General features: G+C 46.8%; 3 protein-coding genes across 5 annotated transcripts; 2 read left to right on the top strand and 1 right to left on the bottom strand.

Moving 5' to 3' along the window:
* Positions 1 to 100,342: 100,342 nt before the first annotated feature.
* LOC146201073 (4'-phosphopantetheine phosphatase-like) lies at positions 100,343 to 277,492 on the top strand. 2 transcript variants are annotated; one of them, XM_084595616.1, is made up of 17 exons: positions 100,343 to 100,810; positions 157,260 to 157,336; positions 186,019 to 186,290; positions 200,474 to 200,657; positions 200,905 to 200,997; positions 206,746 to 206,941; positions 210,279 to 210,463; positions 212,393 to 212,474; positions 220,965 to 221,059; positions 221,562 to 221,717; positions 225,076 to 225,188; positions 238,655 to 238,742; positions 247,552 to 247,756; positions 253,108 to 253,265; positions 267,907 to 268,079; positions 271,170 to 271,380; positions 277,107 to 277,492. In XM_084595616.1, exons 1-17 carry the CDS (start codon positions 100,651 to 100,653, stop codon positions 277,146 to 277,148), a joined length of 2,490 nt encoding a protein of 829 aa, XP_084451742.1. In that variant the 5' UTR covers positions 100,343 to 100,650; the 3' UTR covers positions 277,149 to 277,492. The 2 variants fall into 2 exon arrangements, with proteins under 2 accessions (XP_084451742.1, XP_084451743.1); XM_084595617.1 differs by lacking the exon at positions 277,107 to 277,492 and adding an exon at positions 270,554 to 270,737 and having other exon boundaries at positions 271,170 to 271,304.
* LOC146201074 (uncharacterized) lies at positions 189,235 to 193,171 on the bottom strand. Of its 2 annotated transcripts, none has more exons than XM_084595618.1 (6): positions 192,952 to 193,171; positions 191,119 to 191,307; positions 190,626 to 190,745; positions 190,270 to 190,468; positions 189,784 to 189,881; positions 189,235 to 189,381 (listed from the first exon to the last, which is right to left on the bottom strand). In XM_084595618.1, the coding sequence occupies exons 3-6, from the start codon at positions 190,629 to 190,631 to the stop codon at positions 189,358 to 189,360; spliced, it is 327 nt and encodes a 108-aa protein (XP_084451744.1). In that variant the 5' UTR covers positions 190,632 to 190,745; positions 191,119 to 191,307; positions 192,952 to 193,171; the 3' UTR covers positions 189,235 to 189,357. The 2 variants fall into 2 exon arrangements, 1 of the variants encoding a protein (XP_084451744.1); XR_014705283.1 differs by having other exon boundaries at positions 189,240 to 189,349.
* A 9,328-nt stretch (positions 277,493 to 286,820) lies between the features above and the next one.
* Positions 286,821 to 288,090, top strand: LOC146201072 (transcription factor NF-E2 45 kDa subunit-like). Its single transcript, XM_084592484.1, has 2 exons — positions 286,821 to 286,892; positions 287,611 to 288,090. Exons 1-2 carry the CDS (start codon positions 286,821 to 286,823, stop codon positions 288,088 to 288,090), a joined length of 552 nt encoding a protein of 183 aa, XP_084448610.1.
* The last annotated feature ends 268 nt before the right edge of the window (positions 288,091 to 288,358 follow it).

Here is a 288,358-nt window from a genome sequence, read left to right as displayed (position 1 = left end):
GCCACTGGTCTAGCACGCTTTCGTCACTTCCACGCGAAATATCTCACAGTTTCAGGTTGCAGACGGTAAGTCGCGAGTAGCACTGAAGACACATGAGATGCACACCATTTTGTGATCAGATATACCAGGCTCAACAGTCACTGCAAAATTTTCAATTGAGCGGCTAACAAAGACTAGATCCAGTACAGAACTAGAGGAGTCAGTAATATGAGTAGTTGCTGACTAATGTTTTTTTGCAAGCATTATGTCCAACATATACTTAGAACGACTGTTCAGAATGCTGTCAAGAGGAGCTTTGTTCCGAACAGTGCTAGGCAAGTTGAAATCTCCAGTCAATATTACTTTTTCGTAAGTAAATGTAGCCATATGTTCACAAAAGTATTCAAAAATTGGGGGTGACAATCAGGTGCTCTGTATACAGCAAATAAGAAAATACTATGCTCACAAAAAAAATGACTTCTAAGTTGATACTTTCATGCTTATCAATCTGTTGTAAGGAAATTGAAGACAACGTTTCTTTTTACCAGAATGTCAACTCCGCCGCTTCTCGATCACGGCGAAATGAGCGAAATGTGCTAGTAAAAATATCGTCATCAATATCCTCATGTAACAAAGTTTCCGTTATTACTGTGATGTTGTTAGGGGGCCCAGGTCCGTTCAGGAGCTCTAGGCAGGAACGAGATCAGGCTCACGGACACACGCACGCTTTTCTTTTCTTGACCACTAAAACACTACCATACGCGCACAGCCTAGCCTAAGGTCTAATGGGACAGGTCCCAAAAATGTCCTACTATGACTTGATCAAATGCCAGAGCAGGCAACCCCGACGGTGCCCTGCAGTCCGGTTGTGGCGATGGCCGGCCAACGGTCGTCTGCTTCCTGGAACGTTGTGCAGGAACCAGGTCCTGGATCTGGTTCCCAGGAGACCAGCGGCCAAGTTATGACGCTGGCCATGTTCACGCAGGGCGTACAAGTACCAGGTACTGTGGCAGGCCACGTCCAGGTACTGCAGTGGGTCAAGTGCGGCGGTCAGGCGCGATGGTGCATGCGGGCTACCTCTGGGAGTTATTCACAGGATGGCGGAGCGTTGTGCGGCATGTTACGACCGTGCATCATCCGCACTTGCGCACTCTATTGTTCGCCTGTGGGCATGGATAAGTGCTGTGGATATGTGCTGTTGGTACAAGGGCGCTAAGTGAGCTGTTTCCATGAATCCTTTTTGTGTAAGCCTGTTTTGCCTTGTGGAAACCCTGTCAAGAGAATTGACCCTGTCAAGAGAACGTCTAGAAAAACACAAAGAAATGTCCCCCTGCGGGAAATAGCCGGAAGTGCTTGGTTCAATTGTTCACCCTTCCCGTCGAGAAGCCCTATCGTCCAGTGAGGAATGCCTACTGTCCAAAGGAGACGACAGAGTGACACGTCCGCTGACGTGCAGGACAAGAAAGGAGCATGACGCATACGGCCATTAAATGATTTCCCGGGAATGCAGGAAAGATTTGCAATTGTCGAAAAGGGGCAATGCTGGGAGCAGTATGTGGCGCGCACGTGCTTGGGTTTCTGAGAAGGAAATCCACTTGCCGGAACCAGCCTATCGTTTCTTTGCTGAAGAATAGAAATGTACCTCCTCTGCTCGCCGTTCCCAAGTTTTTCCCGCCAACAAGTGATCACGCCCAACGAATTAATGCCGGACCAGTCAGTGCCTCAGACCATCAGTGCAGTGATGTGTTCGATTCGATGCCGATATCTGAGGGGCGTGCCCTGGAACTGGTTGGTCAGCATCTTCAGAGGGGGGGCTGGACATAGGGGGTTTTAAGGACATTGCAGAGCACGAAAAAGGGGCTCTGAGCCCTGGGTAAACGGCTCATCCAGTCGCTTCTCGCTATGAACTCTTAACGCTTGCCATTTTGCTGATGTACCCTTCTTTTTCTTGCAAATAATCTTGTAAATAAGTTTTCTCAAAGTGCCATTAAACCTGCTTGTATATATTTTACCAACTTCGAAGATTCAATCCTTCTTCAACCCGGAGTCTCTGCACGCTACCAAGTGAAGGCCGGGTCGACATAGCCCCAGCGTCACGACAACTGGTGACCAGCGTTGGGATCTGAATCTACAAGCTACAACATCTGGTGATTGGAGGTGGATCAGAATCTACAAGCCACAACATCTGGTGATCGGAGGTGGCATCTCAGGCAACAAGCAGGAGCAACAATCGGCCAACAAGAGAGCAGCTCGGAACATCGATCGCATGTGTGGGTGAGTGCTTGGCTTTTCTTCTGATGTGGACCAGGTTCTAGAACAGGGTTAGATTTTAGAACTGGTAAAAAAAAGTGTTGAAACGCCTTTAGGTTTGGTAGTTTGCACTGTTGTTTTGGAAGTAGCCGACACTCGGAGCGATCATGGACCTACAAAAGCTGCAGAAACCGGAACTGTTGCAATTGTGTGAGGAATTGGGAATTGATACAAGTGGTTTGGCACGAAAACCCTTGATTATAAAGGCAATCACTGATCTGGGAACCGATGATGAGGAGCTCAGTGAAGCATGGAACCTCATCGGACAAAAAAAGAAGGAACAGCTCCGACAGCAGAAAGAGCGGGAAAAAGAGGAAAAGAGGCGTGAGCGTGAACTTCAGAGGGAAAAAGAGGAAAAGGAGCGTGAACTTTAGAGAGTAGAACAGGTCAGTAGAGCGGCATATGTGACTACGCTGGACCTTACTCGAGGATACTGGCAAGTACCGCTCACTGAACGCGCCAGCAGATATGCGGCTTTCGTCACTCCGACGGGCAGCTACCAGCCAACAATGATGAGTTTCGGGCTCAAAAATGCTCCATTTTGTTTTTCCCGACTCATGGATAGGGTTTTAAAGGGGTGTGAAACATTCGCGGTGCCTTATTTAGATGACATTGCGGTTTTTTCTGACTCATGGGCGGACCATATGGTACATCTAAGAGCTGTACTGAGCCTTTTGCGTCAAGCTGGGCTAACCGTAAAGGCCGAGAAATGTTGCCTGGCAAGGGCGACCGTGGACTACTTGGGTCACAATGTAGGTCAAGGTTTCAGGAAACCCAGCGAGATTAAGATTTCTGCGGTAGCAGACTACCCGCGGCCGAGCACGAAAACGGAAATTCGAGCATTCCTGGGTCTGACTGGGTACTACAATCACTACATCCCTAACTATTCAGCTTTGGCCAGCCCTCTGACCGACGCTCTCCGCAAGACAGAACCGACAAATGTAGTCTGAGACGAACAAAAGGAAGCCTCCTTCGTAAACCTGAAGGCTGTGCTGATTAGCCGTCCGGTATTGCGAGCTCCAGACTATGACCGAGAATTCAAGGTCCAGTGGGATGCCAGTGATCGAGGGCTAGGTGCTGTTCTCTGCCAGAGAGATGACGACGGTAATGAGTACCCCGTGCTCTACCTGAGCAGAAAACTGAGTTCTAGAGAGAGAGCTTATTGCGCGTCAGAGAAAGAGTGCGCTTGCATTGTATGCGCCATTCAAAAATTGCAGTGCTATCTTGGAGGGGCCAAATTCACCGTAGAGACGGACCATTGTCCCCTGGCTTGGCTGCAAACTGCTACATCGAAAAACAGTCGCCTTCTTAGGTGGAGCTTGATTTTACAGCAGTACAATTTTGAAATAAGATACAAAAAGGGGAAGTTAAATGGAATGCGGACGCGCTTAGCCGCTGTTTCTAAGCGGTCCGAGGTGTTCCTCACCATGTATCCAAATTGATAATCAGGTTTGTTTGTTTTTTTTTCTTGTGCGCTTGTATATGTGTGACTATGTAAAGCAGCACGTTTGGTTTTCGAGGCATACGTGGGTCCTGAGCGTCTTGAGTGTGGGCTTTTCTCGAACAACGATGGCAGTTTTCTTTTAACCTGGTCTCTTCAGACGGGAGCCGAGTGCTTGCTTGGACATGTGGTTGAGTTTCAGACAGCTCAAGCAATTTGGCCTACGACAATCAAGACAACGCAACAAGCAACAGCGAGCTTCAAGCGTTCATGTGCAGGCCATTAAGTCGTCTCTGCATGCAGCAGCTGCGACTGCTGCCCTCCGCGACTCTTCTGGCGGGGGAGGAGGCTGTTACGACCGTGCATCATCCGCACTTGCGCACTCTATTGTTCGCCTGTGGGCATGGATAAGTGCTGTGGATATGTGCTGTTACCAAAGGGCGCTAAGTGAGCTGTTTCCACGAATCCTTTTGTGTAAGCCTGTTTTGCCTTGTGGAAACCCTGCAAATGAAAAATTGACCCTGTCAAGAGAACGTCTAGAAAAACACAAAGAAATGTCCCCCTGCGGGAAATAGCCGGAAGTGCTTGGTTCAATTGTTCACCCTTCCCGTCGAGAAGCCCTATCGTCCAGTGAGGAATGCCTACTGTCCAAAGGAGACGACAGAGTGACACGTCCGCTGACGTGCAGGACAAGAAAGGAGCATGACGCATACGGCCATTAAATGATTTCCCGGGAATGCAGGAAAGATTTGCAATTGTCGAAAAGGGACAATGCTGGGAGCAGTATGTGGCGCGCACGTGCTTGGGTTTCTGAGAAGGAAATCCACTTGCCGGAACCAGCCTATCGTTTCTTTGCTGAAGAATAGAAATGTACCTCCTCTGCTCGCCGTTCCCAAGCTTTTCCCGCCAACAAGTGATCACGCCCAACGAATTAATGCCGGACCAGTCAGTGCCTCAGACCATCAGTGCATTGATGTGTTCGATTGGATGCCGATATCTGAGGGGCGTGCCCTGGAACTGGTTGGTCAGCATCTTCAGAGGGGGGGCTGGACATAGGGGGTTTTAAGGACATTGCAGAGCACGAAAAAGGGGCTCTGAGCCCTGGGTAAACGGCTCATCCAGTCGCTTCTCGCTATGAACTCTTAACGCTTGCCATTTTGCTGATGTACCCTTCTTTTTCTTGTAAATAATCTTGTAAATAAGTTTTCTCAAAGTGCCATTAAACCTGCTTGTATATATTTTACCAACTTCGAAGATTCAATCCTTCTTCAACCCGGAGTCTCTGCACGCTACCAAGTGAAGGCCGGGTCGACATAGCCCCAGCGTCACGACAGGCACCATATCCCAGACCAGGTGTCCAGCAGGTGCTGGCGAGCCGGCCTTTGACGCCAGACCCAGAACGGTAAAGACAACCGCCCAGCGACGCTCAGGAACGCCCGTCCCGTTCTCCTGCCTCGAACAAAAACACGCGCACTGGCTCGTTCCGCACGCGGCCGCACTTCACTTCCTCTCCACGAGCAACCCGCGCACTCGCACACACGAGCACCATCATCACAATTACCACAATACATGGGTTATATCCTAAGCAAATGGTTTCCAGTTTTTCGTTTTTGTTCACGATGTTTCGCGCATTTAAGTTCGGCGGGCGTAAGTCTTCAGTTTGCGGGAGGACATGTCATTGATTATGCAAGGTGCTTTCAGTTCTGGTCAGTTTAACTCTTCCTTTCTTATTGTCTTCCCAAAAGAATATATTTCTCCAATCTTCAGCTTGTCATTAACTAAAGACACCTTCTGTTTCTGCAGTTTTTCTTCCTTAGCGCTTTCCCAGAGAAGTTTTCGCTTCCTCAGCGTATCTCGGGAATAGTCGTTCTGCCCCGATACCTGCTTACCTTTTAGCTTATGACAGTTATTCAGCACTTCTTTGTTTTCATTGTAATTCTGGAAAAATACGACTACTGGTCGGTCGCCAATGCCTCTCCGTAGCCTATGAATCCTGCCAACCGAAGTGCAATTTACATTAAGTGTCGCAGAAAAAAGATCACTGATAACTTTCTCTTTTAATGAAGTGATGTTTTCATCTGCATTAATGCCTAAAATAACTTAGTTTCAGCGCCTACTGTGATCCTCCATTTCTGTAAGCTTCGTCTGAAGAAAGTTTACTTTCTTTTCCAGGGCGTCCACAACTGCTGCTAGTTTTTCCAGCTCCGTAAACCTGAGATTCATATCAGGAACAAGCTTTCTCATCTCCGCTTGCTCCGTCCTGAGTGCAGCTATCTCGTCTGTCAGTTTATTTTGTCCTAGCAGCAGTTTTTGCAGGCGTTCTGTAGTACTGGGATCGTCTAGATTGGGACCGGGGTTTCTTTCGACGTCTCCGCACAAAAGTAAAGTACACGCGCAGTAAACATCATGCACCGAACAAAGAAGCTGTTTGGGGGCTCGGCACGGCCAGAAGACAGCGGGAATCACTTTTCATAGCAAAATAATAGCCACCAACCTGCATGAGGCAGCAGAAAGGATTCTGTATGTACCGTCTTTCCCAAAAGTAACCAGGCGGCGGGTTTCGCTTCTCGGGCGAGTTGCAGAGAATTCCTACCACTTATGAAGCGGGAAATATGTGTAAAGTTCAGCTCCTATCCTCACTTATTAACAATTTGTGATCCTCTGGAATTCAACGCTGACTTCAAAATACAAGCGAGAAGCAAAACATGCAGCCTGGTTACTTTTGGCAAAAACGGTACATGCTGACGCTAGGTCCGCCACACTGGAGGAGGAGCTTGCTGGCCGATCTTTTAAAGGCAACTCTAACGAAGTCACGTGTCCCAAGGGTGGCGCTGCAGATTTGACGTAACCGGGTTGTAGTAGGGATGTCTATGGGCCGATGACGTGGTTAAAGCATTGCTGCACGAATGTCTTGTTGATAGATAAGGCTGTGCGTACACTCCGGTCAGACCAACGAAGAAAACTTCCACGAGGCAGCAGAAAGGATTCTGATAGCAACATGCTGACGTTAGGTCAGCCGAGCCCACTCATCTTAGGCAAGCATCCACTCCATTTCGGAAAGCAGTATAGCATATATAGCAGTCGAACACAAAAAGTTCCGAGAGAACTGTACAATCTACTCTGCAGAAATGCGAAAGCCTAAGCGCTGCTGGTGCACACGGTGCATCACGTTCACTCTCATTATCATTATCAACTAAATGCACCGTCATTAGCACTGCTAATGTCAGCATTGTGATTATCACTAATTACAGAGTTATTTTCATCGATACTATCATACGCAAGGTAGACAAGGAGAGTCCTCCATGTAATAAAGAAAAACAAATCCCGGGCGTGGCTAAAGAGGTCGGCTGGGGATCCAAGGGATGGAGGTTCTATTCCAGGTGGAGACAGTATTTATTTATTTTCTTTTAACTATCTTCCTTACGATAGATAAGGAGAACTGTGATGTGTATTTCACGATCCTGGGCGTGCCAAAAGGCAATCTTGAGATTATCGATAAAGGCAAGTACAGAGCTGCCGTGATACGGGCGCTCGGCAGGACGAAGTGCCCACTAAGCGTTCGCTCAGTCATGACAAGAAGTACGCGGCTCAGAATGAAATCAAACAAAGTACAAAAATGAGGTAACGAATGACACTGACATAATTCAGTTAGCTTTTGCTGAGCAGTACCGGGAAATGTTTGGGAGTCGACAGATCAAAGAAGAGGGATTTAGAAGTACGTTCTTGTCCCGCATGCCGAAGCTAGAAGACGAAACTAAAAGTGGGCTGGAGGTGCCAATCAGCATGAGAGAAATTGAAAGCGCTATTGAAGATTTGAGCGCTGGAAAATCTCCTGGTCCTGGCGGCTTAGATGCTGACTTTTATAAGCGTTTCAAAGGAGAAATCGCTGGGGTTCTTCATTGCGTCTTTACGGAAATTTATGACACAAAGAAAATGTCACCGCCAATTAGAACAGCCCACGAGGTTTTAAAAGAGAAGACGGGGCTAAATTGCTGTCGGTTGGGGCTTATCTTCCGATAAGCATAAAAAATGTTGATTATAAAGTGTTTAGAAAGATTTTTGCCAGAAGAGTGCAAAATGTTATAAAAGACCTTGTAGGGACACATCAAACGTGCGGTATTAAAGTCCGCACCATCAGAACAAATGTGCACATTCTAAGAACTGTTCTTGTGACGCTTTCGTAAAATTCGCAATACTGCGAAAATGTATATTTGACTCGGTGATATCGCACGGTATGCGGATAGCGTACGAAACTTGTGTTGCACGTATCATTGTGAATGAGCAGTTATCAGAATTTGTGCCTGTCTGTTATTCAGTACGACAAGGTTGTGCGCTCTGATTTTGCTATTTATCTTGAGCCGTTTCTGTCATCATTGATACATAAGTACCGTATGTGCGGTTTCACGCTCCAGTCGCAGGTAAAAGTACTTTCTTACGCGGACAATATGACAGTTTCTTTGCACAGATCGGGAAAGCGTTAAAGAAGTCGTTCGTATTTGCGGCGGCTGCTGCAAAAAGACGGCGTGCGAAATCAACTGGGAGAAGAGCATTGGTTGTTGGCACGGTGAATGGGATAATACACCGGCAACGTTTGCTAATATGCGGTGGACGATGGTTCCAGCGAAGTATTTTGGAGCTTAGAGTGTTATAACAGTGTCAGGGAGTTGCGGAACTTCACAATGCAAAAGGCTAAAGCAAAAAGCGGATAGGCGGAAAAGGCGCGACCCCTCAGTGTTCGCACGTGCGTTGTGTGTGCAATGTGTTTCTGATTACCGAAATTCGGTATTTCCTGCAATTTTTATGCACCTCCCGCTCGAACGTGCAGAAGTGGCACAAAGCGTTCGCAATTTTTTTTTTGGAGCTCAAATTGGGAGCGATCTAGCCACACTAATTTGTTTCTTCCCACGAAAAAGGGTGACCTTAGTCTTTCGAAGTTGTTTCTCAAAAACGTTGCGTCACATTTTCTTTTTTGCACTATCGAAGAGACCTCTGTTACGCATAATGCTTCTGATGCGCTTAGGTAATTTGATATCGGACTTTGTTGTGTCTTAACCAGCCATAAATCGCGCGGTCAATGGATTTTTACGAGATGTTGTTTTTGCCTTACAAATTTTTTGTACACATTTTTCGGTTGAGTATCTTAGTACTGTACCCCAAAACAAATAAACAAATTGCTATATGACTTGCTCGACCTCTTTGTACCCGTACCCCTATACTGATCCATATTTTGTGAAGGCCCAGGACAAAATGTCCTGAAGAGAGGAAGATGCCGCCTAAGCAAATCGTTTTTCTTCGAGCTTCACTCTGGTGCCCTTCCCGTAAAAACGTGGCTTTATGATAAATGTATATTTGTACCTTGTACCCTAAACTGCACAATCTGTAAAAAAACAGAGATAATCGATTAAGTTTTCATGAACTGCTGTATCCTGTTTATCACTGGGATATATTACAAAGAACCTTAAAAATAGAACTACTCATTAATGCTTACGGCATCCAGTTTCTACCCGTACAAAGTGACAAGGTCCCATACGACATGATTATGGTGCTGGGCCTCCATAGCATTTGGAAAGTGCGGATAGCATTTAGACACGCAGAAGAAATGTATGGTCTGTCAGGGATAACTTCATTAAAAGTGTAACATTTCTCCGAGATGTTCTCTGTAGTCGGCCTGACAACCTCAGCGGATGGATGTGGTCGATGGATGGATCAACATGAAAAAGTTTTAACGTATCATTTTAGTCAAAGGTAGGCTAGCGATTTTCACATCCGTATTTACTCTGTTAACCGACAATAAAGAAAAAAATTTCCCGGGCGTGGCGCAGTTGGTTAAAGCGCTCGGCTGGGGATGCAAGGGATGGGGGTTCATTTCACGCTGGAGACAGGGTTTATTTATTTACTTTTAACTGTCATCTTCACCGTAGACACGGAGAATTATGATGTGCGTTTCACAATCGGGCTTGAAATACTTCCATGCCATAAATAAAACGAATTCCCGGTTGTGGCGCAGTTGTTTAAAGCACTCGGCTGGGATCCAAAGGATGGAGGTTCGATTCCCAGTGGAGACAGGATTTCTATTTTTCTGATGACGTCCTCATGACACCATTTGATTGACAGCTGTAGTGTGACTTAAAGAACGCCGACAGTATGAGCCATTAAAGGTTTTCTCCCTAACAGAAGGTAGATAAGGGACCACGCCTGACCTGTGTACGCCTTCTATCTTAGCTATCCTATCCTAGCCCGTTTTGAACTTATGTTAAGTCTAATCTATTTTGGCAGGGTCAGCAAGCGGTTATTTGTGGCCGACAGATTTTCACAATGAAAGCTGCGTGCTTGCGCAGTTGTTGGTCGCGCGCATAGGCTTAGGGGGAATCTCCGGACTTCTCTTTACATTGAACCAATTTATCGAAACATTTACTGTAAGTTCTTCTCAGTGTTATGATCTTTGTCGCTAGCTTTTACAGCAGTATGGCGTTGGTTTCTACGCATATTTTAAAGTTTATGGTTTCACGGCTTTAATCAGGGTGATATCTTAACTATGTTGAAGAAACACTTATCTCAAATATAAGAGACGGAGATGAAAGAAATATAGCACGATCGGAAACTCAAAGCCTGCTGGAGCACTATAGCGGCACGCCCCTATACGTGGTCTCCTCTCGATTGGGGATGAAGGTATCATCGTGAAGGCGGCAATTCCTCCGGAAACTGCTGTTCTACACGTGCTTGCACGTCTACCTCTTTCACTTGTGCAGGCGCGAACAAGCTTGTGCAAAGCGCTTGAGCAGGATGCCGGTCAGCAAGCAAGCCGAAACCCGAGCAAAGACTCTGACAAGGCTACAATACTGGCGGCTCAGGTGCTTGAATATTAGCATAGGAGAAATTAGCCCAAGTATTTGCACAAAGGCACAGAAAAGACACACATGACGATTGAATATCGCGTGTCAATCGTCGTGTGTGTCTTTTCTGTGGCTTTTTCAAAGTACCCGCCGTGGTGGTGCAGTGGTTTCGAGTTTCGACTACTGCGCCCAAGGATGCGGGATCGAATCCCGGCAGCGGCGGCCGCCTTTCGACAAAGGCAAAAAACAAGGTGCTCGTGTGCTGTTCAAATGCCAGTGCACGTTAAAGAACCGCTTAGTTTGCGCTCTTAAATAAAGTGTACGTCTCTCTCGCTCTCTCTCCAGGTGGTCAACATTTCCGGTGCCTTCCCCTGTGGCAAACGGAAAGCGTCTCTCATAACCTGCAGTGTCATGTGGGATGTTAAACCCCATAAACCAAACCAAACCATTGTCCGAGTATTTGATGTAACTTCTTCTATGCTTATGCAAAACCAACTGTCCCAACAACACGCCTTTTTGCTTGTATGTCTACGCTTCACTGCTTGAGAGCAATAATTAAATTGGAAACCCTCTTCTTCCGAATGCTGTTTCTCGTTTTGCTCCGCAGAACACCTACAGAGTGCTCTAGACAGGTGCGCTCACCTCTATATATAGCGAGTAAAGGCGCTCCTGCACTGCTGCACTTCTGGAGTGACGACAGTTGTTACGTAAGCCCGCGGCAAAAACAACCGGTTCGCAGGCCTTCTGGAGGGCCGAGGCACACCGTTAATACGATTTCATCGCTTTTATTGCAGGACGTTTGTTTTCTTGTGGCCCCGCTGGACGGCCCCACGAGCGTCAAAATTTCTTTTAAAACGAACTTATCCGTAGTGTGTCTCAAGAAAATTTCAACAGAATCATGGAGAGAAGATAATGAGAAAATGCGCGCCTGTGCGGGATGCACTTGCAGCGGCGACAAAGACTTGGCTGAAATCTATGGATCGGGAAGATACGTCAACACGTCGTGTTGCGCAACATATCAGCATCAACGACGGAAGGAGAGCGAGTAGGGGTGTGTATAAACCGGAGGAGGACCTAGAAACATTGAGGCTGGGGAAGAAAACAAAGTTTGCAAATATTTGCAGATATGCTGGCTGCGGTAGAATCGATCGAAAGCACAAAATTAATGTTCAAAGTTTAATACAGAATGGCATTTTTGAAGAGGCCCGGGAGAAAGCGAGCGCTGCTGAAGCGTAAGTGTAGTTTTATAACGGCAACGCAACGCCGCCCATAAAAAGACGACTGAATTGAAAACAGTATCGCGCAGTTTCGTAAGAAGCTTTCTGGACATCAAGAAAAGGCGAAAGGTCGTTATCATATAAATAAAGAGATCAACGTAGCTGTGAACGATGTTAAGCCCTATTCTCGCCGCAAGAACATGGACATTTATGCTATCCTTTCCAACTTGAGGAAACGAAAGCAAGGTTATTTGGTATCCGTGTCTCAAAGGCTTAGCATATGTCTAAAGGGTCGAAGCTGCTCACAGGCCAGAACCAATGATCGCGATGCTCGTGATTGATAGAGGCAGAACAGTACAGTTGGTGTGGGCTATAAAGTCCATTCAAATGCACTGGAGTCCGAAACGGCAAAGTTCCCTAGACACAGCTGGAAGGAGACGCATCCATTGTGATTCCCTGACTAAGAGCGATTCTATAAAAACAGCTGTAATGGGCCTTCAAGCATTTACACACCTCGACGCATTTCCCTGACATACAAACGATATGGCGACTGTAAAGCGGAATACAGAATGAATAACGTAAAAAAAAATATCGCATGCTATGATTCAATTTCCCGTACGTTTAACAACGTCGTAGCAAACTGTCAGAATAGCTTTAACTGAAATACACACAGATGAAGCTAGGTTGATGAAGGCCTGACCGAAATAAACCTGTGATGAAGACTCGAATGCTGCCATTATTGTAGCGATGGTGGCATAGACTCGTCTACAACATCTGCCTCCTTGCTCCAGTCCTCCGGCAAATCTACACGAAAGCCCTTTAACTATTCTGCAAAAGTGAATCGTCCACCAGTAGTGCGTACGTGTTTATTTTAAATCTGTCTATTTACTTATTGCTCACATTGCCCACAGCATTTAGATATCATTACAGTTTGTGTGTGTGTGTGTGTGTGTGTGTGTGTGTGTGTGTGTGTGTGTGTGTGTGTGTGTGTGTGTGTGTGTGTGTGTGTGTGTGTGTGTGTGTGTGTGTGTGTGTGTGTGTGTGTGTGTGCGTGTGTGTGTGTGTGTGTGTGTGTGTGTGTGTGTGTGTGTGTGTGTGCGTGTGTGCGTGCGTGCGTGCGTGCGTGCGTGCGTGCGTGCGTGCGTGCGTGCGTGCTTGGGGGGTTACAATGAAAGAGGACAAACGAAAATTATACATGTGATTTGCCATGCAAACTTAATCGTTGATGTCCCATAAAAGACAGCACCAAAGAATCAGGAACAAAGAGCTGCGATTATGTAACAAACCCACGCCCCCGAAAAGGAAACAAAAATTGCAGCAGCGACGAGGAAAACTTATCATTTCTAGCAATGGTGGCCACGTCACGATGTACCCAATTGCAATCCGAAATCGTTCAGGGGAAAATGCACCCTAAATATATGTTGGTTTGCGGGGTTTAACATCCCAAAGCGACTCAGGCTATGAGAGACGCCGTAGTGGATGACTCCGGAAATTTAGACCACCTGGGGTTCTTTAACGCGCACTGACATCGCACAGCACGGGCGCCTTGCTTTTCGCCTCCATAGAAAAGCGGTCGCCGAGGCCGGGATTCGATCCCGCACTCTTGGGAACACACTAAGTGTATGTGTTTTTTACATTATTTCTATAATTTTTGTCAACATGGTCTCGTCGCAAAGAAAGGTAATTAACAAGAAGTATATGCTTATCCCTCAGTATAGCTGTTCGGGAATAAAAAAATAATATGAAGGTATTTCAAATTCTTCTAATTATATTTAATAATTTTCAGCCAAGGCTCTCCTTAGCACGTGTAAATCTGAAATGTCCTTTGTGCAAACTCCGAATACATATATCGAACCACTTAGTTTTGCACTCCTTCTATTCTCAGAATGTCATTCTAAGCCACGGATCCCACAAGGTACATGCGTAATCAAGTACTGGCCAAATAAATCTTGTGTATAATAATTGTTTGATTCTTGAACGAAACCCCTTAGTGTTACGGCACAGGACACCAGCATGCTTTGGCTGTGATTTCTTCTCTATGACTTTGCTATGATAAGTCAGCAGAACAGGTCACGCCGAGATATCTACATTCACATGCGGAAATAAGCTCACAGGTATTCATAAAAATACCTGTACTCATGGCCAGACCTCCTTCTTTCAAATGAGATGCACACTGTCTTTTACATATTTATATGTATATTTATACTAATATTTATACCCAAGCGTTGGAACACTTAACTATTATATTCAACTCATGTAGAATATCGCAATCCTTTTGGTTACTAATAACACAATGAATCAAATAATTGTCTGCGGAGTTTCTTATTATTGCAGAGTTTCTTATTTGCAGAGTTTCTTATTATTATCGGTCATATAAATTCTAAACAGCAGTTGACCCAGAATGATCCCTTGCGGAACTCCTGATGTCCCATCAAGCTCCTGCGACTTTTCATTGCTACTAACTATATGCTGACGCCTACAACTTAAGTATTTTGATCTAGGGAAATTACCAATTCATTATTATTATATCACGAAAGCTTTTTTTTTTTAAGCAGCAAGTGACGAGTTACAACATCGCAGGCTTCCTGCAAATCCAAAAAAAGAATGGCACCAACGCAGCAGCCCATGGCCAATGCACCTGCTAAATCATGGGTTAGTCCAATGAGTTGGGTGATGCACTAACAGACATATCTAAAACCATGCTGACTGGGGCTTAGCTATGCGTGAGTACCAAAATGGATTATAATAATGGTAAAAAATGTGTTCAAAGCTTTTACAGGCGCAACTTATTAAGGAAATATGTCTTTAATTGGATACAGTGCTAGAGATCCTTATTTGTGTACAGGTACAGCATTGGTTGTTTTCCAGTCATTAAGCACGTTGCTCTTAATAAAGCCTTATTAAATATGACGCATAGATATCTAGACACGGTGGCAGCACAGAAGGAAAGAAAATAAATTATCAGGACTTACCCCCCTCCGACTGTTCGTGAAATTTCCTTCTCGGTCATTTTAAGTAGTTTTTTTTTTTTTTGAAGGCCTTTAAGTGACAATTCAATCCTCTTTGAGTAAATCACAATATATTTCATACATTGAGCACATTTTGTTTGCCATAATTCAGAGATGTGTTGCTACGAGAGGGTCTTCAAAATACCAAAGCAAAAAAGAAATTGAAAGCTTTATCAACGCTATCATGAACATCTGTGTTTTAATGGTTCAAGCGAGGGCACATATATTTCGTCTTTTCTACACATTTTGATAAAATTCCAAAATTGCTTATAGGCCGTTTGCTTATACGCTAATGCTAAGAGTCAAAATATGCTTCCTTTGTTTCTCAGCCCTACTTAACGCTTTTGTCGCATTTTTTATTCCTTCTTTCTGGGAGGATGAGGAATCTTTTTTTATAAGCTGCATAAACATCTCTTCTCCGAGCAAATTTGCGTGCATCGTTCGTAAACCACCATTTGCTTGATACTACGCCTTGCTGTCAACCACTGTGACGGCACAAATCGCTCACTCAGCTCAAGAATTTCATTGCTAGATACGCCCCAGATTTCATCCACACCTTCTGATTCCGAACTCGTTAAGGAAGTATCATGGTGTGCACAGTGCAGATCATAATTTGTTTTCGCTCGCTTTTTTATAACTACACCATACACCGTCCTCCACTACTTTCTACCTTAGAATATCTGAGATTCATCTCGCACAGAACAACGCAATAACCGGCTATGCCCTGTAATACAAGCATAAATTGTACTGCTTAAGGCAAATTCGTAAAGAGAACATCTAATATATTTCGGTTACGCGTGGGTTGCTTCCCTATCTGTGATAAATGAAATGAACTGCATATATTTATCATCTCTACGCTCGTCACATCCCCTGTACAAGACGCAATATCATTATTGGACCATTTTATCCCTGGTAGGTTAAAATCACCACCGACAACATGACAAGCATTAACTGCTTTAATGCCATTTGGATAGGTAGGCTAGTACTTCAGAGGTTTACTATCGGGCGGTGTATTTTCGGTTGTCTAATGTCAGCTCACACAGCCTCGCTTTGGCCACCATCAATATCTATCTTAGGGAAAAAAATCTTGTTATTCACGAGGACAAATATGTACGGCATTTGCGGTCTTTACGATGACAACTGGAGTGACGTGTAAACACTTCGTGGTTGCTCATATCGCTAGAATAGCAGCTTGGGCATGTTGGTTATGCATCTTGAGGATAACAGCGCGGAACACAGGACGGGAGCACAAGATTAGAGGACGACACAACGAGCGCTGCTTTTTACTTTCAACAATGTTTATTTTGGAACACCCTCAACTTCTTATACCCTAATGCCACAGACACGTACAAATGACTTGCACATATTAGCAAAGTTAAAAAAACAAACAAAAACAGCGCTCGTTGTGTCGTCCTCTAATCTTGTGCTCCCGTCCTGTGTTCCGCGCTGTTATCCTCAAGACTCATATCGCTGTCGAGCCGTGGTTCAGATACCAGGACTTCAGCCGGGAAAGTCACGTTCAGTAGGCCAGCAAATGCATGGGCTATAGAGCCGATCAATTGGCAGGTTTGTAAAGCTAGTACAGCTAACTATGTAGGTGGTGTCCAAGGCTTTGTCACGTGAAATGTGGCTTCCGGGTAGTTACTGTGGTTTGTTTTCTGCTGGTATTGCTTGCAGGCGCGCGGTTCCGGCCTTTATTTTCTTGACATTTGCTCTAAATTTGCTGGAAATGAGGTGTTGTGCTCGGCTCCAAGCTACGGCAACTCAACTAGAACGCGGTACAAGATGTTCCGAGTGCCTTTGAGTGAGTGAACGGCGAAAACAGGTGGCCGTTGCGATCCGCTGGCTGACCGTCAACGGCGAGCTGCACGTGAAACACGAGGCTTTATTTCATCTTAAAGCAGCGCGAAACACAAGACGAAAAGGAACAGGAGAAGACACGAGCGTTGTCTAACAACAAAATTTCTTTATTCCTAGCAGTTATACAAAAACCAAACACAACAAATAAAACAAAACCAGACTCATGATAAAACCGCGAAGCCCTTTAAAAACCGTACGCGTGCGTAAAGTGAAGATTAAACACATGAACAGAACTAACAGAACTAGCAAACTCCCACATGACAAGCATTCGCTAACACCTGGTCGCCAAATATTCACCGAGAGCGCGAATCTCTTTTTCTACAAGATTAACAGAAGGGTTATACCTACGCACGTGTCTAACTCTTTGCTTATCAGAAATACCTCGACCAGCTCTCTGCATATTCGATCTGGGTGACTGAACAAAATATTGGCCCCTGTCCAAATGAGGGAAACAAACTTTACACTTCCGGCAGTGCGCGGCAAGGTTGGATGAAACAGCTACTTTTACTAATCTGTGGTGTTCAAACAAGTTCTCATTAATACATCGGCCTGCCTGGCCAATGCATGATTTAGTCCACGAAAGCGGGATAAATACACAACAGCGGTTTTCTGTGCGATACCGAGCACTTATTCCTCGCCTGGGCACCTCGGGAATCCCGCTTCCTCCGCACTGCATTGCAGATGCTGTCCAGCTTATTTTTAAAAACTACTTTTACCCCGTATCTCGCTCCCATCTTTTTCAACCGGTGTGAAATTCCATGTACGTATGGAATCCCCACTAATCTTGTCTGTCCTCTACCTTTGTCATACTCTTTTGCAAGATTTATGCCCCTAGTCAGTATCCTTTCCAACATCTGTGCCAAAGCAACATCGGGAAACCCAGCTTCTCTTAGCCTCTGAACTTGCCCCTAGAAACTAGTCTCAACTCTATGGGAGCTCGATTTCAACAATGAAGCCTTGAGAAAGGAAGTCACACGTCTGCCTTTACCAACTTTGATTGTCCTGAATTGTAACTTAGGAGCTGCTTAAATGTTCTTGGGTTATACTCCCAATACATTCCTGCCTCATAGCACATTACCTTCAAATCAAGGAACTGTATCGAACCTGAGTCCGGTAACTCAAATGTGAAACCTAGACCCTAGCCCCTCTCTTTGAAAATCTTAATTACATCGGTGACACTCCTGGGGGACCCTTCGTTGAAAAACACCACAAAGTCACCGACATAGCCGAACACTTTAACAGCTATGTCCTTTAGATCCTCATGCAATGTCATGTCATAGACAGTTGTTAGACAGCGCTCGTGTCGTCTCCTGTTCCTTTTGATAGTTTAGTTTGATAGTTTATTTGATTTCTTTCCTATACAGGAAAAAGCGAAGTGAAGGCTAAAGGCTGCTAGCCTGACGAGGCCTTCCCTCCGCATACAATTTCGGCAGCATTACATTGAGACGCTTTTAAAATACAATCAAAAACACTTCTCCGTCATGCAGACTTTCGTCATGGGTATTATACAAATACATACAAGACTTATTGCCATACAGGTGTAAAAACAACAAAACAAAAAACAACAACAAAAGGATGACCACGGACGGAAACCTCAGTCATCTGGACAGACGTGTGTGCAGATAAAAAAAAAGTAAAAAACGGTAACATCAAAACCCCCCCAAAAAATCACGGTTTTATAGAGGCTATGCAAAAATTGCAAGTAATAGTCACTGGTGTCGAATTTCTTTATCGATAACTAGTGCTTTTACAGTTCTTTTTTTCTAAATTCTTTTGCTCAAATCGACATCATGTGGCAGTTTATTCAAGAAGAGTGGAATTTGGTATAATTTAAATGTTGTTTGCCATAAATTGTGCGCGTTCGAGGCCTTCTGTGCACTTGTCTGCGAAGGGTGAGCGTGTGCGTATGGGCAGGATTACCAGTTACGTGCAGTTTGTTTTTTGCACATGCTGAAATAACCTGAAATAATAAACTTCATCAGCTCTTAGTAAAGAGTACTTCGCAAACAGGGGACCTGTTGACAAGTCTTGTGGGTGTCCAAAATACCTTTCAAGTAATCGAAGTACGCGCTTCTGTAATTTTAGTAACCGGAGGTAATTTGTACTAGTTGTACCCCAAAGCAAAATGCAGTACGAAAGTCTGAAATAAAATAGAGTATAATAGAGATTTTCAACCACAAAGGTATAAGTGGACGTATTCTATATAGGCACCCCAGAGCTATACTTAGTTCTAGAGCGAGATTGTCAATGTGGGTGTTCCAAGACAAGTTTTCCTGGAACCATACTCCCAGAAATTTTTGCTTCTTGTCTTATTTAAGCTGAGTGCCACGGAAGGTGACATGAATATCTTATTAATTGGCGCGAATATAATATATTTGGTTTTATTAGTATTCAACTGCAACCTGTTGGTACGTAGCCAGGCGGAAAGTGACTCCATATATTCATTAACGATCACCTGCAACTCAGAAAGGATGCGTGCAGTGAAGAAAATATTCGTGTCATCTGCGTACATTATTATTTTAGGAGAATTATGGATGCTACAAAGGTCATTAATGTAGACTAGAAATAATTGCGGTTCAAGAATAGAACCTTGAGGAACACCTTGTTTAATTACGGTTTTTGAGGACGTTTCTTGGTTTACGCTAACATATAGAAGCCTGCTTTAAGATAAGTCCAATACAGCCCGTTCTCTACACTCGCGAGGCTTTATTTCGAGTATTTTGTCAATGGCAGATGTTGGATAGCGCTGTGAAAGCTAGTAAATTTGCTATGGAATTTGGCTATGCGCTACAACTGTTTTCGCATGATGACCGCAGCAGCGAGCGGTCATTCCATGCCTTCAAAAGATTCGCAAATTGTGTTGATTGGCCTCCGTCAGTACAGCTTGATATCTGAATGTACACAATCTAGTTTTTCTGTCCAACCAGACCTCAAGCACAAAGTACACAACAGCAAAATAGTTACAGGATCTTCTAAGCTTTTACTGGAAGAAATGATGGTTTCACATTCTGAAGTTTCTGCACATTTCAAGAGATGCCATTAAAACAAAGTTTTTGTTTTAGTACTTCCCTTTTTTCACCGACATAATGCAGCAATCAGTATTGGGAAATCAAGTATGAGAAGTTCAATCATGGCGAGCTTCCATAATTGTATGTGAATGGCGTAAAGGGTCCCACACACTACGCCTGGTTAATTTTGTTTATGAGTGGGTTTTTATCGCATGCACTACAGCCTCAGAAAGTGTATGTGTCTCTCTGACTGCCGGAATAGTGTCCCGTAGTGGTGACAAGGGCGTTGACACAAAAAGAAGACACAGACTTAATGGGACTGAAATTAACTCTTTATTGGGCTGACTTGCGCCCGCCAAAGAACTAAGCAACTCGGCGGCGGCGATAGCAACAAACGTGCTCGTCGATCGTCGTACAAAGAATGCCCGTCGCACTCGTCAACGCTCAATTTAAAGGCTGCTCACAACAATCTAGATAACGTCGCAAACTGCTATTACCAAAACCTGGAACATTGCAGAAACATACGCGAGTGATCGGAATCTTCGAGACAGATTTCGACGCATCTTGCGCGACAAAAGAACTGGTAAAAGTGCGTCTCGCGACATCGAGCATTAACAAACAAAGAATACAGAATTTATAAGCATGCCAGAATCAGAGTGATGACGCCGCATGCCGGCGGCTGCTAAAAGAACAAAGACAGCTTTAAAGGTTTCTCAGCATTACTCTCCCCTTAAAAAACATCGCCTCGATGTTCGAAGATAAACAAAGCAACTTAAACATTACAAAGTTTAAACGTCACGGATCCTTTAACGCGCGTAATAAGGCTTCAGACGAACAACATATACGATTTCTGGGCAAGCGCGTCGCCGTTGTGATGTGTCGTACCGTTGGGAATGACTTCATCATCGAATTGTCCGACGCGGCAAAGAATTTCGTATGGCTCAAAGTATCGGCGCAGTAGCTTTTCACTTAGTCCACGGCGGCGAATTGCAGTCCAAACCCACACTTGGTCTCCTGGATTGTACTCTGCGTGGCGTCGTCGTAAGTTGTATCGTCGGGTTTCGGTGCGCTGTTGGTCTTTAATACGCAGCCGTGCGAGTCGTCGGGCTTCCTCTGCACGCTGCAGGTAGGCGGCGACGTCAAAGTTGTCCTCGTTGGTTACGTGCGGCAGCATTGCGTCGAGCGTCGTCGTGGGCTTCCTGCCGTACACAAGTTGAACGGGGTCGGTCTGGTCGTCTCCTGGACTGACGCGTTATACGCGAAGATCACGTACGGCAAGATGGCGTCCCAGGTCTTGTGTTCAGCGTCGACGTACATGACGATCATGTCCGCGATCGTTTTGTTCAGGCGCTCCGTAGGGCCATTGGTCTGGGTATGGTACGCAGTTGTTCGTCGATTGCTTGTATGACTGTATTCCAGAATGACGTGCGTCAACTCTGCCGTAAACGCCATTCCCCTGTCCTTGTTGAGCACTTCTGGGGCGCCGTATCGCAAGAAAACTTGTTCGACAAAAAACTTGGCGACTTCTGCTGCGGGACCATTGGGTAGTGCTTTTGCTTCGGCATAACGCGTAAGATAATTAGTGGCTACGATGATCCACTTGTTACTCATAGACGGAGATGGAAAGGGGCCGAGGAGATCCATCCCAATTTTTGAAAGGGGTGCACGATTGGGGCGGAAGGGGTTTAGTAGTCCTGCTGGTCTGATCGGCAGCGTCTTGCGTCGTTGACACTAACGACACGTCTTCACGTAGTGGGCAACTTCGGCAGGCAGTCGCGGCAAGTAGTACTTCTCCTGGATTCGACGCAACCTGCGCGAAAACCTAAGATGACCTACTGTGGGCTCATCGTGCAACGCCTGCAGAATTTCCTGTCGGAGCTTTTTAGGCACAACAAGAAGCTGCGCGGTCCTGCTGGGTGCGAAGTTCTTCACGAGGAGGCCATTGCTTAACGCGAACGATGATAAATGTCGCCTGAACACACCAGGAGGGGAAGCGGTCTTTCTTTCTAAGTAATCGGCTAGCGCTTTCAGCTCAGGGTCTGACCGCCGCTGTTCTGCGAAACTGCTGGCGCTTACCGGTCCCAGAAATGCGTCTTCGTCGTCTTCTTTCGCCGGCGCATCAACGGGGGCTCGTGACAAGCAGTCTGCATTGGAGTTTTTGCGGCCTGACTTGTAGACGACTGTGATGTCGAATTCTTGACGACGTAGCTCCATCGGGCAAGGCGGGCGCAGGGGTCTTTCAAATTTGCCAGCCAACAGAGTGCGTGGTGATTGCTTACCACATTGAATGGTCGGCCGTATAAGTACGGGCGGAACTTGAAGTGGCCCAGATCGCAAGGCACTCCTTCTCGGTCGTTGAGTAATTGACTTCAGCTTTTGTGAGGGACCTGCTAGCATAGGCGATTACTTCCTCCTGTCAGGCACTCTTCTGGACGAGAACGGCTCCTAGGCCCACACTGCTCGCGTCAGTATGGATTTCGATCTCGGCGTTTTCATCAAAGTGGCCAAGTACCGGAGGGCACTGCAGGCGGCGCTTAAGTTTGTCGAAGGCTTCTTGCGGCGCTTTCCATTTAAAAGGAAAGTCAGCCTTTGTAAGCAGTGTCAACAGTTGGGCGATGCGCGAAAAGTTCCTGACAAATCGTGGATAATAAGCGCACAGCCCAAGGAACCTGCGCACGGCCTTGTTGTCGGCGGGCGGTGGAAAGTGCGCGATCGCAGCCTTTTTCTCAGGGTCAGGGCGCACACCATCCTTGTTAACGATATGACCAAGGAATCGCAGTTCCTCGTAGGCAAAGTGGCATTTCTCTGCTTTCAGAGTTAGCTCTGATGACCTGATAGCTTCTGGCACTGTCCGAAGCCTTTTTAGGTGCTCTTCAAAGCTAGAAGAGAAGACAACGACATCATCCAAGTATACCAAACAAATCTGCCACTTCAATCCCGCCAGCACAGTGTCCATTACTCGCTGAAACGTCGCTGGTGCGGCGCAGAGGACAAACGGCATCACCTTGAACTCGAAAAGGCCGTCCGGTGTGATGAATGCGGTCTTCTCACGATCTCCTTTATCGACCTCATTTTGTCAATATCCGCTCTTCAGGTCCATTGATGAGAAGTACCTTGCATTGCAGAGCCGGTCGAGAGTGTCGTAGATACGAGGAAGAGGGTGAACATCTTTCTCGTTACGCTGTTTAGGCGGCGGTAATCGACGCAGAAGCGAAGTGTCCCGTCTTCTTCATCAGATCGACTGGTGCCACCCAGGGGCTCTTCGATGGCTGGATCACGTCATCACGAAGCATTTCCTCAACTTGATCAGGTATGGCCTGGCGTTCTCGGGGCGATACACGGTAGGGGCTTTGACGTAGTGGTCGAGTGTTTTCGTCCGTGATGATGCGATGCTTTGCCAAAGGAGTTTAACCGCACCTTCGACGCTGAAGAAAAGCACTCGCTGTAATTTTCAAGAAGAGTGTGAATCCGGTCTTGCCTTTCTCGGGGGAGCACCGGGATAATGTTGAAATGGGGCTGCTTGGCTCTGTTGGGTGCACCATCTTCAGTTTGGCTTAGGAGGGCGAAGATATCTCGGATGTGCGCTAGCTCGTCTAAGAAAGCAATAGCCATGCCCTTGTTCAGGTGCCGGTATTCTTCGGTGAAGTTCGTGACGAGCACTTGAGCTTGCCCATGACGGAAACGGGCGACGCCTCTTGCGACTCCAAGTCCTCTATCCAGTAACAGCTGAACGTTTCCTTCGACAACCCCTTCCGTGTGTTCGACGTCTTTTGTACCCACAGGGACGATGACGCTTGATCGGGGTGGTATGGTCAATTCACCGTCGAGGACGTTGAGAGCGACGTGATGCGTCAAGTTCTCGTAGCCGGTATGGCTTTGTCGGTCGAGAGCTTGATGAGTTTGGATCGGAGGTCGATGATCGCTTGATGTTCGTTCAGGAAATCCATGGCCAGAATCACATCGCGGGAACAGTGCTGTAGGACGACGAAGCTGGTAGAGTAGGTACGTTCATTTACTGTAACCCTTCCGGTGCATCGCCCCGACGGCGTAATAAGGTATACCGCCAGTGGTGCGGATTACCGGGCCGTCCCAAGGGGTCCTCACTTTCTTGAGCTGGGCGGCGAAAGCTCCACTGATGACAAAGTAGTCGGTACTGGTGTCCACTAGGGTGGTAACCGTGCGTCCGTCGACATCAATCTCAAGGTCGCTTGTTCGCGTCCTAGTAATCCACGTTAGGTTCGGTGTTCGAGCTCTGCTTCGTCTTGTGCTGAGGTCGCGGACCTGGCACACCATCGTAACGTCGCTGGGCGGCGATGTCAACTTGAAGTCTGGTCGTGGCCTCGTCGACGTTCTCGTCTTGTGGATAGGCGATTTAATGGCTGCGTCGTCGTCACTCATCGTCGGCGATGGAGGATCTTCGTGTTTTCGCCGTGAAGCAACGTCACTTCCAAAGGTTGCTGTATTTAGTTTCCCCTGCGCGGGCATGGGGACCTTCCGCGCACAATCTCATCGTAGTTACGGCCTGGAGACGCAAAGCGGGCCCTGTACGGCGATGGGGACTTGAACCGACGGCTTGGTGGCGCAATATCCCCACTACGCAAATAGTTGTCGCTTTCTTGCGGTCGTTCACCTGGGCATGGTCGTGGAGCATCGACTGCAAATCCGCGGAGACCGATTCGTCGGTACGGGCAGTGGCACAGAATGTGGCCGGCCTCACCGCAGTGGAAGCATAATGACAGGTTGTTTGCTGTACTCCAGGCGTCGCACTTTCTGGGGCTTGGGGGTCGTTGGTAGGCTTGGTGGGCGGGGGCCAAGGGGCGGCTTTCAGGAACAGGACGGTAGCGGCGAGGGCTTGGAAAGTCATCACGTCGGGGCGCAGGGCGACGTAATGCAGCAGCGTAGTTCATCGCTGTTGCCTCTGTCGTGACGCTGGGGCTACTTCGACCCGGCCTTCACTTGGTAGCGTGCAGAGACTCGGGGTTGATGAAGGATTGAATCTTCGAAGTTGGTACAATACATACAAGCAGGTTTAATGGCACTATGGGAAAACTTATTTACAGGATTATTTACACGAAAAAGAAGGGTACATCAGCAAAATGGCAAGCGTTAAGAGTTCATAGCGAGAAGCGACTGGATGAGCCGTTTACCCAGGGCTCAGAGCCATTTCGTGCTCTGCACTGTCCTTAAAACCCCCTATGTCCAGCCCCCCCTCTGAAGATGCTGACCAACCAAATCCAGGGCACGCCCCTCAGATATCGGCATCCAATCGAACACATCACTGCACTGATGATCTGAAGCACTGACTGGTCCGGCATTAATTCGTTGGGCGTGATCACTTGTTGGCGGGAAAAGCTTGGGAACGGCGAGGAGAGGAGGTACATTTCTATTCTTCAGCAAAGAAACCACAGGCTGGTTCTGACAAGTGGGTTTATTTCTCAGAAACCCAAGTGCACGTGGGCGCCGCATACGCTCCCAGCATTGTCCGTTTTCGACAATTGCAAATCTTTCCTGCATTCCCGGGAAATCATTTAATGGCCGTATGCGTCATGCTTCTTTCTTGTCCTGCACGTCAGCGGACATGTCACTCTGTCGTCTCCTTTGGATAGGAGGCATTCATCACTGGAGGATAGCACTTCTCGACTGGAAGGGTGAACAAAAGAAAGAAAGCACTTCCTGCTATTTCCCGCAGGGGGACGTTTCTTTGTGTTTTTCCAGACGTTCTCTTGACAGGGTCAATTTGGCATTTGCAGGGTGTCCACAAAGCAAAACAGGCTTACAAAACAGGATTCCTGGAAACAGGCTCACTTAGAGCCATTGGACCATCACCACATATCCACAACACTTATCCATGCCCACAGGCGAACAATAGAGCGCGCAAATGCGGATGCATGGTCGTAACAGCCTCCTCCCCCGCCAGAAGAGACTCGGAGGGCAGCAGTCGCAGCTGCTGCATGAAGAGACGACTTAATGGCCTGCACGTGAACGCTTGAAGCTCGCTGTTGCTTGTCGCGTTGTCTTGATTGTTGTAGGCCAAATTGCTCGAGCTGTCTGAAACTCAACCACATGTCTAAACAAGCACTCGGCTCCCGTCTGAAGAGACCAGGTCAAAAGAAAACTGCCATTGTTGTTCGAGAAAAGCCCACTCTCAAGACGTTCAGGACCCACGTATTCCTAGAAAACCAAACGTGCTGCTTTACATAGCCACACATATACAAGCGCACGAAAAAAAAAAAACCTGATTATCAATTTGGATACATGGTGAGGAACATCTCGGACTGCTTAGAAACAGCGGCTAAGCGCGTCCGCATTCCCATTTAACTTCCCCTTTTTGTATCTTATTTCAAAATTGTACTGCTGTAGAATCAAGCTCCACCTAAGAAGGCGACTGTTCTTCGATGTCGCAGTTTGCAGCCAAGCCAGGGGACAATGGTCCGTCTCTACGGTGAATTTGGCCCCTCCAAGATAGCACTGCAATTTTTGAATGGCCCATACAATGCAAGCGCACTCTTTCTCTGACGCGCAATAAGCCCTCTCTCTAGAACTCAGTTTTCTGCTCAGGTAGAGCACGGGGTGCTCATTACCGTCGTCATCTCTCTGGCAGAGAACAGCACCTAGCCCTCGATCACTTGCATCACACTGGACCGTGAATTCTCGGTCATAGTCTGGAGCTCGCAATACCGGACGGCTAATCAGCACAGCCTTCAGGTTTACGAAGGAGGCTTCCTTTTGTTCGTCCCAGACTACATTTGTCGGTTCTGTCCTGCGGAGAGCGTCGGTCAGAGGGATGGCCAAAGCTGAATAGTTAGGGATGTAGTGATTGTAGTACCCAGTCAGACCCAGGAATGCTCGAATTTCCGTCTTCGTGCTCGGCCGCGGGTAGTCTGCCACCGCAGAAATCTTAATCTCGCTGGGTTTCCTGAAACCTTGACCTACATTGTGACCCAAGTAGTCCACGGTCGCCCTTGCCAGGCAACATTTCTCGGCCTTTACGGTTAGTCCAGCTTGACGCAAAAGGCTCAGTACAGCTCTTAGATGTACCATATGGTCCGCCCATGAGTCGGAAAAAACCGCAATGTCGTCTAAATAAGGCACCGCGAATGTTTCACACCCCTTTAAAACCCTATCCATGAGTCGGGAAAAACAAAATGGAGCATTTTCGAGCCCGAAACTCATCATTGTTGGCTGGTAGCTGCCCGTCGGAGTGACGAAAGCCGCGTATCTGCTGGCGCGCTCAGTGAGCGGTACTTGCCAGTATCCTCGAGTAAGGTCCAGCGTAGTCACATATGCCGCTCTACTGACCTGTTCTACTCTCTCCTCAATATTCGGAATAGGATACACTTGATCCCTGGTGAGAGAATTTAGCTTTCGGTAGTCTACCACAGGCCTAGGGTCTTTACCTGGAGCTTCTACTAAGATCATAGGCGAAGCATAATCGCTTTCCGAGGGTTTTATTACTCCCAATTCCAGCATGCGAGTTACTTCCCTATCCAGAATTTCTCTTTGTCTTGGAGAGAATCGGTAGCACCTTGATCGCACTGGCACGTCTGAAGTCAGCTCAATATCGTGCTCAGTCAAATCAGTCCTGCCTGGCCTGTCCACGAAGCAGGCCTCAAACTCTGTTATTATTTCGCCCAGATCGGACAGCTGGGATTTCTTTAGTTCTCCTCTCTGCTCCGTCTTTTTGAGAAGCTCCTGAGCGTTGCTTCCTTTTCCGCTGAGGCAAATCAAGTTGTCCCCCATCTCCTCGGGAAGGTTTAAAGTTAGATTTACCACGGCTTGCTCCATAGCTAAGTCCTCTCGGGTTCCACTTAAAAGTCTTGTGAGATTACTAGACACTGGCGGCAAGATGTTACTCTCAAGAACGACCTCATTCCGCGTCTCATCAAGCTCACTTTCAAGTTGACTTATCTGAGATGCCTCGCTCTCAAACTTTTCTGACCCGCTATTTTCCGCATTTACCACTGTTTTAACTGCCGTTTCCTCCGCTGTTGATTTTTCTGAAATGAGCAGTGTAGCTAGTTCTCGCGCCTTTGAACGTGTTAAGGCCTGCACATCTCTGTCTCCGAAAAGGATGCCCCTCTTTCGCAGCAGCATGTCCGATTTGTTGGAGAACAAATACGGATAGCACTTAGGAAGCTTTCCTGAAACGGCAGCCTCGGTTGTTAATTCGCCGAAAGGGCCCTCGATGACCACGTTCGCGATCGGCAAGCACACACTCTGTTCCTCAACTACCTGTCGGATCCATGCACACTGTCCTGTATAGTCGGAAGGCGATACATACGCCGGATGGACAACATCCATTGTTGCGGCCGAATCGCGCAGTACCTTGCAAGGCTTCCCGTTGACTACTAGGTCATGCAGGTAGGGTTCCAAAAGGTGCCTATTTTCATCGCAGTCACTGACGTACGAGAAAGCAATCTTTTCTTTCCGGCAGTTGACGGCAATGTGACCCTGCTCATTACACCTAAAGCATGTGAGCGGCTTCCTAGCCTCAAGCTTATTCTTTGTGTTCAGCGCGTTGGTCACTTCCCCCCTTTTCTCACTGCCGTCCTTTCTAGGGAATTTGCCTGAAGAAACCTTCATTTCTTCGTTTCCAACTCTAGCAAAGTGCCTTTCCTGACGGTTTTTCACACTGAACTTGGGATTGCGGGGCCTATCCACTGCTGGGTTGCTGAATTGTCGACGCGAAGCATACTCCTCAATGAGTTCGGCAGCTTCAGTTGCCGACTTAATGTCGCCTCGGTCCTGTAACCAATTTCTTTCTTTTTCTGGGAGGCAGTTATAAAACTGCTCCAAAAGAATTCGCTCGACTACAGCGTCCCTATCACTGTAGGAATCAGTGCTCTATAGCCACTCGCCCAAATTGATTCTTAGATTGTACAGGAATTCAGGGTAACTCTCGTCCCTGGATTTAGCAGCGTTCCGAAAACGTTGCCTGAACGCCTCGGCGCTAAGCCTATACTTTCTCAGAAGGCAAGCTTTGACCTTCTCGTAGTTGTCCGCGTCCTCCTTGCTTAGCCGCGCGACAACCTCCGCTGCCTCGCAGGGCAGAACCGTCAATAATCTCTGAGACCAAGTGTCTCGCTGGAAGGACAGTTTTTCGCAGGTTCGCTCAAAGTTAGCCAGATACAGACCGATATCCCCTGATATCACATATGGCTGCATGTACTTTGACATCTTGAAATCTGCCTCCTTGTTGAGAAGAGGTACCGCTAGCTGGGGACAATCGCCCGACCTCTTGCTCAACTCTAGTTCTAATTTCCGGGGCTCAATTTCTTGGTCCAGCTTTTTTTCTTCTCTTTCACGCTTCTTTTCCTCTTTTTCCCACTCACGTTCGCGCTCCTTTTCCTCTTTTTCCCGCTCTTTCTGCTGTCTGAGCTGCTCCTTTTTTTGACCGATGAGGCTCCATGCTTCACTGAGCTCCTCATCATCGGTTCCCAGATCAGTGATTGCCTTTATAATCAAGGGTTTTCGTGCCAAACCACTTGTATCAATTCCCAATTCCTCACACAATAGCAACAGGTCCGGTTTCTGCAGCTTTTGTAGGTCCATGATCGCTCCGAGTGTCGGCTACTTCCAAAACAACAGTGCAAACTACCACACCTAAAGGCGTTTCAACACTTTTTACCAGTTCTAAAATCTAACCCTGTTCTAGAACCTGGTCCACATCAGAAGAAAAGCCAAGCACTCACCCACACATGCGATCGATGTTCCGAGCTGCTCTCTTGTTGGCCGATTGTTGCTCCTGCTTGTTGCTTGAGATGCCACCTCCGATCACAAGATGTTGTGGCTTGTAGATTCTGATCCACCTCGAATCACCAGATGTTGTAGCTTGTAGATCCAGATCCCACCTCCAGTCATCAGATGTTGTGGCTTGTAGATTCAGATCCCAACGCTGGTCACCAGTTGTCGTGACGCTGGGACTAAGTCGACCCGGCCTTCACTTGGTAGCGTGCAGAGACTCGGGGTTGATGAAGGATTGAATCTTCGAAGTTGGTACAATACATACAAGCAGGTTTAATGGCACTATGGGAAAACTTATTTACAGGATTATTTACACGAAAAAGAAGGGTACATCAGCAAAATGGCAAGCGTTAAGAGTTCATAGCGAGAAGCGACTGGATGAGCCGTTTACCCAGGGCTCAGAGCCATTTCGTGCTCTGCACTGTCCTTAAAACCCCCTATGTCCAGCCCCCCCTCTGAAGATGCTGACCAACCAAATCCAGGGCACGCCCCTCAGATATCGGCATCCAATCGAACACATCACTGCACTGATGATCTGAAGCACTGACTGGTCCGGCATTAATTCGTTGGGCGTGATCACTTGTTGGCGGGAAAAGCTTGGGAACGGCGAGGAGAGGAGGTACATTTCTATTCTTCAGCAAAGAAACCACAGGCTGGTTCTGACAAGTGGGTTTATTTCTCAGAAACCCAAGTGCACGTGGGCGCCGCATACGCTCCCAGCATTGTCCGTTTTCGACAATTGCAAATCTTTCCTGCATTCCCGGGAAATCATTTAATGGCCGTATGCGTCATGCTTCTTTCTTGTCCTGCACGTCAGCGGACATGTCACTCTGTCGTCTCCTTTGGATAGGAGGCATTCATCACTGGAGGATAGCACTTCTCGACTGGAAGGGTGAACAAAAGAAAGAAAGCACTTCCTGCTATTTCCCGCAGGGGGACGTTTCTTTGTGTTTTTCCAGACGTTCTCTTGACAGGGTCAATTTGGCATTTGCAGGGTGTCCACAAAGCAAAACAGGCTTACAAAACAGGATTCCTGGAAACAGGCTCACTTAGAGCCATTGGACCATCACCACATATCCACAACACTTATCCATGCCCACAGGCGAACAATAGAGCGCGCAAATGCGGATGCATGGTCGTAACACCTCTCGTGCTGGAACAGTCGCAGCCGTCGCTTAAGGAACGCCCAGCGCCTGCTGGACTTCTTCACGGACGACGTCCGCGAGTGTCGTCATCTGGGGTGTTGCAATGATGGCAGCAATCGGCGGAGCTCCTCTCGCACGATCTCCCGGATGATGTTCTGAAGGTTCGCTCCGCTTGCAAATGCGCTGGGGTTGTGGCTTGAGTAGTCCGCCTGAAGTGGTCGCTCGTAGTGGCGCATCCGGGTGTCCAACGTCTTCTCGACGGCTGGCTCGGTGACCCGTAGGCTGGTCCCCCAGGGTGACAGGAACAAGGCTGAGGTCTTCGCTTGAAGGATCAAGGGCAGCACCTCCACCAGATGTCACGTAGTGATGACAAGGCCGTTGACACCATAAGAAGACACAGGCTTGATGGTACTGAAATTAACTCCTTATTGGACTGACTTGCGCTAGCAAAAGAACTAAGCAACTCGGCGGCGGCGATAGCAACAGACGTGCTCGTCGATCGTCGAACAAAGGATGCCCGTCGCACTCGTCAACGCCCAATCTAAAGGCTGCTCACAACAATCTAGATAACGTCGCAAACTGCTACTACCAAAACCTGGATCATTGCAGAAACATACGCGAGTGATCGGAATCTTCGAGACAGATTTCGGCGCATCTTGCGCGACAAAGGAACTGGTAAAAGTGCGTCTCGCGACATCGAGCATTAACAAAGAATACAGAATTGATAGGCATGCCAGAATCAGACTGATGACGCCCCATGCCGGCGGCTGCTAAAACAACAAATACAGCTTTAAAGGTTTCGCAGCAATAGTTACGTTACTAGCCGACCCAGGCCCTCAACAGGCATTAGTAGAGGGTTCTGGCCGTATAGTCTTGGCTACATACGTGTTAGGGTATGATGCATGCATAATGAATACAGCAGTGCTAAAAATGCAACTCGTACATAATGCAGCTGCATTTTCGTAATACAACTCAAGTAAAAATAAAATGCTTGAAACAGATTTTTATTTATTTTGTGATACTCATTATGTTTTTTATTGATTGACAGTATGATGCTAACCATGATACAGTTCATTGGCATTCTACCTCCTACAGTTTTCAGAAAAAAAAATTCTAGCACATATGTAAACAAAATCAGTTGAGCTGTCAAGAACATGTAGCTTAAAATAGCGAAGATTGGGTACACTTGTAAGGTTTCGGAGCACTGGTAAGTAAATCTTCTGGAGGAATAGCACAACATGCACTGTTATAATCGCATGTCACAATTTTAGCTGACCAATTAAAACACGGCGTATCGGCCGTGCTTGCAGGCAGCTGCAGTACACCGCAAGACAGGAAACCGCAGCTGCTCCGACTCTCTCGGGCATAAACCAATAACACTTTGTAAAGGCTGCAAAAAGTGCACAATGTCCGCCTTGTATTTGCATGCTTTCAGCTCTTAGCCATTGCAGCTACAACTTGCGCAACAGTCCGCTGCTACGTATCGCTAAACCGGGGCTGCCAGCAGTCTAATTATCCGGCTTCTGCTAGCCAAATACCTGTAGAAATGCATACTAAAGTATATTTTAGAGAGATATATATAGCGACTGCATGATAACACCAACGAAAAACGAACTTTGGCTGAATGAAGGATGCATGCTACACTTAAAGCGCGAACAGACGACACACCGACGACACACAATTTTTCACCCATTTTCTTCAAATACGAAACATTAAATAGGGTCATAACATGTGTGCCGATTATCATGACCTTTTATATGACCTAATTCGTGCTTATAAAACACGTGAAGAGTCGAATTTAAGCTGGTCGATACCATTTCAAGCGCAGCGCAGCAGACGCGCGTCTCGCAGTAAGACTTGGATGTCGGAATTACCCAGCGTGCTTTGCGGCTCGTTCAGATTTCACACCACCTATTAGTAAAGAAAAGCACTATTAGATGATCGTCCTTGTCAAACTGCCTGCATAAACTTTCCTAAGGACGCATCATATAGAAATCTCACGTTATTTATGAACAGGTTGTCATGTTTTAGTTTCATCTTGTCAGTTTTGAGTTCTGTTAGTATTGGCCTACTGCCACAGCTTTTTCCCTTTTCTTTCGCATGTTTTCTGAACAATCTTCCGATCACATTTCCCTTCAGTTACTTGCCTTTTCAAGCAGAGACTGTTTTTCTTTGAGTGAGGTAAACCTCGCAATGATTCGAGACTTTCTTCCCGAAGTATATTCTGCAAGGGCATGCTCTTTCTATGTTTACTTGTTCACAGGCCAAAATATATACTGCATAACTGGAAAACGAGAAACAGAATTTGGATATGTTTTGAGTTCTTCGCAAGCACCAAAGCAAAAAAAGAAAAGAAGAAATCGATTTTCGAGGTCATCCACCTTTTCAGCAAGCACACTTAGAGCTTTAATGCTACATTTCCTCTCCAAACTACGGAGGTCTCTAAATTTGTAATTCGGGCATCAAAATTTGCTAAATGATCACAAGCTTAACAATTCCTTTTTTGTTGTCGACCTGCTTCTGCCCAAAGGTGGCGAACTTGATTTTAATCTCATTCTGTCCACCCAAGCAAGATAGTATATACAGAACTTGAATTTGGTTCAATGTCGCCGCTACAAACAACGTCATGAAGTAGAATTCAAGCCTGCGCAGTGGCATGAAACGGTTCCTTCTACAATACGCACGAATGTGATAACTGCTGTGTGAGCATACAGCCTGAATAAACCTGAAATACAGCCTGAATAAAGTGCGACCGGCAATACAAGCAGAAAACGGCCAGACACCGGTTTCTATTTTTTATTTATTCACATGATGCTGAAAATTTTGGTAAGGAATTTTCGAAATCTTCCCAAATAAAAACTCCCGTTTGCAATGAATTCCAGTCACTGATTGTTCGTGATATTTCGCCAGAAGCAACGTCCACAAATTCTCAAAAAAAAAAAAAGGAGAATCGATGGACGTTGGTTCTGGCGAAATGGGGAGTTAAGCTAGAGTTGCGTGCGTGCGTTCGTGTGTTTGTGTGTGTGTGTGTGTGCGCGCGTGCGTGCGTGTGTGTGTGTGTGTGTGTGTGTGTGTGTGTGTGTGTGTGTGTGTGTGTGTGTGTGTGTGTGTGTGTGTGTGTGTGTGTGTGTGTGTGTGTGTGTGTGTGTGTGTGTGTGTGTGTGTGTGTGTGTGTGTGTGTGTGTGTGTGTGTGTGTGTGTGTGTGTGTGTGTGTGTGTGTGTGTGTGTGTGTGTGTGTGTGTGTGTGTGTGTGTGTGTGTGTGTGTGTGTGTGTGTGTGTGTGTGTGTGTGTGTGTGTGTGCATGCGTGTGTGTGTGTGTGTGGGTTTGCGTGTTTGTTCTTTTTCAGGTTAAGAATAATGTGACACAAAGTGTTGCCCAGATTGCTAGGTTTCCATGAATTAAGATGTGTAAAATATCATTAGGAACAGAGCGCTTTTATTTGGTTGGTTTCTATAAAGAGTGATGGAGAATCATAATTTGTTATATATATATATATATATATATATATATATATATATATATATATATATATATATATATATATATATATATATATATATATGAAGCACGTGGCTCACCTTTGATTGTTTTTTTATAGCTGGTGTTTCTATTTTCATGTGAGGGTCCCACACAACGACAGTGTACTAGAGTTCTGGCTGAAAAACTGATTCATAACCTAATTTTTTAGCGCTTGTGTCTTGAGAACCCCAGCATTTTTTTAGTTTTTTTTTTACTGCAGGGGAAGTTATACAGCAGACCTGATACCTCCACGTTAGCTGGCTATTAATTATAATGCCTAAATGCTTGCAACTTATTGATTTCAGTCACATATGCACTATTGAGTGTGTAAATAAAGTGCAGAGGCATCTTCTTGTAATACATATAAATACTGTTTTCTCAAGGTTAAGTGACATTCTCCATTTGTTACACCAACGCGCCACATAGTTTAAAGACGTGTTCCGCAGAGCGTGATCTTAACCAGAGAAAATTTCCTTAAATAACATACAATCATCCACAAAGACGTTAACTTTAACATTTCCATCAATAAAAGAAACCAAGTCATTTATATTGTAAAGCAGAAGGCGCGGAACTCAATCTCTAGCTGGACGAGCACGGATCTGCAAGCGGTTCTTTTAGCCTAGTTAATGAGCTCGCCCGACATAAATCTTGTTGCATTCTAAATTAAAAACAATAAAGGACTCAGCACTCGACATTGCGGAACATCGGAGTGGTGTTCTCATCAAGTGGTGGGGAACAGTATTCGCTAGTCTCCACATACTGTGCACTGTGCTTTGTATAAGCAGCGATCTAATTTATGAGTGGTGCAGGCAAACCAAGCTTCAGAAGAAGCGTAATCTGAAGAACATAATATAAAGCTTTGCTGAAATCGAGATATATTATACGTCAATTTGTTCGGAGTTGTCTAGTTCTCCTCTAAAGGTGAGAATGGTTGTAATTAATTCCATAACAGTTGAATATTTCTTTGGGAAATCATGCTAACATAGGCTATGAGCGGCATTTGTATTTAGAAATTTGATTGTATGGTTTCCTATTACATATTCGATGAGCGCAGGACTTGGAAGTTAACGAGATTGAACAGTGGCTTTCCACAATTGAGCGGTTTCCGTTTTTGTGAATGCGTACAACTTTGGCTGTGAGTCAGTCAGAGGGTTATGTAGCAAACATTGAGGATTCACGGAATATTTTCACCAGGAAATGTGCTAGGGATTTTACATAACGACTAAAACATGGATTGGGCATTTTATCAGGACCAGAAAGCTTGGGATCAACCTGGGGGGCATAACTAAGCTGCAGCATGCACGAAAAGTTCGTGAGCGACGCAACCGTATTCGCCGCGAGATCGACCTAGAGGTGGCGCCACCGTCACTCCGGTAGTGTGGATCGGCAGCCGACGGCGCTCGCAGAAACGTGTGCTGCATAGGTCTGCTTCCGAGTTTACGGCGGGTTTGTTGGCGATGAAAATGTGAATTCTGCAGTATTTATGCAATATTGCAGAAAAAAATTCAAGGATTTCGCCAATGCAGAAGAAGAAGAGCGGATTTTAGGAAAACAAAGCACGCAACCACCAGTCTTCTAGACTTGCTTTGTACGTTTCTTGCGCTGTACCGCGCTCACGCGCCTAATGCTTGGGCCTGCCTAATGACAGCTTTGTTTTCCTTATCGACTTTTAAACAGTTTGCGCGTGTCTCATGCGAGTGAGACCAGCGAATTTAGTGTCAAGCCCACGCAGATACAAGGTTCGTGCTCTGACCTGCAGTAATTTAGATTGAATCGAGAAAGCCTGGTTCAATATCTCGTACTTGATTCTAGGATTAAGCAGGTTAAATGTAGCATTGGCAGCGCACTGCATGGCGAGATGCTTTAGTCTGAGTGCACATCAACTCTGGCCCAGACAACCACGCACAAGTATTCCCCAAAAATGAGATCACGCCGACACTATACAGGAAACCTCGCCGCACAGGAAAGCTGATTGTTCACGTGTACAGCGCTGAGTGGATTGAATTTGCCGAGATGCTTTTTGCGGCCACTTTCATAGAATGTGATAGTGTATTAATGCATGCGCCACTAACTGTAAATGATTTCCTGAAACCGAGGAAAGTATAAGGGATTTCTGATGTGTGTGATGTTAATATATTATAACGGTAAATTAGTAGTGTAAGTATTTTGTTTTGCAATGCGAATACATTTCACCATGTGAGAGAACTTTTACACACTTGACAGAATTTACAATAATCGGCGATTAATTTTCAGTAACGTTAAAGTGCAAGCTACGAATTACTCGCTGCGAAGACATCGTTATAAACTGCGCATGGGCACTGTCATGTTCTGGGAAGCAATTTTACAGGCTGAAAATTTCTTTATCCGTTATTTAGCAGTGACTAAATCTTATGCGAAGTAAAATATTAGGGTTGCTAGCTTCCAAAACAGATGCCGGATATAAAACTATTCCGAAAGAAATGGAGGTCATCTTATCATGCGACTATAAAAATGTATTTATTCCCGAACTAAACACTGATATTCAAGCCCGCGTGAAGCTGTTTTACTCCCCTTGTCAGAAATGACGAGTTTTGTCGGAAGACAGCACTTGAACGAAAAGGGATTATAATGATTATATTAGACTACTCTACGTCTATTATGTAATATTTAGGGCAACAATTAGGTGCAGGGATTATGTTTCCCAAACATTCGAGCATTTCTCTAAAGCAAAATGTGCTCACTAAAACTTTTACGGATGCACAGAAGCCTTCAACAACAAAAGAAAAGAAAAGAAATGCATATTGGCCCGGGTTTAACGCATGAAAGCGGCATCGGCTATGACGGATGATTGCAGAGGCTGGTTTTGGTGTTTTTTTTTTTTTTTTTCATTATTAACACCACATTTACCACGTGGGATTGTTTATTGTGCAGTCAAATCCCACAGCAGAGGAACGCCTTTCGAAACGGTTGTGATTGAATCTCCCGTTCTCGAAATCAGCAGTCGAGAGCCCTTACCATTGAGACACCGCGACAGAGGTTTAAAGGAAAAAAAAGAAGAAAGAAAAAAAGTACTCACACAACTCTATCGTGCATACAGACGGCATAGTAGGCATAGAGTGGTCTGTTCAGACTGCATTCTGCTATATGAAGCAGTCTGCGGTGGCATACGTTTTAGTAGCTGCGGTATTCCAAACAGAAACGGGAATATGCGATTTCTGAGCGTTTGCACTAACTTTTATTAACGGCAATGACTTGTTTTGCTCTTGACACGGCGGTAACGACAGTACCACTTCGTTTGAGACATTGCATGTGAAAGGATCTCAAGCGCCGAAGACCGCGATGGATGATGTCCTTATCCAAGCATGACATGCTCGATACGGGCAAGTATATATCTTTTTAATGAAGCGTGGGGTTATAGACTGTTCATATTTATTATGCAAGAGGCATATAAGTAAGCAAAAGCTCACAGGAACTGCGAAACAAACAAAAACACTCCTGTACACGCCGCGTGCGCGCGCGTAAATCACTGCGAGCTGGAACGCGACGCGAAAACCTATCCACACTGATTAGGTTTCGCCACTGAGCCGCAAGGTGGCGACTCTGCTCGATCTTGAGGCCATTTCCTCGCTCCGAGATGTGCGGTATCGGTAAAGCTGCGGAGGTGCGATCTAGACTGATGCAGTAAAGAGCTATTCTATCCAGGCGCTACTCCATTGTAGGCCGCATGCCAGAGCATCTTACGCAATATGCCAGGCATATTTTTTGTTTCTTTATGGCTTTCAGATACGTGGAAGCAGTAGCGTACAGGCACGTGTGTACGTCAGCTGTAGATCTATCAGCGCTTGCATGTGTGGAGCGCGGAAGCCAGAACTAACTAGCCACTGCGGCCACAGACTACGCGACGGGCCGAAACCTGGCGTAGTATTGCTTTCGCAAAAATTAAAGAGCACTGCAGAATCTGCATTGGAGTAAGCACGCATGCTGCTGTTGGTTGCTTCTAGTTGTTTAATTCACTTCTTATTTGCCAATTTTAGTCGTTTGTACTTTCAAATTGTACGCCAATCCTTTCCTATGCCTTTTTTTGACTCTATTTCCGGTTGCGTTACGTCACATCCTCTACCTCAGATTAATTCACAACTACTGTGGACACGATTTTACGGACTCTGCGGACACGTTCTGAGGACAGAAATCTGTGAACATAGCGAAGTAGTGATTTTGCATTAATAAAATAAGAGAGAAAGACGCGCGTCGCAACAGCCATCTTCCACCGCCGAAGCGGTGGCGGGTGCAATGAAGGCCTACAACAGGTACGACCTCCGGTGGCAGGCGAGCCTCCGCCGCGGACGACGGTGGACTACCATTCCCAGCCCCGTAGGGCCAGGAGCAGCCACTGCGCCTCCGACAGCACCGCACTAATATGGAAGTTTACAGGCTATAGCTCATTCGTCTGACGCTTGCATATCGAGTTTGAGATAAGAATCAGAACCGATGGCATGTGCAGCTCCAATTATATGCGATTGACTTTAAAGGTGCCCGCCGCGAAATAAGACCGACAGTACGCCTTTCCTTTCCCCGAAAACCAATTAAAGACATTTAACACCTTGTCAAACTTATTGCCAATCCCTCAAAGCTAAATTTCCAAACAGAAACATGCAAACCATGCCACACAACGCTTTCTCACATACATACAATGCAGTCCGCGACGTGGAACTTCAGTCTAGGCGCATCGTGTGGGCGCCGGCCCATCAGGAAGCTACCAGGAAACGAAGCAGCAAACGCCGCTGCCAACGCGCTTATCCTCGGGCACCCACCCTCCGATCCCCCGAAGACGAGCTAGGCCTACCGTTGCGGCTGTTCCGAGAAATTATTGACAACTGCAAAGCTCAGCACCAACGGTACCCACCTCCGGTGAAGGGGCTGTCGAAGGCAGACGAAAGCGTTCTGCGACAGCTGCAGACCAACGCTTTCTGGTGTCCGGCCAGGGCCGCATGCTACTACCCAAATGTGAAACCCGAATGCCCGCACTGTGAAGACAGTCGTTCACGTCAGTCTAGTCCCCACTTTCCTCCCCATCCCACCCGGTCACTGAAGAGGCTTGGGAGGCCCTCCTCGTCGAGTGCTCGTGGGCCCAAAAGGCCCGCCGTGCTCACGAGGTGGCTGGCACTTGCGGCGGCCCGGACTGGGGCTGCCGACCAACTGAGGCAGGCGTTCCCCATCTTCGCCGGCACGCGTGCTCCTTGATTGTAGCAATTCGTTTCGCACGATTAGCTGTGGCGCAACGTCCGATCGTCAGATGCACCAGCGGCAGCCTATCTTAAAGGAAAGTGCACGAACGAAGATCCACATGGGAGCCGCCATTGACGCTGTCCTGTAGAATATTTCCCGACTGCCGTCTACGGCGACTATCTTAGCAGAACAAGCTCCATAAGTTACACTGTAAAAGGTATATTTATTATCTAAATTGAAAGCTGAAAAGTTGTGTGATACAGGCTAAAATTTTCCCTGTTTTAAAAGTGGAAATTATACGCAAAATGTAAATATAAAATCTTTGTATACGTATACAATCTGTGTAAATGTAAATATATATTACATGGTTATTTGAGCGTGCTAAAACTTCAATTTCGTGCAAGTGCAGTATCGATGTCATTTTCTACAGGCCAAACATTTTGATCATTATATTATTATAGCATATAAATATTAAAAATTAGTTGTGTTTTAAGTCAGCACATAAAACATAATATTGCAGTTTGTGTCGAAACACTGTATTAGGTGAACTTCAATTGGTCTTGGTGGATGAATTCATAAAACTATTAAATGATTGGTAGCGTATTACGATAATAACTTGCTAACAGCTTGTTAACAAGAGACATCTCTACTTCGTCTGTATGCGCCATGTAGCCAATCGTCCTGCGCTATCAAATTAGCAAAGAAAATAACCACTCAAGAAGTTTCTTTCTGTGACGAGTGCGCGTTCAGATTTTTTAGGTATTACTTTTTCTCTCTTTATTTTCACCTCTCTGCTTCCGGATCACTACAGACCCCATTTCGACACGCCTAATCCTTAAGCCCAAGGCATCATCGGCTTTACTCCAGTAGGAGGGGCTTTAGTCGGAGTTTGAATCACTGTAAAATTTCAGAGTACCGCATTCCTTTTCCGCGCGCCGCCGCTCCGCTTACTGGCTAATGCGGGTCACGTGATTTCGCGTCGCCATGTCCCTTCCAAGCGTGCGCGCGGAATACGTGTTTTGCGCGGAAGTTCCTCTTTCCCGGATGGTTCATCGAAGTGAATGGACATTTTTGGGCACGCACAGAAAAAAAGCAGCATATCTGGCTGCTGTACCTTTGGATATTAAGAGGAATGAGTCAGAAAAGGCTTTTGTCTGCTCCGGAAGTAAACATTTATCTGCAACGGAGGTCACTGGGTTCACAGAATCAGGCGGGAAAAGTTCGTGCTATTAAATGTTCGTGCTCCTGCGTGAGATACGATGGTTCACTGGTTTCACAGTTTAAGGCGAAAGGCCTTCTAGCCTCGTGAAGCGAAATCTGTGTGTCGCATCTGTGCGCTGATGAGCCACTCTCAAAAAGCGGACGTGTGATGTGGGAGGTAAGAATGGAAACGATTGAGGGTGATAGGTAATGAGCAGAAGTTTCAAATATTTGTAGACAGTGATAGGGGTTATGACTAACGCTGATAACTAATAAAGATGATTTATAGCGACTGAAAATTACTTTATTGACCAATATATCAAGCTACGTCTAATGACCACAACTCATTGGAAATGATAAAATGCTTAGCAATGAATGATGATGACTACAATGACTAGGCATGACTCATCATTACTATGAAACGACCAATATTTCAAACGATGACTTGAAATGACCGCAATTGATAGATTAGTAAAAATGGTTAGCTATGACTGGTAATGACTACAATGACTAGGCTTTCCTCATCATGACTAGCAAGTGACGAACATGTCAAACAACCACTAGAATGACCGCAACTCACTGGAAACGAGTAAAATGCTTAGCGATGAGTGATAATGATTACAATGACTAGGCATACCCCGTCATGAGTACGAAACGACCAATAAGTCAAACGACGACTTAGGATAACGATAAGATAAAAAACGATTCGAGGCGAATGATGGGAGGCAAATGATAGGAGTGGAGGGGTAGCTTTCGCCATTCTCCTTTTGAGAGACATCTAAGAGACCCTCTAATATTTTTTGCTTAGCCGCAAAATAAGCGCAGGATCACGCGCAAGTGCGCGAGATCAGACCAGGTTTTTACATTCCCAAACAATGTGCCGCACCCATGCAGGTATACGCCGCATCCATTTTAATTGCGGAATTTCGTAAAAGCTTAAGTTAAATATCTAGCCAGCTGGTAAGATATATATCTATATTCAGTTTTATACTCTGCTCTTGTATGCGTCCAGTCGCATGCTCATGTGCGGATCGATGTGCACCCGCATCCCTTGTTTTTTTATTTTTATTGTTAATATGAATGTACGTGAAGTTTACCTGCGCAGATTTATTAGCTATTTATATCTAGTTAACTGCTGTTGCGGCTTCCATCAGACTGGTACAGATTAGTATATAATGTTACATCGGCTATAGAATGCCTGGGGCAATAGATTCCAGTAGTACTTGCGAGCGGGCTAGTTGGCTATACGACTCCGAAGACCACCGGCGCTGCATGGTTATACACACACAAAAAAAAAAACAATATACACACAAGAGAATTGAAGCAGGAAGTTAACACAGATGATGCGCTCGCTACCAACTGCCAGTTTTTTGGGGTACGAAGAAGAAGAAAGCTCCACACAAAACGTGGCGTCGCGATATGAAGAAAAAGTTAACAAAAGATTCAGAAAACATAAACGAAAATAAAATGAAAATAACTTTTTGTCACATTGTCCAAACGTCTTATCAAATTGTCCAAACGGAGAAGTATAACCTCCTTGCTGTTGAGCGCCACCGACGGAACACTGACGCATTCCCCTTCTTCTCCCGAAATCATTGCTCCCGGTGTAAAACGGATGACAATCAACAGGACTTGAGGAGCACGGATTGTGTACCAAGGTTCACCGAAACCAAGGTGCTGGCAGGCTCAAAAGACAGTTTTGAAAGAGAGATTATTGAAGCCTTCAAGATGATTTCGGGAGAAGAAGGGGAATGCGTGAGTGTTCCGTCGGTGGCGCTCAACAGCAAGGAGGTTATACTTTTCCGTTTTGGACAATTTGACAAGACGTTTGGACAATGTGACAAAACGTTACACCTAATTTGTCATTATTTTTATTTTATTTCCGTTTATTTTTTCTGAATCTTTTGTTTACTTCTTCTTCATATCGCAACCCCACGTTTTGTGTGAAGCTTTCTTCTTCTTCGTACCCCAAACAAACTGCCAGTTGGTAGCGAGCGCATCATCTGTGTTAACTTCCTGCTTCAATTCTCTTGTGTGTATATTGTTTTTTTTTTTGTGTGTGTGTGTATAACCATGCAGCGCCGGAGGTCTTCGGAGCAATAGATTTGTTGTGTGTTCCCATCTGGTAACTTTGGCCAGTGTTTTGATTTCTGACGCCAGATAATCAGCGACGTTCCAGCAAATGGGCGGCACAAGGAGGGTGGCGATAGAACTTCATAAGTGGTACCATCTAGCAAACGAAAAGTGTAATATCTTGGAAACCGCGCGAAGAAAGATGAAATAGCAAACCTGATTTTTTTTCAGGATGAAAATAGGTGAGACTAGCGCGTTATCGTTACTTTCCATTCACTTTCCCTTCACTGCAAAAGAATTAAGGTCAGACAAACAAATGCGCTTAAACAAAGCAGCCCACTGGGCGTTCTTGGCGCAGCGAAAGCAATGCAAATTATAGTGAAACTTTTAAAGACATTATTATAATATATGTCGGTTTGTTTACGCGGTCTTCGCGAACTTGCTGCTTCGAAGAGCGAGTGTACAAAGCGAGTCATCGTTTCGGAGCGTAATGAAGTAGTCCAATTCCGCACCCCATCCTTGGTATCTGCCGCAGCGGCGTCAACACAAGGCATTTTCCATGACTTAACAATGTACGCACGTCCCTGCGATCTTCGCAGACATGCTTTTTCACACAGTCACTTTATAATGCTACAACACCATGCGTTGAGCGTAGAACACCAGGCAATCCAGACGGCCTGGGACTTGCGAGGGCTGGCGACCTGCAGTTTTCACTGATGCACCCACACACTTATTTTTTTCCATCGATTGCTGACTATGCTATTAGAGTTAGCGACCATACAGTCACTGTTGTCACTGTTCTGAATAAGCCTGCCATACGCTTCCTGTTTTGCTGAGCTTAAAAGCATGTTCCAAGCCTATGAATGCGGTCACTCGGCGTTCAGTCAGCGATCTGGAAAAGAAATGGCGCCCGCGGGCACCTTTGCGGTACTCTGAACATTTTCCAGTGAATCTAGTCGGAGTGTATGCATCGCGCCCTCTGACGAATTGCGGCCGTACCTCCTGCGTGGGCGGGCTGTGGACCCGCGGAAGCAGTGGACCGGCTTCGCCGCAGATGGCTTGCGCAACCACCGCCTGAAAATAGACGCAACGCTCTTGGCCAGATTCCTACACGCTGATGCGTCTGCGCTAGACGACGGTGCAAAGAGCGCCTCGCTCTCACTTTGCATATACGCTGTGTACGGGCGAGTATGCTGGCTCGCGTTACGCTGCGGTGCTGTCGGGCAGCCACGGCTTCTTGCCGGGCACCGACGCTTGTCTGCAGTCTCAATCGAGAATTGGTTTGGTTCATGGGTTTAACGTACCAAAGGGACATGAGAGACATCGTAGTGGAGGGCTCCGGAAATTTTGACCACCTGGTATTTTTTTAACGTGCGCTGACATTGCACAGCGCACGGGCGCCTTTATTTTCGCCTTCATCTAAAAGCGGCCGCCACAGCCGGGATTCGATCCGGCATCCTTAGGCACAACAATCGGGCGTTCTAACCTTTTCACCACCGCGCTGCTGGGCTCAATCGAGAATTTCCCAGCTCATCTAAGACTTGCGACGAGCTGCCAAGTCTCACTTAGGTTTGGAAAAACCAGAAGCACTGGTGAAATCATTACTAAGCAATGAAGCAAACAGGAAGGACGGATGCCAACTGTCAATACAGGATTTACACGGTCGACGTTACTTTTTGTTAGTATGATAGCATTAAAACTCAACATCAGCAGAAAACCTGGGCGGTGTGAGGGAATTTCCTGAGTGATAGATAGATTGATCAAGTCACAAGGTCACGAGCCATAGTCGGGACATGAGTGGTCTTCGGGGTGCGAGACGTCTTGAGACAACGTCTTGAGACTTGGCAGGTGATCTGGCAGTTTGCCGGCACTAGCAATCAGCTGCGCTTGGTTATGTGCACACGTTGCCTAGACTGCTCCGCGTATCAGAATGCCACCTTGTGCCTGCAGTAGGGGAAAAGGGAACCCGAACTCGCTGGGTTGGATCCAGATCCTCTTAGAAGCGGTAAAAATAAAGAAACATAATAAATAGCAATAAAGCACTAGTCACGCTGCAATGACAAAATACAATATTGCCTCTAAGGTGTTCAATTCCACTTTTAAATGAATTAAAAGTCATTTAATTCATGTTTTTTCATAGCGATAACTCTACTATATCATTACCCTTCCCCCCTATCTACAGCAAGTTTCGGAGTATGAACTCTGGCTCCACAATTTGACCTCTAAAGATCGACATGTGTCTTTAGTCACCCATCCTGCAGAAGCAGCGCGCAGCCTTCACGCTCGCTAGTACAGACGCAAGCCCAACCGTTCTCTCGCGCTTTGTCTCGCACGCATTGAACAAGAAATCGAAACTTACGCGAACAAGCTTAGCCGCGAACAATGACATCCAAAATGCAACCGGCTAAACTTACCGGTACACTGTAAAAACACGTGATTTCTACTTAAACATCTCCTTGATACGAATAATTCCAAAACAGCATCTCACAAGAACCTCACCCGAGTAGTATACACATTTCAGAGCGCAGAAAAGGAACTGCTCAACATCCTAGCAGAAAAGTACATAAACACCTCGACCGAAATCCCCGCACTCGCGGCCTACGCGCGACTTCTGAACTCCGCCATGCACAGGGGCAGCACAACAGCCGAAGTCCCTGCTGCCCTCATGCACATCAAAGCCACACCAATCCACGGGGACAATCGTATATAACCAGCAAAATGTTCTGTAACCTCAACGACCAATCCAACCAGGCGCTCACGGAATTTTTGAACAGACCAAGGTACGATGACCGTTTTCGGGATATCTAGAAGCATGCCAAAGTGACCTTCACTCCTGAACCAGGGAAAGGACGAGCTGGGCAATCTCCGACCTATCTCCTTCGCCCCTCGGCAAGGTCATGGAGCACGTCATCCTCAACAGACTTCAAGCACACAGATAGTGAAGACCTACTCCAGCCCACTATGATTGCGTTGAGATCAGGACCCGTATTCCGAGTTTTGCGTCGTTATCGAAAGTGTCGCTATCTCCCCGACCTCGAGTCATCTGATTAGTGGAAAGACCGGAACGTGATGTTGCTACCTCTTACGGTTCCGCAGTGTTAACCCAGGGTTCTGGCATTTCGGCCAATCAGAAGACTCGAGGTCACGTGAGATGGCGACACTTCGATAACGACGCCAACTCGGAATGCGGGCCCTGGAGTCTCCACTCAAGAGATCATGTGGGAAATACAACACAACGTAGTAGGGGCCTTGCCCTACTTTTGAACGCCATACCTCGCGTAAAACATTCAAAATACGGTACAGCGCCTTCGCAACACAGCTCACCAAATAAGCTGCCTTATTCGCCGCATCTGCACGCCGTAGAGGAATGAAGGAGGATGACCTCTAACGGCTAATACAGGCATTCATCATCAGCAGATTAGTATTACCCTTTCCCTATTATCACCTTCGCCAGCCAATGGATATCATCATCCTCTCGGTGTATAAGGCCGCTCTAGAGTTGCCGCAATACGCCAGCACGCGTCTTATTCAACTGGGCATTTACAACGCCCTTTTTTTATTGGTGATTTCTATGAAACATGATGGTGGAGGTAAGGTAAAAAGCTGTGTACACAGCTTGATTGGGGCGTTACCCCCTCACTGGCAAACAGCAGTAAGAGAGCACACCGACTAGGAGTAACAAAGAATGAAGACAAGTAAAAAATGCAATTAATAGTTTTCAAATGTAGTTACCTCAAGCATGTGAAGAAAAATAAAAAAGACGCCTGCTTTCCAGAGATAACAAAGGACCAAAAGAAGCGAAACTACCTCCGCGAGGACTTCTTACATGTGGCAGATACAATAAGAAGCATGAAAAAGGTTGTACAACACAATAGGCAGCAATAAAAGAAACATCAATATGACAAACGCATCGTTATTTTTTTTTTCAAATCAATAGTGTTCAATCTTTTATTCCCTGAGATTCTAAAGTAATGATAAGGGCGAGCAAAATAGGCCCAACTATACATTAACTGGAACATGAACATATTGAAAGGACATCGCAGAAATAGTGCGTTGTATATCACGGAGCGAAAAATGGCTTGCTTTAGATGTCTTACATGAAGGTTAAGTACGTCAATATTTTGATCAAGAAAACTGTTAAGGAGAGTTGGTATGCAATAGTTCAAGATTTGTGTTCCGTAATTATTGAGAAAATAATGTACTTTCCGGTACAAAGGGTTCCGTGTATTACAACCTGTAGGCTCTTTGATTTGTAGATCGCCAAGGTTAATAAAAAAGTAAAAGTGAAGTGGAATTCAAGACAGCTCTGACCTGCCTGAAAGAAGTGAGTAAGAAGTTTGTACTTAAACTGATCATTAAAAAGACAAAAAATCATGGCGTCTTGCCCTATCAAGGCCTGGAACATACAGGGACAAGAAGTGGAAGTCGTGACAGATTTTCTCTTCTTTTGCTCCGAGATTACCCCGGAAGGTGACTGCAGTCATAAAATTAGGAGACGCCTGCTTCTGGGAAAGAGAGCCGTGGCTAGCCTTGACCACCTTGTAAAGGGCAGAGACATCACACTGCCAACCAAGATCCGTATAACTCGTGCTATGGTCTTTCCAGTTGTGATGTATGGATGCGATATTGGAACTTTGAAGAAGGCTGACCGCCGAAGAATTGATGCTTTCGAATTGTGGTGCTGGCGGAGACTCTTGAGAGTTCCTTGGACTGCCAGAAGATCAAATCAGTCGATATTGTTGACCATATACCCTGACTGCTCATTGGAGGATCAAATTCTAAAGTTAAAGCACAGCTAATTTGGTCATCTGATGAGAAAAGATGAGTCGCTGGAGAAAACTCTGATGCTGGGAAAGATTGAGGGCCACAGGAGAAGGGGTAGGCAGCGAACGCGATGGTTAGATGGCATCCTCGAGGCGCTGCAGATGAAGTTATGTGATGTTAGGAAGATAGTGAGAGACCGGAAAGCTTTGCATGATATGGCCCACAAGATGACGAAGAGTCGGACACGATTGAACGACTGAACTGAACTGAAGGTTAATAAGAAGGTGCTTGTACTGCTGCTTTGACCGAATCAAATTTTTACACAGATGGTAACTGTACGTATCTATAACACTTAACAATTTCAGGCTATTGATAAAAGGTACTATACCTCATGATCATAAGCAGACCGGGTTATAATAGGGATAGCCTTATTTTGGAGCAGAGAGAGTTTTCACTTGTTGCTTATGCTCTCTACACAAGAACTCTGTAATTTACATATGACATAAAGAGAAAATTATAGAGGATTAATATGACCTTTTGAGGACGGTAGTCTCTTTATAGAGAAAAATAGCTTTTATGGCGCCTAATTTAGAAGCGATGTGATCCCATGGGCACCCCCAACCAAGGTTTCGGTAAACAATACACTATAGTGTTTTAAAATTGGATGCTATTTCAAGTGCACAGTTATTGAAAGTAAGCCTTATGTCTTCGGAACTACTCGAGACTTATTTGTCAAACTTATACAGGCACTCAGGAAAGACCAAATCCATCACTTCTCCATAACCAAGCACGGTCTTCTTATACATGAAGGATTTGTTTCTGAGCTAGTTGATTCATAATGGAAGGTAAAAAAATTTCAAGGGTTGAATGCTGCTGAACCAACTATTGAGCGAAAGCAATAGCTTCGAGTGACCGAGCGTTCTTCTTCTTTTTTTCTTCTTCATCAGCCCACATATAAAGCTCCGCTTTAACCAACCCGTATGAATGTGCCTTGGTGGCCTATAGGGGTAACGTGAATGCCAGGGTCCTGGCAGGCTGATTCTGACATAACAGTCCCATGTGAAACGAGAGACCTAAGTTGGCAGCTCCTGCCAGCCCACATATAAAGCCCCGCTTAAACAAGCCGTATGAACGTGCCTGACGTCACGTATCACGTGAGCACCAGCTGCGCCTCTAGGGCGCCACGCCAACCACTTTTGTGTCACGTGGGTTGTGATGTCACTCGCTGCGCAGTGGCTGCGACCGCGCTACGCCGACTGCTCTAGTTGGTAGCCGAGCTCTCACCCTAGTTTGACGAGGGGTGTGACGTCACAGCGTCAAGTGGGTGCGGCTGCGCAACGCTGAAGGCTCGAAACTTAGAGTAGTATTGCTTTCGCAATAAAACACCTGTAAAGAAGAGGTTCCGATTAAGTGGGTAGATCACCAAGAAGGAGGAAGAGGAAGTGATTTCGCGGACCAGCTGACTGCAAGTTAGGCCACCCCCGCTCCGATCCTGCTCGCTACCAGTGCCCGCTACCAGTGCCTGGATCCCCGCTTAACATTTGATGGAGGTCGCGGGATTTCTCTTCCATTTCCTCGGCCTGGAGCTCCGCAGCCGCCGAATTCCTACCTCAATGACAGACTCCAGCACTAACACCACCGGCCCCGCTACCTCGACCGCTTCTATTCCATGCTCCGGGGTGCTTCGCCAGCGGGATCCGCCGGTCTTCAGCGGTACCGACGATCAGGATGTGGAGGACTGGCTTTCATCGTATGAACGTGTAAGCACCCACAATAAGTGGGATGACATCTTGAAGCTTAACAACGTGATATTCTACCTCACACAAGTCGCAAAGTTGTGGTTCACAAATCACGAGGCTGACATTACAACTTGGGCCTCGTTCAGATCTCGCTTTGTGGATGTCTTCGGTCGCCCTGCGGTCCGCAAGCTTTGCGCCGAACACCGTTTGCGCGAGCGGGTACAGCAGAAAGGAGAAATCTTCACTAGCTACATCGAAGACGTTTTAGATTTGTGCCATAGTGTAAATGCATCGATGACTGAACCTCAGAAGATTCGCCACATCATGATGGGCATCCATGAAGGCGTATTCAACATTCTCATGGCCAAAGAGCCCCGCACTGTAAGTGACGTTGTCACGATGTGTCAAAGCTACGACGACCTTCGTCGCCAACGCATCGTCCCTCGACAACCTGAAGGCACGATCGCGGCTATGTCCGATGGCACTGTCAGCTCCGCACTTATTCAAGAAATTAAAGACTTCGTACGGGAAGAAGTTGCCCGGCAATTATCATTAATTTCAAACGTTCCGCAATCCAGCTCATACCTCGCTTCGAACATACGCCAGGTTATTCTGGAACAAGTTGCCGAAGCACTTCCGCCCCCTCGACAACCAACTCTTCATGTCGCACCACTGACAGCTCCGCTCATTCATGCCAACGCTGTCCCGATGCCCGCACACACTCCACTGTCGTATGCTGAGGTTGCCGCAAGACCACCACCTCCTACGCCGTTTCCATCGTATGGTTCGCCTCAGCGGGCATTTTTCACTCAGCGTCGTGCGCCACCTATTCTACGCCCTTGGCGCACATCTGACAATCGGCCGATTTGCTTTGCATGTGGTCTACCTGGCCATGTTGCACGCCTATGCCGCCGTCGCCCGCACCATACGCTTCCGATCAGAGCCCGGTCAACTACGCGCAGCCGCCGTCCTCTCTCCGTGCGCCCTCTCAGCCCTCGTCCCACTTTGACCACTTCTCGCATGACAACCGCTCAATCTCTCCGCGCCGTCGCTCTCCGTCACCGATGCGTCGCCGTTCTACCTCGCCAATGCCGGAAAACCACTAGACGCAGTTCCGCAGGCAAGAACTGCGCTTTCGTCCCCAACCAAAAAGTCGTGACACAGGGCTACCTGGCTAAAGGTAAACCATTAGGAAATCCCCACCCGACAGCCCTCCTCCTGACAGGCATAAAACAAAGTTGCCGCGACGTCAAACCGCTACTAAGGAACATGCTTCTTGGCCGACACGACGCGCGCCATCATCATAAAGCCTAAGCACTCGACATCTATCTCTCCGACGAACATGCAACGTACGTGGACGCGCCGAAGCAAGGCAACATAGACCACCTACGTGGTCTGTGTAACCACGCAACAATTTCCCTCATCTCCACCGGCACGGTACGCTCCCGCTCCCACATTGCACCGGAACAGACAGTGATTGCGCTGGCCGCTGCTGACTCACGTAGGTAGGCTCATAGCTCTCAGTGACTAAAAACAAGCAATCCTAAATTACTCGGCAGGCTACATCTGCCTTCCCCTCGCGCGCAGGCTTGCGCGGATGGACTCCCGGTAGCAAAATTACCCTAATCTTGGTGCCTTTACATGGCTTTTATGTGGGCAAGGGTAAAGTCGATAGCTATCTTGATGGTATGTTGCAATATCTTTGGCTGTATAGATCGGGTTAAAATTGAGTTCTTGATTGGATGGGTGGATAAAATAGGCTGGTGGGAGAGCGCGCGGCCGGCTATGTCTGATGCCTCCCTTCCTGTCAACCCCTATGAGGAGGGGCCCATATGAGGCAACAGTCTAGGGTTCCGTGTCCCGTATTGTAATTTAGGTTGATTTGATAGGCTAGCAATGAATTCCAGACTTGTTCGACGCTCGGAGCGGCCCCTTGCGAGTGACTGATGCGAGCGGCCCGATGTGACTGATGAGATCCCGTTGTCGCGATAAAACTTGATAATCTCTGCAGATACAAACGGTGTTCCGTTGTCCGACACTACCTTGCGGGGAATTCCGAACGTTGCGAACAGTGATCGGAGGTTGTCAATGACTGCTGCCGAAGTCGTCTGTCGCATTTCCCTTATTTCAAGCCATTTGGTGTAAGCATCTACGATCACAAGGAAAGTGCAGCCTTCAATTGGGCCTGCAAAATCAATGTGCAGGGTGTGCCAAGGTGTGTGTGGCTTTTCCCATTTTGGGAGAGGAGCTTTCGGCAGATTGCTCCGGCTGCTTTGGCAAGGCTTGCAGTTTCGAACTGTTGTTTCGATGTCGTGGTCAATGTTAGGCCACCACATATAGCTTCTGGCACACGCTTTCATGGCAACGATGCCCCTGTGTCCGGCGTGGATGAGAGAGATAGCTTGTGCGCGTAGCTCTCTCGGAATCACAACTCGGGATCCTAATAGGATGCAGTGGCGGTGGGTGCTCAACTCTGTAGCTCGCCTGCGGTAAGCGCCGAAGTTGTCCCCTTTGAGTTTGTGCAAGTTGCCTTGTTGAACAGCTGTGTAAACTTGGCGTAGAGTTGCGCACTTCTGCGTAGATGCTGCAACTGTGCCTGCTGTAAGCGGAGGTTCTGGCAGTGCTTCGAACATAAGAACGTCTCCGGGCGGAGGCGGTTCGTCAACTGTTTCGTTCAGTGGCAGGCGGCTTAGCGCGTCGGCATTCTGATGTTTAGTCCAATTGCGGTAGACCAGATCGTAGTCATACGCTGAGAGCTTGATGCACTAACGTGTCAGTTGCGGAAACAATGTCGGTGGCATAGGCTTTTGTGTCCCCAGAATGCCCAGTAGCGGCCGGTGATCTGTTATAAATATCACCTTTCGGCCGGCAATGTACTGGTGAAAATGTGTCGCCGCGTAGACGATGGCCAGCCCCTCTTTGTCCAGTTGCGCGTAGTTGCGCTCCGCTTGTGACAACGTACGTGAGGCGAAGGCAATCGGGGCCTCCTTTCCTTGGTCATCAGTCTGCGAAAGAACCGCGCCGACTCCGTACGGAGATGCGTCGCAAGGCAAAAGCAGTGGCTTCCTTTCGTTGTAATGGCTGAGGACTGTACAGCTTCGAAGCAGGTGTTTCAGGGCGTCGAATGCTTGCTGATGGCGTGGCGACCATGTCCATTTCACATCTTTCCGGAGCAGCTGGTATAAGTCGTTTGCCACAGTAGCTCTTTGTTCTAAGAAACGGTCGTAGAACGTTAAGAGTCCGAGAAACGCCTGTAGCTCCTGCTTGTTTGTTGGTGCCCTTGCTTCGGTGATCGCTCGCACTTTGTCTTCGGTTGGGTGGATGCCTTCTGCATCAATTCGGTGTCCCAGAAATTTCACCTCTGACACCGCAAAACAGCATTTTTCTTTGCTTTAACGCAAATTTGCGTTCGCTAGCCTTTCAAGAACGTGCTTCAGGCGCGCTGCATGCTCTTCCGTGGAAGCGCCACTGATTATGACATCGTCTAGGTAGACCGAAACTCCTGGGAATACTTGAAGTACTGTCTCCATGAGCTTCTGAAATATGGCCGGGGCTGCAGCTACGCCAAAGGGCAATCTCTTGACCTTGTGCAGGCCTTTCAGTGTGTTGATTGTCAGTAATTCTTACGTCGGTTCGCTCACCTTCAGTTGTTGATAGGCCTGGGTGAGGTCTAGAGTGCTGAAGACTCTTGCGCCGCGTAGTACACTGAACACTTTTCTAGGTGTCGGCAGAGGGTAAGATGACGCTTTAGTCGCAAGATTTACGGTGCTCCGGTAGTCTCCGCAGAGGCGTATGGTTCCGTTCTTCTTGCGAACTACAACCAGTGGTGTGGCCCAATGCGAATGTTGTGCCGACTCGATGAGACCTTGCTGCTCCAGTTTGTCCAACTCCCTTTCAACGGAAGCTCTGAGAGCAAAGGGTATCGGCCTGGCCTTCAAAAACTTCGGTTGCGCGCCGCTTAACAACTCCAGTGTGACTGGTGGCATTTCATTTCCTGGAATCTCTTCAGAGAATACTCTTTCGTATTTCTCCTGCAATTGCTCAATTACGTTGTGGCTCGGCGTTTAGTGTATGCCGCATATCGTCACCCTTAATGGAGAAAACCAGTTTCTCCCTAGAAGGCTTGATCCTGAGCCTTTCACAACAAGGAGATGTAGCGTATGGGTCTGGCCGTTGTAACAAACCCGCTCGTTGGCAGAGCCCAATAGTGGCAAGTTTTGTCCTGACCACGTTCGCAGGTGCGTGCCGTCTTGTTGCAAGGGTGGTGCATCTGATGGCCATGAAGTTCGGGATGTGGCCTCACTGATCAGAGTACAGGCTGCGCCTGAGTCCACCTCGAACTTAATCAGTTTGTGGTGTACTGTAATTTCGGTAAAAATCTTTGGACGCGTGCCGAGATTCACGGTGTTCAGGTCGTACAACACTGATGATACCGCTGATCATCAGATGGCGGCTTATTCTCTGAGGCGTCTACGCTGTGGTTCGGCTGAGAAGGCGACTTTATCTTGGCAAGCTTCCGCTTCGTAATGCATGCTTTCTCAATATGCCCTTGCTTGTAGCAAAAATTACACGTGGCTGACTGAAATCGGCATCCCTGGGCGTTGTGTTGGCCGTCACACCGCCAGCAGCGTTGTACATTTTTGACCGATTTTGCAACAACAGAAGGTCTGCATACCTGGTTGCTTGTTTGATGTACCGGCTCGGTGTTCCGGCGCATCTCTCTCTACTGGTGACCGGCGCTCTCCGCTCGCACGGCGATGTCGTAAGCTTTGTTAAACGTGAGGTCCCTCTCAGCGAACAGGCGCTGCTGTAGTGACTCGTCACTCAGTCCGCACACAAATCTGTCACGTAACATGACGTCCAATGGAAGCATGGTGGTGTTAGCAGATGCTGTGTCTTCATGCTGCCCGGTAGCTGTCCTGGCTGTGGTCAGCGTCCCAAAATTGCAGTCAGCTGCAAGCTTCTTGAGCGCTGCTACGTAAGCGATCACAGTTTCGCCTTCCAGCTGATCTCGTCGCTGGAAGCGGGCTCGGCTGTAAACTTCAGATGGCCTCGCCGCCTCGGGTCGCAGTGCTTTTGAAGTGCTGCAACGATTTCTTCGCAAGGCACTTCCGCTGGTGTGCTTGGCTGAATAAGGGTGCAGACAGTGTCGTAAGTCTGCTCCCCGCACAGCGTTAGCAGGTTGGCCCTCTTCAAGGCTGGGTCTTTGATGTTGTTAGCCTCGAAGTAGAACTGGAGGCGTCCAACCCACGATGACCAAGATGAGCCGTTGAATTCTGGTATTAACCCTCGCGTAGCCATGGCTTGTCAATAGCGTTGTGTAGCGCGGGTCAAATCCACTTCCTCGTCGCCACTGTCCTGTTTGCGCGTCGTCGATGTAGAAAAGACGTACGCGCTACTGTTAAACAGTTAACTTCGTTTATTCACTAGATAAGAGGGTGCAACCAGCGTCGGCCGAGGCGTAGGCCGAACTGCCGGGCGAAGAACGGAGGGAACGAAGGCCGGAGATGGGGATGGGGCTTGTTTCCCAGAACTAGAGGAGAGTGAGGGAGCCCGCCGTGGGGGGGGGGGGGGGGGGGGGGGGGGGGGGGGGGGGGGGGGCGTCCCGCTGAGCGCAGGCAGGCGGCGAGTCCTCCCGGCGAAGCGCGAAGAGGGGTGCGGGCGCACCCTGCTCCAGTCACAACAGAACGGACGAGCACAGCACTTGGAACACAACACAGACCTAAGTTCTCGGACTGCACAACACATTTGAAGAGATTCGAGAGGCTGCCCTCCTGTCCCAGAGGGAACGCCTTCTGTCAACTGAGACAGGCCGGCTCATTCTCGAGTGCGTTGGCTATCCTTCGGACCTACAAGCCATCCAGTCAACGACTAACATTCTTGTTTCGTACTGGGGAAGAGTATGTTGAATATTTCGTATGCCACCTCCGCTACTGCAGTCTTCACGGCACGACATCTGGGCCATCCCACTGATACCGGGGTATGGACGTATACGGACTGGAATTGCCCATTCTTCCCCGCGGGGTACGGCTGTGTGCGCGTGTGTTGTGTGGTGTGGTCGGTGGGTGGCGCGCGAGAGGGATGCTCGTGCGCGTGCTCCCTTCATGTGAAAGATAGACGCAGCGTTTCCTGAGCAGTGCGGTTGCTCATTGAGACGCTCTTCGGCCAGTGTCATAGTGAGTGTAGTTTGGCCTATTAAAAGTTATGTTGTTGTTCTAAAGTTCTCCCTAACGTCTTGAATAACAAACAGAGTATATGCGGACTAGCTCTCAAAGAACATGTTTCCAGTCCACAACGAAGGCAGATGACACGCCCGAGTGAATTAGCTTAAGCGTGCAGCGGAACGCAGTCCGAAAACTGTCTATGTGGATGCCGCTCTATACGAGCATACACCGAACGCGGCAGCAGCCGTGGTGGTGGGCTCTTCTTACACAGAAGTCTCCAGCATGCCCATCCCGCACTGTACTATCACAGAAGCGGAAGTGGCGGCGATCGTGCTGGTCATTACCTATGGAGACGCGACCAATCGAGAGCTTCACGTAATCACTGACTCACAAGCGGCGTGTCGGCTCCTTCTTGCAGGCAGAATACTTACAAAATTAGCTCACTTCACGACTAATCCATTGGCTACAAATTTAGTGCTCAAACATCAGATCACTTGGGTACCGGGACACTCCGGGTTTGAAGGTAATGAAGTCGCGGATAGGCTAGCTCGAGGTCACACAACCCGAGCGGCCACCATCCCCGATCTCACAACTAGCATTCCTGCCCCGCGGCTTACGGCGCGCGACTTTAGCACCTACGAGAACAATGCAGGATTTATCCCCTTCCATGCACAGGAAACGCGGGAATGGAGACAGCTCCAAACCAACACTTACGCCAACCTTCATCAATACAGCATCATTTTCCCAGAACACTGCATAGACATATGCCCTTGGTGCAATGACCAGCCCACCGCTTACCACGTCACATGAGGGTGCACGGGCCCCAAAGCTGCAGACATAAACATACACCATTCGGAGGTGCAGTGGGAGGCCACTCTGCAATGCTATGATTTAGCGACCCAGCGTAGGTTGGTAAATCAGGCAAGAGCGGTAGCCCAGGCCACTGGGGTCTTGAAATGAAGACTCCACTGACTGCCCCTCCCCCCCCCCTTTTTTCTTTTTTTTCTCTTTCTTTTTAAATAAAGTTTTCTCTCTATCATGACATTTGGGCGTTCAGTTGGGTTGAGACATCCAGTTTTGCATTTTCACGCCAGTGACCTATAGCGCGTGTGGTTTTTGATGGCGCCGAGTTGATGGCGTCGAGTTCTGGTAATATTTTTCCGGTATTCCGAGTTTGCGTTAAGCTCGAGTCAGACTCTAAATATGGACGCAGGGTGTGAGGACAAAATGAACGTTCCTTCCATTGTTGGGTTTCGGCCACGCTCTTGGCCCGTTGGTTGTCATATTCCCGTACCCGGCCGGCTTTGCACCATGCCACGACCTGCGGATCCGCGGACGTAGTTTCTCTTAGCCTGAACTGTGACTGGCGGATCCAGGGCCGGTATTCCGAGTTGGCATCTTACCTCGCGTCAAACTCTGAATGAACGCAGGGTGTGAGGACAAAATTGCAACAGCTGCGCTTGACGTTCCTCCCGTTGTTCGGTTTCGGCCGCTCTCTTGGCCCGCTGGTTGTCATATTCACGTGCTCGGCCGGCTTTGTACCATGCCACGACCTGAGGCCCCGTGGAAGTAGTTTCTCTTAGCCTGCACTGACGGCGTACCCCGGCCGGTCTCGAAGGAGAGAGCGCGCTCTTTCCATACGGCCTTCTCAATCGCCGCGGGAGCAATGGGAGTGTTTCTCCTTGAGTTACGCTCTCCACTGCCGCAAAGGGCGCGACATGTTCACCGTTCGCTCCGCGCCTGCTGCAGTGGCGACGGGTGAGTTTCGCGCTGTCATCCGCTGGTTTCGTAAGGCGCGCAGCAACGAAATGAAAGAAAACAGAACGTAGTTGCTTTAGCTGCATGTCGCCAGTGTATAGGGAACCCAACCTCAAGTTTGCCTGCGCGACTGCAGCGAGCGCTCCACGCCAAGCGGCAAAATTCAGCGGTGCTCGCCGCCCTGGCGCCTTGACTGACCGTGCAACAGAGGCTGTGCGCGTTTTCTCTTTGCCAGCGCGACACACCACGATAGGCCTACTTCGCCCGGGGAGGCGGCGACTGACGAGCTCCCGCCATCGCCGACCACGACCGGCTCAGCGATGACGATGCAGGAGACGGAGGAGGGTACCAACATCGATCCCAAGGAATTAGAGAAAGAAGAATGAATCGTGAGGCCGAAGAAGCGAGCTGAAAGAATCGATAACGAAGAACGCTATCATGGAATCCAGCATGGTGCTAGAGACGAGGCTGCAGCAAACGCCACCGCTGTGGCGAACACCGTGTTGTGCCCGGCCGAAGCCGCCCAGAAATTCAGCCGGACGCCAAACTTCTCCGGCGAACGCCTCCTTCACAAAAGCCGGATACTTATATGCAATACAATGGTGCACTGGAGGCGAGCCGTGCCAAGGGGAGAGAAGCGACGTGTTTGAACATCAGCTGAGCATCCAGACAGCTCGGCGCCGTTGCCCTGGAGGTGGACCCCTTCTCGCCCCGCGGCATATTTGAAGCAAGAGCGCAGCAAGCTCCCCTGTTGGCCCTGAAAAAGTGCTGCCGTCGGATTGGACTATTTGAGCGTCAACGGTATCTCGGTTTCCGGAGACTCAAGTGCTGCCGTTCGAGACTCCGAGTGTGAGTTCGTCACTAGCGTCCATCGGGAGCAGTTCGCCCCCGGAGAGAGCGGACGAGGTGGAATCTCCCCGGCCGCCGCTGCGCGAGAACAGTCGCGTATGGCTATGTTAACTTTCGGCCCCAGAGCCGATCTCGTTGACTAAGTGCCTGTAAATAGTGTATAAAGCCTTTTCTTCATCTCACCAACGCCGACTCGGATTCATCGCTACCGCCCAGGGAGCTGACAGCCCTCGTTCACGAAACGGGTGACGAGCGCTAAGCAACCAACTCCTTGGCACATTCTACGTGAATCCACCAGAAAGTTTACCGAAACAAGTATGGGCTAGAAGGACTGAACATAAACGGATTCAACCCGCCAGTCATTGATGCACGAAGAGTGGGGAAGACCAAATAATTCTTAATAATTTTCGAAGAGGAAGAAGTACCACGCACAGTGTTCTTAGGTGGAGTAACTTTCAAGTACTTTCTCTACAAAAAACGGTACGAGGTCTGCTACAGGTGTAGAGGACTTGGTCCCCGCTCAGACGTCTGTGACAAGCAAGTCACTAAGTGCCGCAGATGTGGCATGACATCGCCCTTCGAGGGGCACCCGTGCACACCAAAGTGTCAACTATGCGGCAAGGAGCACTACACCGGGGACAAGAGGTGCAAAAATATATTTCGCAACCCGTACATCGTTAAGAAGTCTCAGTGGGAAGTCAAAAAAGAAGCTGAAGAAGCGAAGCAACAAGGCCAGAGGAGCAGTCGGACCAGGGATAGATCCAGCAGCACAAAGAGGGGCCGGTCAGCGTCCTTTCCCCGACTGCAAACCGAACTGCAACAATAACGCACAGAGCTAGCCTCAAAGGTGAGCTGGTCAGCTAAAGTTTCCCAGGACTCCGACACAGTTAAACAATTCAAAGAGCTAATTAAACAACAGGCAGAACAGATTAAGACTCTCACTGAGTATAATAAGAAGAAAGAATTTAAGAGCGGATAAAAATGCTAGAAACAGCAGCGGAGAAAACCGCGGAAGACAAACCGGAACAGGCACAGGCAACGGAATCTATGCAGGTGGAGCAGGATAAAGAAGCAGAGGCTATTGGCCTCGAGATCGAGCAGAGTCGCCACCTTGCGGCTCAGCGGCGAAACCTACTCAGTGTGGATGCGTTTTCGCGTCGAGCGCCAGCCCGCAGTGATTTACGCGCGCGCTTGCGGCGTGTACAGAAGTGTTTTGTTTGTTTTGTGGTTCCTGTGTGCTTTTGCTTACCTATATGCCTCTTGCAAAATAAATACGAACAGTCTATAACCCCACGCTTCATTTAAAAAAATATATACTTGTCCGTATCGAGCATGTCATGCTTGGATAAGGACATCATCCACCGCGGTCTTCGGCGCTTGAGATCCTTTGGCATGCAATGTCTCAAACGAGGTGGTACTGTCGTTACCGCAGTGTCAAAGCAAAACAGTTCATTATAAGTTAAAGGCGCCAAAACAACACGCACACACAAGAAAGGAAGAACGGGAGGTGCTCTGTCCCGTTCTTCTATTCTTGTGTGTGTGTGTTGTTTTGGCGCCTTTAACTTATAATGAATAGACACCAACTAGCCCAACAAGAAGTTCTCTTAAAGCAAAACAGGTCGTTGCCGTCAATAAAAGTTAATGCAAACGCTCAGAAATCGCATATTCCCGTTTCTGTTTGGAATATCGCAGCTACTAAAACATATGCCACCGCAGACTGCTTCATATAGCAGAATGCAGTCTGAACAGACCACTCTATGCCTACTATGCCGTCTGTATGCACGATAGAGTTGTGTGAGTACTTTTTTTCTTCCTTCTTTTTTTTCCTTTAAACCTCTGTCGCGGTGTCTCAATGGTAAGGGCTCTCGACTGCTGATTTCGAGAACGGGGGATTCAATCACAACCGTTTCGAAAGGCGTTCCTCTGCTGTGGGATTTGACTGCACAATAAACAATCCCACGTGGTAAATGTGGTGTTAATAATGAAAAAAAAAACACCAAAACCAGCCTCTGCAATCATCCGTCATAGCCGATGCCGCTTTCATGCGTTAAACCCGGGCCAATATGCATTTCTTTTCTTTTCTTTTGTTGTTGAAGGCTTCTGTGCATCCGTAAAAGTTTTAGTGAGCACATTTTGCTTTAGAGAAATGCTCGAATGTTTGGGAAACATAATCCCTGCACCTAATTGTTGCCCTAAATATTACATAATACACCTAGATTAATGTACTTTACTGGTAGCCTATTATAATCATTATAATCCCTTTTCGTCCAAGTGCTGTCTTCCGAGCAAACTCGTAGTTTCTGACAGGGGGAGTAAAACAGCTTCATGCGGGCTTAAATATCAGTGTTTAGTTCGGGAATAAATACATCTTTATAGTCGCGTGATAGGATGACCTCCATTTCTTTCGGAATAGTTTTATATCTGGCATCTGTTTTGGAAGCAACCCTAATATTTTACTTCGCATAAGATTTCAGTTCAGTTCAGTCGTTCAGTCGTGTCCGACTCTTCGTGACCCTATGGACCATGTCACGCCACGCTTTCCGGTCTTTCACCATCTTCCTAACATCACATAACTTCATCTGCAGTGCCTCGAGGATGCCATCTAACCATCGCGTTCGCTGCCTACCCCTTCTCCGGCGACCCTCAACCTTTCCCAACATCAAATCTTTCTCCAGCGACTCCTCTCTTCTCATCAGATGACCAAAGTAGCTGAGCTTTAACTTTAGAATTTGACCCTCCAATGAGCAGTCAGGGTTTATGGTCGACAATATCGACTGATTTGATCTTCTGGCAGTCCAAGGAACTCTCAAGAGTCTTCGCCAGCACCAGAATTCAAATGCGTCAATTCTTCGGCGGTCAGCCTTTTTCACAGTCCAACTCTCGCATCCATACATCACAACTGGAAAGACCATAGCTCGAGTTATACGGATCTTGGTTGGCAGACTAATGTCTCTGCTCTTTACTAGGCGGTCAAGGCTAACCATTGCTCTCTTTCCCAGAAGCAGGCGTCTCCTAATTTCATGGCTGCAGTCTCCTTCCGAGGTAATCTTGGAGCCCAAGAAGAGAAAATCTGTCACAGCTTCCACTTCTTGTCCATTGATGCTCCAGGACTTGATAGGGCAAGACGCCATGATTTTTGTCTTTTTAATCTTCAGTTTAAGCCCAAACTTCTCACTCTTCTTGTACGCGCATCAGAAGTCTCTTGAGTTCCACTTCACTTTCTGCCATTAAAGTGGTATCATCCGCATATCTAAGATTTAGTCACTGCTAAATAATAAGTGATCAAGTTTTCAGCCTGTTAAATTGCTTCCTAGAACATGACAGGGCCCATATGGGCAGTTTATAACGATGTCTTCGCAGCGAGTAATTCGTAACTTGCACTTACGTTACTGAAATTTAGTCGCTGGTTATTGTAAATTTTGTCAAGTGTGTAAAAGTTCTCTCACACGGTGAAATTTATTGGCATTGCAAAACAAAATAATTACACTACTAATTTACCGTTATATATTAACATCACACACATCAGAAATCCCTTTTACTTTCCTCGGTTTCAGGAAATCATTTACAGTTAATGACACATGCAGTAATACACTATCACATTCTGTGACAGTGGCCGCAAAAAGCATCTAGGCAAATTCAATTCACTCAGCGCTGTACAGGTGAACAATCAGCTTTCCTGTGCGGCGAGGTTTCCTGTATAGTGTCGGCGTGATCTCATTTTTGGGGATTACTTGTGCGTGGTTGTCTGGGCCAGAGTTGATGTGCAGGCAGTCTTAATCAACTTGCCATGCAGTGTGCTGCCAGTGCTACATTTAACTGCTTAATCCTCAAGTCAAGTACGATATTGCCGCGAAACCTTCAAAACAGTATTTGTCGTTTTTAACAGCCGCCGGCATACAGGCTTATCACTCTGATTCTGGACCGCGTATCAGTTCCGTAATCTTTGCTAATGCTCGATGTCGCGAGTCACACCTTTATCAGTTTTGTTGTAGCGCAAGATGCACCGAGATCTGTCTCGAAGGTTCCGGCCACTCGGGTGTCTTTCCACAATGTTCCAGCCCGTGCGGGTAACTGTTTGCGACGTTATCTGGATTGTTCTGTGCAGCCTTTAAATTGAGCGTTGATGAGTGTGACGGGCATTCTTTTTTCGACGATCGACGAGCACGTTGCTATCGCCGTCGTCGAACTGCCTTCAGTGACGCCTACTCCGGCGGCCCCCGGATCCAACTCGTCCTCGGAGTCCCCGCTTCCAGGTACAGGGCCCAGGCGCCACGCTTCCAGCTGTGGTGTCCGGGGCTAGGGCAGCCATGGACCTGCCGCCTCCAGTCCAGCGACCTACGAAAGCGCAATGCTTTCAGTTCACCTTACCGGAGCCTGCTCCGGCGGACGACCTAATTGATGCACTCGAGGCGGTCGTCGGTGTCGGGGGTCTGCAGTACCTGCAGCACCTCGGCGGAACAAAGTTCCTTGCTGCCGTCTCGTCGATGGCTCAAGCAACTAAGATGGTAGCGGCGGGCACAATCCTCGTCGCTGGAAAGCAAGTACCACTGGCGCAAATGGCTGCTCCAGTGGTTTACGTGACGGTGTTCCGTCTACCCCCGTCAGTAAGCGACGACTCCCTCGCCGCCGCTCTAAGTCCGTACGGCAAGGTCCGCGCTGTGACCGAGCCGGTTTTCAAGGGAAAGAGTCATGTGCGTAACGGAGCGAGGCTGGTAAAGCTAGACATGCTCCGGGCACCACCCAACTTCATCACTGTCGCTGGGCACCATGCGATGCTGGAGTATCGTGGGATGAAGCGAGTGTGCTCCAAGTGCGGCGCAGAGGGCCATTTTGGTGCTTCCTGCACCGCGGCACGTTGTGGCCGCTGCTCCACGTACGGCCACGAGACAGAGGCGTGCCAAGCAGCGTGTAAACGGTGCGGCGGTAACCACGTGACCAAGGACTGCGTGATGCCGCGCTCGTATGCGGCCGCTGCTACGCCTGATACCATGTCGCACCAAGGTGGAAACGCCGCCGTGACAGTCCTCAATGAGCCCTCGGTAGTGTCAAGTAAAACCCCCACTACACATTCTGAGGGCGAACTGGACAGGGCGTCCACCGCCGCCCAGTCGCCGGAATCCGACGTCAGGAGCTCGGAAGTTACGTCCGACGACGAGTCGTCGCGTGCGTCCTTCTCGTCAGTGACTGACTCGGACGCGTCGTACCTTCCCGCCACACCGACATACGAGGGTGCGGCTCTGAACGCACCCATTACGAAGGAGAGCGCTCTGCCCGAGGCCTATTCGGAGTCGGCGGCTTTCCCCTCCCCTGGAGCTACCGTGCATGCCCAGTCGGAAGACTACAGCCATGAATCTCAGCTTCCCAGAACACCTAGTCTCCTGCCCGGGTCGTTGCGCGAGTTGGGCGCAAGTGCTCCCAAGACCCAACGCACAAGTGTGCGGAAAACATTACTTTTGGATGGCGCTGACGAAACAAAGCGCCAGCACTCGGCATCGGATGGTGGAGCAAGCGTGACGACGCCCTCGGCTCCAAAAAAGAAGCCGAAGACCGCTGAGAACGACGCACCGATGGACGTCTCGTTTTCCGAGACGTGAGTGCTATGGCGCCACTCTTCAAGGTGACAGGCCGTGACGGCCAACCTCATCCCTTCCCGCTTTGCGGTGGCCGAAGCGCCGCTACCTTGGCGCTCCACCCCAGCCACTGCTATCTTATCGGGGCTACGGCTTCGCCGGCGCCGGTGGTGAACGATGGACGGTGCGTGCGGTGCAGTGTGTGTGGGTTCGAGTGTGACTGTGTGCTTTTTTCCATAGCCACTCGCTCTGACGGGACGTTTTCGCCGCCTATGGTCCGTGTATCGCCGCTGCCGCGTCGTCGTCGAGCTAACAGCCGGAACCTCAGCGGGGACCTGTCGGACACCGTCATGCCTTTCCATGGCGCCGACGCAGGGTGCACTCGCAAACTTGGTCCGCAGAACTATATCGTGAGTCCTTCGCCGCTTTGTTTGTTCTCCAGCTGCGTTTCTTCGCTGTTTTGGTTTCATTCACTCATTTGTTATGATGGCTAGGTTTCGCTTTCTTACTTTTAACGTGCAGGGGTTCCGTAATCCCGATAAGCAGCGGCAAGTGCTACACCTTGCACGTTTGTATCAAGTTGATGCTTTGTTCTTGCTGGAATGCAATTTTCGTACACCTGCAGATGTCATTTCCTTTCGTTCTTATTTTAATGTTGATGCCTTTTTTTCTCTGACGGACTCGCGGTTTTGCGGCGTGGGTGTCGTTTTTCTTAACCCTGCATTCAGATCGAGTGCTCACTGCACATTCGGTCTCGACGGTCGCTTGATTGCGGTGGACGTTTTTTTGGACGGCCGGAGAACTCGTTTCGTCAAAGTTTACGCGCAGGTCACGCGTAGTTTGACAACGAGTTCTTCAAATCCATTGCGCCACATTTTTTGGATGATGTTCCACACGTCCTGCTTGGAGACTTTAACTGTGTTTTGGACTCATGGCGCGACATCAGGGGGCCCGGACAGGGCGCGTTACATTGTCATGCAAAAGAGCTGGGGAAGCTTGTCCGCTCCCTGGGCCTTCAGGACACATGGGTCGCACTACATGGGGACAATTTTGTGGCAACGCGCACTAGGGGTCGGAGTGCTAGCCGGCTAGACCGAGTTTACGTCCCCTCTACCCTGCTGGTCAATTTGCTTGAGTGTGAGGTGCTGCCCTTTCCTGCAGCGGTCGGAAATACTAGCGACCATCACCCAGTAATCGTCACTCTACAGGGGGTGCCTGGACGCTCCAACAGCCCACTAATGTGGAGAATGGACGCATCCATACTGCATGATGATGAGTGCATTACTACGATTCGCGCGGAACTGCGGGCATTGGTAGCGGATGTGACTGACTTGACTCCCACAAGCTGGGATACCCTCAAGTCACGATGGCGAGACGTTCTCGTGCTCACGGGGAAAGCGCGGCGCGTCCGTGTTACTACGGCGCTTAATGACGTCCTCAGACGTATGCGGATTGTACGCGATGGCGGCGAGTTAACTTTCGCAATGAGAGAGTATCTTGACACACTGCGCACTCGGTATCATCGCATCCTTCAGAACAGCTCCCGCTCATCACGTATGGCAGCAGGTTCACGCATTCCCCTTGTTGACACAGCTGACATTGGTTACGCGCGCTCGCAAGGTCAGTCTAAAGTTTGGCCACCGCAAGTGGATGAAGTAATCTTGGAAGATGGTACTCCCTTTTCAGATGAAGCCGATATCGAGCGCATCTTTTGTGGCCATTTTGCTGCCCTGTTTTCTTCCCAGGGCGTCGACCAACGCGAAGGCTATGAAGACGCTGTCAGCTCCTTCTGCGGGCCCCTCCCTCAGGTTCCTGAAGAGGCACGCGTGGCACTTACATCTCCAGCTACTATGGAAGAGGTGCGCGACGCTTTAGGAGCCATGAATCAGTCAACTGCGCCTGGTCCAGATGGGATAGTGGCAGGTTTTTACACCACCTTTTTCGACATCATCGGAGGTTTGCTTCTTAAGCTTGTAAACGGTTTTCTTTCAAATGGCACGAAACCACCCTCGTTTAACGCTGGGCGCATCATCTTGCTCCTAAAGGACGGCTTGACACCATCAAGCCCAGCGTCTTGGCGACCAGTTACCCTCCTGAACACTGATTATAAACTGATTGCCACTGTACTTGTCAGAAGGCTGCGAGCCTACTTAGAGGACCTGGTAAGCCCTTACCAGTCCTGCGCGGTACCTGGTAGGTCGGTGTTTGCCTCCCTTACGTTAACGAGAGATGTATTCGCTTACGCAAATGCCAAAAATGTCAGTGGTATATTCGTTGCTTTAGACCAGGCGAAGGCTTTTGATAATGTAGATCACAGCTATCTCTTTACTGTGCTTAGTTGCTTTGGCTTACCGACTGAATTTGTACGACTCATAAGATCACTATATAATGGTTTAACCAGCCAACTCGTCCTCAATGGCACCATCGCAGGCAGTTTTGCGGTAACACGAGGGGTAAGACAAGGGTGCCCGCTCTCACCGGCCCTTTTCGTGCTTGCTCTGGATCCTTTTCTGCGTAAAGTAGTCGCCGACAAACGAATTCGGGGCTTCCCAATGGTAGGACAGGAAACGCTAGTGGTTTCCGCGTATGCGGATGATATCTGTGTTTTTGTTCGGGACAGCGAGAGCTTCCGAGTCTTCCTATCCACCTTTGACCAATACGCTCTTCTGTCAGGTGCACAGCTCAACCCTAGTAAAAGCCAGGCGCTGCGCTTTGGGTCTTTCAGAGATCCACTGCCTGTGGCGGTGAACTTTGTGGCCGCAGTCCGTGTGTTGGGGATATTGTTCGAAATAAGTGAAGTTTCTTCCCGTAGTTGGGAAGAGGTTGTGTTGCGAGCAACACGCGCTCTTTCGGAGGCCGCACTTTTCAGCCTCTCACTAAGGGCAAAAGCCACGCTTGTGAAAACTCGTGTGTGCGCTTTCGCTTTTTATGTGGCACGCGTCGCAATAATTCCGCGCCGTACAGCGGGCCGTCTCGCGTCTCTTGTAGGCGCCTTTGTGTGGGACGGCCGGACTGCGTTGGTTGCCCGTCACTTGTTAACACTGCCGACAAACAGGGGAGGCCTTGGATTGCCGTGCATCCCTACTGTGTCGCGGGTGCTGGCAGTGAGGTTAGTGGGTTCCCTTCTCACAAGGGAGTCTTACCCAGGACGCTCACTACTCTTCTACTGGTTAAGCACGGCAAGTCGGGCTTTCAGCCCTGGAAGGCATGTAGGCCCCCAAGCGGAGAGGCCGTCCTCTTTCTATCGTGCTGTCGCGGGAATGAAAGAGGCGTTAGACGCCGACTTACCTGATGCGAGCCTTACAGACACGCCACCCATTCAGATTAGCGAACAAATCGCGTGTGCACGCCTTACACCGGATGAAATCCGGATGACAAAAATCTCCAAATGGCGGGCATTGGCGACAGGCCGAATGCCCAATGAAGTTGTAGATTTTGAGTGGAACAGGCGCAGGGGGGTTCTTCCCACGCGCCAGCGCCTCGCCGGGTGGCGCGTGGTACCCAACGATAGATGCGCCAATTGCGGTGGCGTAGAAACGTTGCAGCATGTTTTCTTTGAATGTGTTGTTCCACGCACTATGTGGCGCCTCGTGCAGCGCATGTTTAGAGTTCGCGTAGGCCCTGGCACAAGACGCCAGCGTGGCCTTTTTCCACGTTTAGTTGTCGCCGCCACCATGTATGTACTGTGGCGGCGTCGCTGCCTCGCTGAGGCACGTCGGACTCCTGCTCGCGCAATGTACCCGGCGCTGCGGAATCTGCGCCTCGTCATCTGGAAGTACTTGTCTCATCAGCTAGAAAGAGATGGTGAGGCGCGGTTTCTGCGGCGTTGGCATACGCGCTTCTTTGTTGTAGGTGACAACAGGCTGAAGATGCCGGCCTTGCTGTACTAGCCTGCGAGCCTCGTATCCCCTTCCCCCCTTTCTTAAGCTTGTACCCGAGGTCTTGAGTAAGCGCAGTATTCAAGCTTATATTGCGCCTTTATGGGATGTAATCGGCCGCCCTGTCAAACGGCTTTTTCTTTTCGGGGATAGTTTCCACACCTTGATGTGCGTCTGAGTTTTATTTCCTTTAAGGGAAGAGAGGCCGTACGGACAGCTTTGGCCACGGTATTATTACCCTTTGTTTGGGCACAGTGAATAGCGTGTATTATTGACGACTGTATAAACATCGCACCCACGATCGTCTGTGGTTTCAAATGTACGTTCAAGGTACCAAATAAACTTCTCTTTCTATCGCCGCCGCCGAGTTGCTTAGTTCTTTTGCGGGTGCAAGTCAGTCCAAATAAAAATTTTTTTTAGTGCAATCATCGACCCTTCATTTGTGTCGTCGACCTCGTCACCACTACGTGACATCTGGTGGAGGTGCTGCCTTTGATCCTTCAAGCGGAGACCCAAGCCGTGTTCCTGTCGCCCTGGAAGACCAGTCTACCGAGCCAGCCGCCGACTTCAAGGCCTACAACCCGAACACGGTCTGCTGCCTGACCCCATTCGATCTCGGAAGGCATCGATGCTCACAATGGCCCAGCCTACAGCACCGGTTGTTCTCGTCCAACCCCATGAGCCCCCCTGCTTCCATGGACGACCGGATGAAGATGCTGGAGACTGGATGGACTTTTTCGACCGTGTGGCAGAATTTAACGGCTGGAGCGACGCTGCGAAACTCAGGCAGGTCTACTTTGTTCTTCAAGGACATGCCCAACTTTGGTTCGAAAATCACGAGGCAGCAGCTATGAAGGATTGGGAAATTTTCAAGGAAGCGTTTTTGACTGCCTTTTCAAGCGTCATTCGAAAGGAAAGAGCCCAGGCCCTCCTTCAGTCAAGACTTCAACTTCCTAACGAGCCTGTCCTGGCATACGTTGAAGAGATGAAGCGCCTCTTTCGCCGCGCCGACCCTAACATGACTGAAGGTACGTGAGAGAGTCAAATTTTTAATGCGAGGCGTCAAAGAATCGCTTTTTGCAAATCTTGTCCGAAATCCGCCAAAAACCGTGGCGGAATTTGAAACGGAAGCGTCTGCCATCGAGAAGACGTTGTACACCCGGATGCGCCACTACAAGCGACAACTTCAGCCAGACTACTCAAGCCACTACCCCAGCGCATCTGCAAGTGGAGAGAACCTTCAGGACCTCATCCGGGAGATCGTGCGAGAGGAGCTTCGCCGATTGATACCATCATCGCAACAACCCCAGGTGGCGACGCTCGCGGATGTCGTCCGTGAAGAAGTCCAGCAGGCGCTGGGCGTTCCTCAAGCGACGGCTGCGACTGTTCCAGCACAAGAGGCAACAGCAATGACTAAGCTGGTGCATTACGTCGCCCTGCGCCCCGACGTGATGACTTTCCGAGCCCTCGCCGCTACCGTCCTGTTCCTGAAAACCGCCCCTTGGCCCCCGCCCGCCAAGTCTACCAACGACCCCCAAACCCCAGGAATTGCGACACCCGGAGGACTGTAAACAACCGGCCATTATGCTTCCACTGCGGTGAGGCCGGCCACATTCTGCGCCACTGCCCGTACCGACGAATCGGTCTCCGCGGATTTGCAGTCGACGCTCCACGACCACGCCCAGGTGAACGACCACAAGAAATTGACAACTATCTGCATAGCGGTGAGATTGCGGCGCCAAGCCGTCGGTTCAGATCTCCATCGCCGTACAGGGCCCGCTTTACGTCGCCGGGCCGTACCTATGATGAGAGTATGCGCGGAAGGTCCGCAAGCCCGCGCAGGGGAAACTAAACAGAGCAACCTTTGGAGGTGAGGTTGCTCAACGGCGAAAAGACGAAGATCCTCCACCGCCGACGACCACTAATGACGACGCAACCATTTCATCGCCGCTCCACACGACGACATCGATGACATGACCAGAGTGCAAGCAGACACCGCCGCCCAGCGAAATAACAACGGTATGCCCCGGCCATGACCTGAAGAAACGACGGAGCCGAGATCGGACACTAAGGCCCACGTGTAATGCGAGGACGCGAACAAGTGACCTTGAAGTTGATATCGACGGTCGCAGAGTCACTGCCCTTCTAGACACCGGAGCAGGCTATTCAGTCATCAGTGGACCGTTAGCCTCCCATCTCAGGAAAGTTACAACCGCTTGGGATGGCCCGCTGATTCGAACCGCAGGTGGCAACCTGATTACTCCATCGGGACGATGTACTGCAAGAATAATCGTAAATTGGAGTACTTAACCCACCAGCTTCGTGGTCTTGCAGCCGTGTTGCCGCGACGCGATTTTAGGCATGGACTTCCTAAATGAAAATAGGGCTATCATCGACCTCCGATCCAAGCTCATCAAGCTCTTTGCAGACAAAGTCATACCTGCTACGACGACTTCGACGCAACACGTCGCTCTAAACGTCCTCGACGGAGAATTGACCGTGCCGCCCCGATCAAGCGTCGCCGTCAGCGTAGGTAGCACAGACATCAAAACCGCTGAAGGCATCGTCGAAGGAAATATCCAGTTGCTCTTGGAACGAGGTATCGGCATCGCAAGAGGCATCGCGAAGTTCCGGAGAGGACAAGCTCAGGTGCTGGTAACAAATTTCACTGAAGAATACCGGCGTCTCAACAAGGGCACGACCATCGCTTTTCTCGACGAATTAGCGGACCTCAAAAACGTATTCGCGCTCCACGACCAACCACTGGAAGACGCACCGGACCAATTCCGCCAGCCCACATTTGACATCAACCCAGTATTGACCCACAACAGGAAAAACCAGATTCGCAGTCTTCTTCGAAACTACAGGGAGTGCTTCTCGTCATCATCGAAGGTACGACAAACACCACTGCCCAAGCACCGCATTATAACGGACGAACACGACCGACCACTGCGCCAAAGCCCTAATCGTGTATCGCCGCGAGAACGGCAGGCCATTCGCGATCAAGTTGAGGAAATGCTGCGTGATGACGTAATCCAGCCATCGAACAGCCCCTGGGCGGCACCAGTCGTTTTGGTCAAGAAGTAAGACAGCACACTTCGCTTCTGCGTTGATTACCGCCGCTTGAATAGCATAACGAAGAAGGATGTCTACCCGCTTCCCCGCATCGACAACACTCTCGACCGGCTCTGCAATTCAAGGTTCTTCTCATCGATGGACCTGAAGAGCGGATATTGGCAAATCGAGGTCGACGAAAGAGATCGCGAGAAGACCGCATTCATCACACCGGACGGCCTTTATGAGTTCAAGGTGATGCCATTTGGCCTCTGCTCCGCACCAACCACGTTTCAACGAGTAATGGACACAGTACTGGCAGGCTTGAAGTGACAAATTTGTTTGGTATATTTGGACGACGTTGTTGTCCTCTCGTCAAACTTTGTGACCACCTAAAACGACTACAGACAGTGCTGGAAGCCACCAAGTCATCGGGACTAACGCTAAAAGCAGAGAAGTGTCACTTCGCCTACGAAGAACTCCGGTTCCTAGGTTACATCGTTAGCAAGGACGGCATTCGCCCAGACCCGGAGAAAACAGCTGCAATCGCACAATTCCCACCGCCTGCCGACAAGAAAGCTGTGCGCCGATTCCTTGGGCTGTGCGCTTATTATCGACGATTTGTCAGAATTTTTTCGCGGATCGCCGAACCATTGACGCAGCTTACAAAGGCTGACGTACCTTTTAAATGGGAAGCGCCGCAAGGAGAAGCCTTCGACGAACTTAAGCGCCGCCTGCAATGCCCTCCTGTACTTGGCCACTTTGATGAAAACGCCGAGACCGAAATTCACACCGACGCGAAAAGTGTGGGCCTAGGAGCCGTTCTCGTCCAGAAGAGTGCCGGACAGGAGAAAGTAATCGCCTACGCTAGCAGGTACCTCACAAAAGCCGATGTCAATTACTCGACGACCGAGAAGGAGTGCCTCGCAATCATCTGGGCCACTTCTAAGTTTCGTCCATACCTATACGGCCGACCATTCAAGGTGGTAAGCGACCATCACGCGCTCTGCTGGCTGGCTAATTTGAAAGATCCTTCCGGCCGCCTTGCCAGATGGAGCCTACGACTTCAAGAATTTGACATGATTGTAATCTATAAGCCGGGCCGGAAGCATTCCGACGCAGACTGCTTATCCCGCGCTCCCGTCGATGCTCCCCGAAGGACGATGACGACGACACCTTTTTGGGACCGGTAAGCGCCAGCAGTTTCGCAGAACAACAGCGATCAGACCCTGAGCTAAATGCGCTAGCCGATTACTTGGAAGGAAAGACCGCCTCCCCTCCTGGTGTGTTCAGGCGACATTTGAAGAAGAACTTCGCACCCAACAAGACCGCGCAGCTTCTCGTAGTGCCTAAAACCCTTCGGCAAGAAATTCTGCAGGCGTTGCACGATGAGCCCACAGCAGGCCACCGCGGATTTGCGCGCACGTTGCGTCGAATCCAGGAGAAGTATTACTGGTCGCGACTGCCTGCCGAAGTTGCCCACTACGTGAAGACGTGTCGTGAGTGCCAACGACGCAAGACGCCGCCGATCAGACCAGCATGACTACTAAACCCGATTCCGCCCCCAATCCTGCCCTTTCAGCAAATTGGGATGGATCTCCTCGGCCCCTTTCCATTTTCGTCTATGGGTAACAAGTGGATCATCGTGGCCACTGACTACCTTACCCGTTATGCCGAAGCAAGAGCACTACCAAATGGTACCGCGGCAGAAGTCGCCCAATTTTTTGTCGAACAAATTCTCTTGCGACACGGCGCTCCAGAAGTGCTCATCACAGACAGGGGAACGGCGTCTACGGCAGAGTTAACGCAAGCCATCCTGGAATACAGTCACACAAGCCACGGACGAACAACTGCGTACCATCCCCAGACCAATGGCCTTACGGAGCGCCTGAACAAGACGATCGCGGACATGATCGCTATGTACGTCGACGCTGAACACAAGACCTGGGACGCCATCTTGCCGTACATGATCTTCGCGTATAACACGGCAGTCCAGGAGACGACCAGAGCGACCCCGTTTAAGCTTGTGTACGGCAGGGAGCCCACGACGACGCTCGACGCAATGCTGCCGCACGTAACCAACGAGGACAACCTTGACGTCGCCGCCTACCTGCACCGTGCAGAGTAAGCCCGACGACTCGCACGGCTGCGTATTAAAGACCAACAGCGCACCGACAGCCGACGATACAATTTAAGACGACGCCACGCAGAGTACAATCCAGGAGACCAAGTGTGGGTTTGGACACCAATTCGCCGTCGCGGATTAAGTGAAAAGTGGTTGCGTCGATACTTTGGGCCATACAAAATCCTTCTCCGCGTCGGACCACTGGACTATGAAGTCATTCCCGACGAAACGTCAGCATCACAACGGCGACGGGCACGCCCAGGAATTGTACATGTTGTACGACTGAAGCCATATTACGCGCGTTAAAGAATCTGTGGTGCTTAAACTTTGCAGTGTTTATGTTTAAGTTTATTTGTTTTGGAACATCGAGGCGATGTTTTTTGAAGGGGGGAGTAATGCCGCGAAACCTTCAAAACAGTTTTTGTCGTTTTTTAACACCCGCCGGCATACAGGCATATCACTCTGATTCTGGACCGTGTATCAGTTCCGTAATCATTGTTTGTTAATGCTCGATGTCGCGAGTCACACCTTTATCAGTTTTGGTGTAGCGCAAGATGCACCGAGATCTGTCTCGAAGGTTCCGGCCACTCGGGTGTCTTTCCAGAATGTTCCAACCCGTGCTGGTAGCTGTTTGCGACGTTATCTAGATTGTTCTGTGCAGCCTTTAAATTGAGCGTTGATGAGTGTGACGGGCATTCTTTGTTCGACGATCGACGAGCACGTTTGTTTCTATCGCCGCCGCCGAGTTGTTTAGTTCTTTTGCGGGCGCAAGTCAGCCCAAATAAAAAGTTCCTTTAGTGCAATCATCGACCCTTCATTTGTGTCGTCGACCTCGTCACCACTACATGACAATATAATGAACCAGGGTTTCTCGATTCAAGCTAAAGTACTGCAGGTATCTGCGTGGGCTTGACACTAAATTCGCTGGTCTCACTCGCATGAGACACGCGCAAACTGTTTAAAAAAAGTCGATAAGAAAAACGAAGCTGTCATTAGGCAGGCCCAAGCATTAGGCGCGTGAGCGCGGTACAGCGCAAGAAACGTGCAAAGTAAATCTAGAAGTCTGGTGTTTGCGTGCTTTGTTTTCCTAAAATTCGCTCTTCTTCTGCTGCATTGGCGAAATCCTTGGATATTTCTCTGCAATATTGCAGAAATACTGCAGAATACACGTTTTCATTGCCAACAAACCCGCCGTAAACTCGGAAGCATACCTAGGCAGCGTACGTTTCTGCGAGAGCCGCCGGTTGCCGATCAACACTCCCGGATTTACGGTGGCGCCACCTCTAGGTTGACCTCGCGGCGAATAAATGTTGAACCCCCCCCCCCCCTCCTTAAAAAGAAAAGAACCATAGAGTCAGATCTCGAGACCAAATTCGAACAAGTGATTGATAAACAGGAACAGGACATAAAACTACTGAATGGAACGCTAATGCAATCCATGAAACAAGGGACAGAAACTATCAGAGTGGAATTTGAAAAACGAGACGCTGCTCTCAAGGCGGATTTTGAGAGAAGAGACCAAGGGATAAGCACGGAATTTCAAGCGATAAAAAATGGCTTCGCTAAACAGCAGTGATACTATCTGGCAATAGAACTATAGGGGCTTCCTGCGTAAACGAGCCGTTTTACAATCGTTCCTTGCAAACCGAAACAAACCCAAAATTATAGCATTACAAGAGTGCGGTAAAAATGCTAAGCTGTCCGGATACAAATCGTACCCGCGGGCCTAGTGGACACAACGCAGGTTGCCACCCTCGTCAAACGGAACGTTACCGCACGGCAACACGAGATAGGTCACGTCCAGTTAGATCACATTCTCATTGAAATGATATCGTGAAAGCGGAAAGAGAAAAGGTTATATGTTTTAAATGTATACAACTCTCCGAAAGAGAGAAATGATTGCGGCTTCGACAGCCTATTCGAAAAACGAAAGAGATTGCGGGCAAACATCCAATTGTCATTGTAGGGGACTCTGACGCGCATCACCCCACATGGGGGTACAAAATTACGCACATTAAGGGGAGGGAACTCTGGGACAGCATTTTACGGAATTAGCTAACCTTATTCACTGACCCTATGAAACCAACAGCACAAGGAAATAGCGTGAGTAGGGACACTACACCCGGCTTAACACTTATCGGAGGCCAAATCACGGCCAGGTGGTGTAACACGGGGGAGAACCAAGGAAGCGACCACAAAATTATTGAGATCGTGGTAGAAGCCGGACCGCCCGCGTCGAATCCCAAAAAGTTCGCAGCTGTAAACTGGGGCCTATTCAGGCAGAACCTCCATACAGAAGACGAAATTACAGACATAGCATATTGGGGCACAGACATTCTAGCGGAAGTTAAAGGAGCCACCGAAGAGGTGGAAGCAGACGAAGCGCAAGAAGTGGTCGACAAGAGCTTGATAGGTCTGTGGTGCAAGAAAAGAGAGCTAGAAGCAAAGCTTGCCCAGAACAGGGGGAACAGGAATGCACGCAAGCTCCTGGCCAAAGAGAACAGAGATATTGAGGAGCATGCTCTGTACTTAATTAGACAAAACTGGGCCAATATCAGCGAGCAGATGGACCGCGGAATCAGCAAAGCTAACACGTGGAAAATGCTTAGACATCTTTTAGACCCGGATAAGACAAAACATGAGGCAAGCCAACAGCTACAGAAACTTGTATATAAATACGAAGGCACAAGTGACCAACTGATATCTGAAGTGAGGGACAGGTTCTTGAGATGGACGTCCCCCATACCCTTCCTCGAGTACAAGGGCGCAGAAAATTCCATTCTGGGCGAGCCCATCACGATCGGAGAGGTTAGAACGAAATTAAACATGTTTAGAACAAAAATGACGGCAGGTCCAGACAGAATCAGTAATCAGTAATCAGTAAGAATTTGGATGATGCATCAGTATAGCTAAGCTAACATCGTATATGCAGAAATGTTGGGACAAGGGCCTAATCCCACCAGCGTGGAAAGAGGCCAACTATAGTCCTTACTCCGAAGTCAGGCAGAAAACTATGTCTAGAAAACCTGAGGCCCATTTCATTTACCTCATATGTAGGTAAATTAATGGAGCACGTAATTAAACGAGACTAAACAGATCCCTTGAAGAACAGGAATTTCACCCAAACACGATGATCGGATTCAGGGCGCATCTTTCTGCATGTGACATGATGCTTCAACTTAAAGAGCAAGTGCTAGACAATCAAACATTAGATACAGGAGTAATAGTCGGTCTAAACGTGGCTTAAGATTTCGACAGACAGTGCTGACCACTCAGCTATACTAGAACACCTAGAAACTCTAAATGTAGTTAGAAAGACATTAACGCTTCTATTTGAAAGAAAGTCTTTGAAGTAATTATGTCTGCCTAGGATTGAAGGAAGAGAAAGGAATAAGACTGGGTAACAAAGGTACTTACTCCCCAAGGCTCACTCCTATCACCAACACTATTCAACATTGCAATGATTGACCTACCGAAGAAATTTGCAGGTATAGAAAGACTCAACTACCGAATATACGCGGACGATCTCACCCTCTGAGTTACCAGAGGCAGTGGTGCGCACATCGAAAACACGCTCCAAACAGCGATTGAAGAAATTTAGTCGTACCTAAACCAAATAGGACTCAAATGCTCTGCCGAGAAATCGGAAGCGCTCTTCCTCGGCCGACAAAATAGACAAAGAAAGCCCCAAGAACACGGGATAACGCTAACGGTAAATGGGGACAAAATACCCTGGGTAGAAACGATTAGTGTGCTGTGTCTTCGGATCCAGTCAAACGTCATAACAACAGTCATAACAAGACCAAAATGATACAAAACCTCGAATCGACTGTAGGCCAGACATGGCTAATCAAGAGAATAGCAAACAAACACACGGGAATGAAAGAGGCGAACCTATTGAGACTAATTCATTCATTTGTAATCAGTATAGGATCACATACGTGGTACCGTATACCTACGGCTGGCAAAAGCAGAAAAGAACAAAATCCTGATTAGAAAAGGTGGGGTTTTTTCCCAACCCACTCGCACTAAGCAGATGGCATCCGGCGATACAGGACCCGCGGTGCAAACACTGTAACGAAATTGCAGGTATGATACACATGGTGTGGACATGCCCTAGATAAACGAACCAGGCAAGAATTTGGAGTCCTGGGAAGCTTTATTGATCAGCCAGAACAAAGAAGTCCAAATAAAAATCATCCATCTGGCGCTGGACACCACTGAATCTCAAGGAATTCCAGCCTGCTGAAAGGGGATGAATCTTTTCCTTGACGGATGTTAATAAAGTTAATCATCCGCGTGCTGCTCGCGCCCGTTGCTCTCGTCTCCTCTCGACCGCGGCGCGTGCAACAGACATAAACTTTAAGCAGACGCTCGGCGGCAACACCGCGCGCCGGTTATGTTTTTCGGCGGGCAGTTTAGTGATGCTTGAAACGGAGTTGCGGCTATGCGGAAAGCGGAGTTGCGGAAAGCGGGGATGCGTCTTGCTTTCCTCAGGTGACGCATTCACCTACTTGCTTGTGTTCAATGCACTGAAACTCTAGACAGGTGGCACGAATTGTATATGCAAGTAAAATATCAATGCAGTAGGTCACCACTCTATAGCTGTAACTGGGAAGTAATGGGAGTGACACACAACCTGCGGTAACGAGAAAGAGCACGGAGGCGGTCCTTCACTATGCAGTTTGCTCTTACTCGGCCCCTGTAAACCGGCAGCGCGTACAATTTCAAAGGTGAAAATGACAGGCACCCTATATGTAAAGTTCTGTCGTACAGGTGGATAGCAAACAGAACGGCTCTGCAGTTTACAACCCTTGCACTTTACAGACATCGACGCGACTGCGTAAAAGCGGTGCCGCATTAAGCGTACGAAAGCATCATTATGGGAGTAGTTTTCGAGACTACCGACATAAAAACGACTGTAGCGGGCAGGCAAAGCCGACTTGAAGGGCTCCGAATCAGTAGACATTTGTTAAAGCATCCCATATGTTAAATACGCTAACCACGACTCTAAACTAAGACAACATGTACGGGCTTAGTCGGGCTAAGATTACAAGGCAGCCAAATGTTAAGCAAGACGTCAGCATCAGGCACTCAGACACAGACGGGGGGTCACCGAATCGGAGGCGGGCCGTAATTTAGAGAGAACTTATCCGGTGTATGATAAGTACAGAAACGGAGAACTTTTGGCCTTGTTCTTAAAAGGGTCTCCTGTGCACCTGTGCCTGGGTGCAGAATTTACTTTTTATATAATGCCCAATGAGTAATTATTTTTAATCATATGCAAGGCCATAACGAAACACCCAACAGAGACGTCCTTGGCACATTGTCTCCTCTTCTGACAAGAGGCCGACCCGGGAACAGTGATAACGGGCTCGTAAATAAGTATGGTTATTGTTCAACATCGGTCACATCGCACCAGCCAGGTAACTTATTCGTTGCACAGGGATGACAGTTGTGCCCAGTCGTAGGTCAGTTAGCTGACGCAGCTGACTCTACGAAAACAAAAATGGGCTCACTGTTATACTGACGCTCATCGACACGTGGCACCATGCCCTGGGTGGTTCATGCAGCGCGAACTCACGGCAGTCGAAGTCATCAGTCAATCTGTTCTAAGCCTTCTCCCGAGAACAACTGGGAATTTTTAGCTGGCCCCATCATATTGTGACGTCGCGTTCAGGTTCATACGGCGCGAACTCAGGCGGTCGCGTATACGTCTAATTTTCTGAGGCCATCGGAAGTGCAACTCACCACCGCTTTCTCGATGGGGACAAACGGTAGCAACGTCACTCCCAAATTTCAGCCTTTCATTCACGTGCAGCGACATCACAAAGTGCGTTTCCGCACTTGATCTGCATCAGAAAACGCCAAGAGCCAGTCAGGGACGTTCGGGTCAGCACCTTGGGGTCAAAGCGAATAAAGCACCGCGGAAACAAGAAAATTAGAGGGTCTCCTAGATGTCTCTTGGAGGAGGAGAACGGCGAAAGCTATGCCCTTCCTCTCCTATCATTTGCTTCTTATCGTTTGCTTCTTTCCCTCGTTTCCAGTGAATTGCTGTCATTCAAGTTGTCGCTTGACATATTGGTCTTTTCGTAGTCACGCTGAGTCATGCCTAATGACTGTAGTTATTAATTACCACTTATGACAAAGCATATTTACTCGTTTCCAATCAGTGGCGGCCTTTACAAGTCTTCGTTTGGCATATTGGTCATTCCGCAGTCATGCTGAGTAATGCCTAGTAATTGTAGTCATTACCACCCATAGCTCAGCATCTTTACTCATTTCCCGTGTTTTGTTTTTTTTTTTCGCTAACTTCTCATAAGGCATACCATAGAAAGTCATGCAACTCGTTTTCTGCCAGAAACTGGAGAAGGATTTTGCTTTTAGTGTTGTCTGTTTTCCACTTGCAGTAATCCTAGATACCTTCTCCAGTCTACTTAAGTTATTAGGGAGGGGGTAAGTACACGGTGGGATGAGGGCACGTGTACTTTTCCGCAAAGAGGATGCTAGGATGGTGACAACGGAGCGGGGATAAAAAGGTAGCTTAGTGGGGGGTGCAGTAGTGTTTGGAACTTGGTGTGTGAGGTTGTCAACTATTCCTTGTTCAGAATTCTCAGCATTCTCTTGTATCCAGTGTATATTTAAATGTATCTTTGTTTCCTTATTGAGTGCATGGATCTCCTGGGTTACACGTAGTGTCTTTGTCACTCTTTTCAGTTGTTTCATGGCGGCTAAGAAGTCTGTATAGACATGGGCTTCTGTTATGGACTCTATTTTATTTATAGCCTTCATTGCATCGTGAATTGCATAAAGCTCCATCGCAAGCGGGGCCGGGTGTTCTGTTTCATTTTCATTGTGTACGTTTAGCTCTTCGTGAGTCGGGCTGGTAGCTGCTGTTCTGCCGCCATTTTCTATAACAGAGGCGTCTGTATAAGCAATACAGGTTCCTGAGAGTACATCAACCAGAGGGCGAGACGCCGGCTTATCTTTACGACGTAGCTTTGTCGTTTTGTTCGTCGTAATGGTCGTGAACTCCCCTGGAGGGGGTCAGCCATTGTCGGTGTTTGCCTTGTCACCGAATTAGTCAAGGATGTTATGAGTATAATATGTTTTCGTTTCATATTTAGTGTGGCCTCCCGCTGTTCAATGAGCTCTGTCAGTGCGTTGAGCTGCGGATATTCCTGAAGAATAGGGATGGGAGTAAGTTTTGGTAAGCATGCAGTTACTGTTCCCGTTAGTTACTACCATTACAAGCCGTCGTCTGACGTACTGGTCGTTCCGTAGTCACGCTGAATGATGCCTAGTCATTGTAGTCATTACTGCTCATAGCTAAGCATGTTTACTCATTTCAAGTCAGTTGCGGTCATTACAAGTCGTCTTTTGACATGTTGGTCTTTCTGTAGTCATGCTGAGTCATGCCTACTCTTTACCACTCATAGCTAAGCATATTTACTCATCTCCAGTCAGCTGCGGCTATTACAAGTCATCGTTTGGCATACTGGTCGTTCCGTAGTCATACCTAGTCATTGCAGTCATGACCGCGCATAACTAAGCATGTTTACTCATTTCCAGTCAGTTGCGGCCATTACAAGACTTCGTTTGACATATTGGACTTTCCGTACTCGTTTTAGTCGTTTTATGATCACTTTATTTTATTATCATTATTCCTTAACTCTATTGATACCTATCGTATAACTATTATTCATTACCCATCATTATCATTACTTCGTTTGCATTCCTAATTGCCCTCCTCGTACATTAGTTATCAGCAACTGACATCAGCGCTCAGATCCGATGCACAGATCCCGCGCACAACTCTCGCGAACGGGATTTCGTTCCGTGAGCCTAGAAAGGCCTTAGCGGCGGTCAGTAACCGCTTTTCAGTATGTTTGTGCAAGCGCTGTAGCTCGTCCGCTTGAGCTAGAAAAATGATGTTTATTTTATTGTAAAGAAAACGTTATATTCTTTGAGGGGTATGCGTTGGTAAATACTGTTTATGTTTTTACGAGAGCAGTGAGCAAAAAAACGAAGGGCATGAAACGATATTTTTGTTCGATGTGGTTGCTTTTACCGATATTTTTTACGAAAATTACTCCTTCTAAAAGAAACCCGCTTCTGCAGCGTTTAGTCAAAGTATCAATCTAAGTTCACTCAACATACACTTTCACGTACGTTATTTATTTTTTTTTTTTTGTCAAGGCCAGGAGTGCAGCGAGTGGCATAGCATATGCAGTAACTCTAGCAGGGAGTAATACCTCTGTCACACGAGCAAATTTAATGTCATTCGTATCGAATGACATTGGCATCTAATGTCATTATTCCCGTGCTACACGAGAAAATTGAATGTCATTAGGTTCGAATGACAATCTTCACCGAATGAGTTTGGGGAACTCATTCGCATTCGATCGCGAACCGAATGTGTAGTCTTGACGCCAGATACGCAGCAGAAACAAGTAACCCAACAACATATTCTGCGCACATTGAAATTTAAAAATTATATTTCTAAAGTTTTGTTTTAAAACCGGTTAATTTAGGTGTAAAATTATTAGCACTGCAGGCTCTCGTGAAACGGCATTACTCTCGGTCACAGCAGTGGCCCAGTCATGGCAGCGACTCACGATCATTTTGGGCTCTGTGTTCCTTGGTAGCCGCATCTCCCCGTATCTTTATCTCGGAACTAAGTTAAAGTTTTGACTGAGCGCCTCACAGTTTGGGCGCCAATCGCATGCTCTACGTGTCTCCGTGCGCCTTCGCACTGTGTATCCGCGCTCCGCTGTGTTCAGCCATATTGTTTGTTTACATTTATCGGTTTGTGGGTGACTCAATACTTGGCTTGGATTTTTATGGCTAAAGTGCTACCGCACAGTCAAAAGTAATGTTTTTCGCTTGAATTATCGTACACAAATGTTTTGATCAACTTTAAAATGTTACACAGTGATTTCAAACGCCATTTATGCGCACTGATGTTCCTTAAGTGCAGCATTTTTTTATAGCTGATCGTAATTGACACCATTTGCGAATTACATTATATTTTACCGTGTAGCACCGAAAGAAACCGAATGACATTCGATTCGAATGACATTAAATCTGCTCGTGTGACAGAGGTATAAGGCTCCTTTATAGCAGGGAGCTGCTTGCAGCGCTGCGAAAGGCACTGGAGACTGGATTGTGCGCCTAGGCGCTTCTTGTCCCCCGAATCGGTGGAGGCGATAGTAGGACCACAATTATCTCTTGTAGTGCCCATGCTCCTGAAGGGGACCGGGAACTATGGCATGAATGGAGCTGTGTTGAAAACTTCTTGTGAGACGAAATTGTACATATCGCGCTGCCGAAGAGAGCGGTGGGGGGGGGGGGGGGTGTACACCACGTCTTCAGAGTCCTTCTCTTCCTCGGGAGTTCTCGCTGGCGGACTTTTGTTTCCTATCATTATCTGTTCCCTGCTGCGGTGCACACCGAGAAGCAAGGCGTGTTGATGGGCCTGTCATTAGGAAAACTGGTTCCTGCTTTACCTTCCTCTTGTCTTGGTTCCAGAAGGAGGCCTCCATGCGTTTATGTTTTTAGCCGACGCATTCCTTTGTGTTGTACCGCCGACCTCTTCGATATGTGGAACAGACGGAAATCGGCGCACCTACTTCTGAGTACGCCGATGAATAAATGAAAAGTGTAGGAAGGACCTCGGTTTACGGCGTATGGTAAAATTTATTTGTGGAATTTGGGTGTTCTGTGTGCAGGCAAACTCTCGACAGGTTCACTCGCTAACACTTGGCTCTTCGGTTTCAAGACCCAGTGAAGTATCGGCGGCTATTAAAATACGGCAGCGCAAGTGAGAAGCAAAACTAAAGCCTGTGCGTTTCTGTAATCCGATCCTCCCCATTTGGTTACACCGGCCATCCTGGCAGCCTCTATTAGAGAGAGAGAGTGAAATTGCTCCTTTCGGTGAAGCACAAAAAAGAGACGGGGGTGTGAGAGCGACACGGGACAAAGCGTTTTGTCCCATGTCTTTCTTTTTTGCGCTTTGCCAAAATGAGAAACCTTCACCAATTAGCCCCCCCCCCCCCCTTTATTTACCGCAGTAACGAGGGTTTAGTTTCAAAGGGAGTGTGAAGATCGGCAGCCATGTTTCTCAGTCCTTCCACTTTCTGTACCATTTCTTCGAGGTGGTTTTTTTTTTCTTTTTCATAAAGTATGAACAAAACAGCCTGTCTTCACACATTCGTGGGGACAGTGTTTACAAGCTGACTCGCACGTACTAGTTGCACCTGGGTGAGCCGATTCCCCCCCCCCCCCCCCCTTCAACCCATCTTCATTCGAGCCGTCAATGAAGTTGGAGTAGCCTGTTGTAGGATCCCCAGACATGTAAAAAAGGTGGAAATCTTTTTACGTATGTTTTTTACATGTGGCTGGTAAGTTTCAAATTATGAAATTATTATCAAAAATACATTTATTAGTTGCAACCCGGCGTATAGAATTGGATAATTGCTTTTGAGGTCTCACTTTTGTGGTCGTCTCATTGCTCACAAAATAAATCTTGTCTAAGACTTGCCTGTGTGGCGTGTTGTAGCGTGGGACCCAGGCGTACCGGCGGATTCAATTCAATTTGTATCTCTCCCTCCCACGTTTCTGGAGCTGCCAGAGTTAGCAACGGCTGACTGCTTGATGTCACGTGACCTCGTGACGTCACATAACCCGCCGACCAATCATTTCCTGGTCATATATGTCACCTGCCAAAGTCATGTTTCCGTCAAAGCTCCACCATAGACAAAGAAAATATAAAGAGAGGACACTGGGCTGAAACTACCCTCAGGATGTACGTCACAACTACGCAGGCGTCTAATATTCTCACCCAACGCTAGATGGCGCACACAGGAAAAAAATGTTTTTAAATTCAAGCGTACAACTTTCTTGTTGATAAATAATTATCTTATACTTAAAGGCCACTATTTTTGCATATATATGAAGACGTAATTTATTGAAGAAACATTCAAGACTGCACGTGGTCTGCTCTGTCAGCTTGGCATGTGAGGTACCAAACGACTTTTCGCTTGCTGGACAACAGGTGAGACGCGTGTTTCTGCTTGAAAACACCGACATAAAGAGTCAGCGCAGGCTAGTGTTGTGTTTTTACATCGCGGTGAGTTGTTTCCATAAGGCGCAGTACAGCATTCAAAGCGCGGCGCCAATGCTGGTTTGATTACAACAGTAAGAGGGTGGGATGAGGGGCCAGAGCGCACTTATTTTGCAGTGCAGCTTAAGGTCAAAGTCCTGCACATTTATGAAACCCTGAGCCTGTTTGTTACTCTGACAATTTCGGGCAGATCGCTTTGCTTGTAATGAAACACACTGCTCGCCTCATTCTTGCGCAGGCGCTGAATTGGCGCGTATTTCAAATCCCGAAAGGTCTTATATATATAGGTATATTTCGGGTATACTTTATGTCCGCCTGTCGCCAATTTATATTTAGAGTCAAATCCTATTACGCGTGTCATTGTGCCAGCGTTTCTGTATGGCGTTCAAAACAATTTTCAAGATAGATGACTTGTGAATATGGTTTGGGAATTCAGAATAACACATTTTTCAGTCCATTCTTCCATACTACGGCGGCACTTCCTACGGCAGCTATACTGCTCTGTGTAGTGGTGCCAGAACAACGGCAGAACGCACAAGAAGCCAGAAATTTGTTTCTTCCGCATATCATGGGACATCATGACAGTGCAGGTCTACAGTTCCTTTATCTTCATGATATTTAGACTGCTGACGATGATTGTCAGGTCACACAATACTGAAACGTGTGACAAAACAGTGCATGAAAGAGGGAAACGGGCTGCTGACATCGGAACAGCGTTTTTTGTTGAATCTCTGCCCAAGCAAAACATTGCCTGTACTTTTGAGAATGCCCATCTTGTCCTGCTTTTTTTTTTCTGCAAGCACTAGCGATGTGATGACTTTTTTGTCATGTGTTCTCCCTGTTATTATATCTTTTCAGATCTGATATATGTTAAGGAACACAGTTGCCTTTCTATCGAGCCTTTCTCCGCCATGCTTGTCTTGGTTTCTGCCCAGATTTTGTGCTCATTTTTATGTTGTCCTGAAATAAAAAGGTTCCTCGACACTCCGTCTCTTTATTAAATATTGCATGTTGAATGACTACTTGCTCCAAACAGAAGACAATCGCGTCAGACAGTATGAAGCTTTGTTGATTTATGAATCCACGCCTGCCTTATATAAGTACACGTTTCTGTACATCTTACATTCAAAATAATTTTGGGACAACGAAATTTGCAGAAGGGATTAGTTGAGACATTCTATCCACCTCAGACAACAGACAAACGTGGGTAACGCGAACGCAATTCGAAATCTGCGCCAGTGTGTACCTTAGGTGCGCTAAAATCCATTGGGCGGCGCATAAGCAATTTGTAATTCGCGCCAGTGAAACCGGAACAGGAAGCATCCGAAAATGTGGGGCCAGTTGTTCTCGCCTTCCGCTTGGTGCGCTAGAGTCGATTGGGACGCTGGGGTATGGTACCATAGCTGGGGTCTATGGGAGTGCCCTCTCTTGTTCATTCTCTCTCTATGGCTCCACAACAACGACGCCACCGAATAATCTGGAGAATGGCGCGTTAATAATTTCTAGGCGGTGCTGTAACCACCAAGCTACATCATTACGTAGAACTGCTCCACTATAGTTAGTCCAAAGTTTTCAATATCAGTATAGAAATATATCTTTTCCTGAAAGAGCAACGTTAGAGTTGGGTCCAATTAAAGGGCAGCAAGCAAAAGCAGTGCTTTTTATTAAAAAAAGTCTTTGTATGGTAGGAAACAAGTTAAGATTGATACGTTTTGTGCACGAATAATAATGTACCGTCTTTGCCAAAAGTAACCGAGCAGCCCAGCCGACCGGCGCAGCAAGCGCAGGGCCGAGCTGCGGCGTGGCGGTCGCCGTCGGTGGCCGCTGCTCGCCGGCTGCGAGTGTAAGCATGCTGACGTAAGGCTGCTCCCTCGCTATCTTTTTTGGGATGATAAAATGTAAGCGGGTACTATGTGCGGCGCCCAATTTTGTTCCTTTAGAACGCTGTGCTAGTCATGGAGGGCGCTGTGCACAGCAAAACAACTCAACGCTGATTTTGGGCTGGCATCGTGAACCTGTGCTCTTCGTTAGAAGGCGTTGCATGTTGAATCCCAAAACACAGCTCCCGTAGATGAAGTGATTCGAAAAGTGTTTTTTTGTTGTTGTTGTTGTTGTTGTTGTCTCGTTTGGAATGTTAGCACAGGGAAACAGGACACGATAGAAACCTGAGTTTGATGTTTCTCGCGATTCCTACTCTGCGATGGGGACACAGCTAGAGAGAAATAAAAACGAGGCGATATTTTCCGCTGTTTCTAGTACAGCTATTCGTGTCCATGTAATGAGGCGAATTCGTTATTTTCGCATTAACCGCCGCTTGTTAACGCACAGAGGTGCTTAATGGTTTTTGCTATCGCAACACCAAACTGAATGCCGAAAATATGAGCAGAGATGGCAACTGCTTCAAAAAAATATTTCGCAATACCGAATGAGTGGTGTAAATGTTCCCTAGCATATTATGCCCCAAGAAAGACTTGCTATTGCGAAGGATGCCCATGAAGACGTTCTGCTCCCACTTGCATTGAAATTCCCTCCGAATTAAGCTTCCTTTTTGCTGCCAGGGAGTTCAGTGAAGACGGGACTCTCAGGTTTGCAAGCTTGATCTTGTGTTACACTCTAAGGTTCTATTCCAGTAACTTATTTATCGAGTCACAGATGCAGCACTCTGCCAGCGGGCACTAAACTACCAATCAAGTCAATACGTAATAGGCAGTAACAAAAAATTAATTCGCAGTGCAAATCAAATGCTGCGCTTCCGGATTTCTTTTCACTTCCAGAGCATGTTGCTGTTAGGTTGGCCGCATGGTGTTCCCTCGTAAAAGAAACAAACAAAAAAGAAACAGCCGCACTTATTGAGAAAATAGGCGACATATGTTTAAGGTGTGAGAATTACATTTTATGCAGTTCACTAAATAAACGAAGAGATTAGCAGCAGGCTAACGCACGAACGTAATTACCAAAGCAGGAAACACTACGTGCTTTTTGTACGTTTCCAAACAGCAGTAAAGAGGTATTCAGCAAGAGGGGGCACATGAAACAGCTGGAAGTCTTTATTTTTCTTAACTTAGCGTCACAACAAATCCGGTATTGGTGAAAATAGGCGACTAGGAACCACAGCAAAAGCGCATCGAGTTTTCGAAATCAATTCCTCGCCATACTCTCCGGACAATCCAAACGAGTAGAAAAACGTGTATTTGTTCATTCGTTGCAACTACGAGAGCACTGTACCGACATTAAACGCGAAGGCAATCTAACGAAGAGCGAGCTTCACAGCGCCAGAAAAAGGACCATTCAGCGAGTGATGCTATGCGGAGCGCCAGCGCAGCGTTCCGAGTGCGCCAAATCAGGCACCGCACATGATACTCACTTACTTTTTATTATCCCGAGAAGGAGAGCGAGGGAGCATGTTTACGTCAGTTAGCTTACACTCGCCGCCGGAGAGCAGCGGCCAGCGACGGCGATGGTAGCGCCGCAGCACGGCCCCGTGCCTGCTCCGCTGGCCGGCTGGGCTGCTCGGTTACTTTTGGCAAAGACGGTACTAAATGCACGAGGTATAAGTAGCTCAACTGGCTGACAAATTTTCTTCCTCGTGTCCCATTCGGATAATGTGTCGAGGCAAGCCTCCTATTGCGAGTAAATTAGGCGGTCTTGTTACCTGTATTTATGTCACCTAACAGAGAAGCATAGTCGGCCATGGAAAACAATTGGAGCGCAGAAGCAAGCTCCGCGTTTAAAAGAAGGCGACTCAAACCGGATGGCATGCAAGTACGACAAAGGAGTTGCGCAGATGTCCTGAGTAGACTCAAAAGTGAAGTTCGAAAACCAATCTTTTAGGAAGCCAACAGTGTATTCTACCTTTTCGAAGAACGTGCGCGAGATAATTTCTAATAACCAATAATAGTGAATAGGCAGAAATACTAATCATTTTTTTCTCTCTTGGAATGTAGTAATGCAGCCTAAGTGCCATGAATGGATCTCAGTGTTCATTAATGCTACGTGTTTGTGGAAATGGCCAGCCCTGCCATCATTTGCCTGAGCGGTAAAAAAAATAAAAAATTACAAACTTCTTAAATAGTGACGCAGCTGCAATGCTCTCGGTGCGAGCTGTCGTTTTCATACGGATAAGAAGTGATTCTTCAGTTTTCCAGCCGCAAACATTGCCATTGTTAATCCAGATTTAGTTGAATTCACTTTTTTTTTTGCTTGAGTTAGAATTGAAATAGCTCTCAGTTTACAAGCGTAAGATTATTAAAATAGAGCCTAGCAAAGAAATAAAACATTTACGCAAATTCAGGCGAGCCATATCACGAAATCGCACCGAACATATATAAGATCATTCGCGAGGCTGAACAGCCATGCCATTCATCGAGATGTAGTGGTGCCAGTTTGGGTGCTGTTATCATCTGTAGGAAATGCATAAACGAGATAACTACGTCCGCTTTATACGGAGCCCGTATTATTTGCGATATCACTGCAAGTTAAAGAACCCCAGGGGCATGAAATTATCAGGACTCCTCCGTTACGGCATCCCTAATAAAGTCCCTCTAGGACGTTAAATAAAAACTTATTACCAAACAGAACTGAGGCCAAATACGCTTGAAATATTCAGTTTTTTCTTTGTTTTTTCAATCAAACGATATTCAGCAGAGAATGCCTACCATATCATAGCCCCAAGTGGCATTCGCCGACAGTAACAAAACTTCGCTTCCCCGAACCCTCAGAGCTTGTAGGGCTAAATTATCGCCTTCACAGTTTATCTTCTAGCTTGGCACCTGAGGCTACAGATATTATCAAACCCTAAAAAAGACGCCGAGTGCGCTGTCCAGTAGGAATAACGAAAGGGGCTGATGGTTGCTGCTGCTTAACGGATACGGGATCCATCCAGCAGGTCGCCCAGCTCCACAGCAGCAGGGAAGGAGGCGGCACGTCTCTTCCAAGGAAGCGCTACATATTTCTTGCTACGTATTTCATTGCTGCAGCAGCCCCAAGACGGCGAGGAAGAGCAAACGTTTTAAGCGTCTTTCAGTGCTAATTATCCAGGCCGTGCTTCTCTGGCCACAAAGAACGTCCGTGTGTTCTTTGGGATCATTCAAGGGCATCTGCATGGGGCACCAACGCTGCTTCTGGCCAGCGATTAGCGCACAAAGGAACCATTCCTTAAAGCAGTTCTCCGCGGACGTTATACACCCTTTGAAGACCACGGTCATGTAGCAGGAAAATGCAACATAAAGCCAAGTGCTGCTCGACGCATCGCGAAGATCTGTGTTCCGGGGATATGTGCTGGAGATTGCATAGTTCGGCCTTGACGACGGACTCGCATATGCATTCTGGCTAATGCTGCGCACGCGCACCGCTGAGACACTGCAGCGGCCTTCCCACGACTCGTAGCAGAAAGGGTAATTTTCGCGCATGGAAGCCGAGGCAACCGCGGGTGTGACCGGCGTATTTAACGTGCCGGTAATGTGGAACAAAGCACGAGCTGCGCTGCTGCATAAAGGAGCCGACGTCCGAGAAAGGGCTGGCGACCGCACAAAAACCAAGCGTCGCTGCACAAGACGTGCGTTCGCCAACGATCGGCAGTATATACTCCTTCCTCGGCGCGCCTACCTCTGCAGGGCGCCAGCGTGGTTTCCGACCGTCTATTCCTCCTCTCTGCGGCACCGAACCGAGACATGATCTGATTGAGGCACACCCAAGCGGAAACTGCTCGTGTAATAAATGCTGGCAAGAACTGTGAGAGCGGCGGTATGCAAGGGCTCTGCTTCTGAGGTGCACACATACAGGCACAAAATGCGTGGCATTCTGTGGCGCCTAAATTGCCTCATACGCAAGCTAGAAATTTTACTTATAAAAGCAAAAGGAAGCAAATGGGTTCTTGGCAAAAAATAGCGCTCGTGCATTTAATTTGGAGGAGTACAGACACCAAACTCCTGGTCTAGTGTTTCTCTTTTGTGTGTGTGTGTGTGTGTGTGTGTGTGTGTGTGTGTGTGTGTGTGTGTGTGCGCGCGTGTGTGTGTGTGTGTGTGTGTGTGTGTGTGTGTGTGTGTGTGTGTGTGTGTGTGTGTGTGTGTGTGTGTGTGTGTGTGTGTGTGTGTGTGTGTGTGTGTGTGTGTGTGTGTGTGTGTGTGTGTGTGTGTGTGTGTGTGTGTGTGTGTGTGTGTGCGTGCGTGCGTGCGTGCGCGCGCGCGCGTGTGTCGCGACGTTAGTACCTCAATTTCCCCCGTAACGGACGTACGTTTTTCACTAAGCGTAGAAAGCTGGTCTAGGTGGTTTCCAGTACAATTTCGCAGGAATAATGTCCCACAATTGTGCTTCTTTCTGTTTCAAAAGAATATGAAAATTACGCGCTGCCTTCTTGCTAGCAGTGCTTGACAGGGCACTAGAAAAATGTATCTTGGGCTGCAGTGTGGCGATTGTTTCGATTTGTGGCTCAACTACTTTTGCTGCTGAAGTAAATGAACTTTGTTCGGTTTTTGTGACCTTAGGTCTCCTATAAGTAATAATATAGTGTCTAGCTTTTAATGATAACGTGAAATATTTTGACCTGGTGTATTTTACAGCTGTCCATTTATGATGGTTCTTTGCACCTAGAAATCGAACACCACTGCTTCTGTACGACTAATCCCGCTCGAAACTTGTGAAACGGGGCATTGTGGAGTCATGCTTTAACAATTTTATGAAAAAAAAAAAAAATCCTGTGCTCATATTACTGCCTACTGTTTTTCCTGTTAGGTAGAAAGGCTAGCAGATGCGGGATACCTTCTTCATATTTATTGCATGAGCAGCAGAAGGGAAGCAGTCAACGAATGCAGCAGAGAAAGGAATGCAGCCGTAAAACCCTTTGCCCATGTTCTGTCCCGTAATTGGAAAAGAACAAGAAAAGGTAGAGCTGATAGGGTGTTTACAGCTGCTGCTAATTGAATGTCCAGTGGCTTGTGCACGCGTGTAAATGACCCTGAAAAAAGTGTGAAAGCGGTTCGCAATGGCAACCAAAACCACCAGAAGAATATATGTTAAGATAACTATATGAATTCCATTCCTTCGTCTTGCAGTGGCTCATACATCGGCATAACCGGTCATTGCCTGAGCGATAGGTTTAGCGAGCATTGAAGTAATGTCACGAATGCTGCTCTCAGCATCGACATTGCTTTCCGCGATTGCTCGTGCTTTCCATTGCTCAAAAACAGCCTGCTTGTCTCTGATCAAAAATATCAGCTAACTAAAGATAAATCTTTGAAGCATCAAAAGCCATGAAGCTACATGGTAAATGTGTCCCAACACCGCCAGTTTCCATAGCGATGAAAAAGTCCAATTATCTGCTTTCTCACAATCACTTCACTCACGAAACGTCCGCATGCTCAGAGGGATATAGTTTTGACCTACTTGTCTCTCTCTCTCGCTCTCTCTCTTTTCAGCCATGCCGGAGTATACACAGCGACAGAATCCTGAAAAAATTTCCCAAAATTTCCCCACTTCTCTGGTTCTCTTTCGGAAAACTGACTCTGCAGCTCTCAGAGTTGACGCTGCATTGACGATCTGGCCCGAAAATCTGGTGTTGGTGACGCTCACTCATTGCCGCAGCCTTCAAGATATCTGCGTGGATGGTGTCCCTGTTACGGCCCTCCTTGGCTCTCGTGCCAAAATTTCTGTCCTCAGTCTTCGTTTAACGCCGTCTCAAAAAGGTTTTTCACACACGCCTCTTCATCAGCCGTTTGTGTCGCCGATTGGAAGTGTCGCTGTGGTCGTGAGACTGTGCACTGCGCGTGTGAGGATTTACGGTCGCACTATCCCTGTGTTCTTCACTATCATCGACAGCTGCCCTCACGATGTGATCGTTAGCATCGACTTTTTGACGGCCCACTCTGCCCTCATTAATTGCTGAACTGACCTTCTTCGCTTAGACCTTCCCTTCTACTGCTAACACACGATGTCAAGCCCCGCTTCCGATCCATCGAGTATGTTCGCCTACCGCCCGAAACGGCCATCTACTTTCCTTTGACCCCATCTTCCGCCATTCCTACCGTACATATCTCTTGCCCAATCAGTGACGTTGTTCTCCACGGTAACGTCAACCTCCCTCACACCGTCGTGACCGTCACGGGTAATCACACCTATCTTCCCGCTCTTAATTTCAGCCGCCTCATGGCATATAACACTCGCTGAGCGGTCTCCCTTGGCTGACTGCGAAGTTACTCCCTCACGCCTGTGCCTCTGTCCCCCCGTATCGGCTTCTTCTCGTTCGACCCTTATTTCCACCATGATTTCTCGTTCTCATTCGATGCTTTTTTTCTCCCGGACCAAGCCAGTGCTCTCTCCAACGTTTTGTTTTCGTACAGCAACACATTTGGTTTTGGGAACCGACCTTTGGGCCACGCAACTGTCGTTACCCATCACGTATATACGGATGATGGTAGCCTTATTCACCGACTGCCTTATCGAGTCCCCCTTGCAGAGCGCCACGTGATACAGGTAGATGTCCACAAAATGCTGGCGAACAATATTATTTAGTCTTCTTGCAGTCCTGGGTGTCCCCTGTCGTTTTAGTGAAAAAAAAGATCAAACTTATTCTGTATCGACTACCGCCCCTTTAAACAGATAACTAAAAAAGATGTTTACCCTCACCCGCCCTTGACTGCTAGCATGATGCCAGGTATTTTTCTTCCATCGGTATGCGTTCCGGCTACTGGCAAATAGCTGTCGACGAACGATCGATATCGCGAGAAAACGGCATTTGTCACCACTACCAATACCAGTTCAAGGTGATGCCATTTGTCCTCCGTAACACTGCTGCGACCTTCGAGCGTGTGATGGACTCGCCCCTCCGTGGCTGCAAATGGACGACGTGTTTGTGCTGCTTAGATGACGTTGTAGTTTTCTCTCCCAGGTTCACAAGCCACCTTCACCAAATTTCTATGATTCTGGCCGTGTTCCGCCACACAGGTCTTCAACTGAACGCCAAGAAATGCAGCTTCGGCCACCGCCAGATCAAAATCCCAGGCCTTTTGGTTGATGCAACTGGTGTGCAATCGGACCCTTATAAAGTTCGTGCAGTGCGCGAATTCCCTACTTCGCAATACAAGGCCTTAAATTGAAGCCTATTACTTTACTGGATATTATTTGCCCACTTCTAACTCACATCTATAATTGCTAACTCTGGGATCTTTCCGGCAGGAATAAAAAAAGCTAAGGTTATTGCTTCACACAAAGGTGGCCCAAGAGACGATATTAGTAATTATAGACCAGTATCACTGTTACCGGTATTTTCAAAGGGATATTAGAAAAATAATAAATTTCTAGTTTTCTTGGAAGATTTAGAGTAATCACACCGCGATAGTTCGGGTCCAGGCTAAAATGCTCTACAGAACTTGCACCTCTGCATCGAAAAGAAATGATCATCAACAACATAGAAGGCAGGAAAATAATTTTAGGGATATTCATTGATTTCTCGAAAGTTTTTGATAGAATCAACCACCTTACTCTTATGGAAAAACTCTCCATTTATGTTATTAGGGGCACAGCAGTGAAGTTAATAGCTATTTAAGTGATCGACAACAATATGTTTCAGTCAGAGATTGCAGTTCGACATGCACAGAAATATATCATGGTGTCCCGCAAGGAAGCATTCTAGACCATTTATTATTCAATATATACAAAACGATATAGTACAAGTAAACCCTGAAGTAGATTTTGTTATTTACGCAAATGACACTAGTCTTTTTTTTTTTTTTTTTTTCAGGCACTGATGTTAACAGTTTTGTCCAGAGGACCAGTGAACTGCTGGAGAAACTTTATTCCTGGTCTCGTAGAAATGCATTGCCAATTAACACGAAGACGACTAAGGCTGTTTTTTTTTTAGGGAAAAAAACGTGCAGGTCTCCGATAACGTTGTTTATTGTCTCAGGGCATTACGGGATATGTAAACATTTAAAGGGGTATTAAATGAAAGAAAAAAGGTTGGCTGTTCTAATAAAGTTCAAGAGAGAGCGATGATAAGGGATCTTCCGTCCATGCGATGCATGAAGATGAGTTGTTCGGCGAAAGGCCCACTGCCGTCAGGTGCCGAATTCTCGTTGACTCTAAGGTGGCAATCGAATTGAAATAGTCAGTGCAGTGAAGACATTGGGAGTTACTTTAAATGAGCATATGCGTTGGGGTGACCATACAAATTTACTATGAATTAAGTTAGCTCGAACTCTAGATATAATCAGGAAATTCCAATGGATGCTTCCTGCCAGAGTAAAGCTTATCCTTTATATTGCTCTGTTTTAATCGCATGTCAGATATTGCCACCTGGTGTGGGGTAACACTGCATATACTAATATCCGGAAACTTTTCATTATTTTTGAGGTACAGGAATATGCCAATAACCAGCCCTCACGAATTTCGGGTTTTACATATTTATAAAGCACAGCTTCACGACGAAGTCAATCTTTTAATAAATCTGACACTCCTACACGTTAGCCTAGTGCCTCGGATAATAACAACACACCATGAATGTATGTTTGCCGTCCGAGAACCAATTACGGACTTCACTCTCTAAGTTATGTGTTTCCATCTCTACTGAATAAATTTGGATTTACAAATGATTCCAATTACATCCGTAATCTGCTAGAATAGCAGCTTGGGCATGTTGGTTATGCATCTTGAGGTTGTTGAAAGTCAGCGCTCTTTGTGTCGTCTCCTTGTGTCGTCAGGGCTCTTTGTGTGTGTGCTGAACGTGGACGGAAGCACAAGATCAGAATCTTGTGCTCCCGTCCACGTTCTGCACTGTTACCTCAAGATCCGTAATCTGTTCCTTTAGTGTGCCGTTTTACTTGTCAGTGCTGTGAATTTTGTGAAAAGCTTTGCTGTTGTTTCACTATCAGATATTGATTTGTTCTTTTTTTACAATTAATTGAATTCAATTGTTCGTTTATGAAGAGCCCTAGAGTCTATGCATTGTAAGGAGCCAAGAGGGCTGACATTTATTTGCTGCGCAATGTCTGCTTTTCTTTTCTTTTCTTTTTTTTTTTACCCAGCCGCTAGCCGAAACAATATAGGGGTTGGGAGATTCGTCAAGCCGCAATTGCGGCTTTTTTTTTTTTTCCTTCTTAACAGCCATGTATTTGACTGGAAATAAACCTTACCTTACCTTACCTCCGTCGCTTCATTCGGAACTCCGCTGACCTAGCACGTCCCCTTACCCCCTTCTCCAGAAAAACGTGAATTTCTCGTGGAGCCGTGAGGAAGCTCATGACCTTCAAAACTCTCATTTCAGTCCTCACCGCTCCCCCCCTGTTCAGACGCTCTTAGACCCGTCTGCCCCTTCAGAACTGCACACCGACGGTAGTGGCCATCCTTGCGCAGTACCAGCACAGCCACTCTCGTATGATTGCCTATATGCGAGCCGCCTGCTATCTCCGTCCGAGCGCAATTACTCCATTACGGAGCGCGAATGCCTCGCACTTGTTTGGGCGTTGACGAAATTCCGCCCTTATTTGTTTGGGAGGCCTTTCAGCGTCGCGACGGACCATCATGCGCTTATGCGCTGGTCCTAGCGATTCCAAGAATACATGTTTACTGTTTCGTAAAAGTCAGGCCGCTTACACCAAGACGCCGACAGCTTATCCCGTAATACCGCCAATCCTCCCGAACTGCCTGACCGCCGACGACTGCGTCTTGTACATCTCGGACTTTCTCCATATCAGCGTCGAACACAGTCGTGATCCCTTCTTGCGCCCCATTATTGATCACAGGCAAAGAGCTATTGGGGGATTTAATTGCGTTTTGAGCGCGGCTGATAAAACCAACCACATAGATAGAAGCACCGAGATCCTGGGTCGTTTAATAGATAAGTTTGCCTTTGAGGATTTAGCCGAATGTGTGGCGAACACATTCCGAGCGTCACGCCTGTCTTGATAGCGTGCAGTTCCCAGATGTAATGGATACGAAGGTTTAACAGCGACGTTCTCTGATTATTGCATGGTTAAGTGCAGCAAAGGGTGGAAAAAACGAATAAACTATTTTCAGTGGGACCTTTGGAAGTTAAACAGCAATCTTTTGATGGTGGAATCTTTCACTGTGGGTGTAACAGAGGAACTGAACAAAATAATACGAGACGTCAAGCACGAACTGCGGCAACAGTGACCAATTTGGAAACAACAGATTGAAATAAAACCATGCTTGCTGCATATAATATCAAGAGAGGTTAAACGAAGCACAATTGAAAAGTCCTTGCTCAGCAAATGATTAGCCGAAGAATGCAAAGCTCCCGGTAGGTTCATAGATAACGTCAGCAAAACAAAACAAAAGCTTAACTGAAATAAGAGACGATGGAGCGTTATCCTGGCGCGTGAGAGCCGAAACATTCCCCGCAGGGGAGACGCCCACAAAACGGGAGTCAGGAATGGAAAGAGTGCAAGCTCTGCGAAGTCATATCGCAGAAATCGAATGTGCTGTGGCATCGCGACCGACGACGATAGTACCCCCACGCCTTTTTTAGTTCCTATCAAACGCTCTTCGATTTAAGGGTAGTCGACACGGTTAAATTTAAACAGTTGCTTGTAGGGGCTATGCCACACATAGATGACTAAAGCAAAGTGAATTTAGAGCAGCCAACTGACGAGCAAGAGGTGAAAAGGGCTATCCAACTTAAACCCGGGAAAGTCGGCGGACCTGGATAGACTGAGCGTGACTTTTTATCAAGCATTTAAGACAGAATAAGCATTACTCTTGACAGTGGTATTTCTGTGTTTCCGGACCCTGTGTACAGGGCCTTATACTGCGGAGGCCCAGGCAAATGTTTAGAAGAAGGTTAAGAAGATGCGAGTCCCACCGGGAACAAAAAAAAAAAAAATATTTTTCAAACTGTACACTGAGACTTACCTTCTCTAAGTGTTTCCAAGACAAAAAAGTCATCTTTTTCTTACCATGGGGGATCCAACTGTCTCATCAGTAAACAACCCGAAAAAAAAAAAAAAAAGGCCGCGTATTTTTGCACTTTTGGGAAAGGGTTTATTCCCAGTATGGGCTACAAAGGAATATTAAATAAGACTTACCCCTGACATCGCATGAAATTAAATTTTTGCCTACAGATAATGAAGATGATTTTTGCCTACAGATAATGAAGATGATTGTCCTTTTTATTTATTTATGCTCGTCAGCCTCCATTGTATACAGCACTCCCGAATCACCGGGTGTCTCGGTGATATGGATGTGCGGCCTGCACGCATGTAGTTTCGTGAAAGTATTCACAAGTTTACTGAGGTATTGAAATCTCAAACATGGGCCCCGGACTGGTTACCGATGTTAGAGAACTTTAGTGTGACAGTGCCATATACTCTAGGAGTTCGCGGCATTTAGTTTCTTTCTACAATGTATTTTGATGTGTCACTGTCCGACAATAAATAAAAAGAAGTCGGCTTGGAGTAATGCTCGGCAGGTGAACGGAAAGATGGGACACGGTTCAGTTATTTTTCTTTCTTTTTTGGGAAGACACATCCTATCCAGGCCACATGAGGCGAGGAATGCTTTCGAATTAATATTTTGCGCCAGCACCACCCATTAAGTTGAATAGTTCAGCCGCTTTCTGTATCAGAAGAGAGAGGGAAATGTGGTGCATTAGTGCTTCCCTGATCACTGCTCGAGAAACTACCAGATGTGTCTCCCGCAGTTGCCGGACTTGTGACTGCACACGCTTTGGAAGCTGGGCTTCTCGGATAAAAGAGAGCGTGTGTGACGCCGCTCGAAGCACTGATCGTGGTACTGTCGCGTAAATTGCATTTATCGCACTTTTATATTTTTACGGATGAGCAAAGACGAAGAAGCGAGCAGTGGCGTGGACGGGAGCGCTCGCGCTAAGCCCGGCATCATTTCATTAAACGTCATCTCATGGTAATCAAACATCTTGTCTCTGTCCTTTGTTCTTCTGTTTTCATGGGCATGCCACATCGTAACAATATATTTTTTAGTTTTATGGGATTGAAATGAAACATAGTGTATATTATAGTCGGATAAAACTCAAGAAAAAAAAAAAAGCGGCTTTTGAATGCGCATAACATTCAGAAGCTCTTACTAGTAACACTTCTTTGAGATTTTCCAGAAAGGTTAGAAAAGGACGAGCAATTTACAAGCGGCTGTGACAAATAAATGTTCGTGCTAATATAGGGAGATTGCATGAAGCGATTTATACTGGGTAATCCACCATGTTGTCGTCCTTGGCAGCAGACGGCGCAGAGCCACTACTGCAGCACAGCTGCGTTTACATGGTCGCGTAATGCTGGCGCGATCAGACTGCAGGTTTTTCACTATTTCAAAAACATGAATGCAGCAGTGAGAGAAGGCAAATGAGCTCTTCAGCTGAGGCTCTGAGCGACGCGAATGGCTCGCACTGGCCAACAGACGCGACATCGAAACCAATCCGGGCAAGTTGCAGGCTAGTCACCAGAACTAGAAATCGTGCATGTCGGCGATGTCGACGAGTGGCCGCAAGTCCAACCCACACTGCAGTCGTCCGCGCGTAGTTTGAACAGGTCAGCGTCACACAGCGCGTCCGATCTTTCGGGCACAGCGTCGACGCATACGTTCCTCAGGAATCTGCCGAAATTTTGCATGCACGCAAGGATAGCGCACGAGTTGCCGCGTGGTGGCTGATCCCGGCCCTGATGGGGCTGGGAGTGGTAGGTCCCCACCGCTTGCGGCGGGAGCTAGCCTGCCACCCTATTTTATCTGTTGTAGGCCGTCATTGCATCCGACACTGCTTCGGTGGTGGACGACGGCTGTGGTTGCGGCGCGCGTCTTTCTCTCCCTCTTCTTTTTCCTTTCTTTTCTATTTTCTCTTCTGTCCGCACGAGGCTGCAGAGGTGGCTATGCTACAGAGCCAGTAGCAGGTCCGTGCAATTCTTTTCTTTCTTCCTACAGCCACAACAACAACATTGCTTGCTGCACTGTCGTGAATGACAAGGCGTTCGGTCAATTCAGTCTGGCTGCTCTGCGCGTTGTCTGCTGCCAGCGACAACATGGCGGATTACCCAGCATGCATCGATTTATGCAAGCTCATTATGTGGCTGTCCACTCCTTGCAGCTACTCGTAAAAGCAGCTAAGGCGAAAGCCTTTAATGGCTCATGCTGTTGTGGACAAAATGTGTCCCGCTTTTGCGGCGTTCTGATTGGCTGAGGCAGGATGACATCATAGAGGTCCACCACAATATGTGGCCATATGTCAATCAATGATCAATTACTAATAATTTAACTGACCGCCGAAGAATTGACGCGTTTGAATTGTGGTGCTGGCGAAGACTCTTGAGAGTTCCTTGGACTGCCAGAAGATCAAATCAGTCAATATTGTCGACCATAAACCCTGACTGCTCATTGGAGGGTCAAATTCTAAAGTTAAAGCTCAGCTACTTTGGTCATCTGATGAGAAGAGAGGAGTCGCTGGAGAAAGATTTGATGTTGGGAAAGGTTGAGGGTTGCCGGAGAAGGGGTAGGCAGCGAACGCGATGGTTAGATGGCATCCTCGAGGCACTGCAGATGAAGTTATGTGATGTTAGGAAGATAGTGAGAGACCGGAAAGCGTGGCGTGACATGGTCAATAGGGTCACGAAGAGTCGGACACGACTGAACGACTGAACTGAACTGAAGACTAAATTAGTAATCTGTTAATTAACTAATTAATTATTAATTAATTGTTGGTGCTGTAGTGGTGATTTTAGTATATATACAAAAAGAAGGAAAACATGTTTGCCAGCCCCGGTATCTGCTATCTGATATCTGAAGAACCTGAACTGGGGCGGCGGAAATAAAGGGATAGCGAGGAAGGGGTAGAGAAAAAGAGGTGTGGGCCTCAAGTATTAATTAATTGCTAAGTAAATAAATATGTACCTAAGTAATTACCAATTAGTTAATTAAGTAATCGATGAACTATTTATTTATTTAATAAATTATTACTAGTTAGAAACAGTTGCGTAGCAAAATCGGCGCTCAGGCTTTCGCCTTTCCCTACTTTAGTCGCTTAAGTCCCTCGTAATATTTTCTGGAGCCAGAAGCTACAAGGATGCTGAACTGGGCAAGTTGGTGCACTTGCATTTTGGGGATTAACGTAGGGCGAAAAAACGAGCACAGAAGAGAATGGAGGGACACGATGCTAGCGCTCGTGTCGTCTCTCTCCCTTGTTTTCTGCCTTGGTTATCCCCCGCTACGTTCAAAAATGTAAGGGCCACTTATCTATTGAGCACAGTGTAAGAATCCCACTTGTACAGTCGTGAGCAAAAGTGGTATACAACACTCAGCCGGTGGCGGAGCTCGCGAAAACTGCATGCCAACTTCATCAAGCAACATCTATCTGTGATCGGAAGAATAGTGGCACAACCCCATTTTATCCACATGCATGTGTCACTGTCGCTGTCTCTTGCGCTGTCGCTAGGCGTCATTTTTACGCAGTTTTCCCGAGCTCTGTCACTGGCTGAGTGTTGTATACCACTTTTGCTCACGACTGTACATTCTCAGACGTAGCAGATGTTGGTCTTGCCAAAAGCTAACAAGTAGCGACGATTCAGAGGACAGCGAACAATGGAATGTGTCGCAATTGAAAACTGCTATTTGTGGCAAGTGCTCTTGCGAAACGAAAATGCCGTTATTTCACCGGCGTTTCCTCGTAGAGAAGACGACGCGCGCTCAGTTTCGCCGCTTCTCCAGTAGGTGGCGAGATGCAGTCTATTAGTTTCCTCAACATAATGTAGATGGCGACGCTATCGCAACTTCGGCAAACTTGTGCTGTTTTGAGGGTTTTGAGAGCAGCGGCAGCAGCGAAAACATCAGCTGTGATTGCTGTGTCGACAGCGGCTGCTGGTTGTGCCCATACTCCGCGCGCTGTTGTACGTTGTGTTGTGCTGTGCTGGTGAAAAAGCAGTTAGCTTTTGCTCTGGTACAAACACAGTGCATTGCTTGGATTACTCTCAGCTGGCCTGGTCGGCGGTGCATCAAAGTGCGTTTCCACTGAAGCACACGACGCTTGCGGAAGGTGTAGTGTGTGAGTGTTTTCGGGCCGTGTGTTCCCTATGAGCCCGGGCGCGCCGTGCCCGAGTGCCGCCAGCGTTGTGTTCTATGCCGTCAACCCCAGCAGTGCCGTCGTCCGCGATGGACAACAATGCCGCCGCCAACGCCGCGACAGGCACCAAAGGGCGCGCCCGGAGCATCCAGTTACCGGAGCAGCTCGCCGTCTTCCGGAACCTCAAGAACGCCAAGCGATTCGCCATTGACATAGGTAAGGTGAGCTGACCTGACGGAACACTCCAGCTGTTCTGCGGTCGTGAGTGATCGCTCCTTAGATGAGCGCCGAAACAACTCCGCTGCTCCGTGCGTGTTTCGCTGTGTCTCGCACAATTTGTTTTCGGTTCAGCTGCAACTGCGCAGCTTGCTGTTAGCTGTGCAACTTTACCCGGTAGCAGCGGTATCGACCCACACAGGTCACAGCTTCGCGACGCAACGCAGAGAAAGAAAACGCTCGCGATGTGGGCTGCTCGTTTCCGCGTGTCCAGCCGGCAGCCTCGCCGCTTCCCCACTAGCGCAAGGGGGTGCCGTTCGCTTCCTCCTCGTCGGCGGACGCCGCGTTTCAGTCGCGGCTGGCGTATCGCGGTTCACCCATCATATGTATGTGTGGTCTCTCTTGCACTGGCGCCTGTTGATCGTGCTGAAATGATTCACGGAGACATATTCAGATTGTCGTGGGGACAGCTCGGGCCTGACTCAACCAAACGGCGACAGTGCCAGGCACTTGACAACAGTTTTGCTTCAGTTGCGTAGGCGTGTTTCTTTCTTTGCATTTTTTTTTGTTTTCTTTGGCGTTCAATCATTCTGCGCGCTCACGTTGACCAGCAGTGTCCGTGAGTTACTGAAAAGACATTACCTAGACATGGCCACTACCTAGAAGCCAAGCAGAACAAACAGAATGAGAAAGGAATCAAGAAAAAAAAAAAGAGAAAAGGGCTCCAAGAGAAGCTGTCAACTTGTTCCCTGGGCCGGGGCTGCGCTGGTGATGGTTTCTGCTCGTTTTCGGTGATAGTCTCTTCTGTTTTACAATCACATCCTTCTCACCCATGACACCACAAGTACGGCCCCACTTAGAGGAAGCCCGTTATTCCCTTAGGCGGTGCGGGCACGGTGACATTACTTTTAGCACATTTTCGAAAACCTCACACAGATGAATGTAGAGCCCAGTGGGTTTGCTTCTTAGCCGTGTATCGCATGGGCTCCTTTAGTGTAGCCGAGAGGCCAACGCTGCTGGAGGGGGCGCGGCCACAAGTATTCGTATCACAGGAGGTGCGGAATACCGGGGATGTATTGCTAGCCGCAAAGCAGAAGGGAAAATTTTTGGGCGTGTTGGTTCATAGTTAATACAGTGAAGCGCTCAAAATCACAAAAGACGAGGAGGGAACAGGTTTAAAGTGCGCTATTGTCCTGTTCCCTCCTCGTCCTTTGTGATTTTGAGCGCTTCGCTGTATTAGCCGCAAAGAGCGGCTTAGGAGCAGACTTCATGGGCTCCAAGATTTTGATGAAGACATTATGACTGTGTTTGTATTCCTGCTTGACTGGCTTATGAGGTTTAACGCCCCAAAGCGATATAGGGTATGAGGGACGTCATAGTGGAGGAGTCCGGAAACTTCGCCTGCCTGGGTTTATTAACGTGCACTGACATCACACAGCGCTCGGGCTTCTTGCTTTTCGTCTCCATCGAAAAGTGACCGCACCTACCCCCCCCCCCCCCCCCCCCCCCTTTCCCCTTGGAAAAAAAAAAGGGGAAAAAAAAAAGGAAGAAATTATGGCCTTCCATACTTTTGCTTTTCTTTGGGGAAATGATGTCAGTGAACAAAAATGATGTCATCCCTTCGTGTATAGTATTGCTGATCTCCATACATGTCAAGTTAGAGTAATAGACGGGTGAATTGCATCCGTCTATTTTTGCTCAGTCATCGTTTTACAATTGTGTTGGACTTGTCGAAAAGGCAGTCTTTTGTTCCTGTTGTTTCTTATAGTGTCTGCGTCTAATGCGCTGTGTATTTTTTTTTTTTTAATGTGTTGGAATCCGATGTATTGTCCTCTCCTGTAATAAACCGACTGGGGTTGACACTACGTTGAAATAATAAACTGTATGGGGATCTGTGTAGGTGAGAGACCTTCCAAGAAAGAGAAGAAAAACTTTAGTGTCACTGCAAAAACTGCATTGGGAGAATGCGAAAACATTAACGCTGCTGCGACATTTTTGTAATCTTTACTTTGATATACCGCTATCCTTAATTATCGTCATTAATTATTATTTGCCATCATCTGTAAATATAATTTATTTTTTTACGCGCCCTAAATTAATGATTAGTTTACAGGAGAGGAAAGCCGCTGTAAAGTCACTCATTTCCGTGTATACTTCACCATTTTACCATTTTATTTGTCCTCTCGAACAGCTAAAAAAAAAAAGAAAAGGATAGGGAGCCAGACAGCAAATGTTTTGGAGGGCTTAAAGCCAATTAAAAATAAATAAAAAGAAGCAAAAGCTAAAAAGAACTTTTTAATACAAGGAAATAAAAATTATCATATGAAAGATAAAAAAGAGGAAAACAAAACTAGATCCGAGTCTCGAACAGGTCCACGCTAGCCAGAAGGAGAAGAAAAATAAGAAAAACCACCAGAAGCCAGCATACAGACCTGCAAATAAGGCAAAACCAGGAAACAGGAGCGGAAAACCAAAGAACAGCAGCAAAACAACGCATATACAAAAAAATGACAAAACATACGGTGAAGAGAGAGACGTACAGAACACAAAACAGGAAAAAAGTGGGACCGGATAAAAATAGTGAACAGGACAGTCCATAACAAAAGGGAAATTAAATAGCAATAAAATCGGAACAAAGAACAGAAATTTGGCAGTCGCCGTTAACATTGTAATTGTTGGTGCTCAAATCAACAAATAGAGAGAAAAGCTATAATCAGGAGCAAAAGAATGAACCAAAAATAAAATAGAGAAAGTGCTGATACACCAACACAAGAGAGAGAAAAAAAGAGAAGGAAGGGTATAACCTAAGCAAAACAAAAGAAAAGAAAAAAGCTAGAGAACTTATTCTGATGCCAAAGACGTCCGTCACTAAACCAAGTTATATTAATCCGAAAAGGCTCGGTAAGAGAAACGCTGGAAATACGTCAAACGTAACTACAGCACCACTATACCGGACTGGCCTGACAACAGCAGCAAGAAAGGCAGAATTATACCACACAGGAGTAAAACAACAAAAAAAAAAGAAAAAACTCGACTTATTTTATAGAATTATATGCACGGTGCCCTTGCGGCCATCACCTTCTCTAGGAGGTATTGATCTGGCTCTGTTGGCAAGAGTCACGGGCCCCTCCAGACAAGCTGAAAGACATGCCTAAAGCACTCTGCTGAACTCAGGCGCACAGAGCCCCCCACTCCTGTGCAGAGCGCGGGTATAGGGAGTGTGCAGGACACCTCACCCGCGCCTTGAGGGAAGGGAGGAATGTGGGGGTGAAGGTGAAAAAGAGAGAAAGACGCGCGGTAAGGGAGTGCTGCGGAGTAATTTCGACCACCTGAGGATCTTTAACGAGCATTGCCATAGTACACGCCCTACTAATTGATTTAAGGGCGAGAAAGGAGCCGTGTCTGCCCATCTGTCACACTTTCTCCGTGGACGCCTGAAGCGTGTCGTTAGAGGAAGTCATAGCTAACCCTTGCGGCCTCACATTTTGCATTCCCGTTTTGGCTTCACCCACATGACATATTGTCTTTTCGCCGTAAAAGTGAATGCGCAAAAGAAGCCACGACCTGGGAGATGCAAGCTTGCTTACCGCTAGTTCCCGTAAAGATGTCACCAGCGGTTCGTTTAATCATTGCAGGCTGACGCAACAGCGTTCACATAGCTTTTCGTTTGCGGCTTCCTTTGTGGATTCTCGTTAGCGTACATCCACTTTTAAACTTGCTTAATGACTATTCCCTTCATGTTTACCTCTGTTACCGCTTAAATACTCTCTGCAGCACACGGTTGTAAGCTGCCACGTTATGCAAAAGACCGCATCATATACAGCGCATTGCGCAATTATTTGCGCGCCGTACAGCTGATTCCTCCAAATTCATATTTTGCATTATTATTATTATAAAAATGGCCTTTGGGGGACATTTGGCGAATAAGGTACGCGAATTGGGTTGTTTTGTAGGCTGATTGAAGAACTTTATCAACTTATTTATCACTGATGATCACCAATACTCAGTTTGACCAAAACCGCACAAGTATGAATAGTTTTCTTTGTGTATAGCAATGAATATTTTTGAGCTTGGAAAGGAGGCTATGGCTTGGAAGGCAACAAGATGGCAGTACCAGTACCATTGCTGGGACAGCCGCTTGTTTTTGCTTCGCTGTTGGCGCGGAAGAGGCGAATATGCGACTCCTTCCGATCGATTTAGGCAAGTAGCGGTAACAAATTTGACATGAACGGCTCACCGACGTTTCTACGCAGAACAACCTACAGCAGCTGCTTGGATGTGGCGTTTGTTTCCAGAAGCCTCCATCCCTCTGTTTCTTGGTGTAGTGATGTGAAAACACATGGGAGTGATCACATACCAACGTACGTATGCATCAAGTTGTTTGCACCTGCCACTTCGCCTCGTGTGCAATACACAGACTGGCCCGCCTTTAAGGCATCGGTGGAGACTTCCAGCGTGGACGTCCAGTCACCATCACAAATAGAGGGCCTCATTACTTCTCTCAGTGAGAAGACTCGCTATGTTTGTGTGCCGGCGTCAGTGTCCAGCATAGACGTGGAATTCAAGCGCCTTCGCGCGATCCGTCGGCGGGCTGAAAGGAAGTGCAGAAGAACTAAATCTGCCTACTATCTCGCACTTTCTCGCCGAGCTCAACGACGCCACCTGGGGAGGTTAGGACGACAACGTTGGAGACAGTTCTACTCATCACTGGATCCCCGTAAGCCACTGTCGCGTATCTGGCATGTTACGAGAAGCTTGCGCACACCTCCGCAAGAAAGGCTCCCTTTTCGTGCTCTGGCACTTTATCAACGCCGAAATGAAGTTGACTTAGCTGAAGATTTTTGTAAAATGGTTGTGGACACAAACCAGGTACAGTCACCACTCACCAATTTCAGAGGTTTTTGCGCCACCTTCTCCGAATTATCAATACGACTTGCCCTTTTCAATATCTGAATTAGACGCCGCTCTTGCTTCTTGTCGGCATTCATCTGCACCTGGTCCTGACGGGATTACTAATTCAACCTTGTCAAACCTAGGCAAAGATGGTCGAAATGCGCTACTTAATTACTTCAATGATATATGGGCTTCTAGTACTGTTCCTGAACACTGCTAGTTTGCTCTTTTGAAGCCTGGAAAGCCCCCTCTCGAACTTATCTCATACCGGCCAGTTGCTCTAGCAAGCTGTGTTGGAGAAGTTATGGAATGAATGGTGCTGGCAAGACGAGTGGTTTCTAGAGAGTAATGATCTTTATCCGAATATTATGATTGGACTTCGCCAGGGACGCTCTTCCATCGACAGCGTCATCGACCTTGTGGCGACAGTAGAACGCGAAAAGCGTCACCGCTGGCTAGTAGCTGCTGGCTTTTTAGATATAAAGGGAGCTTACGACAACGTCCTCCATGATGCTGTTCTTGATGGACTTGCCGACGTGGGAGTTGGTGGCCGGCTGTACTTGTGGATTGTGAGCTATCTCAATGGCCGCTCTGTTTACATGACTACGCCTCATGGAGATACTACCCACTATCAGGTCGGTCGAGGAGTTCCACAGGGAGGAGTCCTCAGCCCAACTTTAATTAACGTTGCGCTGATTGGCCTGGTGAGTGAACTGCCAACTAACATCCACATATGCTGACATCTGTATCTGGGCTTCTGGTTCGACTCGGCCACAACTATGGGCGCGATTGCAATGAGCTGTGTCATTGACATCGATGTACTTACGGCGTCAAGGTTTGTTTTTAGCGGCAGAAAAGTGCAGCGATCGCATTTACTGGAAAATGAGTTAGCCGCTACCCGATTACTCTTCATGGAGTCGTAATACCGTTCGTCTCCAGGCACAAATTCTTGGGAGTAATTATTGACCACCGACTATCTTGGCCGAAACATATTAATATGGTGAAAAAAAGGCTAATCAATTTTTGCCATGTACAGTCTTTGTCAAAAATATACGGCCCAAGGGTTTCGCTTCTAGGCCCTGTAACGCAGCGCCTGGTAGCCATATTGGAACATGAATGTAAGCAAGAGCAGAATGAGGACGAGCTTTGTCATCTATAAGATATTGAACGCCAGTGTTGTGATACGAGCCCCGTTACGGGGCTTAGAAGGAAAACCCCTGGGCCGTATACTTTTGACAAAGACTGTACTTCGTTTCATAGCTGGCATCAAATGGGGTCAAACTGAACGCTCTTTACTACGGCTTTACGAGACTGTTTCTTGGCTACATCCGGTACAGTCTCCCAGTACTCAACATGAGCGTCCCCTGCTTGCAGACTTTAGAGAGCGTGTAAGCGCAGGCACTGAAAATATTCCTTGGACTGCCCAGATGCACCTCTAACAAAGGCACAATTGAAGAGGCGCATAGTCGCCGAATATCCATATACTTGTCACACGAACCACTTCGTGTATATTTACGAGCACTTACAAGACACAGTTTTCATCCACTGAGCACGATTCTGGACGAGCGGCCGGACTGCAGTTTTACAAGTGCACTGCGCTGCCATCAGTCGCAAGTACCGACAGGATATGCCCTCCCATATCGTCCCGCCTAACCACCATGGGCGATGGATAAACCTTTGGTGCACCTTCATGTTCTCGGAATACTAAAGAAATCAATGGTGCCGCTTAGTGGTCTCAAACAACTTACTCTGGCGCACATTTGGTCAGAATATCCTAATTATATTCACGTATACACCGACGGATCTGTGTCAGCACAGGCATCCGCTGCAGCTGTGGTCATACCAGCTCAGAAAACGACTCTACATTTCCCTTTGGGACATACTTCTACATCAAATGCTGCTGAACTTGTAGTCATTCGGGAATCTATTCGCTACATATGTGGGCAACCACCTCAAAAATGGTGTATATTCACGGATTCAAATACTGCATTGCAAATTTTGGAAAATTTGTTACGTCACACTGCCTACCAGTCTCTGGCACTTAACATTAGGGAGCTCCTCACATCTGCCATACTGCAAGGTCACAGGATAATGTGTCAGTGTATCCCTGCCCACTACGGGCTCCATGGAAATGAACAGGCCGATGTTGCAGCGAAATGTGCACTCAGCAATGGCCTCCAAACAGCTGTGCCTTTTTCAACAGCGGATACGACGTGCCTTCTTACGAACGCTATGAAGAATGCTACAGCAGCTTACTGGGCCCAGCCAGACGCCCGACACATTCGTTTAATTAAAGCTCGATCGAACATTGAAATTTTATGTTCCGCGTGATATTCTGCGTCATCAGGCATGCTTACTACATAGACTTCGTTTAAACGTGGCTTTCACGCGCAGGTACTTACATTTAATTGGACAGGTGGACTCGCCGGAATGTTCAACTTGTGGCATCCAAGAGACTGTGGACCATATATTATTGGTGTGCCCGGTGTATGCGTGCGAAATGAGTGTGCTAGCTGCTTCCTTGAAGCTTTTGGACTAGAGACCTCTGTCGAAGGAACTGCTGCTGGGTGCTTGGCAGGACAAGGGGAAGGGTGTCCAGGCAGTGCGGGCTCTTTGCCGTTTTTTTGTGCGCCACTGGACTTGAATCGCGTCTTTAAAGCAAGCTGCCGTATATATATATTTCATATGCCTTCTCCCACATCGTCACCCATCATGATCTTCTTTTTCTTCCCTTCCCCAGTGCAGTGTAGCAGGCCAGATTTTAATCATCCCGGCCAACCTCTCTGCCTTTCCTTTCAATAACACCATCTATCTATCTTTGACACGAAAAATGCCGACGACCAAATGTCATTTCTGTGCGAAGTTTGAACTTTGAGGATTCGACGGTTTACATGAGAGAAGCATTCTACGGCGTGCGCATAGCTACCCGACACCCTATACATCTAACCAAGCTTTATCGAACGTGTGCGCAATGCAAGGCACCCGGATTTCGTTCCCCTGTCATCTCAAAGAAAGTTGCTCTCGTGACGTCGCACAACACCTGGCATCTGCCAATTACAATCTGCCCGTGATTTTTGCGCCCACAACACCGACGCCAGATTTTCAGGAAGACAAGTCCTTTCTCGGCCGAGTAACTGATAAGCTCGTACTAGCGAATGGCCGATGTACCAGGCGGTGAATGAGTGACTCTTCCGAGGAGGTCATCAGGCGATGTCAGACTTATCTCGACGGTGTAGAAATTCTCTTCGAAGACAGCAGGGCATCTTTGGCGGTTATTTCAAGCTCTTCTCAAGCAACCCTAGATTAAGGAGGAGGGGGGCTGCTAAGAATACTGCAGCCCAGGGCCTCGTCTCCAAGGGTAAAGGGGAGGGGGGCTATTTATTCTAACCTGCTTTATATATGCAACCGAAAATAACGGAACTTATGAGCAACTGCTACGAAGAGAGAAAAAAACAAACAAACAGAGAGATAGGGCACCCGTCTAGTGTCGCTTATCTTTTAATTGTTCAGCAATATGAGAGGCCCTGTCTAGCTGCAAGAACAGGGATTCCCTTACCATTCTCAGAGGTCCCTTTCAGGTAAGTAGTGTGCACTTGCTAATAGTATAGGGACCTTGCGCTGGAGTTTTGAGTAGGGTGGCGCCGCCTCGTGGCAGCCAAGAAAAGCCTGACTGACCAACACCAAAGGGCCAGGAAGAGATCACCGACAACGCCACATAATTGATACACAAGACCAGCACATCGGTCTCCGCATTTATACCGACGACGCCCTATATCATGACGATGACACCGGCATCACGTTTGCAACCACCGCTTACTACCAAGAGGGTTCACAGCTGCACGCTACTAGCCAGTGGTCGCAGGTACTGGTCCGCAACTGAACTCGAACTAACAGCCATCGACGAGGCCCTTCAACACTGCACCGAAGGAACAGATCGTTTCATCCACATCTACACCGACAGTCAAGAGGCTATAAAAACCCTGCAAGCCCGTTCTTACAAGACCTCAGTACAACACAGCATCAAAGAGCGCTGCCGATACCTGCGAGAGACCTCACAAGTCTCGGTACGAATTCATTGGACACCTGGACATCACGCACAAGGAACTGGGAACAGAATGGCCCACGAGGCCGCTGGCGCGCAGCTAGAGGAAGACCGCCGGCGTAGCCTTGATGTGGGCCCGTCCAACTCGGACCATCCTTACTGTTCTCCCGTCTCCTTCATCATACCGGACTCTGTAATCACGCGGCTTAAACATGAGCGGAGGGGTTTGTTGCGGGACCTTGTCCCCGGTATTAATCCTCCGATCCCTTCCGGCCTCTCTCGTCCAGCCCAATTTCTAACTCACAAGGCGCGAGCCGGTGCAGCGTACACACCGGACATCCTGAGTCAATGGCGCCGAACCAAGATCAGCTGCCCCAACTGCCCTGCTGACTCCGTTGACCTGCAGCACTTGGTCTGGACCTGTCCTGGCACGGCTGGCCTCCGCGCACGCTACACATCTGCTCACCACATTCAGAGTTACGAAGACTGGACAGCCCCCAATACCAACGCCAAGCGCAAGCTTAGTGCCCTGCTAGACTTCATGTCGGAGTCTGGCGCCCTCAACCTCACCTAACCCACCCCCTTCCCCTCTAGGCCTCAGGTCATCCTCATGAATAAAGGTTTATGAATGAATGAATGAATGAACGTCGGCTCTGCCTATGCTGCAGCGCATATCTCGCAGGCTTTCTACGTCGATTCTTGCTTCTTTTTGCCGCTTCGTGAGCGTTAAAAGAGTCGTCATGATTCATGGACATCGTTGTGAACCAGCAGTAGCCTAACATTAAAAAAAAGAAGAAGAAACGCTGCGGCTGCCTTCCGGCGAAATGTTCTAAGCATGCGGCATTGATCTTGCCGTATACCATCCGTCCCGAAACATGGTCACCCCGCTGCTTTTTTTTTTTTTTTTTTTTTTGCTTGCGTTTAAGGGTACCAGGACAAGTTAACAATTTCATTGTTCAACTCTACTGCCTTCTTTCAAGCCGCACGAAACGGGGCTACGGTGCGATTGGTACGGGCGGTCATGTGCCTGCATGCACTGGTTAGAGAAACCGCGTTCGCTCCAAGCTGGCCTCTCCGCCGGCTCAGAGCTGAAATATATAGAGTGCAGCTTATACGCGTGTTTATTTGTGATCTAGAGCGAAACCGTCCGTTATGCTACTGTTTTCGGCAGCTGTGCAAGTAAGAACTGCACGTGCCTCAAGCAACGAAAGGTGAGGACGATAAACTAGAGTTTACTGAAAACGTTTGCTATCTCGATGAAAGCAGCCATTCACTTTCAAAAGAAAACAGTAATAGACATCATTTGGGGCGTATTTATAATTACTAAGCAGCAGAAAATAGCATTTCGGTCATGTACTGCGCGTTCTTGATCTGATAGAGCGCCGATTCTAATATGCCATGTCCCTAACAGGCAAAACTTTTGGCTCGAGAGGTGCAAACACATAAATCATGTGTCAGTTGAGCGGTAAAACGAGGTCAGCGTGCCTTCTGATATCTGCACCTAACGACGAACAGAAGCGCCTGCCGCGGTGTAATTCGAACGGATCTGCAGTCCCAGCTTCAGCTTTCTGGGAGACTTTCCAGTACGTGGACTGTACTTCCAAACATTACGAGTATCACTTGTCAGCTAAACGGTGCGTAAAAAGCAAAAACCAGCTTAGGATCAACTTACAAGCTCACATGCATGCATTGAACGCAAACCCCAACGGCCCGTGCACGGCCGGCTCACGGTGCCCATCGGAAGGACTTTTTGTGCCTCGGAGGGGTTATTTACGCTGCCTATCCGTGTTGTGGTTTCTCGTGAATTAACTTGCTTAAGCTCAGCTGCGTGCAAAGCTTTCGTAGAGCTCCGCGAATTCGCGCGACACTCGCCTGGCTATATAGACTGGCAGCGCGCCGAGACTTCGCCTCCGATTGCTGCATGCCGTACAATGCCTGACCGTTGGATTATTTATTGCCTTCGTTTACGTCGTGACAGCCCTAAAAGAATTTTCAGCGCCTTAAATTCATTGTAATTCATACATAATAAAAATTAAAGCGGTGGATCCATACTGACTCCATGCATTCGAATGCATACGCCGGGGATTTGTACTACCCAGCAGACGCCTAGGGGGCGCTTTTTAGCACCGTTTTCGCGGCGCACCCTGGGCAGCGCAAGGCTCCTATCGGTGAAGCTTTTAGTGGTTTCCTGTCAACCCCTCCATCCTGTGGCGGTGGGCAATATTGAAAATATGTAATAGAAACCACGCATGAGATAAGGTTGAAAATCTTTTCCCACCATCACCATGCCTATCGCCCTTAATTTCTCAAATAGTTTCATCAGTTCTTTTCTGTCGCTTTAGGGGAGGAAAATAGTCGGTTTCAGAGTGAGGTTACCTCTGCAAAGGGCTGGGAGGCTAAGGAGTGGGTGCTCCTGCGCCTGCTCACTAATACAATGTTGTGCCCGGCTACTCTAAAACATTTTGATCCGCAATTCGACGGGCTGTGCTCGCACTGTGGGGAGGTGTCTGACACCTACCACATGGTGTGGGCCTGCCAGAAAAATGCATCTTTGCCCCCTGTGCCCAGCCCCACACGAGAGAACTGGGAGGCGACCCTGTCCGGCTGCTGCACCCTGGAGACCCAAAAGGTCTTAACGCAGCGCGCCCGGGCTGCGGCAAACGCCAATGGAGTGCCTGTCTAGGCATCCGACCTTGTGTATATACCTCTACGTAATATAATAAATGTTTCACCACCACCTGTGTCTGACTGTTATGACTGCGTTTGTGTTCTGCGTGCTGCCAAACTAACCCAGCAATCTCACACTAGTCACAATTATTACATCAGGTCATTTTTTTTTTTAGTTTAGTGCAGATGAAATGAAATGGGGCATATTTTAGAAGTGTAGTTTGAAGTGAGCAAGGACCGACGAAAAGGAAAAAAAAAAAAGGGGGGGGGGGGGGGGGGGGGGGGGGGGGGGTTACATGCACTTTTAGCCCAGGACGCCTATTTTTCCTAATCCAGTCCTGTTCTCGCATTGCTGGCTTACACGGGACACATGCCTCGCCCAAAATGTGGACGAAGGTTCATTTGCTAAACGGTCTTGTAAGGTTGGACGCGTCTCTATTTCTTTTTTTTTGCATTGTGGGATTGTTCACGGGTAGGACAGAAACCCGGACCGTATTTCTGTCTCTGCAGCCACAGTGAGCGGCACGGGTGTCAAGCGGGGAACTGAGCGACAGCCGCGTGGGGTGTCGCATGCTCTTTCCTGTTGGCAGCCGGCATGTGGTCCGTTTTGGAAGGTCCATTTTCGCCGCGTCGGTCTTTTCCCGGCTGCGTGCGTGATACGCGATGTTACCCACTCCGCGATAAGAAAGGAAGTGAGAAGCTCTGACGTCACTTTCGACGAATTGGAAAGAAAAGGGACGCCAGGGGGAGCACTGTTGCCACCTCTGTTTTCTAGCATTCCGGCAAACCAGTCTCAAATTCCACTAAAAATCCGCTAAATATTTTCAAAAAACCACTAAAATTACCGGTAATATGTACTGCGGTGCTGGATGTAAAACTTCGTGCACTGCAACCTCTGCATGGCTTAAAATGAAAGGAAATTTGTCATTCGGTATCACAGAAGAACAAGTTAAGCAAAAACTAAACCACAATTTCGAGCGCCGTCGGAAGTAGCCTCTGCTCGTGCGTGCTCCATAAGCAGCATCGAGCAGAAAAGCTGGCAAATTGTATCTCATATATGTATGGCTGATAGAAGAGAACGGTTAATTCGCTTTATTTTAGCACATCATTCACTGCCAGCGTCCAGGGCAATTCGTACTACGCAGCACTGTTCGTGCCTTTCAACGAGCGTTCTTCCCTGTTTTTAGTTATCAGGCAAGAAAAACTGGCAAAAATAGGCCGTGAGGAAATTCTACGGTTCTTAAGCGTAGTGCGGAATAAATTGCTTAAAAGGGCAATGTGCAATATTTTACACATTTATTTTAAGCGTTTAGAAATAGCAATTACAAGGATAGCAACCACACTGCTAGGTAACTGCAGCAAGTTCAGCTGGCTAAATAATCAACTTCCGCCTTCGCCGCGCGCCTCGTAGGTTCGACGGACGGGGCAATGAGTGGATTTTTGACACCCTAAAGCAGCCACGTGCAGAACGGCACCAGGTGCGATGATCACCACCGTGGTCACATATATCTTAAAGCGCATACCGTATAACTTTCCGCGCCAACGGAATTAACCGCATCATGGACGAACAGTGGCTGTCGTTGTTTGGGATCACCCCCACAATTCTTCGCACATAACCTGCAGTCATCTTTTAAGCAGAGACGATTGACGGAACTTAACATTCACTAAAAATGCAATAAAAAACCTGTAATTCACCAAAACAACGGGACCCGCAAAATGATTTGTAATTCGCTAAAAAAAAACGCTAGCCGCAGATGCAAAATTGTATATTATGAGAACTCGTAGTAGAAATAGTTCAGTTGATATAGACTTAAGATGTGCAACTAAAAGAAGGTAAAGTTTACTCAGTGTGAGGCACAGGTTAATCTCAAGGAAACGCGTTTCGACTCGGTAGAGGAAGCGGAAGACACTGACTTTTTGTGCCGGTGTTGCGTGCTGAGTGCGCGCTTTAACAAGTTTGAACTAGAAAAGGGCGGTTTAGTGTCGCGTGTTGAAGCCTTAGAAAATGAATAAGGTTTATTAAGGGCAGAAAATCAGAAACTGCTGAGGGAAGCAACGAGGACCGACATTCCAGTGCGGGCCACGTGGCTGGGACCAGCACTGGCATAGACGGTAAGAGCAAAGTAGGTCAGGTGGTGCCGAACCGACAGAGTTATTCAGAAGTAGCTACTAACAAGTCGGGAAAGCTACTAACAGTCTCGTCGCTCGCTTGTGATGGCGGTTCTAATCATGCGTGGTGGTATTCTGTAATCTCAGATAGGCTTTCGCCCACAAATTGGATCGTTTGGTGGTCTTGTTACTTTGGCTGATCATGTACTTGACCATTTCTCCTCATCTTGTATGTACCGTGACAGCGACGATAATCACAAAGGCACATGACAAACATTTTTAATTGTTCCGTCTCCGTTCAAAATATTGGTCTCCAGCAAGGGTTTATTCTCCCCATTCAGTCCTTTGATGGAAACCGAACAAGAAGAGGAACCGTTTGACAGTTGGGCTAGGTTGAAGTTCATGACGAAACATAGCACAAGGGGGGCAGACAGGAATGACGAGAGTTGATAACTCGCGAGTAAAGGTTTACTGCGGAAAAACACGCAGTTTTATACAGAAAAGAACAAAGAAAAGGGATGCTTAAACTTCGTCCTAAGAGTGGACGCCTTCAACACCGTCTTTTCATTGCGCAAAATTTATTTAATTTCTCTTGTTTAAATAATTTCAGTTTTAAAGTTATTATTACTGTAACAGTGTACATCCAACACACAGGTTAGTCGGTCATTCGCACTACAACGCGTTCATTAGGTGCCTATCTAACGCGCTTGGTACGAACCACCCTTCGTGGCCTTTTTCTCGGTTAGCATTCTGTTTATTATTAGACGCGTGGAATAACTTGCATATGCCATTTTAATCCCATTAACGATAATCGGACCCAAGCCCACCTACAAGCGTGCAGTATTTTGTGTGAAACCCTATCGAATGCTTTATCAAAATCAATTTGAAGCATTGCTACTTTACGGTTCAGAGCATCACAGCACTGTAACACACTGCGCGCTACAGGAATATTGTTACTTAGCTGTATTCGCTGTTCGTGATGAGGATGAAGTGCAACAGACTCCGAGAAGACGACGACGCTGAGGGTTGTATATATACGCTGAGGTATTAAATATACTCCTGCCTTTTATCCCACACGTTTGGTGAGGCCCTACAATGTATTTAATAACCCTTTGTATTCGTTTTGCTAGTACCTTAATGGGGACTTTATAATCTACGTTAATTAGCTTGATTGGCCTGTGGCTTCCTACTTTAAGAAGCTAGCTGAGGAATTCGGTATTTAACGGTTGAAAACGAGCCTATCCAGTATGACCTTCTTATGTTGTTGGGTCTTCATAGCAGTTGGCGTAGAAGGATGGCAATTCGCCATTGTGACCTGGAAGCGAGGCTGGTGTGCAGTTACTTTATTGCAAGTGTATGCAAATGGGAGAGAAGTCGTGAGACATTAGCAGTGCGGTGATGATTTTGTACTAAGTGCATTGGACAAACGGGTTCAAATAAATCCATTAGACACTGTTGTCTGCCCAGTGACACGCGACCACTTTATTTTACTTGTTTGAATGCCTTCTGTACTTTTTTCAAATTAGGTGATAAAGAAAAAAAAAAAACCATTCGTGGTCTGTGCGTTACATGCAGAAAACGAATTCGAATGGCGCCTGGTTTAATTCATTGATTTAGCTTTAATTTCTGAATTACTTCGATTGGAGGAACCTCCTCGCCAATTTTGGCTTCAATTACCCTTCCTCAAATCGTTATATAGTTTTATTTTTAATGCAGGGTGTTTAAAGTTCCCCTACGAGGTCCTGTGGTTATGACGTCGTAAACCTGTCGACTAATCAGGATGTTTCCGCTCGGAAATTTCCGACACTCTCTTGCCGACTGCAAGACTACGCCGACGGCTTAGTTTTCGACCGAACGAGCTTCGGCATCAATGGAAAGCCGTGTCACATGGTAAGATACATCGTAAGCAGCGCATGTCACTTATCACGTACGAAGAAAATGCCGCGCATGTAATGAAGAAAGAAGAGACAAGAAAAACGAAGATTTGTTCACCTGTGCTCTCAAGAACCCCCGGGAAGTCATGGAGGCTTTTTGTGTGAAAAATTGTCAAACTCCGTGTATCAGCCAACCTGCCATGGATCGCGGTGGCAGATTGTGAATTTGATTTTTTGGCCTTTATAGATTGTTTTCAATAATGGTGCCTCATTTGTTTTTCTTCGCACGCGATGAGTGTGAAACGTGCTGCTTGCCGTGTGACGCGGCTTTCCATTGATTCCATTTTTTGTTTGTTCTTTTCTGTATAAAGAGGCGTGCTTTTAACAATAAACTTTAGTTTCAAGTTAGCACTTGACCTCGTTCCTGTGAGTATACTCATGTCCCATTGCAGCTATTTTTCGTGATGAGAACTTTACCTTCAGCAAAAGTGTGCCCCCAAGGTTCCGTTGTCTCCCGCGCACTATCTAATGCGCGCTTTATTTCCATTGTTTTAGGCTTAGAGAAAATTCCCCGTACCCGTGTTCTTTCACTCTTTAACATTTAGGGAAAAAGAAAAAGGCGACAGCGAGGGCATTTCTTCCGAGTTTCATAGGGAAATTGGCCGCAGAGGACAATGATTTAAAGTTTATAAAAATGCTCCCAGCGTGTAGATCGAGGTTATGCGGTAAAAAGACGAGCTTCTAATTTTACTTATTAAACCTTTCCCGCTTTCGGAAAGCTGCTTTTTAAAATTTCGCGATACTTCCCCGATCGCAAAGGTGGGAATAGTTCCTAATCTTCTGTCTTCTTTGTACACCCGGGAGAGGAAAGAAGAAATATTCGGGTTGAACTATTTTGGAACGAAGTTTTACGAGCGTAAGCCGCAGTTGCTGCGTGGATCTTGGCACGCTTCTCCGCAGTGGCTTCTTCTCATTGTTCTCGGCAGCCTGTATGGAGTGGATGGGGTCGATGGGCCTGCACAAAAGCTCGTCGAGGTTACAAAGGTCGGAGGGGCCTGTTTTGGTTGCCGGGAGAGGGGAAGGTGCCTGTTTAACTATCAGGGGGTTTACATGAGACCGACAAAGTCGGGTCGGGGAGGCCTGTCGGGCTAAAAACCGGCTATCGGGCTCATGTATACGCTAGGGGGTCGAGCTAAAGGACCGGCGGGTCGGGTCCCGCCAGCCCGACTGCAGGGGGTGGGTTGGCTCGACCCTACCCGATGGGCGAGGGGCATGTATACTCTGACGCGTCGGGCAGGCACCTCCTCTCTTGCCTCCTTGCTGGTCGGGGACGGGACCGTGAGCTGTTCGTCTGAGCATTCCTCCTTTTCCTCCTCTCCTGCCTGCGCCTGGTTCTCTTGCTCGACGCACGGTGTAGCAGCGATCTTTGCCCGATAGAAACGAGCTCATGTAAACCCGGACGGGTCGGGCTGGCTCAGCTCGACAACCGGCTCCCCCCTACCCGACCCGCTTGCGTCGGGCTCATGTATACAAGGCTTATAACAGAGAGCGTGCGGCGAGGTTCGGGGAAATGCTGATCTTTAAATCGGCTCATTCTTCTCTCGATCTCCTTCGCCGCTTAGCCATACGCTCTGGCGGCGCACGTGATCATTGTAAGCTCTATCCTCCGGCCGCAGATAGCACATGCCAAGGACCCCATCCGCGCACAGACAGTGGCGCTCCCTTGAAGCTCTGCGCGCCGGTACTATCTCCCTCCTCTCAACGCATCCCCGCGGTTCACGAGTACAGTGAACTTGATGCACTCAGGGACTCATCGACCAGCTTGCAAACTGTGAAGACTCTTTCCTTGTGGTCTCATTGCAAGCCTAACGACAGTCGCTTCACTCTTTCACTGCCGGTATCAGCATCTGCCTCCAGGGTGCACGATGTGTATCCATGCGTCAGGCACCTCACAGCGGGGAGTCACCGTTGTCTACATACACTCTCTCATTTTAACTTCTCGCCTGTACCGCGTACGCCACCTTAACATCGCTTGAAGCGATTCGCACTGTCATTGCTTCCTTCCTTTCCGTTATTCACCATATATGTTGACCAAATAACGTCCGTGGTGTGGCGGCAGCTATGTAGTAGTTAAAGCGGTGGGCAGCGTTTTTGTTTGCTCCTTTGCGAATGATTTGTCGACACATTGATGAGCACTTTCCCTGCGGAGATATTGGCCATCGCGACTACGCATTCCTGTTGACGGAGAACGCCGTCGGCGCATTCGCGCAGCGTGGCAGGCTTTGCTGACATCAGGGCTTGGGAGAAATCCGTACACGTGGACTTTGCAAGTGTTCGAGCCAAATTTAAAAAGTGGGCATAGAGCCGATAACTTACAAATAATATTTGAAAAGTAGTGACGACCGCTCACAAGCGATTAGGCTCACACGTCCCCCCCCCCCCCCCACCCCCGCGCAAACCTCGCATGTGACGTCATCGGGGCTTGCTGGGTGTGCTCGGCCAATGGACGTTCCTCAGTGACGCGGGCGGAGCATAGGGCAGTGGGGGCACCGTCGCGGCCTGATTTTTTTTTTCTTCCGTTCCCTGGTGCGTTGGTATGAGGAGAGTATTGTTTTCGATCGCTGATATTTTTGGTGTTTGTGACGCTCGCTTAACAATTTTTGCGTTCGGTGGCGGGCTGATGGGACACACATTACACCGTGTGCGTTTTCTAGTTTTAGCGAACAGCTTTTCATGAGCCCTTTATGGTCTGGCCCCACCGGATGGAGGTCATTGATGATTCGAGCACGAGAGAAGCGGTAAAAAGAAAAAAGGAAATATGAGGTCACTGCAGAAACTACATTGTGAGAAGGCGCTGCCGCTACGCTTGTTGTAATCTTTACTTTAAAAGGTGTTTGTCATTATTTTATTTTACCTTTTATTTCTTTGCCTTCTTATATTTATTATTTTATTTATTTATATTTGTTATTTTGTTTTTATCTTTTTATTCTTCTTACTTACCACTATCATAAATTTTCATCATCATTACCTATCATTATTTATGCATAGCCTACTTTAGCGATGGGTTTGTAGGAAAGGCGCATTATCTATCACACTTTCGGCGCCTGAACCGCAGTGGCTTCGCTTTTTTCGTCCATATTTCGGCCTCCCCAACATAGCCTATTAATGCTTGCGCGTTAATAAAGAAAGCAGGGGCTGGCAGCCTGTTTTGCGCTTCCTTTATTTATTTGTCAGAAGTAATTATCACAGAGAAACAAGTGCCCACCATGCTTTATCGCTGGGCTCGATCGTATCTCACGTGAAATTCCACGCAGTGAACGAAGCGTCGCCGTGTGAAATGTACGCCCGTAATATTGTGTGAGAAACCACTGTTCTGTAGTAGGTGTCACTGATGACAGCTTGTTCTCAAAGGGCTCGTGTAAAGGTGACCGCTCGAAATTAATATATATATATATATATATATATATATATATATGTATATATATATATATATATATATATATATATATATATATATATATATATATATATATATATATATATAAGACTGCTTGAGAAAGGCAGGGCTCCTGCCGAAACGTCGACTACAAATAAACTTGGAAACAGTATGAAGCAATTTTTCACTTGTGTGTATATATATATATATATTTTTTTTTTCTTTTTTTTTTTTTTTTTTTTTGCGGAGGAGTTTACGTATTGCGCTTTGTACAAAAAGGGTGTTTTAATTTCAGTTTCTTCAAGGGTACAGGGTAGGTTCTATTCCTCCCATGCATTTTAGCCTATGTTTGTGACCCTTGTTCTCATGATCGGCTGCGGTTAGAACATTAATTTTGGTGTCTCTATAATCAGCAATCTCAGGTAGTGATACTGAACTAGGATTATTGTTGTCTCAATATTGGATTTTCGTTTGCTTTCTTTTTAACTTGACCTACCAAGTTTTAAAGCCAAAATCTGCAGTAAACATGTTTTAAATCAAAATACCCTGTACTAAAAAAAAAGGGGGTCAATGCTGCAAAACTTCATGTTTTGAGATAATTGCTTTCAAGTGGAAGAAAGAGCTTTATTACAATATAGCACTCTAGAAATACATTCTGTAGACTTTTGTAATAGCTACCAGCCTGCTAGACCTTCCTATTATCAATACTTTTCTGTGCTAGCTGCCGTGGCCTCCGGACTTCTTTAGTGGCCTGTCGTGCATAAATTATTGTCGCCGTCAGTCAGCTTCGCATAATCAGTGGACTGTGAACCGCCTTGAGAAATTTCGAATGATCTCAAATATCAGCTCGAACCATGTTGCTTGATGTTTTCTGTTTGATTGTCTCGAATCGGCGCGCTGAGAACTACATGCTGGGAGAACGCGCAAGCGACTCCTTGTCGTGCAGCGTCTTCAACCTCACCGCGTACTTTACACGAACAGCTTTCGACGACCACATACGAGAGAAGGTTAATGTCAGTCAGGCCACAGCCACGGTCGCAAACGTTTGCCTTGTGGTCTCCATGCGTCGTGGCGAGCGTGCAAGCTTCGATGGAAACGCGCGCGGTGATTGTGTTACGGAGATTAGGGGTCATTGCTGATTGAATTATGCAGGTTGTTGTTCTCCTCTAATTTGATGACACATACCCACACAGGGGGAGGTTCCCGTAGAAAAACGAAGATGTTGAGGCCGACATCCACCACTTGTTGTGGGACTGCCCAGCACTCAAACCAACACGAATCCGGCACCTGAGCATAGGTGGCCTTTCAGCAACCAATCCTGCCTCATACGTCACTTGGACGCAGGGACCTCATCATCGCTCACCTTCTGGACTTCATAAAATCAGCCAACCTTTTTGCATTCATTTAATCATCTATTCGTCCTTCATCTCATACCCTACTGATGCCCTGAGGCAATAAATATCGATTAAAAATAAAAAAAGCGTCGTTTTCTAAATCACTTCTTTTTCTTTGTCATTGCATGAGCGCTAAATATCCAGCGTCAAGTTGCCTGCAAAAACACGCCGAAGCACAAGCAACGAAAGCACGTCGCGAGTAATGCGTCTGAAGGTTTGCTTGTCTGAATAAATACGCTAGCTAGCCTTTCACTGTTATCAGACAGCCACCTCGTTAAACGTGAACAAAATAGGCAATGAAAAACAGCTTTTTTTCTTTTCGATTCGGAGAGGCTAGATCGATCTGAAGCAGGTGTCAGTTGGGGCGTGGCTAGGTTGATGCCTAGGTTTCGAAAACTGTCGATTTCAGAGTAAATATTTCCCATGGGCGTAAATAAATGGCTGGACTATACTAAGGATAGAATGGGGATTTTAAATTACAGAAAAACAAAAGAAAATCGTTTTCTAAAATACCATAATTCCTTAAAGGAAAATGAATGAAGAGGGTGAAAATAGTAACAATAAATTTGTTCCCTAAATGAAGATATAAAAATTGACGTTATTATTTGAAAAAAGTAAGCTTGGTCACCTCGACAGGCGACAAGTGCAGTTTGCCGATTGTGCCTTGAAGTATCGCGCGAGCGTCGGAAGTTCGATCAGGTAACGCGGCGCGAACCAGCTGAATAAAAAGATTTGTCGGGCACGCAGTAAATATCGGTTCCAGCCTTTGCGGAGTACGGCCGACTTCTTATTTTTATGTCCTGGCGTTTTGAAGACACGTTAACGACTCTTAAAATTCGCTGTGCAGTTCTCGAAATGATACGGGAGAAACGGTTCGAGCACCACTGACAAAAAAGAAAAAACAATATGGATATGGTTGCATGACGTTGTGCCAACATTCGGGGGGGGGGGGGGGGGGGGGCTTGAGTGTATGGCATCCCCCCCGAGAGCCCTCTTACTTTTTAAGCACTGCTTGGAAGTGAATAACTAGTGTGGTGATAATCGTTAGTGGCCGTTGTACCTGCGACCGCTCAAATCGAGGTGGTTTTTATAAATCTTGGACTAATGAAACGACCCCATTGTTCGCGGCCGATAAGCGGCCTGCAAACCTTGTAAATATTTTTTACTGTATATTTTGTCATTATGCACATTTCGCAATAAAGAAAAAAAGCGACGCAATCACAACGCCCAAGCGGTGGCCTTGTGGTAGTGCATCGGCCTCGCTTTCGGATGGCGCCGGGTTCGATGGCCTAAAAGGTTTCCTGGCCTTCTGGGGTGAAGCGCTTAGAGAAAAAGAATTCTTGGAGCAAGCCGTTGTGAACACCCATTTGTGCGGACCCGCAAGCGGTGGCGTCACGGACGCCTGGCTTTTGCGCAACTTCTTGTGCTGCAGAAGCGTTGATTTGGGTAGGAAATAACCTATTCGATATCACATCACATGGTCTGGCCTGACTGTTAATTTCGTGACACTAGTAAAGAGTCAGTGTGAAAGTGGTTTCCAGGCCCACTCTTCAGCAAGCCCATGGCTGCTGCTCCTGTTGGCATTATTTGGCGTTTCACTTCTGCTCTCCGATCCAGCGAGCACGCCGGGGCATTCTTGCCGGAAATAGACCGCACGAGGAAAGCGCTAGGAAGGGTGTTTTATGTCACTCGCTGTTCACTGTAAGGTCGCGATGGGACTCAAGTCTGACAGCAGGTCACGTTCACCAACTATTCAACATTTTAAACATTGCAGTGCCCGTTCGTTATGCGGCAGTCTCCTTCTAAAACGTACTGGCTTGTTTTGTTTTTGTTTGTTTTTCTTTCGATTTCTTTGTGGCCAAACTTTTGCATGTTTCCTTTCCTTGCGCAAGACTGGCCAGTGTCTGTATATTTTGTAGCACTGTACAGTAGTGAGCAAAAGTGGTATACTGCACGCGTTGCGAGAAAACTACCCGCCAGGTTTTTCCGATAGAGAAGCAGTGAGATATGCATAATGTATCCCCCTTGATATATTTGTCATCTTGTCCGTGCAATTTTGTCGGGCACATCGTTTCACACAGAAAAGAATGCAATCCTTGCGGTTCGCGTGGAGTATACCACTTTTACTCACGGGTGTACATGTAGCACAAGTTAGCGCAGTTTGCGCCGGAGTTCGGACGCCGCGGGGACAGGACAGGGGTGTTGGTAATTAGCAAGATCCATTTGCCTGCGCAATGCTACGACGCCGCCTCCCACCACAGTGTTGCCCGCCTTTCAGTTCTATACATGGGCCATTCCACGTGAAACGTCTCAGACCCCAAAAGCGACCATCACCGTTTCGCTCTCTCAAAAAACAAACAAAAAAAATTGCAGTAATGGTCGATTGCGTAAATACTGGATTGCCAAATTACTTTTGAGTAAAAAATTTTTGTTTCTCGCGTAAGCGTGTTTTGAAATTTTCGCGAAGACGCAGAAGATTCTTGCATTTAAATACAGTTAAATCAAGTGTGAAAGCAGTTAAATACCTTTTTTATATTATCTCAGATAGGTTGTTCTTTCATTTAACTTCATTAGTGCCCCTATATAAGCTTTTGCTGCGTTTTCTTACTTGAATAAAGAAGCAAAACTTGTGCGTTTTCAGTATTTTGTATCATAAACGTCGTTCATGGTTTAATCAGAATAACTTCTTTCACCGTTCACTTGTCAGTAGAGATTATGTCAAACTATTTTAAGCTTTCTTTATAAAATATTTTTCAAGAAACTCAGTCCCAATGTTCCCAAAAGGTGATGGTTCTCTTTGAATGCGACCTAAATTAAACATAAAGGCCCTCGAGATAAAAGTACGTGAGTGAGCTCATTAAACACGTACACTTCTTAGCCTGCAATCCACAATTTTTTGTTTGAGTAAAGTTTGTCTTGTGCGAGAAATGTATTTTTGAAGTTCACAACCAGTGTCACGGGTCTGTATGAACTATGCTTTCGCTGCATAACACTTGTGCGGCACCAACATTTTCTCGTGACGCTCTTCCCGAAGCCAACACTTTCTCAATCATTTTATGCCAGCAAAAACTCATCTTGGGCGATGCACTTTCCAGAGTTTGACACTCATTTTTGGCCCCTGCGTGGACAGCAATGCGAAGAAAGCATCGATGTGACGCCTATTGTGTGACAATTAGTCAACTTTGCAGAGACGGAAGGATCACATGGTCATTTTTTCCTTCTGTGTCACAGCAGAGCAAGATGATGGCTTGAACGAGTCCATGGGCACGTATAGAAGGAGGGTAAACCCGCGAACAGGAAATTTCTCTTTATTCTGCCTTTTGTGTCCTCATCCCTTCATCTGTTCAACATCTGAATTTTTCTTTTCAGATTAAGGGACGTGTAGGCTTACATTTGTTGCTTTACTTTGAATTTCTTGGACGTTCGAGTTTGATGTGACATGGAGTGGCGAAGACGTCGCTGGTTTGAGGTGGTGGAGCTGTCGCGTTCCTTTCGCTGCGATTGCCATGGCGAATCTTGAAGCCAGTTCCATTCCCAGATTACTGTAATTCCTTTTACATTGTTTTTTGCCCAGGCAAACAGATCTCCTGGTGATTGAGTTTGATTCTGACATGGCCTCTGCAGGCTTGCTCTTGCTGGAGACATTTCAGTGTACCGCGCATGAACTTTTTCTGTCTGAAGTGGCGAAGACTGAAGGTGTGCGTGACAGAGTAATGCAGACGCTACGCATTGATGAAGCGTGATTTGAGCATAATTCACTTCGAAAAGGATGTGCTACGTGTGGATCTTAGTGGCCAGAATCAGGATGTTGCCTATTACTGTGCTATTACAGTAAATAAAAAGCACGGCAATAGCGTAGATGGCGATTTTACTGCCATTTTTCGCTCAGAAAATATAATTCACCCACATATTTTGGATCGACAGGTTATAGGCACTCCGAAGAGCTGTGGTCTTATACAGTGAAAGCACAGTGCGGCAGTGTCGAGCAGTGACAGTGATTGCCAACTTCAAAATTTTTTCTCTCGTGTCCGACAAAATTTACTCGAGCAAAAAGTTCTGGGTTGTAAGCTGAGAAGTTTTGTGTTGTGAAGAAGACGGACCCTTCGCTGGACGCTGACGAAGAAGAAGCACTCTGTCGAACGGCTAATCGCGCAGGTCGTACTGGTCTGGATCGCCCTGCTTCCTCGCTGACCTCTACGTCGTAAATTAAACCTTCTTTTACAGTGTGTTTAATGAGCCATGTCAGGTATTTTTGTCTCGAAGGCCTTTAGGCTTAATTTAACTCTCAATTTAACAAAAGTATCGCTTTTTGGGAACTTTGGGACTGATTTTCCCAGACAGTACTTCTTAAAGAAAGTTTAAATTATTTTTGGCATCAGCTGTACCGACAGGTGAACGATGTAAAAATTTATGACTGAAACATAAACGAAGTTAATGATAAAAAATACTGGAAACGTACCATTTTTTCCTCTTTATTAAACCAAGGAAACGCAGAAAATTGGCTTTTGTAGGAGCAGTTGAGAGGTTACCTTAAAGAACAACACATAATCGATGATACAAAATAGAATTTGTTATAGTATCTGCTTTTACACCTGATTTAAAAATACTTAACTGCAAGAAGATTTTGCGTGTTCGCGAGAACTTCGATAGCCGCTTACGCGAAAAAGAATTTTTTTTTTTTTTCCGCCAAATTGCATTGCCAAAACAGTATTCACACGATCGACAATCACGGCAACTTTTTTTCTTTTTTTTTTTTCGAGAGAGAATCGGTGATGGCCACATTTGGATTAAGGGACGTTTCGCATGTATATAACTGCATCGAAGGCGTCTGGTGTCTGCTTTGTCCGCATTCTCGAAAGCGTTCAGGAATAAGCGCCCCACTAGGAGTGCTTGTAATTTACAGCTCTCGTGTAAAACGCAGTCTAAGGATGCGCCGTGGCTGGCTAAAATTGCCAAACTTGACGAGGTACCTCCTTTTCCGCTGTATAGTTGGCACCGCACCGCTTCCACAACTGTGCGTGCTTCCTGGTCGTTACATAATAGGAACTGAAGCAAGGGCTGCACTCGCAGCCAAAGATATCCAGTAAGTGGGGTCACATGTTTCCTCGCGGAGGCATTGAAACATTCTCCTGTTTTAAGAATGCTTTACACATGGCGTACATTAAACTTCAGGGCGACACTCCGCCGTAACGGTGTGGCTCCCTGCGCGCATGCTGCTCATTATAGAGTACATGAATTAGCGTACAGTCGACCACACGATGTACAGATAGTCCCCCACTAGTTCTCAGAGGCGTGCCTTGCGCGGCCTAGGCGAACAGCGTGTATCTGCGCTCGTGAGTTCCAATCCCACCTGGAATTTCACGAAGTTAAATCAGTTACTATATATATACTTAAGGTAAATCATTTGACACGTGTCGCTACCTTTACTTCGCGTTACATGCTGCGTTTTCATTTTTCTGATTTCACGCACTAGGTGACGTGAACGTTTTGGGTCGTCAGAAATAACCCCGTAAGCAAATCAGGACTAATCCGGCACAGTCAACCAAGGGGATACCCAACTTTTGTGCGCGGAACGTCACGCCGCTTCTCGCAGCGGACTCCTGAGATGGCATGAGAAAAAGCCGCTGACGTAGGTTTTCTCCCGTGGTACATGTTTCGTTTTTCTTCCAGCGGGTCTGTAGCTACTTCTGCAGTTTGGTCCACGGGATGTTGAATGCGCTGTTTTGAACATAGGAAATCGCCCCTGCTTGAAACAGTCAGAATCCATGCAAGTTACTGCTTTGCACCAACTTCTGACAGAATTAGGCGACTCAACAACGGAAAGGGATGCTCGAACGAATGTTCCCGCGGTGAGGCCAGTCAGGGGCATGAAAGGCCTTCGTTTCTGCGTTTTTCGAGTGTTCAGCTTCTGTACCGAAAACAGCCAGCCAGCGGCCACCTTTTGCTCAGGGAGGCTCTTCTCCCAAAGGCAGCAGCACCTTTCTCGAACGGCTGGGACCGCTGCTTTGGAAAGCACCCAGCTTTGACGAGAGCATGGTGACCTGGAACGAAATCGCACCTCACGGCTGCCTGGGATGCTAGTGCCTGAGATCACACGTGCTTCTTAATGAAACCACAGGAAAGGCCGGCTCTTCACTTCTGCACTCAATCAAACAACGACGACACGAAGCACAGCGGGCATTTGCCGCACTAAGCCGCGGGGGTCGTCGCCTGTCGAAGCAGCGCAGAGGTAATCCTTTTCTTGGCGCTCTGTGCTCGCGGCCTGTCACTTCTCTGCCCCTGCAGCCGGGAACAGGACGACACCTGTGCACGGCCTTTCCCCCTCCGCGGCATGACGTCGTTTGGCACAGGAACGGACTGAGCTTGCAGAGGCGGCCGGGCGATGACAGCTTTCGGTACACGAGTACTCGACTGCGACCTCGAATGGGGCGTTCAGTGTGACTTGCAACGCTTGTCCTGGTGTGCACTCGGCAGCAGGTTGATGCGTGATGTTGGTGGTGGTAGCAGGAAGGACGATGCAGTTAGGGGAAACAGTCCTTCGAAGAGGTTTTCGCCATTTCCGCTTTTAAGCAGACTTGAGCGCAGTCCCGTAATATTTCTTTCTCTACGGGAGGAAACCTGCTGCTTCGATGTGTTGTTGCTGTGCATATATGCGTAGAGCTTTGCAGACGCGCAGTCGCTGCTCCCGCAGCCGACGAGTTCGCTTCATATAGCGGTATAGGGAGCTTGCATGAAGCGATGCGTGCCGGGTAATCCGCCATGATGTTGTCGCTGGCAGCAGGTACGGCGGGCAGCGCAGCTAGGGTGAATTGAGCAAGTGCCTTGTATTTTCGACGGTCCACTTAGCAAATGCGTGGTTTTTCGTGCGCTGCTCTTACGTGCGTGCAATTGTTGGCAGATTCCTGAAGAACGTACGCGTCGACGCTGTGCCCGAAAATCGGTCGCGCTATGAAGACATACAATTGCAGTGCGACGCGAACCTGTTCAAGCTACGCGAAACGACTCACTGCACTATGCGTCTGGACCTGGTCGCCCGTCGACATCACCGGCATTCCAGTTCTAGCATGTATGTAGCTTTATACTTGCCCGGATTGGTGTCGTTCTCGCGTGTGTTGGCCCATGCGAGCCATTCGCGTCGGCGTCGCTAGAGGAATCACTTGCCTTCTCGCCCTCATGCAGACGTATTGTTGGAATCGTGAAGAACCCGAAGTCGGCCTGTCCGATCGCGCCAGCATCGTCTGCGCGCACTACGCGACTAGCATGTAGACGAGGCTGTGTGGCAGTGCTGTGCTGCTTCGTCTGCTGCCAACGACAACATCATGGCGGATTATCCAACATGCATCGCTTCATGCAAGCTCCCTACCGCTATTGAAGCGACCTCATCGGATTTTGTTGTACACCCCGAGAATTTTAATACCGAGTGTTGCATCCCTAACTGCACCATGTAAAATGCTTCTCATAGTTATGCAGGTTGCTTGTTCGTTTAGCAATTCAACCCATGGCGTGCTAATGAATGGTCCTCTTTCTATAATAACATGTTAGGTTGCAAGACTGGCTTCATTCAGTCGGAACTGATTCAGAATCGCCATGCTGTTCTGCGACAAAAAGTTAAATTAAGCAGCATATGCAGCATTGTTTCGCATCCAGCTTTCTTCGTCCGGGTAAACGACCGCTTTAGGCTTGAATTGGCGGTGAATTTACTTTGGGATAGCTTATTTTCCTCAAGAACCATTGCGACGTATGCTCCTTATGCGGTTTTGTGTCGCAGCAGATAATGCAGATTTGAAACTTTTTCCGACTAAATCCGGCAAATAGCATGTTATCAGAAAAAAAAAAAAAAGAACACGGAGGTGCTACTTCATGTGCTAAAACAACGTTTCAGGGGCGCACTTGTCACCTACTGAGCAGCAAGGTGAATACATTTTGGCCACCCTGCTGCGATCCTTGAACGCCCCTTATTCCTGAAGAGAGAAAGAGAGAAAGGAAGAAAGGCTCTCTGCTCTCTTTTTAGAGGGAGAGGGAAAGAGGAGGAAGAGGATGGATAGGCAGAGAAGGGGAGGGAGAGGGTGTTGTAGAGGCAGGGACCGAGAAAGAGGAGATAAAGAGGGAAAGAGTCTCTCTCTCTCTTTCTCTTAAAGAGACCCTCTTCCTGTGACTCTGTGTGAGAGAGAGATCCTAGGGTAGACTTTCTCTCTCTTTCTCATCACTGACTATCATTATCTATCACTAACTATAACTGTCGGTCACTATATACCAGAACCCCACCGATATCCCGTGGAATCTCACGGACACATCTCGCGCGCAGTGTCTACTTACGCCACTCATGAGCTATTACAGGCTTTCGCTTCAATGCAGCACGATTTAGCAAGCGATGCAGCCGAGGATTGCCATTTGCACATTTAGCAATGCAACGCTTGTTACTGACAAAAATTGAACGGGTTTGTCACCAATATCGCGCAGGAAAGCAGATATGGGGTTGTCCTTGCACACGATGTCATTGTCTTGAGCACACAAGTTGTTGGCGTGCTTTTCCACAGGAGCCTGAATTGCGTGCCAATTATTTCCCATAACCATACTCTGATTTCTGTCTCTTTCAGGTGCACGTAATTTGGTCGCAGGCAAAACGGCGACCTCAGCCCATAGCAATGCCATCGCATTTGCAGTAAATGCTCACTGCCCTCCCTGCAATTCGAGCACAGTTATCTATTATAGCGCCCATGATCCCCAATGGGTTTCCCTGCCTTTCTCAGTGCTGCAAACATCCTGTGAGAAGATGAAGTGTGGTCATTTCAGAGGGGGAAACAGCTAGAAGAGGAATGCAACAGAAGCAGACTAGCCGCGGGGCGACATATGGCCATCTGGAGAGGCGTGCCTCCAATGTCGGGACCCTACCCGTTCGTGGCTAGGGTCATTACTGGGCGACAGTGAGCACGCGCGGAGTAAAAGGCGGGAGGTGGGCACTGTGGGCATGCGCACTCGCACCCCTGCTGTTAACCTATTCCCCTAACCGACAGGGTCCCGTTTTTATAATTTTCTAAAGCTCGTACGGATAATCTCCCCTGTCCTAAATCTCGCGAATAATATCTGGACGTAGCTATGCGTGCTGATCTACACTTTTGTCCGACTACAAAAAAGCAGTGTTCGTTTCTGCGTTCAAGGGGCCTGTCGATCATTAATTCCGTGTCATTTGGGTGAAACTCGAGCAACTGGTCACTGATTAGTTATTTGTACCGTTTAAACTATGCACAAAAGTTGTGAGCACCACTGTTCGTGTGTCGCGACTGCGACTGGTCTTCGTTCATCATTATCCTCAGCCTAACTGTATTCACTGCACGCTGAAGACCTCTTACATATTCCTCCAATTAACCCGGCTCTGTGCTAGCTGCATCCACTTGACCCCGCGAACTTCTTAACCTCATCCGCCCACCTAACTTTCTGCCGCCCCCTGCTACGCTTTCCTTCCCTTGGAATCCAGTTTGTTACCCTAAGCGACCATCGGTTATCCTCTCTTCGCACTACATGTCCTGCCCATGCCCATTTCTTCTTCTTGATTTCCACTACAATGTCAGTAACTTGAGTTATTCTTCTGACCCACACTGCGCGATTCATATCTCTTGTTACCCCTACCATTTTTCGTTCCATAACCCTCTGGGTTGTCCTCAACTTAAGTAGAACCCTCTTCGTTAGAATCCATGTTTCAGCCCCATAGGTGAGTACAGGTAAGATGCAACTGTTGTATACTTTCCTCTTGAGCGATACTGGTAAGCTGCTAGTCATAATCTGCGAGGACTCGCCAAATGCGTGCTATCCCAATCTTATTCTCCTTGTTATTTCCCTTTCATGGTCCGGATCTGCGGTTACTACCTGTCCTAAGCAGACATAGTCACCTACTACTTCCTGTGCCTCGCGCTACCTAACGTAAACTGGTGTTTCTTCCCATGGTATTGAACATTACCTAAGTCTTCTGCATATTCATTTTGAAGCTTACCTTTCTGATTCTCCTATCTTGGTCACTAATCATTCTTTGCAGTTCATCCCCAGAGTTATTTAGCAAAGCAATTTCATCAACAAATCGCAGGTTACTTAGGTATTCTCCATCCGGTAAAGCCCCTCTATTGTTGTTCGCTGGGTCGGCGGAAAACGTCGTGGAGGGGCTTTAATCTCCTGAGGGGCGCCGGCAATCCTTCGTCTGCGGCTTTTATTTTATTTATTAAGACTACAATCCCACAAAAAAAAAAATTCGCAGGGTGAGGACATGAATGCAAAAAAAAAAACAAAAAAAAAAAACAGTACAGGTGTCACAAATTCAGACAAATAATCAGACATGAAAGGAACACTATTTTACAACCGTTCATCAGCAATAAACAAAGAAAATAATACGTAGTGTGGCTATTACAACCAGTCTGTAACAAAAATGTTTACACTACACGGGGAAACATAGCGTAAGACAAGAACAAGAAAAAGGCGCCACGGATTGCTGTAAAATTTCGGTGCTGGCAAGCTGATTCCAGTTGATCACAGTTCTAAGGAAAAAAACGAATATTTGAAGCAATTATTATGAGGAAGGAGACGCGATCTCACCTGCACCATTCACAACTTGCCTAGAGTAGGTATTCAGAGACTTGGAATGGGGGCAGTTAGGGGTAAGGGTAGATTACAATACCTCAGTAATCTGCGGTTCGCTGATGACATTGCCTTGCTGAATAACCCAGGGGATGAACTGCAAATTATGATTGATGACCTAGACAGGAAAAGTAGAAAGGTAGGCTTGAAAATCAATATGCAGAAGTGTAAGGTAGCGTTCAACAGCCTCGCGAAGGAACAGCAGTTCACAGGTGCGTACTTGAACCTGGTCAGGTGCAAGTACGCACCTTTTGTTCGGGGTTCTTTAGTTTCTGTGTTAGGAAACTAAGAATAAGAATAAACTTCTTCAAACTACTTCTTCAAGCATTAGGTACCAAAACACTGCAAGTGATGGGCATTCTATTTAGCACAGGTGTAATCGCAGGTCCAGACCACAAAAGGGAAATAACTAGGAGAATAAGGTTGGGATGGAGCGCATTGGGCAATCACTCACAGGTTATGACTAGCAGCTTACCGGTATCGCTCAAGAGGAAAGTATACAACAGTTGCATCTTGCCTGTACTCACCTATGGGGCTGAAACGTGGAGGCTAACCAAGAGAGTTCTACTTAAGTTGAGGACAACCCAGAGGGCTATGGAACGAAAAATGGTAGGGGTAACATTAAAAGATAGGAAGCGGGCAGAGTGGGTCAGAGAAATATCTCGAGTTAATGACATTCCAGAGGAAATCAAGGAGAAATGGGCATTGGCAGTACATGTTTAGTGCGAGGAGTGGATAAGCAATGGTCGCTCAGGGTAACAAATTGGATTCCAAGGGAGGGGGCGGCAGAAAGTTAGGTGAGCGGACGAGGTTATGAAGTTCGCAGGGGTCAAGTGGATGCAGCTAACGCAGGACCGGGTTAATTGAAGGAATATGGGAGAGGCCTTTGCCCTGCAGTGGGTATAGTCTGGTTGATGATGATGATGATTACGAGGGCTAAAAGTGTGAAATTATGTCGCTCTCTGGTGTCGTAACCTGAAGATAATGCTATTATTTCAGCAAGGTTAATCTTGAAATGCCCAGTTGGTACAAAAATTTAAGACGAGAGATGCGGTGCCTTTCGGTTAATGGTATCAAAACTAGCCCTATGTAACAGGTTAGCGAGTAATAATATAAACAGAGGTGACTGTTTTTTTTTTTTTGTATCTTTTTTCCATTTTATCAATATTTGTTTTTCTGAGCGGAGATTACAACCGCATAATCAAGTGTTGCCATGACAACTGATTTGTAGGCAAGCAGCCGAACGTCGGGGGTAGAGAGTTTCAATGCAAGCACCAGATTGGTTTAGAGTGTTTTGGTCGCTCCTCGATGTGGTTGAGAACAGTTTCCGGAGTCCAGGGCGGCGTGAAAAGGCGCCGCTCAGTTCGCCCGGTGGGCTTCCTTCTCCGTTTGCCGTTTTCCATTGGCTTTCAGGGAGCGTCCCACGTTTTTGCTCCCACAACGTCTCTTCAGGCGCCGTCGACGCAGAGCTGTGTGTGCCGTGGCTGCGAATCACCCCTGCAGTCGTGAATTGAATACGTATCGCCAGTATGATCGTTTACGCAAGCCTCGCCGATGCGCTGCAGTTCGTACAAGTGTTCTCCTAACCGTGACGCGCAATTCGTCAGTCTTCGACGCCACTAATCCGTCTCGGGCGAACCGTGCGTGCAGCGCCTTGCTCCAACGTCGTCGCCTTTCTCAGGGTGGAGAGAAAAAAGTAAGAGCAAAGTGCCACCGGCGGGGACACCTCCTAAGTTTAGCGCGTCGGCGTCTGCTCCCCGAGCGGGTCTTCTATTCGCGGAGGCCGTCTGTGTTTTTGGTGTGCAGCTTTCTGGTCCGGTCGCCTTGGCTAAGGGGTACTTGGCAGTGTTCGAGTCGGAACAGTTGGTTATTCACTGAATATCTCCTCGTGGGCTCTGATGAGCCAGCAGAAAAAAAATAAAAAAAAAATTCAGGCCTCCAATATGGGATAGTAACGGAGAAGACAGCGCAGAACGACGCGAAAGAGGAAACTTCGTGTGCACCAGTTCACTTTCTCACAATTGGGTTACTCTGTAGACAGGCGGGTTTTGTCAAAACAATGCGCCCCACCCCAAACGTTAAGTAGGCGCAACATGCACCATCCGCGCGAACGAAGCGCCGGGTCAATATTTAAGGAATCGTCAGTCAGTATTACTGCTGTGTGGTCTCCAAAGATCACGGGTGGACGGATGAGCATTGACTAGCTGTCTGCCCAGAAGCGGAGGGACCTGAATCGGAAGTGAGGGAGGAGAGTCACTGAACAAGTCCAGGTGTTAGTTTTTCCCGCTGACAGGAGCATGCATACCTCTCTGATGTCGATTGCGACCATTACCTTCGAATCGGGTCGTTGCGGCCTCGAATGCTGGACAAAAATAAACGAAAACCAAACCACAGAGACAACTAAAGCGCCGCGAAGAGTATTTGTCCCTTTCTCGGCGCTGTGCCGGCAAAGTATACCGTGTTGCCACCAAGACTGCAACCGGTTGGACTCTCTTCAGAAAGCCGTCGCTCGCTGCGGCTCAATGCCAGATGTACGCGGGGCGTCTCACCGAAGACAATTTTTAAACGTCGGCCTCTGTGGAGCGCTTTCTTCGGCACAGTATTGGGAGCGCGGTATAGTGCGTGCGCATCAGCTAAGAACTGTGAGGAATGATAAAATTTTAAGCGTTGAAGTTAAGCGCTTCGTTCATCGAGTCGCCCAAAGTATATAATCGAAAAACCGAAAGCTGATGCGCAAAATGATTTCGTTATGCAGCCAAAGCCGCATTCATTGGCCATGAAATAAGAAGGGAAGGAAAGCACGCTCGAAAAAAGAAAAAAAGAAATCTTTCGGTATGCGATTATGGCGAAATTTGTCACTTTTGGACATTTTGTGAGTGCGCGCCAAGCCACCTAGTGAAATGGGAGACGTGTAGCGTGATGTCACAACCTGCCTCGTCGGACGGTTAGGGTGTGTTGACACTGCCCGTTTCATGTGCAGCTGTGTCGCATGAAAGCTGCCCAGAAGTTTTCGCCGTTTTTTTTTTTTTCGTTTCTTTTCTTTTTCCTTGGGCTGAGGCGTGCGTGTCAGCCAATGCGTCCACTATACTGATCGATCTCCGAGCCAGACAAAAAAGAGACAGCCGCTCTTTTGTAAGTTATTTTCTGCCGATCCTCGCAGAGCCTGAAGCTACACGGGCGATAATATCTCGCGTGTGCCAGTGCTGTCGTCTCAACCGGAAGCAGTAGTTTTGAGGTTTTCCAACGGAACGAAAAGGTGTAGTGTTGGCATTCGAAGAATGCTTGCGTGTTGTGTTTGGCAGGGATATTTCGCAAAGTCGCTTTAATGGCCCGGTGTGCAAAGTAGGAAAAAGGTCAGTGGCGGTTGCAGCCGTGGTGTGCTGATGACGGTATTCGATGCAGGGAGCACGGGTGTATTTCCGACGAAGTCTCCTTTCTCCCTTCTGGGCGCTCCAGCGTAGCTTACGAGCGGTTCCTTGCGCCTTTGCCCGCTGACCGCGGTCCCACTCCTGCAGTGAAGGGACGATATTTTTGGTGATATTCGTAAGTCTAGTGTGCCTCATTCGTTTCGTTTATAAATGTGGTTCTAATATCTTCGTAAAGCTTATTCTCTCTGCTTTCGAATGGTGCATTTTGTTTATAAATAGCTGCAAATATGTTTACGCTGTAAAGGAAAACACGAAGGTAAGAAACGGCTTTTTAGCTCTACCTGTCTACCACTCCTCTACCCTTTCGCTATTATACCGAATCACATCGATCAGAGAGAGAAAAAGGAAACGAAATCATTGCATGGAAATTACTTTCGGGATTCGAAGTTTCCAATGGGACGAGACCCAGCGAGTGAGATGGCAGGAAACAGGCGCGCCGGTTACAAAAAGAGGAGCGAACGGCGGCAGAAGAGGAGCGGATGAATACAGAAGGACCTCTGCAGAGTCTCACACGGAGCTGCAACGAGTGTCGTGACGAATAAGACGTTGATTGCCTTCAGTCGTCGCAGGTTCGAGGTTGCGGCTCAGCCTGATTTGAGGGTGGGTACGCTTGTCGCGCATTGGCCTTGAAGGTTTGTTGTGCGGTGCATCGGTTAGGAATTGAGCAGCAGCCCAAGCTTATACGGCAGATCAGCTCGCTCTGTGACGCGCGAAAAACGAACAGCGTCGCGTTTTTGTTTTTCGACATCGCGGGCAAACAGAAGGTCGCCCGGGTCAAAATGTGGGAGGAACTAGTCACTGGAGAAGGCACGGGAGGGGCTTATGGGAATGCTCTGAAGAAGCGGTGCTAACACGAATTGAAAAGGTGGGCTTGGGAGGGCAGAAACTGAATGAGGAAGAAAACACGAGTTACGCCACAACTAATTGTTCAGAAACCGCAAGCCCAAATTCCTCTTCCCTCCACGCACGCACGCACGCACACACGCACACACACACACGCACGCACGCGCACACGCACACACGCACGCGCACACGTACACGCACACACACACACACGTACACACGCACGCACGCACACACACACACACACACGTACGCGCACGCACACGCGCACACACACACGCACGCACACGCACACGTACACGCACACACACACACACACGCACGCACGCACGCACGCGCACACGCACACGTACACGCACACACACACACACACGTACGCGCACACGCACACGCACACGCACACACACACACACACGCGCGCGCGCCTCCTTCACCTGAACAGCAGGCTAGGCTTTGCAGGTTATGTGGACGGTGGGTTCGTTCCGTGCTGGCTCGCCTTTTTTTCTGGGCCAGAAAGATCTGTCGACAAAAATACTTGTCATCTCGGCTCATTTGTGCTGCTTCCATAAATCAGTATTTAATTCTAGCAGAACTATCATGCTGTCAAGTTTTCGCTTATGACTGCAGTTAAGTGCACATTAGAAAAATCATCTTCAAAAATCTTGTATTGTTAATTTTTGTCCTAACCGATAAATGAAGGAATATTAAGAACTGGATGGAATAGCACTGTACCCCTCAGTAAATAAGATTACAGCATACAAAAAAAGTTCAAACGCGTTTGAGTTCTCCCCGTGAAATTGCAAGAAAAAGCTAAATTATTCCATTTTAAGCTATCATCAACCCTGTCAGCAAGCAGAAAACGGCATTATAAAAATTGAGATGGCTTTGAATATTGTATAGATAACTGTAACTAAGAATAAAAAATGCGTTCAGTTCTCTATTTATTTTTATATTTTTATTTTATAGAATGCAATACTTTTTAGTGCCTGATATTGACTGATATTGATAAAGTACCTAGGATTGTTTTTAGTTGATTTCGATGAAAACCAAAGCTGGGGTAGATTTTTAAATTCGAATCGAGGTTGTTCATGTTTTGGTATTCTTGAATTTTGGCCAATTTCAAAATAATATGGGGAAAGCATGGACAACTATAATGCTTCAAATTTTTCCAGTAATAAAGAAGGCCTGGATAATATAGACAAAAGGTTTCAGCGGCGACATATTGTTGAGTCGTGGTAGAATGATGGGCTGAATATTGGCAATTTTCAGGACAAGCGCTCAGTTTTACAATTTAAGCAATATAATGTAGTACTTTTTTACTGTGTAATATTTCTTAGGTACTGAGGATTCTTGAAAGGGATTTTAATAAATATCATTTTTTTTTTTACTGGAAGAAAGTTGCCCCTTTTTTTGCAGAACACACCTAGCAGTCTAGAACTCCAAATGTTTTGTGAAATTAAGAAGGTAACTAACATAATGAGTAGAAAATTTTTTAACGCAAACAACTTAAGGCGTCATGCCAGTATGTTTGAAAATGGAATTTTTGCAGTGGGTTGCTCCTGAAGCAAAGTTTGCGATTTTTCACTAAATCAACTGAAATGACAGAACGGGTTTCCAACGCTATTTTTAATAGTAAGAGTTGCATAGATTTAATGTTTAGAAAATAGTAGAGGACACAATTTTAGTGCAGAAGCAGCAGGTAGCCAGACTTGCAACTTTTTGAAATGGCAAAAACGGCGTTTTCCACCTCTAGTGATGCACGATTTTTATTTCCAAGAAAACTACGCCATATCGTGCAAAACTAAGGTTAATTGATTTGTGTGGAGACATTTGCCTACCACATATAAAATTTTAATTGAAAGCAAGAAATTGTGCTCTTGGGACCTCAATTACGATTCTTGTCTGAGCGCACCCACATATATAGTACTTCATATATGGCAAATGTCTCGACGCAAAGAAATGAACCTTAGTTTTGCAAGATATGCAGTAGTTCTCTTTCTAGAAAAAAAAAAAAAAAGTTCTATCACTAGAGGTGGAAAACTCCGTTTTAGATATTTGAAAATGCTGCATATTTGGAGCCCTGCTGCTTGCAAACTAACATTTTGACGTCCATTATTTCGTACTCAATAAGTCTATGCAACATTTACTTTGAGAGTAATTATGAAAACATTTTTCCTTGCTGCTATTCTTTTGTTAAAAAATCGTAAACTTTGTTACAGGAGCAATGCGCTGCAAAAAAGTCTATTTTCAATCCTACATTCTCTCACGAAGAATTAAGTTGTGTTCACTAAAACGTTTTGCGTTGATTATGAAAACTATATTTGCTAAATGTCAGGGAAAATCGGAGGTTTTAGACCGTTACGTGTTTTCTCCACAACGCATAAAAGTCAACCAAATTTCGAAAACTGTAAGAAATGACAACTTTGATTCCAATTTAAAAACAAAGAATATCATTTTCGATTTTTATTAAAATCTGCCTGAAGCAATAACCTTCAGTATCTCAGAATCATTAAGGACTAAAAAGGTGTTGCATTATTGGGCGCGAGCGCCACGACTGGAGCGAACGACGCGAGCGTTGACCTAGGGGAACAAGTGGGATCACGTGACTCCTCTTCTGATGCTGGCATAGAGTTTCTTACTCTTACCTAGAGGGAAAGCTGTGCTACCGTCTATGGCAGTTTACTTGGAGTTTCCAGACGGCCAGTTCAGCCACCATGGGCGCTCAAAGCATCATGGGCCGGAGAGCTACCGAGTGCAGAACTACAACTTTTGGCCAAAACTAATGCAAAGATAAACGTTGTTCTACCATAAATAATGTCCTAAGATTGAATATTGTGACTATAAATTGCAAAAAGATAGAGAAACAGCATGTCAGTGTGATATTTATCCAATATAAGCGATGGCTCTTTCTCCTATTGGCTCAGTTTTGAGCAGCACAAATACCAATATTTCGCACTTAATAGGCAAAATTTGAAATAAAAAGAAACGTTACAAAAATATTTATGGTTGCGCAATCACTTAAGGAAGTTTTTAGTGGCATTTCGGGAAACAGAAACCATTTATTGGAGACGTCTGCTTTTGCGCCTTCGCTACTATGGCTTTCGCAATCTATGTACGTACCTTCAGATGATGATGATGACGAAAAAAGAAGCACTCCACGTACCCAAGCAAAAACCGACTGTCCCGCAACAAGTAGCACACCGACCCATGATTCTTAGCGCGCCCATGGTGGCTGAAGTGCAGCGCCCTCAGCTCTCCCTCTGGGTAGTGTAAGGAACTCTATGGATGATAAGTGGGAGGCTTGGCGCGGAACAGACAAGGACAAGAGAGGCACACAGGACGAGCGCTGACTTACAACTGAAAATTGGAAGGGAAAATGTACGAACTCGAGGAAATATATGTGCGCATGCTCTATGAAGCCCTGAATATGCATGACTGGAAAGATAATTCAAGATAATCTAGGGCCACCCAAAGGCAGATAAAACAGAAGAAATAGAGAAGAAATACCGGAAGCATACAAAAAAACTTACACAGCATTTAAAAACGATGCTTCCTTTTTCAACAGAATAACAGACGTTTCACTAACACACTTATCGGATCCTATAGTCTATGGATGAATGACGCCTCAAGAAGCTCCCTTGCTAATTGCACCTTAGGCCGACCAAGAACTTTTGTTTGCCCGAAAAGTGGATGGCATTTGCAGCTTAAACAATGTCTAGGCAGGTTATTAGATTGGGACGATTTAAACGATGCAGCATGTTCCCTTAAGCGCTCATTTAGACATCGGCCAGTCTGGCCTATATAGGCGCGGCCACAGCTTAGAGGGACTTCATACACAACACCCACTTTACAGGCTGCCTGTAAAGTGGGTGTTCCGCAGGCAGAACTCCGATTATTCACGGGTGTTACAGTTACCTATGAAGATGTCTCTGTTTTCAGTTATATTTTATAATTGCTATGGTAACTGTATACACAGTGAATGGCGGGCAGGTACCGAACGCGGAATTGAGATGCATTGCGAGAGATGCTTCGTATTCATCGGCGCACTTATTTAATGACTTGTAGTTGCTGACGACAGTATTCGATAGTGCTCTGTCTTCATGCCGCACTTGAGGCTTGTTGTACACGGGCAGCGTTCACCGCGGTTACGCTGTTAACCGCTGATATCGCGAACCGAGCGTGGCGAGTGTTGGCGCCTGTGCCGCGCCGTCGCCCGAGTGCGAAAAGCGTATACGATCGAGCTTCAGCGACCTACTTTTGGAGCTATATCACTTAGGAAAGCGCATAAAACAAGCAGTGTCCGCCCGATGGCGTTGTTATACAACCTTCGAGTATACGTCCGACTGCGCAACAGCAGTGCAGCCCTTCGTTACAGCATCGCGTTTGCACGGTGTGTTGCTGAGGGGAACGTCGAAAAACGTGCAGCCTCAGCTGCACTGTGAAAGTACACAATTTCGCAACACGATGCTGCGAGCTTACCAAACTCCGCGTTCGTCGCTAGGCTTATGTATTTAGTTTCGCTCGAAGGCACATGGCACAGCACTGGGAAATTTGCTCAGCGCAAGCAAAAGCTGCCTTACTGCAAATCCCACTGTCTCATAATAAAATAATTTTATGATTAATTTCGGCGACACTTCAGTAGCGGAGCCAGTGTGAAAGCAGACGACGATCCGCGCCGTGCCGGTGGCAGCTGTGAGCAGAAACTTGCTTGTGTTGCAGTTATCACTCCTACCAACAACACGATATGGGTCATCGATCCTCCAGGGAGATTTGGTTTTGCCAGTCGGTTTATTATTTAACGAAATAACAAATTCCGACGCGCTCTCCTGACGCTGGCGCAAGAACTCCGCCGCGGTGTTTACTGTGGCGGAGTAAGTGGAATGGGTATTTTATTCGAGAGTCCACCGTTGGTGCGAAGCCTGTCTGGTTTACACAAAATGTTCATACGCGATTCAAATCAGCGCCTACTGGAAGCCAGTGAAACGGAAACATATCACAGCCGCACTGTCGTTGCATGCTTCCCGCATATGCTCTCGACAACCAGCTTCCGATTTCTTTGATTTTTCTGCAGTCCACGATCATGCATTGCTGTCTGGGTCACGTTATCACTATGAACGGCATTAACGAAAGGATTTGCGTGTTTTAAATGGCAAAGCACTTAGGAACAAGGCCGTTCTGCCATGCATAAAGCTCGCAAATGCATACTCGGGGCTGGCAACAGTGGGCCAGCGCTGTGGATGTGAGAGTATTTTCGTCGTCTCCGGCTTGCTTTCGGTAAATAGTCTATAGACGCCACTAATTCCGGTCATGTTTTAGCCATTCTTGCCTGAATGACAGTGCGGAGAATCGTTCCTTTCATTACGCGGGGAGAAAAAGCGCGATACAGTCTGCTTTATAAACAAGTGAGAGAGCCGATGCCCTCCCTCTCTTCGCGAAACAGATTTGTACCACTATAGACCGCTCCCAAGTGGGATTCCGAATGAAGAAGGTGCATTGTTTGAACTTTTACACCAGGCACACTAGCAGTATACGTCGAACTTTGGCACAATCAGAACAAATTGCATGCTGTGCTCGTGCAAACATCGATAATCAATGGCCTCGCCATGCCATTTTCTTTCTTTCTTTCTTTCTTTCTTTCTTTCTTTCTTTCTTTCTTTCTTTCTTTCTTTCTTTCTTTCTTTCTTTCTTTCTTTCTTTCTTTCTTTCTTTCTTTCTTTCTTTCTTTCTTTCTTTCTTTCTTTCTTTCTTTCTTTCTTTCTTTCTTTCTTTCTTTCTTTCTTTCTTTCTTTCTTTCTTTCTTTCTTTCTTTCTTTCTTTCTTTCTTTCTTTCTTTCTTTCTTTCTTTCTTTCTTTCTTTCTTTCTTTCTTTCTTTCGTCGCCTCGGTTTATTCGACCCAGAACTGCATCGGATCCTAAATAGAACTGAAAGGGCATCCCTAGATAGAGTGCACTGAATACTGGCAACATCTGCGGATGCCACGTCCAGATTTTCTTGTAATATTCTACCACTTTTAGTGCTCCCGGTCGCTGTGGCGCAGTGGTTATGGCGCTCAAGTGCTGCGCCCGTGTTTGCTGTGATGTCAGCGCACTTTTAATGACCGCAGATGGTTGAAATTTCCGGTGTCCTCTACTACGGTATCTCTCACAGCCTGAGCCGCTTTGGGACGTTAACCCCATAAGCCAAACCAAGCCAGACCAAACCACTTTTAGTGAGTACTCAGTGATCCAGAGGCTCAGTACCGCCTAACTCCGACAAAATGTGCTGTGAATGCGTATCAAAATTAAGACACAAGACAGAAAGCGTTCAGTGTGGTATACCACTTCGCTTCCCATGTAGCATACCAGTGCAATGTTGGAGGGTAGTTTGCGACAGGGGTTCGAAACGTTGACATGTGTATACCCCATTTTATGCCATTCATTGTGGTTTCCACCAGGAAGGGAGGCAGATACTGTGCCTTCCTTTCCTCAGAAACCGACTACACACGTTTAACACTTTGGTGGGCTCTCTGCCAATCTCACAGTGCCAAACCCGCAAGCAAATTAAACCATTTTAATTAATGCTACCGCATGTCTTAATGTCTTAGCTGTCTTAGCTGAAGCGGAATTAAACCCTGGAGAAGTAGGTTTTTTTCTTTTCAAAGTTTATCGGTACTGATGTGTACTTGCAGTAAGTTTTAGCAAGACGAACAGCCCTGACTACGCTTTTCCTGACATCGCAGAAGATCGCAGCGTCGCCTGCATAAGCCAGTTATTTTAATTTCTGCGGTATCCAGCTTCAAACCGCGTATGTTTGCTTCTCGGATGGCTGCTACACAAAAAGGTTCGAGGTATACGGCTGAAAGCAAGGGAGACATGAGACAGCCCGCCTTACTTATTAATGAAGATCTGCGTTGACCTCTCCTCTTACGTTATTTTAACGGCCTCTAATGTACCCAACGTTGCTGTATTCCAGGGCACGAAAAAACACCTGCTGTGACTCCCGGTTAAATGCCTTCACAAGGTCGAGCTGCGGCATTACCACGCGACCCTCAGTGACACCAGGATATTGTTCCTTGCAATGTGGGTGTTCGTATAAATATTGTCTTTTAAGCCTTACATTTGATGTGGTCCTATATAGCTGCTTAATTAAGCCTAATCTTCTAGCCGGGACTTTCATGAAGACTCTAAAACCTTTGTTGGCTAGACTTGTCGGTCCGTATGAACCACCTAGGGTCCGTATGAGCCAACTAGAAGAAGCTTGTCCCTGTCCTCGGTCTTCGGGGTCGGTACAGTGTGCGACGTGCGGTATGGAGATGCCACTTTCTTCGTACGATTCATCCAGCGTGTGGTGGAGCATACATGCGAGCTTTGCACCGAATGCCCTGTAAAAAGCACAGCCTAAGCCGTCCGGCACTACAGACTTCTCTGATGGCATCTCTGCTGTCGCCCTTTGGATCTCGAGTGTATGCTCTTACTGGTGTCGCGCGGAATTTTCTGGCGCTGTCATCCAGCCTTGGCATTCCGTTCAATAACTCGCTGTCAGAACCCGGCCCCAAGAGTTTTACATTGCCGAATAATTCGCTCTAATGCTCAACTAAAGTACTCTCAATCAACGAAGCCCCTGCCGTCGCCTCGTTTTGAAGGCGTATCTGCGTTCTTTGATTTGCTAGGTGTGCCACTTTTCATCGCTCAATGTCAGCTACTTCCAGTTTGTTTATTTTATTAACATATTTAGCTGAATAGTCATGGTTGCAATTACCTTTACTCGGGTCTGAATTTCTCTCACCCGACCATACAATTTTGTGGAGCACTGTGATTTTTTCCGAGGAGGAACCAAGCCAACTGTAACAGACGTTCTGTTCAACATTGCTCGGCTGTCGCGCTAAGTGCGGAACCATACCATACGTGAGAACTTGTCCCATGCCTTCTATAAGTTGTGGTGTCCAGCAAGTGAGCTCAAATGCGAAGTTTGTGTTAAAGCTGCTGTCTTTCCTTTATACGGATAACGAGTACACGCGCCCTCATTCCACTTGCCCTCTCGGATAGAGGGGAAAGGTCCGGGAGCTTCCTTTGGTCGAGCCCGTTACCCCATTCGATTGGTCAGCCGTGCTGCCTTGCAGGCGCGCTTACAAATTTTCGGACTGCTCTGCATGGTTGCTGCGGAACTGAAGAGCAGCGAGGGAGAGCAAGGCCTGCGCTGCCGGCCGACCCGGAGCCTTCTATCCGCACCACATCTTTTGGCAGCAAATGCCAGTCAGCTTGATCCGGGTAGGGGGAGTTGTTTCTGTTATGATGAAGCATGCAGCGCTTCGAAGACAAGGACAGACACAAAACTTATGTATAATGCACTCTCGTTGACGTTGCGCTAAGCCGCTAAGCTTAGCTCTGCCAATTCCCATTTGCTCCCGACAATATACCTATAGCAGTCCGCAGCTCGTCGTGTTAGCAGTGTCGGATGTTGCGTGCTCCGACTGCAGCAGCAGCCCATCAGTCAGTCACTGCGTTGGCTTTTCTTGTGCATGTTGTAAAAGATCGCGTTTCCTGTTTGCTGTATCCACGCGATACGCGTACTTAATTCCACTCTCGGCAGACAGACCAGAAAGTGCGTGGACACTGCAGCGCGGGCAATAAATACGGAATTTGTAGGTCCCCGATAGAGTCTTCGTGGAAGTCAGCGCGGACAGAGGTCAGCTTGTGCATGTTTGTTTGCCACTGTGAACTCGCTTATCAGCCATTCTGCTCGTTCTTCATGCGTAGCTTTGCGAAACGACAGAGGGTTGCCTTATCTTCTGCCGCTTTGTAGTGCTGTGCTGCAACACTGTGGCCTCTTGAGAGCGGTCTTCTGGGGTGGCATCTGCAAATGACGGGCACCGAGCATTTCACCATGATAGGCACCACTACCTCTGTTGTAATACCCAAATAGCGGCATTGGACCTGCAGAGAATATCACTGGAAAGGACGGCCTCTGGTCTGACTCGGATTATAAAAAATGGACAATAAAAACGGTCAGCCTATGTTCGCACTGCGTGCTTTTGTAGACGCCATTTATGCTCCTCCCGTTTCGGCTTGCGCCCGCTGCTTGTCTGTCGCTGCGCCGCGGCGGAATCTTTGGCTGCCAGGCACCGCGTGTTCCACGCTGATTTTTGTAAGGTTTCCTGCTTAGCATCGGTAAATGGCATCGAATTAAGCCTTCTAAGTGCGCCCAACCGTCAACGGGAAGAACCCCAACATGCAGCCTAATTCTGTGCAGCTCGAGGCTCATAATGTGCGCATAACGAAATTGTACGGACGGCATGGATGAGTACAGACTACGTCCCATGCAATGAGCGCCGCGTCGCCGAGCTCGGGCGATGATGATACGTCCTTCATGTGCCGTTCGGCGATTGTCGTGTTTCTTTGATATGCGATTATATATCATCATCATCATCAGCCTGATTATACCCACTGCAGGGCGAAGGCTTCTCCCATATTTCTCCACTTAACCCGGTTCTGTGCTAGCTGCATCCACTTGACCCCTGCGAACTTCTTGATCTCATCCGTCCACCTAACTTTCTGCCGCCCCCTGCTACGCTTTCTTTCCCTTGGAATCCAGTTTGTTACCCTCAGCGACCATCGGTTATCCTCTCTTCGCACTACGTGTCCTGCCCATGTCCATTTCTTCTTCTTAATTTCCACTAGAATGTCGGTAACTTGAGTTATTTCTCTGACCCACTCTACACGCTTTCTATCTCTTAATGTTACCCCTACCATTTTTCGTTCCAGCGATTATATAGGAGTGCAATAAAAGCGAAAACTGCCTGCCGGCGGACAGCGCAGGCGGAGTCTGCTTTTGTATCTCTGTTTGCTTGTCCCTCTGAAATTGAATCAGAGAAGCGATTGCGCGCGATTAGAAATGGGAAACCAAATCAACTGTTTGGCGATTGAAACGAGACTGCCATCGCTTTTCCATCCATAGATCATGTTTATCGGTTATATTTGTGTTCCCGGTAGATGGCTCATCAGGTGTTGGGAGGTTGCTCAATATGACCATTTAGTCTTACACTCCTATTGCCGTAAAAGCAAAAAAGAGCTGCGCCAATTCTTTATACGTTTCCCGCCTGATCACTTCACACTGCGTCAAAATTGCCGTACAGTAAGCTCGAAGGATGTGTTGCTCGCAAAGCCAGCGCCATTCGCGCGCAGACACCAAAGTCCTCGAAGACTCCTACTGGACCCCCTCGCTCCAGTGCTCTTTATGATAAACTGCTTGTTGCCACTTCTCCAGTGGGGCAGTGATTTTTCATCGATATGTTTTCAGCCTCCGCTCTCCTATTTTGGTCTTGTGTGAGCCTTGGCAGTCACTTTTTTTTTATTGCAAGAAGCCTTTTTCGCACGACGTAACAGTTACCGTTGACCCGAACCGGTGTGCCTATGCCTCCCTGTTCAGCCTCATAGTTTCCTGACGTCGGCTGCGCGCTCTCAGAGGCCGTTGTGCCTGCGCAGCCTGTGCTTTCGCCAAGTCGTCTGCTCTGTGGCCTGAGTGGTTCTCCAGCACAGCCACACGCTGTTGTCACTTTTTACGTCGATGTTTGCACGCTAACGAGGTTTATCTGCCAGTGACACCGTAGAGTTCTCTGGTGCAGTCCACGGGCGGTCCGTGCATGCTATTAAGTTGAACGCTTGCCGGTCCATCTGCCTTTCAACGCTTCGAACTTTGTCAATCGTCCCTTGTACAATAGTTCATTTTAAACCCTCGCAAAACGAACTGTTTCGCTGACACGTTGCCAAGCCATCAACGGAAAAGCTCCTGTTTTTGGTGGAATTCTGAAACAGAGCTATTCTGCTTAATCAGACCCCTGGAGCAATGTTTCTTTCTAAAGGGACCTTCTACTGAGAATGATGAAAACAGCAGGAATACGCGCCGTGGTGGCGCAGTGGTTAGGGCACTCGACTAATGTGCCGAAGGATGCGGGATCAAATCCCGGCCGCCGCGGCCGCTTTTCAATGGAGGCGAAAAGCAAGGCACCCATGTGCGATGTCAGTGCACGTTAATATCCCCAGGTGGTTGAAATATCTGGAGTCTTCTGCTACGGCGTCTCTCACAGCCTTAGTCGCTTTGGGACGTTAAACCCCACAAAACAAATCAGACCGACAACGTTGGGAACGCTAGGCACATTATTTTTCGTTTGAGAATCAGTGTACGTGTGCATCATTGTCAAGGCGAAAAAAGCAGATATCAAGCTGACGTCTTGCCTTGGGCTCAGTTGAGTTGTGAGTTGTCATCATCGAAGCGATCCGTGTTCCCCGAATCATTATCATTGACGATCTTAACGCCTAGTTCCCGTGCGATCACACAGATCGTGAGCCGCCCCTTGAAAAACATCCCACCATCATAGTTCTTCTCGGTGGCAGGACTTTTACCTGTCTGCTGTGGTGTCTATGTGATCCTGGTGGGCTCTTTTACTATACTGACGATTGCCCTCAGTTTGATAACTCAGTCCTTACCACATGCATGGGTCCCTCGCTCTCTCGCACTAGTTCAGCACATCATCCCGACATCCCATGAATTTAACTCGTGACGACCTCAACTGGGTTCTAATCGTCCGCACTCTTGCGGTCGTTCATTGCATATTAGGAATATACATCGTCTGGCGGCTCGCATCTCGCAAACCATTCGGATTGAGTGGGTCCCACGTGACCTACTCAGTTCGCAAACCTCTGCAGATTCTGCAACCCGTCAGGCGACTAACTTCATCAATGGCAGTCTTCATCACTATTGATGATGCCACTCTGCTGTTCAAGAAAGGAGCACCTCTGGCGCCGCACACGTGCTCTTGTCCCACCGTGCGCAGTAACCCTCCTCAGCAGTCTTACCCGCGCAGAGGAGGCTGCGCTACGGAGGATCCGGGTCGGGGTTGCCCTCACACCTGCTGTAATACGAACATGGCATCAATAACAATATTTATATCAACGTCCAGGATGCCCTGTCTGCAAGTCAGAAAATCATGAGGCAGATATTCACTACTTGTTGTGGGTTTGCCCGGCACTGAAGCCGACGAGAATTCGGCACCTGACGGCAGTGGGCCTTTCGCCGAACAACTCATCTTCATACATTGCATGGACTCAAGGGCCTTATCATCGCTTCCTCTTGAACTTTATTAAATCAGCTAACCTTTTTTCTTTCATTTAATACCCCCTTATTTTTACATATTCGATTATGCCCTGAGGCAAAAAACTACGTTATTAAAAAAAAAAAAAAAAAGTTGGCGAACACCCCATGATTGGCTGTGCTCTGCGACTCCAAAGAGGCCATTTGGGCCGGCATTGCATTCTTGAGGTTCTAGTGGCAGTGATCAGACGAACACAACACCCAGATGTTGCGAAGTGTTGCGTTCCAGAGGCTACTCAGTGGCATCGTTGGCAAAGCACCCGGAGGCGTGCGCACATTGTCCACTAAGAGTGCTTGCCCGCGACTTTGGTTGCATGAGCTATGCCGACGGACGCTGTTTGTGCAACCTTTGCCCGTTCCTGCAACAGGAGCTTGTCACCCGGTCATTGTGACGCGACACTGTTGTGTCGCCTGCGGCTGGTAGCGGCGTCTATTGATGCTTGCCTCGTACGTATGACGACACAGGACATGTGTAGCGGGTGCGAAATCGACAATTGCGCATCTACTCTGCCCTCGCTCTGACCGCGTACACGAGTATCCCTTTATTCCACGCACTGGATTCCCAACCTGTCACGGAAGTCGGAATTCGTCTCAGGAGTAAGCCATCAAGGTTCACCCTTCAAAATACTTCAAGGACACGGGATTGTGAGGACACCTCACATTCATCTCATTCAGCGCAAAAGAGAGGAAGGAAAACAGAACAGAAGATGAACGCAGAAGTCATATACTCACAGCCTGTTTATTGAAAGTGGGACAGCATATATCACCAGGCTTGCGCAGGCGCAACCTTGCAGGGAATTTTAAGAGAAGAACTAGCAGGACCTGGCGTGAAAGAAATGTCTTCTCTGCATTGTGAGAGCAATTGTCGTATCACATAGCTCAGCTCGGGAATAATTCGATCTGCACAATGCCAAAATTAAATTCCTTTCTGTAGTCCTGTCCTTTGCGTTAAAGGAGATGAATGCGGTCCCAGAACGCATGCCATCAGCCTAACAGTCAACTCGTTTGCGCACTGTCGACTGTCTGCACGTCCCGTGTTCTCTCTGTGTAGCGACCTCCAGGGACACGTTCCATACGCTGTGATCTCCTTTATCATTTTCTCACCCGCCGCGGCGGCTCAGTGCTCAGGCGCTCGGCTACTGAGCCGGTCAACCCGGGTTTGGACCCAGCCCCTGTGCTGTGCGACGTCAGCATAACCAGGACGGTCTGAGTTAACCGGAGAGCCCTCGACTACAGCCTGCCTCATATATCTAGTCGCTTCTACACGTTAAACCCCACGTGCCACACCATCTCATCATTCTCTCCCTTCCCTCATCTGGTCTAGGGTTTCATCAAACCGGTCCAAGGACGGCGTGAAGTGGGTACTGCGTACTTTTTCTTCCAGCCTTTCATATTTCTCTCTCCTTAACCCTTGTTTGTATCGATTTCGTCTGGTAATATTCACCTCATTTCGCATATTGCTTGTTTTCGAACCGCCCGTCTTCCGAATGTTTTTTTTTTTTTTTTTTTTTTTACTTATACAACCGTCATGGACGTTACGTACGTACATTCGTTACTCGTGAACCATGGTGGTTGGAGAGATGCCAATCTTTAGCCGTCATCGACCGTGGGACTGATGCCAGAATGCAGCAGAAATATGTTCGTTTCTCTGTTCACATTTGCCACAAATGCTGGGCGCATTTTGGGGGCAATCTACAGTTCCGTAAGGCTTGCCCGTCCGTGTCATGTCCTTCTGCAGTGCCTCATTAGTGGTTTAGCCGTGGGCCCCTAATGCTAACCTCCCAACCGCACTGTGCCTTATTTCTAGCTCTGCGTGCACTTCTGTGTTCACAACACCGCATTGCCAATAGAAAACCCTGCCACTCTTTTCCCGATACCTCTGGGAGCTTCCTACTAGCTTGTTATACTTAGTGGCATGGGCAGAGGCACATTATTTTTTTATTATTTTTTACGTGGCCTCACCATATATATGACCCCTATAGTGCTAGCCCGTTTTGTTGCTAGGCGGTGCGGGCAGGGCAATTTATTTTACATCAGCCCAAACACGTCTTCTAGTGCTCAACTTCATTCCCAAGGCTTAGCACTCTCCGACCCCTGGGTATTTCATATTAAGAACGGTTTTCCAGTGATATCGTTGAAGATCATTGAGCTCGGTTTATGTGGGGATAATTAAGAGTACCGAGTGTCGCGTTCACTTGCGCATATAGTCACTTGGAACTCTTTTGCTTGCGCCAGTTGAGAGCCGCTGCTCTACCACTGCTGTCGCCTAAATTGCATATTCCTACAGCCTTCTTTCCATTTTTCTTTTTAGTGTATATAACGAACAGCCACGGTGATATCTTACAACAGGCGTTCTTAATTCCTTGTGGCCGTGCCTCCGTTGTTCCTCGCCAGGCTAGTTTATTGCGCCCGGTACAAGTCCCCTTTCGTAGCCATGTTATCCCAGTCTCCTCGCAGCACACTCACAGTCGGCGGCGTCTCCACCGGCGCGCTGTGAAGCAAGGTGGCAAAACGCCAGAGGGCCCCATTGCGTCACCGATGACGCGCTGTCGCAAGAGTATACTGAGACAGTTGCGGCAGCTATTGTGTGCCTAAAATGCTGCTCACTGCTCGGGGTGACAGCACGCGAGTGATTTGATGTGTTGGCTTAACGCTGCCGTGTTCACAGTATCGCCATCTGTCTGTTGTAATGGTGGTCTGTGGTATAGGTCCTTTGCGTGATATGCGGGGTGCATTTTTCATTGCGTGTTTCGCGGTGACGTTTCGCTTGTGCGCGGAAAGGTTCTTCTGGCGACCTCTTGTGCCTTGATTCTGCACTCAGCTGCTGCATATGGACGGTCACAACCTTGGATTCAGGCCGTATCTCGCAGAGGCGGGAAATATAAAAATTGAGCGGCCGACTTGTGCGCCTTTCTCACGCATCCCCTGCCTGAACGCTGGTGCTTTGCATCCCCGCACGTTCGTTCTCCCGTTTCCTCCTTCTTAACGCTCGCGGTCCGCAATTCTCTTTTTGCACAGAAAATAAACTGTCAAACCGCACAGACCTCCGTGGATGTAATTGAATTGCATGCGCCCTAAATAGGCATTGTATACCTGGCAAAATTACTTTTGTACAGGAAATAAGTTAGATTACTAATTACTTCCCCAAAACAGTGCAAATGCAATTCAGGTACATTACTAATTACTGAATTCATGCAAAGTACATATAATGAGATTGCAATTACTTCCCGGAATTACTGCAGAAAGATTAAAATTACCTTGTAGTTTTCATGCACACGCATTTTATATTTGTTAATTTACTTCATGGGTTAAAGTGGTTCTAAGTAGCACGTAGTTTTCATGCACACGCATTTTATTTTTGTTAATTTACTTCATGGGTTAAAGTGGTTCTAAGTAGCACGTAGTTTTCATGCACACGCATTTTATTTTTGTTAATTTACTTCATGGGTTAAAGTGGTTCTAAGTAGCACGTAGTTTTCATGCACACGCATTTTATTTTTGTTAATTTACTTCATGGGTTAAAGTGGTTCTAAGTAGCACGTAGTTTTCATGCACACGCATTTTATTTTTGTTAATTTACTTCATGGGTTAAAGTGGTTCTAAGTAGCACGTAGTTTTCATGCACACGCATTTTATTTTTGTTAATTTACTTCATGGGTTAAAGTGGTTCTAAGTAGCACGTAGTTTTCATGCACACGCATTTTAATTTTGTTAATTTACTTCATGGGTTAAAGTGGTTCTAAGTAGCACGTAGTTTTCATGCACACGCATTTTATTTTTGTTAATTTACTTCATGGGTTAAAGTGGTTCTAAGTAGCACGTAGTTTTCATGCACACGCATTTTATTTTTGTTAATTTACTTCATGGGTTAAAGTGGTTCTAAGTAGCACGTAGTTTTCATGCACACGCATTTTATTTTTGTTAATTTACTTCATGGGTTAAAGTGGTTCTAAGTAGCACGTAGTTTTCATGCACACGCAATTTATTTTTGTTAATTTACTTCATGGGTTAAAGTGGTTCTAAGTAGCACTAAAAAATTTTGTCGCACTTCGGAGAAATGTTGTCCACCCTTGGGACGCGTATGAAAGCGGTCCAGTATTCTCCATAAGCCGGTTTCTCATACTTGGACAGCATTAAACAAATCGTAAAATATGTGACGTTGCCTTCATCTGGTGGTAATTTAAATGTTCACTCTATGATATAGGCGCAGCCCGTTCGTTTCGAAGAATTCGTGGTACGAGTGGATGCTGCAGATAATTCTGATTCACACTGGTGTCTCAGCGCAGCCACACGCTGTGATCTCGCACTAACTCTTCATTAAAGGTAAAAGCTTATAATAATGTAGCATAGATACACGCACGCTTTACCGCTGGGCCACGCCCCGCGGTAAACCGTTTTTTTTTTCTTCAGCATGGTATTTATTACACGCTTTCACATAGAGAAGAGAGGTATATACAGTATTTACAAAGTAATCAGCAAATCCAATTGAAATATACAACACCACACAACTAAAATACGTCTTAACACAACACTAAACAGTCGGTAAGAAAACACATCGATACAAAACACCAGCGTTAATATACAACAGCACATAACTAAAGCAAATTTTAGCTAATCGCACTAAAACTGCGTCAAACAAAAGCAACACATCAATAACGGGAGCCAGCCCGGTTGGCAGTCACTATCTTTACATGTGTCCGTCAGGTGGTGCACATCTGGCTGAAATGAGTACTAGGAGAAACTAGAGTCTCACTATTCCGGTCCAACATCCGCGTTTTCCACAGGCCGTGCAGTCCAAGGAGCAAAACCATGTCAAATGGTTTATGGTCATGTTGGGTGGCCATTAGGTATCGCACACTGTGAGCATTCAACACAAAACCTTTTTTCAGTGTTCTTTGAGAACGTCCCAAAATAATATCGCATCTGTGCAGGCAATAAAACAGTGTTCGATAGTTTCAGGTGTGACACATAGCCGACAATTAACAAATGAAACGAAATTTTTTTTTTGTGAAGCCACACTTTTCACAGGTAGGACTTGTTCTCCTCCAATGTTAGCGATCGATCGTTGTTATTTGGTTTTATGACGGAATTTTATGACTCAGTGTGTTTCTGGCAGCTCGCTTTTCTTATGAGTAATTATTCTCTGTTTCAAGGAAAAATTTATACAAAGAATTGATATCTATGCTGTTCCCGCCTCCATTATATCGTTCTCTCTATTCATATTGTATGTGTGATATGATGTGTTGAGAAGAGTACGTAAAATGCCGATTTCGCCTTCTACTAAAACGTTTTTCTTTAAACTTCATGCCGGTGCCCCGCGTTGAGGAACGCTCTTCATAATTCCGCTTGTCTACCGTGAGAATGATAGCGGGATTCCGCGATTGACAGATACTACGATTGGCGCGCAATTTGGAAGTATCAAAGACTAAAATGGTCAAGTCACTCAATTCGGGTGACGTCAAGGATGTGACGCCACCCATCTGCCGTCAGCAATGAGGACCAAGCGGGAACGTGTGCTCTCCAACGCCGCCGGGCGGCGCTCCTTCCCTTCCGCGAGTGACGGATGCTGCGCCTTTCCTTTCCTGTAAACGAATTATAGAACGCGGGTGAATTTAGACTCGCTCGACATGGAAGCCAAGGAGAGTTTAGCTGCTGGCGAAAGGCGCAGAAGACTGGAGAAGTTACCTTCTTCTGATCCCGAGGTAGTCACTGTTTTTCGCTACGTATATCCAGGCATAGCAGAGCTAAGCCATCTTTCATTTTTTTAGACGGCAATTCACTTTTCTCCAGGTGATTCATCGCGTACCAAAAAAATCAAAACAGCAGTTTTTCAATGCTGCCTAAACAATTCACTTATAAGTGATCAAGCATGTACTGCCAAGCAGTTTCCATTACCAGGTCCGTCGCCTCAGTGTGGCGCACATCCTGCGCCATATCGTCTCATCTGGGGCCAAAGAACTGTTTTAAAAGTTTAAAGAGCCAAAAATTCCACAGCAACTTCAAACAAGCATCCTTAGAACAGGGTATGCGACCAATCCCTATATCTTTGCCGTATCTTACAAAAAAGAAAAAGAAACTGCTCTCAATTGAGGGCAGTTGGGTTTTCTTTTCTTTCTTTCTTTCTTTCTTTCTTTCTTTCTTTCTTTCTTTCTTTCTTTCTTTCTTTCTTTCTTTCTTTCTTTCTTTCTTTCTTTCTTTCTTTCTTTCTTTCTTTCTTTCTTTCTTTCTTTCTTTCTCCCTTCCTCTTTTCGTCCCTCCCTCTCCGAAGGGCTTTGGAATGATGTGCCTCAAGGTCAACCCGGAACATCAGCAGCCGAGCTGTTGAATTTGCGTCAAAACGTTTTGGCGGGCTAGTTGATCAAGTTAGCGCTGCCTTCGTAGGTTTTCTCGTCTGCTGTGCTGTGCGCTGTTCTACACAAGGCAACCTATCGATAGAAACGGCCAGGAGCACGCTTGTTACGATAATGATTACATTATGACTCCATTCCGCTGAATTGTTTTTACGCACATCTAGGGGAGACGGGAAGGTGTGCGAATGAAATATTGTATGAGTATCAGTATAATACAATCAGCTATCGGATGACAGAAGTGTCCACTATTAAAAACATGGATTGTAACCTGACTTCAAGAGGTATGCGTACTTCATAGAGCTGAAAACCGAAAAACTAGAGAAATACTTGCAGCTGTCGAACCCAGCAAGCATGGCGAATCCAGCATAAGTATAACCCCCCAGTGTCATTGTCGGCAAATGAGTTAGCGTTTCTCACGTCCAGGGTACGATCTGATAAGATCTGAATGATATCAGCCTATTTCACGTTTATCACATGGTAATAGGTCTAAAATCTGCGTTCCTTACGAACGTCGCTATTGCTCGTCATTACGGCATTATTCATCAGTGGATATGTGATGTTTGACCTTCATTTTTTTGTACTTCTTTCAATTTATATGCATATACGGAAGTGCGATGTATTTTGTAGTATTATTTGTACTTCTGATTGTACTAAATTTATATGTATGGTTCCGGCGTATGGTTTTATGGTTCCTGGTTCGTTCCCGGGTTTCGGCACCAACAGATATGGCGGAATCAAAGAAGAACACAATCAGCTCAAGGTGGCGCTTCGTCTTTATTTTCAACAATAGCGGAGGTTATCTTGACAGAGTGAGCGCCACGGTGGAGTGACGTCATGGTTGTCACGTGACTAGGAAGAGTCGAGCGCGCGGTTACCTCGGTTTCGGCTGTCACGAGGTTTCTCCTCAGTTAACATCAAACGCGCACGCGGCACACACGGCGAAGAAGCTGCGGAGGGGATTAGTAAAAGCTTTCAGTTTAAAAAAAAATTTAATGATTAATACGCGAAATCGCATCTTCAACCATGCACTGATCTGATCAAACACTACGTACGTGAAGCGTCACGTAGGCCTGACGCGCTCGAAGCTGTTGTCGCTGAGAAGCCGGCACCGCATTGTCGTCCGTTGCGGCACAGTGCCGCCCACCGGCCTTCGCTTACGGCCATTTTTTTTTTCTTCGCCTCGTTTAACGACCTCAAGGTTGCCAAAAGTTGGTTTCTCCTCGCAGCTTGCGAGCGCAGCGGTAGAACTATCTTGGAGAGCATTGCAAGAAAAAAAAAATCGCCTTATCTTCCTACCTTTGTTCTGTACGTAACGCGAATTGCATTCTCAACAACGTGGTTTCTAGAAGAAAAAAAAAGAGGGAAGAAAAATAGAGAACTCGCTTTACAATCCAGCAAATAGGATGATTAACGGTTCTAAAGCACATGGATGTGTTGCCATGTGTTTTGCTTGTTGGTCCGAAAAATTCTGTGCACTTACTCAAAGGGGCGCGAGGGGCCATGTGTCAATGTAGCCTTACCATTAAATTAAAATGACGTGCCTGACGTTGACGTCGTAAAGTTTGTTTTAGTTTGATGTGATGTTTCTCCTCCAGTATGGATGTTTCTTCGCTGCTGAAGCTTGTTCCTCGTGGAGAGCATGCTCGTCATTTGCTGTGAAGAGGCACCGCACTTCGCAAGTGACCGATAGCAAGAAAAACAACTGAAGAACGATGTTTCACTTTCAAACCCGCGCTACTGCAGCATTAGACATTTTTGGCACGTGAGTCCGCAGCGACTTAGCGCACGCGAGGAAAGCAAGCGCGAATGCCTGCGCAGTACGCGTCACGGCCTTTGCGAGGCCGCGTGGTTAACGTCGGCAAGATGGCGGCGCCCGGCCACTTCGGACCAAATGCAACGCCGTCGCTGCATTATTCGACACGATAGCATTCACTTCCATTTTGCGTGTTCTCACCCCTTGCGTATTTGTATAAGCGAGGAGTTGGACTTCATTTTCGGAGGGATTGGCGAATGTTTTCTTGTTAAGCCCAACTTTGTACACTTGTTGATCATAACGGCGACACTAGAGGAAGTTGCTTCCCAACTTTGTGCGGCGATATACATTTTAATTTAAAGTTATCGATTTACTCGTTGTAAAACCAATGCATTCGAACTCGTCTCATTACTGCCATTATTGTTACTGTGGGAAAAGTTTCCTAGGCACGCAGATGGCGCAACGGGGACGGGCGGGGCCGGGTGCGCCGTAACGTGCACCCGATGCTCGCTCAAAGTTTTGCGGACGCGCATCTACAACTTAACGGCGCTCCAGTTGCCATTCTTGGCTGTCTGCGGCGCTGGTCAGGTTGCGCTTCCTTAAGCCAACCTCGGAAAACTGCTCTTCTTCCGAGAACACTGCGGTCGCAAAAGAAAGCTGGCGATCCGCCTACCGGTGCAGCCACGTTCCGACGACTCCCCCTCTATCTGTATGGTTGCTCGCTTTAAAAACATATGGCGCTCCATCTGTCACATTTATGCGCGCCCTCTGGACAGCGCCCGAAAAAAAATGTTGGGTGCCGCTGAAGGGCACGCGGGCCGCGTTCTCGTTCACATCATGTTTGCCGACAAAGGCGGCATGTAATGTAGCCCTGACGCTGGTCTTAGCTCTGCTGTCTGTTTCCGTGCAGGAGGCTCGCTGACGAAGATCGCCTACTACTCGACGGTGTCGCTCAAGCGGGCCGTCTACAATGCTGACTTCCAGAAGGTGAGCCTCCAGTGCCTCCTCCAATCATTCTCTCCTATCGCAAATCGTCTTCCGAGCCATCGCGTGCTGCAGAGAAGAGGGACACTGTTTTTCTATGAGAAGTGATAGTTGGTTGAATGCCATGCAACGTACTGCGTGTAAGCTCACTTACGAAGGTGGTTGGGGGATAGAATACACTGTGAAAGCAATTTGGCCTATAAGGGAGAAAAAGGGGATGTCTCCCTCGTTGAGGCCCGGTATTTTTCAAATACCTGAGGTAGATTTTTAGCACGAAATGAATACGGAATGCTACGCTGTATTGGCGACAGAGGCATGCCTGCTCAAATCATATTTCATTCAATTAGCAGGAGAGCTTTAACGGCTGCGTAAAGCGTTTTCAGTTTAGCAATTAAATTACATTAAAACCTTGATTAAAATATTGGTAATTGATTGAGCTTCGCATGTTCTGCGGGGAAAATCGGCTTCCTTTGTTGACCATAAGTTCTCTGTATTTCTAGCATAGCCTGAAGCTTGGAGAAAAATGCCGTGATTCTACAAGTGAATGCGTCACAGGACATGCTACCTCCTTTTTACTCCCATATGTTAATAAATTTGTGTTTAGGGTGTATACGTACACGGAGGCTGGCTGTCATGCACAGGCTGACCAGAAGGGCCAGACAGGACCGCGATGAACATGGGAACTGTGTGCATTCGCCAAGCTGTATAGCCGCCCTCGGAAAGGTCGGCCAAGCACCGGGGGCCCAGTCGAACACGAATAGTGTATACACCGGATGATTTTTGTACTCTCTGCTCAGTGCAAAACTCGCTCACCAATCCTGTGCCTGCGTAGGCCTTGGTTTGACTTTGTGGAACCTAACAAAGCAACGAAAATTTCTGTCGTTTAACCTATATTCAGACGAAGCGAAAGCTTCGTTAGGCTTGGTAACATTTCTTTTCACTCATTATCATTATCATAACTATCGCTACTATAAGCATTATTGACTGAATGTAGTCATGTCATCGCTACTATCATCATCATCATCATCATCATCATCATCATCATCATCATCATCATCATCATCATCATCATCATCATCAATAACACTAATTGCATCTACATTGCCATTCGAATTCTGCCATCCTTACGCTAGACAAGGAGAATTACGATCTGTTTGTCACGAGCTCGGCGTATCGCCTTGTCTGTTCGCGCTATATCTTGAGCCCTTTTTGTCTCAGCATTAGTAACAGCTCTGCTATTTGAGGTTTCTCCCTATCTCAGTGTGAAATTAAGATTTTGGACTATGCCGACGACGTCGCTCTTTTTTGTTCCGACAAAGAGAGTGTACTCGAGGCTTTGCAGTTAATCGAAAAGCTTTGCGCGGTATCTGGTGCGGCTCTCAATTTGTACAAATCCAAAGGACTCTGGTTGGGTCAGTGGGTTACGAGTCCGAGTCTTTTTGGGGCCATAACTTGAGATTGTGGACCCCTACGCTACCTAGGGGCTCCTGTGCATCAGGTTCGCAACAGTGGGGCATATTGGGATTCACAAATCGTAGCTATTAGGCGACAAACTCAGGCTTGTATGGGTTGGGAACTTTCGGTGATCACTCGCGCGCAAATGTGCAAAACATTCTTGTTTGCAAAGCTTGCCTACGTCCTGCAAGTTCTACATTGTTCTTCAGCCACCAAATTCTATTGTGCGAGAAAGAAGGTGCAGGCAATACGCAGAATATTCATACTTTACTATGGTGCTATACCATTGGGAACCCATGCGTCGTGATGACCTGTTTCTTCCAATAGAGTTTGGCGGATTAGGTCTCGTTCACTTGTTCGTACACCATGCTAGTTTCGCTTTTTTTTTTTTTTTCAAATGGGCAAACTATCCCTTTTTGGTATCTGTGCCTATTAGGCGTCTTAGTTCTCACTTGCCTTATCTGTTCGCATCTACTGGACAAGCGCATGAAGGGACTCTACGGAGATTTCTGAAGGGGGTTGCGGACACCTTTAATTTCCTGACTGCGCGCTTTTCTTTATATTACATGTATAGTCTATCCAGATGGCAGATGAGCGAAGTTCTTACCCCATACCTTTGTATCAGCAACCTTATCAGGAGTTTCTTGAGACTAGCGTTTTGAAGGGTGTTAAGCACATGTGCATTCAGTCTGCTAAAAAAAAAAAAAAAAAAAAAAAAAAAAAACGAAGCGTTCCTGTTTAAACTACTCCCTGTTAAAGCATAGCTTCATACCAAGCAGATGCTTTGTGTCATGGTCGGTGAATTGCCGCCTATGTAACACACCACAGGTCATCGACCTCTGCTTTATTCAGTGCAGTGATATGTGTTTCGGGGTCATATTGCCGCGGACGTCAAAAAAGGACATCGAAATCACCCCTTATAGCATTCGTTTCTTGCCCGTTCGGAAGAACGGTGATGTGCCTTATGATTGGTTTATGGTAATGGGGCAATTTAGTTTATCAAAAAAGGCGAATGGTGGACCGTCCTGCTGAACCACCACGATCATCGAAGTCTATATTCCGAGAGCAGTGCGCTTTGGTGCGGGGAGTGTATGCTGCACCTGGAAGAGCCACCTAGCTTCTACCGCATCTCGATGCTTGTGCGTGCTTTCACGAATTCTGACATTTCCTATGGTGGGGAATTAATGGGTTGTAACGGGCTTGTATTATGCAACCCAGTGATTTGAGGCGTTAGCTGTTTGTAAGACTTTCCGTGCAATAAAACAAAAACATTGCCTGGCGTGGGGTATTGGCTTGCGCACTTGGCTGGCGATGGGAGAGATAATGGTTCGTTTCCCGGTGGAGACATTTTTTTTTTTCTCAAGTGTCAGTATGGTCTTTGCTTACAGCCGCACTTCCAGTCAAAGGTAGAGGTGGTGCATGATATTTGCTTATAACGGCACTTTGTTTTCTGGCACATTGAAGGCCAAATTTGAGCCGTCGCTGACCTTGGCCCGAGCTGGGGTAGTGACGCTTTCGCTTCAAAAAAAAAAAGAAAAAAAAAAAAAAACAAGGCATGCCGTTGGACCGGTGCGGATTAGAGCCCATTAGAACCCAAGTATTTCTCGTGCCATGCGAGTCTGGAACGTCGTAGGTGTCGCCGCTTCTTTATTTCGCTTAAAATATGCAATATGTACAGAACCGTCAGTCGTGTGGAGCTAACGTAACGTGGATGAAATTCCTTTATTGACTTTTTAAGATTTCAATGTGCGGGAGCCAGGCAGGTGCTGGATACACAAGTTTGAAGACTTCGAAATACCTTACAATAGCTCTTTTAAGGTATTCTGCGTCACGCGCCGCCATCCTTATTCTTCCCGTACTGTACCAGCATTACAAGGATATCGCCCTCGTTTCAATCGAGATACCTGATCCCGTGAGGCGCCAAGCCGGAAATCCTTTTTAAGAGTATTTTGGAGGATGTCCGGAAGAAAACTGCTTCCCAGCAGTCCAAGAATGCTCAGCAGTTTCATCCTTTTTATATATACATACACAGAATATAGAAAACAGTGCGCACCCTAAGTCACAAAAAGTCCTTTTTCTTGCAACCAGGCTTTAACCGGCAAAGTATCGCTGCGTACTTAATTAAAAAAAAAATATGTTTTGGTTGCCGGAGTAATATCCATTCTATAACTTTTTTTAGCAAATCTTGAGGGCCTGCACTGTACTGGTCCTATTCAATGTTGAAGGGAACAATATGAGCCACATATATCTATGCTAAGCTTTTTTCTGTCGCATGGTAATCAGATGAAAATCGTGTATAAAGAAAATGGCAAGCTTGTAAAACTTCTTTAAAATACCCAATAGTTCCTTGAATACAATGGGAAGTAGTGACAAATTCGGCCAAGATTATTCCCAGTCTCACCTGAATAACAACAGCACGTAAAACTGTATTCATAGCGTTTTTAAAGCTTAACTGACTGTCGTACAAATGAATGGCATATACCAAGGCCTGCATCGCGGGCGCTCCGAAACAGGTTAAGGTTAGGTCGACTTGTCCTTTTTCAAAGCAACCCCACACAAATGCAGCGAACACACCATGCAACTTTTGCGCATTCGGATGGGAATAGTGTAGCTCTTGCCACAGCTTGCTGTCCAAGAAAAGATTGCGAACTGGGGACGTCCACACGTCGAGAGGTTCAATCCCCCAAAGCCTGCTGTTTTTTCGCGCTATCTCTCTCTCTCTCTTAATTCAGCATCTTGCTCCATCACTGAGGCTCAGTATCAGTCTAAAATTCAAGAGCGACGTCAGAGTACTTAGGTGGAGTAGTTGTCCACGATACCTTGCCGAAGACACACGGTGTCATCATGCCAAAGCGCCACGCACTTCCCCCAATTGACCGCACTTTCACTTGTTTCCCAGAAAGCTTTTAACTTTTCTAACTTCCAAAATGGTTTCGTAATTAGAGGAGATAACAGCAACATCATCGTATGCCCGCACACGAACTTCTCTGTGCATTTGAAAATCCTGTGATGATCATGAGAACGTTTTATTGAAAGGAAAAGGGGAGGTGATTTACGGGAAAGTTTGTCGGATCCTTACTTAGTCTGGGAATCCGTTGGTATAAGGCCGCCGCTCTTCCCACGAGGGTTCGCTGGCACTCGACGTCCGAGCTGGATAGGGCTGCTTCCCGTCACTTAGGCTGTTTTATAGGCACTCTTATCCTGACAGATCCATAGCATATGTTACAAATCTGCTTTTGGCCCCTAAAGTATGCATTCACATGGAAAGGATTTGGCTCGACAGTATATAAAGGAAATGGTTTGTAGCACTGTAATCTGCATAAATGACACTGTTTCGCTTTGTCTAATTTCTTGGCTGGGTACGAGAACTTTTGTCTTGCTAAGCTCAAGTGCTATAATACGTCTGCATAGGTTAACAATGGCAGTGGGAAGTCTGAGACTTCAGGGAGTGAGGAGTGAGCTCGGGGGAGAAAAGCTCAGGCGGCGGCTTGCGCTGCTTGTGCACGCTCATTTCCCTCTACACCTTGATGACCAGATAGCCAAACAAGTTCTTCGCGCGATGCGCATAAGCCAGGTCAGACTGTTTCAGGATCCTGCAGGCTGGTGGAAAATTATTTCCCGCATATAATTTTTGTACGCATTCTGCGAATCCGTAATGATATACTCGTAATTAGGATGCGAAGCTGGATGCGCCACCTCTTCCAGCTATGTAATTTTCCCGTGCCGAACAGAAAGTGCATTGACCGCGTGCCGTGATGCGCCCCTATATTGACAGAATACAACAAGAAACCGTGATCGCGAAAAAAAAAAAGCGTTTCTATTTATACAGCAGGCACTGGAAAGGAGAGCGCATATTTATAAAATGCTCGTTGTGATATATAACTATGTGAAAAGATGCAATACATGATCTCCTCCACGTAGACGCAGCACTGTTATGTAGTGCGCATATGACGATGGTCCAGTGGCTAGGGTGCTCGATTGCCCAAGGATGCGTTATCGAATTCCGGCCATGGCGGCCACTGTGCGATGTCAGTGTACTTTAAAGGAGTGGTCGCAATTTTCGGTGCCCTCCAACGACGGCGTCTAACGAAAGCTCGGACGAAAGGGGCAGAGAGAAAACAGCTTTCGTCACCCCGATGGCTTTTATGAATTTAAAATGGTTCCCTCCGAGCTCTGTTCTGCGTCAGCAACCCTCCAGCTAATGGCGTTCTCTTTGGACTGAAATGTCAAGCGTGCCTAGTGTACCTCGACGCGATGTCGTCATTTTCGCGGCTAGTTTGGAGGAATGCCTCGGCCGGCTGCAAATGGTGCTACTGCATTCAGCCCAAATGACGATACAACTACAGAAAGGCCATTTCGGATTCCAGGAGCTCCGCTTTCTTCGCCATGCGATTAATGCTGAGGAAGAGAAACCAGATCCCAAGAAGACTGCATCTGTAGAAAAGTTCCTGCGCTCAACCGACAAAAAGTCCGTTAGAAGGTTTTGGGGGCTCTGCCTATTACAGACGTCTCGTCGATAATTTTTCAGCAATTGCCACTTTTACGCTTCTTATCCGAGACAATTAACGTTACTCTTGCGTGGCACGATGATCAAGATGATGGCGGCTGCGGACCCGATGCTTGCCCATTTTGATGAACAAGCTCCCATCGATGTTCGTGCCGATGCCAGTAATTTTATGGTGAAAGCCTTTAATGCCTCATACTGTAGTCCGCAAATCTGTCCGCGTTTCGGGTGCATGCTTTATATGGGCATACGCCAATCACAATTGAATCTCTACATATTCAGTAGCAATCGGATGATATCGGAACATGATATAAAACATTTTCAAGATAATTTCATGATAACTTACTACTAATAATAAAATAGTTAAGCAGATGTCCATGGGAACCCATGCATTCGGAGGTCATCGTAACTACCACTAACCAGACATTAACTAGTACTCAGAAAGTGCAAGTCATGGTTAACTATCACTAACCCATAGTAATGGTTAGACATTTCGAGACGCCCATAGCCGTTTCGTGCACAGCAGTACTAATGGCTAACTAGTCACCAACCAGCACTAACTAATGATTAAATGGCCATTAACTACTTCTAATTAACCATGACTAAATAGTCATGAGCGTGGTCATGAGTAATTGCAGATGACTGACTATGACGTCAGCGCACAATGACGTCATCGGCAGTGGCGTCATTACCGGATGTGACGTGATCGTGACGGCACATCCGGTCATGTCTAATAGCCGGAAGTGATGATGACGTCACATTCGGTCATTACTGGTGGTGACATCGCCAGGAGATTCACGCATATACGAAGCTGATCCCGCCGGGCGTTCGATCCAGGCGTCCGTGCGGCGCCTTTCATTTGGTGCTTCTCGAACGCCACACCACAGATCATATAGAAATAGATGCAGTACAGCAGGCATCAGCGGCGTAAGGCTTCCGCCTCGAAGCACTTTAGTATGCCAAAGTGCCCCCTGAATTTTTGGGACGATGTATTTCTGATTCATTGGCAAGATGGAACTGATAATGCTATAGCTTATACATGAGTCGCTCTCTTTCAAAAGCAGAGACGAACTATACTCGGAAAAGGAATGTCTAGTGGGAGTTTGGGCGAAACAAGCTCCCATGAATATCCATGCCGATGCCCATAATCTTGGACTTGATGCTGTTCTGATTCAGTGGCAGTAATGTTATAGCTTATACATGAGTCGCTCTCTTTCAAAAGCAGAGACGAACTATACTCGGAAAAGGAATGTCTAGTGGGAGTCTGGGCGAAACAAGCTCCCATGAATATTCATGCCGATGCCCATAATTTTGGACTTGATGCTGTTCTGATTCAGTGGCAGTAATGTTATAGCTTATACATGAGTCGCTCTCTTTCAAAAGCAGAGACGAACTATACTCGGAAAAGGAATGTCTAGTGGGAGTTTGGGCGAAACAAGCTCCCATGAATATCCATGCCGATGCCCATAATCTTGGACTTGATGCTGTTCTGATTCAGTGGCAGTAATGTTATAGCTTATACATGAGTCGCTCTCTTTCAAAAGCAGAGACGAACTATACTCGGAAAAGGAATGTCTAGTGGGAGTTTGGGCGAAACAAGCTCCCATGAATATTCATGCCGATGTCCATAATTTTGGACTTGATGCTGTTCTGATTCAGTGGCAGTAATGTTATAGCTTATACATGAGTCGCTCTCTTTCAAAAGCAGAGACGAACTATACTCGGAAAAGGAATGTCTAGTGGGAGTTTGGGCGAAACAAGCTCCCATGAATATCCATGCCGATGCCCATAATCTTGGACTTGATGCTGTTCTGATTCAGTGGCAGTAATGTTATAGCTTATACATGAGTCGCTCTCTTTCAAAAGCAGAGACGAACTATACTCGGAAAAGGAATGTCTAGTGGGAGTTTGGACGAAACAAGCTCCCATGAATATTCATGCCGATGCCCATAATTTTGGACTTGATGCTGTTCTGGTTCAGTGGCAGTAATGTTATAGCTTATACATGAGTCGCTCTCTTTCAAAAGCAGAGACGAACTATACTCGGAAAAGGAATGTCTAGTGGGAGTTTGGGCGAAACAAGCTCCCATGAATATTCATGCCGATGCCCATAATCTTGGACTTGATGCTGTTCTGATTCAGTGGCAGTAATGTTATAGCTTATACATGAGTCGCTCTCTTTCAAAAGCAGAGACGAACTATACTCGGAAAAGGAATGTCTAGTGGGAGTTTGGGCGAAACAAGCTCCCATGAATATCCATGCCGATGCCCATAATCTTGGACTTGATGCTGTTCTGATTCAGTGGCAGTAATGTTATAGCTTATACATGAGTCGCTCTCTTTCAAAAGCAGAGACGAACTATACTCGGAAAAGGAATGTCTAGTGGGAGTTTGGGCGAAACAAGCTCCCATGAATATTCATGCTGATGCCCATAATTTTGGACTTGATGCTGTTCTGATTCAGTGGCAGTAATGTTATAGCTTATACATGAGTCGCTCTCTTTCAAAAGCAGAGACGAACTATAGTCGGAAAAGGAATGTCTAGTGGGAGTTTGGGCGAAACAAGCTCCCATGAATATCCATGCCGATGCCCATAATCTTAGACTTGATGCTGTTCTGATTCAGTGGCAGTAATGTTATAGCTTATACATGAGTCGCTCTCTTTCAAAAGCAGAGACGAACTATACTCGGAAAAGGAATGTCTAGTGGGAGTTTGGGCGAAACAAGCCCGCATGAATATTCATGCCGATGCCCATAATTTCGGACTTGATGCTGTTCTGATTCAGTGGCAGTAATGTTATAGCTTATACATGAGTCGCTCTCTTTCAAAAGCAGAGACGAACTATACTCGGAAAAGGAATGTCTAGTGGGAGTTTGGGCGAAACAAGCTCCCATGAATATCCATGCCGATGCCCATAATCTTGGACTTGATGCTGTTCTGATTCAGTGGCAGTAATGTTATAGCTTATACATGAGTCGCTCTCTTTCAAAAGCAGAGACGAACTATACTCGGAAAAGGAATGTCTAGTGGGAGTTTGGGCGAAACAAGCTCCCGTGAATATTCATGCCGATTCCCATAATCTTGGACTTGATGCTGTTCTGATTCAGTGGCAGTAATGTTATAGCTTATACATGAGTCGCTCTCTTTCAAAAGCAGAGACGAACTATACTCGGAAAAGGAATGTCTAGTGGGAGTTTGGGCGAAACAAGCTCCCATGAATATTCATGCCGATGCCCATAATCTTGGACTTGATGCTGTTCTGATTCAGTGGCAATAATGTTATAGCTTATACATGAGTCGCTCTCTTTTAAAAGCAGAGGCGAACTATACTCGGAAAAGGAATGTCTAGTGGTAGTTTGGTCGATAAGCAAGTTCCGGCCATATCTCTACGGCCGCCCTTTTAGGGCTGTGAGTGACCCCCATTCCTTAGCTGGCTAAACAACCTCAAAGTCCCCTCCGGGTGGCTTGCAAGGGGAAGCCTCGGGCTCAAGAATACGACATCACGATTGTGTACAAGTGCGGCCGTAAGCACGACGCCGCCGATTGCATGTCGCTTGCACCTGTCGATGCTGCCCCGCCCGACACCGCAGATGACTTCCCGTTTCTTAATGCAGTCACGACCACCGACATGGCCCATCAGCGTCAGCTGGCTGACTACGAATTACGCCGGCTTATTGAGCATCTCGAAAGCTTTGAGGTCGCTGTTCCACATGCATTCGCCCGGGGTTTATACTGCTACAGCATCCGCAATCGTGTCATGCACAAGAGAAACACATTCGAGAAAAGTACTATTGGCCTAAGATGCTGCCTTCTGTCAAGCACTACGTGAGGACATGCCAAGATTGCCAGTAGCGATAGACACTGAAAGAAACCTCCGCCGACAGCCCCTTTCCAGCAAGTGGATATCGATCTCCTGGGTCTTTTCCCAACATACGCACCAGGGAGCGGGTGGATCACAGCGGCGAATGTCTACTTAACGCGATATGCCGATGCACAGGCATTTTCCCGTGCAACCGCTTCTGAAGTGGCTCAGTGTTTTCTTAGAACAATCGTACTGCGCCATGGTGCACCGTCAGTTATTAATGCAGACCGCGAAGCAGCCTTTATGGCCGTGTAGTGCAGGCTCTCTTCAGTTTTACCCACACAAGTCATCGTAGGACTACTGCTTATCATCTGAAAACGGACGGAGTGACTGAGCGCCTCAGTAAAACACTTGCCAACATGATGTACGTCGACGTTGAACATCGCACTTGGGATCAAGTTCTTCAGTAGGCAACGTTTGCATACAATACGGCTGAACAGGAGACGACGCGTCTTGCGCCATTCCAGCTAGTCTACGGTCGTCCAGGCACCGTGCACCATGTTGGACGCTATGCTACCCTTAGGTTACGGCGACGATGCCACCAACGCCTATGCTGACGTCGACACATTTATCCAGAGCTGAAGCGCCAACACCACGACGCCAGTCGGTATATACAACCTCCAACGCCGAGACGTCCACTATGAGCCTGGCGGTCTATGGGTCTGTCTTCTTCTTCTCCCTCGTTATAATGGCACATACCCACAGTGGGGGATTGACCAGAATTAGTTGCAGGTGACATAATATAATTGATAATGTCGATTTGACTATATGTTAGATAACCTGATAATTAGGAGTTAGTGTTGCTGAAATAATTTGAAATTTTGAGGCGATAGTAATAGAAAACAATGAAAAAAGGATTAAAATTGTAAAATAATAAAAATAATAATAAAAAGAAAAAAAAAGAGTATAATTCACACAGATCAGCGCTAACACACAAATCTTCCTCATAACACCGCCACCGGCGGATATTATGCGTGATCCTTCCCTCGAGCAGTGGGAGGCCGTGTTGGTCAGCTCAGACCCGGTCGTCCAGCTCAGACCAGGGCTGTGGAGTGGGCCACCCAGGTCGCCGTCAGCCATGGGTTGATGGCCATTCAACACGGAATCGTCCACACATGCTCTCTGACGAAAATAAAGTTTTTCCATCCATTCCAGTAGCAATATTATAATTATGAAGTAAGTCACACACTGGTTTTAGGGCATACCCTTTGACGGTTGCACCAAAGGAGAGGACAGGAATTGTAAATGGCAATCCTAGGCGAGCAAGAGGTATTTCTAAATAATTTCTTCTCTGAGTAGCATACCTGCCGCAGGAGAGGATGTAATGTTCAATTGTTTCCGCATCATCACATGACGCACAAAGATTCGACGGCGTGAATCCAGAGCGACATAAATAAAGATTGTGGGAAGGAATTCTACAACGCATGGGCGTCATGGGGACCTCACATTGCCTCGAGGTACAGCATCGGACATTCCAATGGAAATTTAAATGGTTAAAATCCGTAGTCGCAAGGAGTGGCTCATGGCTCAAGGAGTTTGCCGTTTGAAACCGTTCAAAACGGGATATATTTAGCAAGATAATATTGGGTACAACATCGGCAACAGGCCCATTGAGAGCTGAATTTGCTAAATAATCCGCCATTGTATTAGAAGCGATGCCGCAGTATCCCGGAACCCACTGAAAATGTACTTCCTGTAAATGTATCGGAAGAGAAAACATCAGGATTTGTTTCAAAGGACGCATTTTCGGGCTTTCTAATGCTGCTAAGACTGACAGGCAGTCAGAGAGTATGGTTACGTGAGTAACATTACTTGGACCTTTTTGAAGGGCCAAACCAATTGCAAGCAATTCAGCAGTAAATATTGGTGTGTAATCAGGGATTCGTACAGAAAAACTCCAATCAAGTGCTTGGGAATAAATCCCTATTGCTGCTTTTTCATTCCGTTGTGAGGCATCTGTGAAAATAGCTACGTGTCGTGGACACTAGTAGATAATCTTCAAGGTGCCCATTTATTACAGTGGTAGTCAAGTGTTTTGCATTAGATGACAACGACTGGTCAAAGCACAGTGCGAAAGTAGCTTGAACATTGCCAACACGTCTTACTGACATAAGCGAAACTGCAATTTTTGGCAGCAAGGACTGAGTAAATACAAATTGTGCTTGCTTATATTGCGGCCAATGATAGTCTAGAAACTGAGCTTGGTGTGTAATAAAAATGGGAGAAGCCACTCCAGACAGAGATTCCAGTGCTCGTAAAAAGGTTCGCACAGTGAGGAGCTCAAATCAAGAGTTCAAGTCACGTACACGGGCCTCTATATAGAACATTGCATTTGAAACTGATTTTGGCAACCTCAAACATAGTCGTTAAGCGCGCCTCTCCAGTAGCAACAAAGGTCGTAGTTTGTATTTAGGACTGCCCGAGAAAAGAACACAGCCGAACTCCAGAATTGGTCTCAAATAAGTTTTATAGAAAAGCAAAAGAGTATCTCTACGCATACCGAATTTCTTATGGCTAATTCGAATCAGGCGACCAAGGGCTCGCTCACCTTTCAGGCAATTACTTTTGATATGAGGCCGCCAGTCTAATTGGGAGTGGTATAATACACCCAAGTACTTTAAGGATTCAACCTGTGGGATTTGTGAACCGCAATACGCAAGGGAGATATAAAGAGGGTGTGCCGGCGGGAAAACGAGTACTGAGGATTTCTTCACGTTAAGAATTAATTTTGCTTTACCCAGCCAAATTTCAATGAACATCTCGTGCAGAAGAGAAAAAGGCAATATCATCCGCATACACGTACACTTCGTCGTTACTTTCGCCCATACGAGGCTGTTCCTGAGATCACCGATCATCACCACGCGGCGGCGCTTAAGTGTGATCGTGTGCCCAGCTTTGTGTCCCTGTTCCTCCTGTGACGTGTATCCGGTTTGTGTTCACTGTCAGCGTCGAATCGGCTCTTCCGAAGAGGGGGGAAATGACACATGGCTCTCGGCGACCGAGGAAGACGAGGACTGTGGTAGACGTAGCCGGTATAACAAGCAAAACTGTTTATTTATGCATCAGGTAATGGCGCCCGTTTTCGCTCTGCTTGGCGCGGTCGCCCATGCCGGGGTCCCCCGGCGGTCCGCCTGGTTAGCTTGCCGCTTGGGGCGCTGTTGTCAGTGGCGCCCACAACACCCCCTTTCTTGAAAGGTTTGATCTCGCAGGTCCAGGCGTTCTGGTCGCTTACAAACACGTCCACTTCTTGTGGTGCTCGTGTCCTGCAACGGTTGCAGATGTCTTGCTGTACGTCTTGCTTGTCCTCTGTCGGTTTGTACAACGTAGGACCTTGGTTCTGATGTTGGCTGTGTTACCACGCCGTGTGATGCAGCTCCAGCGAGGATGCGCACCGCTGTGCCCGGTGGTAAGCGCTCTCGGCTCCGTACCTTGTGCCGGGTGTCGTATGATCGTTTTGCACGAGCTCTGTAGGCTTCATTATTTTGTCTGAATTCGCTGTCGTCCCACTTCGGGGCTAGCAGCTTCGAAGTGGTTGGTACTGTGGTGTTCAGACGACGACCCATTAAGAGTTCTCCTGGTGAAAACCCTTCCACGCTGGGTGTGGCCCTATAGGCAAGGAGCGCTTCGTGTATGTTGGAAGACTTCCTCAAAAGCTGCTTTGCTGTCTGCACAGCCCTCTCAGCCATACCGTTTCTCTGCAGGTAGTAAGGGCTTGAGGTTGTGTGTGGCTCCCCAGTGATGCACTGTTCTTTGAACTCCGTGGAAGTGAACTGCGGCCCGTTGTCTGTGCGTATTGTCCGTGGAACACCGTACCGTGCCAACATTGGCTCCAAGACTAGGGCTATGTTTTTTGTAGCTGTCCTCGGCAGCTGTTCTAGCTCGAAAAATCGGGACTAGTAGTCTACTACTAAAACATACTCTTTCCCCTCCAGCCTGAAGAGATCCATGCCGACTGTGTCCCAAGGATGTGCTGGCAATGGGGTTAGAAGCAGGGGTTCTGTTTCTGGCTTCCTGTGCTCTCTGCAAGTTGGACACTTTTCCACGTAGTCTTCAATGTGCTTGCCTATGCCTGGCCACCATATGCATTCTCTTGCTCTCGCTCGGCACCTCGTGCCCAAGTGGCCTGCATGGAGTTTTTCCAGAACCTCTACTCTGATGTCTGGCGGGATGATTATTCTGTCGCCTTTGAATAGCAGACCATCAACGAGCGAAATCTCACTAGCCACCTCGACGTACGTTTTCAGGTCAGGCGACAGCCCATGCACAGTTGGCCATGATGTAGTGCAGAAGGTAGCCACCCTGGAAAGTGTTTCGTCTGACTGGATGCTTGCCCTGATTCTGTCCAGCATTTGGTTTGAAGCAGGGAGTTGTTCAAGTGCTAATTCTTCAAACTCTCGCACTGCACTCTCGAGAGTTCTTTCTTTGTCTGCTGGTTTCCCAGATGGCTTCCGGGACAGAAGGTCAGCTGTGTACCGCTTTTTGCCGGGAGTGTGGGACATGGTGTAGTCGTACTCCAAAAGGCGCATCCTGAAACGTTGAAGGCGAGGACTCAGCTCGTCAAGTCGTTTAGTCGTCAGCAGCGGTATTAACGGCTTGTGGTCCGTTTCCACGTGAAAGGTTGATCCCAGCAGGTATTTGCGGAAATGTTCGCAAGCCCATGTGATTGTCAGTGCCTCCTTTTCAATTTGGGCATATCTTTGTTCTGTATCCGTAAGGGAGCGTGATGCATATGCCACAGCTAGGAGCTTTTCGTGCGACTGCTGTAGAAGTACAGCCCCAAGACCGTATGAGGAAGCATCCAAAGACACTGTGCGAGGCGATTGAGCATCGTAGTGAGTAAGAATCGGCGTCCTGCTTAAAGCTTGCTTGAGTTTGTCAAAACTCTCCTGCTGAGCTGGGCCCCAGTGCCAGTCGGCGTCTTGGTGGAGCAAGTCTCTGAGAGGCTTCGTAAAGTCTGCTAGCTCTGGAAGAAATTTCGCTAGGTGGTTTGCAGAGCCCAACAAAGACCTGACTTCTGACATATCACATGATGGGTCGAGCTGGACTATGGCCCTGACCTTTTCCGGGTCGGCGCTGACTCCTGTTGAGTTTACGACGTGTCCTAAGAATGTTACTTCTGTTTGTCGAAAGGAGCACTTGTCGATGTTGAGGGTAACACCTGCATCTTCCAGCTTCCTCAGCACCAGCAATAGGTTGGTGTCGTGTTCCTCAGTTGTCTTCCCTGAGACAATGATGTCATCTTGTAGACAACTCGCACCATCTAGTCCTTCGAGCACACGGAGCATTTCTCGTTGGTGGCGCCGTGGCGATTCCGAAGGGAAGCCTCAGGAACTGGAACCTGCCAACTGGTGTGATGAAGGTTGTGTATTCGCGAGAGTCCTTGGACAGTGGCACCTGCCAGTACCCTGCTCGTGCATCTAGGCGGCTGAAAACTGTTGCACCTGCTAATTTTGCAAGACACTCGTCCACCGTAGGCATGAGCACACGTTCGCGTATTATTTGTTGGTTGAGTTGACCATAGTCCACGCAGATGCGCAGCTCATTGTTCTTTTTTTCGTGCGACAACCATTGGAAAACACCACTCGGTTGCTCGCTCGATCTTCTGGATGACTCCCAAGTCTTCCATCCTTTCTAGTTCTTTATTCACAAGTGGAAGCAGTGGAAGAGGCACGCGCCTAGGATAACTGAATGTGTATGGCTCAGTATTCTTTTTGACTTTGATGCGGCACTCAGTCTTCATGACTCCAAGGCCAGACGTTAGCTTTGGGTATGACGCCAAGAAGTTGGGGACATCAGTTGATTGTGCGAGGGTTTTGTCGAGCTCAAGAGGGCGCTGTAGAATCCCAAGTGATTCTATAACTGGTCGACTGAGCAGCGGTTCTTTTAATCCTTTGATGATGAAGACTGCTTCTTGGACTTCAGTGTTGCGCCAGGTGACTGTTGCATCGATGTAGCCAACAGTGGCTATCGCTGTCTGGCCTGGGCCTATCAATAGCTGTTGCATTGACTTGATGGGTCCCATGACGGTTCTGTCGTACTGGTTGTGTGCGATTGCAGTCACATCCGCGCCGGTGTCGACCTTGAAGGTAAAAGGCAAGTAGTTCACGGTAGCAGTAATCCTCCACGGCGTGTTCACTCCCACTTTGATTTCGCCTAGATATAGCTCACAGAGATCTTTTGGTCGTTGTCGGATACTCGAGGTCTCGTCCTTCGGCTTAGACATGCAGACGCGGGCGTAGTGGCCTTTTTTTCCCACACTGGTTGTATGTCTTGTCTATCGCGGGACACTGTGTCTTCGTGTGGTCACGCACACCACCACACCACTTGCAGCGTTCAGTCTCCCGTCTTGTGTGTACGTTGAGGGCGCGACTTGAAAGACACCTTCGCTTCGTTCCGGTGAGTTTTGACGTTTGTCTGGCCGCGAACTTCTCCCATGTCTAGAGCTGGCTGTTCGATGGAGCGAATTTCCTTGTGTTGAAGTTTCACGCTCTCTGAATTGCGGGCAGCTGTGATTGCTTTATCGAGAGTGAGTTCTGCGTCAAGCTGCAGGCTTTCGCTGAGTTTTACGTCTCGCAAGCCGACCACGAACCTGTCCCGAATCAGTTCGTCTTTGAGAGTTCCGTAATCGCATCTTTCGGCCATCTTGAACAGTTCAGTCGCAAATGCGTCGACGTTTTCATGCTGCTCTTGTTTCCGAGAGTTAAATCGCGCTCTCTCATAGATGACATTCTTTTGAGGTGGGAAATGCTTTTCAAAAGCACTCACCACGACGGAGTATGATGCCATCTGTTCGTCTGTCAGTTTCAAAGCAGCGAACACTTTCTCCGCTACTTCGCCCATGGCGTAGAGTAATGTGTTGATCTGCGTCGTCTCGTCCTGTCCTGTCAGACCGGAGATGAGTCGGTATCGTTCCCACCTGCGGTGCCATCGCGTCCAATCTTCGGGCTTGCGGAAATCGAGCTTTGTCGGCAGTTTCACGGCGAGCGGGCTGAACGTCATTCTCGGAGTGCCGCTCGCGCGCTCTTCGTTCGCGCCGCGAGTGTCTGGCATGACGCTGCGGCCGCTTACGTTGGGCTCGCTGTCCTTCTGGATGTCACGCTGCGTTGGTTATCCCGCCGCTGCCGCTATGTGGTAGACGTAGCCGGTATAACAAGCAAAACTGTTTATTTATGCATCAGGTAATGGCGCCCGTTTTCGCTCTGCTTGGCGCGGTCGCCCATGCCGGGGTCTCCGGCGGTCCGCCTGGTTAGCTTGCCGCTTGGGGCGCTGTCGTCAGTGGCGCCCACAACAGGACCAAGTGCCATATTGACCGCATCAGTGTTTTCTGCCGCGGATTCACACGGCGAGCACTTATTACCGCCGCCTTGTAGCGGTTGCATTTTCTTCCCTTCAACTGCCGGCGTAAATTACCCTCCGGAGGTTAACCATGGCAAGGGCGATCGGCTGCGATGCAACGGTGCGCTTGAGCTCGCTAGATACGAGTTTAACCAAGGAGAATGTATCGAACTTCTGTAGTCCCTTGTCGAGGCCAATGCGAGCGGGTGAAACAGGCTCAGCGGCCAATCTTGAAATGGGTAGAAAGCACTCGGCTTTGGCGAGCACTTGCGCGCGTGAACATTTGACAAAATGTCCTTTTGTTAAAATCCATTTAGAGCTGTAATTTTGTTTCACGCGCTGTACACTATGACAAGGCTAGATGTAACCGGCGGCGAGCTAGCATATGTTCTGCGGGTTTTGTCACTGCTTCTTAGACTAGAAAGTATTTCCCTGCTCTATCAGACGGAGTTCACGTAGTGCACATAACACAGCTGTAAACGGATTTTCGGAATTGGTGCATACCAATTGATGAACACTGTCTGGGTGTGTGAACATGGACTAAGATTCGCATTGCGGTGCATATACTTCGATCAGAGCATGTACATTTTCGCTGCTAATAGGCGACGTTCGTTGCTTGTGTTACCAGCGGTAGCTACAACGTAATCCTGTGATTTCAATCATATAAATATCACTTCTATAATATACTAACAAAGCGGGAATAGCACGCAAACAAGAGGCAAACAAAAATAACTACAACCAAACCAATAGAGATGAAATAACACGTGCATGTTGTGGCCCTATTCGCGCAGTGCTGCACCGAATATGAGGTCGAAGTGCGTGAATTCATTAGCTTGTTTCATTATTTTCATGAGATCTTGATGTTATTTTTCATTATGTGACTGTATATCTGTACTGCGTAGCTATGAAACTGTACGTGATTGAAGGGAACGTTTTTTCTCTCTTTTTTGTGGGTTTCTGTGCTGGTCATTGAAAGTGCCTGGCTTGCTTTATTTTAGTAATCATAGGCTGCACTTCAGTAATCGGGCGACATACCTTTCAAATAATCTTTTTTTCCGAGTAATGTGATTCTGCGATTAAGAATGTGCAAGGCGTCATCGGGTTGTACCATACATCAACTTTTCTCCGAAGCTTTTATACAATTATAGAATATAATAGAATTAAAACGACTCAACTCGGGGTTATCTTCTCAAATCTTCATTTGGAAAATTTTAAGTTTTAATGCCCCTTAAGTGCATTCAGAATAGAACTTTTCCGACATAATTATGGCTGAATTTTATCCTCATGGACGTTGAAATGGTTGCTATTTTAAATAGAAGTGTAATAATTATTCAATTATATTTTTATCCTACAGAAATAGTACGACATACTTTGAACTTTTACGTGCAGCAACGTAAGTCCGGAAAATGACAACAGTTAAAAAAATTTTCAAGCAGCAAAATTTTGGCGATGCAACAAGGATTAAACGCAGAAAAAAAAAATCGCCTCATGTCTTATTTCACAATATTTCTTTTCCTGTAGTACTTACAAAAATTAGCGCTCAGGTGTACACGTTAGAAATGGCTGAAGCGATCCAACAGACTACCGGGGGCACTTAATTCTCGTTACATGCTTTGAACGCGTAAGCATTAAGTGCTACTGCTTCGTTTTTGTTGCGTCTCTTATTTAACCGAGGGAGACGAGCATTAGCTCAGTTTTACAGGTTTTATTCGGTTTTTGGGGTTTGGGGGGTAGAACTGACCAACATATGGGATTACGGTGGATATGAAAAGACCTTATCCATTATATTAGAGATCGAGCACTACGGCCATCAAGAAGTGAGAATTTATGAGTTTCATTTGGCACTGAAAATCGCATAAAAACGACTGAAGTAGCGTGTTGCGGTGAAACGTTATAATTAATCTAGTAACCCGCGTGACCACACTAGCGAAAATATCACTGTTTTTTGTAATTGCCGAGTATTTGCTATTCTGTGAAGAATGCTCGCCTTGTTTCATTATATTTTGCACTCTCCGGTGCGGCCGTCAGCGAAATTCGTTCATTCATTTTCATTCATTCATTCATTCATTCATTCATAAATATTTATTCACAAGGATGACCTGAGGCCTATGGTGTGCTTGTGCAGCAGATGGCGCCGCAGTGTTTTGAATTCCTTTGATGAGGTGGTGACCATGGCCCACTAAAGCTTCCATCGATGAGGCGTACCTTCCTGTGCTCTTACTGCCTTAAGTGCAGAAATTAAATTCAACGCTTCTGTGTATCAAAGATGTCTATCTGGCGGGTGATACATATCAGTATTCTGTTCATCACTTTTGTCGACCCGCAGTTGTCATCGCGGTCGCTACTTAAGGTTTCCAGCATCGGACTACATAGAAAAGGGCTCTGATCGAAAAATTCTTATTGCGCTTCTGACTAAATCGATTCGGAATCAACCACTCGAGACAGAAAGCTTTCTATTGCGCCGCAAGAAAGATTGTACGAAAGCAACTCGGGCTGTGAGTGACGCCGTAGTGGAGGACTCCGGAAATTTCGACCACCTGGGGTTCTTTAACGTGCACTGACATCGCACACACACGGGCGCCTTGCTTTTCGCCTCCATCGAAAAGCGGCCGGATTCTACAGGGCTTTTCGTGGTTTAGAGCTTCATTTCGGATTCTTCTCATCGAGGCCTTTTCATCGATATATGGCTTGACGTCGTAGCGTAAAGTTCAATCTCGAATTACACATGACTAATTAGCGGTTGATAATCACTAGAACTATTCTAGTGAAATAATACGCTATATAAGCTGGTATGAAATGGTATGTGTAACCTTATTTTGTAATGTGAAGTTCTATTTCTAATTATCTAAATAGCGGCAGCTGTTTGTCACCTGTAATTAGTACAGTGCCATTATAGTCGATATGAAATATCCGACGATATACTGGAAATAAGCTACACATCCACTGTGGAGACACCCTGTACACACACATCTGCACACGCATATGATCCAAGTAATGCCACAATTCTTTTTTTTTTTTTTTTTCAAAACTTTCTCTGCGAAGTTTTACCACATACACAAGAACGTAAACATTTTCAGACTAGTGCAAAATAGAGTAGGGCCATGTATGGGACGTTGCTTTTAATGGAAGGGTCCTTCGGCGATACGTTGAGCTTGCCCCTTGCAAGACGGCGGACATCGCCTTCACTATGAACGCATGACCTCCACTCCGAAAATTCCGTATAACCTTCTTGAGTGTAATTCTACTTGTGGCATCTTATGGGAGCCGCCCCGTCTAATGGCGGATTCTTAAACCTGGTTATAACAAAACGAGAGCACTCGCCGCCGTTACTCAGTGGTTAAGGCACTCATTTACTGATTCCGAGTACCCAGGCTCGAACCCGACCGGCTCTAATCCGCTTCTTTATTTTAAGCTTGAAAGCTCTGATAGAGGTGATGGTCAGTCAATGTTCCTTCACAGGCTCCATCAGCCGGTTCGGCGAGACTCGTGCGTTGGAGGTTGTGAGTGAGTGAGTGAGTGAGTGAGTGAGTGAGTGAGTGAGTGAGTGAGTGAGTGAGTGAGTAGACTTTATTTACACCGACATGGACCTCGGGGCAGGGGCTCAGCCAGGGGGAGGGTCTCCTTGCCGGCTTTCCTGCGCCGTGGCTGCAGAGAAGGTCTTGGAGTAAGCCTCCTCCGCCAGGCGTAGGACGATCTTTTGTTCATCCACATTTGGACTGCGGATGTAGGACTCCCAGGTAATTTGATCAAGGAGATTAGTTTCTTTAGCTTCCGGAGAATCGGGGCATTGCCAGATTAGGTGATTTTGACTCGGAGGTACGTTGCAGAGATTGCAAGCCTCTGGGTCCCCTGTCAATTCATTATGCAGAGTAACATGAGGAAAGAAACGATTGGCCTGAATTTTTCGCCAGGCCCTGCATTCTGAGGGTATTAGGGAACTATATGGTGGTAGATAGATCCTTCTGTTTAGTCTGGGAGTCTCAGAGAGCTCCTTGTAGGTGATAATGGGGTCTTTCTCTCCGGGTAGTGGGGCCTCTATGGCTACTCGGGTGTATACATCTCGAGCGAGGCGATGGGCAGCCTCATTGCCTGGTAGACCCTCATTAGCTGGAACCCAGATAACTGAAACCTCCCGGTTTAGCGGGTGCTTTTTCAGTAGACTGGCCGCCTGCTTGGAAATTAGGCCTTTGCTGAAGTTCCTAACAGCCGCCTTATTATCTGAAAGGATAGTTCTGGCTTTAGTGCTTGTACATGCTAGCGCTATCGCAGCCTCTTCAGCTATTAAAGCGTTACGCGTATTAATAGATCCAATTACTTTCTGGGAGTGGTTCCCATCTACCACTACTATGACCGCGGCCCCTTCTAGCCCGCAGGCAGCATCGCAATAGGCTGATTCCTCAGGAGGATCGTTTATTAGTTTGCTTTGAATAAATTTTTCTCTATGCTGTCTTCGTTCCTTGTCATGAATCGGGTGCATATTCGTAGGGATTGGTGCGTCTCAAGCTCCAGGAGTTCAGCGACATAGGGTGGCTCACCTGACTGAAGGTGTAGTTCTTGCAGTATTTTTCGGCCCACTACCGTGGAGTTGAGCCGCCAAATCTGGGCCTCCCTGACCGCTTTAGCAATCTCTTCCCAGGTATTATGCATTCCCATAGCTAGAAGCTTCTCTGTCGACGAGTTGGGGGGGATGCCTAAAGCCCTTTTGAATGACGTTCTAATCATTTTCTCTAACTTCTCTACTTCACCAGGAGTGAGATTGAGAAAGGGGGTGGCATAAGCTATCCTGCTGATTACAAAGGCACGAAGCAGTTTTATTAGGCAGTGTTCTCTGAGGCCTTTATTCCCGAGAGAGATTCGCCTGAATATCCCCGTTACCTGGTCGACATATGTCTGCAGCTTTTTCAGGATGGTGGTGTTTTTCCTATTCTGCTGTAGGAAATACCCCAGGATCCTAATGGTGCTGACTCTCAGTACCTTGCTCCCTCCCACGTATACCTCCACTGGTTTGTGTAGGTGCGGTAGGTGGGATTCTCTGGTTAGTTGTGATTTTCTGCACATTGAGAAAAGTTCGGATTTTTGAGCAGAGCAAGATAGTCCTCTATCTAGGGCGTAGTTTTCAACTATATACGCCGCTTCCTGCGGCCTATGCGATATATCGGCGCTGGTGCCTCCATCGGTCCAGATTGTTATATCGTCTGCATAGATGCTATGTTTGATGCCTTCTATCTTATTAAGATGGGACGAGAGATCTTTCATTGCAAAATTGAAGAGTACCGGGGAGAGGACAGATCCCTGGGGCGTTCCTCTGCCCCCGGTGCTGATGGGCTCGGACCTAAGTCCCACGAAGCTAACTTCAGTTTTCCTGCGGGGGAGGAAATCTTTGACATAGTTGAAGCACTTGCTTCCCACTCCAGCCGAGTTGAGGCCTTCGAGAACCGCTCTGTGCTCAACATTATCAAATACCTTAGTGAGATCAAGTCCCAGGATGGCTCTATATGATGCATCGTCCTCGGGAGCGTCCATGATGCCGTGCTTGAGCATGACATCCTGTGCGCTTAATCCCGGCCTGTACCCTACCATCTCCACTGGCCAGAGTTCCTTGGTTTCCATATGCCTAGAGATTCTGATTTGGACCATGTTTTCCATAAGCTTTTCCAGACAAGAGGTGATAGATATGGGCCTCATGTTGGATAGTTCAAGTTTCTTGCCCGGTTTAGGAATAAGGACCAACCTGGAGATTTTCCACTCCTCTGGGATTTCGGCCCCTTCCCAAATTTCATTCATTACTTCGCAAATGAAGTGTCAAGAGTCTTCATCCAGATTTTTAAGCATAGTGTTTGTGATATTGTCTGGCCCTGGAGCAGATCTCTTTTTGAGATCCTGCAGGACCGCCCTAATTTCTGCCAATTCAATTGGAGCATCTATGACCTTATTCTCGGGCCCGGTATAGCAGGGTAGAGTGGAGCCGGGATCCTGACATGTATATGTTGTCCTGATTGCATCTAGCAGCTCCTCGTTTCCCCCTTGGAACTTATGCTTGATCTTAATCTGGTCTAGTCTAGTCCGTCTCTTAGTGTTAATCGATGAGGTAGCGGAGCCTGAGCCTTCCCAGGTCTTGGGAAGGCTAATGTTGAAGTTCATCTCATCACACACCTCGGCCCAGCTCCTTTCGGACAGCTTGGCTGCATACCGCTCAATTTCCTTATTGAGGTTAGCAACCCCTCTTCTGAGATTTCTGTTCCATTTTTTTAGTTTTCCACCTTCCCTCCAATTCTCTCTTGGATTTAAGGAGATGTAGGAGGTGTTTGTCTCATTTTGGGACTTGGAGATTCGTCGCCTGTTCTTCCGTGGCCTCCTTTACATGCCGATTAAATTCTTGTTGCCACTCAGTCAGAGAAGACCAGGTCTTATTACCTGCAGCCCGTCTGATGGAGCGAAATTTATCCCAGTCTATTATTTTGGCTCGTAACACGGTATCCCGAAGATTAAATCTGAGCCGAATTTCTATGACCATATAATCGCTGCCGTAGTTTTTTCCCATGTTGCACCATTCAACTGGGCCGCACCTGTGAGTGTAAGATCGGGCGTGGTGTCTTTACAGACACTGTTACCCAGGCGCGCGTCGGTGTCGCCGAATCCGTTATTAGAGATAGCCCATTGGATAATATGGATTCAAGCAGGCCCTTCCCCTTCCGGCATTGTGTATCATATCCCCATTCCTGGTGTTTAGCATTGAAGTCTTCGCAGATTAGAAGTGGTTCGCAGCCGGCAACCTTCAGTGCTTTTTTGAATAAGAGCGAGAATTTCGCATTGATTTGTCTTGGTGGGCTGTATACATTGAGCACAAAGAGATTCTCTTTCTTATTATTTCCTGAATGGACTTTAATCAAAACTGCTTCAATGTCCCCCTCAAGCTCGTGTTGAGTAACCGCCGTATTGTGCTCAACCAGAGTAGCCACCCGAGCCGAGTACCCCAGCGAGCTGCGGAAACATTTGTATCCCTTGAGGCCAACATGCCTGGCGTTGACCTCTTGTAATGCAATTATCAAGACTGGTTCCTCGCTCGACTGCACTATCTGCTGAAGGACCCCCCTTTTTCCTACGAATCCCCTGCCAGATTACGCCATCTTTCCTCCTTGAATTATTGTATACCCTGCCAGCCGTTGTTGGTAGCGATTATGCCTGCGGCGAGAAGGGTTTGCTTCTACCTAGGCTGCCCTCCATGTGTAGCATTCTAACTTGCAGATTTTCCTGCCTATAGTTGGACCTCTCCATTAGTTCCTTAAGATGCCTTATGCCGACGGCAAGTTTGTCGAGATGCGTGTCCTCAGGCTTGGCCTTCTCTCTACTGTGGGGCCCACTTATGCGTTCTGGTTCGTTTTCACTCTCGAATGGGGGAAGTTCCCTCATCTCACGATTTTCGAGCTTAATCAATCCTTTCCTCAACTCTGCATTTTATTGCTCAATTTTCTCTAATTTCTGCACGAGTGCCTGATTCTCCCTGATTATATCTTTCTATTTTACTTTCAAGACTCCCTTGATCAGTTACCTGCGTGTCCTTACCTCCTGCCAAGGTACTTTTCTGTTTGAGGTTCCGCCGGGTCACGTATGAGTAATCCGAGGTTCGCCTTGGCTTGCTGTGGTGTTTTGCGTGGTCGGTCCCCTGCTCCGGCGCTAAGTTCCGGCCCGGGTGTAGCGTCCTCCTTCCCCTGTATGGCGATCTTGACAGCTGGCCCTGGCCTTGTGGCAGACTTGGAGCGGCTGCGGGAGCGAGAGATGGAGCATGCCTCCTTAGTTCTGAGGGTCTCGAACTTGTTCTTTAGAGGAATGTGCCCCTGTTTAGGGGCGGTATCTTTGTTTCTCAGTTTCTTTTCCCAGAGTTTCCTTTTGACTATGTATGGGGTCCTGTAGATCTTGATGCAGCTTTTGTCCTCAAGGGGGTGTTGCCTCTAACAAAGTGCACATTTGGGGGTGCACGTATGATCCGGTAGGGGATTTTTAACCCCGCATCCTCGGAATTTGCGCGTCTCGGGATTTGGACAGACGCCCGAATTGCCCGCACATGACGCACACCTGGTATTTATTTTTGAATAGTTTGCACTTGAGTGGCGTTGCCTTGAAGTTGACCGTCCAGGGTACCGTGTCTTCTACGAAACACAGCAACACAGTGCCTGTGTTCTCTCCCAGCCGTCTAGCTGACGCAATGGCCGGATTTCCTTATCTATTCAGGATATTCAAGCTTTCTTGGTCCTAGAGGCCCAGTGGCCCCCTTTCCGAATGTATCCGGCGTCACAAGGTAGGCTGTGACCGGGGATGTGTCTTCTTTATGCCGGAGGGCCACGATGCCTTGGTGCCTTCTTGCCCTTTCCTCCGACGCCGTGGCTATCAGAATAGTTTGATTCTTAGAATTAATTGGTCATTATTTGATCACCTTGCATTTCCTCTTCGCGCATAGCCGCAGCTCTAGCGATGACATCGGTGAGCTCCGCCAACCCGTAGCCTTTATCTTTTCTATGTCTCCCTGAGGTCTAAGTACGATCTTCGCCCACTCTTTTGGTACCGGGAAAGTCCGGACAACTGAGGTTTTCGCTTCCTTGAGCGTCTTCTTCGCTAGCAGTTTCGTCGCTCTCGCGTCATTCGCCGCTTTAATTTTTTCCGCTTGTTCCTTAGAAACATATTTCATTCTGAGCCCGATTTTCCAGTCATCTGCGCCTATCCCAGACGAAAATTCTTGTGCGTCCATAGGAGCGTCACTTACCTGGTTGCGATGGCAAGGAGCCGGCGTCTTCCGAGGCCGGCGTCTCCGACATGGTGAAGCCATTTGCGCCTATCCCGGCCAAAAATTCTTGTGGGTCCATAGGAGCGTCACTTGCTTGGTTGCGAGGCGAGGAGCCGGCTTCTTCCAAGGCCGGCGTCTCCGACATGGCGGAGCCGCAGGCCGCACACGTGCACTGTGTGGCCGCGGTTCTGGTCCGGCACAAAACACGTAAAAAAAGTCACGAAAATCCTTTGCAGCACATAATATCCGAGCGGATGCAGTTCGGGCACACACCGATGGTCCACGAGGGTGAAAAGCAGGCGAGTGTGATGAAGCAGATCGCCGATGGAAGCGGATTGGGCGGAGCACAGAGACATACCGTCCATCCTAGCCGGCCGCCAAAGGCGTTTTTCCGTTGGAGGTTGGAGCGGCTATAACGGCTTAGTTTGAATTAGCCGCCCGAAGCAGCTTAGCTAATCAGGGCGACGGCACAAATAATGTCGGAGAAAATTTGTAGTCGATGGCGATGACCGTTTGGGTTTTTTCACGCTAAGAAGCGCACTCGATGAAAGGCTTGTGCCATATGACAGTAGTCGTTCAAAGGAGGTAAAAATGTTGGGAAAGAGGCGTACGTATTTTTCCAACACGTTTGGCGGCTATTGGCTGGTTTTGCCGGTATTTAGCCGAGGTTTAACTCTACTTCAACGATTAAGACACACGAAAACACTCTTCGGTATGGTTTTCCTTGGCAGTTTAGACGAGTTTGACAGCGTTAAACGTCATTTGTTGAGTTGGTTTTTGGGAAAAGGATCGGCGCAGTATCTGTCTCACTTCTCGGTGGACACCTACACTTACAGAATTGGAGGTACTACATATGTCTTCAGTTGGAATCACGATCGCCAGCTGGCACCCAGCTTGACTAGTAGATGTTAAGTGCCCTGGATTGTCTTACCTTTTTTTTTTTGTTCCAAGTGTAACAGATATATGTAAACACACAAATAGGTATGCGTAAACAAACAAGTTGGCTTCTCAGTCTTGATGATGCCAAGAAGCCTCCACTACTCTGCTACCGTCTGCAGGACGCGCGTTCCACCAGCCACAAGATTCGGAAACGAAAATACTGGAATCTGTGCTCCACATGGAAGAAAATCCAGGTTTAAACTTCTATTCCTTGCAGTAAATACAAAAGTGAATTTGCGTCTTAACGCTTCGCGCCTGTTTCATTCAGAGGCACATGCACCAGGCACCTGACCGGTGGTGAACAGTGGTGCGAAAAAGCACAACTGGTTGTATACAGACATGTCATTTTTTGCGTCTTTTCTTATATATATATATATATTATGTATTAAATATAAACACCAATTTTTGATGCTGCAAACGCGCATCAATTTTTTTCCCACTTCGATATATGTTATACACGGTTGTGTAGAATATTGTTTGACTAAAAAATGTTTCCTAATACCTATCAGATTTGTGTCTGCAGTCTCGCAAAAGTTGGCTTTGCTTCTTCCTTGTCTTGGGGTCGAACCCTACTCGGAGTGGTCGTGTAACTGAAGCCAAACTAGAGAAGAGACGGAAGAAAAATGTTGAGGGAATCCGTCTCGATGGCGCAGCGGTTAGGGCGCTCTACTGCTTTTCCCAAGGAAGCGGGATCGGGATTCGGCCGCGGTGGCCGAGGGCTCCGGAGGTATCGATCACGTGGGGTTCCTTAACGTGCACTGACATACGTTCCTTGCTTTTCGGACATAAGCTCCTTGCTTTTCGGTGGAGCCGAAAATAGAGGAGCTTTTTTCTACGATTCCTCCATCTGTAGTTTTAGATGGGAAATAAACTTTGACTTATGTCAGTGCACGTAAAGGAACCCCACGTGATCGATACTTCCGGAGCCTTTCACTGCGTCGTCTCATAGCCTGAGTCGCTTTGGGACGTTAAACGCAAACCAAACCAAAAATGTAGGGGGTCGCGTGATTACTGTGTGTGTTTATCGGGGAGGTTGTATAGCTTAGACCTGCTCGGTCTGCATCGGTCTTCTCCGTTAATGCTGCTCGGCGCATACGCGGAGCCGATATACTCCGTCTTCAGCGACGAACTTGCTTGTTTTTAGTTGTTGTTTTTTTTTTTCATACCCGCATACCGTATTTCCCCCCTCTGATTTGGCTTTTAATCCTATCGCTTCAGGAAAAAAAAAATATTGGAGGATGCTTAGACTTTGCCTTTAAGAGTTCAACGCGACAGCGTTTAATCCTCAATGCTTGAAGACGACGAATGGACGTACTGCGCTTTCAATCGAGTGGCGGCCCGCGCCGTCTGTTGCGGCAGCGCCGTACGATCGAAGGAATTTTCCAGTGAGCGCCGCATAGGAGGTAAGCAAAGTGGAAATGTTGTTTGCTACTCGCTTAACGATCACTTCCGCAAATAGTTTCTAATGACGCACCTAAACATTAGCTGGCATTCATAATACAATGCATACATTAGGTCCACCTTTGTTCGGAAAGCAGCAATGCGGTTTTGTGGCGGAGTGGTTGCGTGCTCCTCTCGCACTGCGAAGGAGCTGTGTTCGACTCCGCGGGTTTCCTCAAAACTTTTGGTTATTTACTTCTGATCTTCGCGTTACAACCACAACGCCACGCGGCTTTTCTTCGACACGGGGCCGTTAAATGCTATCGCGTTAATAAAAGGAGCCAGCAGCTTGCCGAATCTAGAGAGATGAGTGTTTTAGTGTAGTGTATATCCGAGCGTTATTTTTATCTGTGTCGACCACTGCACGCAGAACGGTAGCTGTGGTAGTGATCATAGCGGCGGCGACGGCGGCGGCGGAGCCGAGCAGCAGCCTCCTCTCGCGGCGCCCTGGGAGCGCGAGGTGGAGACTGGGCGGTTGCACTTCGTAAAGTTCGAGACGCGCCACATCGAGGCGTGGCTGCGCTTCGTGCAGGAGGAACTGCTGCGCGACGGCAGCCCGCCCCGGCTGGGCGGGAGCGTCAAGCTCACCGGAGGGGGTGCCTTCCGACATCGGCAGCTCATCGCCACCACGCTGGGGCTCAGGTAGGTGGCCCACGCGTGATCGTGGATTTCTGAGAGAGCCTCGATCATCATCAGACATCACGCTCTAGCATAGCTGTAGTATTTATAGCTCTCATCACCCGCGTTACTAGGTTAAGCAGCTGTACCCTCTTTGCTTGTGAAGACTCGGAACCTTGCACAAGTGTCACAATAATGCGTCATAGCTAGTCTCTGAAAAATTTTCTTCTTGTGTGTAACTTGAAACTAAATTATATGCGTTTGCAGCATGTTTAAAATAATTGTAATAATTTGTTTCTTCGGTAAGAGCGCTGCTTTTGAACAGATGGTTATGAATAATGCATGCTGATGTGAAGACGGATTTGCAAGCCGGAGTAACGGATCCTGCTTATGCATTCTTGGTGTTTATAAGGCTGCTATGGACCCCTTGCAAAAATCGTTAAGTAGGCTTTCCCACGCTGCTTCTTTCCCCAAACATGGCGTCACTGGCCGCCAGAAAAACGGCGATATAGACCTGAAATCGCATGTTGCTTCTACACAGATGCATGTAGTGGTAATAGAGCAATTATGCGAATATGTTCCGATGCATAAATGATATAAATTATGGCCATAATATAATGTTTCAATACATTGCTGTTCCTCCATTAGAGGGGAATGCAGCATAGAGGTGAAGCTGACTTAACATTTATGAAAGGGGTCTATTGGAATCTGCCATGCGTGATTAGAATAAGCTGTAGGTTAGTGTATAATATTCAGATGTGTCAATACGTCGATCCCGGATATACCGAACCCAGTTACATAGAATTATTGCTTATATCGAACTTTCAGAATAACCCCTTGAAAATCACATGCAAAAGTATATAGAGGGGTGTCTACGTTCATCGAACTACTGTTCAGCGGAATGTTCGATATATCGAACTTCGCAGCGCGCCGTGCCCCTGCAAAGGGTGCGTGCTTCTCCTGATGGTGCCTTCACGATTACTTTTTTGCTCGCAGACCCGGTTGTGACGCGCAGCCTTGGCCACCTTGTGGCAGCGCTAACGCTGTAAAACCGCTTGACGAGGTGAACGCCGAGTCCGTTCGAAAGCGCCGTTAGGTCTGGTACGCTTGTTTTAAACGCGACACTGCTGTCATGCGGAGAAGGTGGCGTTCGGTGCACAAACTTCGTGCAGTGAAGCCAGCCTTGCTGACCAAAGGCTTGCGGCGGCGAACGCGTGGCCGGTTTCGCTGCTAAATAAATTTAGATGAAAAAATGAACTGTGCCGTATTTTATCTGCGTTGTTATAGTGTTTCTATTTATCAGTAACATAATTAGACCTTTTATAATCAGCTGTGACGGTTGTTTTTTTCTCCTTTCTTTTTTTTTTTTCAAGCACCTTCAGCAGCAGCTTTGTTGTGAACCGTAACCCCAACGGCACAATTGTGCCATGCGGCGCGAGGCGTGATTAGGGCGAGCTCCGATGATGATACACTCTTTATTTACTTCCAATAATAGGTTAAGCAGCCCGAAGACTGGTTGCGCTGCTTGGAGGAGGTAGGCAGGGATCCCGGCCTTGGGACTCTGCTGCCGTAAATGCGCGCGAAATGAGCTGGCACTGTTGAGACAGCTCAGTGGTAGGGACTCCTACGCATCTACGATAGTTTAATTGTCAGCTTTGTGTTGTGCATATGTCGACATCACGTCAAGGGTGGTTAGTTTGGTTTGTGGGGTTTAATGTCACAGAGCGACTCAGGCTATGAGACGCCGTAGTGGAGGACTCTGGAAATTTAGGCCACCTGGGGTTCTTTAACGTGCACTGACATCACACAGCACACAGGCGCCTTGCCTTTTCGCTTCCATCGAAAAGGGGTCGCCAAGGCTGGGATTCGATCCCGCATCCTTGGAAACAGTAGTCGACCGCCGTAACCACTGCGCCACCTCGGCGAGGTCAAGGAATGTGGCCGGTTGTTAGCAGTGTTTGCACATAGGTGCAAAATTAGGTTTTGTGAACAGTTTGCCCTATTTATGCGTTTGAAAATGTCCCTGTTTGTATCTTTCGCCAAAGGTCGCCGCTCTGGGATAGTTCCTGGTGTGTTAGGGGGGTATACACACCTCTCGAGCCGATAGTGTTGGAGGATATCCTTGTACGTAACAAGTAGTGTATGTGTGTGTGAAAACTTTATTTGGAGGAAACTTGAGGTAGCCGGGCAACCACACGCAATCACTAGGTGGGCTCCTCATTACAGGAGCCCATTGGCTACTGCAGCGGCTTGGGCTCGATGGATCAGGGCCTTAATTCTGGCTTGGCAGGTCGGAGCAGCCGAGCACGGCTGCCTCCCAGTCCCTCCGGGTGGGGTTGGGTTTGGGGGCGAGGTTCGGGGTTGACTGACTTGCCCACACCATGTGGAAGATGTCCGAAGACTTCTCCGCACAGTGCGGGCATTTTCCTGTACAGGCAGGACCAAAGTGTTGTAAAACTGCCGGGCACAGCAGCGTTTTGGTGTAATGGCAGATGAGTGTGCGTTCCTCCACCTTCCCAGGTAACGCAAAATGTCACTGGAACGTTATCTGAATGGCCACAAATGTCAGAGAGCAACGTTGCCTGATTGTTGCTAATGTCACTATTTTTGATCACCAGATAACGTTATGCACTAATGTTTCTACAACGTTCTGAAAACGTTGACGTTATGTTATTTCAACGTTATACCAACAAAAAATGACGAAAGAAACGTTGCCTGTACATTGCCTTAATGTATTCTAAACAATGCATGCGGTGCCTTCCTCAAGGAGCTTCTAGGCAAAAGCTACATAACCCGCACCATCTGTTCCTACTAGACAAGGTGCAGCCATAGCTGATGAATCGTGCATGAGTGCGTTCTGCCTTCCTGAAGTGACTAATGTATGCTTATATGTCGGCAAGGCACACACCAAAAGGCAGTTACGCAGTAATCGTGGTCTGCTGACTGCTGACCAGTCACTTGAATGACACAGCCAGTGCAAAAATTACGTCAGGTGCACATGTGAGATCATTTACACAATTTATTTGGCATGATTGTACATCTGTTGAGTCAGCAATTCCATGAAGAAACGAGCAATCACATAGCTGCAAGGTCATCCATTCCATGAATTAGGCCACTAAATTAAAAGAACAAAAACACAAAAAAGATTATTATTCAGCCAAAATTCAAGACAGCACTTACAAAGTAATCAGACATCTAAAACTAAATTTGCAGGACCAGAATTACTTGTGTGTGGAGCGTGCCAATATTTATTGGACAGATAGTACAAAAATAAAGAACACCAGGACACCCACTGAATTTCCGCTTTTAAAACCATCAAAATTACAGCTGATGCAACATTGATGGCCTTACACTATATCCTAGAAGTTTACTTTTATGTCCCATAGGTTTTGCCTATGCTGTTCCATATGATATGCTGGTAAGCTAAGTGACTGTGACAAGTCCAGTTTTTGCACAGCTTGATGCACAAGTAGACTAAATGATAGTCCAGCTTCCGTACACAGCATAACAGACCTACCGTTTTTTTGCAGCGTGCTGGTGCGTAGCGAAAATGGTCGCCAATGTCATGTCTCATGTCCACTTCCTTGCCCAACAGGCAAGACTGCCGGAGGGCCACTGCGCAAACAAAACAATATCACAGACTTAGGGCAGTAAACCTAGACACACACTGATATTTACTACAAATTAACAAAACCCATTACATCTGTTATGAACTGTGAACACGCTTATGAATACATTGAATTGTGCATCTCAATCTATTATACGACTCAATGAATCCACACCTTTTGCACAAGGTTCTTCAGAAGCCCTTAAATGAGCAAAAGAAAAAAAATTAGAAAATACATTAGAACGCAGCAGCAAAAATGGACTGCTGGCCAGAATTTAAAAACTAGCCAAATATATATTTGTGCCAGAATAAAACCACAAATATAGAGCTATAACATGCACTGCACAGTAAAATGTTGCTTACAACACCCACTACAGGCACAAGGCAAGTTTTTACCTTGGATGCCGCTTTCTGCTTGTGCTGGTCTCGGTGGAGGACGGCCAACGAATGGTAGTTGCTTGGCTTGTTGTGTAGGAACTGTAGATGGTAGGCGATGATTATCGCAGCTTTCATCGCTTTCACTTTCCTCACAAACAAAAAGAGCCTTCTGTTTCCTTTTTTTTTGTTGGGACGTTGCTGCCGTCTTCATCCGACACTGCAGTTAAAAATGTTTCAATTCAGTTATTTCAATAGTGGCTTGCTAAAGTAACATTCACAAATATAGCAGCAAAGCAAATGGAATATGCATGATTAATATAGAAAGTGTAAACATATCAGGCAAAAACATTTTAGCAGCAAAACTGGACTCGTACTTCCATACAACGTCTTCTTGGTGGGCTTTCTCGGCCTTTTTGTCAGCCGTTCCTCATCAGCTGTCAAATCTGACACCTCTTCAGCTTTCTTCTCTCTTCTTTTTGCGTCAGCATATGTTGCTACAAGCAAAGAGTTCAGTGTAGAAAGATTGAATGACACGGCTAAAGGGAAACTGAATTAAAATATTAAGCAGACCCGTGAAAAGGCAACGTTCACAACTGCTTAGCAACAATATTACTGAAATAAGAGCATAACAATATCACTATAACAGGAACCTTGAGCCAATGAGCAACAAACACGATTACTGATAAGAGTCATTGAATTAAGATGATGTGTGATTATTTCACCATTTTGGCTCAAAAGTTCTCCCCTCTGGCAGTGCTTAACTTATGTGCATCGTTGCCTTTGTACACTGCCACAACAAAGAACCTAAAGCTCCAACAGTACCCTATAATCACAATACTATCTCGTGACAAAAAAAAAATGACGTACTAGTCTCGCCTAAGATTCGGCATTTGTGTGCAATCCATTCTTTTCCAGGCTCCTCGCAGTCTTTTATAGCGCTTGGGCAACGAGACGGGGTTCGGTATGGCAGCCATAATGCTTCCCCATTCCACACCCAGAATTTTGGGGATGGCAGCAACTCCGTCCGCACTGCTGAATTCGACGATGTAGAACATCCTGCAAGAATATAGCGCAGTTAGCATAACAAGCACTAGTGCCAAGTCAAAGGCATTATTTTCTAAGTGCCTCTGTTGAAGAGACACTAATGAGTTGCACTTCACTGCTCAAGTTTCCAATCAATGAGGGTCAATTTATGGTCAGTGTGTATTTTGCCAGCAGCTGAGCGAGATGCATGTCATTGAAACTAGTTTTCTTTGCACACTTATTGCTGGCGTTTCAGGAAATTAAATCGCTGCAAACACTATCTCCTACTCGGCATGTGCAAGAAATTTTCATCAACAAGAAGTTTACTGCTGATCTCTAAGGTAAAAACAGCGCAACACAGTCGTGGCGAAGAATTTCAGCATACTTAACTTCCAACTATGTTCAGTCCACGCAGATGACACACACACACACACACACACACACACACACACACACACACACACACACACACACACACACACACACACACACACACACACACACACACACACACACACACACACACACACACACACACACACACACACACACACACACACACACACACACACACACACACACACACACACACACACACACACACACACACACACACACACACACACACACACACACACACACACACACACACACACACACACACACACACACACACACACACACACACACACACACACACACACACACACACACACACACACACACACACACACACACACACACACACACACACACACACACACACACACACACACACACACACACACACACACACACACACACACACACACACACACACACACACACACACACACACACACACACACACACACACACACACACACACACACACACACACACACACACACACACACACACACACACACACACACACACACACACACACACACACACACACACACACACACACACACACACACACACACACACACACACACACACACACACACACACACACACACACACACACACACACACACACACACACACACACACACACACACACACACACACACACACACACACACACACACACACACACACACACACACACACACACACACACACACACACACACACACACACACACACACACACACACACACACACACACACACACACACACACAAAAAAAGCGCCAAAATGCTAAACCGGAATGGCAAAGGGCGCATACATACACTGAGCAAGTTAGCGAGATGGCTGGCTGGTGGCCCCAACCGGCGGCCTGTGGGCTATCAAACTAGATGAATTTTCAGTCACACTTCGAGCAAACGATTAATGACACTAATCGGTCACACAGACCTAATGATGCGGCTCTTGCCACGGGCGTGACAACTTAGGCGTTAGCGTGACACTGTCACGGTGACCACACCGCCAAAGAGGCAAAATAATTTCAGCATTTGTCTCCTGATCAGAACACAAGCAGCTCTGCTGAACATCTGTGATGCGGGGCAGCGCAGCACTGTTCTGCTGCGAAAATGCATGGCCAGTCGTTAATGACAAAGAAATTCATGATTAACAAAGCAGCAAGGAATAAACAGAAAACGCGTGGCGCATCCAATGTGGTTCCAGATGCGGCAGTCTGAGATATGCCTACAAGCTAAAAGGGAGGTCACCAAAGCAATAGCAACTCACCTGTGAGCGATGAACAGTGCATGCAGTCGGAAGATTGAGTTCGCACGTGAAATGCGGCTGCGAAGTCTGCACGAAGGCACTCAAAGTCAAAATGCACACGAGCACAGGCAAGTGGCAAGACAAGGCATAACGTGCGAAAAAGCTCCATAAAGCCCCACAAGAGCCATGCCGTCGTGTTTCTTTTGTCCCGCCATATTGAATGTGGTGCCGCCTGAACCATAGAGTTTCTTACCTTACCTAGAGGGAAAGCTGTGCTGCCGTCTATGGGAGTTTACATGGAGTTTCCAGACGGCCAGTTCAGCCACCATGGGCGCTCAAAGCATCATGGGCCGGAGAGCTACCGAGTGCAGAACTACAACTTTTGGCCAAAACTAATGCACAGATAAACGTTGTTCGACCGTAAATAATGTCCTAAGATTAAATATTGTGACCATAAATTGCAAAAAGAGAGAGAAACAGCATGTCAGTGTGAGATTTATCCAATAGAAGCGATGGCTCTTTCTCCTATTGGCTTAGTTTTCAGCAGCACAAATACCAATATTTCGCACCCAATACCCAAACTTTGAAATAAAAAAAACGTTATAAAATATTTATGGTTGTACAATCACTTAAGGAAGCTTTTAGTCGAATTTCGGGAAACAGAAACCATTTATTGACGACGTCTGCTTTTGCGCCTTCGCTACTATGGCTTTCGGGGTCTATGTACGCACCTTCAGATGATGATGATGATGAAAAAGAAACATCGCAGTAACGCCACTCCACGCACCCGAGAAAAACCGACTGTCCCGCAACAAGTAGCACACCGGCCCATGATTCTTAGCGCGCCCATGGTGGCTGAAGTGCAGCGCCCTCAGCTTTCCCTCTAGGTAGTGTAAGGAACTCTATGGCCTGAACCAAGCCTGAACTGCCTGAACTGCCTGAACGCAGCAAAAATAATATGAAATAAATATTTGTTAATTTATGCTAATGTTCAAGCTTAGTAATTTCCTGCGTGAAAGTTTTTTTATTTGCAAAAAATTGTTTATTTATGGTTATTTATTACATAAACGCTTTCGTTGGCCAAGACAAGCAATGTATGGCACACAAACGAGGTGTAGTCGAGCCAAGCTCAAGCCCAGCCAGTGTGTGTTCACGGGTGCGTTCCAATTCTTAGACGTCTAGCAAGACTGCTTCGTAGACGTCTACGTAGACGTCTACAGGTTCGCGTATTGGAACGCGTCTACCTGTCTACGCCTGGTGTCACCTCGCGGCATAAAGGTTGAACTAAAACGTTTAAATAATTATTATAACGCTGTTTTCTTTAAAGATTTACGACAATACAGGTGAAAATCACGTTTTTAACGGTTTGCCAATTTTTTGCAGCAACAATATTACGTGTGTAATCGCCACAACGTAGATAGACTATTAATAGGTTAACTTGTAGCAGACCGACTTCTCATGCAATGAGCCCGCTCACGAATTGAAGGAAGAGAACGTTAGTCCGTTTTTCCTTTTTTATTACTGATGCTGAAGTGTACATGCTTCTCAGATGTCTCATTCACACAGCTGTAATAATGAAAACATGCAAAATACTGTAAACTTGAGGGGATTACAGACGAAAGGTAATAACCGGCTACAGCAAACGAAAAAATTCATGCCGTTACACCTGTTGTCTGTAGTCACTAGACGAGGAAACCAAAGACAACTCGTTTTATTAATGTACAGGCACAAAAAAATCAATGCGCAACAAGTAGGCATCGTCAGGCGAGTTCGTTCTTCCCAGATTAACTGAAAATCCGCGGAAGAGTTTGACACGGTTACTACAGCAAGATAGAAACACACACGTGCGCCGTACAGCAGCCGTCCTGACTCCCGGCGAGGTGCCCAGAAAGCGACAAGTTCGTCGATAACATCAAGATTGAAGAAACTCGTCGTCAAGTTAAAAAAGAAGACCAACAGCATCCAACGCACGCTTTCCTCTCAGAGCGCGGTAAAAGAATCTGCAGTGCTATGAATCTCACGACCATAAAGACAGCTAAATTAGCCTCTAGCTAGCGCATACATTGACGTAACAACTCACGTTTGAAAGATCGTTCATATGCATACTCCGGCGTTCGCAAAGAGCACGACCACCGTACAGTTACTGCAATCACCGCACGCACGACTCGCTCAGCACGAACCGCGCTCTGTCCGCCATGTTTAGACAGCAAAGTAGTCTGCATCGATGTTGACTTCGGCGAAGCCGTCTTCGCGAGACTGCTTCGCGAGAATTGGAACGCGTCCCAAGATGGCGGCTGCTCGCGTAGCCGTCTAAGTAGACGTCTACGAGGGGGTATTGGAACGCACCAAGTGGCTTTTTCTCCTGAGCACGCCTTATCATGTTGTATCAGCTTTGCGCTGTTATAACCCCGATACTTGTGCGTAGCTGGAGCAAGTGATCATACTGCTCATTCGTCGATGACCTTCAGTGCACCATGATGCGTACCGCTCGTGTTTGCGAGTAAAGCTGTGTCTATCGGCGATGGAGAGGACATAGTGGTGTATCATTGATGTTGGAAGAAGACAGAAATTCTGACGCAGGGCAACCAAAATAGCAGCACTTTGCCAATCTGATAGCCCTACTGTACAGCAGTCCCTTACAAGCTGAAACTTAGCTACTGCCGAGGAACATTTTGAGAGGGTGGTGTTTCACAGCAGCAACGACGATGAAGAATTGGTTTCTCCATTGTGCCCCGTTGATCCGCCGCCAATTGGCGAAGTTGCCGAGTCTCAAGAACAAATTCTACAGCAGTATTCATGCAGCAGTGAGCTCCGCGATTTTTCGTCAAGCGATAGTGAGGTGGATTTAGCTCCGGCTTTGCACGACCCACTTCGTTCATGGGCTGTAGATAACATTTTTGCCGCCCACATCACTAAGCTTCTGAAAATTCTGCAGCCGCACCACCCAGACCTCCCTTCTGATGCCAGAACACTGCTGCGGACGCCTCATGCCAGTAGTCACCAGCATGGGAAGTGGCACTTACTGCTTTTTTGGCGTCACTGGAAACCTCATTCAGCAACTAGAAAGTGGAGCCATATCAGTGAGCGCTTCAGTGATTTCCCTGACGATGAACGTCGATGGTGTGCCCTTATCTAGGAGTTCGTCGAAACAGTTCTGGCCTGTGGTTGTGCGGGCCGAAGAAAGCTCGCGAAATGAACCTTTCCTTGCAGCTCTCTACATGGGGGACTCAAAACCCGAGAGTGTTCACTTTTAGAGCTTGGACTGCACCATGGTGAAGCTGTGTTCCCTAGTGATTGTTCATGCATTTGCGACATGCCTGCGCGGGCATTCCTTAAATGTACCAAGAGACATGCAGCATACTATGCATGTGAAAAGTACGTGCAAAAAGGCATGTACTCTGTAGAGCATAGGAAAGGTATATTTCCTGATGTGTTGGCCCCTCCGCGTACAGGTGAAAACTTCAACATGACAGCCTGATCATCACAATTGCACATCACCATTGCTCAAGCTGGGCATCAGACTGGTTCCCACTAGACTATATGCGTTTGGTTTGCTTAAGAGTTATGAAAAGACTTCTAGTGCAGTATTGGACATCAACTGCCCCATCAGTGTCAACGCTGCCTTTGAGTGCACGTAGGGCCATTTCTGAGAACTTAGTTACTTTGGCTGTCAACACTCCACAGGAGCTTCAGCGCATTCCAAGGACCCTGAGTGTTCTAGAATTTTGGAAGGCATCCGAGTATAGAAACTTCCTTGTTTACTTTGGCCCCATTGTTCTGAAGCAACACCTTGCTCATCCATTTTACACGCACTTTTTGAAGCTAAGTTCTACCATCACAATACTGGCCTCACCCGATCTTTGTATGACTTTGTGTGAATATGCTGAGCAGCTGCTACTTAGCTTCGTTACAGAGGCAGGTAAGCTTTATGGCAGTGGCATCTAAAATGTTAGCATACATAGCCTCTCGCATCTGGAAGATGATGTGCGACGGTTTTGCCACATTGCCATATTTTCAGCCTTTCCTTTTGAAGCTTTTCTAGGAAAGCTGAAGCAACTGGCCAGAGGCCATGCCCTTCTTACGGAACAAATTTTTATGCGAGCAGCTGAACTAAAGCAGTTCAAGCAACCAGTGACTCCTAGAAGTGATGGCATCAAGCTGTCCAATATTCACATGAATGGACTAGTCCCTGAAACATTCCGGGGGCAGCGATTCAGTAAAACTACGATTGGGAAAAAAGTGTTTTCTACAAAGCCAAAAAACAGCTGTGTGAGGATAACGGGTGGAAATTTTGTCCTAATAAGAAATTTTATAGCAGCTGAAGGTGACGTCCTTATTTGCGGGCAACACTATGCCGATGTTACATTCATGATGCAACGCTGTGGTCTGTTGACATAGGTGTTTACAGAGCCCGAGGACTTTCACGGGGTCTGAGTACGTGGAGCATCAATGAAATTGGTACAAAATGTGTGTGCTTACCGGTCAAGAAAAATGCAGATGCTATTTTTTGTGCGCTCCCATTGTAAAAACCATACCTTTGCTTGGTACTCTCTGACAATGACAAAACCATTCCCACAACACGGTGTTTGTTTGCACTCATGTCCATGATATAATTTTCACTGTCTGTTGGGCTCTCAACAGTATTGTAAATTAATAAAAGTATAGTTTGTGATATTTTTGACCGTTGTGATCTGATGATTTGTTGGAAAATAATTACTATCTAAAATTGTTTCCATGTTATAAAGCTGCCATTTATCACTTGAGCATATATTCTTGTCCAACCAGGAATTTCGCATTTCACTTTTGCAGCTTTATTAGTTTCGCCAGTAATATCTAACTCGGCCTGTTTATAAATGTTGCAATAGCAATGTTATCAAAACGTTGGTGAGATGTGTACACCCAACGTCAGTGCTGTGTATGCCTATAAACGTTATGATGACGTAAACTCTAAACGTCAGGGCAACGTATGTCTTGCAACGTCGCAGCAATGTGAGATTTTGTCGCATTACGTTGTGTGGAAGTTCATACATACAGGCAACGTTTAGGCAATGTTTTGCGTTACCTGGGTTTGTAATGCCCTTACAAGGCTTAGGATAAATTGCATGGCCGAATTGAAATAATTCAGTAATTTCTCGAAAAGTGAGAGCCGGATTGGGTTCGGGATTCGTATCATAAGGGTCTGAAGGCGTTACCCGGAGAGTGAGCGCGCGGGCGGCGGCGTCTGCCGTTTCATTGCCTTCGAGGCCTATGTGAGCTGGAGCCCATACAATCGTTCGAGACGTGGGGGCCTTGAGGTAGTCACTGTTTTGAAAGGTGCGGTGCGCAAAGAGAGGAATGTACCGCTGTTTAATATTTCTGCAGGCCCCTCTAGAGTCGGTGATGATGACTCGCGAGTCTTTGTCTGCGGCGACTAACACGATGGCAACTTCTTCCGCATGTGTTATGTCTTGAGCTCGGAACGTTAGGCCGTTCACCGTGATTTTTTTAATGGACGACTGCGGTCGTGTACCGCCCCCCATCGTGAGGGCCGGAGGCGTCCATGTAGAATATTTCGTGTTTGTTCCCATAGCGACGGGCCAATGCCTCCGCCCGCGCAAGGCGCCTGCCACTGTGGTCGTCACATGTCATGTTGGCCGGAAGAGGGCGTACGTGCAGGGCGTATTTCCAGATTTCAGGAATGCGTACGCGCTCTTCCGCAAGTGTTGGGTGGTGGATGTGTAGTCGGGCTAATAGGCGACGTCCCGACGGCGTTTTTGAAAGCCTTGTGTATTGATTGGTCAAGTGCGCCTCCTGGTGCTGCGCGAATGTGTTTTTCATCCTCAGGCTTATGAGACGCGCTGGTTGGATGTGTTGATCGGGAGATCGAGGGCACGCTTGTACATCTTTCTGAGAATCACTTCGAGGGCGTTCTCATCAAACCTGCGCAGGTGGAGGTAAGGAGTCGAGTAGAGGACTCGACTGGTCACGAATGCATGCGCCAGCCGCAAAGCGTCTGTGCACCGTAACCCCCCGAGTTTGTTGGAAACCCGGCGCACCATCCGGCTCACCTGGTCCCCCACTTTGCATAGTTTTGCTAGTGTTGTATCAGCCCGTCGATGTTTGTGGATAAGGAGACCAAGTACTTTAATCTCATTGTGTTCAGGTATCGGACCCCTGGCCAGGGATAGTTCCATTTTGGCGGTGCACATAGAAGTAATGTATGAGTGCCTTGGGGAGTGCCAGAGAAAGTGGCAGGCTGAAGAGAGCTGTCTGTCCAGTAGTTGAGTTCTCGGGCGCCTTTGCGTTCCCGCTAAACGCCTCCTCTGCCCCTCCTTATTATCGCAGTTCGTTCTGCTTATTCATAATAGGTTTATACATTGCCATATCATAATCTCTGAATAAAATCCTTATGGATTTGTGCTGATAAGAAAAGGAATCCATAATTTACTTGTATCACGCATTGCTACTTTATTCTTCTGGTGATGTAGACCTGGCCAAGAAATTAGTTGCGTAATCATATTATTCTGTAGCTAAGAAAATGAACGCACGCCCAGACAATATTAAAGGTATACACTGAACAAATATCCAAGAATATTGAGAAAGCACCACAATTGCATTCTTCAGGCATGATTGCACTAGTACATACAAATAATTCGGGTTAGTTTTGAGCGGATGGCTTTATTTCTTACGTTTTCTGAGCGGCCGCAAGATCACAGGCAGGGCGCTCCCGCCGGATGTGAGGGCACATTTACCCTCAGCAACGTCATGGCCCCGCGGCCGCGCCGCCGCCGCGCCCCGCACCTGAGTTGACCGGCTACACGCATTGTCGGTTTCCTCGCATCGCGCTGTGCACAATGCTGCGGAGTGTGTAGTGCTGCAGACGAGGGAAGTCGAGGGGCACCGTACGGAGGGCGGGTATTGCGGGAGAGAATGATGACTTGTATGCAGTGGGATTTAAAGCTGAAGCTGCGTGCCGAGTCCGCTGTTCCGTAGGAACATGAGTAGCAGTTTTAGGGCGCGTTGCATTTAAATAAATAAAAAGAAACGTCTGTCCGCGTGCTTTGTGAGTGCCATGGGGGAATTGAAAAATGAGAGTGCGATCGCTTGCGCCGGCGGTGGCCAGGTAGGCATTAGGGAGGCAGGTAAAAGTGACGTCCGCTTTAGTCAGTTTTCTCAGGAGACTGCTAGGTGCGGCGATTTGAGAAATATTCATTAAAATACTTACTTTCCGTTGATTTCTGTTCATAAAGTATGTTGTTTTGGTGACTCTTAATGTGATAGCTACCGTCAGCGCTAGAAATCTCGGCCGCAATTTTTTTGTTCAGTATTCCTTTAAGTAGACAAAAATGACATTGGTTGCATGGATTGGCCCAGTCCTCGGTGAGAAGCATCCAGAGCGGAAGAGAGTGCAAGGCTGCACATAAATTGGAAGCCTTGATTATGGTTCTGAAATGAAACCTTGTACTTGTCGCTCCTGGTACTTGTCCCATCTCTTCCTGTCCCCGTGTTTCTGCTCTGCCTGAAAATATACCTTCACTCATAATGTTCTGACTTTGCTGCGCAGTGTGGACATGGAGGATGAGCTCGAGTGCCTGATAAGTGGCTGCAACTTTTTGCTCAAGAACATCACAGACGAGGTGTTTGAGTACCAGCGGCATGGGAACCCTGAGTACAAGTTCAACAATGCAGACCCCAGCGTCTTCCCATACCTGCTGGTCAACATTGGCTCAGGTGTCAGCATCATGAAGGTGCGTGTTCCCATGTGCATCACTTGCCTATGACCGGGTGTGATCACATGAAGGAGCTGTGATCCAAGTGAGTGAGCTCAGTGTGAAAGGACTCCATCAGCACGAAAACGCATGTGGTCAACTTCACTGTGAACAGATTCGAATGTGAGTAAATGTGAATGTGATAAGGGTATCTGTGCCTCCTGCCCTTTTGCCGGTCACCTGACAATGTAATCTGAATGGCTGGCTGTTTGTTCTTCCTGCTCAGGTCGAGTCAGACGACAAGTACGAGCGCATTGGTGGGTCGGCAACGGGTGGTGGCACTTTCTGGGGACTCGGCTCACTTATGACCAAGGCGAAGGTGAGAAGCCGCACGTGCTGTGTCCGCAGATTGGACTTCATGTAAGCTCCACACATTTTCACTGTGTTGTGCTTCTAGTCCTCTTTCCTGTTAGGCTGCGTGCTTTGTTTTTACGCCTTTAAGGCCATATTCTCAGCTCATGTAAGACCGGAGTCGTCAGGCATAACACACCATCACACTCATTTGTCAGAATGACACGATGTCCATTTTGATGTCGTGATCCAGTTGCCATAACTAGAACTTGCGATAATGATACTGTGAGTTTGATAGTCATAACTGCAACAGGTATGTTAGCCCTTACTCAGAGTTACTGAGCATTTGGCTGGCATAGGTATCTGACAGCTACCCAGCTCTTTCTGAAGCCTGTGGTCTGGTAAAAACCTGGTCATTTCCTTCAGCAAAGGTGCTGCCTGTCTCTGTTTTAAAAGAAAGAAAATGAGCTGCAACTTGAAAACAAAAGTCGCACAGACTGTAGCGGCAGCATTGTGCCCCGGGGCGAAAAACCACTTTTTGAGTGAGGGGGTATTTGCAGTTGATGGGTTGACTTATACGCAGTAAATGTTCTTCCGATTTGAGACCAGCTGACTGAGTAAGCCTTTTCTGCTTGTGCTAAGTAAGGCACAGGCAGGGTCGTGTTTCTTGTCTAATGGGGCATGCACATACGTGGTACTGATGCTGGCTTTGAGCCAGATGGGTTTTGACAGTTGTCTCTCGGAGGTGTGTTTTATTTGAGTGACTAAAAAATCCTTTATGCAGGTAGTTCATCCCCCCTCAGAAAAGAAGTTGCTCATTTGTTTTCTATGTGCTTGGCATCACCGTGCATATAAATGGCAAAAAATCTTGCTTTCATCCTTGGCTGCAATTGCAGTAAAGCACTGAGGAGGGCGTTGATTGCCTCAAGTGTGAGCATCGGAGGTCAGTGTGTTGCTTCAGTAATGTTGGCAACACCTTGCCACAGCCTGTGGTAGACACAGGAGGCATAACAGAGTGAAACTGGTTCTGCAGTTGCAATTTTGTTGAAGCCATATGACCAAATCACAATGAGAATAATTTTAAAATAGGCTTCTCACTGGCCTTTAAGAGATTCATCAAAGCTCTTCATACAGAAGCTTTGTGTCTCATGTGGCAGCATCATTCTTTACAAGAGGTGCTGATTCATCATTTGGTTGTGTGACGTATAGAGAGCACATGCTGTCACAAAATTGGCAAGAGCATCTCGGGTGGCTCATTTGAGGCGGGAGGATGGAATAAGAATCAGCACCCCAGCACTCTGGGATGATGAGTGAAACTGCTTGGTTAAAGCAGGGCTTTATGTCTATGTCGGATCGCCCCTTACAACCGGTGGCTGGATAATGAAATAGCTTGGGACTGTATGTAAGTAAGAATGTGTGAGAAATTAGAGGCACTAGTTAAGGGACTGGTAATTAAACGAGCTGAAATTACATGTATACAAATGAGGAACCACAAGGGGAGCCGCAGACATGGCCATTAACGCTGTCACTTCATTTAAAGGGTATATGAAGTGTCCTTTATATATTTTTTTGTAAGCAAACGATCCTGATCTGTTTTGGCATAATATCAACCATCTTTCAGGCGCACTTCATCTAACATTTCCATGCCGAGAATGTAAAAATGCTGTTGCAGAGATTCTGTACTACTGCATTGCGATGAACTTGAGTGAACATTGCACTGATGAAACATGGGACAGTGAAAAAAAATATACAAGAGAAGAAAATTTCAACGCTCTGCAAGAAATAAGACTGCATTAAACATTGAGCATTTATATTTTGTGAGTAGTGCCAAGAAGTGACTTCAAGAAGGTCCCACCACCAGTAATCTTTACACCACCAAAAACAGTTCAAGGTGGATGTAGTGATTGCAGAGCACTTAGCTCTGGAGACTGGAGCAGGGCAGGAACTGTAGCCGAAACGTTTGCCATTTAGTTCACTGAAGTCTCTAGTGTATGTTTAAGTAGTATTGTACATAATGTGATACTTTCCGTAAGCGTTTCATGTGGTGCGTCCCTCGATGAACCAATATGGGATTAATTTGGTGCTCTTTTAGTATACGGTTCATAATTCCTGCTATAATATATTCAGATGCTACACCAGCCCTAGCTAGAAATCAAAGAACATTATGAAGCAATAAAATGTTAGAATATGTTATGACAGATTTCTGGTGCACTCTACTTTAATCACAACCTGTGGCACTAGTATAATTTGATTAGTTATCTGACCGAAGAGAGCATCTGAAACAGCAGGCAGTAGTTTACGTATTAACTACGTGTCCGATGTTGTCTCCGGGAACATAAGCTCACCTCTTCATCTTTTGCCTCTTATTAGAAATATGTGATAGCCATGTCATGTTCAGCAAAACCTTGTGAATGCATGTTTCTCGTGGTCCCTACGTCATCGAAGGTAAGTGTACGAGGCAAAAATAGTTCGCATGCTCCATGTGACTACAAAAAGCTCCTTCAAATGCAGTGATTTGAAAAACACTCAGGCAACCTGTTGCATGATGCGGACTGTTAATGTGCATCTCAATTGAATGGGGCAGGCATCCCACAAAGACGTCGTCCCAACAGTGGCTGGAATTTAAAAGTAGACTGCGTCCCATGCTGTATTTTACCACATGGTAGGTTTGCGTAACATGGTATTACTGCAGCAAGAATAATGGCCTTACATACACAGTCAGGCAAGCAGGGCTATGTGCCAATTATGACCTTTGCATTTCCTTTTTGTGCCATTGTGTAATGTCTATTTTGGTTTCTTCTTAAATTTTGTGCCGTATATTTTAATAATCTGAAACAGCATAGCATTCAGTGTTTTTTTTTCTTTCTCTCTCTGTCTCTTTATAATATAGTGAGTTTTGTGGCTTAGACTTGTTACCGACTGTTTAGTTTCGCATGACAAGCCACTATGATGGCTTAGGCGAACCTGACCTGTAAATGTGCATTCAGATTTGTTAATAAAGGTTGTTGTTGTTATTATTATTATTATTATTATTATTATTATTATTATTATTATTATTATTATTATTATTATTATAATTATTGCTTCAACATGGCTTCATATTGGGTCGGGTCGCTCTACTTCGACCGATCTAGTCACGTTTATGCCTCTGCAGCAGTCCTTTAGAGAGGTCTGGTTGACACTGTACTGTGATTTGAGCAAAGCTTTCGACGTTGTTACTCACTGATTACTACTTGAAAAGCTTCTACTCTCTCGTGTCGGAGCCTCAATCGTAGCCCTCCTACGTAACTATCTCCTTGATCGCTCCTGCTTTGTCAGTGTCAATGGACAGACTTCCTTCGTTTATCCTGCAACCAGTAGAGTTCCTCAAGGTTCTGTATTAGGCCCGCTTCTCTTTTCCGTTTTTATTAACGACGTTTCCTCCATCATCAAGAACTCGTCGTTTCTTCTTTATGCTGATGATATAAAAACATTCAAGGTCATACATTATTTTCAAGATTGCTTGTTGTTGCAATTGGACATATCTGCTTTTTCTGATTGGTGTGCGAATAATCGACTTACCCCCAATTCTTCCAAAACTAGGGTTGTCTCATTTACTCGTAAAACGCACAGCTTTCTCCACCATTATTCTGTGAATTCTGTGCTGTTGGACAGGGTTGATGAAATTAATGACCTTGGTGTACTTTTTGACCGCACCCTCAGCTTCTCCTCCCATACTAAACGCATTGCTCAGCGGGCTATGCGGACATTTGGATTCGTCTGCAGACTTTCGAGAGGGTTTCATACTCCGCTTCCATTCTTAAAGCTGTACCTGTCCATATGCTTGCTGCTTTTGGAGTATGCGTCGGTTGTTTGGAGTGGCACTTGTAAATCGAACTGGAACAAGGTTGACAGAGTACAGCAAAAATTTTTACGGATATTTCGATATCGCTTTCCTTGTTCAACTTCCTCCTCTCACTCCGCCAAGAGTACCCCACTGAATCTTCCTTCTCTTAACTGCCGTCATGTCAGAGTAGATATAATTTTTCTGTACAAGCTCCTTCATGGCCACATTATGTGCCCTCAGCTCTTAGAGTACATTCTTCTGCGCGTTCTGGGAAAGAGCATGAGGGAATTCAGACCGTTTCAAGTTTCTTCGTTTCTTCATTCCCATTCCCCTCTTGGTAGAATGCAGATGTTGTTTAACTCTTTTTGTCTTCACCTTGACATCTTCCAAAACTCGCTCTCTTCATTTATATTGGACGTTCGTAGCTTTGTGCTCTAAATTGTATTTATCACATATAACTTCCACTTTCTAGCCTAAGTATTGTATTTAATTTACTTCACATTTTACTTTTTCTCCTGTTCAGTGCTGTTTAAAGTATCTTGTACTACTTTTTATCCGTTTCTTATCTATATTTTAATTTTAAAACTTTATTTTCGAATCTCACTGTCCCGCGTTCAATTCTATATTTTTATTGTATTTCCCTGTATTTCTAGCCTGTGTTTTAAGTACCACGCACTTGTTCCTGGAATGGTTGTTTATGTTATAAGACATGCTACTCATTGATGTCTTTCTTTCCATGACACTTTTCGTCTCAGTGTCATTTCATGTGTTATTTGTTTCTTCTTTTGTGTTCTATCTGTGTGCGTGTAAAACTTGCGTGTGCATTGTCATTTTTTTTGTGCTGCAGCACGAAGACCACATGGTTGTTCCTGCGCACAATAAAGATTGATTATTGTTATTATTGCAGTTGGCAGCCCTAGTGATCTGTCACATGCGTGATGGCATCTCATGGCATGAGCACTGTCAACATCTCATGAACTGCTAGCACCTATCTCTCCTTGGTCGCTGACAGCTGCTAAATGCGCGTTGCAAACACTGCATGCGCTAGAGATAGTTCTTCACATGAATTTGTGCAATAAGGCAAAATGTATGGCACAACAGCTTGACATCCCAATTAGAGTAAAGCTTAGCATGAAAGCACAAAAAAAGGGGCCTTTGTGAAGGCATTTATTTTTATTTTTTCACCACCGTTTGCTGGTATTGTGCTTTAAAAATACAGGACATCTTGTTCAAGCAGTCACACTTATTTTCTCATTGCTGTCCATATTAAAGTGACAGAAATATATGGGTACCGGTGCGATGTGTGCATTTTTGCCCAAAGCATTGTCTGGTTAATAAATTTTCACTGATGGAACATAAAAACATTGAAAAAGTTTAGTCTTCAGAAAATCGTTCATAATTATCTTTATTAACATGGCATGATTGTCTTCCTTGCATTTAAATTTGTTTGTGGTTAGAGCTTCAGCCAAAATAATTGTTTTTCTATTTGTAAGTGCCATGCAATGTACAGTTGGGGTGGTGCCAATGCAAGTACTAAGTGCTGCGTGCCTCGTAGGTTATGAGCAGTTTTGAGATATTGTTAGCATGTATTGGACGTTCTCATATGTCTCCAGTGTTTAGCCTGACTGGCAATGGTTATCTTAGCAGTCATGTTTTGTTTACGGTAAACTTTTCTTCTTTTCAACGTTGCTTGCGTTCAGGAGTCTCGCTAAAGCTGACCTTTCCTTCCTTTTAAAGGAGTTAGAGTATGTGTAACATTTCTTCCTCCTTGGTGGTTCGTTCGTTACCATGAACCAGTGTCTAGAAAGCTTGCTGTGCCTTTTGTGCCACTGGAAGTAGCCATGTGGTGATGTAGGAATGCCATCTGCGAGACTCCTCTCCTCAATTTGGTGGCAGTCTGATGCAGTGGAACGTCGTCTTCCAACCATGCTGGCATGCATTCTTTGGCAGAGCTTTGATGAACTGCTGGAGCTGGCGGAACAGGGTGATCACCGCACGGTGGACATGCTTGTCAAGGACATCTACGGTGGCAACTATGAGGCAGTGGGCCTGACGAGTGACCTCATCGCCTGCTCCTTTGGGAAGACAGTCCGGCACACGGGCTCTGGTGGTAGCATGGGCGGCAAGGAGGAAGAGGACTCGACACGTGCGTATTTCTTCACCACCACTTTGGGAGGAGAGGCAGCACCATAGTCGTAACAAGAAAAAAAAACAGTTTAAAAGCATTTACATATAGCAAAACTCCAATTGTTCTAACTCATTTAATCCAATACCCTAGATAATTCTTGCTGTCTTGTAATTTCTACCATAAACTTAATCACATAATTTGAAAGGGGGCCTGCACCAGCCCGGTTAATTAGAAGATTTGGGCTGCTATGTAGGTCTACCTGATCCTGATTTCACCGCAAACCAGTGAAATGACGGCTTTTTGAAACCAGCGGCACAGCAAAGCAATGCTGATGCTTGATGTGCTGTAGTGCCCCAAAACTCCCAGCACGAAAAACCACTCGAGTACAGCTTGCGAACCTGAGTGCCAGCAGATCCTGCGGAGGAAAAGACGTATTTCGCTGCAACGTAGTTGCGGATGCCATTTCCAGAGCATGTGCTCTTTCCACTTTGTCAACGCATGGCTGGACCGGAAGCAGTGGTATGCCCTCTCATCACTTTCATCTGGCCCGGCAGCTGTCATGGCAGCTACAGGAACACTGCAATGAGTTTTCTCATACATGTTATACCACCTAGCGGCTGATGAGAGCTAGAGATGAGGCAGTCCAGAAGCTCCCAACGTGTATCTTGCAGCCGCTGTATACCTTTCATGCACGCATTCCTATATAGCGTGATTTTCTCATTTTGAATGGCTTCAGCGACCTTATGTCATGCTTTGACTGGCATAGTTATGAGCAAAAAAAAGAATAAGTGCACTTACTGCCTTGCAAAACACTGCCACAAGCTTTAATCTATGCGTTTTCTTTGCCACATATTGCATCTATGCTCACCTGAATGGAGTGGTAGTGGATCAGGGAGAAAAGGGTGCAGCAAAGCTACGACACTGGGCTGTTGTTGCCACTAAAACTGTGTGGCTGTGATCAGATGTTTAGTCGTCGATGCTGATGGTGCTAGTGTGGTTGATGGTGATGCTGGTTTTGCAAAAACTATTCTTGCACGGGCAACCTGACGGGAGGCATAGGGTATAGTGGTCATAATATTGGAAAGTTCAGTAAAAAATCAGGAGTCTGGAGGCAAATTGGGAGCGTTGGCCGGTGGTCATCATTACGCCTATCGTTGCATGCATGTGAAAGGTCCACGGACGACACTGCACCACACAGCTTATGCTTGAGGAGGGCTACTGGGGCGATTCTTTGGTGTTTCAGTTGCACCTCAATACTGCCTTCCACTGGGAGCCGGCCTGAACTAACCAGTAAAAGCACAGCTGCATCTAAGTTATTTAATGTTCAGCACCTTTGAGATACATGGTCATCTGCCGAGGTCATGCTGGCAGTCAGAATTATCTAGATTTCCAATGAATAAGGTTTTCCTGTATATAAGTATGAAAGCAGAGCTGTAAGGATGCAAAAAAATATTTTTATACTTTTTGATTGCTCTTAATGGTCAGTTTGTTGCTGGTTCTTGAAGAGGAGGTATGCTGCTTTAGTTGAAACTTATGTACAGTTTCTTTGTTATTTGTGTGTTATTCAGTTTATATATATTGATTGTAGGAATGCTATACATTACAGAATCGGCTTGCAGTTGGCTGCAGCATTTTTAATGCAGGAATGCATTTAACTGCTCCATTTTCACCTCCTATTGTCCATCACCGTTCTGTCCACCAATGCAAAAGGATGTTAAGAAGTGCACTAGGCACTATCACTGCAGTCTTATGAATTGCTTGTGTCTTATTGCAGTAAGTGACTTCAAAATAATGTTAGATGAAGATATACTCACTATGAACAATATTTTTTATCCAATAACGACATTGCAATGACATAAGATGCTAATTTGGGACAGGTTCTAGCATGTACACCTTAATGACATGGTCAGCAACTTATTGGACAAGTTGCGCCATCTGGCGCACGCAATGCACACTGTATTTTTGTTTGAATTATGATCACGCTGCGAGATGGCGCCACGGCTCCAAGAACTGGCCATTTACTCAGCTTGTGCTTGAACGACCGTTCTTTTGACATCCCACTCATCAACTGCCACCCACTGTGAGCTCACAATAATAGGGTCATCTTTGGTGGAACCTTTCATTGCTGCTGCTGCCGATCGCCGAGAACACAATCGTTTTCATGAGCGACAGGCACAAACTTTTAGGACAGAAGAGGAGCAGGGGCGACAGTGCCTTCAAAAACGACAAGTGGGATCTTTTGAACCTGAAAGAGCAACGCGAACAAGAACGCCTTTAGAAGCAGCAAACGAGGGCGTCTATTTCGGATGGTGACGGTCAGTGAGAACGAGAATGCCTTTGCAAGTGCGGGTGAGAGCCTCAATATGCAGCTAAGCAAGTGTGCACACCAGCTCTATGCAGGCACCTGACTCTCCCCTCATCGATTTGTGACGTCTTTAATTAACGCCGACGCTAAAAAATTCACAGTGGTTGCCAATGTTCATGCGTGAACTAGTTGGGGTCACAGTTGTTAATTCACTACCAGAAGTGCCTCTTGCATTGATTACATCGTTGCACAACAAGTTGATGTAACCAGCACGAATTAAGTGCGTCACATCAGTTACTTCATGCCGTTACTTGCTGTCGTGGCCACTATAGTATAGAGCACACACATTATTAAAACTATGTTTCCTAAGAATCTGTTTGTTTGGGGCAACAGAACGTGTCAACACGCATGGATTTCTGCAGTGGAATAATCTAGGCACAGCACGGATTAGACCGCCAATTTTTCCTTGTCTTGGGCTTCCTACTTACTGTGGAAGTGGGATCAAAGATAGTACAGAGAATAAAGCATCCAATTGAAATTTTCTCTGTGATTTGGGGTAGGAACAGAAGTAGAGCACCTTACAGGCTATGTGACATTGTTCTTGTTAGTGAAGGTGTTAAAAATTGTGTTGTTAGAATACCCATTGCATAAAGGTATCAAAATACTTAATTGTATTAAGACTCATGCAGTATTTTATGTCTGAGAGGGCAAATAATGATGTTCTGTAATGTAACAAATGAATGCAGCTAACTTTATTGTTTCTGGCATCCAGGGTACTAGAGGTTTTGCTCTTGGCAGCAAGTGCATAAAGGTGGCACTGAAGCCTTGATATGCATGTAGGTACAGCATGGCTGCTGAATTTCACATTATTGATGCTGCATTTTACTTCGAGAAGCGTACTTAATTGCTTCATGTGCCTTTTTTTTACACCTTATAACAACTGCGCGTGTAGTTGATTTGTATTGGTTTGAGGATCAATTTATTGCTGCATAGAGCAGCCCAGTTTCTTCAGGCGGAAGAGTGATCTCTGTGTGGTGCTGGTCGACGCAGGGGAATTCAGCGAGAAGGACATAGCCCGCAGCCTGCTTTTCATGATCAGCAATGACATTGGCCAGATTGCCAGCCTGTATGCTCTCATGCATGGTCTGGACCGGGTCTACTTTGGGGGCTACTTCCTGCGGGGCCACCCGCTCAGCATGCACACCATCTCCTTTGCCATCAACTACTGGAGCAAGGTAGGCTGCTGCTGAAAAGTGATCTTGCAGAAAAACCACTTTCACTTCGTTTTCGAGTTTGTGTTTTTCGGTTAGCACTGGCCGCGTCTGTGGTGCTTCTGCTAGTAGATTTTAACGTAAAAGCATTACTTTGCTATATTCACAGATTTCTGTCTGCAGACCGTGTCCGCACACCGTGTCTGCAGACCGCGTCCGCAAAATCGTGTCCGCAGCAGTTGCGGGTAATTGAGAAGTGGTAGAGGTTAATGAGTGGTGTCAATCGATAGAGGCTGACGTAATGTTGCTGCAAAAACAAAATTAGACCAATAAGTTAATTAGGTAATTAATTACAGGCAAAAAATGTGAAAGTTGTCCGCAGCAGTTGTGAGTAATTGAGAAGTGACAGATGTTAATGAGTGAATCGATAGAGGGTGACGTAATGTTGTGTCTGAAATATTAATTAAGCCAATAAAGTAATTAGGTAATTAATTAGAGGCAAAACACGGAAAATCATGTCCGCAGCAGTTGTGAGTAATTGAGAAGTCGTAGAGGTTAAGGAGTGGTGTCAATCGATAGAGGGTGATGTAATGTTGTGTGCAATAAAAATAATTAGGTCAATAGGTTAAATAGGTAATTAATTAGAGACAAAAAATGAAAAAGTGAAGGCGAAAATGGTCTACTTAGCGAATGGCTTGGTGCCACATTTGAATATATCAAATACTAAAATAGTTAATTAAATCAGTCAATTAGGTTGACGTAGATGTGAGGTCACGCTACCGGAAGTAGAGCCGAAAATGGGCATAGGAAGGGATTGGCGCGCAATTCGAAAGTACCGAAGACTAAAATGGGTAAACAAGAAGTGAATTAATGTGATGTCAAGGATGTGATGTCACGCAATCAAAAGTAGAGCTGAAAAAGGGCATAAGAAGGGATTGGCGTGAAATTTGAAAGTACCAAAGACTAAAACAAATAAACAAGAAGTGAATTAATATGACGTAGAGGATGTGACGTCACGCAAACGGAAGTAGAGCTGAAAAAGGGTATAGGAAGGAATTGGCGCGCAATTTGAAAGTACCAAAGATAAAAATGAATAAACAAGAAGTGAATTAATGTGACGTCAAGGATGTGACGTCACGCAACCGAAAGTAGAGCCGGAAAAGGGCATAGGAAGGGATTGGCACGCAATTTGAAAGTACCAAAGACTAAAATGAATAAACAAGAAGTTAATTAATGTGACGTAGAAGATGTGACGTCTCACAATCGGAAGGGAGCTGAAAAAGGGCATAGGAAGGGATTGGCGCGCAATGTGCAAGTACCAAAGACTAAAATGAATAAACAAGAAGTGAATTAATGTGACGTCAAGGATGTGACGTCACGCAACCGAAAGTAGAGCCGAAGAAGGGCATAGGAAGGGATTGGCATGCAATTTGAAAGTACCAAAGACTAAAATGAATAAACAAGAAGTGAAATAATGTGACGTAGAAGATGTGACATCTCGCAATCGGAAGAGAGCTGAAAAAGGGCATAGGAAGGGATTGGCGCGCATTGTGAAAGTACCAAAGACTAAAATGGGTAAACAAGAAAACAAGCATCCGTGCTTTCGCACTACTCCAATGCAGATTCTGCAGTGCTGTTTAATTTTTTTCTTTTGACGATGGCTGCTTGGAATTTAATTTTGTACAACCCATTGTGAAATTCAGTGTTTCGTCTATAATATCAGCGTATATCCTGCTATAGGATGGCAATCTTGGGGCTTCATGTGGAATACAAGTGTGGCACAATTGTCAATGTAACCATGTTGTTGTAAGGCTGTCATTTCCACTGTGCTGCTTTTGTAGAGACAGCCCCAACATTTGCAGCCTCTGTTGGTAGCATTGGTTAGTAATTCTGTGGCATAGTCACCATAGTGTCTGCATGTGTGATCATCTAGAGGAGGAAACAAATATGCAGGGCAAGGTGCGGGCATCCTTCCTGAGGCACGAGGGCTACCTGGGTGCCATTGGTGCTTTCCTCAAGGGAGCCAGCGAGTATGGTGGGTGTGTGGGAACATCCCTCTTCTTAGTGCACACTCTGTGTGGGTCAGAAGGATGCTGGTAGCAGTGTGATGCATGCGGAACTATGATGGAATAATTTGTACTTGTGGAAATGGGCTAGAAACTTGTGGTTGTGACCTTTCCTGATGTGGCCTGCACAGAAGCTGGCAAGGATGGGTGCGTGACAGTGCGGGGTAGTGACTGGTGCTCGTGTTTCATCCTTGTTACTCTGTGCGGGTGATTCGCCACATGAACTGTGTACCACCGAGGTGGCAGCAGTTGGAGAGGGACTGCAGTGGCAGACAAGTAGGACAGCCCCAGGGTGACATACAGTAATCCCTCGTTATTGGCTAGTCATCGTCAGGGTCGGTGACGGCGGCACGGGAAAAGCCGCCGTGCGCAAAGCAGTTGGCGATCTTCGAAGGTGCAAGTTCTTTCCATGAAAAGTTTAGCAAATGGATCGCACCAAGCAAATCAATGCTGTAACTCTTGCTGGCGTCATACGCTGTGAGCATGCGCTGCAAAAGAGCCTTGCGGTACAGCTTCCGGGTGGTCTCAATGATGCCCTGATCAGTGTTGGCAGGCAAAAATTCCAAAGTGATCGCCTTGAGGTGGTCGATCTTCCCATGGCTCGGACAATTATCAATGATGAAGACCACTTGCCGATTCTTTGCGCCGTACCGTCTATCCATTAGGCGCACGTAGTCTTCAAAAATTGCAGCAGTCATCCAAGCTCGCTTATTGCTTCTGTAGACGCATTCATTTGGAACAGTTGCATTTCGGAAGCACCGCGGTTTCTCCGCCTTTCCCAGTATCAACAAGGGAAGCTTGTCCTCGCCTGTTGCATTAGCACCAAAAAGCACTGTGACACGCTCCTTGCTCTGTTTTCCTCCGGATGAGGATGCGCCAGGGATGTGAACGTGCGATTCGGTAGCATTTTGTAGAAAAATGCTGCCTCATCAAGGTTGTAGATGTCTTTGTCTTCATATTTTTCAAGTAGAGCTTGGAGCCGATGTTGGCGCCATACGTCTAGTGTCACGGCTCACGGCTGCGCTTTCGCCAACAATCGTCTTTGAGGTCACGCCGTGTCGTTTTTTGAAGCGCTCAAGCCAGCCATTGCTGCATTTGAAATCCTTATGCCCCATTTGGAGGGCGAGAGCTTCAGCTTTTGCAGTAAGTGCAGGTCCATTTACAGGGAGATTTGCGCTCCTGGTGTTCTTCAGCCACTGTAGAAGTGCACCCTCCACTTCCGGATATTTTGAATCATGATTCCTCTTTCTCTTTGACGAGAAGCTCTTTTCAAAGCCATCCAGCACAGCGTCCTTATTTTTCAACACAGTTGATAAAGTTGACGACGGTATGCCAAATTCCTTCGCAATGTCAGTTTTCTGCCGGCGGCCTTTTTCCACTTCTTTTATCAGCAGAACTTTCTGCTCCAAAGTCAGACATTTTTGCCTGGAGACTGACGGAGCCATTTGTCACTGTAGACCACAAGAACACACGCGAGGCAAGACTAACGTAGCATTCCGAATAACACGCAACCACGTGGCCTGCAGCACGGATCCAAATGCATGCGCCGTCGGCGTGAAAGCGGCGGGCGAAGAAGACGGCAGAAGCTTCAAAATGTGGTCATGCCTTCAGGTCATCTCGCTGTCCTCGTCGGAGCACGCTGGGGATGACGGTTGCAATGGCGGGCTTCGCGTGTGCAGACGGAAGAAAGGCGACCGGAGTTCCGAGAAGTATGAAGCACGGAAGGCCTCGCGAGGTCAGGAGGAGGCAGGAACAGCGACAGCACTAAAAACTGGCAGCAGGCAGTTCAAACGGATCGCACAGTCGACGTGCATGCGCACTTCGCAGATGCCTATGGGCCTGGTGCGCTGCAGCTTTGGCCGTACATGTGGCGCCATCTGGGAGGCGCCGTTCAGAAAGGCGGCTGTATCGATCCGCAGCCGTGGGTAGCGCTTACGCTGTGTTCCGATTTGTTCCTGGTTCCCCGTAAGAATAAAGAAATAAACGCCGACTGAAACAAGGGCCTCTACTTACTGTTGTCTTTATGGTCATTTCCAACCTGATATCGCCCCCATTGCTTTTCTTTTCAGCTGCGCATTTCCCTTTTTTTCTTTTTTTTTTTCAGGACTGCACGCTAGGTTTCTTTCAAGCATGCGCACGACCGATCGCTTGGTTGTATCGAGCGCGCGGCATGCAAAAAAAAAAAAAAAAAAGAGTAGTGTTTTTTTTTTTTTTTCTGAACTCCGCTGAAGCCCTAAGAGTTGTACTATGCGTACCTGCTTGGAAACAGTGCTCGGCACGTCTTCGGACACGGCCTGTGTGTTGTAGAGAGCGCGCAGTCTTCCTGCCCAGCGGGATTTGTGTTCTTTTTTTTTTAATGACTTCGTAATGATAGTTTCCAGCTATTCTCGGCGCTCGTTTTTGGGAAGACTAGCCTGAAGAAGTACGATATCGAGAGCGAAGCACATTGCAGGAGTGCGCGCTCTTGCCACGCGTTCATGGCTCTCCGCAAAGAGAAAGCCTCCTTTAAGACTTGCAGCTCGATTTACTGCTGTGTTTCATTCATCATCAGCCTGATTATACCCACTGCAGGGCGAAGGCCTCTCCCATATTTCTCCACTTAACCCGGTTCTGTGCTAACTGCATCCACCTGACCCCTGCGAACTTCTTAATCTCATCCGCCCACCTAACTTTCTGCCGCCCCCTGCAACGCTTTCCTTCCCTTCGAATCCAGTTTGTTACCCTCAGCGACCATCGGTTATCCTCTCTTCGCCCTACATGTCCTGCCCATGTCCATTTCTTCTTCTTAATTTCTACTAGAATGTCGGTAACTTGAGTTATTTCTCTGACCCACTCTGCACGCTTTCTATCTCTTAATGTTACCCCTACCATTTTTCGTTCCATAGCCCTCTGGGTTGTCCTCAACTTAAGTAGAACTCTCTTGGTTAGCCTCCACGTTTCAGCCCCATAGGTGAGTACAGGCAAGATGCAACTGTTGTATACTTTCCTCTTGAGCGATACCGGTAAGCTGCTAGTCATAATCTGCGAGTGCTTGCCAAATGCGCTCCATCCCAATCTTATTCTTCTTGTTATTTCCTTTTCGTGGTCCGGATCTGCGGTTACTACCTGTCCTAAGTAGACATATTCGCCTACTACTTCCAGTATTTCGCTACCTAATGTAAACTGCTGTTCCTTCCCGAGGCTGTTGAACATTACCTTAGTCTTCTGCATATTGATTTTCAAGCCCACCTTTCTACTTTTCCTGTCTAGGTCATCAATCATTATTTGCAGTTCATCCCCCGAGTTGCTTAGCAAGGCAATGTCATCAGCAAATCGCAGATTACTGAGGTATTCTCCATCTACCCTTATCCCTAACTGCTCCCATTCCAAGTCTCTGAAAACTTCCTCTAAACAAGCTGTGAATAGCACTGGGGAGATTGTGTCTCCTTGCCTAACACCTTTCTTTATGGGAATTTTGCTACTTTCTTTATGCAGAACTATGGTTGCTGTGCAGCCACTATATATATCTTCCAGCACTTTCACCTACGGCTCGTCTATCCCCTGATTTCGCAATGCCTGCATCACCGCCGAGGTTTCAACTGAGTCAAATGCTTTTTCGTAATCAATGAATGCTATGTATAAGGGCTGGCTATATTCCGAGCATTTTTCTATCACCTGATTGATGGTATGGATGTGATCGATAGTAGAGTACCGTTTCCGAAACCCTGCTTGATCCTTTGCTTGATTGCAGTCTAAGGTTGTCCTGATTCTATTAGCGATTACCTTAGTAAATACCTTATACGTAACAGACAGTAAGCTGATTGGTCTGTAATTTTTAAGGTCCTTAGAGTCCCCTTTCTTGTGAATGAGGATAATGTTTGCATTCTTCCATGGTTCCGGTACCGTCGATGACACCAGGCACTGCGTATACAGGGTGGCCAGTTTTTCTAGCACGATATCCCCCCCGTCCTTCAGCAAATCTGCAGTTATCTGATCCTCTCCAGCTGATTTCCCCCTTTTCATAGTTTCTAGTGCTTTCTTGACCTCGTCCTTCGTCACTGGTGGAACGTCTGACTGTTTTTCCCTATCGCCAATCTCATTACGGTCCTGACTATTTTGGCTACTGTAGAGATCTGTATAGAACTCCTCGGCTACTTTGACTATCTTTTCCATATTAGTGATGACGTTGCCCGCCTTGTCCCTTATCGCATACATCTGGTTTTTGCCTATGCCCAATTTCTTCTTTACCGCTTTAAGGCTTCCCACGTTTTTTACAGCATGCTCAATTTTCTCCATGTTATACTTCCTTATATCGGCCACCTTGCGCTTATTGATTAGCTTTGATATCTCGGCCAATTCGATCTGGTCTGTTTGGCTGTGTTTATGGGTGCCTTAATAGTTATTAAAAAAACTGCCGGGAAGCAACCGAAAATCAAAGTGTTTTCGGTTTCCTTGGAAATCATACGAGAGCGATGTGACTCATCATTAACAGTGGTCCCCAACCTTGCAGATGCAACTGGCCTCGGTGATATTGCATGGGTTAATTTACCAAAAACTACATTAAAAAAAAAAAAACGAATTACACATGTAGTGAAGAGACGCCGAAAGGGCCGAATAAAACTAACCTCCAAGCTGACGTTGTAGAAGGCGCGCGTTTTCCGAAGATATCCGAGGGCCCCTCTGCACTGTGAAGTTCCTCGCGCACTCCATACACGTGCTGGCTTCGTACAGTTTCTGACCGCGCACCAAGCAGTTATTCTTAAAATAAGTCTCAACATTCTAGGATCGCCACCTCAGAACAGCACGCGCTGCGGAGCTTGCTCAGCTATGCCTGTTTTTCTGCGCACTGCACTGTCACAAGTCACCTCTCGTTTCGACGCACCGAGTAGAAAATAAAAACTACGGCAGAACTGCCAAGTGGCGAAAAAGCACGTGCACACATTGCCCGGCGCCTTAGGGCACATCTCCAGATACAACCTGGGCTCGTCCTGTCCTGCGAAAGAGCTTGCGTTTTTTTTTTTTTTTTAAGAGCGATTTCATTGACTGACGGTGCCCAGCTGTACTCGGCTCTCGGTTCTGGGGGGTCGAACATATGCCGTCTACACATGCACTGCCACCGATCGAGGGGAAAAGTCAGGGGTGCGCATTGCACACTGGCCTAGTTTTTGTTTTATTTATCTACTTACTTTCAAACTGCCAAATTGCGCGGATTCCAAATTCCTACTTCAAAAAGAAAAAAAAAAAAAAAACGAAGAGCCGCCGGCAGAAGCGCTCGCGCGCCGACGATGCGCTGCGCCGCAAGCGCCGGCGGCCTTCTACCAGATGGCATGAACGAGTAGCGGCTTTCTTTGCTTTGCTTTTGATTTATTTTTCAACACAAACACATGGCACACATGTCTCTTACATGCGCATATGGCACGAGACAAGAAATGGCTGAGGAAAGTTTCGTTCTAACAAGTTTGCTGTCGACAAGCGTAGACTTCGCGTTCACTCCACCGCCTCTCTCCGACGAGCAGACGTACCACATACGGGTGCGCCGGCGGGAGGTAGCGCCACTTGTTCCGGAGCAGTGGCGCCTCCATACTAGCGCACTAGGCCCATCTCGGTGAGGGAAGGCGAAGCCACTTCGGGAGGTGGGGGGGAGGTGCGCGGGAGAGGGTGCCTTGATGCGCGCGGTCTCCCGCCTCCCCATGCGCCTCCCCATGCGCGCGCGCTTGGCTTGGCTTGGCGCGCATCGAGGCACCCTAGCGCGGGATGCTGGGTAGCGCATGGGTAGCGCGGTAGCGCCGCTTATTCCGCTGACGCTGCCTCGCCGCCGATGTTTTCGGAAAGCTGTCCGTCAATTTAGGCGAGTCCACTTCGGGAGCTGGGGGGAGGTGCGCATGACGCTGGGTAGCGCGGTAGCGCCGCAAATGCCGCTGCCTCGCTGGCCTCGCGGCCTGCGACGTTCGAATTCGTGTGTTTTCGCAAAGCTATCCGTCGGTTTCCACCGTCAAAAGAGCAACAAAGCTAACGACGGACTTTTTTTTTTCTTTTGTGCTAGCGCCAGAAGAGCTCTTTCCAGCGGTAAAAATTTGCTCACCGAACACACCCCATGCCAACGCGGTATTTTGGCCACTTCAGCATCCAAGAGATCGCGCTTTTCTGGCATCGCAAATCATGAGAAAAACATCAATTTTGTGCAGATTCTATCATGGGGGATACCAACGATACGATTCCGACCGGAGTTGACAGGCCGCGCGACGGCTGAGGACTGCCAAAGCATTGCTGCTGGTTGCTGTCGCTCCGTTTTTGGGCTTTTAGATACCCGCTCCGTGCTGAGCGGTATGCGCTAGCGGCAACGACAGGCGTTGGCGTCGCATGACACATCGCCAGTGGCTGTTACCGCTGTATGCGCAAAAGCGACGCTGCCGCTCGGCGACGCCTCCGCTCGCCACTTCGCTGTAAGCGGGTCAAGCTCTTCGTGCACTTCGAGTAATGCGGCTTAAAATGCATGCACTTGGGTCGGGACCGGAAGATATTTCGAATAAAACGATATTTCGAATAAAGCGATTTCGTTATAACGAGGGATTACTTATATGCCACATAAATTTAAGACCAAAATTTCTTGCTTTGACTGATATACACTAGCTCCTTAGTGATGATGTACCAAATTTATCTCCATGCTGCACAAAGTCGTTGCATATCAGTGTTATAGTTCACTACTGCATTTATTGTGTGGTGATTTTTCTACACTGCAAAAGAAAGGCTGGTACACCTAGGAAAGATTGACACACCTGGAGTATTGGTGTATTGGTGATGTGTTTCTGTCATGCACTTGGAACTGCTGTGCAGTGGCCTAGAAATAGTGGTGCCGACATCACAGCCCTACCATGCATTATTTATCTCGAGCTTTCTCTGAAAGTTTGTATTATTTGTGCTATACATTTTTTACCGGCATAATCAGTAAGCCTCAAAATGAGTGCATGTTCCTCTAGCTTTAGCGGGATTATAAAATTGTGTTGTGTAGAGCACCGTGCAACACTGCTAGCAGATCAAGGCAGAAAATGGCAGCTGTCATTCGGAAAGGTGAAGCATGTGTGGTGATCTAATTTGTATATTTTAAGGGGGAAAAGAAAACTCAGGCCGAGCTGGTAGCTGTGTACAGGGACACTGTCTCAGTTTAGGAGACTTGCCAAATGATGCAGGCAATTTCAATGCAGTCAAATAAGACTGAACGACGAGTAACAGAGTGGCCAACTAACATTTGGGGGTGAGCCACAAATTGCTGTGCAGGCAGAGGCTGTGGTGCTCACTGACTAGTTGGTAACTGCTGAACAGTATGGGACAGGTTAGGATGGGTATATGCTCAGTGCACAACATCTTTTGTAAAATCCAGCTCAAGATGAAGGCTGCAGTTCTCTGGGTTTCTCAGTTGCTGACTTTGAGGCTAAAAAATTCGCGAGACAAAGCAGCTGCAAAAATGATGAAGCTCTGCGAGAATGACTGTGATGACTTTTGCGACTGTGTCATAACCCAGAAACCAGACTGCAAAGCAGACAGTGGCAGCATGTGATGCCAGCACCCGAAAATGGCCAAGGCTGTGCCTTCATCCAGCAAGTTCAAAATGAGCATGTTCTAGGACTGCCACATTGCTTTTCTTGCTGAGTATGCCTGCAAAGGCCAAATTGTTACAAGGGTATGTTATTGCAGGCTGCTCACAAAGTAGCAGGGTGTGCCAAGTGCAGAGGGAAGCTCCCAAAGACACACACACACACAGCCTCTGTGAAATCTTGTCCCTTCCTCCATGTTAGCATGACCAAGTGGCTTCTTTCTTTTGCCTCACATGAAGAACACCGTGCATGGGAAACTCTTCTGGGATGATGAGGAAGTAAGTGCTGAAGTGGAGCCCTTCCCAAACTCTCACAGTGAGGATCTGCAGCAGCTTGTCCATCAGTGCCAGGGGTGCGCGGCCTTGGGAGGAGAATGTGTAGAGAACAGTTGAACTCTCACTCGAGTCTTGCTTATTTTTCTGCACTTCTTTGTGCCAAATAAAAAAAGGCTGCATGATTACCATGTCCATATGAGTGGACAGTGTGACATCTTGGAATTGCACTTGGAGAGTGTCAAGCTGAATCTCAGAGTGCTTGCTGCTTTTGTACGGCACCATCTCGAGGAAGTAATAATGTGTGTAGAAGCTGGAACAGAATTGTGAAGTTAAGCAAGCTGGGCTGGTTTCTCTGGAGGCTCAAGTGTGTATACGTGTAGCGTGCAAGCAGCTGGCAGAGATTTGTACATGACCACTAAGCACCTGTGCAAGAAAAGGCGCGTGTACACTTTCTGCCCCATATGTGCAGAACCCACATCTCTCAGTGGCAGAAATTGTTGCGGACAGTATTGATCCTATCTGCCTCTCTCGCAGTGCTGTCATTTTGTGCGATAAACTGCAAAAGTGGTCTGGTGCAACGCTCTTAATCCAGTGCTGGTGCTCCTTGTTACAGGCACCGAAAACTGCTCGTGGAGTGAGAACTATGCTGGCAGTTCTGGCCTGCAAAGCCCCATTCCTGCACAGCTGTCCCAGCACAACAGCACAATGGTGTGTAGTATGTGTGTGTCCTTGACAAGGCCTGCACTCATCAGGTGTCATCATTTACAGTTTAACCTCTGGGGAACGAACTTCAGTGTAGAAAAATGCTTGATATTACACAGTTATTCAATTCCCCAATGCTGTCTCCATTGAAGTGTGTGTATTTGAAAACTCCATGTAAAGAACATGTAGCGGCGGGTGACCTGCATGTAAAAACCTCGTGGCGGCGACTATCTCTTACCTAGTGCTTATTTACTGAAGATATTGCCGAAGCCCTCAAGCTTCGTGACAATAAAGCACAAAAACTCATGAGGGACGTCTATGATCGGCTCTTGCTCTTGCTTGGATGCAGAAATAACAGGACAAAGAAAAAAATATGCAGGGTGACAATTTGGTTACTATAACCAAGTCTAACTGTTGTTGTTCGCAGCAGCCATGCTCGTTTTTTCCAACAGGCACACATTAAGCTTGAAGCCCTCTGAAATGTGGCCTGTGTGTGTGGGTGGTGCAGATTGACCAGCTGGAGATGGACCGGTTCGAGTGGCAGCTGGTGTACTGTCCACTGCTTGCAGATCCTGCCCGCTACTTGGCCGACACGGTAGACCTGACTCAGGATGCGGAGGCACGCCGATACTGGCTCCAGTGCTTCCAGGAGGCCATTGACAAGGTGCCCCTTCTTCTTCACAGTTGTCATCGAGCGAGACTTATACCTCTTCAGTCATTGCACTGCAGCTGTGTGCCACTCACGCAAAGTACCTCTGCACAAGTGGGCAGTGCTCATCGCTGGCATGGTGCAAGGATCGCTCTTTTGCTGAGGCTTGTGCTTAATCTGCTTGCATAGACTAAAGCACTTGCTTCCATTCAGTCCACGTGAGATAGTGTCCTCCACTGTTGCCCATGCATTTATGGTGAGCACTGCTGATGATCGTGCCCCAGTCTGGTGCAGCATTCTTCCAAGTATTACTCGTCTTGCAAAGGGCACAGAGTCATATTTTACAGGTTCATGCTGCAATGCTTTGGTCTTCTTGGCATGTCCACTATTACACTGAACATATCCAGACCTGTCCTGCCTTCTTCACTTCTGCTGTGTTGTGGAAGGTCAGGTCGAGCACCCATCTTTCCTTCGCTGTCATTCCTTGAGTGTTGGAAAAGAGGCAACTGGCACCCATGGGTTGCGTCCCCCTTCAGTGTCACCAGTGTATTGAGAAGGGTGCAGGCACATTAACGAGCACCAGCCGGTCAGAGTATGTGTGGCAGAACAAGTAATGGAGCATCACCAGGTTCTCATCATGGGCACGAGGCATCACAGGCATTGTTGAGCACAGGCAAAGACAGACAGATTCTAAATCGGTGGAGGTAGTTTGGGGAGAGAAAAAGCAGCTTAGTTTGGGTAAGTTGGCATATTTTGGAAAACATGGCAGAAAATAAGGACGACGACAGCAAAGGTGTAAATGGGACAGGTAACTGCATATCTGTCAGCCTTGTCCTTTTTGAACTATGCTTTCTAAAAAAGAGACAAGGCCTCTTAAAAGTTAGGGTGTAGATTGAACTCAGGAATGCATGTTTTAACATGATGGCATTAAGGGTATTGGTCGGCGGAGAACCTAGCATCGTAATTGGCATCGGCTGGTCTAAAAAATCTGGATTGGTTGAGGGAGTTATGACTTGACACGGAATCAAAAGTGATTAGAACGCAAGATAAATTGTGATTATAAGGTCTTGATGTCACTACAGTGTCACGACATGCAAGAAAGTAAAGCAAATTAATTATCCTGGAAAGAAAATTGCAGTAAATAAATGGGAATTGAACCTATGACTATTAGGTCATGAACCATATGCTATCCATAGGCAATTGAGGCAGCTTTGTTGAAGTTCAATAAAGGAAGAGCTTGTACGTGTTGTAGTAAATAGAAAAAATATACATAAAAACAGTGTCTGTGAAGTGATATACATAGACCATTAATGCTATTATATTTTCCCCTAAAGTGTCCCCATAATTTTTCACTTCCTTTGTCCTTCATTTGTCTACATCGCGGGAAAATAAAATGCACCCAACAAAGGTATAGCTTTGAGGCAGTAGTATTACAAGCCACACCTTGTAGGTGCCAGCACCATGTGTAGAGGCCATGCTGGGGCTGTTAGTGCTAATGAAAGTAGACAGCAGGCATGCAGGTCTTGGAAAAGGGTCACGTCTTGGAAAGGGTCTTGGAAAAGGGAAAAGGGTTGGCAATTAGTGCAACAGGAGCAACAACAGGGCTGCTGCAAATGGTGCTAACTTCGTACGCTGCCAGGCACAAGGAGGAAACCCAAGATTTATTACAAGACATTATGTGAGAGATAAATTTCATTCACTTATGAATGCACGATATCTTCATGACTTGAACAATGCGAGATATCTTGACAATGCTGCAGCTTTTTACCCTTGTGGAACACACAGAGTGTATTTCTTTGTGATGCCTTCCCTCACACACATGTGCTTATAGAGTCGTCATGGGCATAAGATGTCTATAAATATACTGTGCCAATTCTGGCATACATGTTGCTTACGTCTGCCACACATGCCACATCTGGAGTACATTATGTGACACTACTGGAAAGAAGGAAATTATAGAACAAATGCCTCTGCCGAGATGCTGATAAGAGGTGATGATTTTGAGTAGGTATATCATACACACTACATAATTGCTCGATGCTTACAAGAGACGTAATGAAGCTGGTGTATAAATGCTTCTTTAGAGGCAACCTGCCTTTTTTTGTTCACTGCCTGTGAATAAGACTAAAGCATTGAGCAGCAGGCATCCATTTTTGTGGGGGACTAACGTATGTGTAGAGTGGGTCGGACCATAATTTTTGGCCATTTCTTAGCCTGACCCAAGCTTATTGCCCCTGAAAAGGTGTGGCAGAAATTTCTTGTAGGCTTTATTACTTAGGTGTTTTAAAAGCCTTCCCATTTAACTGATGGCTTTTGCCGCTCTTTTGTGCACTGTCTGCTAGTTCTTTTTCTTTGCTTCATTGTCATCCTTGTTTCATCAAATCTTATTGGCTCCTCAAACTGTGCCACTGTGTTATGCTTTGTAGGATGGACAGTTGGGCGAGTTGGTACAATTGCATAGTGGGTGGAACAGCACGAAGAGACGAAACACACAAGAAGAGAAGCACAACACAGCGCTCGTCTGTAGTGCTTCTCTTCTTGGGTGTTTTGTCTCTTCGTGCTGTTCCACCCACTATGCAATTGTGCTTTAGAGAAATTCTTTTTGTATTGTGAGCACCTTTTCCCAATTGTTTCTTATACCCTGGGTGTAGCATGCATGATGTATCTTCTCAGTATCTCATTGCACGTTGCATTTGACAAGCATGGCTTTTATCTGTGGCTGACGCCACCGGTCATTGTAGTACGCTGATTTAAAGTTCCTGTATGGAAACTCTCTCTCCGAAAGGATTGCATATGCCCTTGAGTCTGTGCTACCAAGTTCAACGAATGTGCATTAGAGTTGTTTTTTCAGGCATCGTTGAATGTGTCCGCATTGAGCGGTTTTATGAGTGGATGAAAGGTATTTTTTTAGGCATAGTGTTCACAGGAGATGTGACTGAAACCTGGCATATGCGTCTTGACTCCTCCATTGTAAAAGCCCCTACCAGAACAGTCCCCAGGCCGTGACCCAACCAAGCAGACCTGAACAGGCTTTGAGTTTTGTTTGTGGGAAAATATCTTGAAGGAGCAATGAACTCTTATGCATTGTACTCTTGTGTAAAGAAATATTAAGGAAAGGGTGGAATAAAAAAGTGCAGCATTACTGCATGTAGCATAGCACAAATATTGCGATGCAAACTGTGCAGTTATTGAAATGCTGATTTGATATAATTTAGGTTGACTTTGTAAGCGGGTTTCAGTGTGTGTACAAGTATGGAAACGGGGGCTGGTAGGCAGTGGATCAGTTCTATCCGATTGTCTCCATCCTCCCAGTGTGTGTGTGTGTCCCATTTTGTTTGCTTTGTGGACTCCTGTAGTGGCATGTGTGTTTCAGTTTGTCGAGGTGGCTGTGCGCAGCCAGCCACACAAGGAGGATGCGCCCCTGCGAGCGGGCCAGTTTCGAAACAAGTACCTGTGCCGCCTGCAGCACTTGGAAGAACACCCCTTGTGAGTGCTACACTTTTTCATTGTTTTCCCAGTGCTGCACAGTAATAAGGATGCATCCCACTGTCACCTGGGATGGAAGAATGGATAACAGTGCAAATTGTGGCTGAGTGCACGAACATGAGAGTTCCTTGGACTGCCAGAAGATCAAATGAGTCGATATTGTCGACCATAAACCCTGACTGCTCATTGGAGGGTCAAATTCTAAAGTTAAAGCTCAGCTACTTTGGTCATCTGATGAGAAGAGAGGAGTCGCTGGAGAAAGATTTGATGTTGGGAAAGGTTGAGGGTCGCCGGAGAAGGGGTAGGCAGCGAACGCGATGGTTAGATGGCATTCTCGAGGCATTGCAGATGAAGCTATGTGATGTTAAGAAGATAGTGAGAGACCGGAAAGCGTGGCGTGACATGGTCCATAGGGTCACGAAGAGTCGGACACGACTGAACGCCTGAACTGAACTGCACGAACATGGGAACCAATGGTATGGGCATTACCACATTACAGTAGAATCTCGATGATACGAATTCCAAGGGAGCACGCAAAATATTCGTATCATCCCGAATTCGTATGATCCAAAACAAGTCAACTTCCACATGGGAATGAATTGAAAATGAACCAAACTTTATTATGGCGAACTACTTACGGCCGAAAAAGTCCGTGATGCTTGTCTGCACTTTTTTGCTGTTGATGTCGCGAACAAGCTCCGCCTGAAAGGCATAAAACCATGCCGCGGTTTCGGCGCTCACGCTGACGGTATTCATGGTATGGCGCAGAACATCCAAAGCGTAAAGAGTATCTGCCGTTGACGGCGGCTGATCACACTCGTCGTCAGCGTCACCATCACTGTCAGGCTCATTTTTGCAATCATTCGCTTCGTTGACTAAGTCTTCAATAGACCTCAGCCCACAGGTCGCGACGTTGTCGTCTGCGGTAACGAAGTCCCGAGCCGAAGCTTCAGTTTTCAGAATGTCCCAGCCATCAAGCGCGAGGTCTTCATCTGGCTCTTGACAATCTCCTGCCGAAGCCGCATCAAGTCCGATGACAAATCTGCACTTTCTAAAACAGTTCGAGATTGTGTCTGAAGTTACACTATCCCACGACATGGCTAGAAAGTGCAAAGCATCTAAGAGACTGATCCGCAAGTTCGCTTCTTTAGGATCAATTTTCGCCAGCAGACACCTCACTAGAAGCCCTTTGAAATGATGTTTCACATTTCTAATTATCCCAGCGTCCAGTGGCTGAAGATGGCTGGTAGTGTTCGCCGGCAGGAACCTGACTTTCACGTTATTGAATGTCATTTCCTTTGGGTGGGCAAAGCACTGGTCCACGAAAAGCAAAATTTTCCGGTTTCTTGATGCCATTTTCCGATCAAGGCTTGTCAAGAACCCGCGGAAAAAATCTCCAGTCATCCACGCCTTTCGGTTACCTTTGTAACAGACAGGCAAACGCTCCGCCGATCGGAAACACCTCGGTTTCTTCGACTTACCGATGACGATAAGCTGGAGTTTCTCGGATCCATCCGAGTTGCAGCAAAAGAGTACTGTTACTCTCTCCTTGCTTTTCTGGCCGCCCTGGCATGCCTGGCCTTTTACGCACAAACTTCTTTTCGGTTGAAGGTTGAAAAAGAGGCCTGCCTCGTCGGCATTAAATATGTCGCGTGGCGCGTACTCCGAAATCAGCGCCGGCAGCGTGTTCAGCCACTCATCTACAGCTGACTGGTCCACTTACTTGCCTTCACCTGAGACGCCCTGGTAGACAAGTCCGTGCTGCTCCTTAAACCGGTGCAGCCACCCCCCACACGCTTGGAAATTTTCAATTCCAAGCGAAAGCACGATGGTGTCGGCTTTTTCACGTAGCACCTTGCCGTCCACGTTCACGCTGGCCGCTGTCACTTCACGGAACCAAGTCAACAGAACCTCTTCCAGCTTGACATGGGTCACTGTTTTAGCCTGCTTCACGTTCGCACCGAAGTGCTGCACATTCTTCAAGATGACATCTCGCTGTCCCACAATGGTGCAGAGCGTCGACGGTGCCAACCCTGCTCTTTTGCTAAGTCGACACGCTTCTTAGGGTTTTCGTCAACCCTCTTCAGCACTTCAAGCTTTTCCTTAAAAGAAAGGGCTTTACGCTTCCGCGACAATTCGGCAGCAGCGAATGCTTGCGTCTTTCTAACGTTTGAGCAGTTCACGTCCCAGCGAACGGAGAACTACTTCAGCGGCAGCAAGCGTCACAGGCCTCCGGGCCTCCTGGGAACAGCCGGCGAGACAACTTTTCGATAGACCAATGAGCTGCCAGCGAATGAGTGACGTACACGACTTGGCATGTGCCTAGTGCTCGTCGGTTTGCTACGAAATGGAGGTGGGGGTAGGGTGGCTAGTGGGGTGAGGGGTGTTAGAGAGGAGAGGCAGCGGCCGCGGTGGGTACCCTCTCCCCCTGCGAGCTCTTGCGCTGAGCTGCTCGGTGGCTTTGTGCGGTTGTACAACGTTCGTTCGTATCATTCGCGGCGGGGGGGTGAGGGGAGGGGGTGGAGTTAGCGGCGGCCGCGTCGGTTATGTTGCCCTCTTGAGGCCAGCCGCGCCGGCCCGCTCGCTCGCATGCGCGACTGGTTTGCACGTTCGTATCAACCGCGGCGGGTTTAGAAACTCTTCGTATCACCCCGAATCTTAATGTATTCTATACAATGTAGTCCGTTCAAAGCATTCTTAAAATTCGTATCATCCCGAAATTCCTACCAGCCGTAATCGTATCATCGAGATTCTACTGTAGTGCGTACAGTAGGAGACCATTCATTTGAACTGACTTCATGGAAACTTGTAGATGATACAAATCTTTACATACAGCAGGCTATATGTATATAGCTTCTCTGTGAGAGAAAATCCTTGCCAATATCAAATGTTTGTGCGCAACAGGTAATGTAAGCATGCCACGCATCGTCATTAGCCCAGCCAGCAAAGCACGACAGTGCACTAGCTTCTGTTCCGTCTAGCAGCCGCCCACTGTTAACCATGTGAGCCGGTTATGTGGGAGCCTTGCTTTGAGTACCCAGTTAGTGAAAGGCTGCAGTTATAGTGAGCGCATCTGACTTCACACTGTCAGCCATGGTCGCCTTCTGCCATTTGCCTGCAGTGGAGATGCAAGTCACAATATTCAATTTGCAAAATTTGATGCTTGCTCTGTTTTTCTCCTAAGGTAAGGCAACAAATTTTCTAAAGTAATTGCTAATAGAATCAGGAAAACCTTAACACTTCAATCAACCAAAGGACCAAGCAGGTTTTCAAATCGGACTATCCATACTATCAACCAGGTGATAGAAAAATGCTCGGCATATAAGAAGCTCCTATACATAGCGTTAATTGATTATGAAAAAGCATACGACTCAGTAGAAACCTTGGCGGTGATGTAGGCATTGTGAAATCAGGGGGCAGACAAGCCATACATGAAAGTACTGGAAGATATATACAGTGGCTGTACAACAATCATAGTTCTGCATGAAGAAAGTAACAAAATTTCCATAAAGAAAGGTGTTAGGCAAGGAGACACAATCTCCCCAGTACTATTCACAGCTTGCTTAGAGGAAGTATTCAATGGGAGCAGTTAGGGATAAGGGTAGACGGAGAATACTTCAGTAATCTGTGATTTGCTGATGACATTGCCTTGCTAAGTAACTCAGGGGATGAACTGCAAAGAATGATTGATGACCTAGGCAGGAAAAGTAAAAAGGTAGGCTTGAAAATCAAGCAGAAGACTAAGATAATGTTTAACAGTCTCGGGTAGGAACAGCAGTTTACATTGGTAGCGAAGCACTGGAAGTGGTAGGCGAATATGTCTACTTAGGTCAGGTGTTAACCGCAGATTCAGATCATGAAAGGGAAATAAGAAGAATAAGATTGGGATGGAGCGCATTTGGCAAGCACTCGCAGGTTATGACTAGCAGCTTACTGGTATCGCTCAAAAGGAAATTATACAACAGTTGCATCTTACTTGTACTCACCTATGGGGCTGAAACTTGGAGGCTAACCAAAAGGGTTCTACTTAAGTTGAGGAGAACTCAGGCGGCTATGGAATGAAAATTGGTAGGGGTAACATTAAGAGATAGGAAGCGTGCAGAGTGGGTCAGAGAAATGACTTGAGTTAATGACGTTCTAGTAGTAATCAAGAAGAAATGGTCATGGGCAGGGCATGTAATGCAAAGAGGATAACAGATGGTTGCTTAGGGGTACAAATTGGATATCAAGAGTAGGAAGTGTAGCAGGGGGTGGCAGAAAGTCTGGTGGATGGATGAGGTTAAGAAGTTTGCTGAGTTCAAGTGGATGCAGCTAGCACAAGACCGGGCAATGGGAGGAATGTGGGAGAGGCCTTCGCCCTGCAGTGGGTATGGTCCAGCCACGGCCGCTCGATGGAAGCGCACTAGATGCGGCCTGCTACGTAGCCCGAAACCGGCGGGAGGCGCCTACTTCCAGTCGCCACCGCCGCGGCGCCACCGTTCGGGGACAGCCACGCGCGGAGAGCTGCGCCTGGATGCGCTTTGAGGGAGGCGTCGACGTGGTAGAAGCCTTTTATTTTAAGGATATAAGAGCTCCGCTTCACACAATTTGGTAACACGAATTAGTATATACTGTCATGTCTAGAGTGACCATGCCAGCACTTAGCGCTTGCTTGGCAAGGATATATACTGGAGTGTACCCTGAAAAACCAAATGTGATGGTGGTTCAAGGTCATTCGATTGGAGAGCTCGCATTACCGCGATGTTGCATTCGGATCAAGTTGTTTGTCACATGAAAATGTCACCCGGCTATGAACAATTCGAAGCTGTTCAGCTGCCATGGTAGCCTAATGCATAACCACTTAATTAAATATGTTGCTAACTCCGTGTGTCATTTTCATACCATTTACTCATTCCTGCATACAGCTTTTATAAACAAATTGATATCAACCTGTTCTAAGCTGCCAGCGCTATCCAATAAAAAATGTCCTACTATGAGCAGCCTCTGTGAAAATGCGACATGTAACCAACCTTTCTATCTCATTCTGACAAATGTTACGGTGGAAATATGAAGATGTTTATTAGGTTAAATCTAGATGATAACCTGGGATCTTCGACTCAGTTGGAGACCTTTTTGTAAACCGGAACGCTATCCGTCATGGCTTCCCGCATTTTGCATGACCGGACAAACTGAGCGTGCTTCATATATAGCCGGTCTGCCTCAAGGTGCTACGTATATGCACCGCAAGTTTTTATTACTATTTTTATTGGCTGCTCGCAAACCAATACAATTTCGCTGGTTTGCAATTTTCAATAGAAGAACGCGCATTGAGTGTTCCTGCTGTGAAACTCTTAGCTGCGATCACAAGAATGTTCAACTTCAGAGCGCAACTGCAGCTGAGATTCAGCGAGCAGCCGAGTGCGCTAATTAAATGGCCACAAAAGAAAAAAGGGAAGAAAAATACCAATCGCAGATGAAAAACCTTTCTTGAGAGAGGTTTATGCCATAGCCATAAACGTCGTTCCACTGTTGAGCTGACATTTCCAGCACAGCTCACTATCAGTGGGCGCACCAACTTAACGATATCTTGCATAGCACCTCAGCATGGGATCATTGTTTTCATAGGTTAGCTGCAGGTACTGTGTACAGTGCGAAAACAATGATGAGATCAAAAGTTTACATAGCTTGCTACTTCGCCGGACCTCTTCACTTCATCGTCCTGTTAATGAAGGTGCTCGTAAGCTGACAAAGCTTGATTACTTCCTTTGCGGGGTAAATCAAGCCTCCTTTGTCCTTGGTTTTCATTAACCTGTAACTAGTCCAGTTGGCTCATATTTCCTGCAACAGGCTCTTGCACGACTGACATGTCGCCTCAAAACCATTACCAAATATCGCATAAATTAAGCAACAATTTGGTAGTGATAAACAAAACTTGGGGTTCTTAAGTCTCCTTGCAGAGCCTCGTTAGAGTACTCGCACTTTGCTACCTGCTTATTCACCGTATCCCGCAATTCCTGCCTCTGTCGCATGTCATTAGAATGCAGCCTTAAGCCATCGCATTATATGAAATAGCACCCTACACATAGCTATATAAAGCCCCTCTTTATCGAAGCCGTACGAATGTGCCCTATAGAAGTATATATAGTGTGCCTGACTTGGGATTTAAGGGTCCCACTTTCAATAATTCCCATTTCACCCTTACATCTTATTGACTCGCTCTGGTTTGGCAGCTCCTGCCACATTAAACATGTCATGTGTTCTCATTGCGCCAAAGGTGTCTGGCCATATCATCAACTAATGCCTCTTACCAGAGCGGTATTTTTCCGACTTTCCGCCGACACAGTGGGCGCCGGATTTTCTCAGGAACGTGGCTTTTCAGTTTATCGCATCGGCTCAAACAGTCTCAAGAGTATAAACAAATGTTGTATGCACAGGCTCCTTTACTTGCAAGGCCACTCAGACTAGCGTGGCAAATTTTAGAAGAAATTGCATGCTTATATAAAAAAAAGAACCTTTGTAGTTTTTTCTGATATGTCCTCGCAACATAACCTGCGAGAAAAGCTTCTGGTGCTACCTCATCGTGTTCATCTGCTTCACGACACATAGTTAAAAATACCAGTTCACTGGCCAGCACCCTGGTAACTAAATAGGTTAAACGTGACGGGAACACAGGGAAAGAGGACGATACAACTAGCGCGGTTATGCCGTCTTCTTCTCCTGTGTTCCCGTCGCGTTGTTTGCACAGTTAACCTATAATTAATCACCAACAAGTCCAATCTGCTGTCCCTTGTAGCAAATTCAATGGCAGCTGATAGGGCATTATGCTTCAGCATCAGGACATTTTAACTGCAGCGCCGCTTTCATTTCAGAGGAAGCGAGTGCATTTCCACTCCTCGCTGCTGTCTTTGCCTGAAGCGAGCTCAGCAGATAAAATTAGAGGGTCTCTTAGATGTCTCTTAAGCGCAGGACGGCGAAAGCCTACCCTTCTCCTATCATTTGCCTCTCATCGTTTGCCACAGTTCGTCATTTCAAGTTGTCGTTTGATATATTAGTCGTTTCTCAGTCATGATGAGTCTGCCTGCGTAGTCATTGTAGCCCTTATTACTCATAACTAAACAGGTTACTCATTTAGAATCAGCAGTGGTCATTACATGTCGTTTCACATATTGGTCATTTCGTTGTCATTAACCGTAATGATGAGTCATGCCTAGCTATTATAGTCATTACCACACATTGCTAAGCACTTTTACTCATTTCTAATCAGTTGCGGTCATTACATGTCGTAGCTTGATATACTGGTCATTACAAATCATTTTAGTCATTATTAACCATTATTAGTTATTAACATTAGTCATTATCTCTATCAATGTCTATAACTTTGATTGATTACCTATCACCATCAATCATTTTCATTCTTAATCTCCCTCCTAGCACGTCCGCTTTTGCGACTGGCACACCAGTGCACAGATGCGACGCACAGATAACAGGCACAGCTTCTGCGCATAGATTTTCGTTCTATGGACCTAGAACGGCTTTCGCCTTAAAAAACAAACGCATCCAGTCTCAACGTTAACGTGCTTGCACACACGCGCTCAAAAAAGTTTGCGTTTACCACGCAGACGCGAGGCGAACGCGCTCAGAAAGGAAGCAAACCGCGCGCTCAGAGCCGGCGACCCCAGCGGCGACGTGTCCCCGAACAGTGGCGCCCTCAGCAGAAATAGCGGGCGCAACTGTAAACTTCCCAAGGACGCGCTTGCCCATTGACGGCAGCGCGACACAGCAGGTTGCAACCAGTGCGCTTCCATCGAGCGGCTGTGGTCCAGCTGATGATGATAATGATGTTTTCCTCCATCGTTCTTTTTCTTTCGCCAGCCAATCGTATAGGGGAAATCAGCCAGTTGGCAGCCAAGGGGAGTTTAGCAGCTCACCAGCACTGTGTGTGACGTTGACATGCATTGCAGGCCACTGCCAGTCGGCCACTTGCCCTCAGTGCTGAGTGGCGACATACAGTAGTAAGCACAATAGGACATAGCGCACATTGAGGCATCTTGAATGCAGTCATGCTTGGAACATATTGCAGCATATTCTCATTCCGACCAGGCCTCTTGTACATTCACTGGAAAACTGCATGTATCATGTCCGCCCTGAAAAAGCTAACAAACTTTTTTTGCCCAATTACTACCCCATGCCTGTACGTACATAATGTTTGTCCTGTTAGTTCATGAAGCAGAACTGTGGCTAACTGCATATCTGAATATTTTGAGGAAAACAGCATTTCCTCGCAGGACTTTAGAAAAGGATCGCTTTCTTAATTGTCTGTGCTGTGGATATGACTTGGCAATAAATTTAATTTGCTTAGACTTCAGCTAGGCATTTGACTCTGTTCTTTTTAGAGAATGATTGAGAAACATCAAACCTTAGGATTGCTTAATTTTAATTTTGCCTGAGAGTCAGTGACTTAAAACGACGAGACTAGTACATAACTTAATGTTAAAGATTCTTATGCTCTACCAGTGAAGTGCCTGAGGATAGTGTGCTTGTAACAGGCGAAAGTGCGCTAGTTGGTTGTTGACTATGGAATGCATATTGAAACCGTGCGAAGTGACAGGAACGAAAAGAAGAAAGCACATTAAGAAGAAGAAGAAACCTTTTTTTTCTTCGTCCTTGTTGCTTCGCGCTGTTGCAATAATGCATTCCATGGTAGTGTGCTTAACTGATTTTTCTTATACCTTGCACTAGCACCGTCGATGCATTTAGTGAACCTGCAGTTAGTGGGGAGACTGGAATTTAAGTGGACGACTGTAACCCTTTCAGTGATTTCCAAACAGGTGATGATGAGGCAGTACTTAACACAGCCCTTAACAGTATCGTCACATGGTAGTGACGCCAGTAACAACGGGTGAGCATATCGAAGTATCACTGAAATGACTTCTCTATTAGGCTGTCTTGCGCCTACAAAGGAAAGAATGCATGTTGGCGGTGGGGATACCAAATGTGCTCGGCAGTTGTAGCACAACAGAATCTGCGCCGCTCTTGGCTGCGCTCAGTTTAAAGCTGCCCAAGAACTTTAGAAATGGGGTCCAGCAACAATCTCGAACAACACAGAACCATTTGCACACAGCTACAGACATTACAGTTACATCTGGCACCAACTGTCATCAGAAATAGAATAATAAAGCCACGTGGCAGCGGCTTTTAGTGTGAACTTAGTCTTTCAGCAATATTCTTGCGCAGAGTGTTGGGGTGGGGCTCGAAGCTAAATTTTCAAGTGATAGTGAGAAAAATTGCTCTGCATGCTAAATGTATAATTTTTTATTTCTTGGTTCAGAACGAACTACTGAAGTGGATGAATGTGAATATTTGTGTGGGACATTAAAAGCAACTTAGGCCAGAAAACACACATTACACTTATTCCTGTGCCTTGCGAAAAGACTTTCTTCCTGTTTTCCATAGACTGTAAGATACAGCAGTGCAGGTTAAAAGACTAACATAAAACATTTATCTGGCCTAGATTCTGCATGCATTTCCTGAGACCCACATACTACTGCCATCAACATAAACACATTTGAGAAAATTCAGTGGAAAGCATTTGGCTCCATTTTTCTGAAGTACAATGAAACTGTCTGTGTCAGCACTAATGCCGTTAAATTTAATCTGAATGCTGCATCCCAGTACAGATTTCTGTGATTTAAATTTCTGTATTTAATAATAATAATGCAGGAATGCATTATTTCGCAGTTATTTGTCCACAGATGTCTCTGTCTGTCTGTTCGTTTGTTTGTATATCCAAAAGACTGTCGCTACAACTTGCTTAATTGCACAAGATATACTGTGTAAACAGCATCAAAGTTGTTGTTCAATTTTCTGTAAGTCCTAGTGCTCAGTATCATTTGTTTTAACCTGTTACGCAGTGTTCTATAGTTTTATACTACCACCTGCTATAATACCAACTCTGCCAAAGCCACACATGCATCATAGAGGGAATTGTGGTGCTGTAAATCTGGCAGGCTTGCAACACGTGTGCATGGCTACAGCACTCTGCACACAAACACGAGGATCGCCGTGATGGGGCTAAATTGTGCCACATTCCAGCAAACAGAGGGCATGCATTGAGGCCAATTTTAGCATGCGCATTCTAAAAAGTTTATCCCCTAACTGCGCTGCTATGACAGTGGGACAGTGGTGCCAACACCTGCGTAACTTTCTTTATGCAAATATCACCATGTGCGCTATGGGGCATTTGGCTCATCATTTGCAGAGACTTCAGCATTGACCCTTAGTGATTGTGTGGTTACCAGGACTGTGGAGTGTTATGCTGGAGTTAATGCGTAAACTTCTCCACATCATGGTTGTGGCCAGACCTTTCCAAGTGACCACCACTTGCACTGACAATGCGTGATGGGTCAGTGTGTCCAGTATGAATTACTTCTCGTATTTCAGCTACCTTAAGTCCACTAGTGCAGTAAGCGTGCACATGATTGAAAGTAAATTTTCTGAAAACTTGTTTGTTTATGGCCACGAAACACGGACACGTGCATTCCTGCAGTGGAGCAGTCTAGGCGTTATGTGAACTACACGGCTACTTTATGGCCACAGACTAGGATGAAACCCTTTACTGTATCTATGGTTGTCAATAGCTTGACAGACCCAACTATTGCAACCCATTTTCCTAGTGGTATGGCTTGCTGAGACCGTGTCATTTCAGTACTCTTTCTTTCTGCAGGCAGTCACAGTGCAGGGCTAATGCATTGCAGAGTTGTACTAACAGCTTCAGTTCAGTTCAGTCGTTCAGTCGTGTCCGACTCTTCGTGACCCTATGGATCATATCACGCCACGCTTTCCGGTCTCTCACTATCTTCCTAACATCACATAACTTCATCTGCAGCGCCTCGAGGATGCCATCTAACCATCGCGTTCACTGCCTACCCCTTCTCCGGTGACCCTCAACCTTTCCCAACATCAAATCTTTCTCCAGCAACTCCTCTCTTCTCATCAGATGACCAAAGTAGCTGAGCTTTAACTTTAGAATATGACCCTCCAATGAGCAGTCAGGGTTTATGGTCGACAATATAGACTGATTTGGTCTTCTGGCCGCCTAAGGTGCCCTCAAGAGCCTCCACCAGCACCACAATTCAAACGCGTCAATTCTTTGGCGGTCAGCTTTCTTCACAGTCCAACTCTCGCATCCATACATCACAACTGGAAAGACCATAGCACGGCTTATACGGATCTTGGTTGGCAGACTAATGTCTCTGCTCTTTACTAGGCGGTCAAGGCTAACCATTGCTCTCTTTCCAAGAAGCAGGCATCTCCTAATTTCATGGCTGCAGTCTCCTTTCAGGGTAATCTTGGAGCCCAAGAAGAGAAAATCTGTCACAGCTTCCACTTCTTGTCCCTTGATGCTCCAGGACTTGATAGGGCAAGACGCCATGTTCTGTGTCTTTTTAATGTTCAGTTTAAGCCCAAACTTCTCACTCTCTTCTTGTACACGCATCAGAAGTCTCCTGAGTTCCACTTCACTTTCTGCCATTAAAGTAGTATCATCCGCTTATCTAAGGTTGTTGATACGTTTCCCAGCAATCTTCACTCCAGCTGAAGACTCGTCCAGGCTGGCCTTCCTCATGCTTATTCCTGGGCTAAACCTAGCTCTGGTAACCTTCTTTCTTTGTTGAGCGGAATGCTCTTGACTGGCTATATTATCAACACGAAAAAGTCTTGTCTTTGTGATTACTGGAAATACCCTATCTCCAAATGGGACCAGGGGGGAGGAAAACGGGGCATCTCTCACAAATTGACATCATTTGCAGAGTGTATAGCCGCAAATCACTAGCAAGCAGCCAGAATCAGTTGAATCAATGCATTAGAAACCCCATTGGGAAGGAATTGCAGCATCATTTTGAGAAGGTGATTTATAGAACTTTCTGGAAACAGCCACCTGCCACAATCTATTGAAACAACATTCAAAGAAAAAGCATTGCAAGCTCCAGTCGGAAGGATACCAGGTGTCCCTCGGAAAGTGGTATCATAAAACCACCTGCCACAATCATTTCAGTCGGTTAATTCAGTGAATTGAAATTGAATTAGATAACATCCCCAACAAACAGTACAAACAGTCAGTGAAGCAAGACATCCTGGGATACGCACTGCAGCAGGGAGCTTCCGACAGAGAAGACAAGAACCACCAATGTGACAGAGGCCAGCCAGAATATCGGGCATTGATGCATTCTGTGATGGTGCCACAAGGACGCTTAGGAATGGCTGGCAGGTGACAAAGTTAAGGGAAGGGAATCTGTTGGATGGCTAAGCAATGTTTGGTTGGCAAGGGGTCATGTGACATGACTGATTTTGCAGGTGCCAAGGGAAGTAGGTTGGATCCACAACTTAAGTGCTAAAAATATTGAAAAAAAATTGCCACTGATCAAGTTGGGCTGCAGTGACAGAAACCGTAGCAGTAACAGCATTGCTTCTAGTGCTGTTGCATTTCACTTTGCATTTGTGAATTGTGTGTCTTGCCTATGAGCCTTTAACGCAGCATCCCTCATCAGAGAACAGTGTAAAACCAGTGGCCTCTTGTCAGCTCTGTTGACACATGCAACACTCTCCAGGAGGCACACCACAGTGATCTGTCCATATGTGCTACTGCGTGTTCTGTTCACTGCAAGTGTTGCGAGGTCATATGCACCTCACGCAGTCGAGGTTCTTCTCTGGATGCATTACTATTTGTTTTTGCTCCCTTCTTGCAGTGCCTGCTATGCTTTGCAGACACTGATCAGAGAGAGAACGCATGGGACTTGCGAGTGTTGATTGTTTTCATCATTGCATTACTAGCTGAGAGGGGGTCCTGTGGTGCCCTGAAACAATATAGTGGTTCATTTTTCTAAAGCCTATAGATGAAGAAATGGATTGCCTAGCAAGAAAAGAGAGTGCAATCAATACCAATGACATTGTGTTGACAACCAGCTGGGCTGCATGACTACAGCCTGTATATACAATATGATATTCCAACTCAGGGCGCCTAACTTATACTGCATTAGGTAGGCACTGCTTGGAAACAAGGTGGTATTGGGCAGATTATTAGAACATGAATTTTACTTTTTTTTTCATATAATGTATGTTTTTCAGAACAGATGTGGTCTGTCAAAGCCCAGGCAGTACAACCTGCAGAGGTTGTAGTTGGCAGGGTACAATAGTGTAGTAGACGCAAGATACAGTTGTGATGCTGGAGTATGGTGCCACAAACGGGCCGCAGGAATGGGAAGTAGCCCTGACATGTGTGATCTGGGTGCTCCGAGCTGGGGAGATCTCTGGCGTGTGTTTTCTTTCATATCTGAGCAGTACACATGCATTCTGGCACAGGGGACTCAGTTTCGCAACTCATTTTCACGCAGGCAGAGTTGTGCCTTCTGTCAGTCGTGAGCATTGTCGCAGTTGTCATGTGGGTAAACAGTGCATAGCAGCACTCAGTGCCATTCTTCCCTCTCATGCAGTGCCTACGGCTCTCTGACAGTGAGGAGTCTGCTGGACATGCGGGAACACTGCCTGCTCGAATTCGACTTCCCCGATCCCTACTTCCAGGTGGGCCGAATCAACACAGTGCCAGTCTATCTGTGTACACTGACGTTCATTTGCAGTGGAGGAGAATTGAATTTTATTGACTATCTCAGATTGTAGTAGGCAGTGATGGTACTGCAGGTACTGGGCCCATAGCCCCGATTTCAGTGCATTGTCATTTTGGCCAGAAGGGTGGCTGTTCATGCTCATATGGCCGTTGTGGATGTTTCTTAGCTTTAACTGAAAGAAAACAGCACAGAAAAAATGCAGAGGTGAAAACACAACACTGAAATTTGGCACACCGGTTATGAACAAACAGCAGCTCGCAAGCAATAATGTGGCCGAGACCCTACCCCCCCCCCTTTTTTTTTTGTAGCGAAAACTACACTGGCCATGAACTTGCTATTTCACTGTAGCAGTGCTCCGAGGAGACACAGAATGACCTGGAGCCGTTAGCTAGCAACCAGCGTAGCTGGCGGATGCCGGCTCTTGCCACGGAGCCGCTGCCGCCGCCGTTTGGTATGACATCACACCGCTTGCCTCATCGTTGAATGTTTTTCATTGAACTATGTCTGACCAACTGGCCCCACAGTATACTCTATTAACTGTAGTTGTCCGATAACATTTGCTGTTCGAATAGGTTTGCACCACACCTCTGACTTTTCACAAATGGTGTTGTGAAAGGAAACAAAAAATTAAGGTATTACTGTTTTAAAATGTTATAGATATTGCCATGCACAGACTGAATGCAGTGTCCAGTGCAGCCACGTTCTGGAGAGTTTTGATTTCAGTATTAGTTCTGCCAGTGTCACTTTTGTTTGGCTTCATGTGTGCTTTGCAATTGACAGTGCTGATGGTGTCGCAGAACTGAGGAATGAGCCGAGAGCTGGCATTTTGAAAGGTGGCACACAGAAGAAAGGCACGCTGGGAAGAACTAGGGGGTGCTCGACAGCTAGCATATATTTCCATATCACTCTCTAATGAAGAGTGCATGTTTACGGTGCTTACTGAAGAAGGTGTGTGTTTGTTATGCAGCGGTGCAGTCTATGTGTGACTTTTTTGAGAAGACTGTTGACAATTTGAGACTTGTGTGCAGGTGCAGGTTATACGCTGTAAAATATGATAATGTGTCTCAAAAGGAGTGGTAACCATTTGCACTTGGCCAGAATTGCACAACTAGTCTACCATAGAGGCTTTACAAAAGTTAGCGCCATCTAGTGAAAGAAAAAGAAACTGTGCATGGCGGCCATGTTTTGCTCAGTCCGCCCGCACCTCCCATCGAGTACACTGTCAACGTGCGCCTTCGTAGAACCCGTGCATGCACCGAAAGGTGCATTGGAATGCTCACAAGCGATTGTTTCATTTTTTAACATCACAGCAGTCGCTGTTAGCTCCAAGCTCTATTCGGAATGATGCCAGCATGTTGTTGCGTGCCCTTCTGCAACCAGCGCACCGTCATAGACGCGCACGGAATCAAGGTATACGCGTGTATGCAACCGTTCGTTTGCAGTCCTAATCGGCTTTATAAGGGTCACTTGCATCATGTAAAGCATTACTGCACGTCCCTCTGACTGGGAGCTAGCTCACAGAATGTGCTATCACCTAAAACAGCAAGGTTAATTGCTTTGTGCGCTATGGAGCCTTGTGAACTTGAAGGATAAACTTATGCTGCGATGGAGGACACAGGAGAAGGAGCAATGCATGTGTAACGAATGCTATTGTGCAAATACGTTCTTTGAAACATTTTGTACGTAGGTTACATTTACCATTGTGTATTTGATTTAAGACATGGGCATGATTACTGAAACTACTTTTTACAGTCGTACGAAATGGTAGTGCTTGGTGCAGGGAGCAATACGGTTGTCTAGTGCGCCCGAGGTGCATGTTTCACGCTGCAAAAGCAAGCGGCTGCCAAACCCGCGGCGTCTAGAAAAGCAGGAAAAGATGACATCCCACTAGTGTGTTGTAACATGCTCACGTACAGCCCGTTTCGACCGGTCCACGTCCAGAGCGCGCAGCTCAGGTTTTATACCTGCCAGCGCGGCCGATAAAATAATGAAGCGTGCGCTTCACTTTTGTGTTTTTTCGAGTCACCCGATGGTTCGCTAATTCACAACTACCTGAAATTCACTGTAATTTTTGAATATGTCGATTTCTTGTTTATTCCCTCTGTCAGAAAGTAAACATTTGAAGCCGTAATCTCATATGAAAGCGCTGACATTGGAAGCTTCGAGGAACTCGGGGGAGGAAGAACTCGGCTGAAACGAAAAGAAATTTGAAAAGTCAACTCACATTACTGCGAAGTGTGTGTGCTTTGTGCAACTGGCTGTGTTCATAAAATCAGATTTATATTATATCATATCGTTATAGAAAAATTCGGGGGTCACTTAAGCTCCGCCGTTAAAGGTATAACGCGATAGTGTCTCTCTCTCATACACACACACGCAAGATGTTTTTTTCCTTCGCGTCTAATATTTTAGCTCTTTTATTTATTTATTTATTTGTTTATTTTATTTACCAAATACCGCAGGCCCTAACTGGGCCCTAGCAGGAGGGGCGAAAAGAATACAATGCAGTGAAATATGAATGCATCAAAAGTAACATACTACACACAAGTGTAGTATATGTTGTTATGAATGTTATATTTCTATGTTATATATGTTATGTTATATTTCTATCATTTCTTTATTTATTTTTATTTTATTTGACGTTTTATATTTTTATACACCAATACGCATGCGTCAGCAACAATCGGCTTTCCATTCTGAGCAATTTGACACTTTTGAACACATTCTTCAATTATTTCAATTAATCAATTACACATTCTAAATTTTCTTCCTTAGCATCACGAAGCACTGGTTTTTCATTCTGACACCTTTAAACCCTTACTTTACAATTTTTCCTTTTTTTTGTTTCTTTATTTCATCAATTGATCAATTAATTACAAAGATTTTATTAACTCGTCATCGCCTATCGCACACCAATCAATATTCAATCACCGGAAGCACAAATTACCATGGCATTTTTTTTTTTACGCAGCCCCCGATTATTTCCGAGACTAATGCCAACTACTGCGTCGACGGCATGGGAAGGAAAGTGCTAAGCGCCTGTCCAACTTACGTCAAATTACGCATGATCCTTTTATCATAAAATAAAATGAATCCTCGCTCATTTCACCAACCAAGTATCTTCCAGTGGGATGAGCGACGGTGATTGTGCAAACCAAGCAAACAAACTCGCGATGATCTCTCATAGGCATTTAAGTAAACAGCAAAGGCGCACAGACAAAAAAAAATTCACGTTACAGAACTCTGGATACTGTACCTGGATAGGGATGACGCTGCGGATTGCCGAGGGGGGGGCATGCACGACTCGTAGAGCAATTTGTAACTGCGCTCGGCAGCGCAGCCGGTGGGCCCCGCCACGTCTCGGCTGTCAAAATACGCTTCTAGGCGTCTCTAACAGAAACCGCCAGGGACCGAACAGAGGTCCAAGAACAGCACACTAGGTTAAAACGTGAAAAGCGCGAACAGAACGGCGAGCACTGACGGACGGGCACGAAGCGAACGGATGGAGCGAACAAAATATGGCGGCCAGCGCTGGATCAGGGTGCCGTTCACGGTTGCCAGGCGTACTTTTGTAAACCCTCTATTGCCCGCTGTGACTTGCATTATCATCATCATCATCATCAGCTGGAATATACCCACTGCCATACTCCACCAATTAATTCGGTCCTGTGCTAGCTGCATCCACTTTACCCCTGCGAACTTCTTAATCTCATCCACCCACCTAACATTCTGCCTTTCCTTGGAACCCAATTTGTTACCCTAACGACCATTGGTTGTCCTCTCTATGCACTACATACCATTGGTTGTCCTCTCTATGCACTACATACCCTGTCCATGCCCATTTCTTCTTGATTTCCACTAGGATGTCATTAACTCGAGTTATTTCTCTGACCCAATCTGCGCATTTTCTATCTTTCAACGTTACCCCTACCATTTTTCATTCCATAGCCCTCTACGCTGTCCTCAACTTAACTAGAACCCTCTTCGTTAGTCTCCACATTTCAGTCCTATAGGTGAGTACAGGTAGGATGCAATTGTTGTATACTTTCCTCTTGAGTAATACTGGTAAGCTGCTAGTCATAATCTGCGATTACTTGCCAAATGCGCTCCATCCCAATCTTATTCTTCTTGGTATTTCCTTTTCATGGTCCGGATCTGTGGTTACTACCTGTCCTAAGTAGACATATTCGCCTACCTCTTCCAGTGCTTTGCTACCTAATATATACTGCTGTTCCTACCCGAAGCTGTTGAACATTAACTTAGTCTTCTGCATATTGATTTTCAAGCCTACCTTTCTGCTGTTCCTGTCTAGCTCATCAATCATCCCTTGCAGTTGGTCCCCTGAGTTACATAATGTCATCAGTGAATCGCAGGTTACTGGGGTATTCTCCTTCCACCCTTATCCCTAACTGCTCCCATTCTAAGTCTCTTAATAAAGCTGTGAATAGTATTGGGGAGATTTGATATCTTCCAGTAATTTCACATACGGCTCGTCTACACCTTGATTTCGCAATGCCTGTATGACCGCCGAGGTTTCAACTGAGTCAAATGCTTTTTCGTAATCAATGAATGATATGTATAAGGGCTGGGCATATTCTGAACATTTTTCTGTCGCCTGGTTGATGGTATGGATTGATCGATAGTAGAGTAGCATTTCCGAAACCCTGCTTGATCCTTTGCTTGATTGCAGTCTAAGGTTGTCCTGATTCTATTAGCGATTACCATAGTAAATACCTTATACGTAACAGACAGTAAGCTGAGTGGTCTGTAATTTTTAAGGTCCTTAGCGTCCCCTTTCTTATGAATGAGGATAATGTTTGCGTGCTTCCATGGTTCCGGTACCTTCAATCATACTAGGCACTGCGTTTACAGGGTGGCCAAGTTTTCTAGCACGATATCTCCCTCGTCCTTCAATAAATCTATAGTTATCTGATCCTCTCCTGCTGCTTTCTCCCTCTTCATAGTTTCTATTGCTTTCTTAACCTCGTCCTTTGTCACTGGTGGAACGTCTGACTGTTTTTCCCTACCGCCAATCTCGCTACGGTCCTGACTACTACTTTGGCTACTGTAGAGATCAGTATAGAACTCCTTGGCTAATTTGACTATCCTGTCCATATTGGTGATGACATTGCCTGCCTTGTCCCTTAGCGCACACATCTGATTTTTTCCTGTGCCCAATTTCCTCTTCACCGCTTTAAGGTCGCCCCCGTTCTTCAGAGCATGTTCAATTTACCCCATGTTATGTCGGCCAGTTTACGCTTATTGATTAGCTTTGATATCGCTGCCAGTTCTATCTTGTCTGTTGGGTTGTAAGCTTTCAGACTTTGGCATTTATTAATCAAATCTTTGTCTTCTAGATAATTTACCGGTATCCTCTTTAATTATCCTGTCGCCTACTTTTACCGCGCACTCAGTAAGGATATCTTTGAAATTATTGTTCATTGCTTCTACGCTGAATTCATCATCCTCGGTTAAAGCTGAATATCTACCCTGTAGCGAGATCCTGAATTCTTCTGCCCTTCCCCTCACTGCTAATTCGTTGATGGACGAATTAGCAGTGACTTGCACATAGGAATAAAAGTCTACCATGGGGCATCTGGCTTGGTCAGTCTTCAGGTGCATGAAACCACTTTACACCAAGCCGTGGCTGTTCCTGTGACAGATGTGACCATGGGAAATTTGCTGTGTGTGCCACCTGCTGCTGCTGGTGCCTTTATTGGCTCGGTTTTCTTTTCTGGCATGGTCTGGTGTTCTGTGTGTCCGATGGTAACTGCTGGCCAGAAGCAGCTCCCAGGCAGCGGAGCCACACTGATTGTGCCAGTTTTGCACGTTACTTTGACCGCACTAGAACAGAGAAGCAGATGCTAATGCAGTAAAACCTTGTTACAAGAGACACTCAAGGGACCAGAAAAAGATGTCTCTTGTAACCAAAGAATTCTACCAGCTCGTATGTGCGGTAGTTTAGATTCCCTTAACTAAATTCTGTTCCTTATCAGGGTCTTGTTTTGTTGTACTATGCCAGGAACCAAGGAGGAGTGCCTCCTCTTGACTGAAAAGTCAGAATGTCCTTTTTAGCCACTGTCATTACATTGCTGTGTGAGTGAAACAACAGGGGCATTTTGATGTGTGACTGAAACAATAGGGACATTTTGACTTCCCAGTCAAGAGGAGGCCCTCCTTCTCGGTTCCTGACAAACTGCAACAAAAACATGACACTGATATGGAACAGAATTTAGTTAAGGGAATCTAAACTGCCGCACATACGAGTTGTTACCAGTCAGCTGCTTTGCATCAGTGTACCTTTGTTGTGTCTCTTATAAGTAGTGAAGAATTTACTTTAGAGACCTGCAAAAGTTGCCCTTAGTAACAGAGTGTCTCTTGTAACCATGTCTCTTGTATGCAATGTTGTTAACATGGCAAACATAGGGAAACCAACCAAACCATTTTCAAGTGTCTCTTATAATTAACCGAGTGTCTCTTGTAACGAGATTCTACTTGGCCTAGGCAATTTGGTTCCTTCTTGGAAATGCCTGCGTGAAAAAGATAAATAAACATGTACTGTAGGCAGCAAAAGTTTGCGGGATCTCCAGTGCATGGCAGAATGACAGAAAACTGTATTGCTGCGCCATCTGCCGCAGTTGCGCCAATGACCAGGCTAACGAAATTTACGTGATTTACGTGTGAAGCACGCTTTGTGCACACATGTTCTTTCTTCGCTATCAAGCATGCCTCGTCTCTTGCTTCCCCATGCCGCTCTTATCAGACTCACGGAAGCCCCTGAGGTGCTGGGTTACATTCACCACCAGGCCACCAGTCTACTTTGCAGGTGCACGATGGATGGAGTTGGCTGACACTCTTCGCACTGCGCCCTGTGCAACGAAGGTGACATACTGATTCAGCGGCAGCAATGAGCGTCAACTGTAGATCCAGAGGAAGCAAGTGACGAGGCATGCTTGTTAGCGAAGGAAGAAAAGGCGAGCGGAAAGCGTGCTTCAGACGCAGTTTTTGTTAGCTTCATCATCAGGCGCAACTGTAGCATATGGTACAGCAATGCAGTTCTCCTTTGCTGTGCCAAGCACAGGAGATCCCACAAACGTTTGCTGCTCAGTACAATGTGCACAGGTGGACATGTCATGTGTGTTCGTCCTTTTGTTCCATATGCAGTGGTGGAACTGCTGCACCAATTGCACCAAACTGCGCCAAATCAGAAATCCGGCTACATGCTGCTACAAAATCGATTTTTTTCGTAGTTTTGTGCCATGGCTGCGCCAAAAGTCGCTGAATAACTCTGCCGACAGCGAAACTGAACTGTCTCGAAACAAAAACTGACATCTGCTGGCAACACTGTGTAAGTCGGAAGAATTTTTTGCGGGTCTTGGGCAGACAATCATGTGACACAAAATTGACGTTTGTCTACGTCACTTCTGCATCTCCTGCCAGTATTTGTTTCTTTTTTTTCTTTTTTTTCCGATATACTGGGAGGGAGCGAGAGGGGGCTGCAAGATATCTTTCAAGTCTAATGCATGGGAAGGGTGAAAGGAGAGGCTGGCAGGCTGGCTGTCGATGAGTCGAAGCATGTTTAAACGCGGAATGACTTCGAGCTGCCCTGAGCGCTCGTTTAATTTGTGCGCGTGTGTGTGTGTGTGCGTGTGTATGTGCATGTGTGTGTGTGCAAAGGATGTGCGAGCAGGCTGTGCAAAGCAGATGGCGCGGTTTCAAGTGAGGGACGGTTTGAAACTGCCCTCGGCAAAGCACAGCTAGAGCAGTATGCGCGCTTCCGTTTTTTTTTTTGTTCGTACCAGTGAGGTATGGGCTGCAATGGCCTGAGCAGCAGCGGAGGGGGCGCTAAGGATCTGACTGCATCTGTGCAAGCGCACTGGACTCTGTTGGCCGCTATTGTACCTTAAGTTCAACCCATTATGTGGAACAGCTTGTATAATTTCACAGCTTATTTCCAAACGTCGTTTACGCGCCCTTTAGAAGATTATCTCAGTTTGACAGTGCAGCACGCCTCTCTCGAGGGAAAAAAAAAAAATCTCCACCCAGGACCTGCAAAAATATTCTTCCATCTTTCCCTCCAATCAGCACAGGTCTTGAAGGAAAAAGGCGCCTTGACATTGCCCTGATGTACAGGACAAGGACACCCAGAAAAGAGGTCAGACTCAGGAGGAGGTACAGAAAGAGATCAGGCTGGGGAAGAAATAGTGGCTTAAAGTTGCAGTTTTAAGAAGCGGCAGTTCTGAATTTCTACAGGAAGTTTTTATATTAGGACAGCTAGCTACCTTCTTTTTAAGACTACAGTGTTTATAGTGTAGTTGCACATCTCGTTATGCCTTCTCTCTGAATAAAAACGGCTTTGTTTTAGCAAAACCTCCTGTTTGCTTAGTTTGGGGCTTTTTAAGGAAAAACAGCACTTTAGACTGCATTTGAGCTTAAAGCTTGTTTTTGCATGGCTATTGGCGTTAAAAACATCTGAGCAATTGATTTCCAGAAATAAAACAAGTCTCGAGATTTGAAATTTTGCTAAAAAACGTTTTTTTTTCTTTACTGCTACACAAGCTCAAATATTTGCTACAAACTGCGATTTCTTTTGTTGCAAAAGTTTCTACAAGAAACCAGTTGCCAGTTCCACCAGTGCGTATGTTATGAGATATGGCCTAGCTAGAAAGGAGATGCAAATGAGGAAATAAAACGAGCAGGAGGAGTCAGAAAGTGGTTGGGCCGTCCAGTTTGACACAGGTTAAGCATAGGTGTTTTTCTCGCAGCAAAAGCGGCTAGAGAATGAAGCTGCCCTGCGCCTGCTCCCTGCACGGCTGTCACAGCTGGACTCCTTGAGCTGGCGTGAGCGGCAGGAGGCCCTTGTCACGGGTTTGCTGGCCGGCAATGTTTTTGACTGGGGGGCCAAGGAGGTGGCCCTGCTGCTCGATGGAGGCGACTTTGGCTTCTCTGAGGCACGCGACCGCCTACAAGGTGGGTCCCTATTGTAAAAGGCAGCTGCTCACGCTCTCCACAAAAACTGTTGAGACAACACGCAGTCTTTATAATGGAGGGGATAACGAAGTAGTTACAACAGAACATGTTTTATTAATTAAACTCTGACCGTTTGACCATTTGCAATAGTGCAGCAGTGGCGTAGCGGTAGAACATCCGCCTCGCATGCAAGAGGACCGGGGTTCGAATCCTGGTGCTGGGCAATTCTCCACCGGGTAAAAAAAAAAAAATCCGCATGTCGATGGAATTGCATAAACAGGCTTGGGGTGCGACCTGATGCCGGCGAACACCTCCAGCAACGCACTCCCTCACCAGAACAGGATTTGGCCATCCTGGTGCAGTAATTGGCCACAACCTGTCATGATAAGCTCCATGAAACCCCGGCCCTCAGTCACCAGCGGCTGCGGAATAACTGACCACGGCGGCGATCAGACCTGTGATGCAGCAGGGGGTGCTAAGAACTTCTGGCTCCGCTGGACAGGCCGCCATTCGAAACTGACCCTGGCAACATTTAACGTTAGAACCCTAGCTAGTGAAGCTAGCTTAGCAGTGCTGTTAGAGGAACTAGAAGGTATGAAATGGGATGTCATAGGGCTTAGTGAGGTTAGGAGGCCGAATGAGGCATATACTGTACTGAAGGATGGGCATGTACTGTGTTATCGAGGTTTACCAGAGAGGCGACAATTAGGAGTAGGTTTCCTTGTCAATAAGTATATAGCGGGTAATATAGATGAATTCTGTAGTATTAATGAGAGGGTGGCAGTCATCGTAATTAGGCCTAATAAGCGGTATAAACTGAAGGTTGTACAGGCCTATGCACCTACAGGTAGTCATGATGACCAGGCAATTGAAAGCTTCTACGAAGATGTAGAATCGGCAATGCGAAAAATAAAGACGCAGTATACTGTATTAATGGGCGACTTCAATGCCAAGGTAGGGAAAAGCAGGCAGGAGACCAGGCAGTAGGTGGCTATGGCATCGGTTCTGGGAATAACGGGGGAGTTACTAGTTGAGTTTGCAGAGCGCAATAACTTAAGAATCATGAATACCTTCTTCAGCAAACGGAAGAACCAGAAATGGACATGGAAAAGTCCTAATGGGGAGACTAAAAATGAAATTGACTTCATAATGTGTTCAACCCCCGCCATTGTGGAAGATGTAGAGGTAATCGGGAAAGTGCGATGCAGTTACCACAGGATGGGGAGGTCCAGAATTAGCCTAAATCTGAAGAAGGAACGCAACAGATTAGTAAGAAAGAAACCCATCAACGAATTAGTGGTGAGGGGGAGGGCAGAAGAATTCAGGATCTCGCTACAGAATAGATATTTAGCTCTAACCGAGGATGGCGACATTACCCTAGAAGCAATGAACAATAATTTCAGAGATATCATTACTGAGTGTGCGGTAGAAGTAGGCGGTAGGATAGTTAGAGAGGATACCGGTAAGCTGTCTAAAGAGACGAACGATTTGATTAAGAAACGCCAGAGTATGAAAGCTTCCAATCGAACAAACCAGATCAAATTGGTCGAGATATCAAAGCTAATCAATAAGCGCAAGGTGGCTGATATAAGGAAGTATAACATGGAGAAAATTGAACATGCTGTAAAGAACGGGGGAAGCCTTAAAGCGGTAAAGAAGAAATTGGGCATAGGCAAAAACCAGATGTATGCGATAAGGGACAAGGCGGGCAACGTCATCACGAATATGGACAAGATAGTCAAAGTAGCCGAGGAGTTCTATACAGATCTCTACAGCAGCCAAAGTAGTCAAGATCGTAACGAGATTGGCGGCAGGGAAAAACAGTCACGTTCCACCAGTGACGAAGGACGAAGTCAAGAAAGCATTAGAAACTATGAAAAGCGGGAAATCAGCTGGAGAGGATCAGATAACTACAGATTTGCTGAAGGACGGGGGGGATATCGTGCTAGAGAAACTGGCCACCCTGTATACGCAGTGCCTGGTCTCATCGACGGTACCGGAACCATGGAAGAATGCAAACATTATCCTCATTCATAAGAAAGGGGACTCTAAGGACCTTAAAAATTACAGACCAATCAGCTTACTGTCCGTTACGTATAAGGTATTTACTAAGGTAATCGCTAATAGAATCAGGACAACCTTAGACTGCAATCAAGCAAAGAATCAAGCAAGTTTTCGGAAACGGTACTCTACTATCGATCATATCCATACCATCAATCAGGTGATAGAAAAATGCTCTGAATATAATCAGCCTTTATACATAGCATTCATTGATTACGAAAAAGCATTTGACTCAGTTGAAACATAGGCGGTGATGCATGCATTGCGAAATCAGGGGGTAGACGAGCCATACGTGAAAGTGCTGGAAGATATATACAGTGGCTGCACAGCAACCATAGTTCTGCATAAAGAAAGTAACAAAATTCCCATAAAGAAAGGTGTTAGGCAAGGAGACACAATCTCCCCAGTACTATTCACAGCTTGCTTAGAGGAGGTATTCAGAGATTTGGAACGGGAGCAGTTAGGGATAAGGGTAGATGGAGAATACCTCAGTAATCTGCGATTTGCTGATGACATTGCCTTGCTAAGCAACTCGGGGGTTGAACTGCAAATAATGATTGATGACCTAGACAGGAAAAGTAGAAAGGTAGGCTTGAAAATCAATATGCAGAATACTAAGGTAATGTTCAACAGCCTCGGGAAGGAACAGCAGTTTACATTAAGTAGCGAAGTACTGCAAGTAGTAGGCGATTATGTCTACTTAGGACAGGTAGTAACCGCAAATCCGGACCATGAGAAGAAAATAACAAGAAGAATAAGATTGCGATGGAGCGCATTTGGCAAGCACTCGCAGAATATGACTAGCAGCTTACCGGTATTGCTCAAGAGGAAAGTATACAACAGTTGCATCTTACCTGTACTCACCTATGGGGCTGAAACGTGGAGGCTAACCAAGAGGGTTCTTCTTAAGTTGAGGACAATGCAGAGAGCTATGGAACGAAAAATGGTAGGGGTAACATTAAGAGATAGGAAGCGTGCAAAGTGGGTCAGAGAAATAACTCAAGTTACCGACATTCTAGTGGAGATTAAGAAGAAGAAATGGGCATGGGCAGGACATGTAGTGTGAAGAGAGGATAACCGATGGTCGCTTAGGGTAACAAACTGGATTCCAAGAGAAGGAAAGCGTAGCAGGGGGCGGCAGAAAGTTAGGTGGGTGGATGAGGTTAAGAAGTTCGCGGGGGTCAAGTGGATGCAGCTAGCACAGAACCGGGTTAAGTGGAAAAATATGGAGAGGCCTTCTCCCTGCAGTGGGTATAGTCAGGCTGATGATGATGATGATGATTTGCACTTTTAGATGATTGAAATGAATATAATATATGGGTATGCATTTTAAGCTTCATAACTTAATTCGGACTTTGTATCTTGCACCAATGGTTCCGAGGCATTAGAGAGTGGTGACCAGCTCTGTCAGGTTTGCAGTGCTGCATATGGTGAAAATTCGGCCCCTTGAACCAGATAACTTGGGTATTTAATGGCAAAATGGTAAAAGCATTTGTTTTGGGGTTAGTTACAGCCACCCATTATGAGACTTGGGACTAGAGGAGTGGCGGTGTGCACGGGCTGAATTTCTGGGCCAAAGCCCGGCCCAGCCTGACACTAAAAGGGCCTTTGCCCGGCCTATCCCTGTGCTCAGACTTAAGGTCTGGGCCCGGCCCAACCTACTATAATAGCAGCCAAAGTGACGATACATCAAGAAATAATTTCAGGATATTGTGTTTATTTGAGATCTTGAAATACTGAGTTCTGAAGTTTCACATGGCAAATTTATAAGGCATACAGAAACTTAGCTCATGCATAGAATTATCATTCAAGTATATGTGCAAAAATAAGCTTTCCTGGATCATGAATCCGGCAGCGCTGGAGTTATTTCTGCTGCTCTAACTTGTGACTGGAATGACACATGCATTCTTAGCAGGAAGAGCAAGTTTTTGGTTCAGGAGTGTAAACTGCTGGGCTAGTTGGCTCATATTGCATAGGTTCATAACCTTACATGTCAAGGACTGCAAATGTTCCCAAATTTTCACACTGCCAACATTATCGGTCGGGGGAAATGTAAACGTGAGAGTGAGCTACTAGAAGCATTCCTGATCAAAAAGAATAAGCAGAAATGCAGCAGTGATCCGTCCGTGATTATCACCGAAAAGGAGTGCAAGTTTTTATCATTATAGTAGTCATTTCATCATGTGGTGCACGAAGGGTATTGTCTGTAGGGTGTGTGCACAGGCAGGAAATTATTTTAAAATGAGCAATTCTTCATCGGAATAAATTAGTTGTAAGTCCAGCATTGTGGTGTGTGCCTTCTTTGGTATTTTCCTGCATCTGTATTTGCTCGTTCCCTTTCTATGCAAGTTTTCGGTATATGGCTACTTTGCTTCTGCAAAACTGCGCTGGCTCTAACTCTGAACAATAGGTAATTTATTTTGCGGCCAAGTACTCAGTGAGCTCGTCTTGGTCATCGTGTGCCTTTCACGATACGGGAAGGTGCGCTGCGACTGCATTGTCTGGGCTGAGCAATCAGAGGGCCCATTTCATCGCATATCTTTTATTTATAGTTTTCATGCCCCGCTTCCACCGATGCTATGTCGAGGCCAGGAGTGAGTCACTACAGATACGCGAGAACATGGCACGAATATCAAAACGAATAATGAATCGTGTCTGTTATCAGTGAGGGCACGTGTCGGACAGGCAGATCGATGTTGGGAGAGAACTTCGACGCTCTTGCCTTGGAAGGACGCAGAAAAGCACTTATTTTGTGCATTTGAGACACCTAGCTTACCATGGTCACATTCATGTTTTCGCAGTAGTTTTGTGTACTCGGAATCGAGCCCGAGCTCGAGGCAGAATGCTTCAGAGCGACCCAATCCTATGCACACCTCTAATTAGGACTCCAATCACCTTGTGTCAGGGATAATTCTTGGGTGTAATGAAAGATATTTAAATAACCTTTTGCGCTCTGAGGTCTTTACAATGCAAGACACATCACATAAACTGTATGTAGATGGGGGGAAGCATCAAAATTCTTTTGACTTTTGTCACTTGGGCAGTCAGGGAAATGCTGTTTCGCATTGCTCAGATCTCCAAGAATTGCAGTCTTGGGAAATTATGTGTGAGTAAATTATCAGGTTTATGCTGGGGCCATCAGAATTTCATCCTCTCTGTAGCACACTGGTGGTGGTCTTTACGCAGACAGTCTTGCTTTTAGTTGAGGTATGTACTAAGCCAGCTACACTAGGCAAGTGAATGGGATGGTGAAGGGGGTACTTTTTTCTGACACTGTTACATGTGTGCAGGGCGCCCCTGGCTCCAGGATGACCTGGATGCCTGGATTGAGCGGCTCGAGAAAAGGCCCGCTCATCGGTGTGCAGCCATTTTTGTGGACAACAGTGGCATGGACGTGCTGCTGGGCGTGCTGCCTTTCGCTCGCGAGCTGCTGGGTCGAGGCACCAAGGTGGGTGCTCTGTGCCTGTGGGGCAGAAGCGTCACGGCGGAAGGCCATCTGGCATGCCTGGCAATTGACCACACCCTGCCTGTGGGGGCACTCTCTGAGATATGTGCAGCAACAGGGGCAGTGGCTTGAGTCCAAGCATGCCTGCATAGATGACTCTAGAGGAGGTTTTACAGAAAGTGCAAGAAGAAAGCAGTGAGACCCTTAGCAGAGAATGCAGTTGCGTTCTCAGCTGCATTTCCTTTGTGTGCTGGCTCCAGATTTGCATTAGTCGGCACATCGCCACAGTTTAGGTAAAGCCCCCAATTTTTTCGTATGGGCAGGAACTGTTTTTTAATTTGATGCCTCTGGTTGGTGCTTTGTCATTATCTAGCCGTGGTCATGTGAACTCTATGATGTCATCATCGCTATTCAGCCAGTAGGTGGCGGAGTGGAAGTATGACATGGCAGTGGTAGCACCGCTGCCATATAGCGTGCGTCTTAATTTGTAAGCGGGGCTACTCCTTGACGTTGTGACATCTTTCATGTGAGATTTGGTGTTTAGATAAGCAGCATCATGTCATTATCAGCTACAAATAAAAGGCTGTGTACAACTTTGCCTGCACTATAGCTCGAAATAAGTGTTAATTGATATGACCATTTATGGAACCTCCGTCACGTTGACGCGTGTACCATACTTCTTACAACAAAACGCTACAATCTCTAAGCTGTAGTTTTTTGGAGATTTCCTTTTTATTTTGCGGCATGTTTCTGCACGGCGATTGCACGTATTTAATGCTCACTGCTCAAATACTTGCGAAATTCGCGCAACACATACCACTATGTCATAGACGTGCCATAGGTTGGAAAGCTGCATTTACAAATGTTTTCCTTCATTTTGATTATTTTGCTATAAACTGCTTAGTGAATCAGAATCTACTAAATCTGAGTGGCAGTGTTAATGAACAGCTACTTTCAGAGAAACATGGACGGGAATGAATTAAGGAAAGGGCTCCTTCTCTTGCACGTCAGCCTTGGACGATGTCACCAATATGCTGCGTATTATCTTGTGAGTGTTTGAATGCTGCAGTACTTTTGTGGAGATGTAGTGGCATGATATTTAACCTCCAGTCAATGCGATTGGCGAGCATGAATGAATTGATGACACAGCGCATGGCGTCAGCAAGACACTGAGGGACCGGTCAGGTCATCGAGTCGAAATGTACATCTTGCAAACCAGCCCAGTGCGGGCTCGGCAGATACACACGGCGATGATGGGAGACAGTATTGCTGACTCGCCCAAACAGCCGTTCTTCTACAGCCCAGTGAACCTAATCACTGCTTCTTGCAGCTTTTCTCGATGGCAGGAAGAATATATTTGCTGCGTCGAATAATTCATTGATTCGTACAGTAGCAAGAATATTGGATTTTTTCTTACATCATCACACTCTGAACCAATGCAGTAATCCGCGTCGCGAACAACGATTATGCGCTCGCTGCTTCAAAAAGAGACCGTGCGGTGGTGCCAGTGTCGCTGGAACGGCCGAATGGTCTTGGTCATTCATGGAATTTCATCTCTGGCATCAGCGTGGTTACAGGGACATGAATTATGTGTAACATAAGAGTTTAAAACTAAAAGTGCCACGTACCTAAAACATCCCAAGTTGGTGTTGCTGCCATGACAGAGGGCCTTGTGGTGGATACCTTTGTGTGCTGCCAACATGCAGCGTGTCACATGAAAGGAAACCCTTCATGATTTGTTGGGGGGAAAGTAGTGTAGGAGGCGGTGTATCTCGGTGCTTGCTCTTGCTACTCTGTCCTCTTCTACCTGCCACTGGAATATCCACAGCACTCGGCGGTTGTTGATTTGCCAAAGTGAATCAGGGGGGCTCTGAGTCGTGTGTGGCGTGCACTTTCGCCAAGATTTCTCACGGCACTGCTGCTCGCCGTCCTGCAAGGTGTAGGCTGCTCAGCATAAGGGCTACTGCAGCTGATTTTCTGAGGACCCCACGTTGGTGTCTCCTTTTGGGACTCACTGGCACACCCGTGAAGGCCTGGCATGTGGTGGCCTAGTGCCTGTTGTCACTTTTGGTACCCACTTAGCCACGCATATGTCTGTGGAACACAGCAGCAGAGACACGTGGAGCCTCTTTTGGGTGGAGAACCTCATGAAACGCCCATCACTAGTGTGATTTGTATCATCCCCAGCTGAAGTCTGATGAAGGCAGTCTTGATGTAGGCTTCCATGAAAAAAGTACAAGGCTGTAACTGGAGTGCATCACTGTATTGTAAGCACAGCTCTCGTCTAGGAGTACACTGTGGTGACACCTGACTGCAGTTTTAGGGGAGCTCTATCCTTAATCCAGCTCTTCAGACAGGTAACCTTTTCTTATGCATGCACATGCCTCTGTTAGGCGCATGATTCAAATAAAGAAGCCCACCTATGCCTTAGAAGTATGCAATCACACCTGAAATGCTAAAATGGAATGCATTATACAGTACAGCCCCACTATAGTAAACTCAGGTAAAGTAAAGGGAAACTGAAGTCTTAGTTCATCTTCCATAGACAACTGTAGATTTTTTTCCCCTTTATGGCAAAGACATTTTTTATAAAAATCGGTTATAGTAAAGTATGTCTGGCCGTGGCAACATACTTCTCGCAAAATAGCATTGTTGCAAGCACACTACCTAGGATCACGAGAAGAAATCTTGCTTTAAAAAAAAAAAAGTAATAATAACACCAAGCGTTTTTTTTCTTTTTTATGGCTTTACCCCTAGGCTTGCCAGTCCTCAGGAGAAGCCAACTTTGCATAGGCCTTGAGGCCGTTGGGAATAGCATGTGGCGCAGAAGAAAGAAGTAAAGCTGGCTACGAACGTGAAAAAAGGTGGCGTGGTTTGTTTAGAAAGTAAAACAGAGAAAAAATGCGGCAAGAAATAGGGAAGTCAAGAAGCTGCCGAACATTCACAGCACTGTGCTGTGCAAAGCACGGGGTCGCAGTGGCAAGAAATGAAGGCGTGGCGATTGAGGCTTTGCTGCACTTTACTGGCGCGTGCATTTCTCATCTATTGCCTGTTACTACAGTCGAACCCGGTTATATCGAACCCGGATATATCGAATTTTGGTTATATCGAACTCACTGAATATCCCCTTGAAAATCCCATGTAAAAGTATAGGAAAGCCGCGTCATATATCGAACTCAATTTCACCGGTCGTTCGATATATCGAACTCCGCACCATGCATTGGAAAGTGTGCCTTCCCCAAAGACGATCGCATCACCCTCGGCAGTTTGCTGTGTGACGTTTTCAAGCCACGCGCGGAAGGAATGAGAGGGGACAGTTCGGCGACGGCTGGTTTGGACAGTGCCGTGCCCATTCCCCAAAGGGGCGCGCATCTGCAGTTATCGTTTCCCGCGCGCCAGCACATGACGTTTTCAAGCCATGTGCGTGGGTGTGCCCATCCTTTTGCCGAGCTATCTCTCTCCTTCAGCACGCGCCACGCATGCGCCAAGCCAGCTCAGCCCGTTTTCAGACAAACTTGGACGCTTTCTCCAGCGTGTGTTGCGAACCCTCTGCGCGCGGCGGCTGACGTGGCTATGGCGCCTGCGGACGATAAGAAGCGACAGCTCTCTCTCTCTTTTTTTTTTGCGAGAGTCATTCTTTCTTATCGTTGTGCGGTATGCTCGGTGTAGCGTAAGATATGGCGGCTGCGGACGTTAAAAAGCAGCAGGGTTTTTTTTTCCTTTTTTTTTTTTTGCGGGAGTCGTTTACCCTTGCATGTATGAATCAGCGAAAGCACGCGGTCAGCTGCTGCGATCATGACGCCCGCCCCAAGCGCGGTGTGATAAATCGAACCAGGCTTGTGCAATCAAGCCATCATGGGCACTCTGCCAAGTTTGCTCCCCGCCACCGCAAAAGCTACCAAAAGATAAACACGCCCTGACGTTATCGCTGCGCAGCATCTTGGCACGCTGCCAAGAAATGAGCTATGGATGAGACGACCGAAACGGAGTGACACGCGCCATCGACATGCAAGCGAAAACGCTCGCTGTTTCTGCCGCGGCGACACAGAAACCTTGTTTTGAGCTGCCACCGCCGGTGGCTCAAGCAGCGATAGGGACGCAGTTCCATCAAGTTGGAAATTTTTCGCTCTGTCGCTACTGCTCGTCGCTGAGATCGCTCAATCGCTTGCATGTGAGAGTTCTCGGGTGCAAAAGTGGAGGGTAGGTTCATTATGCGAGTGGGTTGATTATGCGACAAATACGGTATCGTTTTTTCGCATCGTAAGTGCCGTCACAAGCCGATTTCTGTATATTGAATTATCGATATATCGAACTATTTCGCAATCCCCTTCGAGTTCGATATATCAGGGTTTGACTGTATTTCTTTTGTTGTAATTATCTACCGAGGGTCCCGATGCAGTCTTCTGACTATGGCGCCCTGTCTGATTTTTATGTGTTGCATAAATATGTTCAAACCGATATACTTTCGCTCACTTTCTCAAATGACTGAAACAGCAGATGATGCCATGTTCATGCTAGGCTTTGGTTTCCGCATGAAACCAAACTCGGTAGTATTTGTAGCCTACTGCATTTATGGTAAAAAGGTACTTCCACAATGTGTAAAAAAAAAGTAAATAAATAAAACTGAAAAATGTAAACGTCATAAAGAAACAGTAAGAAAGGGCTGCATGTTTTTTGTTTTTTATAAAGCAACAAGACGTGTTCAGTAAGTAGCCATTTAATTACCAGACAGCATCTTTAGGGCCATGTCATCACTAACAACTGGTATATACAGTCGAACCCGGATATATCGAACTCGAAGGGGATCGCGAAATAGTTCGATATATCGATAATTCGATATACAGAAATCGGCTTGGGACGGCACTTACGATGCGAAAAAACGATACTGTATTTGTCGCGTAATCAACTCACTCGCATAATGAACCCACCCTCCACTTTTGCACTCGAGAATTTTGAAAAAAAAAAAAGCGTTAAGGACAGCTCGCTCACATGCAAGCGTTAAGCGATCTCAGCGACGAGCGGCAGCGACGGAGCAAAAAATTTCCAACTTGTTGAAACTGCGCCGTACGAGCCACAGCGGCAGCTCAAAACAAGGTTTCTGTGTCGCCGCCGCAGAAATCGCCAGCGTTATCGCTTGCATGTCGCACTCCATTTGGATTGTCTCATCCACAGCTCATTTCTTGGCAGTGTGCCAAGATGCTGCGCAGCGATAACGTTAACGTCGCGGTGTGTTTATCTTTTGATAGCTCCTGCTGCGCCGGGGAGCGAACTTGGCAGACTGCCCGTGATGGCTTGATTGCACAAGCCTGGTTCGATTTATCACGCCGCGCTTGGGGCAGGCGTAGTCTACTGCAACAAAATCATTGGAAAGCGTGATAAAGTATAGGTTCATTTCGCATGAGCGCCGTCCGCCATTTTTTTGGTCACGTGCGCGACACTGCCCGGTCGTCTCATACCAAAGTTGACGTGTGGGGGAGTCACACGACAGAAAAAATCGTGAAGCACTATCGTGATCTGGCATTGTGTGACTATTGTGAGCTAGAATATTGTTACGGGGATGTACTTAATGTGACGGCACTGCGATGGGCTGAACTGGACGCAAGACTTCGGTAGCCGTGCAGAATCCGCTCTCTCAGCGTCGTTCTCTTTTTCAACGCTTCGTCGTGCCTGCGTTCCTTGATTGTCGTCTTTGTCAGTGAGCACATCACTTTGGTCTCGCGTTTCCCGGTAACACTACCCCCCTCGGCAAAAGGCACCGTCCCGGTGCGTATTAGTCGTGCGGTGTGGAGGGGGAGTAATATGGCTTGAGGCGGGCGACATGTACAATTTCGGAAGTGGGTTTAGCAGTCGGTGACTTTGGGTGGAGCGGTGCAATCTCATAGGTCACGTCGGTCACAGGGCGTCAGCAGGATCCTTGAGGGAAGAGAGCCAACATAGGGCGTGGTGATCGGTAATTACAGTGAATGGTCGGCCAAACAAGTAGGGTCTGAATTTTCCAACGGCCCAGACGAGAGCCAGGCACTCCCGTTCCGTAATCGAATAGTTCTGTTCCGCTGATGACAGGAGACGACTGGCGTAGGCAATCACGCAGTGTTGGCCGCGTTGTCGCTGTGCAAGAATGGCACCAATCCCGTGGCCACTGGCGTCGGTGTGAAGTTCCGTCGGGGCAGACGGGTCGAAATGGGCCAACACAAGAGGATTGGTGAGAACAGCGATGAGGGTGGAGAATGCGTTAGCCTGCTCTGGTCCCCATGAGAAAGGAACGCCTTTCTTCAGGAGATTGGTGAGAGGACGAGCAACAGCGGCAAAGTTTGGGACGAACCGGCGAAAATAAGAGCACAGTTCTATAAAGCTGCGGACATCACGGGGTGAACGAGGAGATAGAAAAGCACTGACAGCACGAATTTTGTCAGGATCGGGTTGCACGCCGGTGGAATTCACCAAATGGCCAAGCACTTTAAGTTCGCGGCGACCAAAACTGCACTTCTTTGAGTTCAGTTGAAGTCCGGCACGGCGGAAAAGTGCCAAGATGGAAGAAAGGCGACGAAGATGGCTTTCGAACGAGGGCGAGAAGACAATGACGTCATCCAAGTAACATAGACAAGTCGTCCATTTGAAGCCGCGGAGTAAGGAGTCCATCATTCGTTCAAACGTAGCAGGGGCGTTGCAAAGTCCGAAAGGCATAACCTTAAATTGGTAAAGACCATCGGGTGTGACAAAAGCTGTCTTCTCGCGGTCTTGTTCGTCAACAGAAATCTGCCAGTAGCCGCTACGAAGGTCGATAGAGGAAAAGTAGCGGGCTCCATGTAAACAGTCCAAGGCATCGTCTATTCGCGGCAGCGGGTAAACATCTTTCCTTGTAATCGTGTTCAGATGTCGATAGTCGACGCAAAAGCGCCAACTGTTGTCTTTTTTTCTAACGAGCACGACAGGAGAAGCCCAGGGGCTGTTCGAAGGTTCGATGATATCGTTGGCCAACATCTTGTCGACCTCCTGCTGGATGACTTGGCGCTCAGAAATGGACACACGATAAGGCCTCCGATGTACAGGTTTTGAATCGCCGGTGTCAATGCGGTGAGTCACAACTGATGTTTGGCCCAGAGAACCGGCAGCAAAGTCAAAAATGTCGGAGAAGGATAACAAAAGGTTGTGCAGGTCCTGAGCATGTTCGGGGCTGAGGTCAGAGGCAATCATTGCGGAAATAGGGTCGGTAATTCTGGTGGGGAGTACGGGTGTTGGAAGGACGCTTGAATGTGGGCCAGGAGTGAGTGCACAAATGGTGCAGTCTGTGAGAGGAGACAAGGTAGCAAGGGATATTCCTTCGGGGAGAACTTGGGGTGACAGACTGAAGTTCAGGATAGGAAGGTAGGTGTTGTTCTGTGTAACGTGTACGATGAGATGAGGAAGAACGACGTTGCGGTCAAGAAAGACCTCGGTGATAGGGCAAGCAACATAGTCACCGTCAGGCACAGGCGGGAAAGGTGACAGAGGTAGGTAAACAGCAGAGTCAGGGGGCAGGCGAGCGAACTCGGTGGAGCGAAGGCGGGGTGTAGATGGAGGATGTTCTGAGCAGACAGGTAAGTCCAAACGAAGAAGGCCGCTGGAACAGTCGATAAGGGCAGAGTGGGCCGTTAAAAAGTCAAGGCCGAGGATCACATTGTGAGGGCACTGGTTGAGGACGGTGAACAAAACAGGGATGTGATGACCGGCAAGGGTGACTCGGGCAGTGCACAGCCCAGTGACGGCAGCAGTACTGCCATCGGCAACACGAACGGTGGGCGAAGCGGCGGGGGTCTGTACTTTCTTGAGGCGGCGGCAAAATGATGAGCTCATGATCGAGACTTGGGCACCAGTGTCAATGAAGGCAGAGACGGGAACACCATCCACGAGCAGGGAGAGGAGGTTACAGGGCGAAGAAATGGGCAGTAGATGATTTCCAGGTAGGGGTACCAATGCAGCGTCACCTCCGGGAGCTGCATCGGCTAGTTTCCCGTGAAGCGGCCGGCAGAGGACGGCGAGGAACTGCGGTTAGGAAGAGGTGAACGGGAACGGCGGGCTGGCGGCGAAGGAGAGCGACTGGACACAGGAGGAGGCGGAGTGTTATCGGTGCGGGGCGGCTCATAACGAGGCGTGAAACGGCGGTGACCGTAATCGGAGTAGCGGTCAACGTAAGGGAAACGTCGAGGTGGTGATGTCCAGCGGCTGCGGCAGTGGCGAGAGATGTGGCCAACACGTGAGCATGTGAAACAGATCGGCCTGTCGTCAGGGGTGCGCCACTCCTCAGGATTGCGGTATCGGTAGCGTGGCGTGTAGGTGTTGCGGGGCGCAGCGTGGGCGACCATGGGAGGGATGGGGCTCGAACTGGGGGGTTCCACGTTGTGGCTATAGGGGACGCCCAAGTTAGCAACCTCTTGACGAACGACGGCTTGAATGAGGGATATCGTTGCTAGGTTACTGTCCGAAGAGGGCGGGTTGGATGCAGCAGGAGCGAGCGCTTCCAGTTCACGACGCACGATGCGGGTCACATTTTCAGTGTTGGAAGGCTGCCTTAGGGTCGGCAGATCCTCGCACGTGGAGCTAGGGGCAGTGTTGGGGAGCCGATTGAAGCGATGTGCAATGCGTTTGTGTTTGGCCTGCTCGAAATGTCGACAAACTTGCAGAACGGAGTCAACCGTAGAGCAGTCCCAACAGAGTAGAAGATTGAAGGCATCGTCGGCTATGCCTTTGAGGATGTGCCCCACCTTATCAGGTTCTGTCATGTCTTTGTCGACTTTTCTGCAGAGGGCCAGAACGTCTTGTATATACGTAATATAAGGCTCGGTAGATGTCTGGGCACGTGTGGCGAGGTCCCTCTTGACGGCGAGTTGACGGCCAACCGGTTTTCCGAACAGGTCACGGAGTTTTTGTTTGCAAACATCCCAAGAGGGTATATCTGCTTCGTGTGTTTCGAACCACACGCGTGCCGTTCCGGTAAGGTAGAAGATGACATTGGCCAGCATCAGCGTGGCGTCCCACCTGTTGTGCTGGCTAACACGCTCATAAAGCGAAAGCCAGTCCTCGACGTCTACCTCATCTGTACCGCAGAATGTGCCAGGGTCACGGGGGTGGGCCACGACGACAGTTGGAGTTGCGGAGGTTGATGGAGCCGCGTCGGTTGTCATCGTAACGGTTCCAATGTGACGGCCACTGCGGAGATCCAGCGTCAGATTGTGTCGAACCCACGACCTCCACCAAGATGTTACGGGGATGTACTTAATGTGACGGCACTGCGATGGGCTGAACTGGACGCAAGACTTCGGTAGCCGTGCAGAATCCGCTCTCTCAGCGTCGTTCTCTTTTTCAACGCTTCGTCGTGCCTGCGTTCCTTGATCGTCGTCTTTGTCAGTGAGCACATCACTTTGGTCTCGCGTTTCCCGGTAACAATATTCTAGCATACTGTAGACGTGACCCTTAGGTCAGCGATTTCCACCGCTTTGCTTCTGTCCGCGAGCAGTGTTTTCGCAGTTCGGATTCATGCACGAACGACAATTTCCTTTTGCTTTTATTTTTTGTAGCGGAAAGCATTCCAGCCACACCCTGGAGCCCAAGCATGCACAGCGTAACATGTATTCTACTAAAATGCCAGAGGAAAGCGGGCTTTCAGGGACTGACTAGTACAGCCGGAAAGCAGGCACGAATGGGCATCGCACTGTTCTGTATCCCGATCATCTTAGCCCGACGCTTGTAGTGCGCGCAGCGGTATCTCTGGTCAGCGCCTGGTCTGGTACCCACAGTCACAGGGAAAAGCTAGCATGAGCTAATTAGTAACGTGCAACGGCTTGAAGGTGTTCCTCGCTTTCCTCTAGCGCTTTAGCGCACTTGCGCTGCATACATGTACCGGGAGCACAAGGGCAGCAGTCGGAAAGGTTCTCCTTCAAGGGTTGAAAGTAGCATGTTTATGAAGTTGTCACTGAGTAAGCGCGATTACTGGCATATACAAAACCGCATTAATATCACATCGAGTGGGACAGTCAGCACGGCAATGCTTTAGCAAAACGACGCTGCAGAAGCAAGAGTGCAAGACCCGCCACAGCAGGCGTCTACCCCAACAACTTGACAGCTGTGCTGTTCTCTGAGTTTTTACACCTGCAGGACCTATTGCCGCATCCGTAGACAGCGCAATTGACCATTATTGTAGCAAATTACAGAGTTCACAGCACCTTGGATCTTCCGAACTACCCAAATGAAACCTCGGCAGACGATGACGATGACCAAGGCTATGGCGGACTGGAAGCGGAAATGCTTCCTTTTTCTCGTCATCCCCCGCGCGGCAGCCGACAGTGAATACAACCTATACTGCAAATGCTGTTTGAAACGAAAAGTGCTAAAAGCCAGTGTCATGATCGCAGCTGACCGCGTGCTTTCGTTGATTCATACATGCAAAAATAAACGACTCCCACAAAAAAAAACAAAAAGCCGCTTCGTAACGCCATATTTTACGCTACGCCGCGCGCACAGCACAACGATAAGAACAAATGACTCTCGCAAAAAAAAAAAAATATATATCTGCCGCTTAACTTCCGCAGGCGCCATAGCCACGTCAGCTGCCGCGCGCAGAGGGTTCGCAACACACGCTGGAGAAAGCGTTCGATGTTCTGTCTGAAAACGGGCTGAGCTGGCTTGGCACATGCGTAGCGCGTGCTACTGCGAACGAAGGCCGGGAAAGAAGAAGGAGAGAGATAGCTCGGCAAAAAAATGGGCACACCCTTACGCTTCGCTCTATCGCGTTTTCCCCCTCTCATTCCCACCGGTTCCCTCTAATTCATTCATGCACATGGCTTGCAAACGTCACGTGCTGGCGCGCGGGAAGCGATAACCGCAGATGCACACGCCTTTAGGGATAGGGCGTGGCGCTGCCCTAGCCGAACTGTCCCCTCTCATTCCTTCCGCGCGTGGCTTGAAAACGTCACGTGGCAAACGGCCGATGATGATGCAATCGTCTTTGGGGAAAGCACACTTTCCAGTGTGCATGGTGCGGAGTTCCATATATCGAACGACCGGTTAAATTGAGTTCGATATATGACGCGGCTTTCCTATACTTTTACATGGGATTTTCAAGGGGATATTCTGTGAGTTCGATATAACCAAAATTCGATATATCCGGGTTCGATATATCCGGGTTCGACTGTAGTAAAGACTCTGATATAGTAAAGATTTATGCCAGTCCAAGTGACATTACTATAAAGGTGCTCTACTGTAGTGATCTCTTATGGTCACCACATTCTGCCAGAGATGCACACAACAGCAGTGCCCATATGAAGGGATCGCAACTCAGGTGACACTTACACAGCATGGCGAGATGTTCTCGCAAGCTTTAGAGCTGCAGTTAGATCTGTTGGTTTTGTCATTTTTGATACTGCTTGTTTAACTGCAGTTCATCATTTTGTTTTTGCTTAGTTGCTGCTATTAATGAGTGCTTTGCGACATATTCCCACTGCAATGCAACTTTACAGTTACATTCTTCATGGAGCTTGGGGAAAAATGAAATGGAAGGGTACCAGTCAGGGCACATAGGCATGCAAGAAAGCATGCATGAATGTTAAAAAATATTACATTGGTATTTGAAATTTATTTTCATTATAAGGAAGCGTCCTTGCTCTTGTGATTGTTTGCTTGCAGAGAATATGCCTAACGCCCTTCTAGGACTCTTCATTTCTCTCCCTGAGCAGCTGTTGCTGGAAGTAAGGCCGCAGTGAAGAGGGAAGGTGTGGAGGGCTGAGTTAGGGGACACGTGTGTGTTTCCGTATTCTTTTGCGGCAACCACTTTAACCCTACCTAATCCCCATATGTGTGTACCACTTGATGTGGCACATGCAGATAACAGGCATTTGCCTTGCCATCTGTTAAATTTGCCTTGCATTCAACCAACACAACTGTGTCTGTCTTGTGCAGCGCTTCCCAAACACCGCTTGCCATGGCATAGTTTTGTCGTTCTGTGGGAGGCATAGAGCGAGGCTAGCAACGGGGGAAGAACAGCATCCATGGACATAACCCTGAGGTCCAGCTTTGATTATCCACCTCGGGCTGCCCACAGGTTGCGAGAGCCCAGAGCCAAATGTTAATTTTGTCTCTGGTTATTTTAGCTGCTTCCAGTTGCTGCCAGAAGGTGTTTGTTTTCCTCTGGTCGGTTTCAAGCAGCTTGTCTAGAGGTGGCATGGAAGTGGAAAGTGTGCGTGGTCATTTTTGCATAGCTATGCTTCATGCTGTGTTCCTCTAGAGTGACACTCATTTCAGTTGGCCTATAGTGCACATTGTGTGTGTTGCCTACAATGATGTCTTTTACAACTATCGTTGTTTATTTATGGGTTTTGTACACTTGTTTCTTATCTCAGCATCCACAAGTGCAGATTCTCACTTCTCACTTAGTTTTAGTGCGCAACACTTTTCAGCTATTGAGTCCATGCCCCTGGCTGATGCTATATGCTAGTGTTCGAAACCTTTCTCAAGCGTGACCCCAAATTCAAGCATTTAAACATGAGCCTGAATGCATGCACATTGCCAACATATATATGAAACGTGATTGTGTGGCCTTTTATTTTTTGTGTGCAGTGGATATTCTTTGGGGAATGCTTGGAAGTATCACAGGCGTGCACTTTTGCCTCTCAAATGACTCATTGATGAGAAAGGATATTACCCATCATGCACGTGTACAAGATGTCCAAGCTAACTTTAGCTAAGGGTTAAATGATGAAGCGTTTGAGGTAGGTGAGAGAAATTACTTGTATACAGCTGCCAGCCATTTGGCGCACCACAGGGGATGTGTTATTTTGCAATTAACTAAATAGCTATTAAGATAATTTTTCTAATTTACTATTACCTTTAACAAGAATTAAATTTGCGAAGTTTGAGAGCACCTTCTAAAACCCCATTCCATTTACTTCTGATTAAGAAAGCTTTATATGTATTTTTCCAAGCTCTAAAGAAAGGCCGCGAAATACAAAAAATATTACATGACTGGACATGACTGGCGCATTTATGCACCACGATTGTGTTGCTCTTAATGTGGGTTTCAGTGAACGAAATCAGTTGCAGCCTTCTCTCCACAACCCTGTTGCAGTGGCAGGTTGATATATCTGCGGTGGTTTCTTCGTCCGCTTCAGGCAGTCGGCACACGTAATGGTGCAAGTCGCAGCGAGTTCAACATGCTGGGCAACCATCGCCAACATATCAGTCTACCGCTGGGACTGGGCCGCAGCTAATTTCATTCACTCAGGTCACGTGAGAGCACCACAATCGTGGCGCACGAATGAGTTGGTCACGTGGTATTTTTTCTATTTCGCGGTCTTCCTTTAGAGCTTGGGAAGAAGATACATTTGAGGCTCTCTTTATCAGAAATAAATTGAATGGGGGTTTCAGAAGGTGCTCTCCAACTTTGCAGATCACATTTATTGTTTAAAGGCAATAGTTAGTAAATGAAAAAAATTATCTGAATTACAAATGAGTTAATTGCGAAATGAAAAAAATTCCTGTGGCATTTCAGATGGCTGGCAGCTGTAAACAAGTGGTTTCGCTGGCCTAACTCAAATGTTTTATTTTTTAACCCTTGGCTAAGGTTAGCTTGGACATCCTGTATGTGAGTCACAGAAACACAAGGATGTATTGTGGCACCTTTCATTTGAGTACTTGTTCTCCACAGCAAAGCTTTTGGGCACAGGTACGATATGCAGCTAAATTTATATTAACGACACATGTGCTTCTGCGAGAAAAAAAAATTTCAAACAGTTATTGTATTTCTGTCAAAGTTAAGTGTGCATTGTGCCGGACTACAGGCTGCAGATGGGCAGAACTTATCCCCATTGTTTGCCACTCATTGGAAGCAATTCACAAGTGTAAAGATCAGCACAGAGACAATCACTTGATGTCTCCAATCATACTTCTTGCTCAGTCGGCAAGCCAGATGATCAGAGAGCACGGCGTGTCATCTGACGAGCAATGGCACTGCAGTTTCTCACTGAGATGTTGTGTCAAGTGATAAATTCCAGATTTGCAGGAATCCTTTTGAGGATCTCTCGAAACGTGTGTGCTTCACAGTAATACACAACCCACTGAAGACCATGCGCTTGCATCATTCCAAAGCGCAATTGGCTATTGTTTCTGCAGTCTGCAGGCACCCTTGATAGCTTCCTGCAGTTCCTCTCACACCCAAAGAGCCTATTTCTGCCGTTCACATATGATGCAATTAAACACTATCACACGCAATGTGCAATGTGACTTTGAGGTGGCTTGCCAGCGATGCATCTCACCACCTTTATATCTTCGTCCAACATGGATGCTGACTCAGCTGGTGAGCTGGTTCAGGTGACACATATGTGACCACGGTGCCACTTCATGTCAGAAGCGAATTTGCTGGCAGTCAGCAGAGTTTGGCAAATTGAAGAGGCCCATTAATAGCACCAAAAAAGAATATGTTCAAGAAATGTGGAATGCTTGCATCATAAGTCCCAATGGTTAACAGTGTGAGGAAAGGAACTTTGGCTCCCCCAGTTTGTCTCCTATCACAAATAGGTCTCTGTTTCTAGTTTAGCACTGGAGTTATTTAGTCCTGTAAGATGCGAGAGAAAAGAAATTTCTTAGAAAAGGAAGTGGTTTGGTGTGGAATGTGCAGGTGCTGCTGTGCGCCAACACACGTCCGGCCCTGAACGACGTGACCCACCAGGAGCTGCAGATCCTGGTGCAGCGGGTGGCCACCAGCGTGTGCCCCCGTCTGGCTCAGGCCCTGGCCCAGGGACACCTGCAGGTGCTCGACTCAGGACAGAGCTCACCCTGCCTCGACCTCAGGTGGGTCTCTATGCTCTCACCAACTTCTTCAAGGGCACTTGTATGATGCTCATGGTTATTCTTGTGGATTCACCTTTACTTACATGTACTTTACAAACCGCTCAATCACTAATCCCTTAATTGGTTCTTTTATTGTCTCACGCATGCTAGTTTGCATACAGTCAAGAGCCACCCCATTATGTGAATAGCTATGAAGCCCAGCTTTAACCAAGACATGAATATACCTTTGTAGGCTAGCGTGTCTAACAATGGTGTAGCTAGCAGCATCTGTCAATTCGAGCCTGTCATTTGTGATGTCACACTGACCTGTCAGTGCACAACCATGTTGCTTGCCAATTAACTCCGCAGCGGCGGCAGCCTTTACAGGACCGGCTGGTCTAAAAGTTCAATGTTCCATCCACCGCCTGCTCGCAGCGCGTGCCTCAGGTTTCTAGCGCAGGCGTCACATAGCGAAGGCCACGCAAAGGCATTCCTTCAAAGCGAAGCCTGTGAAACCACAACTGAAACTAGCTACTGGCTACCGCTTGCCATATCTTGTGATGCCTAATTTTCCATGATGCTTTCTATAATATTTTTTATGACTAGGCTTCACTTTTCCACTGCGGCGCTCCCTCCTAGTTTTTTTCTTCCTCCATGGCTGCGTTTGCCACGGAACGATGCTAGAAGGTAATACTATCATCATCATCACCAATTTTGCTTGATTTCTGGTTTGGTTTGGTTTGTGGGGTGTAACGTCCCAAAGCAACTAAGGCTATGAGAGACGCCGTAGTGGAGGACTCCGGAAATTTCGACCACCTGGGGTTCTTTAACGTGCACTGACGTCGCACAGCACACGGGCGCCTTGCTTTGCACCTCCATCGAAAAGCTGCCGCCGAGGCCGGGATTCGATCCCGCAACCTTGGGAACTAGTCGAGTGCCGTAACCACTGCGCCACCCCTGCGGGTGATTGGAGGTGTTCACGTAGCTGCTGGCTTCTTAGAGTTCTAATATTCACTAAATGAATGTATTTCTTTGGCCAAATGTTTAGTAAAAGCTAAAAAAATAATGACTGATCAGCTTCGCGAGCTCGTTACATCAAGGTTGACCGCCGCAACGCCGTCGTTACATAGAGGTCGGAAATACATTGGCTTAATGGGTGTGGCATTGGGGGAATTTAAAAACTTCGTTAAATTCAGGAATTCGTTACATAGAGGTTCGTTACATCCAGGTTCAACTTACCTACTTTTGAAAGCCTGGGCAAAGGTCTCCTGGCTTTTGGGATGAGCACAGCACGACAGTGACTGCTTTTCGCATTTTCATCCCCTGCGTCATCCTTTACAGTAGAACTCGGTAGCAGTGCTGCCCTCTCACAAGCGGCTTCTTCACTTAATTGTGACCAGGATTCACCGCAGAGCGCACAAATGGCACTTGACGACCAGACAGTTTTGGCCTGATGGAAGTGAGGGAAATACATAATGCCACCAGTCAGCGTCCAAAACAGAGTGCATTTGGGCCCAAATGGCTGGTTGATGCAAAGCCATGATCCTCGTGGGCTGGTGCAAAGCTTATACTGAAACTAAACCCAAGTAGTCGGCATATTTTCAGAGACAATGGCTTGCTTCTCATGCTTGTCACTGTGCACACTTGATAAATTCGCGGTCGGCTTTGCAGCATATAGATGAGGTTTATGAAGAGCTCTCTCACACTCGCTTACCATGCCCATCATACCCTGGATGTGGCGTGCCTTTGGAAACCCTGTCAAATTGACCAGCATGAGGCCTGTACCATCCAAATTAGTGACCATCCGAGGGCCATAGCATTGCTTTGTCTTTGCCTACCGTGCCATGTCAACAGTTTGCATTGTCTCGGCTTCCAAATTAACAGGAGTTGAATTAATGAGTTTCTGCTGCAGTTCTCGAAGGTCACATGCAACATGGGGGGAGGCAGCCACCTTTACAGACACCATGGTGGTCATTATGCCAGTGTAGTTTACCTCCTTTCCCCATCCTTCCCTGCCCGTTCTGGATCTGATGCGGCTGCATGACTTGGCCACCCTATCGTAGGGGCATTTCTTTGGACGTGTGAAAGGCATGAGACTGCCAGGCACAAATTATACAAGGCAGAACTAAATCGCATTCAGTGTAATGGGCTTTTTAAGCACAAAATGTTTTTAATGCCATTGTCAGTGCATTTCTGAGAGAACGTGGCGCTGAACCGTAGGAGAACACAGAAATGAACCAAAGGCAAACCTTCGTGAGTCACCCCCTAATGCCTACATGCTGCGTTGCTGCTGCTGGAACAGCACATGCGTCAACAGGTGCCCCCTTTCACTTTCTGCTGGTTATGTGACATAACAGCGAAAAGGAGGAAAGCTATCTCCTCTTCTTGGTGGGCACCTCAAACACACCATCAGAGCGGACATGTTCCGAAGTAGAAACGAGACAGCCTTTCAGTACACCTTTAAGTCAGCATTGCTATCTTTGTTGCACTTACAGCATCAGCATTATGCGTCCACCATGGTTCCTGATGCTGCCATCAGCAAGAATGCACAGCCAGGCAAGCATGGCTATATGCATGAAGCCCGCTTCTCCAATGGTGTCTTCAAGTTTCAGTCTGCAGCAGTACATGGAGACAGTTAGCCGGAGTTCACTGCTGTCTGTTTAGGCATCTTCCTCGTGGGTATGTGGAGACGTGCCATTGAATGATTCAAGGAAGCTGCTGAGCATTGCGTGTAACATTGCTGTTAGAACTGCTTCAGCTGAGCAGTGGAGCCAGACGCCAGCCGGTGATAAAACTATTTCATGCTTGCATCTGCTCTTGATTGCGGATTGCAAGGCAGTGAATTTTTATTCACAGTTTGTGGGGCTTGGTTACATCAAGTTGTACAGTTCTAGTTATCTAAAAATTGGAATTATTGAAGTTCAAGTTAACGAGCATTCACTCTAGTGCCTGTGAGAAAAGATGGAATGTCGCAGGAGAATGAGGTAGAAGCCTTAGAATGTGTGATGGTGTATAATATGCTTTTCCGCGAATGTTACTCTCTATACTCGGACATGATACTGGGTGTTGTTGTGTATGAGGTACAGAGAAAATGCACCATTTCTGCTGCAGCCGCATCAATGTGGAGGTGGCACGGTGCATGCGTGAGCTGGGCACGGACCTGTTGGTGCTGGAGGGCATGGGCCGAGCGGTGCACACCAACCTGGAGGCCCGCTTCTGCTGCGAGGCCATCAAGGCAGCCGTTATCAAGAACCATTGGCTGGCACAGCGGCTGGGCGGGGCCATGTTCTCGGTCGTCTTCCGCTACGAACCACCCTGCGAGGTACACGGAGAGTAGTGGGAATAGCTGTTTCTCAATGAAGTGAAGAAAAATTGCTTTATGAATGTGGGTAGTTTTTTTATGCTTGTAAGTTGGTCCTGTGATCCTTCACTTTCCCTTAAATGCTGCATGCTGCAGTCTTCGTATAGGTGCAGTAAAAGCTCGTTAATTCAAACTCGAAGGGGCCGAGAAAATTGTTCGAATTAAGCGGAGTTCGAATTAACAGTCGGGCACTGGAATGAGCGTCATCGTGGCCCACCTTGCTGGCCGAGCCCACATGTTGACCCATTACCATGAGTAAAGAGGGCTACACGCTACTGCACGTTTACGGAGGGCGATTCCGATAACTTTTGCAATCGAGCCGCAACAGCGAGCGGTGTGAGCCACGGGCTCCTAGTTCAAATTAACCGTTGTAGATACTAGCATGTTCGAATTATCGAGCGTTTTCTCCTATTAAAATACATAGGGCCATGCCGGGACCCGAGCGTCAGTTCGAATTAACCGTAAGTTCGAATTAACCGAGTTCGAATTAACAAGGTTTTACTGTAGCTTGAGAAATGTGTTTGAGGGCTTGGGAAGGAAAGGCTGTCCTCATTCATTTGTTTATCTAAACTGATATCATCATGCCCGTTTTCAAACCCATGCAGAAATAGCTGCATGGAATTCACATTTGTGTACGTTTCCTCCACATTTTACGTGTGTAATGGGATCGGGCAGATTGCGGACCTCATCACTGAGAGAAGAGCAGCAGTGTGCCTCAAGTATGCTGAACATTTTTGCCTGGCACCAAGGCTCAGGGATTTCTTCAGATTTTGTGTGTGAATGGCTAAGCCATCACTGAGCTTGTGAAAGAAAGTGTGGCAATGACTGGTTCCCTTTTCAATGGCCAGGTGATTAGTGCAGATTGTAGCTAGTTCTGTTTATCTGATAGGAAAAGAAGGCAGTTGTGATAAGGACTTCTTTTTTTTCTTTAGGTATATAGGTCACATGTACTGTTGCCGAGGCTGGCGACAAGTATGGGGCTGCATTGTCCTACACCATTTTACTCACCACTGTCCAAATATAATGGAAAAAAGGTTTCAATTATGATAATTTTCTTTTACATCAAACATGGCTGCCGCAGCTGGGCAGGTTTCCGGTGGCCAAAATTCAGAATTAACAGGGCGAAAGTTGTGTCTAGTGTATGCAAACTTGGGGGGTTGATCATGTTTCTTACCATGGGAAGAGAGACTGTTTTTGAAAGATCTCAGACAGAATCTTTCCCTGCAAAATATTTTAGATGTAAAAAAAGTGTAAAGTGCATGAAAATGATGCGAATGGAATGTTCTTTTTCAATACATTTATTTAAACTTTAGTACCATACCCGCTGCTGTGGCTCAGCGGTTAGGGCCCCCAGCAACAGGGTGCAGGGATCCTGAGGATCAAAACGCAAGACCCTCGTGTATTTTTTGATGTCTGTGCACATTAATGGACCCCATGTAGTTGAAACTATTTGTAGCCCGAGTCACTTGGGGATGTTAAACCTAGTAAATGAAAGCAATCAAATTATCAGTATGAATATTACGACAAAAATTGCCTAACATAGCACAAAATGAAAATGAGGAGGTAACTGTATCAATAAAGAATTGTCTTGTAGGATAGTTATTAAATAAATTCTAGAGCGTACAAATATTTTATAATCCACGAAATGCATGAAACTAGGGGTGTGCAAATGTGGAAAGTTTTTAAATATGAATCGAATATGAATATGGAGAAGAAATTTCTTCAGGTGTCGAATATATGAATCAGTGAAAAAAAATATGGAAAAATAAAGACTAGCAAATATTATTTGTCTGGTTTGTTTAAAAATAGCACATGGTACTTTTAAAATCTCATCAATTCAACCCCCATAAATTCGGAAATTTTAAACTAGAAGCACGATCCCTGCTGACGCCCATGCAAATTCATGGCATTGGACACTCGTTAATTAGGACATGGGTGGGCTCGTTGCGGTTTATTTGGATAAGATATTGCTTTGAGATACTACGCACTTAGCCACAGATTACCTAAAGAGACCTCCAGAAACCTGAATAGCACAGGAAAAAAGTGCTATGGTAAGCGTGACGATTGTCACAAGTGACCCATTTCCAAAATAAAGCAGTCACATAGTTTTGGTTTCACACTTTTTAACGTTACACTATCTTGCCACTGCGATCGGGCAGGAGCGTTGGCTTGTTGCACCATTTCGGATGCTGCTTGGCTCGTCACTGTTCTTATTTTGGTGTGGTGTCACACTGTTCGAACACCTGCGCATATATCCTTTGCATGTATTAACATATGCTGCTTTCTATACGCTGGAACTGCAGGCTGAGCACACACAATTTCACCACATTGTGCGCTTCACTTTGTTAATTATGTGATGAAGCATTCTTAAAACACTACGGGCCAATTTTGTGAAATGGCAACACTGTTACTGCGTCGCAGTATGAAATGCATAACAGAAGACTTTACAGTTCTGGAGCACTTTTTAAACATTTCCAACAGCTTGCGCAAAGCAAAGCACCTAGCGAAACTGAGAAAAATCGTCATTGTCACTTGGGTTTCATGCAGGTGTTCACAAGGCAAAATTACTTTGATGCAAACGGTTATTAGCAGTTTTTACAGGTCCGTTCGATAATTCGAGCATTCTTACTGGTTCCAGGAATGCGAAAAAATGAGAGTTTACTGTATGTGAAGGCTTATTCGAAAATTTTTGGTATATTCAGTAATTTCTGAACACTGTTCGGAAAACTTCGATTATTAGTCTTTCGAATCGGCATTTGCACACACCGACTAAACTATAACGCAAAAGCTTTGAGAGCTAGGAAACCCTTTCTTTTTTTTTAACTGTGTGAAAGAAGTCTACTTTCAATGTTTCCTTGATATAACATTTTCACTCTAAGAGAAAAATTTATATAGCGAAATACAGTGAAACACAGTGAAACCTCGTTATAACAAACAGTTAAGAAATCGCAAAATAGTTCGCTCTATCCATAATTCGTAATATAAAATTTCGTCGAAAATACACACAAGAGCAGCGAAATTCAATCAGAAGGCACAGCAACTTGGAGGGTGCCTACTTGGGTCACGTCCATTTATTTACGCACAAAGAACTGCGTTATCGCGGCCTGCTTTTTTGTGTTGATCGCGTTCCGTATCACACCCTGTTCCACAGTTTGCAAACACTCAACAAGGGCAAACCCACTGCTCTCAATAGCACTGCAGTGGCAGCGCAGTAAATCCAATGCAGCAAGCGCTTCTTGTGAAGTCGGAATGTTCTCATCGTCTGCAGGTCAGCCTGAGCTTCGTCTGCGGGATGTTCAGAAACTTCCACAGTGATTTCGGCGTCCGTCAGTACAGCCGTGGTCGCCGCCGCCTACAAAGTCCTCTGCAGTCATTGTTGCGGGCATGTCACCAACAAAACGCGAAAAATCGTTCCAGGCTCATCGAGCTCGCGGAGATCTGCTTCTGCTTCGTCAGGATCGTCCCCATCGTCATTTGATGCACGGGCCTCTGCTGGAACAAAACCTCCGTGCCGAAAGCAGTTGGCAATCGTTTCACCTTTCACGCTGTCCGATACCGCTTCAATGCTCCCAGCAAGTCGATCTTGTCCTGCTTCATAAGAAGCTTCACGAGAAGAGTGTCAGTCTCCTCTTGTAAACTGCCTTGAAGGCCCTGATTTTATCTTGAGCTTGGTCTTTAACGTCAGTGCTGCTCTTTTTTTCATGTTCACCGCCATCACAGCACTACGCACACCCGCGCACCACACTCGACACGACGACCGACGCAGCCTCCACTGAACGCTACGACGGCCACGCCGCGACGCCGGTGCTAACACTAAAAACCTAAAAACGCGAAAGACGCAAAAACCAAAAAACCAAAAGCAACATTCGATCGCGCCGCTGCCGCCGCTGCTGAAGCGGCGCTGTCAGCAATTGTGAGATTCGAACGATTTCTTATGGCCTCCGAGGGAGGTAATCTCGGAGGCCATAAATTTCTTTGGCTGTCAACTCCCAATGCCGTCGTGGCATCTGTGGCGCTGTCAGCGCCTACGAGGTAGTCCTGAACGTTTGCTGCGCCGCACAACACAACTGTAGTGCAACGAAGCTTGCCTCCTGCTATTGAAGTGAGGTAGTGCTTGGCGTCGCGAAGTTCATAATATCCGTTTTATGCCGAACCACGTTCGCTATGGGAAGTTAAAAATACATGTGTTTGACAAAATAATTTCGGAAGAGTTCGATATAGTATTCAATCATTCGTAATATGCGTGTTCGTTATATCGAGGTTTGACTGTATAGCTTGATAATTATACTTTCAAACACTATGAATTTTAATTAAAAATTCAGTTTAAGAAGGAAACAAAACTTTTCAGACGTACAAAAAGTACTGGTTCAGGGGGATCCCCAACATGGAATAGCCATATCACTGTAGCCGTATTGCTGCACTTGGCTGGAAGCTATTGAGTAATTTCTTCATTATGGCGCGCAAAATGTTAATCTGCTAAACAGTCTTGATGGTCTACTTACATGAAAATTAAAAAGGGAATAAAATACTTGTAAAAGCTCCAGAATTCTTTGGATTTGCGAGAGCCTATATAAGGAAAAACCAATGTGTTGTCAACAAGTTACTGAAAAAGAGATATATTTGGCATGCTTTTACAATCTGCTTCAGGCTTTTACGGAGCATCAATCCTGTACTTGCCTGTATTTAGCCTGCATTTTGCTGGTCCAAAACTCTATCCTTCTTTGGTCGCTCTTGCTCATATTATATATCCACACACTACAGATAACAGAAACATCATTCAGAGCTTCAACGCAATGTGTGAATTGGCTTCAAAACAAGCAAATTGGAAAGCAAACGTAACATGGAAACAGCTTCCAATGTTTGGGTGTTAAATCGTGCAGTTTTATCATGATCAGAATCCAACAGCTCAACATCGTTGTTTAAGTCACTACTGCTTAATACATTAATACATACTGCTTTATTTCATGAAGCAGAATTTCTGCAAGTGTATAGTTGTCCCTGACACTGGTGCTATGCTATGAGCGGACGACACTGGAATCTCAACGGCATTTCTGCCTTGTGGGAAAGACAAAAACTGTGCAGGAAATGAAATAAAACTACGAGGGACTTAAGCGACTAAAGCAGTCAAAGGCAAAAGCTTGAGAAGTCTCATCTTGTCTAGTCTTCCTGCCATCTGCAATCCCACACTTGAACGCGCGCCAAGGAACGCCACGCGACAGCTGCTGCAAGAGCGGGACACACTTTGTCTACGAGAGCCATTAAAGACTTTCGCCTTAATATGGGGTCTAAGGAACCCACTAGGTCGACCATCAAGTCTGCTGAGGCCCTGGTAGCACTGGAATTACGCCTCAGATATGGGATCACTACTTATCATTGCATTGTAGTATGATAATTAAAGAGTGAAACTCATTTCTGGCTATTTCTTTCTTGGCTTAAAACTTTCTTACCCCCCCCCCCCAACTTCTGCAGATTAGGCACAATCTTCTAGAAGACTGCCTGCTAAGGCAAAGGAACTCCATTGTGCTGTGGACATGTATTAAAATGTTGTCCAGGCTCGGCAAATAATTATAGATAAAAGTTCCATTGTGTTATTATTTGAATAGCATTGGTTTTCAATCTTCCTTGATGCAGTGTTATTTTCAATAGTGGCTCGTATTTATTCATTTTGCGTGTGTCTTTTTTTGTAGGAGTCGGCAACAAGCACAGCTCCCAGCAGTGCTCATCACTGACACCAAAGTGCCAATCTCGGAGCTGAGGCTGGGAGCGACTCGCCCCGGACTCCAATGCCTGTTTTACTTTCTTCGTGTGATCTCTTTCATTTTCCCCAGGCAGAGCAAGAGAAGAATACTAGAATTGCCAAGGTGGCTTAATGTGCGGTACTTTACTGTAGCCCTGTTGGCACTGTATATAGGCCTTGTACAAAGCTTGGATACTGTTTGTACATAGGAGAGACCAGACGAAGAACACTGCCTCAGGCTGGCTGATGTATTCTGTGAATGTTTTTATTGCACGCACTGCATTCACGAAATAAAGCAGGAAGAAAGCATGTTTCCTCTCATGCCTACCCTCTATGGCTGGCAGTGACTGCTTCTTTGCACACTGGACACCTCAGGGGTTCTCAACGGGGTCGCATGAGCAGGTATCACATTTTTGATTGCAAAGCGAATGTGTGAGAATAATTTTAAAAATGATCGTTATAATTGGGTAGAATTTCTATATAGTGCTTAGTATCGATGGATAGTTTAGACACAAAAACCACAACCATAAAATGTCGCCCTTTAAATTTCATGCATAGAAACATACTCTATCAATATGGAGCAAAAACCTCCCATGGAGTTTATCTCAATACTACCAAGGTCCAAAGTGGAGTAAAAAGGCTCACAATGCGGTTACAATTGTGTAACACAAGATTTAGCATAACTGTGGTGGTATTTTCATTTCACTACTTATTGAGGTGCTTGAAAATCAATATGCAGAAGACTAAGGCAATGTTCAACAGCCTCGGGAAGGAACAGCAGTTTACATTAGGTAGCGAAGTACTGGAAGTAGTAGGTGATTATGTCTACTTAGGACAGGTAGTAACCGCAGATCTGGGCCATGAAAAGGAAATAACAAGAAGAATAAGATTGGGATGGAGCGCATTTGGCAAGCACTCTCAGATTATGACTAGCAGCTTACCGGTATCGCTCAAGAGGAAAGTATACAACAGTTGCATCTTACCTGTACTCACCTATGGGGCTGAAACGTGGAGGCTAACCAAGAGAGTTCTACTTATGTTGAGGACAACCCAGAGGGCTATGGAACGAAAAATGGTAGGGGTAACATTAAGAGACAGGAAGCGTGCAGAGTGGGCCAGAGAAATAACTCAAGTTACCGACATTCTAGTGGAAATTAAGAAGACGCAGGACATGTAGTGCGAAGAGAGGATAACCGATGGTCGCTTAGGGTAACAAACTGGATTCCAAGAGAAGGAAAGTGTAGCAGGGGGCGGCAGAAAGTTAGGTGGGTGGATGAGGTTAAGTTCGCGGGGGTCAAGTGGATGCAGCTAGCACAGAACCGGGTTAAGTGGAGAAATATGGGAGAGGCCTTCGCCCTGCAGTGGGTATAGTCAGGCTGATGATGATGATGAGGTGAACAATATAGGTGACATGCATATGTCGAACCCGGATATATCGAACTCGAAGGGGATCGCGAAATAGTACGATATATCAATAATTCGATACACAGAAATTGGCTTGAAACGCGACTTGCGATCGTGAAAAACGATACTGTGCCTGTCGCGTAATCAACACACTCTCATAATGAACACAACGCCCACTTTTGCACCCGAGAATTTGAAAAAAGAAAAAAAAAACATTCTGTGGCGCGACCCTTTGTTTCGGCTGTCGCATCTCCAGCTCATTTATTGGAAGCGCGCCAAGATTCTGCGCAGCGATAACGTCACGGCGTGTTTATCTTTTGACTATACTTTTGATAGAACCTGCGGTGGTAGGGAGCCAACTTGACAGAGTGCTCGTGATGGCTTTATTGCACAAGCCTGGTTCGATTTATCACGCAGCGCTTGGGGCGGGCGTAGCCCACAGCCACAAAATCATTGGAAGGCGTGATAACTGCAAATGCCGTTTGAAGCGAACAATACTAGAAGCCGATGTCATGATCACAGCTGACCGCGTGCTTTCGTTAATTCATACATGCAAGAATGAACAACTCTCGCAAAAAGAAAAAAAAGCGCCTGCCGTTTTTAACGTACGCAGCCGCCATGGTTTACACTGCGCCGCACGTTCAGCACGATGTGGATGGTCAACTCTCGAAAAAAAAAATGCTGCTTCTAGCGTCCGCAGCCGCCATAGCATACGCTCGCCGCACGTTTAGTACGACGAGGATGGTCGGCTCTCGAAAAAAAAAAAATTCGCACGTTCAGCATGACGGCAAAAATAAACCACTGTCGCAGAAAAAAAAAGAAAAGAAAATTGTCAGCCGCCGCGCGCAGAGCATTCACAACACAAACTGGAGAAAGGGTCTGCCACGGACCGAGCTGGCTTGTCCATGCATGCGTAGTGCGTGCTGCTGCGTGCGCGGCGCTGCCCTAGACCAGCCGTCGCCAAACTGTGCCCTCTCATTCCTTCCGCGCGTGGCTTGGAAACGTCACGCGGCAAACGGCCGAATGTGATGCGATAGCCTTTAATGCAGTAAAGTTAAAAGAGGTTGGGGAAGGCGCACCGTCCTGCGTGGTGCGGAGTTCGATATATCGAACGACCGGTGAAATTTAGTTCGATATACGACGCAGCTTTGCTATACTTTTACATGGGATTTTCAAGGGGATATTCCGTGAGTTCGATATAACCAAAATTCGAATTATCCGGGTTCGATATATCCAGGTTCAACTGCAAAAAGAGTTATAGAGCTCTCTTTAAAATTTTCCGCTACTTCTGCCTCTGCTACTGCCACCGTAATGACAACTAAGTAATGGGAACTTAGCAGCTAACAAATCTACCAGGTGTATATGGAAATTTGGAGCATCTGAGGCTGGAGAAATTTAAATACCACCTTCCACACATGAAACTGACAACACCACTTTATCCAAACTATCACATATCCTACTTTGCAAGTCAGGTGTAAGATACATCCCACGTACTACAGGTCTCTTTGTCCCTGATATGGCACCTGGCCTACTCTATTTCATATATCCTCAGTGTGTACAGCAGTCAAAAGAACTTGCCTCAGACAGAACATACATACAAGCTGTGGTAGGCAGCGCTGTTCAGCAAATCCTTAGGCGTCCAGCTAACGATTGTTCACCTGGTCCATGAAGCAAAGAAAGCCAGGGGAGCCCTGGTCTAAGGGAGCCCTCCAACCTGCTTGTCAGTTCTCCATTTCTTATCTCCTTATCCATCATAATATTTTACCTCACCTCACCTGGCTCAGTTAAACTGTGTGATACATACATTTTATGTACGCAAACATTCGTGCAAAGGATCATGACGTATGCTGCCCAAGTTGCCAACAGTGACCTAGGCTTGAGGCCTCATTTTAACCATGTCGCACAAACATGTATGTGTGGCCTTGGGGTATCATGTCTAACAACAGCCAAGGGTCCTGGAAGGCTGGATTCCAATCTCATCCTGAAGCCTCAAATTGCAGCACCTGCCAATTCACCCATGACGTGGTCTTGCGACGTAACAGAAACCATCGACTAATCAGTTCCCAGTTATGCCACCTGCCAAATATTGCATGCCAGAAGTACACTCAAAGGTCGAGGCTTCTGACATACTGCCTATTTCTCTTATTTACCCAGTGAAATAGTGATTTCGCATAAAAAGAAATAAAGAGCACTTCAGAATCTGCAATGGAGTAATTCGAAAGCACGGATACTGGTGTTGGTTGTATCTAGTTGCTTAATTCACATTTTGTTTGCCCATTTTAGTCTTTGGCACTTTCAAATTGCGCGCCAATTCCTTCCTATGCCTTTTTTCGGCTCTACTTCAGGTTGCATGACGTCACATTCTCTACGACACATTAATTCACATCTTGTATATCCATTTTAGTTTTGGTACTTTCAAATTGCACGCCAATTCCTTCCTATGCACTTTTTCGGCTCTACTTCCGGTTTCTTGACGTCACATCCTCTACGTCACATTTATCCACTTTATTCATTTTAGTCTTTGGTACTTTCAAATTGCGCGCCAATCCCTTCTTATGCCCTTTTTTGGCTCTACTTCCGGTTGCGTGACGGCACATTCGTGACGTCACATTAATTCACTTCGTGTTTACCCATTTTAGTCTTCGGTACTTTCAAATTGAGCGCCAATCCCTTCCTAGGCTCTTTTTCGGCCCTATTTTGAGTTGCGTGACGTCACATCCTTGACGTCACATTAATTCACTTCGTGTCCCTTTTTTTTTTGGTTTTCGTACTTCCAAATTGCTCGGCAATCCCTCCTATGCCCTTTTTCGGCTCTACTTCCGGTTGCATGACGTAATATCTTTGACGTCATCCTAATTGACTGATTTAATTCAGTATTTAGTATTTGATACATTCAAATGTGGCGCCGAGCCATTCGCTAATTAGACCATTTTCGACATTATTTTTTCATTTTTTTCCTCTAATTAATTACCCTATTAAACTATTAGCCTAGTTATTTTTTTGCATACATATATCACCCTCTATCGATTGAAACCAATCATTAAACTCTATGACTTCTCAATTACGCATAACTGCTGCGAACACGATTTTGCGTGTTTTGTCTCTAATTAATTACCGAATCACCTTATTGGCCTAATTATTATTTCGAACACAACATTACGTCACCCTATATCGACTGACACCACTCATTAACCTCTACCACTTCTCAATTACTCACAACTGCTGCGGACAACTTTTATATTTTTGCCTTTAATTAAATATCTAATAAACATATCAGCCTAATTATTTTTTTCTGCAGCAACAATACGTGAGGTTCTATCGATTGACACCACTCATAACCCCTACCACTTCTCAATTACCCGCAACTGCTGCGGACACGATTTTGCGGATGCGGTCTGCGGACAGAAATCTGAACATAGCGAAGTAACGCTTTCGCGTTAATAAGCGTTTAAGTAATAGTATTCCTGTCTGATCGTCAGTGAGGCAGGATTGCCCTCTTTCTGCACCACTTTTTTTACTTTACCTGGATCCCTTTGTTTAAGGCTGCTAACTAGGCAAAACATTCTAGGCTACACATTTTGTGATAATGAGGTATTTGATAAGGAAGTATTGACATATGCAGATGATAATGCCACAAACTCATTCAAATCTTCACTTGTTCTCTTTTCCCATAGCCACTGGCGTACGGCCTTGTACGGATTTTGGCAAATATATAAATTCTGTGCTCTTTGATCATAATCGATGTCGCCATAAGGAACTTTATCAGTTTCTTTGTCGCGCAAGATGCATCGAGATGTGTCTCGAAGATACTGGCCACTCGCGTATGTTTCTGCAATGTTCTAGGTTGTGCTAGTCACCGTTTGCGGCTTTATTTAGATGTTTCCTTGCCGTCTATAAATTGAGCATTTGTCTTTATGACGGAGTTAGTAGATCGATGACCGCTGAGCACAATTGTTGCTATCACCGCCACCGAGTTTCCTTTTGCGGGAGCAAGTCAGCCCAATAAAAAGTTCATTCCTGTGAAGATCAAGTCTCTTCATTTGTTGCCGACGGCCTTGTCACTCCTACGCGACATTTGATGGAGGTGCTACCCTTCGTGTCCCGGTTTATCCCTTCAAGCCAAGACTAAAGGCCTGTTACTGTCGCCCTGGGGGACCAGCCAACAGGCCACCAAAACAGCCGCCGACTTCAGCTCCAAGCCGAACAATGTCTTCTGCCGGAGCCCGTTCGACCCTGGGTGGCGTCAGCTTTGGAAATGGCCCAGTCAACAGCACTGATTGTCTTCGTGAAGCCCAAGGAGCTCCAATCTTCCAAGGACTGTCCACCAAAGATGTGAAAATCTGGATGACCATTTTTAAAGGACCTTGCCCATCCTTCTGCCATTGATGTGTGACCCGGGGTGAGGCCTCGTCAGGAAGTATGCCACCAGCTTCTTCCTTTTGCCTCTTCCCGTGGGCATGTTCTGTGTACATGATTTATGTCCGAATCAACTTATTTTTATTATTATTATTTCAACCGTGTGGCAGAATTCAATGGCTTAAACGACGCTGTGAAACGCAGGCAAGTCAACTTTGCTCTTCAAGGACGTGCTCGAGTGTGGTTCGAAAATCACGAGATTTCTTTGAAGTATTGGAGATACTCAGAAGGGAGTTTTTGACGGCCTTTGTAAGTTCTGTTCGCAAAGGATGAGCTCAGGCCATTCTCCCATCAAGAATTCAGCTCCAAAATGAGCGTGTCCTCGCTTATGTTGAAGAGATGAAGCGTCTCTTCCTGAGCGCTGATCCCTGCATGACAGATGATACCAAGGTGAACCTGTTGATGCGCGGTATAAAAGATCAGCTATTGGCAGGTTTTTCTTTGCCAGCCGCCAAAGACTGCGACAGAATTCTGCTGGAAGCTGCGAATATTGGAAATACCTTGGAAGCAAGGACGCGGCTCTACAACCAGCCTCTTGAAACGCTGTCAGCACGCCACTATGACACCACACCGACGAGTTGAAAAACCCTCCATGAGATGATCCGACAAGTAGTTTTTGAAGAACTACGCCGACTTTTGCCGTTGCAAGCGCAGCCATAGGTTGCTTCACTCAGAAACGTCATCAGTGAGGAAGTCCAGCAAACATTGGGTGTTCCTCAGGCAACGGTTTCCGACAGCTCAAACGGAAGAAGCAAGAAGCAACATACTTGAATTACGCTGCTGCATTACGTCGTCCTGCGCCCTGATGTGACCTTCCAATCCATCGCCGCTACCACATCCCGTTCCCGTAAGCTGCCTCTTGGCCCCCGCTCGCCAAGCCTACGAACGAACCTCAAACCCCAGGAAATGTGACGCCTGGAGGACTACTAACAACTTATTATTCTGCTTCTATTGTGATGAGGCTGGACACATCGCATGCGTGGTTTCGCCATAGACACCCCATGACCTCGTCCTAGCGAGCAACTACAGGAAATCGGCCATTTATTGCGAAGGACAAAGCACGCGTCACCAAGTCGTCTGTCACAGTCCCCATCGCCGTTCTGGACCCGCTTTGCATCGCCGGGACGAAGCTACATGTAGGAATTAAAGGTCTCCCAGCCCACGTAGTGGAAACTAAAGAGAGCAACCTTTGGATGTGACGTTGCTTCACGGCGAAAACACGAATATCCTCCGCCATCGTCGACGAGTGACGACCACGCAGTCATTAAATCGCCGCTGCACACGACGACAACCTCGAAGAAAACACGACCGGACTGCACGTTGACGCCGCCGCCCAGCGAAGTGACAACGGTGTACCCCGGCCGCGACCTCATCAAGCGACGAAGCTGAAATCGAACATCGGAGCCAACATGCAATACGAGGACACGAGCAAGTGACCTCGAAGTTGCTGTCGACAGTCACACGGTTACCGCCTTAGTGGACACCGGAGTGGACTATAATCTCTCATCCATTTAGCGTTCCTCGCCCAGCTCACTTGGGATGGCCCGCTGATCCGTACCGCTGGTGGTAACCTTGCTACGTCGTCGGGGCGATGCACCGCATGGATTAGAGTAAATGGATGCACTTACCCTGCCAGCTTCGTCGTCCTACAGCAATGCTCATGCGACGTGATTTTGGGTATGAATCATCGACCTTCGTTCAAAACTCATCAAGCTCTCGGACAAAGCCATACCTGCTACGAGAACTTCGATGCATCACGTTGCTCTCAACGTCCTCGACGGAGAATTGACCGCACCGCCTCGATCAAGCGTCATCGTCCCTGTAAATACAAACGAAGTCGAAATCGCTGCAGAGGTTGTCGATGGAAACACCCAGTTGTTAGTGGATAGAGGACTATCGCAAGAGGCATCGCCCATTTCCAGACTGGACAAGCTCAGGTGCTGATATAATTATACATCACTGAAGAATGTCGTATATCAACAAGGGAACAACGATCGCCTTCCTCGATGAATTATCAGAAATTAGCGATGTCTTCACCCTCCCCGACGAGCCCGCGAATGACCAAGTTGACCAATGCCACTATCCCAGATTAGATATCATTCCAGCACTACCCAAAAGCAGGCAAGATCAGATACGGGCCATTGAAAATTACAGCGAATGTTTTTTGTCACCTTCGAAAGCGCGACGAACTCCTTTGGCCAAGCAACGCATCGTCATGGATAAGCACGCCAGACCTCTGCGTCAAAGCCCACCGCGTATCCTCGCGAGAACGCCAGACCATCCTCGATCAAGTGGAAGAAATGCTTTGGGACGATGTTATCCATAGGGTGCCCGGTGCCCTTTCTCGCCCCGGGGGCGAGAGAGGGCATCCAGGCACCCTAGTTATCCAGCCATCAAAGCGCTCCTGGGCAGCGCGAGTCGTTTTGGTAAAGAAAGACGGTAATTACCGGCGCTTGAACAGTATAACGAAAAAAGACGTCCACCCCCTCCCCCGCATCGACGATACACTGGACCGGTTTCGCAACGCTAAATACTTCCCATTGCTGGACCTGAAGAGCGGCTATTGGCAAATTGAGGTCGTCGAAAGAGATCGCGAGAAGACCGCATTCATCACACCGGACAGCCTATTTGAGTTCAAGGTGATGCCATTCGGCCTCTGCTCTGCACCAGCGACGTTTTAGCGGGTAATGGACACTGTGCTAGCGCCGTTGCATACTCCTGAAGCTTTTAAGACCGGTACTTAAAGCAATCAAGGGATCAGGGCTAACGTTGAAACGAGGGAAACGCCATTTCACCTACGAGGAAGTACGGTTCTTAGGTCACATTGTTACCAAGGATGCTGTTCGTCCTGACCCAGTGAAAACAGCGGAGATCGCAGTTTCCACAGCCAGCCGACAAGAAAGCTTTACGCAGGCTCCTTCGGCTGTGTGCTTACTATCGGCGATTTGTCAGGAATTTTTCGCGCATCGCCGAACCGTTGACGCAGCTTACAAGGGCTGAAGTACCTTTTAAATGGGAAACGCCGCAATATGATGCTTTCAAAGAACTTAAGCGCAGCTTAAAGTCGCTTCCTGCACTCGGCACTTCGACAAAAGAGCGGAGCCAGAAATTCATACCGACGCATGCAGCGTTTGGGCTAGGCGCCGTCGCGTACAGAAAATTTACGGACATATGTAAAAGTTATCGCCTACGCTAGCGGTTCCCTGTCGAAAGTTGAAGCCAACTATTCAAAGACGGAGAAATAATGTCTTGCCATCATTTGGGTGACATTAAAATTTCGCCCCTATTTGTACGAACAACCATTCAAGGTTGTGAGCGACCACCATACTCTGTGCTGGCTCGTCAACTTGAAAGATCTCTACAGCCATCTTGCGCGTTGGAGCCTGCGTCTTCAAGAATTCGACATCAGGCATCTACAAGTCTGGCCGCAATTAAGCATTCCGATGCAGACTGCTTGTCACGAGCCCCCGTTGACGCGCCGCCAAAAGAAGACGACGAAGACGTCTTCTTGGGACCGGTAAGTGCCAGCAATTTTGCACAAAAGCAGAGCTCGGACCCTGAGTTTAAAGCCCTAGGTCATTACCTTCTCCTCCTGCTTAGTTCAGGGGTCAGTTATCTTCATTCGTCTTAAACAATGACGTCTTTGTGAAGAAGAACTTCGCAGCCAGCAGAACTGCACAGCTCCCTGTTGTGCCCAAAAATCTCAGACAGGAGATTCTGCAGTCGCTGCCCTATAAGCCAACAGCGGAACATCTCGGGTTTGCGCGCACGTAGCACAGGATACAAGAAAAATATTACTAGCTACGGTTACCTGTCGACGTTGCTCATAATACGAAAACGTGCCATGAGTGTCAGCTACCCAAAACGCCCCAAATCAGACCCAATACCGCCCCGATTAAGCCCTTTCAACAAAGTGGTATGGACCTCCTCGGCCCGTTTCCAACTTCATCAGCGGGGAACAAATGAACCATCGTGGCAATCGATTACATGACCCGTTACATAGAAGTGAAAGCCCTGCCCAACGGTACCAAAGCAGAAATTGCCAAGTTTTTCATCCAGCGAATTCTCCTGCGACACGGCGTTCCTGAAGTGGTCTACCATTACCATTTTTAGCGAAGCCTGAAGCGCAAAAACGACAGGGACCTGAGACACGCAGGGCACAACGCTAACTTGCAACTACATTTTATTCACGGCGCAGAAGCATACATATATGAAGAGGATTGCTTGAAAAAACAACAACAAAGAGAGAAGACACTCATCGCATTGCACATGCCATTACCATAGAGAAACTTGATTTCTTTATCTGACAGACTAATCGATGCAGTACTAACGTACTCGGCTGCTTTCTTGCGAATCATGTGGGCCTGGAATATTTCACGCGTGTATGTATCTTTGCTCTTTGCCTCCACAGTGCACTCGCTGAACAATGGCTTGCAAGTTTGACTAGGGCAACCATGATAATGTTCCGACAGGTTACCATTCCTTGGTTGGGATACATTACGCTTGTGTTCTGCAAGTCTTTCATTTAAACACCTGCCAGTTTGTTCTATGCATACTCGACCACAAGTTAAAATAATGAAAAAGCATGAAAGGAAAGAGGATACTTCCCTTTTTATGGTGTGTGGCGGCAGCAGGCAGGCGGGCGAAACGAGGAGCAGCGGCAGGAGCGGGCGTCCCGAGACGATAAGCGGGAGCTCAACCTGCCCCTATCCAACGCCGAGATTGTGGACCTGCCTATTGATGAGTTCAACGAGCGACTCGCAAAGTACGAGCTGACAGAGGCACAACTGGCGCTGATCAGGGACATACGCCGGCGCGGCAAGAATAATGTGGCAACACAGAGCTGCCAAAAGCGCAAGCTGGACCGTTTCCTGTCTCTGCAGATGAACGTGGCGAGCCTGCACCTGGGGCGGGAGGAGTTAGAGCGCCGTCACGAGGAGCTGCTGGCCCAGCGGCTCCTGGGGCGTGACAAGTACAGCCGCCTCTGTCAGCTGCTGGCGGCCCGCACCACACGGCCACTCAACCCCACCCCGCAGCGTTACACCCGCTACGATGCATCTTTTGGAGCTGCCAATTGGGCGCCCATGAACACCAAGTGGGAGAGCGATGAGTGAGGCACATCCTGGTTGGAGGCAGTGGCTAGGAAGGACCCTCTCACTTATGGTGGCTCATCCACATGTGCAGCGAGCTTTGTTCAACTGGTATCTACCACTACGGCCGAGAGCAGAGTGGGGCGAGTTCTTCGAGAGAACCATGCCGGCGGTCTCCTTTCCTTCCCATTCAAGTGCCCAAATAAGTGTCATGATGTGCAGTGTCACCATCGCTGCGGACACCCACGTAAGCTGGTGTTACCATCCTAGGGCTAACCAACTACTCCTGCCT

Source organism: Amblyomma maculatum, chromosome 2, assembly GCF_055883805.1.
Source record: "Amblyomma maculatum isolate TAMU_Amacu chromosome 2, ASM5588380v1, whole genome shotgun sequence".
NCBI classification, from domain to species: domain Eukaryota; kingdom Metazoa; phylum Arthropoda; class Arachnida; order Ixodida; family Ixodidae; genus Amblyomma; species Amblyomma maculatum.
Note: the sequence above shows the minus strand (reverse complement) of the source record. Positions and strands in the feature narration are given on the sequence as shown.

What these genes read in the sequence shown, in the direction of transcription:
- LOC146201073 (XM_084595616.1), top strand. Translation starts at nt 100,651, where the DNA reads ATGCCGTCAACCCCAGCAGTGCCGTCGTCCGCGATGGACAACAATGCC. An exon ending in ACAATGCTGACTTCCAGAAG is followed by an intron (nt 157,337 to 186,018) that starts GTGAGCCTCCAG and finishes CACTGCACGCAG; the next exon opens with AACGGTAGCTGTGGTAGTGA. An exon ending in CACTTGGAAGAACACCCCTT is followed by an intron (nt 225,189 to 238,654) that starts GTGAGTGCTACA and finishes CCTCTCATGCAG; the next exon opens with TGCCTACGGCTCTCTGACAG.
- LOC146201072 (XM_084592484.1), top strand. Translation starts at nt 286,821, where the DNA reads ATGAGTGTCAGCTACCCAAAACGCCCCAAATCAGACCCAATACCGCCC. An exon ending in TAAGCCCTTTCAACAAAGTG is followed by an intron (nt 286,893 to 287,610) that starts GTATGGACCTCC and finishes TGGCGGCAGCAG; the next exon opens with GCAGGCGGGCGAAACGAGGA.
- LOC146201074 (XM_084595618.1), bottom strand. An exon ending in AGCAGAAAGCGGCATCCAAG is followed by an intron (nt 189,882 to 190,269) that starts GTAAAAACTTGC and finishes TTGTTTGCGCAG; the next exon opens with TGGCCCTCCGGCAGTCTTGC. An exon ending in CAGCACGCTGCAAAAAAACG is followed by an intron (nt 189,382 to 189,783) that starts GTAGGTCTGTTA and finishes CTTTTAATTTAG; the next exon opens with TGGCCTAATTCATGGAATGG.